General features: G+C 41.9%; 4 protein-coding genes and 1 long non-coding RNA gene across 9 annotated transcripts; 2 read left to right on the plus strand and 3 right to left on the minus strand.

Annotated features, from left to right (window-relative positions):
* Nucleotides 1-65,880: 65,880 nt before the first annotated feature.
* On the minus strand, nt 65,881-80,890 carry INSIG2 (insulin induced gene 2). 3 transcript variants are annotated; one of them, XM_048869593.2, is made up of 6 exons: nt 80,689-80,890; nt 74,773-75,107; nt 72,445-72,569; nt 69,697-69,863; nt 69,113-69,212; nt 65,881-68,501 (listed from the first exon to the last, which is right to left on the minus strand). In XM_048869593.2, exons 2-6 carry the CDS (start codon nt 75,014-75,016, stop codon nt 68,460-68,462), a joined length of 678 nt encoding a protein of 225 aa, XP_048725550.1. In that variant the 5' UTR covers nt 75,017-75,107; nt 80,689-80,890; the 3' UTR covers nt 65,881-68,459. The 3 variants fall into 3 exon arrangements, with proteins under 3 accessions (XP_048725550.1, XP_048725551.1, XP_048725553.1); XM_048869594.1 differs by having other exon boundaries at nt 74,773-75,128; nt 80,689-80,743; XM_048869596.1 differs by lacking the exon at nt 80,689-80,890 and having other exon boundaries at nt 74,805-74,936.
* Nucleotides 80,891-81,017: 127 nt separating this feature from the next.
* Nucleotides 81,018-92,465, plus strand: LOC125644900 (uncharacterized). Its single transcript, XM_048869592.2, has 3 exons — nt 81,018-81,119; nt 89,679-91,263; nt 91,843-92,465. The coding sequence occupies exons 2-3, from the start codon at nt 90,570-90,572 to the stop codon at nt 92,097-92,099; spliced, it is 951 nt and encodes a 316-aa protein (XP_048725549.2). The 5' UTR covers nt 81,018-81,119; nt 89,679-90,569; the 3' UTR covers nt 92,100-92,465.
* Nucleotides 92,466-114,818: 22,353 nt separating this feature from the next.
* On the minus strand, nt 114,819-131,571 carry LOC142068522 (uncharacterized). The gene is made up of 3 exons (XR_012664334.1): nt 131,283-131,571; nt 122,356-122,533; nt 114,819-114,997 (listed from the first exon to the last, which is right to left on the minus strand). It is a non-coding gene; the product is annotated as an uncharacterized LOC142068522 (long non-coding RNA).
* CCDC93 (CCC complex scaffolding subunit CCDC93) lies at nt 130,665-235,665 on the plus strand. Of its 2 annotated transcripts, XM_048869173.2 has the most exons (24): nt 130,665-130,812; nt 132,450-132,563; nt 134,806-134,900; nt 137,561-137,672; nt 144,857-144,955; nt 146,596-146,652; nt 164,025-164,125; nt 164,987-165,004; nt 169,463-169,502; nt 172,535-172,627; nt 173,244-173,294; nt 175,194-175,280; nt 199,434-199,550; nt 204,348-204,410; nt 208,734-208,807; nt 211,193-211,274; nt 212,815-212,886; nt 214,722-214,793; nt 215,104-215,212; nt 216,777-216,859; nt 222,581-222,618; nt 224,225-224,309; nt 231,486-231,599; nt 234,472-235,665. In XM_048869173.2, exons 1-24 carry the CDS (start codon nt 130,771-130,773, stop codon nt 234,523-234,525), a joined length of 1,872 nt encoding a protein of 623 aa, XP_048725130.2. In that variant the 5' UTR covers nt 130,665-130,770; the 3' UTR covers nt 234,526-235,665. The 2 variants fall into 2 exon arrangements, with proteins under 2 accessions (XP_048725130.2, XP_048725131.2); XM_048869174.2 differs by lacking the exon at nt 164,987-165,004.
* Nucleotides 235,666-242,244: 6,579 nt separating this feature from the next.
* Nucleotides 242,245-257,258, minus strand: LOC125645089 (5-hydroxytryptamine receptor 5B-like). Of its 2 annotated transcripts, XR_012664335.1 has the most exons (3): nt 256,450-257,258; nt 244,270-245,017; nt 242,245-243,774 (listed from the first exon to the last, which is right to left on the minus strand). XR_012664335.1 is itself a non-coding variant. In XM_075117767.1 (2 exons), exons 1-2 carry the CDS (start codon nt 257,167-257,169, stop codon nt 244,685-244,687), a joined length of 1,053 nt encoding a protein of 350 aa, XP_074973868.1. In that variant the 5' UTR covers nt 257,170-257,258; the 3' UTR covers nt 242,245-244,684. The 2 variants fall into 2 exon arrangements, 1 of the variants encoding a protein (XP_074973868.1); XM_075117767.1 differs by having other exon boundaries at nt 242,245-245,017.
* Nucleotides 257,259-286,783: the final 29,525 nt, after the last annotated feature.

The raw sequence follows: 286,783 nt of genomic DNA on the forward strand, positions 1-286,783 counted from the left end.
ACCAAGAATCCACATCTACTCCCAATCCCCTGCCTCCTCAAGAGTTCCACAGTTACTCCACTGCCTAGCTAATTAATTCAATCTGGTTGTGGGGGGGAGGGAAGAGGTAAATATTTCAGGCAATGTTCATGAATTTTTCCCATATGTTTATTTGTGGAAATTTTGGACTTTGAAGAATTTTGATGGGCTATTTTTTGAAGTTCAAAATTGATGAAATTCCAAATTTCAGCAACCACCACAACAAAATTTCATCATCTTCTTCCTTCTAGAGCATAGCAAGTTCTGCCCTCCTCCCCATTTCCCCCCAACTATTCAAAATCTCAATGAAATTCTTCATTGAGATTTTGGAAACTTTGGACCCACTCTGTAAGGAATGGTGCTTTTTGTGCTCCAAGAGGGGGATCCTTCAGGCCCCAGTTTGATGGAAAGACAGTCAGCATAACACAGGGATCCTTAAAAGTTTGGATAAAGGAAAATCAGAAGATCTTTAGACCCTCATCAGGTATGCTGAAAATCCCCATAGCAAGAAAAGTGGAGATATATATTGAACACGTAGGTAACTTCAAACCCTGGGCCAAATCCTAAAGTCCTTATTACACTGAATTCAATGGTAGTTTTGCCTGAGTAAGAACTGCAAGATTTAGCCCACAAAGATAATTTCTTTACCTGGGCAGCTGTCTACTTGCATCAAGATTTAGTAGAGCATGGAGGGGAAAGTTGAGAGATTGGAGTTTTGTGTTAGTTTTAGTGGTTAAACTGTCTCAAAGTCCCTTACTGAGTTTCCAATATACCTGGCCCTAGGTGTGTTGATGCACTAGATAAAGCTATTATTTGGTGGATCTCACATTATACTCTTCCTCCCATTGAGCCGTGCAGCTCAACAACACACCTGGGGCCTGAACCAGTCAATAAAGCCTTCCTGTTAGTACAACTGGTTGATGGCTCATACCCCTAGTCCCTTCTCTGTGTAATCTTTTCTTCCAGCATGGTGCCCCTATTCTGATTATCTGTGCACCTTTGAGTTTGCAAGGCATGGAAAATCCTTTGCAACAACTTGTACTAGCAAAAGTGCAAGAATCATGCATGGAAGGTGCAAGAGTATACTTACCTAGACACAATCCTTGTGTTAATAATTGATCCATGTGTGAACTTTGCATTCCTGCTGGTATGGAAACCACATATTATTTCCAAAGAGATGTGTCAGACTCTACCAAAAAGGATTCTGGGGGGTCTTTTGATGACAGCGATCAGAAAAACTGCAGGGTGAGAAGACAGGTTCAAGAGTGGTATACCAGTGAGTGGTGAAGGTGGCCTCCATGATATCCACTACAATTCTGGTGGAAATCTCATCTAAAAAGCCAAGAAATGGGCACAGAGACTGGAGTACATTCTGAATCCTAAAGGTGGTGTCTCCTGGACAGATCCTCAGCCAGGGTAAATCAGCATAGATCCACTGAAGCCAATTGAACAGTACCAATTTAAACTGGCTCAGGATCGTCCTCTGCTTCAGGCTAAAGCTCATTGGCAGGGCAGCACAAAGAGGCTTAGACTAACACTACCCGTATTGCATTGCTGACTCCTGCATACAAGACTACTTGCAGTTGTAAGGTGAGCAGGATTTGGCCCTCTATGGATCATCAGGGAAATTCAAAGCACACTGTTTGTCAACAGGGCACCTTTCATGAATACCCTACGTGCAATCCTGCACTAGCAAAAAGACACCAAGAAGCTGTGGTTTTCAAAAACAACAACAAGCAATCAGCATTTTAATCTATTTTTAAATGTAAGTTTATAATTCTAAGGGGCAGATCCTGATACCTTCCTCATTGGCTCACAGTATCTTACACCACAAGAAGTCACACTCTTCATAGCACAACATGATGCTCATAGTGAAAAAGGGTATCAGAATCCAGTCTTAAAAATGTATAAAATATAATCTATTTCCTAGTAAATTTCATATTTGGCACAAACAACCTTTCACAAGACTAGGCAGGCACCGGTATCTGCATGTGTTTTACTACCATCCATCAACAAAAGTTGATTCTGTGTATTTCCTAACTAGACAGAAGCCAAAAGAAAAGCTGTGATGAAAGCTGTTGGTGATAGCGTGATTATTTTTCAAGGATGGCAGGGCTTTTTGTTTCTTTCTTTCTTTGTTTTTCCCTCCTTCCTTTTCATGTTTTCTCCCTTTTAAGCAGCTCTCATTGAGAGCTATTTTCATTGTGGATTTACCAAAACCCTTCTGCAATCTAAACCAGAACCAAAACTCCTCTAGATTTCCCCAAATCTGTAAAACAACCCCCACCTCCGATTCATTTCATGTTAAAATGTGTTTTGTACTGAAAATTATTTACCCGTCGTGCATGAGTTGTTTGGCTGCAACCTAGGCCGTGCGCAGTCATTGCCAGATTTCAGAAAGATGAGTAAACTTCTGAATGAGATAGCGACTTCTCCAGAATACCAAAAAGGGGCTTCTTTGTTCTCCATAAACAGAGTATTTACTTTGATCTGGTAAAATGAATTAATGAAAGGAAATGACACTTTCCAATTTTGTGTGTGTGCATGTGTAGGCATGAGTAGGAAATGGGGTTTTTCCAGGGGAAGGGTAGGCAAGGGGGCAACCTTTCTAAAGTGTGGCTCTCTAAGAAACAGACAGGTCTTTTCTCTGGTTAAAAGTCACCTCATAACACCATAAGGCCCATGTATATGCAAGCAGTTCAGAGATATTACAAATCTAAAATAGGAAACTATTCACTTGATCTTTTGGTTCAATCCTATTAGGACCCCCCTGGAGTTCTAAATGGATACCAGCCTGTCACAGCCCTGTTGCTGTGACTACCCAGCCTTTATAGAACAAGAAAAAGAAATGATAGTGATTGGCAGACCTTTCTTGCCCTAGTATGTAACACAAAGGGAGACAAAATGAAGAGGAAGTCAGGCTCTTATTTTAGGTTTGATGCTTCTTAACCTTACAGCACCTTACACCTGGTAAATGTCACCCTGTAAACCCTCAAACTGCTAATGTAACATTTCAGGATCAAATGAGAGATCCAAGCCAGGCATTAATTATCTACTATTGTCTGTTAATTGATTGAAATGCACAGTGTGTTCTAGCAAAACTATGTCTCTGAAAGAAAAAAGGAAATAGGGCCAAATCCCATTTGCCTTACACTCACAAGTAGTCTTATTGATGTAGAAGTACTAAGATGAGCAGAATTTAGCCCATGGTGTAAATGAATAAGTGGCTAGCAAAAATATAACAAGGGGTAACTATACACAGCTCCTATTTACCCTGAATGAGGAAGGAAGGAATTTGATAAATCCTACCATATGGTGCCATACTGTATCTTGCTGGTTATAAATAATAGCCTCCCTGTTTCTGGTTTTCTGTAGCTTTTCTTGGTAGCTATGACAGATTTCCAGCAATGGTTACTAACAGTACAAAATTCAGTTTGTTCTTTTTTCCTCCACTTTTTTGTGAACAACTAAAAAAGAGAAGAAAGAAAGATCAGAGGAACAGGAACAATAGGAAACACCCCATTAGCTTAACAACAGGAAAATCCAGATAAAGTAACTATCATTAGTATCTTTTGCCCTCAATTGTTGCTATCAAGAACTGTCAAATAAAATGATTGTTTAAAGATGATGTATATACATCTGCCTGAACTGTACACACATAGTATATAAGTTTCAAACAATTATAACACTGTTACTAGCATATTGGACTTTATTTAAAAAATTCTAAGGAGTAAAATGGTTTTCACACTGAGTCACGCAGAAAGTGAATTTGAGCTTCTGTTCCATTTTGATTTCTTTTGTATTGCAAGAAAGGTTAACAGAAAGTTTTTGCTCAAAAAACTTTCGAGCTGCATTTTTGACCTTCACTGTTTTGTGACACTGTTTAAAATACCAGATTCCAAAAATGATTGATCAAATATTCAAATGAAATCCAATATTCAAAGATATTTAACAAAGGGATAAATATTCTTAGTGTTTATACATTCTAAAGTGACAATAGCAAGAGTCACCCCGATAGAAATAACTAGTAAATTCTAAAATATCTTATTCTAATACATAGTTTTGACACAATTTACTTTTAAAATAGGGAGGAAAAGGAGACTTCCTAGAAGCTAGAGCTGTTTAAAGAATTGTACAGCAGTGCTTCACTGCTTTTGCTCTTGCATGGCTTCAAATAAAAGTCAAAACAATGGGCCAGATCCTCAGCTGGCATAAATCAATGGAGCTACACTGACTTACAGCAGCTGAGGATCTGCTCCCTTGTTTGAAGAGATTTTGGATCTGAAATACTGTATAACATGATAGTGGGCTTTTCAGGTGACAGTAAGAAATTTTGCATTTAACCCATCTGCCATTATTTCTTCCACTTTCCAAAGCAGAATTTGAAATAAAAGCCTTTTTTCTATTGTAACAGAGAAAAAATTATCCAGAAGAACTTAATCAAACTTTTAAAAAGCAAAGAAGTTGACAGCATGCTAATACTACCTATGATTCCTGCACTAACCTACTTATTTCCCCACAAACTGAATATAATTTTGAGCTACAAAAAGTGTGTGGAAATGTATTTTTTTATACTGTATACGTCTGTCATCTCACCCCAGAAGGCAGACTATTGTAACTGAAATGCTTAGAAACTAAACAGAAAAATGGAGAAATGGAGATGGGCCAGCATAAATAAATACATAAATAAATAATAAGTTGACCCTTTTTGTGTACCATATAGAAAGAGTGACATTTATTATAAAATAGTGGTTTTGGACCGATCAATGGCATGTTGACAGATGTTTCTAACCTATCCCACGGTAGCTATCATTACTGATTTAGAACCCACAAACTCCTAAACAGATAAATGTTCATCAATGTTTTATTTATAAACCTGTCTCCTCCTCATTTATCAACTTTTTTCCACTGAGCTTTTAAATATGAGCTATTAAATATTTTCTCCATGTAATCTGAACTCAGGCCCAATTTTTGACCCAATTTAAAACAAAATTCTGGGCAGCGCTTTTGTGGGGTTTAAAAAAGTTTAAAAAACAAAACAAACTAGTTCACTTAAAAATTTTTTGTTGCTGTTGAGACAACTCAACATCAGTGCTGCATTTTATAAGTTTTTCTTTTTTGTAAAGACAAATTAATTTCTTTTGTAAATTTGAATAATTATAAACGAATTGTTGCCAATATTCTCCCATTTATTTATTTATTTTAAATCCAAAGGGATATTCCGCATTCAAAGCTATTGCCTCCTTTGACTTAGAGGTATCTGACAATATTTTTTCATAAAATAGCTGTTTCCTTTTCAAATGCCACATGGGAATAATATATTGTCTATGAAAATCTTTTAAACATAGTTAAAACAAAAAAATAAGCATTCATACAAAGAGGAGGAAACAAGCACATAGAGGTAATTTATAGCGTATCCCCAGTGTTTTGTCTGCATTCAATAAAACAAATACTTTTTTATCCTGAAAACATAATCCCATTTGGAATCCCTTTTGTAATTATTATTATTATTGCATTCAAATATCATTTAGAATTGTCCAGATTCTCTTACCACTCATTATTTATTCTCAGGCATAAATACATACCATACTGCAAAGGGTTATAAGAAAAAGCTATTAAGGTTGAGCCTCATTTTTCCCAGCTGGCACTACACTTGTGTAGTTGTAGAGTAGCCTTTGAAAAACGGAGAAGGAGTTTTGTCTTCATTGGTGGGATGAACAGTGATTTTGCACCACCTTCTGGCACACTGAAGAACAACAGTAGACCAAGTCTGAATGAAAAGAGTTATTCCCTCTCCCCCAACCCCTTTAAAATGTTAGTGTCATGATACTATCTAATTAGGCCCTAATTCATGGAGTTCCACTCATTTCAGTGGGACTCTGCATAGGAGTAAAGGTCCAGCAATATTAATCCCTTTGCAGAATCTGGCCTACAATACCACACTGGTGAATTAAAATAGACCCAAGACTGAGCATTGCCTCAAATTAAGGGCGGCATTCAAGTGAAACACTTGTGGAGCTGGGGAGTCCTTACCCCACTAAAGGGGTCCCCAAGGACCTACAGTGCTGGCTGCTGTAGAGAATATAAGGCCTTCTCCTCCTCCTCCTGTCCAGCACTGAAAGGAGGCCACACAGATCCAGGTCACGTGCAGAACCACTAGCCATGCCCGTTTCTGCTCTCAATAGGGCACAGCTGAGATCTACGCCAATGGTCATGGGTAGGCAGAGTCAACCTGTGCTGGACCTCTGCTACTGTCCCCGGGCTTTCCTTAAGCTTTTATGAACCTGTTCAATGAGTGTCTGGACTGGTCACTTAGGGCCTGATCGTAAGCTCATCAAAGTCAATGGAAACCCCTATATTCCCTATATCCCACTGGACTGCAATGGGCTCTGGATCAGGGCCACAATTAGCAAGTCACAGTGAAAACGCCATTTCATTTAGGGTCTGATTCAGTCACCCTTATTCACTTGGAGTAGCATGCTGGCCTGCAGTCAGTCACATTGATTTTCTATGGCAGATGACCACAGAACCTATTTTCCTTAGTTTTTCTATGTCAGAAAACCATTTTAAACTTTTCTGAAAGAAAAAACAGAAAATTACAGTACTTGGAGTCAAATCCTTGCTTGCTCGCACAAACAGCACTACTGAGGCCAATGGGTCTACTCGTGCGAGTGGAATTTGACCCCACGCCTCTAATAGTAGCTGTTCCATAGATAAACAAAAGAGCCGAGAGAGGGGTTTCATCATCTATTTGGCTTTGTATACCTAAAGCTTTAAAACAAAACAGGAGTCTACAAGTACAGTACCAGAGAAACAAATGTGTTTCTTTCTTTGGTTCATAAAACACTCATTACCCACAATTAATCATAATGACACGTTGTATTCAGGGCTTTAGCTAGGATCTGGCTAGGAGTGTAAAGACTTGGCTCTTTCTAGATTTCAATTCTTCATGCAGTATGTATTTAAGGATGCAAAACTGATTAGGCAAAACACAAACCTCTTAGTTTCTCTCTCTTTTGTGTTGAAAAGCCCGTTAGTTTAATTGCTGAGGCTTTTTAATTTCATGCTTTTTCTGTAAAGGACTTTTAGCCATATTTGTCTGTGGTTTAATTCCATTGACATCGATGGAGTTACACCACAGTGAATTTGACCCAGTATCTTTATAATTATTGAAAATTTGACTTAGATAAACTCGATCTACAAAAGAGGCTTTGTGCTGTGGCTGAGATCATACACAAGTTGTCTTAAATATGATATCCTAATCTTCAGGCTTCAAAGGAGATTCCAGTATTTCATACTGACTACACGTAAATTCTGCATTTGTTAGAACTGGTCATTTGTAAATACTTGCCTTATGTTTTAAATGTGAGAATTTCCATAAAAGTTTTAATTAAAAATAAAAACAAAAAACCCACCAACCCCAAAGCTATACAAGTTCACTCAGCTGTCCATGGATTCCAAACAACAAGAGAACAGGGATAGTTCAAAAGCTGTGAATTCCCACACAAGAGAAGTGTGATATTAAATGCTGAAATTGTGGTCCTAGTGCATATGCTTTGTTGACTGCCATGTCACCTGTTTGAACTCAAGTAACAGGAGGTAAGGGCTTGATCTAAAGCTCATAGAAGTCAATGGGAATCTTTCTATTAATTTCAGTGGGGCACTGGATCAAGCCCCAGGACAGAATGTGCTTGTTGGCATTTGCTGTTCCTCATGGAAACACAAAGCAAGAAGAACAGACTTATCAAAAAGTGCAGTTTTCATTTTTACAATGAGCTTACAAGAACCTCTGTCCTAAGACATATCCTCCTCGTCAGCCAACCATAATCCTGCAGTCACGGGGAAGTACATGCTGTAAAGCACATGCAGAGGACAGATTTTTCTTTTAAACAAAAATCAAGATGTTTGGGCATTTCTGCAATAGGACATTTGCATTTATTAAAGCAGATCACCACATTCCACACTGCAAATCAGGGAGGTGAACATGAGATTGTTTATAGCACTTAAAGCTTGTACTTGGCTTGCTAGTCCCCGATTAAACTCATGCCAGTGTGACTACACTACTCTTATTAGACATACTGGCTAGATTATGCTAGAATGGGTTTGTCTATCCATGCTAAAGTCATATCTTCACTTACAAAGTAGATGTAGAGGCCATAGGAGTGGGTAGAAATTTAATGGGAGAAAATTTTATTCATGTATTTACATTCATGTTGTCAACATTAGTCCTTGAGGGAAAAACCTTGCTGGCTGCAGTTATGTTTGTTTTTCTGATGAATCATTCCACCAACAGCTTCCAATGCCTAAGACCATGTGTATACTACAAATGCTTTGCAGGCATAGCTACAGTTATACGGCTATACTAGCAGCTATACCAGTGTAGACGCAGCATACGCCAACAGAAGGAATTTTTCTGTCAGCATAGTAACATCACCTCTCCAAATGACATTAGCTAGATCAAGAGAAGCATTCTTCTGACAGCATAGCTGGGTCTACAGTGATATGTTGAGTGAGTGTGTGGTTCCCCCCACCCCATCTCTGACTAACATAGCTACACAGACAAAACTTTGTAGTGTAGACCTAGCCTAAAGTAGGACCAAACCTAAGGTAAGTTATGACTTTCTTTGCCTCTACCATGAGCAAGGCCTCAGTCTGGGAGGACAACTAGGCCAGGGGGACTAGATTTTCAGTGTGAGATTTGTTGCAGTGATGGGGCATATAAGGTACAAGGGGACAGATTTGCTTGGAAATCCGGGGCGTTCCTATGAAAGGATGTTGGCAGGTGAGAGTGACAAATGTGTGTCCATTCCTTCTTCACTCCCTTTTCTCTCCCCACCTCCCCACCCTCCTTTCAGGATAAAAAGTGGGTCTTCTAAGCATAAAAAAGAGCCAGTGGGAGAAAACACTTATCTGCCTGCATCCCCGAAGCAGTTTGCTTATGAGTCCCCAGGGTTTTCCTCAATGCTTAATTTGTAATGAAAGAGGTGCCGAGGCTCGTGCAATTTTTTTTACTTTCATAACTGGCTGAAGACCACCTACGGAGATGGGGATTCACAAGTGGCTTTTTTGCGGTGCTGGGGAGAGGGGCTGGGTTTGTAACATGTGAGAGACCCAGTAGAAGGGGTCCTTAAGATGCACAAGCTCTCAAGCAACCTCCTGTCAATTTCACCACCTCAGCTAGGCAGCAGCTCCTTCAGGTAGTCAGGGTTTGCAAGGTTTTTAAGAGAACTGGATAAAACAGCAGGTTTTCTGGGACAGGCTCCAAAAAGAGGACTTCTGTGCACTGATTATATATAATCACCACTCAGTCCCCAAATCTGCTTCTTAAAATTTGTCAAGAATTAACTAACTCTCCAACAACTGTATGGTGTCAAGCATAAAAAGTGAACCCCAAAATTGTGATTAAGGGGGAAAAGACTTGACTCTGACTGAATTAAAGTCTAATCTTTCTCCCAGATCATGTGTATCAAAAAAGACTGTTCAAAGTTTTGCTGCCAAGTACCAGACTGTTAAGAGGAAGTTACAAGCATCTGTCGGTAGAGCAGGAACTGCCCCTTTCTGGGCATGGCTGAGTGAATGCATGACTGGTATCGTCCTATTATTTCAGTTCCTACTTTTTGCTAGCTTTGAATTTTTAAAATTATTTTTGAGTCATGACTTTTAGAAAGGTTGAGATAATGCCTGTGGACTGACCCATAATCTCAAACGTCTCAAGATATCTGCAAACCTGCTGATTGACCAACTGGGTACACTTTTAGATCTGTGGATTTTCTGAGCTCCGAGTTATGGGAATGGGAGGTTCTTGGTTTCCTAAAGGTGACCTAACTGGACCTTGTTAGATGCTACCAGTGACCTCAGAAAAGGACTTCCAATTCAATTTCTGCAAGGAGTTCCATGGGGGAGAAACCACTAAGGCCACCAACTGAAGGAAAGGAAGATGCTTGCTCATTTCTGGCTCATTTGCCTGCAACAGCTGCTGGCCTCTGGCTATACATCGCCACTGTGTCTGACAAAGACACTCTGGTTCAACTGGCACCCAAAGGGGTAGGAGTCCAGCAACATCTAAGGTTAGATTTCTACAAGCAAGTAACCTCTAACCAGCCAGCAAGTCTATCAACATTAAACATCGGGTGAACAAAACCAGCTAATCTTTTCAACTCGGTGTCAGCTTCATGAAACTAAAGGAAACCACAAGAGTCACAACCACCTCCTTAGTTTCATTTCATTTTTCAATTTTTATTAATAGAGGCATTCCTCTACCTCAGCATTCTTGCAATTGTTTTTAACTCCAGCAGATGGCTGGTAGTGAGCATGTGTGTGTCGAGAACTCACAGAATTTTTCTGAGAATGCTTCTATAGAAGCATTCCTCAAATATCTTAAACACAATTAGGTAAAACCTTGCTGTCTAAAAGATCACACATGCATTTATTTCATGTGATAGGAATGTTATGCTTAAATCATAAGAAATCATGTTATTTTCACCTAAATTTATCATTTGACTATTAAATTTAGCAAACGGTGTCCTAAATTGTATTAGACTTTTTCATTGTTATCCTAAATTTGGGGGGGTTGCAGGGGGGAAAGAAACGAATGGCTGTCACCTAACTATTGGCCAGGCTACCTTAATTGCTCAACATTAGCTTTAACTTGGGAATGATATGACCCTCTCTATATCAGATATTTGTCTGGAACCCAAGTATATTGATTGGTATTAAGACAGACTTTTGTGAAATAACAGGACTGTTGCCTTCCCAAATTATTACTTAAAGCTTATAAGGAGTTGGTGGTTTTCATGATATGAATTAATCAACCAAACGGTTAGATTTGACAATTCGATATTAACTCTCTCTTTTCATGTGATATGCATGGTTTTTGCTTAGTTATTTTTGTTTAGGTAGCTATAGATACAGATCATTGGAAACCTGTGTGGTTTGGATCTTTCCTCAACAAATGTCAGAGTTCCAAAGCAGAGGAGTTCCCAGGCTAATTAAGAGGCAACTAGTGGTGGTCCATAAAATTGCTCCTATAACTGATGCCTGAACTGGTACACTCAGGGGTTTTGAGGGAAAAGTTGACATATATTGATAATTTCTTTTGATTAAACAAAGCATGGGTTCCAGAAACTTTGAAGGCCTACTGAGGTGGCTATGAGCCAGTCAATCTAAAGGCTGGCCCATTCCCCACAATAAGTCTATACTTCTTTCAATGGGGGGAGCTAATAAATGCTTTAGACCTCACTATTCTACACTTTGCTAATCCAGATCCTTTTAAGGTTTACAAAAAAATGGCTGTATCTCTCTACCTCTCAACAAATAGTTAAGAGCAGAGACTCTGGGAAGTATCCATATTACTGAAATGGAATTGTTTTTTCAAAACACAATATGGAACATTTACCAATCCATCAAAAAGTATTAGTATAAATAATGATTAGATTACACAGATGTGTATGTAAACACCAGTATAGGAGTGCATAGTGTGTGTGTATTTTGCACGGTCAGCAGGTGGAATAGCATAGGATGGGGAAAGGTGGTTGGATAAGCACACATTACTGCTGAACTTATACATAGGACAGGGATAATATCCAGTTTCTGAACTAGCATAGAAAATGGTACAAATATGCATGAGCAATTTAACCAAGTTTTTATTCTAACCTTTTTAAATAGGTACCACATGTATCTTTTATAACTGTTATGTTTGCAGTATTTAGGCAATAGCCACTATTGAAAACTATGTCAGCCATGCTTCAATGGGTCATAAAAGCACCTTCCATTTAAAGAAAGAGGATTTCATAGTAATGGGGGAAATTGTAAGTGGTTACATTTCACTTCATTGATTTACACTGAGTAGCCTGATAACCTGAGCTGAATCACGTATGCAGGAGATATACTGTGTTCAATGCAAGACAACTGGATTTCACAATATAAATGAACTAGCAAAGTCCACTCATTCTTGGCATGCGGACTGTGCACATAAAAGGCTATGGAGTTATGATTAGGTGATGCTGAGCACATACCAGTAAGTGGAATTTAGAGTGTATGTGGGTCTCAGGATGTTAGCAAAAATCGCATCTGTCCAGGATCAGAGCATACATATAGTTATTTGCTAATTTTTCAAAGGAGAACAAGTTGCCTCTTACACAGACACATATCGAAGGGAGCTATGGGGGAGGGGAGGGTGCATTTGCTGCATCTTATTCTGGGACGTCAGCCAACTGCGGATGGGAAGATGACCTTCTAGGAGCGTGCGGTCAGCACAACTAGCATGGATGCTGCCGAAACGTGCTGCCCACATTTCCTGGGGATTAATTTAGCCAGGGCAGGACCAGTCTGCCTGAGAGAGCTCTGGCTGGGGTGGAAACCAAGTCAAAAAATAAGCCTTTGTGGTCTGCATTTGGCCCCGTGCAGCAAGTGTGAGGAGCTCACTTTGGCAGATCCACAGCACTACTTCTTGCCATGGCTTATTTTCTCCACACATTGACACCACCAGGCCTAACGGGTAAATACCTTTTGAAGATATAAGTAACAGAAGACTGGGCTCTATGGGGGCTATGATTTAGATCACCACTTGTGTAAGCTATGCTTTGACTTGGATACTACAGGTCCTAGTATCAGATGCAGAGTCACTGTTCTTTACAGCAGGTCGCAGGCCAAATCAAAACACATGGTTACGATGACAGTCGGAGTGAGAAGCTAGCAGGTATAGACTTAGTTTATCTTATAGCCTGAAATAAAGATGCGACTCCAAGGACCGCTTTTTTATTTCCTGTCCTATGACATGAGTCACGCAAAATTACACCACTGTCCTTACGTATTAGCCATTATCAAAGCAGTGCAATTGATTAGAGTGGGGGTGCTGGCCCTGAGTTAATAAATACAGCTCTGTTCCCTTGTGCACTTATAGCCTGGGATTCAACTTATGTGTTTTGTATGGGTAGAAGAAAGTGGATCCTCCTCCAAACTATAGTATTTATGCCAAATATAAAATGAGTTGAATGGATTTACTTGTAAATCACCAATTAGGTTAGGAATTAAAATTTCACATGGACTTCAGCATTGCAACACTGAATATCATGGCACCTAGAAAAACAACAGAAACACCCCGGTGATCCACAAACCTTGAGTTAGGCACCCAGGCTCCTGCACAACGAGCGGGGGGAGAGAAGGGTCTTAGAACATGATCCATGCAAGCGAGCCACTTGAACTGGCCACTGGGAGAGGCAAATGAGAGTGTGGGGGTGCTAAGTCCATTTCTCTCTCACAGAAAAGCACCTAATTCTGGGCTGCGGAAAGGTACCTAGTCGTGCTTAGGAATCCAGGAATCGGAACTCACTGCCTGGAGTCAGGCAACTTGGGCATTTCTTGCAAGAATGAGTTAAGCGTCTGCCTCACTCTGCACAAAATAGCTAGAGGAGGTGCCACCACCCACTTGTAAACTTTAGCCCTGCAGTTAGAGCACTCACTGGAGGTATGGGAGATCCAGGTTCAGTTTTTTCATCCCCCACCCCTGCTTGAGGGGCAGAATGGATTTGAACAGGGGGTCTCCCAGCTCCCCCATTGGACTATAAAGTATTTCTCTCTCTCACTCACCCAATGACGATTTAAGTATTTATCTACAGTGGGATAGTCACTGGAGCCAAGCGAGCATGAGAATGATTCTATAGTCCAGTGGTTAGGGCACCTACCTGGGCAGTGGAAGACCCAGAGTCTGGTCTCCCTGTTCCAGTCTTTCATTATTTAGCCACACGGGAACAGCTTCACCAGGAGAGACCAAGGGAGCCACCACACTGGAATATCCCATAGCTCAGTGATTAGAGCCCTCTCCTGAGAGGTAGGAGACCTCTTTTCCCGCTCTGGCGGAGAAGGGGGAGTTAAACCCCCATCCCAGGCAAGTACTCTAACCACTTGGCTAAAAGTTGTAAGTTGGGTGCAACCACCTCCTCCTCTTGAATGGGACCCGATTCAGTCAGCAACCTCTGAGCATGCCTACCGGCTAGCACCCCACATGTGAACAGGCATTTGCTCACCCATCTTCATAGTTTACTCTGGGGCTTAGCCAGGAGATAGGCATCCAGACACCCACAGGCAGGTAACAGTGCACACAGTCAGAGACAGAAACTTAGGGGTACTTATACGTGAAAATTTGGGTGCCAAGTGAGTTTAGGCACCTATAGGGTTCAGCAGAAGTTTTGTGGATCATAATGGGCCTAAAACTGGGATGTTGGTACCTAACTCTGGAGTTTAGGTACCTTTGCGGCTCCCACGCTGGATCCTTTAACAAAAGGTAGCATCTGTGTCAGCCTTTGCCTTGTCTCATATGATCTTAATAGTGGAACTCAGATACTCCAAACTTTCCATGTAGTTCAAATTCATTGAAGTCTTGTACATAGGATATATTTGAAGAAATTATTAATGAGTGTTGTATACAATTCTTTTGACGTAGGCTACGGGCAGTCTCAGCAACTTGCGTAGGGGTGGCTAGGCATTTTTTTGGTTAAGTAGCTTGCTCATCAAAACAATGATATTTTGGTCAGTCAGCCTCACATTATTTATTCATTAATTGGATATAAAATTCACGTAGTAGTTTTGGCCTGAGAAAAAGCTTTTTGGGCGTAAATTCACAGTACAGCCAGAAAGAGGTAGTACCACCCTCCTCGTAAATTCTAGCTCGGGGTTAGGACCCTCACCTGGGATAGGGGAAACCTAGGTCTCTCTTCATTCCCCTCCAAATGAGGGTGTTAACCCCCGAGCAGAAGTTAATGATGGTGGTACCACCTCCTCCTCCAGAGTTGGCCAAGGATCTAGCCCTTTTAAAATGCTTGAAACCAAGACATTTTGGGATGGATGACATCTTCCATTTGACTCAGTTGATTTTTTTAGTTTACTGAAATTTTCTGATTCAGTGCAGATCAAACTAGCATCCCTCCTCCACTCCCTCTCCTTTCCCCTCCCCAGTTTTCCACAACTTCCAGTGAACCAGAAGAGTCAGTTATTTGTCCAGCTCTAACTATGACAGAGGTAATTCAATCAAGTGCCTCCCCTTCTCTAGAGCTCATCTGCATGCAGCAATTCTATTGGTTGTAATGATTCACGGGTGTAAGGGAGACTGGAAAAGCATAAAGAGTTCAGAAGTAGGATGACCATACTCCCCATTCAGGCCAGGACAGTCCCTTTTTTAAGCCCTGTCCTGGCTGTCCCAACTTTTTTTTTTCTTCCAAGAGGAGGCATTTGTCCCATTTGCTCTTGCTGACTTGAACAGTTGGAAAGAGCAAAGGGGACAAATGCCCACTTCTGTCAAAAAATACGGGGTGCAGAGTGGAAGAACTGGGGGGGGGGGGACAAGCGAAGATGCCAGCCCCCCACAGGGGAGGCGGCAGAGCTGGCGGGGAGGGAGCATTCCAGTATGGGGGTGGCGGGAGGCAGCAGGGTTCCAGCCACTGAGCAACAGCCTCCTGAGGGGACCCCCACAGAGTTCCAGGGACCAGCCTCCTGGGAGGGGAGGGGGAGAGCAGCTGGGGGGTGTCCTGTTTTCTCTTTGGGAAATATGGTCATCCTGTTCAGAAGCTCCATGCCCACTTCGGAAGCCTTTCAAATACTGATGCCTATGACACCGGTGCCTCTGTACATTGCCGAGTTCAGGGGAGTGCAGGGAGAACCTTTTAAGCACAGACACATTGCAACTCAGGTACTAGGATCTTCCTCTTCTCTCCTTACACGGGGCTGTTCTCACTAACACCTCTCTAAACCAACAAGTCATTATTTGCAAGTTAAGAGCCAAATTCTCCAATCAACTTTCCTGCTTTGTCCTGCTGTGGTGATGCAAAGCAGGAAACACATTTTAACTTGCAGGTGCTCTATGGCTACTTTGTGCTGCTATGGTTAACCAGTGAGATACTCCCTGTGGTTTGTCTGTTTGCTTTTTAAGTGATTTTAGGTTGATAGTACATACCATCAAATCAGTAGAAATATGATATGGTAGCATTCACTTTGGGTTTTTCTTTAGTGTTAGTATAGGAGATTTAGTTTTTTAAAAAAATCCTACAGAACAGAGGAAAAGTTACATTAAGGTTGAGGGCCACATCCATAATGTAATGGTTAAACACAGATTTGTAGTTCTCTCAAAGTCAAGCATTTTAAAACCTAGGGAACTCAGGGTTAAGGTTACTCTATAGAGAAATCTAAACATGCTAAAGTAAAAAAAAAATATGCAGTGATGGCACTCTGTAGCAGGGTGCATCTGAGCCAGCATTCAGCCCACCCACTGCCTCAGTTTACCTTCCACCTCACATCAGGCAAGCAAGCACACCTGTTGTTTTCACAATACTGCTCCCCTTCTATGGCCAGCTTACTGCAATGAAAACAACATCCAGAACAAACCTTCCAGGCTTCCTCCCCAGGCGTCATTAGACCTTTTGGTTTATAGAATGCTTTAGCCACCATTTAGCTCAAAAGTCTTCACCTTCCTTATAGCCTGCCCTCTAGGGCTTCGCAGTCCTCTGCCACTTCCAGCTAGAACTAGTTCCCCAACAGGCTCCTGCTCCCTGAAAGTACTTCACAGAGTCCTGCCATCTGCCTAAGAGCTCTAAAGAGTCATCTCTACCCTCTCTCAGTCTTCACTGATTGAAGTAAGTTATAGGTTTGCCTTATATACTGTGACTGGTCATGTGACCACCACCTGATGCCCACAGAACTACAATTCCCCAGATCCTTCAGGGAACCATGTATCTGACTGGGCCTTGAAAAAGGCTTAGCTGCCCCACAGATCCTCTACCACTCTTAAAGTGGACAGACCATCCTGTTACACACTCAGACCAACTTAACTCTGCCCTGTAGTGAGGCCACAAGGGGAAAATATATATATATATATATATATATAATCTGGAAAACATAAAGCAAGGCTAATACACAGAACATCCTGGACTGAGTAGAAAACTCTCTGAAACAGCTGAGAGGACTGCTGCCACACATGTGGAAGTGTAGAAGCAAGTGCTGCTGTAACATTACCCAGAGCACAATCTGGACCAATGAGTCCCCTCAGTTCTCCAACCTGAGGTGCCTTTTACACTGCTTTGCTGTGAGAGCTACCACTCCTGGCCTGCTCACACACGCAGCCTCCAGCATGTAAGTTACCCCAAAGCATACGGCATGAGTGTTCTACCCAGCCACTTATGAATTATACTGCACAGCAACACCATCAAATTCCCAGTCCCAGACTTTCCCCAGAAACGTTTGTCTTGTACTGCCCAGCTCGCTTCTGGACAATACAAAGTCTGTCATTTCATTAATAGAAAATGATATGCACAAATCCTGTTATCTCAACTACAGTTTCCCAAACACTTCAAGTAATGAGGCATAAAAGTCAGAATTGATTACAAAAAATTAAAAGTAAAAGTAAAAAAGAATAAATAAAAAACATAACTAAACCTAACTTAACAACCTAAGTGAATTCAAAGAAAAGGTCTCTCATCACACATTCTAGCAAACTTATTGTCTGAATTCTTTCACTCAGGATCCCTCCATAGTCTAATGCTGCTTCCTTTATTCAAGTGTTGTCGATGCTGTGGTTAGAGAGAAAGGGAGGAATAATATGGGGTGTCTGCTCCCCCTTCTTATTCTTTCTCCTCTGATAATCACCTACAGCTGAGGTTCAGGAGACAGTCTGTGTGAATGGGAATGGCTATTTAACCAAAACCAAATGGTCCATTTGATTCGGTTGACACCTGGCTGAGGTGTTGGCTAGCCTTTTATCTCTGGGGAACTGGTTTGTGATGGCTCTCCAGACTTGAAGCATGTCTTAGTAATATCATACAGTAAAATTTTATAACTTTACATACAACGTTGCCACACATGTTTTACCAGGACAATAATGATCAGCAAATTATGAGTTTTCAAATGATACCTCACAAGGCATACTTTGTACAAAATTTATCATAATATTTTAAAGGGATGAACATCGGGGTACCGACTGCCACAGCTGCAAAATGGGCTCATTGAGTAAGTAGGTGTATGCTAGTTCCAGTCCCTCTACCATTCATCTGAGCCTGCCCCACCCAAAAGAGCTATTTCCCCTCTCAGCTAAAATAACAGGTACCACCAGCAATGTTGTACATGATGAGAAAGGGCATGGAACGAAGACTATTTGTAGTTGAAGGTGCTTTGCTTGGGCTTCCAACTGAGCTGTCTAGGCACCTTCTCCCTCTGGCAGACTTTCTCGGGGTCACCAGAGGAGAGTCCCAGTCTGAGTTATAGCAATGCTACACAACTACATGGTACAATGAGGCTGTACCAAAATAGGGTATGATTGAATTCATTTACCTGCATGTCTCCCACATACACAGGTGTGCGCATATCACCCTGCATATAATCAGCAAATTTCCTGTGCAAATGCCTTTTTAAATACAAATCAGAATTAAAGAATTAATTAAATCCTCTCTGCAACTGACAATAACCTTGAGAATCAGGATTACTAACATGTAGTCTCAACATGGACCATAAAATAGGCACAATTCTGTACATTCGGAAATATTATTAAACCAAAAAGAGTCTCTTGTTCACCTCAGGGCCCAGCATGATTCTACTGATCAAAGCAGGCAGCTATTCTGTCACGTAGAGGTGCGGGGACAGTGTAGTGAAACTTGGGCACACTCCCTGCATTTGGTACCTTTTCTGAAGGTAAGTACACTCTTCCCTAACTAGATGTGGAAGGGGGTTATTGGACAGTCCAGCTGCTGTTGGGAGTGGCCAACTTGCCCTGCATAACACCCATAAGCATCTTGGGGCAAGCTCTTTTGTTGCCGGAGTCCCCCTAACACAAGCAGAACAATGCTGACAGTGGGATAGGCACAGGCAGGTAGGGGACCGTAGAGCAGGTTAAAGCTGTATTTTTCATCCATTGCATTGCACCTAAACAGGATGTGATCCATATACCTGTACCGGATTCTTAATTTGTTTGGGAGTAGCAGCTAGAACCCCCAGTTATAGGACAGGGTGCGAGGCACCATACAGATACATTACAAAAGTCTCTTCCCCACTAAACTATCCATCTGGTTCTGACATAAACAACGAATAAAACCTCTGCGCATCTGTCAGCATGTAGGTGCCTGGATCACATCCTGCCTGAGTACAATGCAATACGCTTTTCCTTCTGGGCTGTCACTATTTGCCTTGGCTCATTATATGTTGGAAGTAGAGTACTGGAGCTCAGTAATCCTCCAACAGATCTTGAGATTGTCAAATTCGGGCTGTGATTTGGTCTGTCTCTTTAATTTCTCACGTGTTCTTCAGTCATCTCAGTTATAGGCGTTTTCTTTGGTGAGGTATTGTCTGGCAGCTGCAGTTAGTATTTTTAACAAGTGCCTGTTGGTTATTAGGAGTGTTTCAGATGGTTTTCGTGTCTGTTTCTTTCATATCTTGGCACTTATCTGTTAAAACCCCACAGCTTCGGCCTGACTCAAAAGAGCTAGTTCAACATTTATGAACCTTTTGATCCCTCCTCCTCTTTTAAGGCTAGCCATCATCCATGGAATCATGGATCAACATTATTGGTCTTATCTTTAGCCCCCACAATGATACAACGAGAACTGCATATCCCAATCCACTCTGTGTGGAGCAGACTGAATCTATTCTTTAAGGCAGGCAGAATGATACTCCTAAATCCTTGAGGGCAGGTCCCTGTGGAGCATGTCAGTAGGAGAATCTCATTCACTCGCTGCTAAGAGGTGAATTTTACACCATTATTTGAAGCGAACTGGGTGATCTGATGTTATATATATGACAGTAGCACCTAGAAGTTTCAACCCAGGTCAGGGCTCCATTGTGCTAGGTGTGGTACATACATATAGTAACAGAATGCCTGCCCAGAACAGCATACAGTCTAAACAGGCCAGATAGAGGTAAGAGGGGAAACAGAGCCACAGAAATGTGAAGTGACTGGTCTTAGGTCACACAGTAAGTCAGCAGCAGAGCTGTAAAACCAAGCTCTCCATGCATTACCCTCTGCACAGGATATTGCACCGCACCACTCTTTTTGCTCGAGGGCTATGTAGTTATTGGCAGCTGGCCTATACCAGTAGCAAATTACATCATTCACCCCCTCCCCCGTACCGGCTCGGTGACACCGGCCCGCAGGTTGGAGTGGGGGACTGGAATCAAAGCTCCCCTGCCCACCAACTCTGCAGGGACTAAGAGAATGCAGAGTGCCTGCTTCTTACCTGCCCGAAGGCAGGCTCCAGCTGCCCACACTGATGTGCAAGAGAGGTTGGCACGCTTCCTTACTGCCTGAACAGGCACCTACTCTGCACCAAATCCCTTGTCCATCGCTGTCCTCCCCCAGCCCAGCCGGAGCTTCCCCTGCTCCTGTGCAAGCAACACTGGACTGCTGGAACCACCTCTGCACTTGGCAGAGGGACCCTCTCACACCATAGGTGCTGAAACTAGGGCTGCAGAGGGTGCAGCAGCACCCCCTGGCTTGACGTGGTTTCCATCATATGCAGGTTTTACAGTTTGGGTCAATGACTCTCAGCACCCCCTCCCCCATACAAATTGTTCCAGCACCAGGGGTCTATCATCATGGGATTTCCTCACAGGGCTATATATCTGCCCTACGGTCCCTTTGTATCAGCCTAGCTAGTAGAGCAATGATGAAGCGGGGCCTTGTTTATACCAGTTTGTCCCCCTAGCACTTACACTATTACAGCCCTTTTGTTTCTCTGTGGAGATGGCAGATTAAAACTCCTTTATTTTAAAGGAGCTCTGCCATGGCTCAATATAATTATCTAGAGCACACAAACATCAGTTATTTCCGTTAGTGTGGCCACAGAGCCACAACAATTAACTCAAACTCTCTTCAGGTAGCAACAGGTCAGCCTTTGTAGGATTGTGCCTCAGCAGGGTCACAGTAGATTGAGGGACCTGTCTGGAAAGGACTTTGGAAGCAAAGAAAGCTGTGATTGAAGCCTGAAGCCCCACCACCTACCCAGTTTGGCGTCAGGCTAGCTACTTACTGCCTCAGTCTCCCCTCACTCCAGTTGGATCTTCCCCCTTCCAGCCTGGTTTGGTTACCACACTGACTTAGCACTGCAACTAAATCATTTAAAAAAAAAAAAAAAGACCACTCCCAGGATAACCAAGTTCAAAACAAACACAAACCATCCCCAATCTCAAGTCGCACACACTCCCTTTTACCTAGGGAGTCTCTTCTCTCCTCAGCCACTCCCAAGTTCCTTTAGAGCTCAGCCTGTACTTATCAAGCAGTAGTAGCTTCCTGCCTAGAGTCCCCCTCTAGGCCTGTACAAGTTTCTGGCTTATTTCTACCCTTCCAGAAGGCTTGAGTCAGCCACATGACCTGCCCTTCAGGTGATTTCAGTTATTTCCTCCAACTGGTGATGTGAGCTAAGTATGTCCCAGGAGGGGCTGGACCCACTTCCCCTTAAAGGGCCAATCACCCTGTGATGGCAAGACTATAATGAACAAATAAAGCATGAGGTTAACGGATGTAGACCCTGTTCATTAGCTCAACCTATTGAAGGACTTCAGCTCACTCTGTTATTCCAAACCCGTTATAGAGGCTGATCCTGCACTATTGAACTTAATAGAAGATTTGCCATTGACTTAGGGCTTGATCAAAATGCCCACTGAAGTTAATAGAAATCCTTCTGTCCTTAAATAAGAGCAGGAGCCTTCTGGGGATGGTTTGAATATGAGTTTCCTGCCATGTGAGCATGCTCAGATGGCTAGAGCAAGGTCCATTTTTTAAGGAGGTGGGCTATGGGTTCCTTAAAATCTGTGAATCAATGCATTTTTAAAATGTTGACAAAGTTTTTTTAGACATTGCTTAGCATTTTTCAACCAGCTTTAGATCAGAGATTTGGGTTTGGTTAAATATCCTAGTCCCAAGCCATCAATTTCAGGTCTGGATCTGATCTTTCCCATAGTTTGTGCAAAGGAGGGGATTAGATTCTATAATATTTTGTATTCTTATTGTTAATGAAAGCCACCTGCTCATGCAAAGCAAAGTATCGAGCAGCAAGGTAAGGTCTCTAGGCAGTTAGGATATGTAAAGCATGGTGGAGGAGATGAGATATAACCACACTGCAAATTCGTGCATGAGATCATGGGGGAAGTTTACGACTCAGAATACTTTGTCTTAGTGGTATGAGAATGTAGACAAGGAACAGGAAAGAAAGAAAAATGAGTTCTACTCCTATAGAGCAGTGACTGTCGGGCTCACAAATTCATACAGATACAGAAGGTTTCAGCTTACGCACCAGCCTGAGCAAGGAGTGGTGTGTAAGATGCATTAGCCCAGGAGGCCTTGTGCACATTTCTCAGGCACCATTCCTCCCTTGCTCTGGTATGGGTTTGGAGAATAGAAAAGTTACTGTGTCTCTTGTAAAGGTGTAGCATACATCTCCCTTCTTATTTAGGGACTCACTTTAGCCAGTGAAGGGAACAGAGCCAAGGATCTACTCTGCCTTCTCCTACATTTGCTCACAGCACAGGTTTCCTTTGCATTAGACCAATGATCCAGGTAGATTTCACTCACCTGTGTAGGTTGGTTGTGGGGCCTTATGCCCCTGCTCAGGACAAGGGCAGGACATAGCTTCTAGTTATATAGCCAAATACAGCTGCTTGAATAAGCAGCCATTTGAGAGAGAAAATTTACAGGAGTGTGATGTTGCTAAAAATATCTGCCTATCGGTACATGTTTCAAGTGAGGGGTAGCGTGGAATGAGAGGGAAAAGAAGGGTGGTCCACTGGTTAGGGATTCAGGGACCAGGTTCAAATACTTCCTCTGCCACATACTTAGGGCTAAATTTTCAAAAGTATTTAAGTGCCTCACTCCCACTCCGGGCCTTAGTCTCGTTGTGCCTCAGGTCCCCATCTGTAAAAGGGGGATAGTCAGACTTCCATACCTCACAGAGGTGTTGTGAGAATAAATACATTAAAGAATGTGAGGTACTCAGCTACCGTGGTAATGGGCCCCATACAAATACCAGACAGATGAAAGTGTGAGACAGGAAGGGGCGGGAGGGAAATGTTGGGAGAATAAAACTGTTGTAAGAGAGGACATTTTGTGTATGAGGGAAAGCCAGTGGGAATTCCTCCTGCCCCATACCCTTAGTACAGACACATCCTAGTGTCCCAATCATGAAAATGATTGTGGCGCAGAACTGCAGTTTGCTTCTCTTCACTCACTAGCAGGACTGAGGCCTAACAAAGATCAAATGCAAGTGCATGCGCACGCGCGTGTGCGAGAGAGATAATGTGTGAGAGAAACCAGAGGTTAGGCTGAAAGGGAAACTGTGTCTGCCTGTGTACGAGTCTGGCGGTGTGTGTAAACATGTGTGCATGTGAGACCCACACAGAGAGAGAGCCAGCTGATGAAACTGACAAAGGCAAGTGTGAAGATGAACACCCAGTAGTGACAATGATGTTCTAGCCAATCAATGATGCTTGATGCATGGGGGAAAGAATAGATGTAGTTATTCTACAAAACCATATCCAAGCAAAAACAAAGCCATCGTTTTTTAAATGAAAATGAAACAGAAATGACAGGGAAAAGCAAAATATTTGTGAAATGATTTAAACATAGAGAAGTAAATCCAAGGAATTTTTCCCCCTCCCAGTGAATATGATGTACTGTATAGTTTACGAGGGGAGGAAGAAAAAAATCAATCCATGGCAATATCTGACATGCCTCTGTGTAATAAAATGCTCCACAATTATATGAACACGGTGGCGGAGGTGACGAGAGCTAGGGGATTTTGTGTCACCAAATACACTAGATTTGTATCATCCTGTCACCAGTTGTTCAATATTGTGATACTGGACAATCTCCCAGTGTTTCTCCCTGTAGAGCAGTCAACTTATTTTCTTATCAAGCCCGAAGGCAGGTGCAGCCATGAAGAAGGCATTTGCCTTTGTTTTTCTCCTTCAGCCCAGCCTAGCATCTCTTTAGTATGCGGGGCCAGTGATTCAGCCACACAAGTTTCCTCCTCACAGGATTTTCTTTGCAAGGATTGCAGTGAACTGCACAATGGGGAGAAGTTTCAACTCCCCACATTAATGCAAATGAGAGAAAATGCCTAATACCTGTTATAAAAGATGGCATTTTAATTACTGCTACACACCACAACAGCCACACGTGCACACACCTTGTGAGTCTCTGGCTCCCTCGCCCCGGCTTCCTATGGAGAAGGTCTCCCTCCTCCAATCCTTTCTTGGCGTTTATGCAACCCAGAGTAGCACAGGTTGATTGGAAAGGTCTCTCTCCTTGATAACAACAATTCAATGTGCCTTGACATTTTAATAGCCTGCCATCCTAGTGAACACAATCGAGCTGAGCAGTGAAGCAAAAATCATTAGGTAAGCAAGATAATCTAAACAAAAAATCAGCCTCCACCAGCTTCCCACATCTGGGAGCACTGCAGGCTGCATGGCTGGAGCAGGCTGCACATCTGGACAGACGTTTCCCCACCCCCAACAAGAATGTTCCTTGTGGGGTGAGTGACATTGGAGTCAGTGGATTTATTATGGGGGGAACCCACACCCCCCAGTCCTCCCCCACACACAGTGTACGGCAATTTCTTTCTCCCCGCCCTCCCCCCCCCCGTCATCCCCTCCCCCTCACATACACATCCGTTTCCATAGGAGTGAGATGCTGACTTTGCAAGCCATTCTCTGTATGAATATGACCCTCGGTGGGAAGAAACCCTCTCAGGAGCCCAGAACTATGTTATCATCGTTATTAAGGAGCTTAAAAAGAAGCTGGGAAGAGGAGACACTGCTGGAATTGCAGCTTGATTGTGATTGATGTGTTCCTATTAGCTCCTCACTGTTATCTCTCTGGATGGCAAGAACAGCCAGTGGCTTGTAACACAACAGATTACCTGAGTTTTCAGCCCTAGACGGATGTTTAAATAAAATATAGTCCCTTTTAGCGAGAAGCTCATTTTCTCGCTGAGGCTCCCAGACTATTTCATGTCAGCTGTGATTCGCTGTGACTCTTCTCAGTAAACATGTCTTATCATTAATAATTCTTTACAAGCACCATTTCATGGAGTCTTTTTGTCTATGTGTGCGCGCGCGCCCCGGCCTCAGCCTCATCTTGATACAATTTGGGAACCCAAGGTGCTTCTCTTCAGAATTTCACCTGCCTTGCCAGAAATGATTGATTACCCCTAGCCGACTGGGTGTCCAGCTATACCCAACAAATGACTTTGGCCCTAACAGCAGGCCTTGGCCAGATAGAAATCAATATTTCACCATTAAAATCTATCAAAGAAGAGTTAAGGCACCATCTGTCCCTGCCGCCTTTCCATGGTGTGTGAACATTAAATCCGACACTTGTAGTACATGAGTAATCAATATATAGTAGTTCACAGATCATTTGTGGTCCCCTTTTAGCAGTGATGGATGCTTGGAATAGTTGTGATTCATTTTGTCACACCATTAAACAAGATTCTGTCCAGTTCCTTCCTGATTTCATTTAGAGGATCATTCTTCACAGTTCATAAGAGAGAAACGGTTTTACCAATCTGCTTCTATTTCAATAAGTCACTTTATAGAGATTTTGTGTCCTGCAGACTGTAAAAATTCTGGCTAGATAGTACAAACATACCTCCAAAACTATTCACTGCATGACATATGCATGAAGTGTGAAAAACTGAATGTAAATATGTTTACCTCTTTATCTACAAATATTGGTTTTAACCCTCTCCCTGCTAGGGTAGATCAAAGGCAAAGGACTCGTAAGCAGAGCCTATGACAAGAGGAATATTTTGGAGTTAGAAAATGTAGTGGGATCAAAACCATGATTAGACTAATCACAAACCCAGCTAAGGATTTATTGATGTATCTCTGTTTTATTTTTAGAAGCAAGAAATACTGTTCTTAATTACTTCTCTTAATAGTCACTTTTTTGCTACATATCACACGTATAATTACAATAAATGTATAATTACTAAACAGTTTAAAATGAGTAACCTACAAGGAACAGGCAATATTTTGATTACTTTTGTTATACTCTCCATTATTATGCATACTTGTAATTTGGGGGTAGGAGAAAGATTATTACATATTAATGTTTGAGAGATTGTTGATCTCATAAGATGACCAATTCTTCTATCTCAGTCTGATAAAACTCACAATGGCATGAATCAGTTGGCTCCTTGGAGGATAAATTGGATCGATGGCATTATGTTGATTGGCACCACCTGAGGATCAGGCCCAGTATGGGTTTTACCTGACTGCAAGGAGCGACCCGAGTACTTTAAGGAGCATGCATGGATATTGAAATACAAATAGAGATAGCAATATAGATCACTGTGTGTCCCCCAAAATCCACATCGTGCAGTGGAATATTGCCCAAAGAGAAGGACATAAATAGCAGCAATTGATGGAACTAGCAACACTGACCCTACTATAGGGCATTTGATCATGTACTTTTATCATGCACGTAGATCATTTAAAATTCATACATTTTTAGGAATCCGCTTTGGTTGTTAGCACATTAAAATCATTAAGCACAGTGATACCACAGGCTCACAGCCAACTGCAATCTAGATAAAGCTAGCTGTGTCTCACACAGCTACAAAACCCTCCTTGACAAAAGGACCTGGGCTTGCAAACACTTGAGTGCAAAAGTCACATTCAATATGGGAGCGCACGTGTGCAGGATCAGACCCCCTAGTGCCCAGTCACATCCCCCAGATACAAGTGTGAAGCATCCCCTCCACATGTAGCTCTCCCCCTTCTCATGTGGGCTTGGTGGAGACTGAGAGGGCTGGCGTAGGAACTTAGCCCCATGTTGTGTGGATGTGAAGCCAGGGATACATATATATGTTTTCAACATACATATGTTTTCAAGAAACATACATATAAATATGTACATATATATAAACATACATATGTTTTCAAGAAGGATGTGGATAAATTGGAGAGAGTCCAGCGAAGGGCAACAAAAATGATTAGGGGTCTGGAACACATGAGTTATGAGGAGAGGCTGAGGGAGCTGGGATTGTTTAGCCTGCAGAAGAGAAGAATGAGGGGGGATTTGATAGCTGCTTTCAACTACCTGAAAGGGGGTTCCAAAGAGGATGGCTCTAGACTGTTCTCAATGGTAGCAGATGACAGAACGAGGAGTAATGGTCTCAAGTTGCAGTGGGGGAGGTTTAGACTGGATATTAGGAAAAACTTTTTCACTAAGAGGGTGGTGAAACACTGGAATGCGTTACCTAGGGAGGTGGTAGAATCTCCTTCCTTAGAGGTTTTTAAGGTCAGGCTTGACAAAGCCCTGGCTGGGATGATTTAACTGGGATTTGGTCCTGCTTCGAGCAGGGGGTTGGACTAGATGACCTTCTGGGGTCCCTTCCAACCCTTATATTCTATGATTCTATGATTCCCCCTCATCAGTCTTGGGTTAATTACTGGGGACTAGCAGCACTGCTTCCTCTGTGGTGATCTCATCCCACTTTTAACAAGGATTCCGGGGGGAAGCCGCAGCCTCGGAGCAGACATCAAAAGAGGTATGCTGCTGGTGCACGTGAGCCCAAAGCCTCTCCACAGCTGACCCTAGCCTTCTGCCGACATCCGGAGAACTGAAGCATTTGGAAGGGGCAGCATCTGTGCTTCATTCCACAGAGGGGTGGGGGAAAACATGTGCCTTGTTCTGGTGCCCACAGTTCAAGAAGGATGTTGAAAAAAATGGAGAGGGTTCAGAGAAGCGCCACAAGAAATTAGTATTATTTATTATTTGTAATAAGAGCCCTATTAATGAACCAGGACCCCACTGTGCCAGGCGCTGCACAAACACAGAACAAAAAGACAGTCCCTGCCTCAAGGGGCTTAAAGGGTTTGAAAATATGCCTTATAGTGAAAGACTCAAGTGACTTAATCAATTTTGCATATCAAAGTGAAGGTTAGGGGGTGACTTGATCACAGTCTATAAATACCTACCTGGGGGACAGAAATGTGATAATTCTTCAGACTAGTGAACAGACATAATGAGATCCAAAAGCAAAAAGTTAAAGCTAGTCAAATTTAGACTAGAAATAGGCGTACATTTTTAACAGTGATGGTAATTAATCATTGGGACAATTTACCAAGGGCTATGGTGGATTCTTCATTACTGGAGATTTTTTAATCAAGATTGGATTTTTTTTTAAAAAAGACACGCTCTAGTTCAACGAGGAATTAATTTGGGGAAATCCAAGGGCCTGTATTACACAGATCAGACTAGATGCTCACAGTGGTCCCCTCCAGGTTTATAATCTATGGAACCCCCTCCCTTCAGCTGTACTGATTGGGGACAGGACCCCACTGTGAATGCATCCGATGAAGTGAGCTGTAGCTCACGAAAGCTTATGCTCAAATAAATTGGTTAGTCTCTAAGATGCCACAAGTCCTCCTTTTCTGATTGGGGGCAAACTCTCCTGGCATTTGCAACTCCTTTAATCACTATCCACGGATTTTACAAGAGCAGGGAGCAAGGCATGCCAAAGTAAGGGCCAAGATTTGACTAACCTGAAGGTCCGTCTATGCTTACAGTGGGGTGTAGAGCCCAGCTAGCATGGCTATAAATAGCAGCATAGATTGTGTGGCATGGCTTAAATGAGTAGAGTGCCCTACATGCCTGAACCCTATGGTATATACCCTCCATGGCTCTCTGCATGCCCAAGCTGTGCTTCCCACACATACACTATTTTTAGCAGAATAGTGCCCTGCTGCTGGAGCCTTTCCCCACTGCCAGAGCCTTTCACTGCCAGGTAGGGTGACCAGATGTCCTGATTTTATAGAGACAGCCCTGATTTTGGGGTCTTTTTCTTATACAGGCTCCTATTTTGGTAATAGGGTTAACCCTAACCCTGCCCTGATTTTTCACACTTGCTGTCTGGTCACCATACTGCCAGGTGTAGCTGCATACCTCCGTGCCAAGCCTGGATGCAGCGTGCTTTTCACTGTGGCATGTAGCTACACATGTCACGCCCATACGCTCCATGCCACCATAAGTGCAGACATAGCCTGAACGTCCAGGAGTGCATAGAATAGCACCCACTTACCCCAAATCTGAATTTGTTCACCACCAAGTCTGTTTATTGCTACCCATAACCCTATGGCATGATAGTTATTCCATAATCACCAAAGAAGAAGGCAGCAGGCCAGCATATTAAAAATATGACAGTACGGATGATTTGTGTTAGGGTGGGAAAGTTGCTAGAGCAGCAAACTGTAATGGAAGAATCATGGGATTCAGGCCTAATTATTTAAAAGTGTGCATAAATGTTCCAGGCACACAATGCCCAGTGCACACATATAAGCTGCAGTTGTATGTTTGCGCTGAGTGTTTTGCATGTGCAATTCAAGCATGAAAAAAACATGCATGCAAATTTTCACACACACACACACACACACACACACATCTAAAATGGCAGACATTTTCAAACTTGGGTGCCTAAAGTTAGGTTCCTGAATCCATACTTAGGCAACAAAATAATTTGCCTGATTTCCTGAGCTGCTGACCTCCTGCATCTGTTACTGCCTTCAGATGCCCAGCACCACTGAAAATGTCTTAGTTATATAGGTATCTGTAGAAGCCAATTGTTTAGATGCCCTGTATTTAGGCACCTAAATTTGAAAGGGTTGGCCTTAGGCATTAGCTTCTATGTGACTTTACCCATCTGTAATTAATGTTAGTAAAAAAATATTATAAAAAACAAACAAAAAACCTAGGGCCAAATCCTCAGCTGGTGTAAATCAGAATAGCTCCACAGATGTCAAGGAAGCTACATTAGCTAATACCAGAAGAGATTTTGGTGCCTAGGATTACAGTATGTCAAAGAATGGAAATAGCAAAAAAAAAAAAAATACTGAATCTTTTCCAGAAAAAAATATATGGAACCAGCCAATAAAAGAGATTGTTCACTTCAGTCTCGCATCTTACAGCCTGGCACCAGTAAACTCTCAGTGTACCGTGTTATGTTACCACTGAGTCATCCTGGGGCTCCTATCCCGTACAGAAGCCAAAGGAAGAAAACAAAGATGTAAAAGAAAATCCAGCAAAAACTGTGAATTGTTCCTTGTGAAGCAGGGTGGGGAATAAAGCAATGGAAACATGTCCCATGTCTTTCCTTTTAACACTATGCAAAGAGTCACTATGTTTTGTAGAACCTTTTATATGTGTAGGAGGAACAGATACATGTATTGATTCTTTGCTAATAAACTGCATAGCCGTGACTCTCTTCTTGTAAATCTTTCCCTAAGCACAAAAGTGGGCTAAGGGAGGGAGACGGGGAGTGTAGGATAACGAGACTAATCAGGACTTTACCATCAAAGCGAATACATTCAATTAACAGCTATTAAAGAAGAATTTTATGGCACCGTGCACAGTGAGAGCCATTATATTTAGTGGAAATTAATCTTAATTATTTGTACCTGTATACATACGTGCAAAGGGAAGCAACTCACATTAATCTACATTAAACATAATACACAGTTGGTATATTATCTACTCTGAGTCAAAATTGACTGCTAGTCCCTGCATATGTATCTTTGCTAACTCAAGTCATTATAGTACAACGTTTCAAAGACACAATTTGTTCCATACATAATAAATCAACAGTTAGAATCTTTTATATAATTAAAAAAATAGGCAACTATCACTTTCTCAGAAAGCTGTTTAAAAAAACAGAAGCAGCTATACAGATTTATTATCCATTTTAAAGGAAATGGAACAAATATAAATCTGTGGGTTTCAGAGGTTTAACTAACAGCAATTACCAACTCCAAAATGTTGTATTTCATATGCATTGGACAACAATATTAAAGCCACCCACAATATTTTGGATTTTGGGATTTTCTGGTTCCAAATATGTTGTTTGTTTGCCTGGTTTGCAGTAGATGTAAGGGTAATTTTTAGGCCTTCGCTCTGCTAAAAATAGTGAATGGTGTATTCTTTGCTTTATATTCCCATCTAGTGATCAGACACATTCACAAACAGATGTTTAGAATCCTAAAAGGTGAAAAAATAAGAAGCAACAGGTTCCAGCTGGCTTTCTCTGCCGTTCAATTGTTCAAGGACATTTCTCGTTTCAGGAGGTAGCCTTGGGGTCTTGAGAAAGAAATGAAGGAACTGATGTTTATCAATTATTTCTTTGTAGCAAAGGTACTTCTGATTTAATGGAGATCATATATACATGATTGCCTAAGGTAGTCTTATATATGATCACATTTTATAGCATAGTGTTTTTACTGTGTGATGACATAAACTGCAATCAAACAAAATATCACTGCAGAACAGGCTTAGGTTGGAGCCCGGGCTCTGAAGCCCACCCCTAACCCCCAGCCTGAGCTCCAGCCCGAGCCACAACTTCCAAGTGCTGTCTGCGCAGCTGTTTTTAAGAGTGCTCATGCAAGCCCTGCTCACCGAGTCTGTCGACCCAGACTGGGAGGCTCACTCCAAAATGCTGTGTAGACAGACTCATTGAGACTCCAGTTCAGGAAAGTGTTTAAAATTAAACATGTCCTTACATGTTTTGTTGAATTGGAGGCAGAGGAAAGAACTCCTTGCTACTATTTTGGAAGCTTTCAGAGTGGCGGCATAACAGAGGCCTGTAACTGAGTTATATTTAGCCAATGACATTGTTCTGATTGTCTGTCTGTCTGTCTATCCATCCATCCCTCGGTCTAAACCTAAGGCATTTCTGTTGTGTCTATCACCCTATTATCGACAGCCTGGATCTACAAAGTTACTTAGGCTCCTAATCCCCAGATTTAGGCACCTTTGAAGTCCATAACCATGGCCAGAAATAATAACTCATTAATTAGATAACCCCCATAAATTGCATAGGTGGAGCAAGGAAAAGTCCCCCGTTGTATATTTCTACATATTTGCTCAGGTATTTTAAAAAGAAAAAGAAATTCTGGCCCCACTGTAGTCAGCGGAGTCAGGGTCTAGTCTAAAATCGCAAAGCTTAAGCCACAGAGCAGCTGTTACCCAGACCCAGTCTACACGAGAGGGTTAGGTTGATGTAAGCTGCCTTGTGTTAACCTAGCTCCCGCCAACATAAATGCCTCTCTATGCCAATTTGGGCTACTCTAGCACTTTTTTCAGTCAAACTTTCATCAGTCAGGGGTGTGAAAAAACACACCCTGACTGACATTTCACCGACAAAAGGGCAGCTCTCCTGCAGTCATAGCTACCGCCATTCGTTGGAGGTGGATTAATTATGTCAACAGGAAAGCTCTCCCACTGGCATAAAGCAGCTACACGCGAGGCCGTGCTGCTGCAAGGTCTGTAGTGTGGACATAGTAACATCACCTCCCCAGGCAGCGTAGAGGTACGATCGATGTAATTAGGTCCATGCAGTGTCAGTATAGACACTGTGTTGCTTATGTCGACTGTTCCTGGCTTTCAGGAGCTGTCTCACAATGCTCCACACAGACAATACAATCGATACAAGTGCTCCTGCTGAGGACGTGCACCGCTGACACAAGGATCCAAGTGTGCACACACACGAGTGATTTAATAACTGCAGTCGCTGCAAGCCAATGTAAATTAGGTCAACATAACTTTGTAGTGTAGACCTAGCCTAAGTTTAGTGGCTATGTGGTGGTAACCCACACTAGGGGTAAAGTCTAAATATGTATTTTTATTCATATTTTAACATGTTAATTAACATGTCAGCTAATGTAATTTTAAATTCTAGTGTAGGCCCTACACCAGAGGTGGGCAAACTCTGGCCCACGGGCCACATCCGGCCCGAGCTCCTGGCCCAGGAGGCTAGCCCCCGGCCCCTCCCCCACAGCCTCACTACAGGTGTAGTGTATTAAACTGCTCTGTGTAGGAATGTGCTACCGGTAGCAGTTAGAGAGAGAAATTTACTACACTACACCGGTGCAACGCTCTGGACAGCTGGGCAACGCTCTGTGCTGCGCGGTAAGGGGGCAGGGGTGGGGGTGTGGATGGGGCAGTGCAGTTAGATGGCAGGGAATGGGGGGGGGGGTTGAATCATAAAATCATAGAATATCAGGGTTGGAAGGGACCTCAGGAGGTCATCTAGTCCAACCCCCTGCTCAAAGCAGGACCAATCCCCAATTAAATCATCCCAGCCAGAGCTTTGTCAAGCCTGACCTTAAAAACTTCTAAGGAAGGAGATTCTACCACCTCCCTAGGTAACGCATTCCAGTGTTTCACCACCCTCCTAGTGAAAAAGTTTTTCCTAATATCCAACCTAAACCTCCCCCACTGCAACTTGAGACCATTACTCCTTGTCCTGTCATCTTCTACCACTGAGAATAGTCTAGAACCATCCTCTTTGGAACCACCTCTCAGGTAGTTGAAAGCAGCTATCAAATCCCCCCTCATTCTTCTCTTCTGAAGATTAAACAATCCCATTTCCCTCAGCCTCTCCTCATAACTCATGTGTTCCAGACCCCTAATCAGTTTTGTTGCCCTTCGCTGGACTCTCTCCAATTTATCCACATCCTTCTTGTAGTGTGGGGCCCAAAACTGGACACAGTACTCCAGATGAGGCCTCACCAATGTCGAATAGAGGGGAACGATCACGTCCCTCGATCTGCTGGCTATGCCCCTCCTTATACATCCCAAAATGCCACTGGCCTTCTTGGCAACAGGGGCACATTGTTGACTCATATCCAGCTTCTCGTCCACTGTCACCCCTAGGTCCTTTTCCGCAGAACTGCTGCCTAGCCATTCGGTCCCTAGTCTGTAGCGGTGCATTGGATTCTTCCATCCTAAATGCAGGACCCTGCACTTATCCTTGTTGAACCTCATCAGATTTCTTTTGGCCCAATCCTCCAATTTGTCTAGGTCCCTCTGTATCCTATCCCTGCCCTCCAGCATATCTACCACTCCTCCTAGTTTAGTATCATCCGCAAATTTGCTGAGAGTGCAATCCACACCATCCTCCAGATCATTTATGAAGATATTGAACAAAACCGGCCCCAGGACCGACCCTTGGGGCACTCCACTTGATACCGGCTGCCAACTAGACATGGAGCCATTGATCACTACCCGTTGAGCCCGACAATCTAGCCAACTTTCTACCCACCTTATAGTGCATTCATCCAGCCCATATTTCTTTAACTTGCTGACAAGAATACTGTGGGAGACCATGTCGAAAGCTTTGCTAAAGTCAAGAAACAATACATCCACTGCTTTCCCTTCATCCACAGAACCAGTAATCTCATCATAGAAGGTGATTAGTCAGGCATGACCTTCCCTTGGTGAATCCATGCTGACTGTTCCTGATCACTTTCCTCTCATGTAAGTGCTTCAGGGTAGATTCTTTGAGGACCTGCTCCATGATTTTTCTGGGGACTGAGGTGAGGCTGACTGGCCTGTAGTTCCTAGGATCCTCCTTCTTCCCTTTTTTAAAGATTGGCACTACATTAGCCTTTTTCCAGTCATCCGGGACTTCCCCCGTTCGCCACAAGTTTTCAAAGATAATGACCAATGGCTCTGCAATCACAGCCGCCAATTCCTTTAGCACTCTCGGATGCAACGCATCCGGCCCCATGGACTTTTGCATGTCCAGCTTTTCTAAATAGTCCCTAACAACCTCTTTCTCCACAGAGGGCTGGTCACCTACTCCCCATGCTGTGTTGCCCAGCGCAGCAGTCTGGGAGCTGACCTTGTTCGTGAAGACAGAGACAAAGAAAGCATTGAGTACATTAGCTTTTTCCACATCCTCTGTCACTAGGTTGCCTCCCTCTTTCAGTAAGGGGCCCACACTTTCCTTGGCTTTCTTCTTGTTGCCAACATACCTGAAGAAACCCTTTTTTTACTCTTAATATCTCTTGCTAGCTGCAGTTCCAGTATCTGGGCAGTATCTGGAATGGGGGCAGGAGCTGGGGTTGGTTGGGGCAGTGCAGAGCAATCAGGGGCAGGGGTTCCGGGGGCGGTCAGGGGAGGGAGAGGATGGGGCACTGGTCCTGGGGGGGCTGTTAGGGAACAGGGTGGGTTGAATAGGGCAGGAGTTCCGAGGAGGGCCGTCAGAGGGCAAGAAGCAAGGGGGGGCGGATGGGGGCAGGGGCACACCCTGGCCCAGCTTCCCCTAACCAGCCCTCCATACAATTTCTGAAACCCAATGTGGCCCTCAGCCCAAAAAGTTTGCCCGCCCCTGCACTACACAGATGTTTGTTGTAGGAATTAATGACAATTAGCTGCAAATGTTCAGGTCCTGTCTGCACTAGAATTTACAATCATGTTAGCATGTGTGTAACAATGGCCAGGTTCACTATCTTGGGGTTACTTTTCAACAAAACAACATGAAACTGGCTTGAGCCCCCACCCAGTTACCTGGGAAATTTACACACCAGCTCCTGGGTGTCTCTAAAAGGCAATACTTCCTCACTCACAAGCACAGAGTCCGAGTGTAGCAACGAAACTTTTAATAAAAGGAGGGAAGTAACCCGGCATTAAATTGGAAAAACACCACAAACAGGGTTCATAACATAAACCATGAGCAAAAGACCCACCCCCAAGTAAGTTGGGCAGTGTCCTTTTTTCCCAACTTCTTAAATCCAGCAACCAAAAGCCCCTTTAGCATGCCTGTCCTTTCTCGGCACCTCACTAACAGTTGTTGTCCTTGGTCAGGGCAAACTCAGAGTTCAGAGGTGCATCTGCAGAGTTCACCTCCCACCCTGGGTGTGGAGGGGAGAGTAAAAAGGCACCTTGCTTGCTCAGCTGCCCAGCCACTCACTCACTGTTCCTCTTCACCAGCCGATTGGCGCTGCGCTCCGCTCCTCTCCGCCAGCTGCCCCACCGGCCGATTGACACTCGGCTCTTCTTCACCAGCTGCCCCACCAGCTGATCGCCGCGCCTCTCCACCAACCACTCTGTCAACCAATCACCAATCCACCAGGGTGACTTCAGGCCTCACAGCTCTCAGTAATTGTAACTGTTAGTGGAGAAACCTCACTGCTGGTGCACACTAGGCAGTGTCTTGCATCAGAGACACAGCCTCAAAGCACATCTAATGCTTAGACCTAACTATCAATGATTTCAGCTCTGCAGTGTGTAACAAGACTCTCAATTAAGCCTAAATTAGTCTGTTGTTATTATACAGGAAAGAGCACCCACCCAACCAAGCACAAATACCTATCCCCACCCTCTCTCAATTCACTGAGCTTTGGAACCCATGCCCCCTGCCGAGCAAGTGCCATTTAGTTGAGGGTGAGTCCCTCAATCAGGGTACGCCAAGCACAGTTCTGCTGCCCTTGATTCACACAACAAGGATAACAATCCTTTATTACTCCTGCCCCAATAACAAGGGAACTGGGGATCCAACACCAGCCAATAGTGATCCTTTGGGCAAGCAATCCCATCATGCTGAGCACCTAGGCAGGGTGGGTGTGCCTATTCAAACAAGATCAGCTCCTGAAGTCCTCTTCCACAGCTCATCACTAGATGTCAGCGGAGAGCTCATTCAGACCCTGCTTACGTGTGTTAAAATATGACTAAAATTCCAAGTATAACCATACTATAGAAGAGTGTGAATCTTTGTCCCCAGATAGTGGCTGGTTCACATAAGGTTCATTATTTTAGCTCTGTGGTTGATGTATGTGGCCTGATATCAGGAATATATATCTGTTTGATATTTAGGAATGATCATTATTACAAAAATAACAAGGATACATGTTATTCCAGTTCATTTAACTAGGATGATGGCAGCAATTGTAAGAATTTATTTAAATTTGAAATTTCAATGACATTTTGAATTTCAAAATTCAGAAATAAAATGACAAGACATTTTCATTAAAGTCTTTCATAATTCATTCTATTGTATAGACAAGGTGTGTGACTGGAACAATATTTCAGTTTTTAAATGATGTAGAACTTTGAGAGTCACCCAAAACTCTATAGGGTGAAATCCTGAAAAAACTCCTATTGACTTCATTAGCACCATGATTTCCCCCTAAAATGTCTTCACTAGATTAAGCAATGTTAAGATAAGTGAATAATGAACATTGCAAAGACCTATTCTATTTTGTCATATGTTCCTATACTGCCCTCCTCACTGTAGTATATAAGCACCTTCCAGAAATGAATTAACATGTGACTAATATCTGTCATGTGTGGTTCATTCTTTCTCTCACTCTCTCCCCAGAGGAAGAATTGTGGATTTGAAATTTGGATTCTTTTTAAAAAATGTACACGCTGCTCTGTCCTTATGCTAGAAAAGGCCAGTTGAAGACGTGTGCTTTGCACTTGGAATAGAAGATAGTGAGATTTGTGATGGTTCTTTGTTCCTGTGGCAGTTCATTCCACAGTCTCACACTGGACTCCGAGAAAGCTTTGTCTCCTCCTGCATAGACAAGCTTTAGTCTTATGGTATAAAGTTCCATTGTGGTTGAGGAGTGGAGCTGTTGATCACAGCCCTCACCCCAGAGCTTTAGATGATCTTTGAATTACCCTGGGCCCAGGGCACTAAGTACCTTGAAATCAGGGACCTGCACATAAAAACGTCAGTGAATTGAGTGAAATCTTTTTTGCAACCCTGTAGAAAAATTAAACTCCCATTTTTGTTGCTGGCCTTACCAATATGACAATACTAGCTATTGTGTGTGCAGACACACACACACACACTTTCCACTAACAGCCAAATGTAATTTGAACTCCTCAGCTCATTCCAACTATTTACAAGTATTATACATCATAAACAGACCACCTCTTCGGTAACATTCTTTCGGAAAGCTGTATAATATATTGGCATAATAGTCTTTTTCAGGGAAAGCATTTCATTTCAATAAAATGTGTGCCACCATATTTAATCAATCATATTGATTGACAACAGCAATAGTTGAGTATCGCAGCAGATGCTGCTACTACCTCATTCTTATTCCAGCTTCATTTCTCAATCAAATCCATGTGTAAAAAAATATAACGTGCTGCCAAGATAATGTAATAAAACTTCAACTGAAATGCACACCAGCAAGACCAAAACTGATAAGTCAAAGTATGGGAAAAGTTAACTTTAGAAAAATCATTTATGACATGTAAATATTAAAGTTTTATAGACTAGCTATGCGAAGACTAGCCCTAATAAAAATGGGAAAGTTTCAGATATCAGTGTTGAATAATCATTGGGAAATTAGCTCTGGGCATATTTAAAATATTTTGCAACAAACCTTAAATTTTGTTAGCATTATCTGAGTTGGATTCAACTGGTCATTTCACAAGTGAGATGACTTATAACTTCTATCTGAACAGCTGTGTTGTTTCTGTTGTGGTGAATACCAGTTAGCAGTGATGCATTGCTCTATGCCAGAGGCTGAACGAGCCACTTTTGAAGTTAATGATTCATATAAGCATACAGTGAGCCCCAATTGTTAGTATGTCAAGTACAGTATAAAATTACTGTATTCCAACTCCCAACTTCATTAAAGTTCTTTCTAAGCAACCTGCATACCTCACTTTACCAAAATAAGGTTTGATGACCAACTGAGACCACCCTCATAGTGGATTTGCTTGTCATATATTTAGGCCCAGATCCTCAGAGGTATATGGGCACCTAACTCCCATTGATTGGGATTTCAATATGTTGGATTTTCATGCATATAGTGTTATAAATCCATTAACTGTTAGATCACTATAACATAATGGGCCAGGTCCTCAACGAGTGTAATTTGGTGTAGTTCCATTAATGTTAACACAGCAATGCAGTCGTGCTCCAGCTGAGGATCTGACCCAACATGTCTATCTATCTCTAGCAATATATCTTTTTCTGAAGTCTCTGTTTTATGCCATTCAAGTACCATGGCACATTATATTTTTAAAAGAGTCAGTATATTAAAAAAAAACCCAGAAAACATAAATCTCCAAATAAGTCTCCTTTTATGCTTCAGAATAATTGAGTGGTTTTCTGGGTGTCTTGAAATTAACTAGAAGATGCAGCCAATGACAATATAATTAGGCTATGGATGCCAGTATTGTCTGGCATCCTTCAAGCTAACCTCACACCCAGAACTGAATTGAGCAGGAATGATGTTGATAGCAACTAGAAGAACACACAGTTCCTCATAGTAGCAGTCACCCTGATGAATTTCTTATTCTAAATCAATGGAAAGTGAACCGGGAAACAGGCCAAACAGACCTCAGGAAATTTTTCCCAGAATCATTTTCTCACTGAGATGCCATCTTTTCTTGTCTTTTTAAATTAGTATATTGCTCATGACATGAAAGGTGCCAGATTCACAGTTCTCCAGACTAATTGGAAAGGGTTCAGAAAAGAGCTACAAGAATGATTCGTCTGGAAAACATGAGAGACTAAAGAAGCTCAGTCTATTTAGTTTAACAAAAAGAAGAATAAGAGGTGATTTAATCACGGTCTACAAATACCTACATGAGGAGATGGTTTTTGGTGGTAGAGGGCTCTTTATTCTATCAGACAAAGGCATTACAAGACCGACAGGTTAGAAGCTGAAGCTAGACAAATTTAGCTAAGGCTTAATTTTTTGACAGTGAGGATCAATAACCATTGGAAGAACTTTCTTAGGCATGTGGTGGATTCTCCATCAGCTGAGGTCTTTAGATCAAGGTTGAATGTCTTTTAAAAATATGCTTTAGTTCAACCATGGACTTGATACAGGAACCACGTGGTGAAATTCTATGGCCTATGTTATACAGGAGGTCAGACAAGAGGATTGTAATGGTCTCTTCTGGACTTAAAAATCTATGAAAATCCTCTAGTTACACATGAGGTATAATTGTGAAATTTTGGGAGGACATAGGGCCTAAACCTGTGAGGTGATGAGTATTCTCAGCTCCCAACTAAATCAAAATAAAATAGCCTATAATATAGTTCACCTGGCAGTCAAAGAATGTAGTTTGAATTATTCAGGACTTCACTGGAGGTACTCACAGACTAAAAACCATGGATCCCTGTCCTCTAGAAAATGTAGTGAGCGGAAAGCAGGTTGAAATTTTTGGGTGAATAGTAAATTTGCTGAAAAATGTATTTGTGGTGGTACACAGTACTCATGAATTCAGGTCAAATTCATTTAATACTTTTGGCCAACCCCCACCCCACCCAAAAACCCTGAAAACAAAAATTTTGAAAGTGTCAAAATTGTTTGTTTTGCAAATATCAATTCAAATCACCATTTTGTTTCAAAATGTCATTTTCAATCCATATCCAAAATGTTTCATTTTTGACCCAAACAATTTTTTACAGTCTTCATTTTGTTGAGAAAAACTGAAAAAAAATCAAGTTTCAATTTGAAACTAACCAGATTTGGTTTTTTTCGATTTTTTTGGTTTGGCCACTCAACTGAAAAGACAATTACTCACTTGGCTCTAAATGAAACTAACAACTCATTTCACATAGACCACCAACCAATCATATTATACAAAAGGCTTTGAAATCCCATACCAGCCTGCTTAGCCATCCATTCCCCTTATTATGGTTATATTTTATATACCATAGCAGTGACTAATGTTCAGTTTGTGAACAAACACAATGGACATACTTTCCTTTTAGTGTTTTAGTTTGGAATACAAAAGCTCTTGGAACATACATGAATACAATTTTATTGGCCCATGCATCATGTCTGTCTTTCTAGATTTGTATAATGGCACTCATCATTGTCGTAACTGAGTGTCTTGCATGAGAAGCAAACACAGTTATTATAATGCAATGTATTGGGCTGGGATGGTGCACAAGGTGCAAGGAGACTTTTGGGTTTGCTTTGATGAAGAAGATGATGATGATGATGATGAAGAATTTATTGGGCTTCAGTCTCTCTCACAAGTTTGTAGCCTACCCGTCTACACATGTGGAATTTTTAAATGTTCTCAGCTTTGCCTCTATGTAGTTCTTTGAAAGGAACCTCTATATTTTTAGCACAAGAACCCTTTTTTTCCTTCCCCCATATTTTTAAAAAGTGATTATAAATATCTGTGAAAGTAACTGGGGTGAATGGTTGGAGACCACTGAAGCCGTCTGTTTACCCACTGAAGAGATACAGCTCTTGCCAGCTTCCCCAGGCTGCCCCTGCCAATGGGCCTCAGCACCCTGGCTAGAAGTGCAAGAGTAGTTCTTTTTCCATGTCTTCACTTCTGAGATGCCAACACAAATGCTGATTAGTGCCAGTTAATGAATCAGTGCAGTGGGTTTTCCAATGGGAAGGCCCCGGGGGTAGGGCAGGTGGTTCCGTTATACCAGGTCAAGGTTTGGCAGGGGCCTGCATAGGCAGCATCCTGAGCAGTGCTTGTGCATAGAGATACAACATCATGGCCATGTTTTGGTGGAGCAGCAGGCTGCCTGTTGCCACCAACGCACAGGGGATCCACTCATGGATAACATAGCTTGGGTCTCACCAGGCCCAGTGGAGACAGAGAGATTCCAGCTGGAGGTGACAGCACACAGCAGAGACCGGACACTTCGCTGAGCTGCAGCACTGGAGGTTTCCTTTTTTCAGAAACATAAATTCCTAGCCGCTCCTCCTTCCCTTAGGGCTTGGAAAGGGAGAGAGTATCACCTGGCTACGGTACCTCAGCACCCTCCCAAAACCTGATTCTAAGGCCCCAAGCCATACCATTCCTCATCCTGAATCCGATCTAAATCATATAACTAACCCAAACATCCCAATATCCCAGTAAGTCATTCTTCTCTTAACTGAAAGGGTTCACGCTTCTTCCTGCCCTTTCCTACATGGAAACTTTATACTAGGGAACCAAAATTAGACTCTCTCTTCATGTCCTCACCTATGGCCAGGTTACCACATGCTGCCCTCAAGAGCTCATGCATTTAAGCCTGCCAATTCAGGACATGCTCGGCTCTGGATGCATAATCGCTAATTGGCAGATCCAGGTGGACATTCCAGCCAGGAAAAGCAAATTAAAAAAACAACCCCCTTGAACAAGACACCCTGACAGTGTGTGATGTATCGTATACCAGAACAAAGGAACAGCAACACAGCACTAGAGCAGAGCTTTTGGAGATGATGCTGTGAAAAACCTGCCCACACTAGAATGGAGAAACATCTTGTGAAGTCTTTCTTAGCTCTGCTTGCCTAAAGAAGCCCTGTAACTATTATATTACAAAAACTCGGCCACTGGAGTAGTGTTGATCCTGACACTTCAAATGTGCTGTAAGCATTCCTTGGCTCTCAAAGTGGCTCCAAAGAAAGAACGTGATGAAACAGTAAGTGTTATATAAAAATGTAGATAAGACAGATGGATCTGCTGGAAATTTGTCCTGATTTGTCCCTTGCAATCTCCCACACTATGCCTAGTACTCAGAAGTACTAGACACAGTGGTTCTCAAGCAATTTACCATTGTGGGACACATATGCAGCTCTTTGTGTTATGTGGGCTGCGTCCACACAATCGATATATTACCTGTATGGCCCTGAGGATGTCACATGGGCCACAACTGTGTGCTGATTGGTCCGCAATCCATGGGTGGAGAACCACTGTATAGAGGAACATGACTTACTCCAAAACTCATCACTGCTGCCATGTCTTAATCAGCCAGAGGGGTCACTGTTGAGGCATTCATTCCCTCCCTCCAGGAGATGAACCAGCCTGCTGCCTTCTTCCTGCTGCTAGCCCCCTGGAGTAAGAAGCTGAGAATCACGTCTGCGTTTCCATCGTGGCCATTCAGAGCAGAGTTTCATTTTCAAAGAAAGCCATTTAGACATGAGAATAACAATATTTTGCATTAAGAATATTAAAGCCCCTCCCCAATACCAATGAATTAAACCTCCCAACAGTCTTCTGAGGTGGGTAAGTGTTGTTATCCCCACTGTGCAGCCGGAGAAACTGAAGCATGGAGAGGTTCAGAATTGCCCAAGATCACACATTGAGGATTCTGGGACATTCACCCAGCCTAGGAGCTGGTTATCTGGCCTTAATGTGTCTCTGTGTTCTACAAAACATACCTGCTCCTGACCGATTCACTGTTCCAAGTGATGCATTATAATTTGGTTGAAGAACTTCAAAACGGAGGACAAGGATCAGCCTCTGCTCCATTAAAGACAGAGACGAGCAATATATAGAATCATAGAATCATAGAATATCAGGGTTGGAAGGGACCCCAGAAGGTCATCTAGTCCAACCCCCTGCTCGAAGCAGGACCAATTCCCAGTTAAATCATCCCAGCCAGGGCTTTGTCAAGCCTGACCTTAAAAACCTCTAAGGAAGGAGATTCTACCACCTCCCTAGGTAACGCATTCCAGTGTTTCACCCCCTCATAGTGAAAAAGTTTTTCCTAATATCCAATCTAAACCTCCCCCACTGCAACTTGAGACCATTACTCCTCGTTCTGTCATATGCTACCATTGAGAACAGTCTAGAGCCATCCTCTTTGGAACCCCCTTTCAGGTAGTTGAAAGCAGCTATCAAATCCCCCCTCATTCTTCTCTTCTGCAGTCTTAGGATGACCAGATGTCCCCATTTTATAGGAACAGTCCCAATTTTTGGGTCTTTTTCTTATATAGGCTCCTAATACCCCCCACCCCCGTCCTGATTTTTCACATTTGCTGTCTGGTCACCCTAATCAGTCTGGTCCTGACAATAGGGAGTCTGGATTACCTCTTTAAAAGGGATATTGGCCTGACCACTGATTCTCTCTTGGGCTGCTTAAACCCCCTTTTTCTTTATTGTGGTTCCAGTGCTTCAAAGAAACCTGCAGATCTCTGCATACATGCTTAGTCTTCACAGCATCAGGGCCTCTGCATATGTATTACATACAAAAAACAACATTAAAAGAATGCTGAGGAAGCAGTTGGGACAAGAGGGAAGGCTAGCCTGCCCCCCCCCACCCTTCTCTCCCAGGAGTTGGGGCAGTTCCTGCCCCATGTGGTGCCACCAGAGGGGACAATGAGCCTCCGAGGCCATGTACTGGCCTGTTAGGGGGAGCCTAACCTGGCTCTTTCTCTCACTGCACCTGCGGTTGGTGGACCTCTGGTCCCACATGTTGTCCCCCCAGGGAGCGGGGAGAAGAATGGGCCACAGGGGCCTGATACTAAGAGGAGGGAGGGAGGGAGGGAAAGAGACGCCGGGCTTGGCTCTCTTCTCCCTCCAACCTCTATTACACCTGTTCTGGCTCTTAGGTATTCTCACTGCAAAGTGGTCGTAAATATGTTGCACCACAAAAGTTTGGCTTCAGGATTATTTGCCATCTTCCACTCCTTCTCATCTAAGGAAGGGTGACAGGTGACAGCTGCAGTGGTGGCTTTTGTGATGAGGAGAATGGAATGCTACAAACTTGGCCAAAACCACCTAATTCGTTTGACATAAGACACTGAACAACATCAGATATGATGTTTCTTTTTCAATACTCTGCAGTATTGTGGAACAAATTTCTTCCTCTTCAGCGTGAAGAACTCACTTCACACCCTGAGGTTCTTGGATTGTATCTATGTTGCAGCTGTCATTCTGGAAGGTTGCTAGTTTGGAGGCTAATTTTAAAAAGACATGTACACTATGGATTGGGGTGGGAGCCAGGAAACCTTGAGTGTGTGTCCTCCAATATCCCATTGCAAAAATGCATCTAAAGCCATGCCAAATCTTCATGAAGCAATGTATCAATATTTAACTAACTTTACCCTATGCCGGTTTACAGTGCCCAGTATAGGCCAGAATATTCCAGGGGTATGAATAAAGGACTGAGAGGCACGAATTAGGCAGGCAGGCAAATTGTGAATACCGTGATTACTGATTTTGATTGGCTGTGAATTGTGCAGTCAGTTATGCTAAAACATCGAATTTTCCTTCCTCACCTCAAACTCTCCTCCTCCAGTCTCTTATTTGTTTCCTCTAGCTGTTCTAGTTTGTTGGTCACACTGCGAATTCTCTGGGGTAGGAACTACAATTTAATACATATTTGTATAGCACAGCAGATAGCACAACAGGTTTAGGTGTTGCCACAATATACAGGATAGGAAATACTTAATTCTAGGTCTGGTTCAAACATTGAGTTAGTGGGTAACTTTGGTAGCAAATGTTTCAAGCAAAAATAAATAGTTATTGTCCTGATTTATAATCTACACAATATTCTGATTAACTTGATTTCTTCCTTCAAGTAAAGGTTTTGATAAGCTGGAGTTTGATTAGAGCTGCTAAAAGGGACAACTGCAACTACATTATCTTGACTTTTGAATAACACTTCCAAGAGAAGGCAGAAGCACCAACCCTTAATTGAATCTAAGATTCCATTTGCCTTGAACTAATAGCTGAGGAATTCAGTATAATTTCTTCCCTGAGAAAAGTGAGATAAATGATGTGTTCATGTCTATCAGGTAAAATATTTGATCACTTATTATGTAATGTTACACCCAATACAGATTGCAATGGGGGAAAAAACATAACAGTCATGCAGCCTGCAGAAGCAAGAATGTAATTTGTCTCCAGCAGGAAGGTTGCTCTTTTCTGCACACTTTGTTTACAGCATCATCTATCATCTGTGAAAATCACCAGGAGGTAGCGGGAACAAAGCTTAGCTGAAGTCACATGAGGCAAACTGTCTTCTTATAGTCTCATACTGATAGTAGCCAAATCCTAAAAATTTCCCAGGGCAAAGACATGTAAAGCAATGCCAAATCAGTCAGTCTAAAAGGGTTTTTAAACTCCCACCCACTACTAGAGAGCAGAATAATATTGCTCATGCTACCTCTTTGAACGCTACTGTGCTGGGATACCAATTACATTTGCAGATTATAAATGGGTAACAACATGATCCTTGTCAGGGAAAGCGAAGCAATTTTCATTCGAGAATCAAGTATGTTCCCTGATTCGTGTCAGTGTATCCTGAACTGCTGACGACTTTTTCTAGGCTGTGAACTGTCCATTTATTGGGGGGAGGGGGAGAAGAAAGAAGTAGAAGAAAAAATATTTCTTCACTAAGAAACTTTCAGATCCCATGAAACCTGACTACAGCTTGGCATGTTCTTCCAAGCACAGCATGCAAAAGTAATAAGATTTTATGATGCGATTATTAGACATTGTGGGCCGGAGCCATCTGCTAAGAGGGGGACGTTCTGCTCTCGGAACATCCTGGTTGTAATTTGCACGGTGCTTGAATTCTTGAAAGTTACCAGGAGTTCTAACTTAGTGTGGATATCAACTGACAATCACAGCATGAAAAACAAAATGACTCAGCAATTTGGTGGTCTTATGCAAACTGATTCCAGAGCAGGGATACTGTCATGGTTTGCATTTAGATTTCTCACCATCTGTAATAGGAATACTGAATTTTCCAATCTGCTGAAAATCTATAACATAATTATTCCTCCCCAAAGTGAATGCTGCCTATCTGACAAAACACAAAGCCTGGTGATAGCAGACAGGATATAATCTTCCTGATTCACAGTTATGGCTGTGTTCAGTTTTCCATTAATAAAAATCTCTAATGGCTACACTTTTAATGTGTGCCGTAGACAGACAGGATTCAGCCCCCTACCAAAGCCCATGGAGATTCCCTGTGCAATGACAGTTTAGTCAGATTTCATGCAGGGATTATGAATGACTAAGTATGAGCAGTGGATTTTGAAAAGTGTGCAGCATTGGCCTACCTTTTCTCCTATTGAAATCAATGGGGTTGGGAGTGGTTTATCACTGACTTTGGGCTGTAATAGCTTCTGAGGAATTTTCATCCATGTAGTCAGCTTCATTTGATTGGCTTCAACTGGAACTCTACATGCCGAGGGCTTGTAGGACTGGCCCTATGGTATCTATTTGGTTGATAAGATTTTCGGTCCTACGTGCAAGTACCACTAACATTTTCAAACTTTGGGGCTGTGGATATGCTGCACCTCTGTAAACCAGGCTAATAATTCAGTTGTTCACAATATTGATATAGGCTCTGGACTTTAGTTCCCAAGTTTGGAAACTTTGGCCTAATTTAACATTTTTCAAATATTAGTAACGTTTCATTAGCAACAAAGTACGTTGTGGAGGGCCCATGAGAATGACAACAAGGACTCATTGTGGGTCTGAAGTGGCTGTCACAACAGCAAGCATATTGTAATATACATAAAGGAAGTCTATAAATTGCAGACGAGAAGTCATGACGGGGGTAAAATGGACAGCACTTTGCTTGCCGTACCAGCCACGTCCTGTCATTTCTTGAATGGATACATCTGGTGATTATCTGGTCTCACTCCACAATCAAACAGTGTATGGCTACAAAGACCTACTGCACCTATGTCCACCATGAAATCCTACACTAGACTAAGGGCTGGGCTCTGGGTTGAACTATGCACCTGCAAGATAGGGGAGTAAGAAATCCTCTTCTGCCTCTATCTTGCCTACCAGGCCCTTGGACAGGAGCGGAGTGGTAGAGATGGGGGGCTGAACAGAGCCTTGACTCCTCTCCCCAACCATTCCAGCCAGCAAAGCTGAGCCAGTAATGGGTAGGGGAATAATAAGTTGTCACTGATATAGGAAGCAGAAAATAACTAACGCCCCCACCTCCACACCAAGGGGAGAGAAGGGAGGGAGTTGTGACTCCCCGAGCCACAGTTCCTTCCCTGGGAAGCTCCTGGAGCTGCTCTGCCCTTCGCATGGGCTGAGTCCTTGTGGCAAAATCTAACAGTAAAGGAGAAGCTTACTATGGGAAAAAAAATGGACTTGCTCCACAGCTGGTGTAAATGGAGCGTGTTGATTTACAACAGCTGAGGATCTGATTCATTATCTTTAGGTGCAGGGAAGTTGGGTAATTTTTTTCTTAATGACTAGAGCTATGCCTAGACTACACAGCATGCAGCTGTGCCATTGTACAATCTCTAGCTCTACGCCAATGAGAGACCTCTCCTGTCAACATAATTAAGCCACCCCCAATGAGCAGCGGTTGCTATGTAGGCGGGAGAAGCAAGTTCTCCTGCTGACCTAAAGCACTGTACACACTAGGATGACCAGACAGCAAATGTGAAAAATTGGGACAGGGGGTGGAGGATGATAGGAGCCTATATAAGAAAAAGACCCAAAAACTGGGACATCTGATCACCCTAGTACACACCGGCACTTCTGTCGGTGTAACTTATGTTGCTCAGGGAAGTGGTTTATTCACACACATTCAATGTAAGTTATACTGACTAAGTGGTAGTGTAGACATAGACATGACTAAGGTGCAGAGTGCTTTTTGCAGGCAGCTTTGTGTGGGTCGCATTCATCTAAGAAGAGAGAACATCACCACTGGATGTGTCCGCTCTGGTAGCAATCGATGCACAGTGTATGCCACTGATGAGGACAAATAACAAGCATCACATGGGGAGAGGAGCACGATGCAGCACTACCCTTCTGAGTATATGTCAAGCAACAAAATGAGCGCTACAAAAGTCAGCCATAACAGGCCACTCTAGGATGTCTCATGTATTTGGAGTTTATCTATGCAATATGAGTCTAAAACCTCTAATTTGAAACCAAAAAACACATGCTGTTCTGAGCCATTGACACAAAAATATATTTTTTCCATAGCATTTCTAATATCAAAAATGAATAATTCTTTCATGTTACAGTAATGTATAGCCCACCTAAAACTTCATTATTACCACTGACAGAAGGACAGGTGTTAACAGCTTGGGGACGAACAGGTGTGGGGAATGGTGGCAAAATTTGAAGGGAAACGTATGAGTGACTTAGCCTTTGTTCTTTCTTGTAAGAGGATTTCTCAAGCTTGTATAATACTAATGTAAATATCAGCTGCAACCTACACCATTGCATCAAATTATTTCACTCCCCCATGATCTTCTCCACCGCCTCTTACTATCATCAGAAGTATCTGTTAATTGCCAGGGCAACAGCATTTTCCCTAATATAAAATGGATTTGGACTTTTAGCAGTAGGTGTTCTAAACTATGGACACCAAAGAGTATGTTAATTCAGGAGACAACAGGACATGGAGTTGAGAAATACAGATTCATCAGCAAAGAAAAGGAAGATCTCTGCTAATCAATTAACCTACGCTGGACCCAACACTGTGAGAAAGTATTGTGCATAAAGGGACAAAATTCTCTATGACAGATGGCACTTGGCCTCATGCTATTACTGAGTTACTGCTCACGAGCTTGTTTACCTCCCATTCAGAAACACTAAAATTGCTTATTTATTTTAAAGAGAGAAGTGGAAATGCTTATTTACCAAATCAATCAAGGCTTACTAAGGCAGAACAGCCACAATCCTCACTCCCCTAGAACATTAGATACTTCACTGATTTCAAGTGGCAATTATCCACTGCATTTTTTGCAGCCCACTCTGACTAGAGGCATTTTAATTTGCAGATTTTGATGAAAATTGTCGTATTTTTTTAATTGCCTATTTCACCAAACTGAATTTTGAAGCAAGTGATTAACTGGAAGCTGCTTTTCTCCCCCCCCCCTTGCCCCCAACTGAGTTGCCTTGGGCAAGCAAGAAAAATATTTGTCAAGACCCATGTCTGGGTATTTCACGTTTGAGCTGAGAAATGCACAACTGCCTTCAAGTCAACATTAGGTATACCAGAAACATCACTATTATTTAACAGTAGCTGAAATGTCAAAAACAAGCTGTGCCTGGCATTTTGACAAGACAGACAGTGTTGAAAAGGAACCACTTTTTCAACACTTGGGAAACTGTAGAGCAAAACTGTACAGTTACCACTTGGCTCTGGGCAGGACTGTAGAGGTTTAAGTTTAGATTCTCAGGATTGGGTTATTAGGGAGTACTAAATTATTATCATTTGGATTCTAGTAGTCTCTGCCACGGACCAGGACTGCATTGTGTTAGGCACTGTACATAGTGAGGACAAAACCCTGCCCCAAAGCTAGATAAAACAAAACCTGAAGTCCCAATCCTACAAATGCTCACAGGTATGCTTGGCTTTACACACATGAAGTCAATGTGACTGTTCACAAGCCTGACAGTAAGAATGTATGTAACTTTTTCCAGATTGGGACCTAAATTATGACTCAGTGAGTGTTTGTTAGAAATAAACCAAAAATATTTTAAATTAGACATCCTCCCTAGAAGTTTATTAATTATCATCAAAATTTGATTTGGCACATTTTTATTAAAAATAGCATTGTGAAGGGGGAAAAACCCTTGATACCGAAATAGCGTAGAAAAATTAAAATCAAATATACTTTCCTCTGAACAGAAGAGCAACTTGAGGGAGATCTTTTTAACCGTGGGGTTAAGAAGTGACAGTTCTTGTGATCCAGAATATTGGGTGGGTCAGTGCTAGAAGCGGACAATACTCTCTCTATATATTGATGATAGTTTTAAAGAATTCTAATTAGCAGGATGGACAAGGTGTTATGCAATTAAAAGACTCAAAAGCATCAAATATATGTTCCGCATAGTACAAGCAACTGTTGACCGGCTTCAGGTAGGTTAACTGGCTGCATCTGTCTGTGCTTCACCAAGATTCAGGTAAACAATTTCTAACCTGTTCATTTCATCCCACTAGGAACCTTTGATATCAACCAGTTTTAGGCCATGTATCGTATCTCACGTAGATTTGTCTGTATAAACATCTTTGAACTGAATTTCACAGTTGTTGGTTTCCTGAGCAAAAGCTAGAGTCCAATAATTCATACCCGTTGATCCTTGGGTGAAGGATCATGATTTCTTCTCTCTCCAAACTCCTGCCTACAAACCTTTAACTTTGTACCAAAGGACAGTTGCAAAACAGATCTCTGCTTGTTCTACTAGTGGTTTTCTACTTCAGGGTCAAACTCTACTGAGAGTTATGAAGACTGGACTAAATGAACCACTACTTCAATGTACTAGGAGTCCTGAAGACTTTCACACTACTTTTGGAGCTTCAGGGAATCATCCATACAAAGAGAATGGGTATCCTCAGAGCAGAGAGATTCCACATACAAAGAAGCATTTGTTTATTTTTCTGCTGATGTCAGGAAATATATTTCAGTTTCGAATGCCCAGGAGAACTTCCCCTTCACCGACCCACAGTGCAATGAACAGGGTCTGTAGACATAACATCAAGAAAACTTTACCGTGAGCAGATACCCACCTCAGACATTTCAAATGTAGATTTCACCAACTCTCACCCTGGTCACCGCTAACTGTTTGTGCTTGTTACACTGCTTTTGGGAAGCCAGTGGCTAACTGTGGATCTGAAATCACATGGAACATTATTATTGTTTAATCAGAAGAGACACAGGCCCGAATCAATCTGGAGCTGAATTTCCTACCGTGAAATATCAAACAAAAAATGAATGAATATGGCAATCTGTTATGAAAACAAGCTCACCAATAGCCAACACTTTGCACTCACATCATTATTACTCTGATCTGCCACATCTGATGCTAACAAATTCGTCCCTCTGAAGAGTTGACATACCCTATAAAAAGTGCACCTTGTAAATCACAAAGAAAGATGACTGTTTTCATCCATGATGAAAGAGAAGGAGGGAAAGGCAAATTTCACAGCTTGTTCTTGTCTATCTAGGTACATTTCTGACCCTTTATTGCCTTAGGAAAAGGACTGAACAATTATTGTAACATTCTTGAGCGTTCTCAACCATGGTGGGCTAAATTCTCTGCGGTGAAACTGCTGCAAATCCACTGAGGTCAATGGAGCTGTGCCAGTTTAGCAGAGTACTTGGCCCTGTTGCCTCAGTTAATTGAGTAATGATTGTACTTGACAGTTAGTACAGAACAAGCATTTGTTTTTAAAAAGGAAAACAGTGGGTTCTTTCAATGCTAACCCACCCTATAAATAGTCCCAGTTTTCCAAGAACTTAAGTGCCTTTAAATCAAACTCATATGTGTAAACTAGTTTGAAGGGAGGGGCAAAGGAAGAGAAAGGAGAAGAGGATATCACTTTTACTTCTTTGGTATTTTTGAGTGATAGGGGATTTCAGCAGTGGAGGATGAGCAAGTGACTGCTTGAAAAGCAAGGCAGCCTGTTTTTCAGTTGTACCTCATTAAAACACACACCCATTACAATCAAAGTTATTTCTGCTCCACATAAACTTGATGTCTCTCACATTACCAGCAAAATTACTGAGGATCAGATCCTCACAAGACCGCTTTGCACTGCTTCAGCGGGTACTTAAAGTTGCCGAAAGACTGCAGCTCAAGAATGGCCTATGCTAAGGGACTGCTAGCCCTTGGTATAAGGTGATATTCAAGGTTGGATTAGGGGTGGGGATGGAATGGGGCCGATGCACAACATACTCTGCCAATTCTAGGCAGCAGAGTGACTCCTTAGGAGCAGTTACTCACTGTTATAATTTGAAGCAGGCCCAAGGATCAGAGAGTGTCTGTCTGAACACTGTACCTGTGGATCTGGCTCCCAATCTTGAAATTCAGGCTGTGAAAAAAACCCATTGATCATTTCAAGCTTTCTTGTCCCTTACTGTTCGTTGTGTAGTCCTGTGCAAAATTTTGTGGTTTCCCTTCCCCAGAGATGGATACATAATTTGTAACAATTCCTTTGCTGAATTTTGTTTCCATTTCTGTTCACGAATTTTCACTGAATAATTGCTTTGAATAATTCTTGCTTCAAAAACTAGTCACAGCAAATATTCAAAATCTGAAATTCAAGCTGCTTTTACCACAAGGCACATTCCCGTTCCCTGATTTGCTGAGCATAACTTTGAGTGAAGTTTCTAGTGCACACACACTCACATTTACAAATTCAATATTCCCTTTCTGAATATATTTTGCAACATTAGCTTAAGTTGCACTATTTCAGCAACCATCCCCACCAGTAAACTTATTTATTAGCATATTCATCGAAAGCAAACACAACAGGGGCGTGGGCATAGCAGACGAGAATCTCTTTTTAACATTTGGATGAATATTCATGGAAAATAATATTGCATTGGCCTTCAAAAAAGTTCACACAGCTCAAGGCAGTTGCTGCGTGAGAAGAGAGACGATTCTGTTTATCTGGGATTTGGAACATCATGAGTTCTGTATGGGAATCTAAAACATAGAATTTTCTGAACTCTCAACTAGTATATCTGTAATGTACTTACTAGTATCTCTCTCCCTCATCTTCTCTTTCTTACTGTTGTATTTGATTCCTTGAAATTATGGTACACTGGGTGCATTAGAAAATACCTAGAGCAGAAGTATTAACAGGAGAGTTAATCTTTTGGACCTCACACCTCAGACAGCAGAGTTCTAGGGACTGCTAGAAAAAAAAAGAAATCCCCTTCTAAAAAAAAAAAAAATGCAAAGCTGCCCTTTAGCCTGGATTTAAGCCTGCAAAGTGAGGTCAGGAGAGGACTGCTGCTTCCCCTCGGAACTAACTTTCTTTCAGGAGTCAAAACACTAACTGCCAGTATGCTGCGTACAAATCTGTGCAAAAAGTTTATACTTTAATTTGAGGCTGCTACTTGCCTGCTGAAGAAAATTGAGGACAAAGCAGCCCTTTTGCTCAAACCATGATCATATACGTCATGAAAATGCAATGTGACTGCATGAAACAATTAAACTAAGTAATGTTTACTATTCCACTGTCATTAACTAGTTGGATTTACCTTTCATTTAAGATTTAGAGTTGGACATTAAATTCCAACATGCCTCCTGCTTTGCATTTAGTGCTGGCATCAGAACTAACAGCACTAGATGATTAGTCCCACTGTGAGGCACATACTCCTTCCAAGCCGAGGTTGTACTTTTACAAGCACTACATTTCACATTTAACACCACTTAAGTGTGTGATGTTTATCCATTAATGTTATAAATGGGCATTACTAGCAACGATTCCAAATGTAAAAAACATGCAAGACGGGCCGTGTGATGCACTTGTTATGACAACACTCTTTCCTTATGAGCTGGGGGAGGGAAGGGGCTGCCAGTCCCTACTGCTGCAGAATCCAGCCAAACACAAAGATGGAAAGACTGGCTGTGACAGAGTGCTAGGAGCCTACAGCTGACCCAGCGTTCTGGTCACTAAGATTATGTCTATACAGGGATAAAAAAAAACCACCGCTAGCCTGGGTCAGCTGACTTGGGCTCATGGGGCTTGGGCTGAAGGGATGAAAATTGCTGTGTAGACATTTGAGCTCAGGCTGGAGCCCGAACACTGCAAGTGGGGAGGGCCCCAGAGCTTGGGTTCCAGCCTGAGCCCAAATGTCTCCACAGCAATTTTCAGCCCTGTGATCCCAAGACAGGTGACGCATGCCAGCTGTGGCCATGTTGCAGGTCTTTTATCCCTGCCTAGACGGACGCTGAGGTACTAGCTATTTCTCCCATGGAGCACAGTCAATTGGGAGATGGTGCTCAATGTCTTAATTAGGTGGGAGGCTGACGAGCTAATGAGAGCAATCAGCTTGTCAGCTAGTAACAGTTACAGGACAGGAAGAAAGTGCTGGGAAGTCTGCCAGGGGATACAGGATCTCAGGATGGTGAGATCTTGCCTTCTCCCTTCCCCAGCAAGCGGGTAAGGAGGTTGTTTACTTCTAACAGTATGGTGCTGCACAAGGCTGTACTGGTAAGCTGGTGCAGTGGACCCAATAAACAACACATTGGTGTTCATGAACTTGAGAGCAACTAATCTATTTGTGGTGGCCCAAGGTGTGGAGAAGGTGGCCCTGTCACACTGGCTTAGAGGGGGAACATAGAGAGAGGAAAGTTGGAAAAGGGTGGAGAGGACACAGGGTAGCTCCACCCCACTCCTCCTCCAAGGATGGACACTCCATTGTAAAACTCCTGCACCTACCTTTTGGCCCATACAGGACAGGCCTGCCTCCAGGACCTGTCATGAGGAGGATCACCAGGCACTGCATGTATGAGCTTCCTCATTGCTGCATTCCTACAGGGCAGGGTGGGAACAGGTGACCTCAACAATTATTCAGAGCCATTAATAGCTCAGATCCCACAGACTTCATTTCTACATACAAACCACTGGCAACTGCGATCCCCAGGACATCATGGATCACAAAGCTCAGAACAAAGCCTGTGAGGACAAGGAATCTTGGGGTCAGGTGGGAGGAGGGGATCCAGCGGTCTAGGACAGTTTAGATGAGGCCAGAGTCCTCTAGGTTTCTCAACCTTTTTGATACCAGGCACCAGTGTGCTGCTTCCCTAAACTGTCAGGGAAATCTCAGGGGCCGGTGCCGATCCACAGACCAGCCGTTGAGAAACATTATTCTAAGAGATGCTGCCAAGCTTCCTATTTGACAAAGCTTTTCCACAGCAACAGAAAGGCATTCACAGCCTTCTACCCTTCCTCCCTCCTCAAGAAAAGAAAAAAAAGACTCTACCCCAGGCAGAGCTGTCTATAACCTAAGAAAGGAGAAAAACTAGAAACTCCATGGAGCCTGGGACTTCTCTATTGCCAATCTCAATCTATTGTGTCTGGAAGGTGCTCTGATGACGGGCAGCAGCACAGAATGGATACATCATTTACGTCTCTGCAGTGTTTAGAACAATTGGGTCCTGGTCTCTAGGCAGTATCATAACAAAATAGTAACAGTCAGACATATACAACCTACCCACTAAAGCACCCAATGCATCAGCTAAGAAAAAGCTACATGTCAAAACAGCAGCAAAATGAGGACTGCAGCCTACAAAAGACTCTTTCCAAAAGGTCTTGATGGGCTAAAGGAAATTTAAAAGAAAAAAGAAATATCTAAGCTACAAAGCATACAGCAGAAGTTTCATCCAACTTCCAGACACAGAACTCTGGGTCACCACCAAGCTGGTAATTTGGTAAGTGACATCACTGAAAGCTCTGTGTTTTCCTTGTCCATGGGAGAGGACATCAGCCGTGGGTTTGGGCTGGCAAGACCAGACCTAAAACCAATCACTGTTAGATCCCAATAGACAATCTCTGGCTCCTACTATTGTGGTTTATCATTACTATTTGTTTACAGTTCCTTCAACCAGTTTTTACATGTGTATGACAGTGCCTGTATTTAAGACCATTTGAATTAAGCTTTCACACACAGGTGTGAGGCACTGCATTAAAATGCTTTCATAAAATCCAGATCCATTAGACCTACTCCTTTCATCCAAACATCAAAAGAGCAATCACATTCATGTGGCTTGATTTACTCTTTGTAAACTCATGCTGTCTATTGTTCATAACTGTCACCCTCTATTAAGAAAATGAACTCTCTCTTTCCATATTTGTTCCATTATTTTATTAGGGACTCAAGTGAGATTTCCACATATTTAATGAAGCACCAGTCATCACAGAGTCATAGTACTCTTTATCCAATTGCTCCTGCCAGGGTTTCTTTTATATTAATATTTAAAGGACCGGCATCATGTTTGCTTTCTTCACAGCTGCCAACCCCTGCTTCCCCAAATCACAGGGTAGCTTTCCATGGCTTTTTTTTTTTTTAAATTGCAAAGGTCAGTAAATTCATTAGCTAAAGACTTTGAGAACCTGCAGGAGTGAACGTAAGATCTGTCACACTGCATCAGACCAACGATTCGTCTAGTGCAATATCCAATCTCAAACAATGGATAGTACTAGATATTTCTAAGAAATGTGTAAACCTCCCTGTTAAGGACAATTATGCAATAACTTTCCCATGGGAGTGGGGTGGAGTTTTTTCCTAACCCCATGCAACTGTTTGGCATGACCTAGCATGACGTAGAGTTGCCAAGTTTGGTTGAATGTATTCCTGGAGGTTTCATCATATAACGATCTTCAATTATAGATTAATCTTTAATTCCTGGAGACTCCAGAACACTCCGGGAGGGTTAGCAACCCTAGCATAAGGGCTCTATTCATTGTACATGCTTACCCTGTGTAGCATAACTATGGATATTCTTATTATTCATTTGTCTAATCTTTAATTTTACATGCTCTTTTCCTCAATACTACCTTGTGCCAATGAGTTACGCAAGTGTACTCACTGACAAATGAGTTTTTTAAATAACTGTTTCTATTACAGTAGCAGCCAGAAGCCTCAATTAGGGATCTGGGACCTATTTAGCTAGACACTATAATACAAAGGCCTCCCCTTCTCCAAAGAGTACACAGTCTATACACCTGTTGAGACAACAAGTGTATAAAACAAACAGATGGGCCTGGAAAAAGACAAGGTAGACAATGAAACAATCCGGTTTATATTAATAAATAAAGGTGTCAGTATGCCAATGGCCTAGCCATTGTGCAGTGATTTATAGGCATCAAGGCAGAGGTGAGTTTCAAGGAGGAAACAGAAAGAGGAAATGTCTTGCCTGGCAATTTCATTGCTTTAAATTCCTTGCTACAGCATTGAGAAGAGGTAGAGAAATGCCCAATTTATGTTCTTTATAACGTTCATTATTGTAAATAGTTCCATCGTACCACATCTTCCCTGTTTCCTCTCTAATCTAAATAACGCTAACCCTTTTAGTATCCCCCACTTTAGATGTTTATACGGATATCATCATCCAGAGGTGTGTGAGATCTCATTAGATAAAATGAGGGATGTAAACCCTCAATCTTCAGTCCATAAATTAACCACTAACTCACAGATGTTAGGGAAAAGCTTTGCCTACGAGTTATTTCGTAACAGTTCATAGAAACATAGGAATTGTCATGCTGGATCAGACCCAAGGTCCATCTAGTCCAGTATTCTGTTTCTGACAGTGGCCAGCACCAGGTGCTTCAGAGGAAGCTGTAAGAATGCTGGAGCAAGCAGATATGGGAAAATCTGCCCCCACATCATCTCTCAGCTTAATCTCTAATACTTAAAGATTGATTTAAACCATGCAGCATGAGGCTTCATATCCCTTCCAAAATTTTTGTTAGCATTACCTATTATGACAACAGGGATGTGTGTGTAATAATTCCTATGTTCAGATGTGAAGTCATTTAATACCCCTGTCAAGGTTCCTTCCCCACTCTGAACGCTACAGTACAGATGTGGGGACCTGCATGAAAAACCTCCTAAGCTTATCTTTACCAGCTTAGGTCAAAACTTCCCCAAGGTACAAAATATTCCACCCTTTGTCCTTGGATTGGCCGCTACCACCACCAAACAAATACTGGTTACTGGGGAAGAGCTGTTTGGACACGTCTTTCCGCCCAAAATACTTCCCAAAACCTTGCACCCCACCTTCTGGACAAGGTTTGGTAAAAAGCCTCACCGATTTGCCTAGGTGACTACAGACCCAGACCCTTGGATCTTAAGAACAATGAACAATCCTCCCAACACTTGCACCCCCCCCCTTTCCAGGGAAATGTTGGATAAAAAGCCTCACCAATTTGCATAGGTGACCACAAACCCAAACCCTTGGATCTGAGAACAATGAACAAGCATTCAGTTTTCTTACAAGAAGACTTTTAATAGAAATAGAAGTAAATAGAAATCACCTCTGTAAAATCAGGATGGTAGATACCTTACAGGGTAATTAGATTCAAAACACAGAGAATCCCTCTAGGCGAAACCTTAAGTTACAAAAAAGATACACAGACAGAAATAGTTATTCTATTCAGCACAATTCTTTTCTCAGCCATTTAAAGAAATCATAATCTAACACATACCTAGCTAGATTACTTACTAAAAGTTCTAAGACTCCATTCCTGGTCTATCCCCGGCAGAAACAGCATATAGACAGACACACAGACCCTTTGTTTCTCTCCCTCCTCCCAGCTTTTGAAAGTATCTTGTCTCCTCATTGGTCATTTTGGTCAGGTGCCAGTGAGGTTACCTTTAGCTTCTTAACCCTTTACAGGTGAGAGGATTTTTTTTCTCTGGCCAGGAGGGATTTTAAAGGGGTTTACCCTTCCCTTTATATTTATGACACGCCCCCCAAATCTCAGCTAGGGTGAAACACTGGCTGGGATTTCTTCCTGGAGCTCTAGGAAAACAGAGTTAATAAGACACATGTATCTCTAAATATACTACCAAGTACATAAAGACTAACAATATTTTCCACATCTCAAGGATGATTTTAACCAGTTGATTCTGGGAAACTTTCACGGGAGAGTGCATCAGCCACTTTGTTAGAAGCTCCTGAGATGTGTTGGATGTCGAAATCAAAATCTTGGAGAGCTAAACTCCACCGAAGAAGTTTTTTGTTAGTTTCTTTGATGGTGTGAAGCCACTTCAGTGCAGCATGGTCGGTTTGCAGCTGCAAACGCCGTCCCCAAACATATGGGCGTAGCTTTTCCAGAGCATAGACAATGGCGTAACATTCTTTTTCAGTGAGTGACCAGTTGCTTTCCCTCTCAGACAGTTTTTTGCTGAGAAACACTACAGGGTGGAATTCTTGATCAGGTCCTTTCTGCATTAAAACTGCTCCCACACCACGCTCGGACGCATCTGTGTTTCCTAGGAACGGTTTGTCAAAGTCTGGGGCCCTTAGTACAGGGTCAGACATGAGTGTCGCTTTAAGCTTGTTAAAGGCCTTCTGACACTTTTCGGTCCACTGAACAGCATTTGGCTGTTTCTGTTTGGTTAGGTCTGTCAGTGGGGCGGCGATTTGGCTGTATTGCAGTACAAATCGTCTGTAATAACCGGCCAAGCCTAAGAAGGATTGAACCTGTTTCTTTGACTTTGGGACAGGCCACTTTTGGATAGCATCCACTTTGGCCTGTAGGGGGCTGATAGTTCCTTGACCCACCTGGTGTCCAAGGTAAGTCACTCTGTTTAGGCCTATTTGACACTTCTTAGCCTTAACAGTTAGTCCTGCCTCCCTTATGCACTCAAGGACTTTTTGTAGATGTTCCAGGTGGTCTGCCCAGGAATCCAAAAATATGGCCACATCGTCAAGGTAGGCGACTGCATATTCTCCTAATCCCGCTAGGAGACCATCTACAAGTCTTTGGAAGGTGGCGGGTGCATTTTGCAGCCCGAAAGGGAGCACATTAAATTCATACAGCCCGAGATGTGTGGTGAAGGCTGACCTTTCCTTGGCAGATTCATCTAGCGGTACCTGCCAGTACCCCTTGGTTAAGTCCAAGGTAGAGATGAACTGGGCCCGTCCCAGTTTCTCTAATAGTTCATCTGTGCGTGGCATTGGATAGTTGTCTGGGCGAGTTACAGCATTTAGCTTACGGTAGTCCGTGCAAAAACGTATTTCCCCATCTGGTTTGGGAACTAGAACCACTGGAGATGCCCATGCACTTCCAGAGGGGCGGATTACATCCATCTGTAACATATCCTGGATCTCCCGTTCTATAGCAGTTTTAGCTTGAGGAGACACCCGGTAAGGTTGGACCCTAATTGGGTGAGCATTACCTGTGTCAATGGAGTGGTATGCCCGTTCAGTCAATCCTGCGGTGGCTGAGAACGTTGGCACGTAGCTAGTGCACAGATCCTTGATCTGCTGTCGCTGCATACGCCCAAGGGTCATGGAGAGGTTCACCTCTTCTACACCACCAGCACATTTCCCTTCGTAGTAGACACCTTCAGGCCACTCAGCGTCGTCTCCTCCCTGGGCTGTAAACTGACAAACCTTTAATTCTCTGGAATAAAAGGGCTTTAGAGAATTAATATGGTACACCTTAGGCTTTCGGTTGGAGGTGGGGAATGCTATGAGATAATTAACAGCTCCCAGGCGCTCCTGGACCGTGAATGGCCCTTCCCACGATGCTTCCATTTTATGGGCCTGGAGCGCCTTTAAGACCATGACCTGGTCCCCTACTTTGAAGGAACGCTCTCTGGCATGTTTATCATACCAGGCTTTTTGCTCTTTTTGAGCATCCTGTAAGTTTTCTTTAGCAAGGGCTAAAGAGGTTCGGAGGGTGTTTTGTAGGTTGGTTACAAAGTCCAGAATGTTAGTTCCTGGAGAAGCTGTAAATCCCTCCCATTGCTGCTTCACCAACTGCAATGGCCCCTTAACCTCACAGCTATATACAAGTTCAAATGGGGAAAACCCTGAACTGGGATGTGGTACAGCTCTGTAGGCAAAGAGCAACTGCTGCAACACTAGGTCCCAATCATTGGAGTGCTCATTTACGAATTTACGTATCATGGCCCCCAAAGTTCCATTAAACTTCTCCACCATGCCATTTGTTTGATGGTGGTAAGGAGTGGCAACCAAGTGATTTACCCCATGAGCTTCCCAAAGGTTTTCCATAGTTCCTGCCAGGAAATTAGTCCCTGCATCTGTGAGGATGTCGGAGGGCCAACCTACTCTGGCAAAAATGTCTGCTAGTGCCTGGCACACACTTTTAGCCCTGGTGTTGCTTAGAGCTACTGCTTCCGGCCATCGGGTGGCAAAAACCGTGAAAGTCAGTATGTACTGCTTTCCTCTGGGTGTCTTTTTCGGAAAAGGACCCAGAATATCCACAGCTACTCGCTGAAATGGAACTTCAATGATGGGGAGTGGCTGGAGAGGGGCTTTGAGCTGGTCTTGGGGTTTTCCCACTCTTTGGCACACCTCACAAGACCGGACATAGGTAGAAACATCCTTGCCTATTCCCTCCCAGTGGAATGACCCCCCCAAACGGTCTTTGGTCCTGTTCACCCCAGCATGGCCACTAGGGTGATCATGGGCTAAGCTCAAGAGCTTGGCCCGGTATTTAGTTGGAACTACCAACTGTCTCTGAGGATGCCAGTCTTCCTGGTGTCCACCAGAAAGAGTTTCCTTGTATAGAAGTCCTCTTTCTACAACAAACCTGGATCGATTAGAAGAGCTAAGAGGCGGTGGGTTGCTCCGTGCTGCCGTCCAAGCTCTCTGGAGGCTTTCATCTGCTTCCTGTTCGGTCTGGAACTGTTCCCTTGATGCTGGAGACATCAGTTCCTCATGGGATTGTGGACCTAGGCTTGGTCCCTCTGGAAGCGATGTAGGGGATGGGGCTGTTTCCGTTGACTGTGAACCGCTCTCCGCTGGTGCACTATGTTGAGATTCAGGCTCCAGCTGAGCCTCTTGTGTAGGGTTATGGGCTGCTGCCAGTTCAGGTTCAGTGGGGCCCTCTGGTGTTGAGGTTGCAAGTATTGGATTCAGTGCTGACAATGGGTCTGGTATTGGTTGTTCGGCTGGTTCCGGTTCTGGGACTGGTTCCCGTCTGGGTCTCTGGGACTGGATCCACTACTGCTGTTGCAGACATTGGCCTGGGGTCCGGGTCCATCACCTCTGACCGGGTCCTGATAGAAGTTTCCGGAACAGAGCTAGGCCTCACGGCTTGTTTAGCCTGGCTGCAGGTGACCGTTCCCACCCTCTTGGCCTGCTTCACATGATTGGCCAAGTCTTCCCCCAACAGCATGGGGATGGGATAATCATCATAGACTGCAAAAGTCCACGTTCCTGACCAGCCCTTGTACTGGACAGGCAACTTGTCTGTAGGCAAATTGAAAGAGTTGGACTTGAAGGGTTGAATCGTCACTTGGATCTCTGGGTTGATTAAATTGGGGTCCACTAAAGGAAGCATAGATAGCTGACACTTGTGCTCCGGTGTCCCTCCACACGGTGACCTTCTTCCCGCTCACACTCACAGTTTCCCTCCGCTCCAAGGGTATCTGGGAGGTATCCGGTGTGATTCCGGTGCAATGAACTGTAATCTGTTGGGATTCTTGGGGCAGTTGGCCTTTACATGCCCCAGCTCACTACATTTAAAACATTGTCCAGCTGACGATCACTCGGGCGAGGTGGGTTGCTGGAGAATGGGACTATAAGGTGTCTGGAGGGTTCTTTGGGAGGTAGGTGGGGCCTTGGGCGGCCTCTAGTAATAGGGTGTTGTCTGGGGTTGTCCCTGCTGGTCTCCGCTCCAACTGCGATCAGTTTTCTTCTTCTCTGCCACCTCCACCCATCTGGCTCCAATCTCTCCTGCCTCGATTACAGTTTTGGGCTTTCCATCTAGAATGTATCTTTCTATTTCCTCAGGAACACCCTCTAAGAATTGTTCCATTTGCATTAGGAAGGGCAAATTTACTGGAGATTCAACACTTGCTCCTGATATCCAGGCATCCCAGTGTTTCACAATGTGGTAGGCATGTCGGGTAAATGACACGTCTGGTTTCCACCTTAGGGCTCTGAACCTCTGACGAGATTGCTCGGGTGTTATCCACATTCTGACTCTCACCTTGGATTTAAACAGTTCATACTTGTTCATGTGTTCTTTAGGCATTTCAGCTGCCACCTCAGCTAAGGGTCCACTGAGCTGTGGCCCCAGCTCTACCATGTATTGGTCGGTAGAGATGCTGTACCCAAGGCAGGCCCTTTCGAAGTTTTCTAGGAAGGCCTCAGTATCATCGCCTGCCTTGTAGGTGGGGAACTTTCTGGGATGGGAAGTGGTACTTGGAGAAGGATTGCTAGGGTTTGTTGGGATATTCTGCTGAGCCTTTATCTTCTCCACCTCCTCCACATACTTCCTCTCTTTTTTCTTCTCCTCCAGTTCTTTGTCCCTTGCTTCCATAGCTCTCCTGTGAGCAGCCTCTTGGTGTTGTTCTGCCTCTTTCGCTGCCTCCCTTTCTTGTTCCTTCTCCTCCTTCTTCAGCCGCATGAGTTCTATCTGTCTTTCATGTTCCCTTTGTCTTTCCTCAGCCTGAAATCTGGCTAATTCCAGCTTTTTTCGAGCCGTGGATTTCGTCATTTTAACCTCTCTGTTTTTAACTAACTTTACACCCGAGGTTTAGAAATAAACAAACAAAACTTGGCTGTAAAATTTTGCTGTGCTGGAATAGAATACCTATTCTCTGATAGTGATTGTCAGCCTACAGAAAAAGATAATTCCCTTGTCTCTGCTCTGGGCCCAAATCAAAGCAAAAAACCTCCAACTACTTGGAAACCTGCTTACCAGCAGCCCAAAGGAAAAAAAAAATTTCCTTTTTAAACTTGTGCTCCTTGTAAAAAATCAAAATCCCCCCCCCCCAAAAAAACAAACAAACCCCTGCCACTTTTGTCTCCAGGCAAATGGGTAGAACACCCCGCCCCCCCCCCCCAGTTTACTTTTAGGGGGAAAAAAAACTCTGGGTTGGAAGACTGTGAATTTCCCTGCAGGAGTTAAGTACCCTGCCTCCAGGCAAAGAAAACCTGCAATTCACAAAGATAATCCCCTTTTGTCTCTGCTTGGCCACAAAGCAGAGAAAAACAAGCTGCTTTCAGTTTCAGCTGCTTTCTGGACTTCCCTTCCAAAGGAAAAAAAATTTTCCTTTTTAAAATCTGTATTTTTAGTTCAAAAAATCTCAACTGGATCTCAAAATGATTACAGGTTAATCCCATCACAATGCCACCATGTCAAGGTTCCCTCCCCACTCTGAACGCTAGGGTACAGCTGTGGGGACCTGCATGAAAAACCTCCTAAGCTTCTCTTTACCAGCTTAGGTCAAAACTTCCCCAAGGTACAAAATATTCCACTCTTTGTCCTTGGATTGGCCGCTACCACCACCAAACAAATACTGGTTACTGGGGAAGAGCTGTTTGGACACGTCTTTCCGCCCAAAATACTTCCCAAAACCTTGCACCCCACCTTCTGGACAAGGTTTGGTAAAAAGCCTCACCAATTTGCCTAGGTGACTACAGACCCAGACCCTTGGATCTTAAGAACAATGAACAATCCTCCCAACACTTGCACCCCCCCCCCTTTCCAGGGAAATGTTGGATAAAAAGCCTCACCAATTTGCATACGTGACCACAGACCCAAACCCTTGGATCTGAGAACAATGAAAAAGCATTCAGTTTTCTTACAAGAAGTCTTTTAATAGAAATAGAAGTAAATAGAAATCACCTCTGTAAAATCAGGATGGTAGATACCTTACAGGGTAATTAGATTCAAAACATAGAGAACCCCTCTAGGCAAAACCTTAAGTTACAAAAAAGATACACAGACAGAAATAGTTATTCTATTCAGCACAATTCTTTTCTCAGCCATTTAAAGAAATCACAATCTAACACATACCTAGCTAGATTACTTACTAAAAGTTCTAAGACTCCATTCCTGGTGTATGCCCGGCAGAAACGACACACAGACCCTTTGTTTCTCTCCCTCCTCCCAGCTTTTGAAAGTATCTTGTCTCCTCATTGGTCATTTTGGTCAGGTGCCAGTGAGGTTACCTTTAGCTTCTTAACCTTTTACAGGTGAGAGGATTTTTTTTCTCTGGCCAGGAGGAATTTTAAAGGGGTTTACCCTTCCCTTTATATTCATGACAACCCCTATTTGTTTTCACTGGTTGCAATGCTCTTGACCTCTTCTATTTCTGTTATATTACTTTTGAGATGTCGTGTCGAAAACGGAACACAGACACTATTATACCTCAGCCTGAATATTTATCTGCCTTAATACACTTATGACTGATTGATTCTTCTTCTTTTTTTGTTTTTTTGTTTTGGACTAGTACACCATACAGACCAGAAATTTTTATCTGGACTGCCCACAATGACACCCAGCTATCTTTCCTCTCTTTTCCGCTTATGTAAGATCCATCAATGTATATGAATAACTCAAACTGAACCTTCCAATGTGCATTAGATAACCACAGAAACATAGGGCTAACAAGGACCTCAAGAAGTCATCAAGTCCAGGCCCCCCCACATCTGTTTACAATGAAAGTTATATATGTACTATAGAATTGCTAAGCTTTGAAACTACTCAAAATTTTAGACTTGATCAACCTAACGTTGCCACCTCACTGTTAACCCCACCCAGTTCAGACCACTGATAAATACATTATACAATACAGGTCCTGTTATGGATTCTTGGGACCCCACAATTAACCTCTTTTCCACTTTATTTTCTGTCTGTTAAGCAGTTCAAGATAAAATTGGTTATTTGTATATATTCTCCCATCCAGCCCTGGTATTCCCCTATCAGCTTTCAGATTAAAAATGTGATAATTTTAAAGGCAGTTCAGTATCCAAGTTTTGTTAGAATCACTGTTGATTTAAGTCTCACTCCTTATTTAGTAATCCTGTTTTTAATCTAGTAGTTTTAAACAGGGGGACTGTGAAACCATCATGCCAGCTCTACAGCTAAAATTAGCATGTGAAACACTTGCGGAGCTGGTTCAATATAATTATGAATGATTACTACTTAAAAAAATAAACATGTCACAAAAGATTGTAATTATATTTAATACATATTTTGCTTTTAACAGGAGAAGTAAACAGCATAGACCTTACAACTCATAGTTAGTGAAGAGTTTATAGTGCTTATAAAGTTGTATCTAAAATATACCTTATTCATTCTATACGGAACGCTTTGAAGACAGTCTAATATTATAAATTACACACTATACAATAGCAGCATGTTCACACCACTATAGTTAAGGCTGTGTCAGCATTCCCATTATGTACCTCTTTTTTCAGGTTCTGAGTATTCCAGCCATAAAATTATAATGCAGTTTGAAAATTTGGCATACAAGGTTTTAGTCCGGCAGCAATTTATTTTAGTCAAGTAAGAATTAAAAAAATAACATCTCTATAATAAAGGAGACCACCCAAGTGCATTTTGCACAATCAGCTTAAAGTTTCAAAACTGAAATTTGGAAAGAAGTTTGCTAACAGTATATTCCAATCATTTTTAAATTAATGTGATTTCCAAATGTTGCAAAGTGGGTGCCACAAATGAACAATAACCACTTTTCACAAGGATTTTTGCTGTACATTTGAATACGCATGTCCTGTTTTCTATAAGCATGTAAACGAATAGATAGAAGAACTTATTACTAAGCAAATAATAAGAAATTTACTTACCTCCACACAGTGGTCACCATTAAAGCCCTGGAATCTGAGGTACCACATTATTTCCCTACAGCTATTGTAAAAATTATGATCAATATCTCAGCTTTTATGCCAATCATTGACTTTTTATGAAGACAACCATGCTGAGGATCTGATCAGGCAGTCCAACTGAAATCACTTGCCTGAGTAAGGAATGCAGATCAGGCTGAATGTTATGGAAAAAAATACATTTAAAATATATCAGCAGGTTCCTTGTGAAATGCCAGAACCTGAAGATGGAATTGCAGCCTTCATTTATGTAACATCCAAGGTTGCATTATTTATTATGGCCCTGATGGAGGAGAAACATCCCTAAACAGGAGTGCACTTAAGCATATGCTTAACGATAGCTTAAAGGAAAGAGCCTGCTTAAGTGCTTTCCTGAATTGTGACCAATATGTGAAAACGTGCACGAGGCACTGAAATGTCATGGAGCTGTAATAAGCCAATGAAAACCTGTGGAGCTTGCTGAACTGAGATCTCCAAATATCATTTGCTTATTTACACATTTTAAAAGCTTCATCCATGCAGAAGTTTTTTCTTCTGGTGACTCTTATTGTTGTTACATGCTATAGGAGGCATTTCACTGCATATGTTATAGACTTCAGATAGAAGCACACAAGACTGCAAAAAAATTGCCTATATCAGGCTTCATGTACAATACATACACAGACATTATTATTTATTAAAACTTATCTAAACATGTATTTGTTCTTTGGACCAACTTCAGTCTCCTTACGTGACTGTAACATGTTTTAAAAATCTTTCATGGAAGATTAAAAATAATAATAATTAAAATGCAATAAAAGAACTTGTTTAAACAACATCAAGACAGGGATGGAAGTCAAAAAACAAGAGGTGGGAATGTTCCAGGCCTCATTCACTGCTGGCATAATCAGGCAGAAATCAACGTAAATCAATCGGGGGGTGTCTATTTGAAGACAAGGAGAGTTTGCCCTATAATCTCAAGGGGGAATTGCAAAACCAAAACGGGAAACTGGGTGTAAGCCCCAAAATATAGGTCAGATTCCAACACACATATTGACAGAAGGAGAAGTGGTTAGTGCAATAACCTCCGTCTTGGAAGACTTGGGATCAAGTCCCTGCTCAAGCACAGATTTCCTGTGTGACCATGGGCAAGAAATTTCGCCTCTCTGTGCCTCAGTTCCCTATCTATAAAATGAGAATTACAGTACTTCCCTATCTCACAGTGAGGGTAGTGAGGATAAATACATTACAGAGTTTGAGACACTCAGATATTACATTAATGGGCCCATACACATACCTAAAATAGAACCTTCCCCCACCCACTAGTCCCACAGACTTCAGCCAGACTACTTGTAGAGTAAAGTATTACTCAGCATGACTAGTAGTGTCAGAATCTGGCCTTAGGTGATGCGTGTCTTCATTCATCAGTAGCAAGGCTGTGATTCTGTTCAGGGAGAAGACATGTTTATGATTAGCTACCAGCATGAGTTGCAATCTCTTCAACCTTAATTCTGAATTCTCTGGCTTTTACTAAACTATCAAAACCTTCAATTCCCCAAATTGCCTAGAAAAACTGAAGCACAATTTTCAGCTACAGTACAGTAACTCAGAGATCTGTTTGGCACTGTAACATCGTGAAAAAAAGATGGTAAACCTAGGTTCGATTGTTTTTTCGCCAATCTTGTTTATGAACAAATATTGTCAAATGTATTGCATACGAGTGTGACTTCACAGTAATCAGACACCAAGGTTTCTAACTGACTTACAGAAGCAGCAATCACAGATTGCAATAACGTGTACCATTCAAGGGAGAGGGGAAAACTGCATTTTGGCAATTTTATAGTCAAAATGTTCCTTATAGCATGTTCTTCCGACAGTTGTTTGTCATATATTTTCCTGTATACAAGATTTATTTTACTTTTCCTCAGTCCTGGTGAGATTTTTCTGCAATGACTTTGCATTCATACTGCAAAACAACCAAAGAAAATGAAAATTATTTGAGAACAAGGATTTATACAATTTAAGTTCTGAGTTAGACAGCTGTGAAAGGGAGGGATCTACATAGCAACTGACACAACAGCTCTGCCCACACTTTCTCCCAGATCAGTTCAGGATCCCAAACTCCCATGCTTTTCAGAGTACCCTCACCAACTACAGTTCTGTAGTAAGGATTTTGTACACAATCTATGCACGGAGTGCTGGCATTCTGTGCCTCCTTGCATAGCAAAAGAAAACCTAAGTACATTAGCTATTAACTTAGAGCTTATGCAGCTTTTTTCCCCTCACACATGGTGTTCTTATTTAGGCCTTGATCCCGCAAACGCTTGTTTGCATACAGAATGGAGTGAACACAATGAAACGGGGAACCCTTTAGGATATGTAGGGCACTTAGCAGCAGACAGAACTTCTGCTGGTGGCAGGGACATGCTGACCAAACTGAAAAGCACTGTCTCTGGACTCCCATCTTAGTCCACATCTGCAATTTGAATAACTATTAGGAAAGAATTTTTTAAAACCAGACAATACAAGCTCAGTACCCAAAAAAAAAGCAAAAACAAAAAACCCACCCTAACTTACCATTGCCAGCTGCCTACCAATGTTCCCCACAGTAATGCCACCAGCAAAAAATATACATGGTAACCAGGAACGAACATAAAGGAAATCTGGAGATGTATATCTAGAAAGGAATACAAGTTTGCATTATTATCTGTTTATTGCCAAGATTGAACTTAACCCTGTACGCAGTCCTTTCTTCAAAAAAAAACTTATACTTTTAAAGTTAGGCACAGAGATAGACATACTGAGAAATCTGGATAGGGGAACAGATTAGCCTAAAGATACACACACTTGTAGTAGAAAGTTTGATTTCTTACTGCAAATATCAAATTTACTACCCATCCATTCATTCATTCTAATATCCTTTCTCTGTTTGATCCAGGTTGTTTTGCTGTTGGTAACGTAGCAGTTTTACAACTCCAAACCAAAATCTCAGTCTTACACACACATAAGCACTCACATGAATCGTCCAATTAAAGTAAAGTTACACATGTGTTTAAGTTTTAGCAAGTTCAGGGCTCAAGTTAAGTCAGATCTAGCTTCAATGTTCTTGTTTACTAATCTAACATGAATACCACTTAACCAGAGGAAAAATAAAGACTCACTGGTAAACCCCATTGTAGACCAGAAGCTGTGATACCAAGGTGGCCAGAAAAGCAATTCCTATTCCAAGACCAAAGCCACTTCGTGATCTATCAAAGGTCCACCATAGTCCAATTGAAAGCGCCGCTAGTGTAAGAGACAACTGTATGTTGTTGGCAAAATCCACTTTCTGTGGTCATTTGTTAAGGATCAGTTTTAAAGTGCCAACTTCAGGTGAAGATCAATAATATTTACCTTGTTAACTAATTTTTGACCTGAAAAATAACACCCTCCTACGTAAAAATAACACCTAGCTCTTGCATAAACATGGCTCTCTTCATTTAATACAACTAAATGGTATAAGAATACCATAATAATATTTTTTATTATTAAAAAGCATTATTTTATCTGTGTTAAGAAAAGTATTTACTTAAAATGTTATTTTATGTTTACAGTATTTTTTAAACCCACAGTGTTGTCTCAGGACTTTGCTACAAACTGTACAAGTGTTTCAAAGTACAGGGAGACTAGACAGAAATTAAGCAGAATACCAGATTTTTTGACAGATTTACTGTAAAAATATTACTGTTCAGATGTAGCAGTACCAAGGACATTCCAGCCTCACCTGTTGCGCCTTTAATATCCTAAGGTTAAAACCTTAAATCTAGCATTAAATTGTCAAAATGCCATATATCTTATGTTGCTGCCTACTGAAATAAGGTCATTTGGAAAAACAATATCTATTTAATTTCAATAACTATTACATGTTTTAAATTAGAATAGTATTTTTATCTAGTAAAACATTTATCCAGAATCTTGTTTGCTTTTAAAAAAGCTACAGCTATGCAAAATATAAATACACAGCACCATCAAAATACTCATGTGAGTCAAGGTGGAAGATCAGTTATATCAATTTTTAAAAAAATATGATAAATTAATAATCCTAGCACTTTGCCCTCTTCAAAACACTTTACAAATATTAACTAATTTATTTTCTCAACATCTCTGTAAGAAAGTACCATTAAAGAGAGACTGTTATTCATACGCCTAAACTTAGATTTAGGGGGTGACAAATGTGTAGGTAAAAAGGTTGTCCTGGTCTCAACCACAGGAATCCACCAGCCTGGAGAAAGATCTAGTGGAGTCGTCTAACAAGAAATGGGGTAAACTGCATGGTAACAGAGAGAGAATGGCAGACACAAGGACACAATGACCAAATTAAAGTCAGATCAAATGTGGGAAAGTCCAAGATCCTAATGCTGCTATTTGAAAGTGAAATGAACTGAAGCTCAGGATTTTCAGGAAGCCATTTAGAAGAAAGTAGAGTTGCTACACTAATAATAGCTATGGAAGAGGCCTTGCTTCCTTAAAAATGTGGAATGGCTGATGATAAACTGCACAGGTGTTTGCTGAAAGTAATCTGACTCATGAGGAGTTCACCACTCATTTGTCAAGAAACAGGTCAGAATTTGTTAGGGTCCTGAATCTGAATGTGTCCACAGTCAGGGGATGGTCAGAAGTTGGTGGCATCCATGAGACCAGATGGACACATTGTCAAATATGGGAGAACTGAGGCCCGCAAGGGGACATTAGCAGAACCTAGCTTTGATAGCTCCAACTTCTCTGGCCACACTAGATAGGATGGGGTATTGTGGGAAAAGAACATCCATCCATCCAAAGGTAAGGCCACTTGAATGGGAACGCAGCGCATTTTCCATGCCTTCTTTTGGCATCTCATTTCATCCATTCTCTCTCTTCTAGTTCTCTTGCAGCTCGAAACAAGAAAGAGAGCCAGCAACACATGGCCAGGGAGTTTTCACCACACCACCAGCAATTCTCTACAGATCAGAGTCTGGGACCTGATGCTAAAGATGAAACAATGAGCCTTCTAGAGATTCTTAATTTTCCTTTTAATTACTTGTCTTTGAGTCTGGGTTTGGGAGACTAGTTAATCGCCTTAACTTGGACAGGGGGACCCTATACATGATGACACAAAGCACAACTGCTCATGGGTTGCCAGTGAGGCATTGCAGTCCATTTCGAGGACCTGTTTTTGTCCAATGGGCTTCGGGGAATCATGACTCTTTCATCCATGGATAGTATTAGTCTAGTGTAAAGGTGTACATGGATTTCTGAGACTTCAGCAGGGAAACGATATTTCACATCATGCCACACTGACTCACTCGTAACTTCTCTCCTTTCCGCATATTCTAAGGCAAGTCACTTAGCCTATCTGCATCTCAGTCCCCCGCCCGTAAAATAGGGATAATGACGCTTATTCACTTTTGTAAAATGCTTTGAGATCCATGAATAACCAATGCCAAGTATTTTTTTCCTACCAATTTTCCCCCAGGCTTAGCAAAGTGCACACTCTTCATTGATGCTGTTGCACATGTGAAGTTTGGTCTTTAAACCTGTAACTGTATTGAGTTTACAATAAGTGCAAGAAGAGCATCCTTAAAAATTTCTCAGAGCATAAACTCCTTTTCCCACATGTACTTGAATAACTCTAAAAAAGAGACAAATATATATTTTTTAAAAAAGGGTGGGAGATTTCAGTTTAAGTGGTATTTCCAGAAACTTATATGCATGACCTTCATGAACTAGTGCAGCTACTGGCATTCTATAACTGTTTTAACTCTAAGCTACACTCTGTATGTCCTTTTATACATCGTGGTGTAGAAACAGTTAAATTGTGAGCAGTTATTTAACCTTTGGTTCACCAGAAACTAATTTGTTACTGAAAACTTCATTACCACATAGAAGGATACAGCACTAGCGTGATTTATACCCACAAAGACTGCTACACATCGCATTACACTGGACCATTCTCTCTTAAATTTATGTGGCTCTCCCAGATGTCTGTCCATGCAGGGATACAACAACCCAATCACAGCTGTGGAAATATGAAAGAAAAATTAACAATTAAACCATCTGCACTATTTAGCTGCACTAGAGATAATCTAGGCCAAGATGGTTCTGGAACATAAAAAACAAATATTTTTCAAACACTGTCAAGATTTAAAAATAAAAATAAAGGCATTTCAGATAGTTTAGGCCCAAAACATAAGTTAATATTAAAAGGCTGCCTTAAAATTCAATGAAAACAGCTATAGGTTTATAATTTAAAATTCCCCTGCAGCATCTTCAGCCACAGCAGCTTTGTGCTGGTGCATAATACCAGGAAGGGGTGAAAATAAACTACAAGTGGGATTTTCTAAACATTGTCAAAACTTTTCCTTAAAACACTCACTATACCGTAGTTCCACCTATAAAGACAATTGCCACCCCAGCTGAGAGGAACAAGTGAAAGTGCTATTTAATGTTACGCTGTTTTGGTATGTCACACCTCAAGACTGTGACAAAGCCTGAACCTTAGACTTGCCTGGTAAAGAGTTTGTAGGTATGTAATGGTCTCAATTGCTTGCTAAGAGAGCGACACTATTGCAAATGGGACACTGTCATTTCAACCCCCAGAACAAATCCTTTAGGTAGAAACAACTGGAGTAGACTGTGCACTGAAAATAATGTGGGAGCACGGTGTGTAACTAAATGAGAACAGTAAGCATACCGCTGACCCTTTAAATCTTTTCAGAGCCTGTTTCCCCTCTCCCCTTGTAAGCCCCATGGACACAAAAGGCCCATCTTACTAAGAGATAATTTTACAGAATTACATCCATGTATTCTCTTTTACAAAACACACTTGAGATCATTCTTACTGTAAAAAGGCATAATAGATATGTTGTTGGATAGCTGAGCCCCGCTACAAATAGGAAAGAAAAATTCCTATGAGATGGCCAAATCAAACTGCCCTATCAGGAAATCAAACCTCTCATGAGCTCTATGTTAAGACAACCAATTTAAGCATAAAAAAATATGCAGCAAATACAGAGTACCATAGCAGCAAGATTAGAGAATAAGAGCTACGTTAGACAGCAACTTACAGAATAGACAAGTACATAACTGTGACCAAAATATTCCAAATACAGAGAGAACAAAACTGACATACTGAGACAGCTATTTGGACAGTTTCCTCTCAAATCAGGCTCTTCTATGAAATCTGTGGTGAAATGATTCAACACCATACCAAAAGAAAGGTAATTAGAAAAAAGACTCAGCTTAAAAATTACCTTTAGCAAAACCCTGATGCCAGAAGTGCCCAATAGACCAAAGGTAAGTTTACTGATTTGTATTACCACCCTCCAAAGAGGCAAATGGAATCCTCACTCTTATTAAAATCAAGCTCAAGGAAGATACTGTCTTTAAAATAAAGGTCTGCTTATAATAGAATTCCCCCATCCAGCTGCTCAGAATAATCCACTAGTAAAGTGTTATACTGATCCACTGACTGTGTTCTGAAGCCCAGACTCTGTGAGACTTTTAAAGGGAGCAGATTTCAGAGGACATCCGTTGCTAACAATCTGCCACTAACAAGAGCAAAGCAGCACCTTATGCCTACACCTCCCTTAGGATATAGGGGGACTGCTGCGTTCCAGACCACGTGGAGCTTTACAGATCTAAACCTGCACCTTGACCCGCACTCAGAAGCAAACAGGAAGCTGCAGCAAAAAATGGCATACTCTCATCACAGTTTACACCAGACAAGGCAAACTACTTCATGCCACAAAATCTGGGATTTCCAGGTTCCTTTCCAGAGTTGCCCACAAAGGGCATGGCAGTAATCTAGCCTCAAGGTTACAATCATATGGATTTCTGTGGCTTGCCTAACTCTGTTTTCCTAATCCTGAAGACCAAGCATAATCTTCTGACTCAAGAATTCAGCACAGCACGGCTCAAACTAGCTAATATAGTTAGTTCTGCCTCAGTGCAGGGGACTGGACTAAATGATCTATCAAGGTCCTTCCCAGTGCTACACTTCTATGATTCACAGTACAACTTCTGTAAAATGTAGAAAGAGCTTTTGGGAGCAGAGGAGGAGGAAACAGATAGATGGGAAAGGCAGTAGGACTAGATCCAAAATTTTAAATCTTCCACATTTTTCTATTAATGAAGGATTTTTAATTTCCTCACTACCAACCCTCCACCCCCACCCCATATCACAGACACACACACACACAGTTGGCACCTTCTGACATTACCTGCAGCTGTGCCACAACAAGGTGGTACCCACCAAGCTGAAGAGAAGATGCTCGTGATCACATCTGGTGGAAAAAGCGTGACATTTCTCTGAATCTGTAGCAAGTTTAATACTAATGCAAGAAGTACACCAATAAAAAACAGCACTATTCCACGAATCACCAAGTTCATGCCATGACTGGTTACAGATGAAATGTATGGACCACACTTTTTTGGTATGGTTGGTGCTGCATCGCTTTCTGCCATGACGTGCCAGGCGATATCCACCGGTGTGATTGGGGAGGAGCCACTTCCAGTCAGTATTTTAACTCTCTCAATTTAAAACGTTCCCCAAACCCTGTGAAAACAATAGACAAGGCTGGAAAAAAAACCATTTTTACAAAAACATTTTTTAACCTGTTAAAAAATATATTTAAAAATAAGTCAAGCTTTTCTGAATTTGAAGAAAATATAATTTACCTTCTGAAGAAGGCAAACCGCAACAGAACTAGCTCTATCTGCAACAATGCTATTGCAGTTCTGTCTGCAATCATGCGTTAAGCTGATGAATATGCTGCTAAAAATTAAGTTTTAGCAACAGCTTTACATACTTTGGAGGGGGGAAAAACCCAACCCGAGAATGAGTGGACAGCATGGCTGATGACGTGGGACCATATGGCGCAAGAACAGGAAATAAAAACTACTCAGGAGGAGGTGCTTGCTTCAGAAAAAACTGAGTTTGTGATGACTTTGATGGGGAAGAAGACAGTGAAGTCGTACCAGAGTGTAGGTAGTTCAGAAGAGAATGAGGCATCTCATTTCAAGGCAGCTGTGGCGTTACATGCTTCTTTGATCTTCAAAAGAAGCCAGTAAAAAGATCACAGTGTACAGTGGAGAAATGAAATTTGAGAAAAAATTTTGCAGGGTGGAGGCAACAACCTTTGTAATAATTGAGAAGAGAAGGTGAGTCTTTGAAAGCTAGAAGGGCACATAATGCCATTACACAGAAATTCTCATGAAGGCAACACAGATTTCATTAAAATCTGTGTAACAGGATGTTAAGAAAAATGATTCTTGGCTACAAAACTAACAGTGCAAAGAGGTAAAAAAACAAACAAACCCTCCACCTTCCCATCAGCATCAGAGCACTCCATACATGCCCAGCTCTATACACTCTAGATAGGAATGCCAGAATTTCCTTAACAACCATCTTTCTTAAAACCGTCAATCAAAACTGCTGTTTTACATGGATTCAACATCACATTCATGTCGGACATGGACAGCTTAGCCACCTGGAACTTTAAAGAAAACAAACATTGTTTTTAAATTTGAAACTGCCAACTGGTGGCAGCTTTCGATAACTCTTACTCATGGCCACATGGATAGAGACAGAAATAGAATTGTTTCCCCATTCCATTCCTTGATCAGCAGATACATAAGGTGCATAGCCACAAAGGCAAGGTGGAGGAGCACTGTGTCCGGCAGGGCATCCACTTTTACTGAGTAGAAATTTTGGAGGAAATTACAAGTGGCAGACGTACCAAATCTGAGGTTAACTATACTAATACTGGTTAAGCCACAGCAACCAACTCCAGAAAGGATCTAATGCACACCATACTGTCTTCAATACTTATGATCTACAGCTAAGTAGAAATCCATACTTTTTGAGAGGGTTACCAAAGAGGCCACATAAAAAAAGTGTAGCCCTATCCACATAGAACTTCAATCTTGTGGCTTGAGCATCAATTTACTCACGTGGACAGTCGTAATGACTCCAACAGAACTACACTCATGAGCAGTTAAGTGTGCGACCCAGGTTTGTGAGCCTGAAATGCTGACATTATTGTGGATACAGAGGGCCTACTTTTCTGTCCTCCTGCATCTTGTACGGTCATTTACACCAGTGCTAAATTCACAACACTACCAGATCTGATGCAGCTCTGGCATGATGGCGCAGATGATAAATCTCTATTACATTTTTAGTTATCTAGAATGGAGCAGCAACATCTTAAATAACAAAGAGACTTTTTTTAAAAATATGAAGCTGGCAGTTTATCTCACTGCTGCCACTGCAGCGTCATGTCACTCTTGCCCCTAAGGAGGGGAAAAGAGGAGAGCAGGGCAAGGTTAATGAGCACCATACAAAACGAGAAGACAGCAAAAGCAGCAGCAAAAGTATCAAATCTGATTAGTGGGATAAGCCATGGACCTCTAGCGTAACCAAGGAAGTTCCAAGTAAGAATATGTCATTGCTTAAATAAGTAAAATAAAAAGCATGGGATTGAAGGGTCAACACTGGGGAGCAGTGTGGCCTACTATGTAGAACACTGGACTGGGCCTCCGGAGACCTGGCTTCTATTCTTGGCTCTGCCATTAGCAGGTGAGGTGATTTTGGGCAAGTCACTTCACCTACCTGTGCTTCGGTAAAATGGGGATCGTGATACTGATCTCCTTTTGTAAAGTACTTTGAGACCTACTGCTGAAAAATGTTAGATACAGCTTGGTGTTATTATTATTATTAATTACCAGAGAAAACTTATTGGCAGTAGCATGGATGGAGTTTAATGACGCCAGCATACACAATATTAAAAGAATTCAGCAGACAATGATTCATGAAACAACTGACAACATTCATCAAGCAATCACAGGCCTTGCCCATGGTAGGAAATTACTTTTTTTACAGCAGCAGTGCAGCTGCAGTGGTTCTATTAACCATGCAAACTCTGCTGTGGACCAGACATTTTTACCACAGCGTCACCTTGACCGTTCAGAGAAAGGAAAGGAATTCCCTAGTGCAGAGGCATCTATGCAGAGTATGAACATGTTTACAGCAGCGAGCACTTTGCCTTGAATTAGCAGCATGGAGTATTGGTTAAGAGCAGGCAACGAGAACACAGGACTCCTGGGTTCTACTCCTGGCTCTGTCATTGATTTGCTGTGTGATTTTAAGGAAAATCGACTTACCTCTGTTCCTCAGTTTCCCCACCCATAAATAAGGGACAACAACTGACCAACCTTTATAAAGCACCAAGATCCTATGTTTTTGCAATGTATTATTACTGTGCTTCCTGTACTAATTTTGGAGATTAAGATTTCTGAGGGAAGTTACAGCTGTGGGTATGGGAAGGGTGTGTGCATGCATATATATATACACACACACACACACTAATCAAAATCAGTTACATTTTATCCAAAGCTTCCATCCAGGTCGGAATAATGACACTACAGTTTACAATTTGACCCTACAACATTGCTGTGCCTTCACCTCTTGGAAATGGATATTTAAAGCTGTAACAGTGCAGGAAAGCTACAAAACTAGCATCTTTACAAGACAGGCTCAGCTCCAGTTTATCCCTTCTGTGGCACACCACTTCAACTTTTTAGTGAGGGGAAACTGTGCCACATGAAGGCTTTGGGAGTCATGTACAATAATTAAATTATCACCTGAGATTTTTTTCCAGTCACTGCAATGTCTCTAACAGGAAAAGCATCATGAAACTGCTCCAAGTTTACCAGTTGAGCTAATCAATAAGGCTCATTTGTGTGAATCCCACAAATAAGCTATTCTTATGTAATATACAGATGTTATGCAGAACATGGTGGAGTGGAAAAGAAGACTGAGTTTCTTAAACTAAAAATCTAGCACCAGATGATGAGAACCAGGAAATGAAAAGCTACCATTATGACACCGACAGAGATTTCAAATGTAGATGAGGACTAAGTTTCCCTCATGACATTAAAATCCAGGAACTTCACCTCAAAGCCAAGTCAAAGTTCCCCCAAACCAATAGCTTCTCAGGCTGAGGTAGTTAAGGCATGTCAGTTTCCTAGCCAACAGTACACAAGGGAGTGATGTGGCCAGCATCACATCAGACTGATTTGACTGCCCTAAACCAATGGATCAGGGACTCACTTTGCAGCTGAGTGAACTGGAAGTGGCCTTTCAGTGTGAGATCAAGTTAGACTTGAACCCATGACAACCTTCGGGATTGCAGTCAAGCACCTTAACCACTCAGACACCACACCAATAACTTTGCAGCTTTCCCTGTCCTGCCCTTACTGATTCCTGGCCTTGCAAGTCTCATTCATTTGGAAGGAGACTCTGTGAGTCATTTTGGATTAATTTGAAGGTGTTTTTTTTTTTTTTAAGTCAATGTTGTGATTATGAGAAGTACCAGCCTGACAGCCGTGGAAAGCAAAAACATAGAACAGAACAGGTTCAGGACAGACAATAGCAGTGCAAGTTTCTCCACTACAGCCTGCCACGGTGGCTCTGGCACATGTTCAGAGATAAGAGAGTAGCCAGAGGGCAAGGTGATTTCAGGCCTTCATTAGTCTGCCAACAAGAGCATCTGTTGTGAGGGTGGATTTTTCAGAAAGATGTGTGTTGTCTGAGGACCACCAAACCCAGTTCACGTACACCCATTTCATGTACTTTAGGGGCTGCAGCCCAGGGCCCTGGGCTAAGGGGGATCCCAGTGCAGCAGGGCTCAGGCAGGCTGCCTGCATGCTGTGGCCTCATGCTGCTCCCGAAGGCGGACAGCTGCTGGCATGTCTCTGTGGCCCCTGGTCGGGGTGGGAGGAGAGACAGTTCTGGATGCTGCCCTGCCCCCAGCACCACCCCTGCAGCTTCCATTGGCCAACGGGAGTTGCAGGGCAGTGCCTGCGGGCACAGGCAGCTCACGGAGACATGCTGTCCCCCTCCGGGCTGGGGCGCACAGAGACGGCTGCTTCCGTGAGCAGTGTGGGGCGGTGCAGGCAGGCAGCTTGCCTGAGCCCTGCTGCACCACCGGCTAGGAGACACCTATGCTAAGTGCCTCCTGGCCGGAGCCTGCACCTCACACCCTCTCCTGCACCCCAACCTCCTGCCCCCGGTCAGAATCCCCACCTGCACCCAAACTCCCTCCCAGACCCTGCACCCCAACCCCAGGTCAGAATCCCCACCTGCACCAACTCCCTCCCAGACCCTGCACCCCAACCCCCTGCCAGAATCCCCTCCTGCACCCAAACTCCCTCCCAGACCCTGCACCCCAACCCCCTGCCAGAATCCCCTCCTGCACCTAAACTCCCTCCCAGACCCTGCACCCCTCACCCTCTCCTGCACCCTAACACTCCGCCCCAGCCTGGAGCCCGGTCCTGCACCCAAACTCCCTCGCAGAAAGAAACTAATATAACACCTGTTCTAAGGTAAGAAGTAGGCTATTTTGAATTAACTTAATTATATTCTACATGTTTTAAGACTGAAATGTATCCATGAAGGGCTTTATGTTAATTAAAAGGCAAGTTTAGTATAGTGTTAATAGCCTCGATGCCATAATTGTGATCATTTTGTTTTAAATTAGGAAAACGACTTGTATACGGGGCCCCCACAAAATCTAATAGCCCCAGGCCCAAAGGAGAGTTAATGCGGCCCTGCCTATGCCAACAGTCGGCTGTCAGGTGGCAACAACTCTCAGTGACTGGGACTAGGACCGACATGAAGCAGTGCATTGTTATTAATCATTTGGGGCAAATTCTGCCCTTGGACAGGCATATAAAATTCCTCCTGCAGCCAACAAGGGGCTTGCGTGCCCAGAGGGCAGCATTTGACCCTTACCCAGGCCTGGATGTGTACGTGGCACCTTCTGACACATAATACAGGGCTGACTCCTGCCGGGGGGAGTTCACTGCAGATCCCAAAAAGGGAACCCCGGAGCCACCCGGCTGAACACGGCATTTGAAGTCACTCTCTCCAGGGGAAAGGTTTTAGCAGCGAGACATCACCAGCCTAGTCAGGGGTGCAGCCCTGTCCCATCCCAGCTGCATCCTCCAGAAGGACCCGCCCTTATCTCCCTCTCCTCCCCCCGCTGAGTGCCTCTGCCCCCCTCCCGACCTACCCCTCCCACTGCAAGCCAGTGCCCAGCCGCAGGGCAAGTGTCCGCCACAGCTCCCTTACTTACTCTGCCTCCGCCATCTTCTCCCTCCCCTGCCTCAGTCTCCGCCTTGCGCAGGCTCCACGGCGCTCAGCTGGGCCGGGGCGAACAGCTGACTCGGGGCACCGGGGATTCCGTGGGGCCGGGCCCGCCGTCGACGAGCTCGGGGCACTGGGGCTTCCGCGGGGGCCAGTCAGGGCGCTTGCAAAAGCACGGACCGGAGCCGTGGTTCCCCTTCGCTCCTGTAATAAATGAAGCAGGAGGCGAGCAGCCTTCGTTTCCACGGGTGCTGGGAAAAGGGGAGGTGGGGACTTACCAGAAACGAGAGAGAGAGACACGTCAAGAGAGAGATTCCTGGAAAAAGTGCAAGAAGACTTTAGTGTAGCCTGTAATATACAGAGAGGAAGGAAATGCACCCACCAAGCAGCGGCTAAACTAAAGAGACAGTGAGGAAGGAGGTAAAAGTGCAAAAACAAACAGGAATTCAAAAAATAAAATAAACAGTGCTAAGAAACGGGAGGGGAGCAAGCTAAAAAAGGCACAGTGGAGGAAAAACGGAAGTGAGCTCGTGCTAAAACGGGGGGGGGGAGGAATTATTCAAAGAGTAAGCAAGGCAAAGAAATGCATCATTAAAAAAAAGTCTTTTTAAAAGACTGAAAAATTAGAGCGAGGATGAGAAACTGCAATAAGAAATAATCTGTAACAAAAAATACTACAGCTCCTATCCTGCAAAAAGAAAAGGAGTACTAGTGGCACCTTCAAGACTAACCAATTTATTTGAGCATAAGCTTTCGTGAGCTACGGCTCACTTCATCAGCTATGCAAATACTTAACTATACTCCCATTGACTTATTTTAAACCTAGCCGCAGTGACTTCGGTGCAACTGGATTTAAAAGAATTCAGTGTTTTAGGCCTGAAGAAGAAACTTCAGTTGCAGTCTTTGAATTCTTTTTTCTCCATTATATTGCTTTTTATAAAATTATTTGTTAGGTGTCGCCTTCAGCTGCATTTTTTAAGATTTTTTTTTTCCTGTGAATTCATTAGCTCATTGACTTCAGTGGGATTACTCCGGAGTAACATTAAGGTTGTGTGTAAAGCATTTGCAGGATTGGGGCCTATGAATTGAAGAAAATGGAGGCTGGAAAGAAATACTAAAAAATGAAAAGAGAATCCGTGCGAAATGAAATAATACTTAAAATGCAGAAAGAATGTGGATAAGGTATTAAAAATGCAAAAATACAATATATAAAAAATAGACTTTTAAAATGTAATTTAAAAGTGTATAACAAATGAATAAAAGATCAATTAATATATAACAAAGTTACATTCAATTAATGCAACTGCACTTTCTTTTTAAAATGCAAAACACTGGCCTTTGTTGTGAATCCAGTTCATTACTAAAGCAGGAAGCGCAAAGCTGAGTCTCTGTGTAAAATCCTTTTGTTTTCAGCTTTGTTGTTGTGCTTAATAAATTTCACTAACAGGGATAAAGATTTCCTCATTTGCGATTAATTTCAAAGAGGATTTAAAAATTGTTGGCCTGAACTGGGCCGTTTCTCCTACGAAGATTTGCGCACATGCTTAACGTTGTTTAACAATGTTGGTTTGCTGATTAGGGCAAAATGAACAGAGATTACTAATCCAGGAATACCATTTTTATCACTAATTTGTGGCACCTGTAGACTTCCTTGGGGGAGAAGCTACAATATGAGGCACACACCCTCTGGTAAACTAACTTGATGAGCAGGAAGAACAATAAATAACAGCCCGAGGCTTGTTATTTATATTTTTAGAAATCTGAGAGAAATATCATTGGGAGAGAATGCTATGACTCATTCCATTATGGTGTTAGTCAATGAACTTTCTTTTTAATCTTATTCCACATGTATTATTAAATACAGTACAATGGATTTAGAATACTTACAAATCATAGTCATTCAGGTCGACTATTGTATTGCAAGTACTTTGCTATATCCACATTACAAAATCACTTATATGGTGATTGGAATGTGGTTTGTTGTTGCAAATAAGAGTGCAAACTCCAATACAATCGCAAGAAGAGTGATTGGTTAACATGGAATTATTTTATATTATGTATTACAGTAGCACCCAAAGGCCCCAGTCACAGCTAGGGCCTCATTATGCTGGACTACGTACAAATATATAGTAAGGAACAGTCCTTGCCACAAAACAGTTACAATCTAATTTAAGGCAAGACACAAGAGATTGTGACAGATATATTAAGAAATGGGGGAAGGAAGAAGCAGTTAACTGTGATAGGAGTACATCATTACAAAAGTGAGCTAGGTGTGCAGTTATCTACTTTCAAGTCATTCAGTGTCTGTTTTTGTTTTATACAATAGAGATTAACAAAAAATATTGATCTCAGTTACTCCTACAGCCAACTGCTTAGTCAGTGTGTTTTATGTGATGATATTTGACTTCCAGTTTTTGGATCCTGCAAGGCAAAAGAAGTTTTTTTAATCAGATAAAATGACCTTTTTGGATGTAAGATAAACTCCTTAGGACAGCTGCCTCGCCAAGACAAAGCATTGCTAGTTTTACTATACTTATGGCTCAGGAGCTTTATTCAAAGACAAGGCCTGTCAGTCCACTGGGGACAACTTTCTAGTAAAAGCTTTATACAAACAAAATGAGTGCATTAGAGAAAGGAATAGCTTGAATGTATGAAGACTACAGTTGATTGATGGATCTTTTTCTTGTCATATATATGACCTAATAATGTTTTATCTTTAAATAAGTTAAGGTTACTTATAGTCTGGGCCACCAAGTGTTTAGTACAATAAAATTACAAGGAACTAATCTGCAAAGAAAAATTAAACTGATCACCTTACAAATATTGACTGTATGAGTAGAGGGTGGAGGGAATGAAAGTCTAATATGTGACAGAATAAACAACGAGGGTTGGTATAAATAAATCAGTGCAGCTCCAAGAACTTCAGTGGGCCTATGCCAATTTGTGCCAGCTGAAGATCTACCCACCTTTCAATGTAGCTGAATAGAAGAGAATATTTTAAAGAACAAAAAAAGATAGGGGGAAAAAAGGATAGGAAGTTGTGTTTGAATTTGAGATTGCAGAAGTAAGCAAATCAGAAAAGAGGTGTGCCAACAGAGAAGGTAGACATAAAGGCCAAAATGTAGACTCTAGGGATTTCGTACTTACTTGGACATTGACAGGAATTATAATGAAACTGCACAGAGAAGGCATCTTTTCTGGAGAGCTCTTTCTTTACATAGACCTCACAAAAACAAAACAAGATACAGAATATCTTGGACTTAGTCCCCTGAAATGAATATTTCCCTTAGTATGAACAAGATAACAAAAAGTTGTTTAGCATAAAGGAGCGCCCAAGATGATCACATAACTTAAAAAACAAAAAACAAACAACTAGAATGGCTTTTTTCCCCCACATTTGTCTCCATGCCTGCTACTTTAAAAAAAAAAAAGGTATTTTGTAACACTTTTTTATGAATTCCTGCAAATTGTGGCCACCTACCTCCAGAGACCCCCCTACCCAGAGAAACCACAAACCCAATTTCCAGGGAACCCTACTAACAAAAAAACAAACCCTGGCTACGAGGAGCCTACCCACAGAAACCCACACCCTAGCTCCAAATAAACTCACTATCGGAACCATAACCCTGCCTCCAATTACCCAATTTGGAATGCTAACACTAGTCCGGGGAGCCCTAGTCAAAGAAACACTAACCATAGCTCCAAGTACCCTACCCATTGCAACTCTACCCCTGACTCCAAGTATCCTATCCATAGAAACCCTAACCTTAGGGCGGGGAGCCCTACCCATAGGAACCCTGACCTTAGCCCCAAGTCCCTTACCTATTTGAAGCCTAACCCTAGGGCAGGGAACCCTACCCATAGAAACCCTAGTGCTAGGGCATGGAGCCCTACCCATAGGAACCCTGACCCTAGGGCGGGGAGCTATACTCATAGGATCCCTAACCCTGCAGCAGGGAGCCCTACCCATGGGATCCCTAGCCCTAGCCCCAAGTCCCTTACCGATACAAGCCCTAACCCTAGGCCCAAGTCCCCTATCCATAGGAACCCTAACCCTAGGGCAGGAAGGTAAGTTCCCTGTAAGTTGTGTGGCTGCACGGCAGGCTACCAAGGGCCGCGCAGGTGTGGAGAGGAGTCTCTCCTCTGGCCCGGCTCTGGTGGAGCTGCTGGGGAGAGAAGCCCCTCGCCCAGCCCAGGCCCGCTGGAGCTGCCAGGGAGAGGAGATGCTCCCTGAGCCCGGCCCAGCCCCGCCAGAGCTGCTGGGGAGAGCAACCCCTCCCCCAGCCCAGCTCAGGCCCGCTGGAACTGCCGTGGCCCAGGAGAGGCACCTCTCACCTGGCCCTGAGCTGCTGTGGCGAGAGAGGGCTGTGGGGAGTCGTCTCGCAGCCCCGGGACAGCCTGCACTCCAAACCCCTCGTCCCCAGCCCCACCCCCACCCCAGAGCCTGCACCCCAAACCTCTTCCCCAGCCCTGAGCCCCCTCCTGTACCCCAAACCCCACATCACTGGCCCCACCCCAGAGCCCACACCCCCAGCCAGAGCCCTCATACCCCCACACCCCAACACTCTGCTCTAGCCCTGAGCTCTCTCCCGCACCCCAATCCCCTCATCCCTGACCCCACCCCAGAGGCTGCACCCCCAGCCAGAGCCCTCACCCGCCTGCAGCCCAACCCTCTGCCCCAGCCGAGAGCCCATTGCCACACTCCTTACCCGTCGCCCCCACCACCACACATCACCTCCATAGTGGTGCACGTAACAAAATTCATTACACACATGGACATAAATAATTAAAGGGAACACTGGTGGGGAGTCTCACCCATAGGAATCCTAACCCTAGGCTGGGGAACCCTACCCATAGGAACCTTAACCCTAGCTCCAGGTACCCTCCCCATAGGAACCTTAGCTCAAGGACGGGGAGCCCTACCCATAGGAATCCTAACCCTAGCTCCAGGTACCCTCCCCATAGGAATGCTTACCATAGGGCAGGGAGCCCTCCCCAAAGCAACACTAATCCTAGCTCCAAATACCCTACCTGTAGGATCCCTAACCCCAATTCCAAGTACCGTACCGATAGGAACCCTAACTCTAGGGTGCGGCGCCCTACCCATATGAACTCTAACCCTCGTGAGGTTAGCAATTGTTCACCTTAAGAGGTGATATTGAAAGGCTGGCTATCAAAACATGTGCCTTTAAAGCAGTATAAATGAAGAAGAGGAGGCCAATGAATTGAGAAACGAGAGAGAGGCAGATAGGAAGAGACTCAATAATCTACACTGGTCTGTAGGTCACAATGTGGCCACATGTGACATAAATGTCCAAGTTGCTCTTGGATCTATGTGCGTGTGTGTATTGGGTAGGAAGAGAACTCTCCTTTGCTTGTGCTCAGCACAGTGCTGTTGGGGAGAGCAGGAATTGCTTCTTGCTAATGCTTCCATGTGTTAACTGAATGGGGGGAATAATGAAGCTAGGGCTATATTACTGCCTCCTTTCTACACCAGTTAGTGTGTGTGTTGGTGGGGAGGCATGCACAGTGCACCAATTGTAAGAGTGCAGAAATGCCAGACAGCAGAATGTACTGCTCTAGGAACCTTAGCTCTAGGGCGGGGAGCCCTACCCACAGCAACACTAATCCTAGCTCCAAATACCCTACCAAACACCTACAAGATCTCTATCAAGCATTCTTACAACTACAACACCCACCTGCTGAAGTGAAGAAACAGATTGACAGAGCCAGAAGAGTACCCAGAAGTCACCTACTACAGGACAGGCCCAACAAAGAAAATAACAGAACGCCACTTGCCGTCACCTTCAGCCCCCAACTAAAACCTCTCCAGCGCATCATCAAGGATCTACAACCTATCCTGAAGGATGACCCATCACTCTCACAGATCTTGACAGACAGGCCAGTCCTTGCTTACAGACAAGGTGAAACAAATACTCACCAGCAACCACATACCACACAACAAAAACACTAACCCAGGAACCTATCCTAGCAACAAAGCCCGTTGCCAGCTGTGTCCACATATCTATTCAGGGGCCATCATCATAGAGCCTAATCACATCAGCCACACTATCAGAGGCTTGTTCACCTGCACATCTACCAATGTGATATATGCCATCATGTGCCAGCAATGCCCCTCTGCCATGTACATTGGCCAAACCGGAAAGTCTCTGCGTAAAAGAATAAATGGACACAAATCAGACGTCAAGAATTATAACATTCAAAAACCAGTCAGAGAACACGTCAGTTTCTCTGGTTACTCGATTACAGACCTAAAAGTTGCAATTCTTCAACAAAAAAGCTTCAAAAACAAACTCCAACGAGAGACTGTTGAATTGGAATTAATTTGCAAACTGGACACCATTACATTAGGCTTGACTAAAGGCTGGGAGTGGATGTGTCATTACACAAAGTAAAACTATTTCCCCATGTTTATTCCACCCTCCCCCCTGCCTTCCCACTGTTCCTCACACATTCTTGTCAACTGCTGGAAATGGCCCACCTTGATTATCACTACAAAAGCTTTTTTTTCTCTCCTGCTGGTAATAGCTCACCTTACCTGATCATTCTCTTTACAGTATGTATGGTAACACCCATTTTTTCATGTTCTCTGTGTATATAAAATCTCTCCACTGTATTTTCCACTGCATGCATCCGATGAAGTGAGCTGTAGCTCACAAAAGCTTATGCTCAAATAAATTTGTTAGTCTCTAAGGTGCCATAAGTACTCCTTTTCTTTTTACTGCTTGTGCCCGCAAGGGCTGCGGGGGAGATACCAGCAAAAGGAGGACACTCAGGCCTAAGAATAGTAAACTCTGCTTTATTGAAGGAAAGAAGAACTTATGCTCCAATCTGTGCGGGGAGCCCCTAGGACGCGCGGAGGGGCTGCAGGGGACTCTGGCCATTCGGGACAGCTGACCAGGCAGGACTCCACCTGGGGGGAGTCCTCTGCAGTGCTATATTCTTCGCGCTTATCTCGGGGTTACATGGGGTCAACAGCTGGCTACATTCTTATATGTACGATTTATGCTTATTACATAAACTGACTTGTTTACAGGCAAAAATATGCTGAGCTATGCTACAATGTCTTTTGGCAGGGTCTGTCGGACAAAGTTCATTGAAACTGCCTGCATCCTCCGCTTACCTCCAGTCACATACTCAGTCCACCACTTAGCTCCTCGCCAATCTTCAGCAACCTTGCCCCTACACTGCTCTAGAGGAATTCTTTCTGAGACAGAATTCTCCCTAGGATCTCCCTCTCCATTGCAGGTTTCAGAGTAACAGCCGTGTTAGTCTGTATTCGCAAAAAGAAAAGGAGTATTTGTGGCACCTTAGAGACTAACCAATTTATTTGAGCATAAGCTTTCGTGAGCTACAGCTCACTTCATTTACAGTATGCATCCGATGAAGTGAGCTGTAGCTCACGAAAGCTTATGCTCAAATAAATTGGTTAGTCTCTAAGGTGCCACAAGTACTCCTTTCCTCTCCATTGCAGCTCTGATGTATCCCCTCCAGCCTGTCTCTGGCTGTCAAATCCAGAATCAAGTTCAAAGGGTTTGGTAATCAAACTCTTGGTGAGGCAGAAACAGCTCCTGAGGTACCAGATGGAGAATTCAGAGGTTGAGCCTGAATGGCAAAGAAAGACATTGGGAAAGAAATTAAATGAGCTGAATTTAAACAGATTATAGCAAACAACTAAATCAAAATTCAGAGGCAGTCATTTTGAAGAGTCAGAGGAACTGCTGAGGGAGAAGCTTACAAAAATCCAAAGGCAAAGCAAATTTAAAGAAACAGACATCAGGTGTGTTACCTATGTGTGGCTGTCATCATGGCCCACACTGGGGATTGGAGCATGGACGTCTAGGAGTAAGAGTGTAGGTTGCTATAACTTGGGGCTGTGATAGGCTCATATCCTCTGTGGATTAGGCAATGAGGGGAAACACTTCCTGTGACTAGTGGAGATTATTCTCAGAAGAAAACCCCACGTACTGTTGCCTGTATTTTTCAGAGGGCTACAGATATCCAGACAGAAGCCTCTGTAAACTGCTTCTTCTCAGGTATGAGGCCAAATTTGCTTTCACTTACATGCATGCAGCTCCATGGAAATCAAGTTCCACAAGTGTAACTGAGAACAGAGTTTGGCCCAAGGGGTCTGTAGTGTGTGAATGTGAGTGTATCACACACACACCCTGTCCTGCAAGGAGGCTACCACGTAGATTATGTTGGAGTCTGACTAAGAGCGAGTAGTCAGCAGTGTCTGCCTCTTCTTTATTGCAAAATCCGGGCGACTACACCAGGTACAACTGTGCATCTGAGGCACCATCTATAACAGTAAAAAAGGTCTTTATTTTATAAACAGTATCTAGCAAAATATATCTGTACAAAATACCCTACCTACAAAGTTCCTGGAAAGCCTTCTTGAAAGTTTCCCATCCATACAGAAGGCCTCTGGAAGGTCTTCAGACATGTGGAAATGTATAATTAGGCACATTTTCCATAGATTTCCTTTATTCTGGCAGCTAAGGCTGCTGTCTTGTCTCTCCTTCACAAAAGGAGGCAGACTAGCCATTCTGGTTAGCATGCAGCTGGGACACATGCAAAAATCAGAACTGCTGATGTGTTTTGCAACATATGGGAAGCTTGTTATGCACAAAGGGGCAGCACACTGTGAATGTTTCCAATATCTTGGCAAGCGTACAACCTGCTATAGATAAGTTGTATAAAATTGGCTTTTCAACAAGGTTGGCATTTCATAGACTGAAGCATAACAAAGCCGTAGCAATGTTAAACAATCAGCTCACATCTGTTCTTACATGTGAAAAGGGTTATTACTTATCTCACATTATGGATGGAATATAAAATCCTAGGGATGATATCAGCGACAGTTTTTGTTTGGTTTATTTGTTTATTTTACTGCTTGCAGAAAGTGCTGGATCACCAGCTCCAGAGACTAAAGCCCTTTATTTATCTACTGAACAGGTGCAGTGTGGACAGTCCCAGCACAAGTTTCCCCACACCAGCCTGCCAACATGTCTCAGCAGTGATCTAGTCTCCATACACATTCAGTCCTTGGCATCCCTGCTGAGGCTGCTACCTAGGGAGTGATATAGTGCCAATGACGCTGGTGGTTTCTGTGATATGGAGACCTGCCCACTGGGAACATGACCAAGACAACCTCATTACATCATACACTGAACAGCCACAGACAGCCATCATATTGTAGGATTTAGGTTTTAAATAATGCCACTGACATTATGGGTTTGATCACTACCAAATGAGGCCAGATTCAGAAGACCTAGATGTGAAAGGCATCCTACTGCATTATTAATTCCATAGGACATCCAGATTCTAAGAGTTAAATAAAACTAAAATACAGGAAATCAATGCAGGAACATAGAACTTCAGCCGCATACTTTTCTTTTTTTTAAAGAAAAGGAAGGTTTGTGTGAACTTAAATGTGCTAAAACAATGAAGAGAAAGGTCACAGAAAGGAAATTGAAAATGTATAGACGTAAAGTAATGCATTTCCTAAGCATTATGTGTGTGTCATTTGGCAATAAATACAATAGAAATCAAAACAAGGTCAAGATGAATGTATAAGCCCTGGTCTACACTAGGAGTTGAGGTCAAATTTAGCAGCGTTAAATCGATTTAACCCTGCACCCGTCCACACGACGAAGCTCTTTTTTTTGACTTAAAGGGCTCTTAAAATCGATTTCCTTACTCCACCCCCGACAAGGGGATTAGCGCTGAAATCGGCCTTGCTGGGTTGAATTTGGGGTACTATGGACACAATTAGACGGTATTGGCCTCTGGGAGCTATCCCAGAATGCTCCATTGTGACCGCTCTAGACAGCACTCTCAACTCAGATGCACTGGCCAGGTAGACAGAAAAAGGCCCACGAACTTTTGAATTTCAATTTCCTGTTTGGCCAGCATGGCAAGCTGCAGGTGACCATGCAGAGCTCATTAGCAGAGGTGACCATGCAGAGCTCATCAGCAGAGGTGACCATGAGGGAGTCCCAGAATCGCAAAAGAGCTCCGGCATGGACCGAACGGGAGGTACGGGATCTGATCGCTGAGTGGGGAGAGGAATCCGTGCCATCAGAACTATGTTCCAGTTTTCGAAATGCCAAAACATTTGTCAAAATCTCCCAGGGCATGAAGGACAGAGGCCATAACAGGGACCCGAAGCAGTGCCACATGAAACTTAAGGAGCTGAGGCAAGCCTACCAGAAAACCAGAGAGGCGAACGGACGCTCCGGGTCAGAGCCCAAAACATGCCGCTTCTATGATGAGCTGCATGCCATTTTAGGGGGTTCAGCCACCACTACCCCAGCTGTGTTGTTTGACTCCTTCAATGGAGATGGAGGCAACACGGAAGCAGGTTTTGGGGACGAGGAAGATGATGAGGAGGAGGTTGTAGATAGCTCACAGCAAGCAAGCGGAGAAACCGATTTTCCCAACAGCCAGGAACTGTTTCTCACCCTGGACCTGGAGCCATTACCCCCCAAACCCACCCCAGGCTGCCTCTCGGATCTGCCAGGTGGAGAAGGGACCTTTGGTGAGTGTACCTTTTAAAATACTATACATGGTTTAAAAGCAAGCATGTTTAATGATTAATTTGCCCTGGCATTCGCAGCTCTCCTGGATGTACTCCCAAAGCCTTTGCAAAAGGTTTCTGGGGAGGGCAGCCTTATTCCATCCACCATGGTAGGACGCTTTACCACTCCAGGCCAGTAGCACGTACTTGGGAATCATTGTAGAACAAAGCATTGCAGTGTATGTTTGCTGGCGTTCAAACAACATCTGTTCTTTATCTCTCTGTGTTATCCTCAGGAGAGTGATATCATTCATAGTCACCTGGTTGAAATAGGGTGCTTTTCTTAAGGGGACATTCAGAGGTGCCCGTTCCTGCTGGGCTGTTTGCCTGTGGCTGAACAGAAATGTTCCCCACTGTTAGCCATGGGGAGGGGGGAGGAGCTAGCCATGCGCTGGGGGGAGGCAAAATGCGACCTTGGAATGAAAGCACATGTGCTATGTATGTAATGTTAACAGCAAGGTTTACTGTGACAGAGTGTACCCACTGTTCTATAAAATGTGTCTTTTTAAATACCACTGTCCCTTTTTTTTCCTCCACCAGCTGCATGTGTTTCAAGGATCACAGGATCTTCTTCTTCCCAGAGGCTAGCGAAGATTAGAAGGCGAAAAAAATGCACTCGCGATGAAATGTTCTCTGAGCTCATGCTGTCCTGCCTCACTGGCATAGCACAGACGAATGAGTGGAGGCAGACAATGTCAGAGTGCAGGAAAGCACAAAATGACTGGGAGGAGAGGTGGAGGGCTGAAGAGAGTAAGTGGCGGGCTGAAGAGAGGGCTGAAGCTGAAAGGTGGCGGTAGCGTGATGAGAGGAGGCAGGATTCAATGCTGAGGCTGCTGGAGGATCAAACTAATATGCCCCAGCGTATGGTTGAGCTGCAGGAAAGGCAGCAGGAGCACAGACCACCACTACAGCCCGCGTGTAACCAACCGCCCTTCTCCCCAAGTTCCATAGCCTCCTCACCCAGACGCCCAAGAATGCATTGCGGGGGCCTCTGGCCACCCAGCCACTCCACCCCAGAGGATTGCCCAAGCAACAGAAGGCTGGCATTCAATAAGTTTTAAACTTTTAAACTTTTAAAGTGCTGTGTGGCCTTGTCCTTCCCTCCTCCACCACTCCTGGTGCTTCTCTCCTCCACCACCCCTCCTGGGCTACCTTGGTAATTATCCCCCTATTTGTGTGATGAATTAATAAAGAATGCATGAATGTGAAGCAGCAATGACTTTATTGCCTCTGCAAGCGGTGATCGAAGGGAGAAGGGGAGGGTGGTTAGCCATAAATGTCTCCCCGTTACTCTCACAGATATTGTGGAGTGCACAGCAAGCAGTAATAGTGGGAATATTGGTTTCGCTGAGGTATAACCGAGTCAGTAAACTGCGCCAGCGTGCTTTTAAACGTACAAATGCCCAAATGCACTACCACCATTCTGCACTTGCTCAGCCTGTAGTTGAACAGCTCCTGACTACTGTCCAGGCTGCCTGTGTATGGCTTCATGAGCCATGGCGTTAAGGGGTAGGCTGGGTCCCCAAGGATAACTATAGGCATTTCAACATCCCCAATGGTTATTTTCTGGTCTGGGAATAAAGTCCCTTCCTGCAGCTTTTGAAACAGACCAGAGTTCCTGAAGATGCGAGTATCATGTACCTTTCTCAGCCATCCCACGTTGATGTTGGTGAAATGTCCCTTGTGATCTACCAGTGCTTGCAGCACTATTGAAAAGTACCCCTTGCGGTTTATGTACTTGCCGGCTTGGTGCTCCGGTGCCAAGATAGGGATATGGGTTCTGTCTATGGCCCCACCACAGTTAGGGAATCCCATTGCAGCAAAGTCATCCACTATGACCTGCACATTTCCTAGGGTCACTACCCTTGATATCAGCAGATCTTTGATTGCGTTGGCTACTTGCATCACAGCAGCCCCCACAGTAGATTTGCCCACTCCAAATTGATTCCCGACTGACCGGTAGCTGTCTGACGTTGCAAGCTTCCACAGGGCTATTGCCACTCACTTCTCAACTGTGAGGGCTGCTCTCATCTTGGTATTCTTGCGCCTCAGGGCAGGGGAAAGCAAGTCACAAAGTTCCATGAAAGTGCCCTTACGCCTGCGAAAGTTTTGCAGCCACTGGGAATCGTCCCAGACCTGCAACACTGTGTGGTCCCACCAGTGTGTGCTTGTTTCCTGAGCCCAGAATCGGCGTTCCACTGCATGAACCTGCCCGTTAGCACCATGATGCCCACATTGCCAGGGCCCGTGCTTTGAGAGAAGTCTGTGTCCATGTCCTCATCACTCTTGTCACCACGCTGACGTCACCTATTCGCCCGGTTTCGCTTTGCCAGGTTCTGGTGCTGCATATACTGCTGGATAATGCGTGTGGTGTTTAATGTGCTCCTAATTGCCAAAGTGATCTGAGCGGGCTCCATGTTTGCCGTGGTATAGCGTCTGCACAGAAAAAAGGCGCGGAATGATTGTCTGTTGTTGCCCTGATGGAGGGAGGGGCGACTGACGACATGGCTTACAGGGAATTAAAATCAACAAAGGGGGTGGCTTTGCGAGAAACAGAATGGCCCCCTCAAGGATAGAACTCAAAACCTCAAGGATAGAAGTCAAAATTGGTTTAGCAGGCCGTTGATTTCATGGAGGGAGGGAGGAGAAAATGAATACAAAACAAATCTGGTCTATTTCTTGTTTTGAGCCACTTCATCTATCTTTATACATCTTGCTGGCAGCAAACTGTGCAGTACGACAGCTAGCCATCGTCATCTCCTGGGTGCTCGGCAGAAGGCGGTGCAGTATGACTGCTGGCCATCATCTTCTGCTGGCTGCTGATTAAAAGACAGTGCACTGCCGGTAGGACTCAATCGCCATGAGACGAAACTTAAAAGGGAAATGACCTGGCTGAGTCACTCCCATGTTTGTCCAGGCGCCCCTGACCTCATCGAGGTCGGTTAAAAGAGCACCCAGGACTATGTCGACGACGGCTACCAGTCATACTGCACTGTCTGCTGCCAAAAGGCAATAAACTGCTGCTGTGTAGCAATGCAGTACCGCGTCTGCCAGCACCCAGGAGACATACGGTGACAGTTAGCTGAGCGGGCTCCATGCTTGCCGTGGTATGGCGTCTGCACAGGTAACTCAAGGAAAAAGGCACAAAACGATTGCCTGCCCTTGCTTTCATGGAAGGAGGGAGGGAAGGGGGGCCTGACGATATGTACCCAGAACCACCTGCGACAATGTTTTAGCCCCATCAGGGACTGGGATTTCTACCCAGAATTCAAATGGGCGGCTGAGACTGGAGGAACTGTGGGATAGCTACCCACAGTGCAACGCTCTGGAAGTCGACAGTTGCCTCAGTACTGTGGACACACTCCGCCGACTACATGCACTTAGAGCATTTGTGTGGGGACACACACAGTCGACTGTATAAAAACGCTTTCTACAAAACCAACTTCTATGAATTCAACCTAATTTCATAGTGTAGACATACCCTAAGCAAGTGGGAAGAAAGAAGCACATGTCAGCCTAAGCAAATGACTGGAAGGATTGGAGAATTAAATAAGGAATGGAAATAAATAAACTGCAACAGTGGGGAATGAAAGAAATCTTCCACAAGAGGTTAAAATGTTGTACAGACCCAATAAAAAATATCTAGAGTATCAATGAAATATGAGGTCAGTGATGGAGATGATTTCCCTGTCCAAAGTAGACAAAGATTTTTTGGGAACATTCAGCCCTGGTATAAAAATGCACATGCCACTGACTCAGTATTACTATCCCTGAGCATTAAAATCTCATGAGTCAGGCTCCAATACATCATGAGATTTTAAAAAATAATAAATGTTGGCTTCTTTTCCTTTGCCTTTTGAGTCTTTGGGGTCAAACCTTCAAGCTTTTCTCTACAACCATGAGAACTAGAAATTTACTTTTAAAAAAGGAAAGCTGAGAGTCTCATGTACTGTAATCACAAGATTCCAGAAGCTGGGGCTTTAACACCAAATATCACAAGACTTATAACTAGTCATGGTCAGAAAGTTTGAAGCAAAATGGACAAAATATTTTCTCATACATTATTTTCCATGAGATTGATTTCACTGTTTAAGTCAGTTTTACTTATAACTTGTTTTAGCCATAGGTGTATTGAAAACCGTTGTTAATCACACCTGAAAATAATGTGTAGACAGGACTCATTAGTAGAGCTGGTTGGAAAAATTCTTCCGCAGAAAATTGATATTTTTTGGTGAAAATTTTAATACAAAAATAGATTTCAGCTGAAATGCAGGATTTTTTAATTAAACAAATTAAAATGTTCCACAGAAAGCAGACACTTTTCACAAAAAAAATCCTTTAATTGAAAACCACATTTCCACCAGCCCCACTCATTATACTGAGTAAATCTCTAAACCAGAGGATAAGATTCATAGTCTTAGATTCTAAGACTAGGAGAGACCATTGTGATCATCTAGTCTGACCTCCTGCGTAATACAGGCCATGGGTCTTCCCCAAAATAATTCCTGTTTGAAGAGCAGGATATGACACTTGTCTATACCACTTGGATATAGTACCCCACCTAAACTTTGTCTTTTGTTGCTGGGTGGTGTTAATTAGCTGCCATATTCTACCAAAAACGTGACTGCATTTCAGTAGTTAGTAATGTGATTATATAAAATGCTTCAGGATGAATGGATCCATAGCCCAGAAACCTACATACAGTAGTTTTCACCACAACTATAAAGGGAGGAATTATTCATGCGTATTGAATTAATATTACTATTATATTCACAATAGATATGGAGAAACGATGTACTTCAAAAATGAAGGTAATGCCTAGAGTGGCTGCATGATATAAATATTCGCAAAAAGAGACCTTAGATAGTAGGTTTTGTACTGTAGATTGATCTGGCCCAAAACATTAAACCCTTTTCCCTCCTCCTTTTTAGTTTTGCTGCTTTTGCTATAATCTTTGTTAGAAACTGATTGGAAAGACTTGTCTATTTCTTCTACAGTCATCCATCAACCAGTGTCAGCAATGAGTCCTGAAGCAATCCTGGTTTTACAACTGTCTACACTGCTGTTTTAGCTTCTGTTTCTGGAAAAAGCATTGATAACAATGCAGATTTATTTTTTCAGAGCATTGGAGCAGAACCCTTCAAATCTGGGTGGAGTTTGAATCCAGATCTAATCTTTATGCCTTGGGCCCATCTCCAGGTTTTCACAATAACAAAAAATGTTTCTGTTTTCAGCATTCGCTTTATTATGTTTTACCTCATGTTATTTAAGGTTGCCCCAGGGCTTTTGAGCATACATTCTTTCTGAGGTCTGATTCAACAAGATACTTATACATGCGTCCCACCTTAAACATGTCAGTAGTCCTACTGAAGTCAATGGGAATATACATGTGCTTAATGCCAGGCATGTGCCTAGATACCTTGGTGATATGGGGGCACTGAATTAAAGCCTGGTCTAGACAGGATCTCAGGTTTCCCCTTGTCCCTTTGTTCCTGTTTATTATGGCAATGCATTTCGGACACACTCTCTGCTGGTATAAATTGGCACTACTACACCGGAGTGGCATTGATTTATACCAGTAAAGAATTTGGGCTGTGTACTCTCAAGGAACCCAAATAATATCTCCATACTTCTGTTTGGATTTTTTGGATGAGAACTAGGCTTCTGATGGTATTTCCATCATCCAAGTATTAAAGTGCTCTGAGCAGGCCAGGTCTTGCATAAATGGAAACTCATGTACAAATAGAAATATTGGAAACACAAAGAATTATTAAAACTTATGTCTTTTATTATTTACCCACTGGATCCTTTACAGACTGGAAAAGTCGGATGAGAAACCTTTTCCAAGAACAATATTAAGTCATTCCAAAGAAGGTGCTAAAATATAATGATTGAACCATCTGTTTTCAATATTAGCTAGCAGTCTCTTTTTATAGAGTTGTGATCAAACTCCAGTAGGTAACATTCTCTGAGTTATCTGATATTCACATTGTTTTCACTTCTGTTCCTTAGGTAAGTGTTGAGCTCCATGTCCATTGTTCATATAATATGATCAGTTTGCAAAATGATACCAGCCTTTCATAGTACAATGCAAGAAATTATCACATATTCCTTCTGAAAGTCTCATGAAGTTCTTCCATTCCAAATAAATTCCAAGACATGAACAGGGAGTGGCCGGTGCACATGGTAGAAACAAGACACATTTCTGGAGTGTGTAGCGCCAATCTGTTTCAAGGTAACCTTCTCATACAATTTCTCAATGGAAATTCCCCAGTGCTTAGCACAATCTTGCTGCCATTCCACGTGCAGTGGAGCAAAGATAATGTTTCATGCTACTAAATGGGATTCCGATTGGGTAAGGTCAGAAAAGTGTTATGGCATTTTGTTGCTTCCTATTGAAAACTGAAACCTGTTGTAATTTAGTGGTTCCCAAACATTTGACTACGATGACCCACCAACTGCATTTTGTCTTTTTTTTTTGCAACCCCCCACCACCATTACATATATGCCCCCTCTGTCCGGGCACTGCAATTCTAATCCCAGGCCGGTGCAGAGGGGAGGCTCTGGGGGTATGTGTGGGGGGGTGGTTGAGGAGCAATCCCACCCCACTTTCACCCCTCAATGGCAGCTCCTGTCCCACTGGTCTGGGCCCGGCTCCCTACTCCAGGCCTTGTAACCTAGTGCAGTGTCACTCGGGCAGCCAGGCCAAATCTGAGTGGCACTGAAACCCCAGGCACCAGGTCGTAACACCCAGAGCAGGAAGCCAGGCCCAGCCCTCTGGGACAGAAACTGCTGCTGAAGCCTGAGTGCAGTGTGGGCTTGCTCTGCAACCCCCTCCTCTAGGCCTCCCCTCCATACTGTGCCAAGAGAAGTGTATATTTGCCTAGGCTGGGGCACAGTGTTGGGTTAATCCAGCCTTGGATGTGGTGACCCATCTGGAGCCTTCCCGCAACACACTGGTGGGTCAGGACCCACTGTTAGGGAAACACTGCATATGGAGTAAACTGAGTGATGCTTTGTCTAGAACCTCAATGACTATCTGCAGCCTCAGAAACAGTGGTCTAATCTTGACAATCAACTTGATCCTCCATCAAACACCTTCAGACAGGACTTGATCTCCAGTGGGAATATTAGAACATTGGTGAGTGATGCATATCTTATTAGCGTCCTTGTGCTGCTTCACACAGTGCACAACCTGTGGAACTCATTGCCAGGTGATGTTGTGAAGGCCAAAAGTATAACGGGGTTCAAAAAAGAATTAGATAAGTTCATGGCGGGTGGTCCATCAATGGCTATTAGCCAAGATTGCTAAGCCTCTGACTGCCAGAAGCTGGGACTGGAAGACAGGAGATGGATCATTTGATAATTGCCTTGTTCTGTTCATTCCCTCTGAAGCATCTGGCATTGGCCACTGTTGAAAGACAGGATACTGGGCTAGATGGACCATTGGTCTGACCTAGTATGGCCATTCTTATGATCTTATGCTTTAGCAATACTGCCATTGTTCCTGGCTTTCTCTTTCACTGCATACAAATAAGAAATCTGATTTGTGTTCTATTCAACTTATTCCTAAATAAGAAATCTCATTCTTATTCATTTGGAGGGTATGAGCTTCAAATGCTTTACTGAGATTTTCTTGTCTGCTTTAGTAACAAGTATGCTACCTGTGCTCAGGACCGTGTCTTCCATCAACCAAATAAAATGTGTTCTGTTCATTTGACTTTTGTGTATAATAAAACACTCTGAATTAAAGTGTCTCACTGGTGACTAAGCATGCTCAAACACCAACCTTTCATTTTTAAAGTCCTTCATTCAAATACTGGCTCAGGATCAAATGAAAATGTAGCCTGTAGTTTTATACTGCTCCGTGATGGACATATATCCAAATCAGTAAGCCACCCCACTATGTGTGATATCAGAGACTCAAGACTAGATTACTGCATGTCAGGCATGAAGTTTGTTGGTAGAAATGTGTGGGAAAACTTGTAAAGCACTGTTCCTGATGATCTGAGAAAAAGGGTAGGTGGCAAATTTTGCAGATAATACAAAATTACTCAAGATAGTTAAGTCCAAAGCAGACTCTGAAGAGATACAAAGGGGCCTCACAAAACTGGGTGACTGGGCAATAAAATGGCAGATGAAATTCAGTGCTGATAAATGCAAAGTAATGCACATTGGAAAACATAATCCCAACTATACATATGAAATGATGGGATTTAAATTAGCCATTACCATTCAAGACACAGATACTGGAGTCGTGGATAATTCTCTGAAAACATCTGCTCAATGTGCAGCAATGGTCAATGCTAACAAAATGTTAGGAATCATTAGGAATAGGATAGATAATAAGACAGAAAATATCATATTGCCTCTATATAAATCAATATGCCACACCTTGAATACTGCATGCAATTCTAGTTGCCCCATCTCAAAAAATATATATTAGAATTGGAAAAGGTACAGAGAAGGGCAACACAAATGATAAAGGATATGGAACAGCTTGCATATAAGGAGAGATTAAAAAGACTGGGGGCGTTCAGCTTGGAAAAGAGATGATTAAGTGGCGGGGTGGGGGGGGAAGGATATGATAGAGTCTATATCAGTGGTTCTCAAAGTAGGACTGCTGCTTGTTCAGGGAAAGCCTCTGGCAGGCCGGGCTGGTTTGTTTACCTGCCGCGTACGCAGGTTCGGCCAATCATGGCTCCCACGGGCTGCGGTTCGCCACTACAGGCCAATGGGGGCTGCAGGAAGGGTGGCCAGCACATCCCTCAGCCCGCGCTGCTTCCCGCAGCCCCCATTGGCCTGGAGCGGTGAACTGTGGCCAGTGGGAGCCACGGTCAGCCGAACCTGCGGATGCGGCAGGTAGACAAACCGGCCCATCCCGCCTGGGGCTTTCCCTGAACAAGAGGCGGCCCTAGTTTGAGAACCACTGGTCTATACAATCATGAATGGCATGGAGAAAGTGGATAAGGAAGTGTTATTTTCTCCTCATAACACAAGAACCAGGGATCACACAATGAAATTAATAGGCAGCAGGTTTAAAAACAAACAAAAGGAAGTACTTCTTCCTAAAATTTACAGTTAACCTGTGGAACTCCTTGCCAGTGGATGTTGTGAAGACCATCTGGCCTCTAATAAATAATAATTATTATTATAGTAATAAATTCTTGCTGTATTTAGTTTTTCTAATACTTGTAATGTGCTCAGACACTATGGTGACATGTGTGGTATGAAATAAAAAGTGTGATGCCATAACACTTCTCTCTTGGTCAAGCGGTTTCATTTGTTGTGTGTGCAGCTAAATATTAAAGATGACGTCATCCAACAGTGCTCCATCACTGGTTGAGAACCCAGGCAGAAAGACAGATGAGACTTTCCTTTGTGACATTCCCATCTACAGGTATGTATGAATGGGTAGAACTAACCTTTTGTACTACCCACAATTTTCTGTAGTTCTAATTTTTATTGTGCCTGCTGCTTGAAAGATGATAAGACTTATTCATAGAATTCACACTCCAGTAGTTTGATAAATATATAATAGGCTGAAAAGGTGTTTTTTGGTGCAGTGCCTGTTATTCATCAGGTCTCAGTTTTCCTTGCATTTGGTTCTGAGGGTTTTTTTAATTATTATTATTATTATTATTTGACATTTTTGGCTGACTTCTTTGATCCTTCCCCCACCAATATCCACAAAGAAAAATAGTGCTTGGAACAAGTAAAACTAAATGTGGCATGACAAAAAATATGTTTATATACTTTTATTATATTATCTCTTATTCCCTATCTGACAAATGCGAAGGAGAGAATATTGTAAAGCGATATTCTAGACCAAGCGCAATGCTTATCAGTTATTTTCCTTTGACCTTCTGCCTTAGAAAATTCATTCAGTTGAGCTGTTCACACATAGAACATTAGGGAAAAAACAATGTTAGCGCTAGTGAATATAATCTCTGCTGGAAAGCTGGGCAATTATTCAAAGGTCTAATCTCATCTCTTCTTTCATTTTTATATGGCAAGCCTACATTTAAACGCACTAGATATACCGTGCTACTGCCTTGCACCTTTAAACCACAGTAAATAAATGATGCTAAGTGCCACCAAGAGTGAAAGAGCTTATAATGAGAAGTGTGAGTCGACATGTGCCCCATTCATCATTCTGTTCAGTCGTATATTGGGGCTCTTTTTATCAGCAGTATGCGTAGCAATGTCATCACCTCTGGTATAAATCTTCTGTCAGTGTCTGTCGTCCTGATGCCCTATTAAACTCGTGCTCTCACATAATCGCTGAATGACCTTTGGATGTCTTTCATTAACCTCTGACCTGAACCCTGCTGGCATCTTGTTGGCAGGTAAATCTGTAACATGACGTTTGCTTATGTATCTACATTTATCCTTGCTTAATATTTGGGCCTTTCACATTTTTGTTCTGAAGCTAAGATATAGTTGGGACCGCAGAGAACAGTGGGTGTTTTTCTTGGCTCTAAAGCCTGGAAACAAAATATGTTCAGTTACAACATGACCTAAGTGTCCACGAATAGCTTTTCTGACATTTTCTACTGGTGGTTACTGAATCCTATTAATCCTATTAATTGTAAATTGAAGCAAGGTTTTAGTCTCACAAATAATATGCTCTTTTCTGACAAAAGTTCATTTTCTTTCAAATATTTTTGTCTTGCTGTGTTCCGCTAATGAGACTCGGAACTGATTAATTAAAACTAAATTGTGCAGCTGTGACACAGCTCAGCCTAAAAGTTCTGGCTTTGGAGAAGATGCCTTTTGCACAGTTCAGTGGTTTTAAAGGAGAAAAGTTTTGATCTACTAAACTCAGCATGGACTTGTAGCTCAATTCCTGAGTACTCATCCTGACTCTGCCTTTTTTTTTTTTTTTTTTTTTTCTGCAAAGCCCTGAAGAAGTTGTTTGCTTTTTCTGTGTCTCAGTTACCCCATCAGTAACATGGGGTGTTGTAAAAACTAGTTACAGTGAAATTCTGCTCTATAGAGTGACTACATAAACATGGAATCTACATACTCAGCAGATCTCCTCCCTCTGTGTATTCAGATACATGCTGACAAAAATAAGCTTTAACTACTTTTTATTCCTACTAACCCCATGGAACTGATCCAGATGAGAGTGAGCTGAATTCTATTGTTAGGATATAGATATTCAGGCCTGTCTGTAAAGGCAATAAGCCCTCTAACATCTATTTCTTCTTGTGAATCAACAGAATTGTTTATTAAGGGTGGGTCTACCCTGGGAACTTACATCACAAAATTCACATCCCTGAGAGATGTAGCTATCTGGACATAACCCCTAGTGTAGATAGCACTAGATTGACGGAAGAAATCTTCTGTTGACCTAGCTACTGCCTCTTGGAGAGGTGGGTTACCTATGCCAATGGGAGAACCCCTCCTGTCAGCGTAGATAGTGTCTACACTGAAGCGCTTCAGTGACACGGTTTAAGTGTAGACATGCCCTTAGGCCCAAACCCTCAAAAGACATTTAAGTGTCTCATCGAAATCAATTAAGTTAGAGTTATGTGACTAAATAACTTTGAGGATATAGGTCTACGTCCCTAGCAGTTACATCTCTGTGAACCACTGAACAAAGTACCCTCACCAGCTTGCCTCCTGCAGGGGTAGAAGTGAGTGGGTGACTTTGGCACTGGCTAACAGTAACTGAGAGTGGTATTGGGTGAACCGTTTTTAACTGCCGTTTCTCTGTTGGGATGTGGAAGAGAGGTACTGGCTATTGGAGCAGAATCAATGGGAAAAGAAGACATGGAATATGGGGAAAGTGAGAGAGAAGTCATATGTGGGGAAAGGGAGTTTTGCTTGAGGGCCCATCCACAAGTCATTCTGCTCCTGATATAACCTTTTGAATGTCGATGGAACAAAAACAGGGCACACGACTGGCCAAAGCAAATTCATTTAAAAATTGGAATGAATATTCTTAGAATGTCTTTTGTATTTTCTGCTGAGGATATAAGGCTGTGAATCTTCCTTTGAGCAACACCAGCACAACAAAACAGGGAATCTGGCACATACACTCTAGTTCACCAAAGAATAGTCATGTGAAGTCCCCGATGAAAGCTGGTGTCACATTGGTCATCAATATCATTGTGAAATGTATGTATAGATACAATGTAAGGAGTTTATGTACATATACTGAAAATATGTTCTTCAAGTCTGTGTCTGGGGGGTTCATCACCTGCAAAGGTGAAAAAACAGGTTTTCTATCAGACAAGAGATGTTTATTCCTCTATCTGTTTACATGTAAATTGAATATTGTCTTGTTCACAGTGGGTAACCTATCACAAATGTGAAGTGAATGAAAATGAAGGATTGTGTGGAGTTCAGGAAAAAAAATAACAGGAAGAGAAAAGCTGGGGGCTGGGGGGAACCCTATCTGGCTGTATACATCAAAGGTTTCAATTATCTAATTTGTACATCCCCATCTGAGATCCTAGGTAAGTACTTAGGTGGCTAACCTGAGTCAGTGCCCAAGCCTCCATGGCCACACTATTTTTAGTGGGCTAGTTCCCACAGAGTTAGCCTATGTACGTATACCAGAGCTGAGAATTTCAACTCCCAGCTGCAGTGTAGATGTACCTGGAGCGGAGCAGAAAGGCCTTTTGGACTAAGCATATTTTAAGGAGGAATTTAAAAGGTGGTGGATGCATGGCTCAGGGGGAGGGGAGGGGCCGATCCCTTTGAGGTAAATGGAAAGACTTTAATGGGCTTTTGATCAGGCTCTGGGGGACCGAACACATCCCAGAGATAGGGGGTGACTGAGAAAGAAGGCTTGGAGAGGAGAGCAGTGGAGAGACACAAATGGGTGGTTAGTAATGAGGTCCACAGTGAGCAGCTGAGTACATGAATGAGAATAAAGAGTTCATATTTCCATACATGACTATTAGTTTTCTGCAAATGTTTTTTGAAATGTAAAGAGTGATTTTCACCTTCCCAAATCATCTTGGAAATCCTCCTTTGTGTAATCTTGAAAATGCAAGAGACAACCCACTGTCAGCAAATGTTTTCAGATGTCCAAAGTGGCAGAGAAATATGCTGTCTAAAATTATTTTGGGAGCACCAATGGGAAGGCAAACCAAGAACACTGCACCAACATTGTAGCTTTTCTGGGGGAGGTGTTGCCAGCCTCAATAGGGAGAGCTGGCTAATTTATAGGTTAACATTTTCTTTTTATGTGAATAGCATTTTTTCTCATTTATAGTTAATTAGGTTAAGCATGCATGGGGAGCAAGGGAGGAAAGTCTTTCAAAGATGATCTAAATGATTAGTAATTTGAATAAAGCAAAAGAAAACTCTAAAAGAGGTAGCTCTGTCATATATTAAATATGTGCTTGTGTCCCGGGGCACATCACTCACCACTGGACTGGTGCCTCCTCCTGGTCACTCTGAGGATTAGCTCAAGCCAATGCCCCCTGTTCGTAGTTTGCACACCATCACTCCTTCTCTGCATCTGCCTGCCACCTCAGGAACTGCAGCACCCTCTTCATGATTCAGCCCTCAGGTTGTTTCATCATCTATGTTCCCCCCTTCTGGGGGTTAGCATCTCAGTCCAATAATCCTGCCACTTCCCCAGTGGTGCGGGGGACCTGGGTCTGCCCACTGCTCCAGGTCCCCTGAACACTGGGGAGAATGCACCAGCCACTCACATTTGCCAGGAGAACTGAGGTTGGGACTAGGGTTAAGGCACCTAGTGGGGGGGAGGGGAGGAGTTTTACCTCATAGAATTTGTAGATTTATCAATTGCTAGTTTTCTCAATTTCATTCTGTTGTGTCCCCCTCCCATCTTCCCCCAAATAAAGTTCTCTTTTTTTTTTTTGATTCATTGCTTGCAAGTGGGGACGTATTGCTCATCAAGGTGGTGTATACAGTTCCCCAGGTTTCTGGGTCGGGGCTTGAGTCGGTATTAGTTACATCTTTAAAGAACCCCCTAGAAAATTGAACCCGGTGCTTTTTGCTGCCATCAGCACCTGGCAGAAAGGTTACGCGGAGGCGAGTAAGAATGATTGTCTCCATTCTATTGATGGGGACAGTATGGGACAGAGCGTTCCAATGATTTGCTCAATATCATACAGTGAGTCAGTGGCGAAGATGAGACTAGAACAGAAGTCTTCTGACTCATAGCCAGATCAAACTGCTTCCCTCGTATGCCAAATATCTCATAAACTAAGCCAAAGAGATATTTTCACCCACAGTAGTTCAGGGGGAAAAATGGTGGATACAAAGGAGCCTGTTCACAGCAAGCTTGGATAAATACACTGTGCTCTGGTAGCCTGAATGTAGAACCAGAAGCCAGGACTTCCTGAGTTCTGTTTCTGGCTGTTTTCCTAACTTCATTTATGGCCTTTGACAAATCATTTAATTTTCTATCTCAACTTCCTTATCTGTAAAATAGGGATGATACTAATAGGGCTGAGTGGTTTAATTGTTTAATGTTTGACAAGAGCGTTGACAAGGAAGGCTGCTAGAAGTAGAATGTGACGCACTGTCTACCAGGAAGCTATAGCCTGCCCTTGCAGGGGGTGCCATTAGTAATACACCAGCGCTTTTCTCTCTCTAGTATGGTCTTTGGGTGGTGCTTTAACGCATACTACAGCCACTGTACTTGGAGCACCCACACCCCAAAAACTCTGATGCAGGGGGTATGCTGGAAGTGAGGCTGGGGCCAGGAACGGGGCAAGTGCATAACTACAGACATTCTCTGTGCCACCAGCACCCACAGGGCAGCCAAGCGAAGCAGTCATAACTGGGCTGTCCTGCTTAAGTTACACTGAGGGTCATTTCAGCTCCCAGAGCAGCCTGGAACCAGGAAAGTGCAAAGTTACTAGAAGGGGAACGTTGCTTCTGTGTAATCCTTCTCCTTCCAACCCTGGTATTCTATGATTCTATGATTCCTTTACCTGGCAGCCCTTTACTGTGATGCAATCCTGGAGAGAACTAGACCAGTTCACAAGAGAGGGTGCCTCTGCCGTTGAATGCAAATGAGCTCCTGATTTCCCCAAGCATCTGTCTGCAAGTCAGACTCTCTTTCCCCACTGCTGCAGCTTTGGGGTGGGGGCAGGGGTTCACAGTAGCCCATGAATCTCCTGTGCTGGTGTGAGAGAGAGGTGAACAGGCATGGCATTGGTAAAAACAACAAGCTCTTGGCGTAGGAGGCAGGGGGGTTGTGCTCAGTCTCTCTCTCCCGCTTCTTTGCCCCAGTAAACTTCTCCTCCCCATGGCTGATGGCTCCATTTCCAAGCTGTTGGATGGAACATCTCTTTTTGGGACACTCAGCCCAATTGGTTTCCCTGGCTGTCATTCAGCTGGGAAAAGCCCCCACACCCTAGATTTGGACTTTGTCTCTTAACCACATCCCCAGCACCCTGAGTGCCTTGGCAGCTGAAAGTGTGGGGTGGAGTCTGCCCACTGTGATTGGCACTACCAGGCTACCACCAAGGGCAACTCCTCATGGTACCATTCCCCAAATGGATCTTGCAGGTCCCGTGGAATCCGTGCCAATGGATGCACCCTGCCTTGGCTCATAGTGATAGTTTTCTGTGAAAATAATGACTTCACTGTAAGAGGGTGCCAGTGTATTAAAAAAGGAAGAGGTAAAGCATTTTTCATGGTGAACACTTGCTGTCAATATGGATAATGAGTTACTTGCTGCTAGTTCCCTTCTTTCCCGGGACTAAACGGCCCATGGATGTTTGTGAAAAGCAGATATTATTCAGCTATTTGTGAGCAGCTTGCAGACACTGGTAGTGCAGGGTCATTGCATCTCTAATTTTTTTTCCTTTGGGCAGGTGGCCTAGCAGCATGGCAGCTGATCCTCTTTTTTAAAAATTTAATTTTAATTGAATGCACTGCTAGAGATGCCTTAAATTGACTTTTTTTGTTTAAATTTCCTAGGGGAGTTTGCCCCAAGACCTCTATTCTAGTGATAACTTATTCTGGCCAGTGGAGCCAGTGTATATTTATTGTATATCTCTTCGCTCCTTCTCCAGCTTCTGCTACTATGAGCACTGCAGTTGCTCATGACTAGAAAATTACTCAAGTGTGAACTGTTTCACTGTCTGTCACTTTCCTCATTAGGCTAGTGAGAAAATGTATCTATGACTCTGTCACACAGTCCTCATTAGGTTAGCAGCAAATTGGGCTCATTTCTTCTTTTAAAGAGGGCTGTGGGAAAATGGTTGTTTAGTTGATGCTCCTCAGTAATAATTGTAAATAGCAAAAACAGTGCTCAACTTACTCCCCTCTGAAATAATTGGAACGTTTGCACTGTCTAACTAATGGAATTGTCACCGTTAGAAGGTTTGCCGGAGGATATGTATCTCATTTCTTATTCTGGGAGGAAGAAGAGGAAGATGCTTGAGATAATAAGTATTTTCTATGCAATGGGGTTGTAGAAACAGGACTGGAGCAGTACCCATATTGGTATCTGCTTCTCCTTCTTGTTTATACCAGAATAAACCTGGAGTAACTCCACTGAAGTCAATGGACTTTCACCTGCGTTAGACTGATATGAGTCAGATGAGAATCAGGCCTAATGAGTATAGGTCTAGTGGAGCCAGGAACTGCTGAGTTCTAAGCCCCTGTTTCACTTTGGAACAGATTCAGCCAAAATGGTGCAGCCACGTATAATGTACAACTCTCTGCATCAGTTGTGCCCCAGAGGGAATTCTCCCCAAGAGTGGCTAGATCGAGATGGTACTGCTGCCAGACATCCCACTGGGATTATGCTGGGAGAGGTGGTGTGACAAGTTAGCACATGCCTTCTCTCTGACTAATGTTCCTTACATACTTTGGCTCCCTAGTCCTTCTTCAAAGTAAAGATAAGCTTGCACTTTCCACATCAAACATGAGCTGAAATGGGCCCAATGACTCCTATGTGCTTTAGAAAGGCATTTAACTATTGCTGTGTCCGAATTTCCTTATTTAAAAGGAGCAATGATAAGGCCTTGTCTACATTGGGGCATTTTAGCCCTCAGAGTAGCTGCACCAACTTATCTCTACCCGTGCAGACCCCTAGGGCGGACATGCTGCAGTGGTGTAAACTATGACTTGTACCACTTAAGATGCACATGTTGGACTGGTGCACTACCTCTATGCCGGTTGTTTGCACTGGTGCAACTACACCAGTGGCTAAAAACACCAGTACAAACAAGGCCTGTCTTACCACGTTCCTGGCTGTTGTTAGGATTAATAAGTGAAGGTTTTGTAAAGTGATTTGCACATAAAGAGTGCTAAACTGCCATTAGAAAACTTGTTTACCAGGGAGGCTGGTTTTGTGATTTCCTTTTGATGGTCTATTTATGATTTCTCACATGTTCTCATTTTTTATTCATGGGGACAAAGAACTGTAATCAAGATTGCACAATGACACATGCAGGCTTGACACACTGAATCTTGAGAGAAACATGTAGGGCAATTTCTAGGTGTAACATCAGACTTGCAATGTTTATGATCCATTTTTGTTCTACCATATAAACCTTCTTTGATTAGCATTTGTGTAGAGCAGTGGTGATACACTGTGGCCGATTAGGTTCATAGCAGATGTGTCCCCGAGGAATAAGATTTTAATAACTCTTATGGCCTCTTTCCTTATTTAAAGTTGATATTAGACTCAAAATTAAATTGGTTATCAAGTACTTGACTTGTTCTGCATATACTCTAATACTTTATACATATGATTCTTCTAATTATCTGCATTTACAAATTCAGAGGCAGTTAGCCCTGAAATTGCTAGAAATGTGGACAAAGTTAGAAGATCCTATTTCCTTCTGAGTTTGAGTTTAACTCTGTGATTTGAAGACCAAGGTAAATAGAACAGTGGGATCAGATGGCTCAGGGTACTATTACGGGAAATAGAATATTTACCTCCTAGACTCGTGGTTCAAACATCAAATGGGTAAGTGGTTGCATTGTTTTGATGGCCTAGCTGAAATGAGTTTTAGTGCAGATCAGAGGGAATGGATATCCACTTTACAAGAAACACCATCTTTTGAAGAATTGGTGATCTCAACAGAAGCCATTCCCTGAATAGGTAGGGAACACGAACGACCTTCTTAACTAGAGTGTTCCTTTATGTCCCAGATGGGGTATGTTGGTGAATATGGAAGCTTGCATTGCCAATGCCTGCTCTTTACCTGTAATGTAGATAGCTGCGGTGACTTGTCTCCATCTGCTTTCACCAGCACTAAATTCACTAAATACTGGGCTATGAACCCACATTGGTGAGCTCATTCTCACAAAAGTAGTCCCATTGCTCACCAGTGTGAGCAAGAGGTTCACAATCTGGTTCAGGTTCGAATTGCTCGAAATCAAACTTTAAATGTTACTTTTCCTGTAGCTATAATTCTGCTTCAGAAACACAAACTTTCAAGGAAAATAATTCACTTTATATCCCCCGCCCACTTGCTAATCATCTTTTTTAATGCCTAGGTACAGGAAATTGGGTTTTCTCCATTCTGATTGCTAGTGAAGGGATTCTGGGAGTCTCTATGAGCAATAAGCATGAAAAGAGCCTGAAAAGAGTCCAGGGACTGGCAGAAACACAAAACAAAAAGTACAAATCTTCAAAATGCTTGGAAGGTTACATGGTTTTAATTATTCATTAAACAACACATTATAATCATCTTCCCAAAAGTACATGGTGGCACTTTCAAAAAACAAAAAAAAGAAGACCGAATCACTTTTCCTTAAAGGCTTATACAAATTAATTTTGATCATTTTCATGTCATTAAAAGCAACCTTGACATATGATAGAAGATCAAAGAATGTTTTCTGTCCCTCAGAATGATGCCTCTTGAGCTAATTTTTCTGTAAAGCAACATTCTCACAAAGAGTTATTGGTTTCCAGGTCATAATTACCTTTGGACTCTAAATATGGACCATTCAAAGGACTGTGGACAGTAGCAATCCCTTGTTTTTATTTTGATTTTAGTCAGGAGGCGCCAACAATAGACAATTTGGCTTATTAGCGTGCATAAGCAATCGAAAGCCTTCTGCAATCAGAAAAGTAAATAAGTAACAACATAGCATGAAGACATTATGCATAAAATGTCTTGAACTGGGGTCCGACTAATATGTATGTAAACTGCTTTATAGAACCATATCTTTAGCAGACTAAGTGGTTAATTGTTATTGATTAGCTCTGCCCACTGTTCCAATATCAGACATTATTGAAATAATCACCATATCCTTCATTAAACATGCATCTGTTTTCATGGGAATGCATTTTTAAATAAGAAGTGTTATTTGAATATTATTGGTTTCACTGGTTGTTCAGGCACTTAGTACTGTGGTTGCCCAATCTGTCATAGTTAATCAACTCTCATCTCTTAACACTGGCTGCAGTTATCAATGAGGTGAGGATTAATATTCTGGGCGAAACAGATGATAAATCATTTGTATATAATTAGTGTACAGCAAGGTTACAGCTGACATGAATTTTTATCTTAATTATGAGAGAAATTTGTTCCATTAATTTAATTTAGTTTGCATGAGTGGCTAGACACCTAACAAAGTTAATCTTACACCTGTCATTACAACATTAAGGAGAATCTCATTTTCAAGCTGTAGACACAGATACTCTAAGTATATAAGGATAATATTGCTCAATCTGATTCAAAAGTAGATGACGGTAGACAGAAGATGTAGAGGCTACTCTTTTTAAAGTCATCCCAAAGGATTTATGTGAGAATACAGAGGAGATTCAAATCATGTTGCCAGTGTATTCAATATTATTTCTATTATTCCTTCTAAACTAGGCACAAAGCACTTTCACGCAAGGGGGGGGGGGTTGTTTTTAAATTACCTATAAATAAATAAATGAGGCTATCTGCCATAGTGAAATACCATTTGTATGACATAAGTAAACTGATAATTGTATTAAAGGCAATGGATGAAGAAATATGTACTGCTTAGATTCTAACCTTCATGTTTACCTGGAAAAGAATAATTCATAACTTGATCTACTGGTAAATGGCAATTATGCAGGCATTCCTGAGGTTTCAGCACACCGAATAAACCTAAATCCTGTACTAATTATCCAAGCAACTATTAAGTCTGATAAATCATACATGATTAATAGATAAGGTGGGGCTGTTTGGGTAGGAGGATATGGTGTTATTTATTTATTTTGCTAATAATTAACGAAGAATATAAATGAAAAAAGCCTAGTCGTGGCGTCCCTTATAAAAATGTTTATCTTTATAGATTTGTAGATTATAGTTATTTTATCCTGGCCATATGACTTTGCAAAAAAGAAAACCCAGTACCAAGGTTTTTTATACCTAATGAGATGAGACTGAATACAGGAGATGCTCAAATGAAACTGAAAATGGCATTCTGCACCAGCACAAGTACAAAATACATATTTGTAATACAAGCCACAGTCTCCTTCACATTTTCAGTATAAAAATAACCCTTGAACAGAAACATTAATTGAACAGTAACTCAGATTAATGTTTTGTAATATTAGTTCACAATTACTACTCTCAGATAGGGTCAAGAAGTATATAGTTGGATATTCACAAAGAAATGACTGATTTAAAAACAAAGAGCACTAATGGAATTCAATAGTGCTTTTCAGTCATTCTACTTGGCATCTCTATTACCTGAAATGATTCACAGTCCATTATGGGAGCTTCCATGCTAATAGAATGTCTATCTTCTGTAATACAGACACATCAGGGCACTAACTGAAAATCTGTCACAATGAATTTCATCTAGATTTCACTTCATCTCTTCATGGACTGTAAAATTTGCTCTTGTACAATGCCTAAATTTACTGTGGGTAATTGAGAGAGATCTATAGATGCAGCACTCGGTATAAAGCAGTTTTCCAAAGATCTATAGTAAAGTGTGTAGATTTGGGGAAAGATTATGAAGTGCTGAACATCAGTCTTTGCTAATTAAATGTTTTGGTGAGCTCTGAAAATATTTTGAATGGATCCTGGTGGATAGAAAGTGAAAATGTATCTTTCATAGCTGAGAAGGCAATGCAGAGAGCTTTTTGAAATTTAAGAAACCTTAAAGGGGCCAACAAATGAGTTTGAACACAAGCTTCATTGCCTTTTGTAAGACTTATGGATCATATCAAGCAGACATATGATTTCTTTTATCTGTCTTGCGTTTACATAGTGCAATGTGGGATATCACCCACAAAATCTGGCCTCCTGTAGTTCTTTGGAAAATCTTTCATCAAAATTTCAGGTAACTCAATTTTGCTTGTGCAGTTGAGATTATTACCCCTAACTAAAGATGCTGCTATTAAGTTATGTGCATGGATTGTTGATAAAGAAGTAAAATAATATTTAATGCATGGCTCATTTTTCCCAATGAATACTTAATACACTGCTCATAAAGTATATATACTGAGCATTTTCAAACCATTTTTTAAAATTTTACTTGTTCCCATCAAAAACTAAACCGAATTATTGGCTGCCCTTAACAATCATAGACTTTAATATTTGTTAGCCAATTAGAATTGTGATATATTCTATAGCTTTTTTCCTAAGCCACAAACTGAATAATAGCATCATGCTTCAGTGCAAGTGAAGTGATCTCAGCCTTTACATTAGGAGAAAATCAGAATGGTATGACTGCAGTTCATTACTGAAATAGGTAACTGATGAACTGAAAAGACAAAGGGCATTGTTAAATGAAATGTCATTATTAGAGCTGCTCATGTTTAACAAATGTACTGCAAGTTAATTCAGTAGTGTTTTCTACAAAGTTCTCTGCAGAATGTTCACCATTCATTATTTTTACATTCTTTACATGCCCGACATAGTTTTTAATTTCTTTCAGGAAAGTGTCAACTAAATCCTAACTAAGGAACGACTAACCAAAGCAAGGAATGTCAAATCTAGTCAAACACAAGGTTTAATTCCTGCGTTAATATTACTTTCACTCCATAGGCCCCAAAACATGTGTCTGTTTTTTACTGTATTTATTTAAGGATTCAATAAACAGAAATGTTTTAAGGCCCAATCCCATCTGAATGAAATGAAAGTGTTACCACTGACTTTAATGGGACCAGGATCCAGCCTTTACGCTGCAGTTCAACAGTCCATCCCTGTTCAGCAAAGCACTTAAGGGGCTTAACCTTCGGCAAGTACTTAAGTGCTTTGCTGAACTGGGGCCTTAACGTCTAAGTATAAACTTTTACCTTATATTTGGGGGTGTACAAATGTGATATTTTTATGTTCAATAAAAATTCTATCACACTGTCAGCATCTGTAGGAAACTGTTTGCATTGCTCTGGGGATGATAAAAATAATTTATGGACCTCAATATTTTTCGCAATAAGGAATGAACTCAGCTTTTGGCAATCTCAGGTAGTTAGTGAAGCTTTTCTGCTACATTTATGGATTTACTTGAGCTACATATTCTTTGACCTGGATTTTAGATTTATTGGCAGATACAAAAGTCACAGTAAATAACCTAAAATGCAATTGATGCTCTGTATATTTTGTGCATGGGCTGATTGACAGATTAAGAAGAGCCGCTCCTTCACAAGTGATTGAAACTGGATGCGCTGCTTGTTATAAATATGTCTAGCAGCATGTCATGCACATTTTTAAAGCAAAGATTCTAATATTACAGCAAGATTAAAAGCATATTCAAAACATGATATGTATAGATACGAACTTGAAAAGAAAATATGTAGTTATGCATGCTACGATAAGGGCAATCAAATCTTGAGAGTGATGCTGAAGCTCTTGCAAGCAGTCCCATTGGCCTGGGACTTCACTCAGGAGTAATGCTGCAGAATCAGCCCCCTCAGACTTCAGGGCATAAACTGATCTACAGAAGGGTCAAGAAGGATTTTTTCTGTCCACTCTAGGCATTTACACTATTTTCATCACCATAATATCTGAGAGCCTGATCATAGCCCATTGAAGTCAATGGGAGTCTTTTCATTGACTTCAATGGGCTTTTGAAAGAGATCCTCAGTGCCTGACCTCCATAGTATCTGACAGGTTTCAGAGTAGCAGCCATGTTACTCTGTATTCGCAAAAAGAAAAGGAGTACTTGTGGCACCTTAGAGACTAACCAATTTATTTGAGCATAAGCTTTCGTGAGTTGCATCAGATGAAGTGAGCTGTAGCTCACGAAAGCTTATGCTCAAATAAATTGGTCAGTCTCTAAGGTGCCACAAGTCCTCCTTTTCTTTTTTCATAGTATCTGAGTCTCTCAGCTGCAATACTGCATAATTAGCTAGGTGCATTAGGGGGGTAGAATAGCGTTCACTTTCCTCTTAATTATTAAGTACTGGCCATGAACATACACGGGATGCTGAACTTGATGGGCCAGTGTTCTGATCTGAAATGGTGTTATACATATCACTATGCAGAAAGCCTGCTTGATTGCATTAGAGTGTTAGTTACAAATTGGTACAATTTAGATAGATAGATAGATTTCCTTAGATGGAGATAACTTATATATATATAAGTTAACTTATATAATTTATAAATATATAAATTGTACCAATTTGTAAGTAACATGCTAAGGAAATCAAGCAGGCATTCAGCATAGTGATCAATCAAACAAACTACATTAAAGTGAAGACAATCTGACTTTCAGTTTTCCCTTCATCCTGTTCTTCATCTCAGGCAAGGAATATCAAAGGTGAAGCTAGATTTCTGTGTTGACATCTCGATCCTTTTCGCCTCTGGAAGTTTGAAAAAAATTCCCATCAGATGTGAGATGAAGTTAAAGTGTCAGTTTGGATTTTAAAAGATTAAGAGTAATCTCATTGCTCTCGTTGTTTTAAATCAAGTTGTTAATACCACTTTCATGCAGCTTTTGTGTTTTACCTCTATTCTTATTTGGCATTTTAAAAAAGTTTTAAAGCACCCCAGGCCAATAAACTTATATTTTTAAATGCTCTGATAGTACAAATTATTTGAAAAAATGAATTGAAAATGCACTGACTTGAAATTGAGCTTCATTCTCACATGGTCAGATATGGGTTTAAAATGGAAATATTGACAGACCATTAACAGCATCCCAGTCAGAAATGTTCTGACATTGCATTAGCAGCATAATATGATTTTGACTTTCCATTAAGTAATACTTGCTGATACTAAAACATGCCTAGTTCATCCCAGTGACAATCCATACACTGGACACATACTTTTTACTTTATGAATATGCATCAAGATCTATTCAGGGCAGGCAGCAGTACAACTTAGAAGGGGAAATAAATTTGCTTTTTATTTTCATCCATTTGCTTAACTTCGGCGCCATCTGTTGCTGACACAGAGAAATGATTCCACAGAATCTTAGAAAAAGCGTACACAGGATATTACAGAATTATTTTTAAGCTTCCCGTATTTAAAGTCATTATAAGAGATGGGATGGAATCTCTCTCTCCATATGCATTTGTCCCAAGGCGCACTGTGCAACTGCTACCATTATTAGATATTTTTAAAATAGCTCCAGAGACACTAAGAAATTGGTCCAGCTCCCATTGAAATCAGTAGTAAAAGGCCCACTGATTTCAATGGCAGCAAGACTGGGTCCTTAATAGAGATTACTGGTGTATGACATGCAGTCCTGTACATGTTAACTCCTAACCCAATCACATCCTCACCAATCCACCAGTGATGCCAACCTTAATAACCCCACTGTTCCCTTCACCCACCCCTTTCTCTGTGCTTTCTCCCCTGGTTCCCCTATAGATGGAATGCCCTCCCTAGGCCTGTTAGCTGAACCACTTCCCTTGCTTCTTTCAAATCCCTCCTAAAACCCCTCTTCTTCCATCTCACCTAGGAGCACTGAAAGGGAAGAGGAAGAGGTGGGAGTGGGAGGAGAAGGAAAGTAACTGGGGTTTAAGGAAATTAGCACGAACCATGAAGATGTGCACACACCTTGTGGAGTAGCCATGTGATCTTATATCTAATCCTTGTGCTTTTTCTCCTCTTGCCTGACATGGCCCTGATTCAGGAAATCATTTAAACATCTGTGTAAGTCCATCTTCTATTTAGGATCCATGCTTAACTTTAAGCATGTTTTTATATTCCAGTGAAAGCAGGTTTTACGCAGATTTACGCAGGTGCTTCAAGTTACGCACGTACTAAAGTACTGTTCTGAATTCATTCCCTGAGTTCATTTGTTCATGGTCCTTGCTTGCTGACTTTGGTTGTATGTTCTGTGGGCCATGGTCTGCTGCAGAGAAAACCATTTGCTTTTTGTGTTGCAGTAGCAGCACCTAGACTCTCCAGCCATGGACTCTAGTGTGCTAAGCATTATGCAAACACAGAACAAACAAACAAACAAACAAACAAAAAGCACTGCCCCAAAGAGCTGACAGCCTCAATGAGACTATGTGTCTACTGTTTTTTGAGGCACCCAAGCAAATTTTGTTGTCTTGAAAAATAAAAAAGTATATTATTATTTCCATTGCCTCAAACAAGTAGAAGGATATGCAGTAAGGACAACAGCTTAGGTTAAATGAGAAACCTTGCTGCATCTAAACAGAAATTCAAACAATCTAGTTTGCAACCAAGAATATGAAAGAGGTTCTAATGGTTAAAAATGTCACCTTCAAGTGCAGTTAGAGACAGGAAAGAGGCTATAAAAGTGACCCTTCTGCTTCATGTGTACGTTCACCAGTCTCATCTGATGGTTTATATATTCTTTGACAACATTAAGGGCCTGATCCAAAGCCCATTGAAGTCAATAGAACTGTTTCCGTTGAGTTCAGTAGGCTTTGGATCATGCCCAAAGAACTATTGTTGATGTGCTAGCTAAGATAATGCTGTAAGACTAATCAAATTCCAAGCTTGGGGGATTAATCTGATGGCCTGCAAGCTACTGAAGGTTTCCCACCCCCTCTCCCTTAAATGATAGCATTACACAATTATTTACAGTCATTATGAATATTTTCATCTTCCTCTGAAGCACCAGGTGTGGGATGCTACCAGAAGCAAATTACTAGACTAAATGAACCAAACTAAGCTCATGTGATAACTCCTACTATCTGCTTACTTTACTGAGAAATTTTAGACTCTGAAAAGATTAATAGTCAATAAAGTTGCAAAAAAGCAAGATATACTCTATCCTGCCTCATGCACCAGCAGCAAAATTATCAGCCCATTCCTGATCTCAGAATCTTAATCACCATTGATGGTAAGTGATGAGCTATGAGGTGGAAAGAACATAGCTTGATTTTCAGATACTGTGTTGAGCCAGAGTGCTAGCAGAAAAAATTGTTTTGCCTTGTAAATGGTTAAAATGTTATATGGAAGTTAGTGAAGACACCTAAATATGGAGCACCATAATGTCATTTTTCCTAGCAGAGTGACCTTTTAAGAGCAAGCAGCCATTTATGGGAAATTACAACATGATTTTGGTTCCTCCTTTGCCCTAAGTTATGTTCTGATTGGCTAGCTTCAAGAGGTTTATTCGAGATCATACTCTTGTTTGGATCCCCTAAAAACACTTCTACACCATGATACAGGTAATTTACAGAACCAAATACATATCTTAGATATATGAAATGAGAACTGTTAGGCCTAGAGGTGCAAGCATAAGTCTTTTCCATCTCTCTCCCCATCCCATCCCCACCTTCTAAATTTATTTATTTTTTAATTTGGTTTACAATTTAGAATTGTAGCTCCAGTCCCAATTCCTCCAGGACACTAGGCACGTCAGTTAATTTCTGCTTTGTCTCTTGTGTGTGCATGTCTGGAAATCCACCTCTTCTGGGGTATCTGCCCAGCATTTATGCAGGCAGTCTACGCAGCAGTGACCTGCTTCGTTCCAGTCTGGTACCTGACCCCAGAAGTTTTGCCTCTGCCGAAAAATTCATGGGCAGCTTCTGCTTCCCTTCCTGGCATAACAGTGATGGGTCGCTACAAAACGTAGTTTTCCCTCTGCTGATACTCACACCTTCTTATCAACTGTTGGAAATAGCCAACGTCCACCTTGATTGCATTGGCCTCGTTAGCACTACAAAAGTAATTTTCCCTCTCCATAGAATATCAGGGTTGGAAGGGACCTCAGGAGGTCATCTAGTCCAACCCCCTGCTCAAAGCAGAACCAATCCCCAATTTTTACCCCAGATCCCTAAATGGCCCCCTCAAGAATTGAACTCCCAACCCTAGGTTTAGCAGGCCAATGCTCAAACCACTGAGCTATTCCTCCCCCAGAGCCCACAGCACCCAGTATTCTCAGGAGGTCTCCCATCCAAGTACTAACCAGGCCCTGCTTAGCTTCCGAGATCAGGCGTGTTCAGGGTGGTATGGCCATAGACAACAACTGTCACACAGAATGGCCCCCTCAAGGTTTGAACTCAAACCCCTGGATTTAGCAGGCCAATGCTCAACCCACTAAGCTATCCCTCCCTCTCGTATTTCAGTATTCCTCCCCCTCTTGATATTCACCCCTTCTTGTCAACTGTTGAGAATAGGCCATTTCCATCTTAATTGAATTGGTCTTGTTAGCACTGACCCCCCACTTGGTAAGGCAACTCCCATCTTTTCATGTGATATATATATATATATACTGCTTACTGTATTTTCACTCCATGCATCTGATAAAGTGGGTTTTAGCCCACAAAAGCTTACACGCAAATCAATGTGTTAGTCTCTAAGGTGCCACAAGGACTCCTTGTTGTTTTTATTCCTTCCTACTTATGCCTGTACTGGCCTCTTCATTTTGGAGCCTTCTAGTCCTCTTCATTTGCCCCACTGCTGCAGGCAGATGCTATCTTTCTCTCTTGCACACAGCACAGGCCTCTTCTCTTTCAACAACTGAGATCTTTGACTTCTTGCTCTCAGCACAGCTGCATCAGTTTTCCCCCACTACACATACCTCCATGCCTTCTCAGGCTGCCTTCTGGCTTGTAGGTTTGCTCTTCTCGCTCATGTTCCTAAAGTGGTTCCTGGGCTGGATTCTCAGCCCTCCTGACACACCCCATGGCAGCTAATCAGTACGGTGGAACAGGATGTTGATGCACACCGAGATCTCCCGGGAATCCTCCAGAGAGATCTCCAGGAAAGTTTCTGGAGGTACTCAGCAATCCTTTGCCAAAAGTTCCTTGGCAGAGCTGCTTTGTTCCTTCCCCCATTGTCGGAAACTTTCCCATGCCATTCGGCAATCACTTGTGCAGGGACCAAAGCTGCACATAGGTGAGCAGCATAGGGACCAGGGCAGAAGCCACAAGTATGTAGTACAGGGGTGGGCAAACTTTTTGGCCTGAGGGCTACATCTGGGTGGGAAAATTATATGCAGGGCCATGAATGTAGGGCGGGGCAGGGGTTTGCGGTGCGGGAGGGGTGCAGGGTGTGAGAGTGGGTGCAGTGTGCAAGAAGGGGCTCAGGGCAAGGGGTTGGGGTACAGGAGGAGAGTGGGGTGCAGGAGGGGGCTCAGGGCAGGGAGCTGGGATGCAGGAGAGGCGCTGTGGGGTCTCAAGACAGGGAGCTAGGTGGCTCAGGCCAGGGTTTGGGGTGCAGAGTGCAGGAGAGGGCTCAGAGCACGGGATTGCGTTGCAGGAGGGGATGCGGAGTGTAGGAGGGGGCTCAGGGCCCTGCCACATCCCTCCTGCACCCCAAGCCAGGGCAAGGGGTTGGGGTGCAGGAGGGGTGTGGCAGGGGGCTCAATGCAGGGGATTATGGGGCTCAGGCCGGGGGTTGGGGTGCAAGAGGGATGCAGGGTGCAAGAGGGAGCTCAGGGCAGGGTATTGGGGTGCAGGAGGGGTGCAGGAGGGGTTTGGGGTGCCAGCTCTGCCTGGTGCCGCTTACCTTGAGCGGCTCTGGGGTGGCAGTGGCGTGCAGTGGGGCTAAGGCAGGCTACCTGCCTGCCCTGTCCCTGCGCTGCTCCCAGAAGTGGCCAGAATGTCTGAGAGTGGCTCCTGGGGGTGGGGTGGGGCAGGCTGCCCTTGCCTGTGGGTACCACCCCTGAAGCTCCCATTGGCCGCAGTTCCCCATTCCCAGCCAATGGGAGCTGCAGGGGGTGGTGCCTATAGGCGAGGGCAGCACATGCAGCCCTCTGTCCCCCCTCCCCCTTGGGCCGCAGGTACATGGTGCCAGCTGCTTCCGGAAGCGGCGCGGGGCCAGGGCAGGCAGGAAGCCTGCCTTAGCTCCGCTGCGCCACAGGGATGGCAATCCCGTGGGCCGGATTGAAAGCCCTGATGGGCCGCATCCAGCCCGCAGGCAGTAGTTTTCCCTCCCCTGGTGTAGTAGATGTGCTCTTGCTTCCCTGCTTACCCTCAGGAGTAAGATATCTGCTACAATGACCCTTGCCTGTGGAAAAGTGTGGAAGAATTTTAGAACTGTTTTCCTAGTCGACTGCAACACAGCCCTTGCAGAGTGCTCTTTTCCCCATGTAGAGTGCCCCCTCCTCCACCCAACACTCAGCCAACCCATGCTTTGGGTGTTCACAGAGATGAGTGCTTACCAACAGTCAGTGAGAAAGTGATTGTTATGTTACCAGGGGTGTATTTTACTGAAATGTTTCAGTGCTGTGCATGAACTTAACCATCACGTTTCGGTGTGCTGTTCCTTGTTCTTTGGTAGATGTGGCCTTAAGGAACACCCCCACACACCGTCTGAGGATCTTTGCCAGATAAGAAAGCGCCCAAGATGGAACAGAGAAGACACGTTCCAGGAGGTACTTCACTTCTCCAATGCAGAGAAAAAGGAATGCAAGGCATAGAGGGAAGCCAAAAGGCAGGATAGAAAAGAAAATCAGGAGTCTGTTAAGGATGATACTGAGCGGATGACTGAAGTCATGGAGGAGCAAACGCAGATGCTGAAGTCCTTGATAATGCTGCAGACTGAGCAGATGTGTGCCCGCCCTCCTCTGCAGCATTTTCAGAACTCTTTTCCATGCTCCCCCAAACTCACATAGTCCTTTCCGCTTTCCGGGACTTCTCAGTTTCTCCTTCACTCCACCCCCTTGGACAACTTTCAAAATGATAGCTGGACCTACATACAGCTCTGAAAGTCTGCCCTTCCCTGGTACCTCCTTTCCCACCAAGCATCTTCATGTGCGTGTGTGTGTTGTTTCTTGTGCAATAAAAGCAAAGTTTGTGAACGGTAACTCATCTTTATTTGTTTCCTACAAATTGAGATAGCAGGCACTACCAATACATACTCAGGCAGTTTAATCATTTGCTTACTGGAATGTAAGGTCACAAATTTCACCATTGCTTCCTAGGAAACCTACATGTAATGTAACATTGCAGCACCAACCACAGAGATATACATTAGTGGTTCTCAAAGTGTTTCATCAAAGCCTCCCTGATTTGAGTTGCCCCCTCTGGGTCCCTCTGATAGCCCTGGTATCTGGCTACTCAAAATCAGCAGCCAAGCAGTCTGCCTCAACCTCCACCCCTGAGCAAACCTTTCACTCTTAGCTTCACAAAGATTATGCAATGTACAATACATGGCTATGACCATGGGAATATTATCCTCACTGAGATCTAACCTGCCATAAAGGCATCACCAGCGCACCTTTAATCTGCCAAAGGCACATTCCACTGTCATCCGGCACCTGCTCAGCCTGTTGCTGAACTGCTTCTTACTGCTGTACAGGTGTCCCGTGTAAGGTTTCATGAGCCATGGCTACAAGGTATATGCCAGGTCTCCCAGGATCACTATGGGCATTTCAACATCCCGCACTGTAATCTTCTGGTCTGGAAAGAAAGTCCCCACTTGTAGCTTTCTACACAGGTTGGTGTTCCTGAAGATGCATGCATCATGCACCTTCCTGGACCACCCCGCACTGATGTCAGTGAAATGCCCACGATGATCCACAAGCACCTGCAACACCATGGAGAAGTACCCCTTCCGACTGATGTACTCTGTTGCAAGGTGGTCTGGTGCCAAAATTCGAACATGTGTGACATCTATTGCCCCTCCACAGTTAGGGAAACCCATTTCAGCAAAGCCGTCCACTATTTCATGCACATTTTGCAGACTTACCATCCTTTGTAGCAGGATGCGATTAATTGCCCTGCACACTTGCATTAACACAGCCCCAAAGGTTGACTTCCCAACTCCAAATTGATTTGCAACTGACCGGTAGCAGTCTGGAGTCACCAACTTCCACACAGCGATCACCACACGCTTCTCCACTGGTAGGGCAGCTCTCATTCTGGTGTCCTTGTGCCGCAGTGCTGAGCGAGCTCTGCACACAGTTCCAGGAAGGTGGCTTTCTGAATCTCAACGTTCTGTAGTCACTGCTCATTATCCCAGACCTGCATGACGATATGATCCCACCATTCAGTGCTTGTTTCCCAAGCCCAAAAGCAACAGTCCACCATCTGCAGCTGTTCTGTGAATGCCCAAAGTAATCTAAAGTTGCCCCTATCCATATCACACAGAATGTCGCAACTAGGAGTCTTCTTCAGTTAGGAACTTCATGATTAACTGCACTGCCATCCATGATCTCTTCATGACAGTTATCAGAGCAGAGTTAGGAGAGCAGTGCGGGATCCATCCCTTCACACAAAGATGGCGGGGTGAACAGCAAACAAGGGTCATTGAAAAATACCGCAAAAGAAAGCCAGAAGTCCAAGGAATGCTGGGACAAAAACAATGCATCATGGGACATTGAGCCCGGTCCCAAGACGCACCACAACCCGCTCCACCTTCCCACAAGACCTAGCAGCAGGAGGTGTTGAGCTGGACTGTGGAGTAGGAACCCACAGTGCATTGCTCACACTGTCAATGATAGTGCCCCAACTGTAGACGTGCTCTGCCAACAGAGAGAGTGAATGTGAACATGCAATACTGATTTTTATTATAGCGCTTTTTGACTGTCGACATAACGTTGTCGAAAAAACTCTGTAGTGTAGACAAGGCCTTAGTGATACAGTGTTGCTAATTCTTGTGATTTTAGTCAAGAGTCTTGCAATATTTGGGTAGTTCTTACAACTCTTGAAGTCAAGAGATCAGGTGAGACTCTAAGCTTCCATTAAAAGAAACATGGCCCTCATGATTGTGGAGCAAAGCTTGAAACAGTGATCTGAGTGTGCTCCACAGGCTCAAAAGTCAGAAGCAAGAAAAAAAAAAGTTTTTTTTTTTTAAACTCATGTTAAAGCCAATCACATTATTACTGTCTCATTGAGTGATTTGTGATTTTTGTATTATTGGGAATGGTAACACTTGAGAATCCAAGTCTAAGAGATCTGAGGTTTTCTTCTTTAATGAACTGAATACAGCCTAACAGATTTATTTGAGCATAAGCTTTCGTGGGTAAAAACCCCACTTCTTCAGATGCATGGAGTGAAAATTACAGATGCGGACATAAATATACTGACACATGAAGCCTTTAAAGTGCCACCGGAGTCCTTGTTGTTTTTGTGGATACAGACTAACACGGCTACCCCCTGATACTTGAATACAGCCTGAAACTTAGTCACATTCAAACAGTCAATTCAGTTCTAAATCAGCTGGATGAGGAAAAATAACAGGCAACACTGGCTGTTGTTATTGGACACACAGCAAAATTCTCCATGACTGAACGAGGTACTCAGCACACAAGAAAAACAGGAGGCCCCTGGCTGGGTCAGTGGCAGAGCGCATTGAATTCCAGACCTCTACTGCCTGAGTTAAAAGGCAGTAGAGGATCTGTTAGCTTACAGCTGTAGCTGCCTCACAAATCTCTATGTTGTCCAGCCACCAAAAGGGGAATGTAAATGAGCATGCCTGTTCTGCAGCGCCCCCTTCTGGCCCTTGCATGGTTCTGACACACCCAGATTCAGTTTCCTTTCATCCCAGAGCTCCTCAACAAGTCCACCAAGTCCTGTGTCACATGCCAATGCCCCTTCTTGGGGAAGAGATCATTAACTTAGAGTGTGCTCAAAATACCGTGTTTTTCATTCCAGTCTCCCACTAAGTGCAACCCTTCCTTTTCTGAAGGTCTGACCATTTTGCAGCTTCAAATAAAGATTCTTTCTCAGGTCTTCCACTGAACACTATCCCTCCTTTCTGAGGCCTAATTTCCTTTCACAGTCCCTCTTCTGAGATCTGGCTTCAGTTTCCCACCTAGCACACTAGCTCAGCCCTCCCTGGTGTGAAGGATCAGGGGCTTAAACCCAAGTCTGTGGGTCCCCAGATCACAGCCACCACCTGGCAGCTCACAGGTACCAGCATGGAGTGGGGGCTGGTGGAACCTAGCTCAACCTATACTCCACCCACAAAGCTCCTGATTAAAGGAAACATCCAGCATCTCTGATTGGCTCACTATTTAAACCAGAACCAGGCACAGGAAGTTGTATGAGCAACTATGTGAATCCTTGGCTGGTTGCTACATCAGACCCTGCTTCTTGCCTGACTCCTGAGCCTGCCTTGATCCTGATTCCTGCCCTTCAGCCTTGTTCCAGATCCTTGTTTCTACACCCCACTCTGGCTCTGACGCTTGGCTTGATTCCTAGCCCTGACTCTGACCAGTAGGCCTGATCACCACTGCTCTGACCATTAGGTTAGACCACCTACTTCACAGTCTATGACACCTTAATCTCTTTCCTTTCAGAGTCCTCCAGGTACTCAGGCCCCTCAGGCCTGTGCTCTCTGAATCCCCAAGGCAGGCCTCCAGAAGCCTTCCCCAACTGCTTCCCTTGGGAATCCTATCAGGAGCTTGCACCTCTCTTGCCTCCACCAGCACTCCAGTGCAGGTTCTGAAAGAAAGCTCTCCACTTCTCTCTCTTTCCTAGTTCCTCTTCCCTGACTTATAACGTCCAGGTACATTCTCTTTCAACCAGTCAGCAGTAGCCAATTAGTCACTGGTGCCTTCCCTTTCAGCCAGTTAGGTAGCAAACAATCACTCATAGCTGCCTTCTCTTTTACCGTCAGACGGGGACAGAACCACATCAGGGTATTTCTCCTTCCAGCTGAGGGAAGGTTGTTCCAAGCTTCAGAGAGCCACCCAGCTCAAATCCCTGGATGGGCCAGCACCTGTAATGCAATACGCCTGGGTGAGTTGTCACCAACAGAGATTGAACCAGGACCTCTGGATTGAAAACTATGAGCCTTTCTTACTCTAGCTCAGACATTTGATAAGCCAGTTGTGGCTTTTTGCCACCAAAGGAGGTGTGGGAGCCAGGCTGTGGATGGAAAGATGCATCTCCTCTCTCCCCCCATTTTGGGCAAAGATAGAGGTGACTTCAAATTTGGAGGTCGGAGTGGGTGGTTGAATTCTTTTCTGTTCCATCTTTCCGCCTGCAGCCTTCCCCACTATCTATCACTATGTCAAACAACAATGGGCAAACATATCGGCTGAATATTTGTGCTAAAATAATCAGCAATGAAATAGTTGATGATATTTTAATTGACATCATTCAGCCTCTCGGTTATCGCCCACTGAGAAGAAGAGGAGCAGTTCATACCTCTTTTAGCACAATGGTTTTATATTGTCTGTAGACTCACAGACATCATGGCACAGTCTTAGACTAGGTGACAATCATGCACGGTATTGACTTATTTTGTTAAATGAAAACTTAGATTCTGGACCAACATCATGTGGTAACATTAAAAAAAACCCCTAGTAATTATGGGGCAATTTTTATGCATGTTTTGTCACGTTATACATAGAGCTTTAGTTAACACCCAGATAAGGAACTTTCTCTGTTCACTTATTCCTAATCTGTACCCAATTTTTGGCTGGATTTACTGAGGTTAAAAGATTTGACAAAGCTTTCAAAGTGAGTCAATTACTCCCCACAAATCAGGACCCATGATCCTTGTGAAAACCAGTCCTTTGCATGAACCAAAATTCCACAAAGTATTTTCTTAACTAATAAGAATAGTTAGATAACTCTTCCATTGATTCTCAACTAAACTCAAGTTAGTTTGGTATTCAACATTAATGGAATGGGCTGGAGTGTCGTAGTGAAACAAGAACCTTTGCAGGCAAGCAATGTATTTTATTTGTCATCAATACACAAGTTCAATTCATGCTGAAATTAACTGACTATGATTTGCAAATAATTGTGAGTTCAGCATCTGTCCTTATTTCCAAAGTCTGAATAGACAGAGTGATGAAAGTTAATTTGTTTTTCTCAGTAATTGCTTCTGTAGAATATGAGAGTCTTTGAAAAGAACATTATGCGAAGCTTTTCAAAAATCACCAGCAAAGGAAAGGCTTGGATCACAGACAGAAAATCCTTGATATGTCCAGTATAATAAAACTTGGACTTTATTTCATGGAGACCATAAAATCTGTTCCATTGTCTCCAAAAAAATGGCCTACAACAGTTCAGAGAATATTTGAATTAAAATGATGAGAAGCATTGTCCAGGATTTCCCCAGTGATTAGAGGGAAGGGATGATGTAAAGCCAACCCCAATTTAGATATGTTAGGGCTGTCAATTAATCGCAGTTAACTCATGCGATTAACTCCAAAAAATTAATCGCACTGTTAAACAATAGAATAGCAACTGAAATTTATTAAATATTTTTGGATGTTTTCTACAATTTCAAATATACTGATTTCAATTACAGCACAGAATACAAAGTGTACAGTGCTCACTTTATATTTATTTTTTATTCCAAATATTTGCACTGTAAAAAACAAAAGAAATAGTATTTTTCAATTCACCTCATACAAGTACTGTACTGCAATCTCTATCATGAAAGTTGAACTTACAAATGTAGAATTATGTACAAAAAAAAACTACGTTCAGAAAGAAAACAATGTAAAACTTTAGAGCCTACAAATCCACTCAATCCTACTTCAGCCAATCGCTCAGACAAACAAGTTTGGTTAAAATTTGCAGGAGATAAAGCTGCCCGCTTCTTGTTTACAATGTCACCTGAAAGAGAGAACAGGCGTTCGCATGGCACTTTTGTAGCCAACGTTGCAAGGTATTTATGTGTCAGATATGCTAAACATTTGTATGCCTCTTCATTCTTCAGCCAACATGCCAGAGGACATGCTTCCATGCTGACGATGTGACTGAGCTCCTTGGAGGAGAACTGTATGTCTCCTGTTCTATTTTACCTGCATTCTGCATATATTTCATGTTTTAGCAGTCTCGGATGATGACCCAGCACGTTTGTTTTAAGAACACTTTCACAGCAGATTTGGCAAAACGCAAAGAAGATACCAATGTGAGATTTCTAAAAATAGCTACAGCACTTGACCCAAGGTTTAAGAATCTGAAGTGCCATCCAAAATCTGAGAGGGACGAGGTGTGGAGCATGCTTTCAGAAGCCTTAAAAGAGCAACACTCAGATATGGAAACTACAGAACCGGAACCACCAAAAAAGAAAATCAACCTTCTGCTAGGGGCATCTGACTCAGATAATGAAAATGAACATGCGTCAGTCTGCTCTGCTTTGGATCATTATTGAGCAGAACCCGTCATCAGCATGGACACATGTCCTCTGGAATGGTGGTTGAAGCATGAAGGGACATATGAATCTTTAGCGCATCTGGAACATAAATATCTTGTGGCGTTGGCTACAACTGTGCCATGTGAACGCCTGTTCTAACTTTTAGGTGACATTGTAAACAAGAAGCAGGCAGCATTATCTCCTGCAAATTGTACCCAAACTTGTTTGTCGGAGTGATTGGCTGAAGTAGTACTGAGTGTACTTGTAGGCTCTAAAATTTTACCTTGTTTTATTTTTGAATGCGAGGTTTTTTTTACATAATTCTACGTTTGTAAGTTCAACTTTCATGATAAAGAGATTGCATTATAGTGCTTGTATTAGGTGAACTGAAAAATACTATTTCTTTTGTTTCTTTAGAGTGCAAATACTTGTAATCAAAAATAAATATAAAGTCAGCACTGTACACTTTGTATTCTGTTTTGTAATTGAGATCAATATATTTGAAAATGTAGAAAACATCCAAAAATATTTAAATAAATGGTATTTTATTTTTGTTTAACAACGCGATTAATTGTGCGATTAATTCTTTTAATCGCGCGATTAATCACGATTAATTTTTTTAATTGCTTGACAGCCCTAATATTTATATTTAAGAAGCACACCTATTCAGTCCTCTCAGTGCATTGCATAATGTAAAGCCCCACACTTGTATCACAAACATATCTTAACATAAAAACTGACTCCTGGAAAGTCCCACCCACAACAGAATCCATGTAATTCCTGAAAGCAACAGCATATTGTCATGGCTGGGGTCACCAGATAGCACTGATCAGTGGTTATTTTTCTTAGTGGACAAATAAGTTTTGACTCCTGGGAAGACATGCTGTGTTGTTGTAAGTTTTGAGTTCTGCTGTAAGTTTTGAGTTCTGCAAGGTTCTGTGTAGAGGTAGCCAGAGAAGATGTTGTGTGAGCAGCAGGGGAGTTTGCTCTCTCCCTTGGGCTCTGATTAGATGCAATTGTTGAGAAAGAGTTACTTCACTGGCAACGAGGCATTGATGTGGGGCTGAGAATCCCATAAGGAGAGATTGCTCTGCGTATTCTGCGGTGGTCTCATTTTGTATGATTTCGTGACTGGTGTATATAGGTAAATAAAGCAAGTTACACTTGGAGTACACTCAGATTCTGCATCACTGACTACTCCTTTATTGAGAAGCCGACCTTCAAGGCTTTAGGTGTTCTGGAGGAGTGACACTGGGGTCAGAATAGGGGACTGGAGTCAAAGGAAAGACAAACAATATATAATTGTTAATATTATCTGCAAAGAAATTAAAACATGAGTGAGTGAATGAAAGGATGAACCTAGGTATAGGTATAGTCTAAATCCAGGTCTGTTATTTTAAAAGGTGAAAATATACATCTGTGCCGATACAAAAATTTGGATCCACATCTGATCCCCGTCTGTATTCTTTACTATCTTTGCGCACCGAGGATCAGATACCGATCCAAATTTTTGTATCTGCACAGGGCTCTAACAGTGAGATAGGGTGCTGATGCGGATGTGGATACATATAGAAGGTGGAGTGAAGCTCAGGGGTCAGACACAAGTTAATTGTCATGCCCCTTCTCTACCTATGCTACATTGATGACATCTTCATCATCTGGACCCATGGGAAGGAAACCCTGGAAGAACTCCACCACGATTTCAACAGCTTCCACCCTACCATCAGCCTCAGCCTGGACCAATCTACACGGGAGGTCCGCTTCCTAGACACCATGGTGCAAATAAGTGAAGGTCACATAAACATCACCCTATACTGAAAACCCACCGACCGCTGTGCCTAACTTCATGCCTCCAGCTTCCATCCCAGATACACCACACGATCCATTGTCTACAGCCAAGCGCTGAGGTACAACTGCATTTGCTCCAACCCCTCAGACAGAGACCAACACCTACAAAATCTTCACCAAGCATTCTCAAAACTACAATACCCGCCTGAGGAAATAAGGAAACAGATCAACAGAGCCAGATATGTATCCAGAAGCCTTCTGCTGTGAGACAAGCCCAAGAAAGAAACCAACAGAACTCCACTGGCCATTACATACAGTCCTCAGCTAAAACCTCTCCAACACATCATCAGTGATCTACAACCCATCCTGGACAACGATCCCTCACTTTGACAGGCCGTGGGAGGCAGGCCAGTCCTCGCCCACAGACAACCCGCCAACCTGAAGCATATTCTCATCAGCAACTACACACCGCACCATAGTAACTCTAACTCAGGAACCAATCCATGCAACAAACCTCGATGTCAACTCTGCCTACATATCCACTCCTCCTTTTCTTTTTGCGGATACAGACTAACACGGATGCTACTCTGAAACCTAGCAAGAGTTGGCGGCCGCACTCTGAGGCCACCAAATAATTTGTCCTGAGAACCCCTGATTTAATAGGCACAGTGGGTTTGCTAGCATGGCATGGCGCTTATATTTGGGTGGGGAGAAAATTGGGGGCATGCTTTTAAACTCCTACTGATAGTTTATTAACTAACAAGCCTACATCACTGGCAAAGAACACCATTGCACAGCACTCTTAGGGGTTCGGGAAACTTTTGCAATAGAGAGAAAAAGTGGTGTTTACAAAAGATGCATTTGCATGGCTTACGCACGTGCCCACAAATGCTTTTAAACAGCCTCGCAACCCCCAGTGAAACGCAGAGCGGACGGAAATCCCGGATTGCCTGCGGGCTAATGCACGAAAGGGGGCTGAGAACAAATGCTCTGGCAGGGAGGTTGCCCTGGCTCTCCCTACAATGGACCCCCGGCCTGCTGCCGGCGGCGCCCCCGGCCAAGGGCAGACCTGGAGGCGGCTACCCGCCACCCCCGTCCACGGCACCCCGCGTTCCAAGCGGTCACATGACCCGCCTGTCACCCTGCAGCGCCCGCCCCCTGTCGCAGCGAATGGCGCGGCCCGGACGCGCTTGCGCGGGCGGAGGCCGGGGGCGGGGGCGAACGCGCGGGGAGGTAGCGGAGACGGGCGCGCGCGGGGCCACACCCACGCACACGCCCCCCCCCCCCCCCCCGGTGGCCGTTGGTGGGCGGAGGGAGCGCGGGTGACAGCGGCAGCCGCGCGGCGCAGGCAGGCTGGACAGCGGGGGCGATGGGCGCCCCCAAGGGACTCGGGTACCAGGCTCCGCAGGAGGTACGGCCCCGCCTGCCCGTCCGGGGACCCCGAGCTGCCCCTTGCGCGGACTCCTGGCCCCAGCTCCCCGGGCCGCTCCCGTGGCCTCCCTGCAGCCGGGGTGCAACGAGACCCCCGGCCCAGCCCCCCGCCGTGCGCCCGGCTCCTTACGGGTCGACAGGCGCAGGGCTCCCATCCGGCGGCCTCCCGGCCTGGGAGCCCCCTCCCGCCGCTATGGGCCGGTCACCGCCTCCTGGGGCGGCTTCTGCCTCTCCCCTACCGCGGCGGCTGCCAGGCCTAGCGGCTTCCCCGGCTGGGGTCTGACCCCGGCGTGGCCTGCCCGGCATCAGGCCCAGACCCTGGGGCGTTCGGGGCTGGGCACCTGGGCCGTGTCTGCGGTGCGGGCTCCCTGGGGGACGGGGCTTGTCCAGGTCAGAGGAGCTAAGGCCCGAGGGTCGCGGTTGTCGCCCTGGCTGCAGCCCTGTGCTCACCTCAGCCGTGTTGTAGGCGTGAGTGTTGAGTCCCTTCCGGGGGCGAAAGCTCCCACATCGACGTAAAAGACGGGGAGACTTCCAGACTGTAAAGCGGTTGGATCCTTAGGTTTCTCCCAAACTTAAACAGCTAGAGAGCTTTGGTCTGGCACATTGTCTTGCTTTATGAATACTGCACAGGCAGCAACTTCCCTAGCTTGCTTCCTTTCCCCTGCACTGACTCTCGGGGTGACAGAGACAGGATGTTTCTGGCTGCCTGAGCATAAGGCCTGGAGCCAGGAACTTGTGAATTCTGTTCCTGGCTCCGCAACTGACCCTTCTCTAAGGGTTCGGAATGTGGTGGGAATTCTCCTTTCCCCAGTTTTCTTACCTGGAAAATGGGGGTAACAACACTTATTACTCAGGAGCGTTTTGTGAATTAATTAGTTAATGCTTGCATAGTGCTTTGGAAATAATAATAAAAAAGCTTCACATAAGCGCTCGATATTAATGCTGCCATTGTCCTATTCTGGGCTGTTGAAAATGGTTAAAGGAAACAGCGGAATCCCACAACAATTTATCTCTTACCATCTTCATACAAAGTTTGTGAAAACATTACATTTCAGGTGTAGTATTGTTTGAGCCCTACAGAGTTGACAGAAATCTGCAGAATCAAGGGTATGTTACCTGTGCTGTGGCCTTTGGTGCCCAGATTGTTTGGGTTTACTTTAAAAACAGATGGGACAGGGAGGTCAAATGAAGAGCAGGAACTGACATGGATTCAATTATAATGCAATAGCTGAATTGTTTATTTAAAAAATGGAGAAAACACCACATTTAGAGAAGAGATGCAGATTGATTGAAATAAAAGGGCAAGAGCGACTGGGCAATAATAAATAGGTTTTCTCGAACAGGACAAAACATTTCATGTTAAAGCCACCTAGAAACACATTAAGTACTTGCCTAATGTTTTTTCCATGTGTGCAATTGTTGTAATTATTATAAAGATGTTATCAGATTGCAAATGGAAGGGAAGTGTGTGAGAGAAAACTCTGTATTAACATACATATGGTCTATATTAAGGAAAAAATTGGGAAAATTTGTTTTGAGTCCTAAAGTTGGGTGGTTGGAGGAGGTGAGTGGATACAATATTTTAAAATTAGGGTTAATTTTTTGTTTGTTTGTTAGGTTGAAACCAGAGAAGATGAAGAACAAAACATCAAATTGACTGAAATTTTGGAGTTGCTGGTGGCAGCTGGGTATTTCAGGGCAAGAATCAAAGGGTTATCACCCTTTGACAAGGTGAGACTGTAATCCAGGATTACTGATTAGACATAGTTTACTGTATTTACTAAACATGGTTTTCAAATTCAGCTTAATAGTTCCAGGTAGTAAGGAGAAGGGGAGATCAGCAGCAGATAAAGTTATTTTTATTATTTATATAGTTCCAGTAATGTAGTGAAGATATGAGTAAAACTTAGTCCTTATCTCAGGGAACTAAGGCACCCAATTCTGCAGTTACTCATGAGTGGTCCTATTGATTTCAATGGAACTATTTGCATACCTAAAGCTAAGCATGTACATAACTATTTGCAGAATCAGGGCCTACAGTTCTGAAGTGGGTGTGTGGGGAATTTAACTCCATGTATCACTCCTAACTGGAACTAGAGTTCCATGGCTAAACAAACAAGGACCTAAATTTGTTTAATATGAAAACTTGTTTGCATTGTGGCATGATCATTGTAAAAGGCTCTAGTTATACTGAAAATGAGGAGTAATGGGGACAAGTTTAAAGAAGGTTAAGGAAGTTATTAGCTGTGGAGTTTCATGAACGAATAGAACAACTTACCTAGTGAAGCTGTTTTTGGACTGTCACTGGAAATATTTTGGGAAGGGTTAGGTAATTCTGTGGAAAGCCAGTTATAGGGACCTTCATCCTCAAAGACAGGAAGTAAGTCAGACTGTACAGAGTATATGCTTAAAGAGGTACCTTTGTTGGTTTAACATTTGACTTGATAAATCCCTGAACCTTGCTTTGAGAGTGCATCCCTTGTAGTTATGGCAGAGCCTTTGAAAATGGGCTCTTTCATTTCTTTCAATAGTTTGCTTGTACATAGGATAGTGGTGTTGTCCTATAAACCTTTGCTTGTTAAAACTACAAACTATTATATTTATAGAGCCATAGGCAGTCATAGCACTTTACAAGCACAAATATAAGTATGCCTAAGGAAGACTATTTAAGGCCCTGATTCTGTAACTGGATCTGTGGAAATGAACACTTCAGTGGTACTCACACACATCCAGTTGTGGGACTGGCATCTTGTATCCTGATCCTGCAGTGGGATTACTTACATACATAAGTGTTTGTAGTGAAACTCTGTAGGCTGTTATGGTATAGAATATTTTATAGGACTTTTTGTTAATTGTTTAACAAACAAATATTGTTATAATAAAATACCTCCCCCTTCTACCGACTGTCAAACTAGACAGTCAACTATGAGAAACAAACTAGACACTAATATACAAGGATTATTTTGTAACCATGCTGAGTGTGTACTATATTAGAGAGGCAGTGTGGTGTAGTGAAAAGGGTACTGGACTGAAAGTCAGGAAACCTGGGTTCTAGTTAGATTCTGCCACTGACCTGCTCTGAGAGCTTGGGTAAGTCACTTCACCTCTGTGCCTGTTACCTCTTCTATTCTTTGTCTGTTGTGTATTTAGGTTTTGCAAATTTGTATATGTGGTTAACTTTAAGCAAGTGAGTAGACCCTTTGAAATCAATAAAAGAAAAGGAGTATTTGTGGCACCTTAGAGACTAACAAATTTATTTGAGCATAAACTTTCGTGAGCTACAATTCACTTCATCGGATGTATTCAGTGGTGCCAGAAATACTCCTTTTCTTTTTGCGGATACAGACTATCACGGCTGCTGTTCTGCTACCTGTCATTTTGAAATCAATGAGACTGCTCTGGTGTTTTGAATTGAGCATGTTCATAAATGTTTGAAGAGTTGGGGCCTAAGATAGAAACTTTTTCAGGTGAGGTGCTTTCTGTCACTGTTTATATAATGCCTACCATTTTGGGGGGTTTGTGTGCTACTTCTAATGCAAATAATAAAAGAATAACAGTGGAAAAACTTGGATTAGGTAAATGAGGACATATGTTCCAATTCTTGTTTTGAGTTTTTACAGCTCATGATCTCTAAAACAGCCACTTCATCATTTTTTAAAAATCTTTATTCCATTCTTCATGGTTGACAGTGTATTTGGATTTTCATCTACTTGCATGTCAGAGAACTCAGTGTCTCAAGAACACTAGGAAATAAAGTTTAAAAAATAATCTGAAACATCGCAAACGGTGATTCTGAATTTCTCTTCACTATATTTTGATGAGATATTAGATGGCATTTGAATCATGCTGTATTGGAGGTGGGGAAGGAGACTAAAAATGTGAAGCCATATTGGTTGGATTTAAATAATATTTGTTTGAAAATTTCCCCTTTTGAACATAAAGTGAAAATAACCATATTTTTGTTCATTTTTAGGTAGTTGGTGGCATGACCTGGTGCATCACTACTTGCAGCTTTGACATTGATGTTGATCTATTGTTTCAGGAAAACTCTACAATTGGTCAGAAAATGTAAGTTGATACAGTGTGAACCATGGTTTGGCATCTCATATTGTAAAAAAATTGATACAAATCACCATCCTGTGTATACATTTGAAACCTGTACAGGGGATCAGTTTTACTGAGAAATTTCCTGTTTTAGGAGACCACTTCTCAAAGACTCCCATGTATTTAGTATAATTCAGTTCTCTGTCTCTTGGAAGACGATGCATGCTAATTAGTTGTGTTTGCTGAAAACAAGTTTCATTGTAAATCGCCTTTGGTCCTCTTTTGTGGTCTCAAACTCAGAATTGCAAGCATCAACCAATAAAATCTACAGCATGACATTGTGGTCTAAGCCCTTGTGAAAGGGAAGTCACTCACAAGTACCCCAAACTGTGGAGGAAGGGAGGATGGAGCCCAAAGTGGCTTCTTTCTGCTGTTGCCACCTTGTATAGACAGCATCTGATTGCCAGCCAGCCAGTCCTTGCATTGTAGAAGGTTGCAAAATTAGTCAATGGCAGCTCTCCTTAGAAGGGTAATGTGACATTTTTAAAGTTCAGTATGTTTCTTGATAAACCTGGGACATTGTAGGTCACAATTAAAATTCGCAGGAAGTAACTAAGGAAGGACAGTGCCAGGCAAGTTGCATTAAAAGCCCATTTTTCCACTTCAGATAAGTGGAATATAGTTTCAGCTACTATGTCTGCCTTTGTGTTCCCCTGTTGATTTTAAGTGATGTTTACAATCATGTTACTTTTAAAAAACGTTATTTTTCTCCCCTGTTGCTTTGAGAGACATCCACGTCACCAGGGGAAATGAGCTATACATAAAGTACTCTTAAATACACAAAAGAAACAGAAAATAGAGATGAATATATTTTTATTCTTGTCTCTTATAAAAATCTTAGGTGTTCGTTTTAACTCTAGCAGGACAAAAAAATTCAGTTGTCTTTAAAAGAAAAAGTCATCCTTGATACTGTTGTAATGAAAACATTTTGGTTGATTTTTTTAAAAAAAAAATAATAATTCAGAGAAGTTTGAATTTAAACATCCCCCTGGAGTATTAGGAACTCAAAAAATAAAGCACTGTGCTAGTCTACAGGAATCAAAGTGAAACTTTATAGTCTGTTTTAGTTTTAGCTGAAGAAAATGCAAAAAGTAAACAGTGAGAAAATAGCAGAAATTGTTATAACAGAGTACTATTTGGATGTTGTATAATCTAAGGTGTTAGTAGTATAAATAAGGATATTTGTTTTTTAAAATATATTGTTCATTTTTTTAAACTGTTAGTGTGTCTCAATGTTTCCGTGCAGCTCTCAGAGTGATGATAATAGGGATTAATTAGCGAGTATTCTGTTGATGATGTCCAGTGCATATTTTGCCAGCTCTTATTAGGCAATGTTCTAATAATAAAAATCTTGGGTCAGCTATTATAAATGTTATCGAAATAAGTACGGAAGCATAAATTAACATCAGTTATATTTGTTACATGATTTCTTATCACTCTGTTGGACAAAAATACTTTAAATGGATTGCATGTACTCTTGGTTTATACATAGAAAGAACACTATTGCATCTCATTAATACATTGACAGTGGAAATTACATCACATGGTGAGCCATCTATAAGAGGAATTACAAAATTCTCATTCAACTATTTCTCTTCTAATCAACATTGGCTCTTCAGGCACTATCCCCAGTTTCTGGATCTTTTCTCTTCTCCATCCCACTCTCTCCCATCCCTCTGGGCAATTTTCCTTCAAAACATCAGCAGCTCTTTAGGATGATAGTCTCTGCCACTGATGTCAGTGTCTGGACACTCTTTTTTTTTTTTTTTTCCTTTGGGGGGACAATATATCACATCAGTGACTCTTAAGTTGTTGTCTGTAAAGATTGACTTCCTGAGCATGAGCACCAATTCATTGTATGTCACCTTAATTCTTTTTGGTCAGGAAAGTACGCTTTATTCTGAAATCCGTGACAAAACTGTTAATTCAGTGGGTGCAAGATTGAACCCCAATAGAGTTATCCCCCTGTTAAACTACCTTTCACTTTAACAGCACTTTTATGAGCTTCAGAAGGACATAGTTTCTCAGCAAACTGGATTATATATACTCCAGCTGATTAGACTTTGTACATGTAAGCAGCATTCTTGGTAGATATTTCACTTTCACAATATTCTAGCTAGTTCACTTTTTTGTAGGAGAGGGCTCTTAATTAGTAACAACAGCAGAGATCCACTCAGACAGTTTTAAGTTCCAGATTTTTCATCCTGAAGTTGAACTTTGTTTGATAAAATATATAATTATGTTTTAAAGTTACTCTCTAGCTTTGAGCAGTTAAATATATGTGCATCATAATGGAAACATATGTATAAAATAGATCACGATCATGCGTGAACTGAATCTGATCAGCCTAAGATATTATAAAATTGATGTTGAGTAATGGAAATTAAGAAACAAGCAATTGTCTTATTAATTTAAAAAAATACAACTTCACAGCTGTGCTCATAAAAAAAAAAAAGTGTTATCCAGTTTCAGCCAATAGAGGGCACATTCAAACTACTACGTAATTTGGAAATTAGTATCCTAGGACCAACATGGCTACAACAACATTGCATATTTTGGAAATGTCATTCTTTAAATTTAAACAATTTAATTGTATACACTTTGATATTTTTCTTTTAAAATAGTGCCTTAACAGAGAAAATTGTGTCTGTCTTGCCAAAAATGAAGTGCCCCCATCGTTTGGAGCCACATCAGATCCAGGGACTGGATTTCATTCACATATTCCCTGTTGTACAGGTAATAGCTTTGCTGTGCATCACATTTATGTATGTATGTATTTATTTATTTAACAAAGCAAAAGCCTTAAAACTTGCATAGGAATATTAATACCTGTGTGACTGCTGAACTTTGTACCTTCTGCAAGTTTGTTCTGCTTTGGAATGAAATATAAGGTTAAAAACTTTTTTTTTAAGGGTAAATATTTTAAAAGACCTGGATGTCTTTATATAAAATGGAATTGTAAAGCACTCTCTGACCGACATGAAGAATAAAATTGTCTGGATTACCTACATCATTGAGCTGGATTCTGCATGCAATAGAGTCTGCCAGTTGGAAGAAATCTTGCTTTAGGATCTGCTAGTGTGTTTTTTTTTTTTTTTTTTTTTTGAGCCCATGTAGGGTCCTGGTGAAGTCAGATATTCCTTGCAAAGTGTAATAAATATATGGAATAAATTATGAGGAAAGTGGCTTAAAACAGAGGGTATAAATGAGATTAAAAGACACTCGGGGTTTTTTGTTTTGTTTTTTGTTTTTGTTTTTTTTAAAGTGGTGGGGATCAGAGGGGTGTAAAGAGAGAAAAGAAAGGAAAGAATTAAAAATGGGGGGCGGGAAGAGTCAGCCTGCTTCTGCTCAGAAATTCTTTAAAGATGAACAGTAAAGGGAAAATAAGAAACTCGCATCAGCAACAGTGATGCCTCCCTTCATCAGCAGAGGAATTCAAATAATGCAACAGGCATTCAAATAATGCAACAGTGGAATAATTTAGCGCAAAGGGTTTAGTCCAATGCCCACTGTACTACGTGGAAAGGCTACTGTGGACTTTGATGGGCATTGGGTCAGGTCCTAACTGTTGTTGATGTTGGGGAGTATGGGAATTCAGGATCTGTTGTGATTTTTGCCTCTGGTTTTCCCAGACTCCAGTCTCACCGCACAAGATTTTATTTCCACCACCAACCACTTTAAAACAATATTTGCACAGACAATTGGCTAAGCTTGTCTCCATGAGAAAACAAAAACTGTCCTCCTAAAGTGAACAGAGCAACAAACCTTTTTTTTTTTTTAAAGTGCTATAAATGTATGTACAATCGCTCTGTATTTTAACTTTGATACCTGCATTTCCAAAATGCTGAGCTGGGATGTAACCACTGGAAGGAATGAGTTCACAATGGAAAAACTAACCATTCCTAAGCAGTGGGAAAGTCACCACTTATATTTCCTTGAGAAGACAGTATATTTCAGAATTATGTGGCTCCCAGGTTGTGTTCCTGATCAGTGTTTGGCCAAGTTTAAGAAAGCTTTCTTATAAAAAAAATGGTTTATTTTTGTTTTGTGTTTTTTAACATCACTTGCTGATTTTCAAGCTGGTGCATTGTCCGAAGGGTCCCTTATGGACTTCTTGCTGCTCTGAACATCTATGTCTGTCAATCACACATGGCCAGGATGCTGTACCCTTTTATCTCACATGGGGATCTAGCTGTGCTGGTTTGTGACTTTATCATCAGTGGGCTACTGATGAGGTCACATGACAACTACAGTTTCGGCGTGGCCTTCCACTTTGGTTAGACAAACTGTGAAGAGCACATGACATAGGCACTGTACATGTGATGGTGACTCCCTACCCAATTCTCCCAATCAAATTCAAGATCCTGATTCTTATCTGTGAACCCCTGAATGGGCCAGTCCCTAGCTATTTCAGAGGCATGATTTGAGGACTTCAATAGCTCAGACGTAGGTTAGGGGTTTGTTACAGGAGTGGGTGGGTGAGATTCTGTGGCCGGTGTTGTGCAAGAGGTCAGACTAGATCAGAGATGGGAAAACTACGGCCCGCAGGACCGTCCTGCCTGGCCCCTGAGCTCTTGGCCCAGGAGGCTAGCCCCCGGCCCCTCCCCTGCTGTTCCCCCTCCTCCACAGCCTCAGCTCACTGCTCCGCTGGCCCAATGCTCTGGGCGGTGGGGCTGTGAGCTTCTGGGGCAGTGCAGCTGCAGAGCCCGGCCTGATGAGGTGCTCTGTGCAGCGTGGCTCGGTTGCTTGTCCTGGTGCAGCCGCGCCGCCAGCCACCGGTGCTCCAGGCAGCGCGGTAAGGAGGCAGGGAGCAGGAGGGTTGGATAGAGGGCAGGGGAGTTCGGGGTGGTGGTCAGGGGGCGGGGGTGTGGATAGGGGGTGGGGAAGTCAGGGGGCAGGGAACAGGGTGGTTGAATGGGGGCAGGAGTTCTGTGGGGGCAGTCAGGAAGGAAGGGGGGGTTGGAAGGGGTGGGGGGGCCTGGAGGCAGTCAGGGGACAGAGTGGGGGGTGGATGGGGCAGGAGTCCGTGGGGGGCCATCAGGGAACGGGGGGTTGGATGGGGCAGGGGTCCTGGGAGGGCTGTCAGGGGGCGAGAAGTGGGGGGGAGTCGGATGGGGGTGGAGGCCGGGCCATGCCTGGCTGTTTGGGGAGGCACAGCCTCCCCTAACAGGCCCTCCATACAGTTTCAGAAACCTGATGCGGCTCAGGCCAAAAAGTTTTCCTGGCCCTGGACTAGATGATCATAATGGTCCCTTCTGACCTTAAAGTCTGAGTCTTCACCACCTCACTGTGTTGTGACAGCTATGATAGATGGGGATATAACATGTTACAGTCTCAAGGGCTCATTGGCAGGGAATTCTGTAGCTAAAGTCCTACCAATGGAGATCAGAATGAGTCTGAGTCTCTCCGTTGTTTAGGGTTCAGTGTTTTTCTTGAAGTCTCCCGTTGAAAGGGATTGAAGCAAGAGCCTGACAAGCAGAAATGATGCGTTCTTTGGAATAAGCGCATCTATGTGTGCTTAGATGTTGCTGTGATGAGTGCATTAGAAATACATAGATAAGGAAAAATAGATCTTGTTCTGGAAGGAGTGATTAGGATTGAAATATTTCAACTCCCCCACCAGTACTTGGCCAAATTTGTACCAACACCCCACTCATAGACCCATGGTTGTAGTATCACACCCAATACTGTTGTCCATACAGTTTTGCATTCCTTTGTTAACCCTCTACTTTCAGTTGTTTGACAACACGATTGCGTCACCTTAAACTTGATCTGTTGTTCAGGCTGTCAGCTGAACCCAATGTTAAAATCTATTTCACTGATTTGTGTGCGTATTTAAATGTCAAAAATAGATTTTGTTGGTTCTGTGTTTCACTGGCATGTTGTCCTTAGTGAGCAGCTGTTGGGGTGAGGGTACATATTTTCAGCTGAGCTCTGGAAAATGGAAGATTTATGGTGGAAAACCTAAGCCCAAACTGTGGCAGCATCCACATGGTGCAGAGGTGGTTGATGAGCCTGTAGTTATCAGTTCTGGCAATTGGAGATTTGGGGTTATGTCCCTGACCATCTTGGCTAATAGTCATTAATGAATCTATCCTCAATGAATTTATCTAATTCTTTTTGACCCCAGTTATACTTTTGGCCTTCACAACATCTCCTGGCAACAAGTTCCACGGGTTGAATGTGTGTTGTATGAAGAAGTACTTCCTTCTGTTATAAACCTGCTATCTGTTAATTTCATTGGGTGTTCGTGTGTTATATAAAGGGGTAAATAACACTTCCCTATTCACTTTCTCCTCACCGTTCATGATTTTGTAGGCCTCCATCGTATACTCCCTTAGTTTTCTCTTTTATAAACTGAACAGACCCTGTCTTTTTAATCTCTCCTAATATGGAAGTTGTTCCATACCCCTAATCATTTTTGTTGCCCTGTACTTTTTCCAATTCTAATATATATTTTTTTAAGACGGCTGACCAGAATTGCACGCAGTATTCAAGGTATGAATGTACCATGGATTTATACAGTGGCATTCTGATATTTTCTGTCTTATCGATCACTTTTCTAATGGTTCCTAAGATCTCTTTCTTGAATGGTAATAGCTAAAATAGATCTCATCATTTTGTATGTATAGTTGGGATTATTTTTTCCAATGTGCATTATTTGCACCCATCTGCCATTTTGTTGCCCAGTCATCCAGTTTTGTCAGATTCCTTTGCAACTCTTTGCAGTCAGCTTTGGACTTAACTAGCTAGAGAATTTTGTATCATCTGCAAACTTTCCCACCTCACTGTTTATCCCCTTTTCCAGATCATTTATGAATATGTTGAACAGCACAGGTCCCAGTACAGATCCTTGGAGGACTCCGCTATTTACCTCTCTCCATTGAGAGAAGTGACCATTTATTCCTGCCCTTTGTTTCTTATCTTTTAACCAGTTTCTGATCCATGAGAGGATGTTCCTTCTTATCCAGTGACTTCTTACTGCTGTTCTGACTTTTCCCCCAACATATCTTGTCTGATACGTCTGTTCTTTCTATAGTTCCAATCAATTTGCCTGGTAGTGAAATCACACTTACTAGCCTCTAATTGCCAGGTATGCCTCTAGGGCCTTCTTAAAAATCAGCATTACATTAGCTACCCTCCAGACATCTGGTACAGAGGCTAATTTAAGCAATAGATTACATACCACAGTTATCAGAGTAACAGCCGTGTTAGTCTGTATTCACAAAAAGAAAAGGAGTACTTGTGGCACCTTAGAGACTAACCAATTTATTTGAGCATAAGCTTTCGTGAGCTACAGCTCACTTCATCGGATGCATGCTGTGGAAAGTGTAGAAGATCTTTTATACACACAAAGCATGAAAAAATACCTCCCCCCACCCCACTCTCCTGCTGGCAATAGCTTATCTAAAGTGATCACTCTCCTTACAATGTGTATGAAAATCCGGTTGGGCCATTTCCAGCACAAATCCAGGTTTTCTTCTACACTTTCCACAGTATGCATCCGATGAAGTGAGCTGTAGCTCACGAAAGCTTATGCTCAGATAAATTGGTTAGTCTCTAAGGTGCCACAAGTACTCCTTTTTTTAATACCACAGTTAATTTACATATGTTTGGGTAATACATCTGTTTATGAGAGCCAGTTCAGTCTTTTAGTACAATTTCATTCCTTAATGATGGAATTACTGTTGCACCATCAACACAAGCAAGAGAGTAGTGTTTCATTCCATCTTTGGTCTAATCATAAAGCACTATGAGACTTTGGTCAACACAGCATAGAACTTCCTGTAGGATCAGAGCCTTATATACTAAGGAATAACCAATGTTACTCATGTCACTGAATGCGCTACTGGAAGGTACTTGGACACCAAGGTGAAGAGGTTGGTATAAGAACCTATAGAGAATGTTATTTTTTTGGACACATGGCTTAGATGACCAAGAAATAGGCCGAGCAGGGTAATTCATTATTATTTTCATAGTATTAGATTCTTAAATCTCATTGAATATTATATGAAAGGTGGGTTAGTGTACAAAGATGTCCTTATGATGTTCCATCAAGTATTGGCATCATTTCTAAATCTAAGACACTGTGTAGATGTCATGCTGTCTGGACTGGCTCACGACCATGGCTGCCTCAGGATAGACTGTCAAAAGCAGGATAGATGCCCCAAACTGGTAGTATGTTCTATAATTATATTTCACCAATCCAGTAACAAATGTGAACTCCTGAAGTATAATCATCTTATAATGGAGTCGCAGACAGTCCCTTTAGACACTGCAGTCTATCTTGCCACCCAGGCAAGCTGTATTATGTGATAAACGGTCACTTAAACCAAAAATCACAAATATTCCAGGTTACACCCAGTCCCAAGATCTCACACCAAAGACAATGCTGGTAGCCAATTCTATAGTAAACTAACTAAGTGTATTAGGTAGTGAAAAAAAATAAGTTATTGAGAGGTTAAAGCAGGTAAAATATATGTACAGGTAAGTCAGTCTGTAATTCCAAAGACATAGTAATCTGCCAGTTTCCCAAAAGTCTAGTTATAATCCCTGCATTCTAGGCATTTGGGGGGAAGAATATAGAGAATGTGTTTCAGGAACTGTTTTGTATAAAAAGCTAAAACATTCTAGTCACTAGCTTGATGTTTTGTGGTTAAACTGTCCCACATAGGTTTCTTAGGTTTTATTTTATATTTTGCTTTTTGGACTGAGATTGAGTGAAATCTAAATATTTGAATTAAAAAATAAATCAATCCAGCCAAAATTCCAATGAATATTTCTAGTAATTGTGTTGACTTCCTTGGCTCGTTCTAAATCAACTTTGACAATTGGCTTTTCATCTTGGGTGGGAGAGGCAATGGGATTTTGAACTCAGCATTTTTTCAGTAATTATCACTGATTTGGAAAATCCATGAGAATAAATGTACAGTGAGAATTAAAAAAGTTCTTAGTGAAATAGCTGACATGAATATATGGGACAAACCATATGTGACTATATCTAGTTCTGCAATGCATTGTTGTACAAACAGTGTTGCTCAAAAATGTGCGAAGTGTCTCAGAAAACCTAGAAAGACGGTCATTGCCTAAAGGAATTTACAAACTAAGGCTCTGGTTCTGCATTGTGATTTACTCTGGGGGACTGCTGCACCTACACAGAGACCTGTTAAAGTCAATGATAGGATCAGGGCAGTCACTCTGTCCCCACTCGTTCAGTCATGCTTGTCTGTAGGAAGTCCACGTGACTGCTGTTAGCAAATGTCTCCAATAGCCAGAAATGGGACACTGGATGGCGAAGACTCTGTGTTACTACAGAGAATTCTTTCCCAGGTGAGTCTTGTCCACATGCTCAGGGTTTATCTGATCACCATATTTGGGGTTGGGAAGGAATTTTCTCCCAGATCAGGTTTGCAGAGACGGGAGGGTGGGAGCGTTCCGCCTTTCTCTGTAGTGTGGGGCACAGGTCACTTGCTGGTTTGAGCTAGAGTAAATGGTCAATTTTCTGTAGCTTTAAGTCTTTTAAATCAAGATTTGAGGACTTCAGTGACTCAGAGGTTATGGGCCTATTACAAGAGTGGGTGACTCAGGTTCTGTGGTCTGCGATGTGCAGGAGGTCAGACTAGATGATCATGATGGTCCCTTCTAGCCTTAAAGTCTGTGGGGTGTGGGAAGGCCTGGGTTACAGACACAGTATGTATGTTACTTAGTTTATGACCTCTCTTGTTGGTTCTGTTGAGTTTTTAATATGTACAAAAATAGGGAAGATGAAGATAATAAAATGGCTAATGTTATTGAGCTATTTATGGAGTAAATCATTGAGTTGTCACATGTCCACAAAAACTGAGTTTTGAAATATTTGTTTCACAAACAAAAATACTTAGAAATAAGTTGTTGAATAATAGTATCAATTTTTTCTTTAGTGGCTGGTGAAACGTGCAATAGAAACTAGAGAAGAAATGGGAGACTATATTCGCTCCTATTCCATATCCCAGTTTCAGAAAACTCGTAGTTTACCAGAGGTAAGACCTAGCTAAAGCTTTCTGTTTTCTCTGAAAATATGTCTTTACATACGTGGAGCTTTCTCCTCAGCTGCTGTAAATCTTTGTACCTGCATTGAAGTTGATAAAACTGTGCTGATTTACCTTAGCTAAGGATCTGGCCATGATTTTTAGTCTATAACTGGATGGGTCTAACTATGAGGATTACTGTTAGAAAAGCAAGTAAACACCAGAATCCAAATTGAAGGTCCATCTGCGTATATCAGGAGGAGAGGAATCCTTGTTGACCCCAAATGGTTCATAAGTATGATTTTATCAGCCTTCGCCTAGAGCCACCTCTATCTCTGTTTCAACCCGGAAAGTGACAATATCAAATTGTTATGGTTGCAACAGCTCTGGGCAAAATATCTCTGATAATTCTGGTCATATTAGCCTGGAGGTTGAGATATGTAATATGTCCTTTTCTGAACAAATCCATTGAGACTAGTTCTCTGTAGGTACATTAGTTATCTTCACAAAGGCTCATAGAAATGAAATACTAAGGCGTTTACCGTTGTGTAGCAGACTATTTTTGCTTAAACTGTGGAGCAGAATTCTAGTGTGATGGGCTGATTTGCTGTGCAATCCCTTTTTATTTCTCTGAGGTTGTGAAACTACATCTCTGAATATGTAACTGAAAACTTTATACCCTCTTGCCTATGTTCCCCTACTTTTCAGCGGAACTTGTTATGCAATTATAGTATTCAATTGCATTGTCTTTGAAGAAGTATGAGTTTACAAACATCAAGATACATCTTTCACTTGCTCATTTTAATTGGTTGTCTGAAGTTAGTGTTTTGTTGTCTTTCCATAGATCATTTGTGCTAGGAATATTATGGACGTCTAGAGTTAGACCTCCTTTTCCATTCTGGGGAGATGCAATTGCTATATCAGGTTTGGTTTGGTTAACCAGTGAGACTGCTGATGCAGACTTGCATATGTCTGAAATTTTCAGAGGCCACTAAGGGAGTTAGGTGCACAAATCCCATTGATGTTCATTCAGAGTTGGACTCCTGAACCCCATAGCTTCCTTTGATAATGCTGGATGAGTGGTAACAAAAGAGAGATTAAAAATCTCAAATGTCTAAACTACAATGATAGATTCACTTCCTTAAATAGCTGTGTTTTGAATACAGAATTGTGAGAGGAAGAATGGTCCAATGGCTAGGATGATAGGCTGCAACTGGGGATACCTGGTTTCAATTCCCTGCTCTGTTACAGATACAGACTTCTGATGTGACATTAGGCAAGTCACTGAGCCTCTCTCTGCCTTAGTATCCTCATTAAAATGGAAATAATAAAGCTGACAACCCTCCTTCCCAAACTGAAATCTAAATATTTATTGAAACACTTATTTTCCTCTGCAATAAGTCCATGTTAATTTGCACTGCAATTTCACCAAGGGTCCCCAGTCTTGGGTAGGACCCCATTGTACCAAGTGCTATACACACGCAGAGCAAACAGACTGTTGATGCAATTGTAGAGTTAAGTGTACTTAATTGAATAATTGAGCAGCTCATTTAGGAACCAGTTTACAAGTCTGCTTGCTAAATGCATTAGTGTTGTTGAAGCTTAAGCTCAATTTTTTTGGTTTTTAATTGTGTCAATTAATTGTCTTGCAGGATGACGAGTTTATGCAACGGAAAGAGAAGGCTATGAAAACAGTTACCAATATCTTTGTAAGTATAATATATTGAGCTTTTATGATCAAGCTTCAAGACCTTTTTGTGAATAATGAAATGTGATATTTAATTCTAATTAATGCAACTGCTATTGGGTTTTCTCATGAGGAGGTCCCAATTAGGTGCTGCGTGTCAGATCTCGTTCTCAGAAAGGGTCATAGATGCCAACATTTCACATTAGAAATCTTTAGGTGTATAATCCACCACCGGCATATCAGTTGCTGCTGCAGGGAGTCTCTCTTTCCATGCTATCAGACAAAAATCACAAAATGGCACATACACCATTAAAACTCTAGGAAACTAAAACATTCATTTGAAACTGTCAGAAACAGGAATAATTTACCCTTAACATGAACTAAAATGGAAACAAGACCCAGAAATTAAATGTATTAAAACAAATTTAAATCTCAAAACTTGTTTACAATGTAACTACTTGCTATAACTAACAACCAAAATATGAGCACTACCTGCAAGTTATGCCTACTAGGCAATATTTTTTCCTTGGTGCATTCAAGCTCTTGAGAGCCAATAGTCTTTTCTTTTTCTCCCTCTTTAAACATATAGCTTCTAACCCTTCAGATGTCAAAACTGAAAAGGAAGCTGCTGTTATCAGAAACCATGTTACTGCAAATAATGTTACGAATCAGATAATGCCACCAGGGATTAGTATATCGTGTACTTTAATTGTCATTCTGTCTTACCTGAATTAAAATGTCTAGATAGCAGGTAGGCATCTCTGTGCTCTTGTTTGCTGAACAATTTGTGCTCTAATCTGACGATCCATTTACTTTCAATATCAGCAATTTGCTTCACTTGTGCTTGATGCTCTCTGTAAATTCATAGGCCAAATTTTTGAAAAATGACTAGTGATTTTGGTGACCTCATTTTTGGGGTATTCAAATAAACCCTGCAGAGAGGCCTGATCTTCAGAAAATGGTAAGTACCTGCCCTCTGGATAGGAAAAAAAAATAAAAAAAATTCCCCATTAAGGTAGGTGGAGCTGGGTACCCAGAAATGGATGACCCCCAAAATGACAGTCAGCTTTGGAATTCTTGTCTGTAAATTTTAAGGCCACTATGATGATCTAGTTGGTTGCCTGAATAAAACAGACCAAAGCACTTCACACAGTAATTCCTGCTGCATTGATGGGAATTATTCTTCCCTGCTACATAAGTCAACATTTCTGAGGCAAATAAGAAGTGGTTAAATTAGAGCATATATTTTAGGAAGGGATCCAATCTAGATTAAAAATCTTGAAATGGTGGTCAATGTATCACTTCCCTTGACAGTCTGTTCCATGGTTAATTACCCTCCCTGTTAAAAATGTTAATTACATTCTGTCTAAATTGACCCCTCATCTTTCTTTGAACTACTAGCTGTTATTATGGTGACCCTTTGAGTAACTCCACTCCAATAGTCCATACTTCATATGAAGCTGGAAATTAACTTACCTTTCTATTTTAGGTTTGCTCTTTTGCATTTGCATACTCTGATAACATTGTTTCTGTTGCATAAGGGATGCAATCGTCTTCGTTTATCAGCCGCATCACCTAAATTAAAGAGGTGCTGCCTTGCTGGGAGGCAGACTCCACCGAATGCATCCGATGAAGTGAGCTGTAGCTCACGAAAGCTTATGCTCAAATAAATTGGTTAGTCTCTAAGGTGCCACAAGTCCTCCTTTTCTTTTTGCTGATACAGATTAACACGGCTGCTACTCTGAAACTCGTAATGTGTCACACATCACTTCCCCCTCTAAATCCATTGAACTTTCACCTGTTTTTCAGAGTTGTCCTAAGTTACAAAAATATTTATCATTAGAAGAGTTTGTCCAATCTCAGCCATAGTTTGCTCTTGTTTCTTCAGTAAAATCATAATGCTGGATGTATGATTTTGGTCACCAGTACAAAGAAGTGGTGGTGATTTAAAAAAAACAAACAAAAAAAACCAACCTGGATTGATGCTGACGAAGCAGTTGGGTTTTAGTGGCTACATTGCCTGCTGTTCAGTCTCCTTCTCTGAGGAGCTTTCTGCTTTTGTATATGCCCCTCAGCAATTGAAGCACAGCTGCATTGGCATAGTCCCTGCCATGAAATAGCAGCCATACATCATCCCTTTATACTTCTCTCCCTTCTGGTCATCCTAATTTATCCACAGAAGATCAACAGAACACCCCTAATGAGGCTGATCCACAGAACAGGGTTCCTACTTATGCTATCTTAATTTCATTGCCATACTTCTGCATAGTACATCCAGTTCAGGATCCTCCATCCCAACAGATTCCATTCCTTTTCCCCTTCCCATTCAGACTGAAGACTAGATTCCTGCCTGAACTGAAATCCCAGCAACTGGGATTCCAGAATGTTGCTTCCAGAAACTTGGAATGTCCTCAGTGGTCATAGACCTTGATGTGATGGCAGCAACCTAGTGGTGGCGATGCACACTTTGTCTCACTTCTGCTTCTCGGTCTGCAGACTTCACAGGCAGGATAGAACTGGACCATGCATCTCTGTTTTTTGTAGATTGCAGGGAATGCTGGTTTGTGGAAAGAGGCAAATCCAAGTCTCTTCCCCCCCACCCCCCCGTTTATCCGGAGGCTGGGTATTCCTAATATATAGGTTTGGAAGGAATAGATTTTTATTGGCCAACGTCAGTAAATGTTGACGTCACCTAATACACACAGATTAAAAAAATATTTCCATCAATGATGACAGAAACTTACAAATAGAGTAAGAAAAATGCTGCTTTAGAATTTAATAGTTTGATTTAAGGATATTTATTTTGTGGTTTTTGACATGTGATGTTGACCATTGTGTTCTAACAGTTGTGGAGCTTTAACTTTTTGACTTTCAACATGTACTAACATTATATAATTATTGTTTGACCTCCCATTGTATCCTGCAACTCTGAAAATTTAAATAAATAAAAATATTAAAGCATAAAAATGAACATTGATCACCCCAAAATTCTAAAAAAATAAACAAAAATCAAATTCTGCCAAGCGTTTTTTTGTAGATAAGATTCAGTTGTTAGACCTTGTATTGGTTCTCCACTTTCTCACACTAACTTGAATAAGTTGGAAGACTTTTAACTTCTTATTTAAAAATATTCAAGAAATAGAGGAGGAAGGGGTCTTAGTCAACCATGTTTTATAATTGCTGAAACAATTATAAAAAATATAGTTGGACAAAGGTTTTTTTTAATATGAATGGCCTGTATTACCTTTTCCCCCCATCTTTGTTCCAGGATGAATTTTCCTATAGATATCATGGACACCTGTTAAACATTTTAAGGAAGCTTATGATCTTGTTAATTGCTTTAGAAAAGACCCAAATGAAGTGCTGAAGCAGCTCAACTTGAGCATCTTCTCAAAAGGAAAACTTGTCTTGTCTTGTTGTTGTTCTTTCCTCTCCTGCTCCCAGCCCCCACCCCCACCAATACTGTTTACCCAGTATAAATACATCAGACCACCTATGGCACCTGTCTTGCACTTGTGTTGACTGCACATCAGCGTGTGCTGACTTTCTTAGCTTTCCCAAGGTTTATGCTACCCAACTGGTGGTCAGATTGCACATGGAAAGTTTAATTCTCTTACTGGGAACATTGAAATTACAGTCTTGGCTCAAACATGGGTGGACTTTGGATTTCAAACTATTCTCTAAGGAAAAAACCCGTATGTTTCCACAGGTAAAGAGCATTGTGGGCTTTACCTTGGCTGTTCCTTTGAAAACCCAGAGGTTTGGTAGGTTTCCTGTTCTAGGACACTGATCAATGAAGTCCCCAGTCTTGATCTGCTTGGACACCAGGCAGGATATGCAGCACTAACTCTGGGAAAGTGCTTGACACTCTGGATGTTAGGTCACCCAGGGCTAAATATACAGTGAGTAAATATACTTTTTTGTTCTTGGTGACAAAGGAGTAAATACTCTTTTATAATGTAGAATCTGCAAGCTCTTCTCCACTAGATTATAGATAACTGCCGTGTTTTAATTTTTGGAGTTAAATGATAGTGCATCTTCACTTTATTGACATGAGTTAGGACAGGCCCATGGTATTCCCTTGTAGGGAGAACCACCACCACATCCGCTGAATCCTGGTGGTATAGGTTCCATGCTAGCTCAGAATAAGCCATTAAAAGAGAATATTAGGGATTGCCTACCTCTGGATTGGAGGTGGGTGAATTTTGTACCAGCTCCAGCCCCACACAGGACATACACACACACAGGCTGCTCCCTGTGTATCACATTTAATGTTGATTCCACCTTAACATTTTCTAGCATACTGTCTTTTCCAGTCAGCCATGGTAGGATGCAGTTTGTGCATTTGCACAAACACCCCTCCTTCTCAAAGCTAACACTAATCTGAAATACACAGGCCCTTTCCTTTTCAAAGTGAGCAGGAAATTGTGATCTAGAAATCAATTTGGTGCTGGTATTGTCCCCCTGGATTGCATAGTACAACATGCATGTTCAACATGCAGTATGGATTCTTACTAGTAGAACATAAGACCATGCTGATTTATAGTAGTAGTGGGTCCACAATGCAGAATACCTAGCAGAAATCCTGAGGAAAGAAACCACCAGTTTACTTTAGCATTAGAATTTATAATGCTGTATATCTGCGTAGGGAGAACTTAATCACCAAGGTTTTTTTGTTTGATTTAACAAAACCTCAAATCATCAGGTAAGAGCCATTAAGAATTTATTCTGTGCACTTGACCCTCAGCTCCATATTTCTTACCATTAAAATTGCATAGTTTTTAATCAGAGTGGACCAAGCTGAGCTGCAACGAGAATAAAAAATAGACTTCAGATTGTTCTAAAGTAAGTACTTTTTTGTTTAATATTAAAATAATGCAGCATATATCAGTCATCTCATAATTATTTGAAATATTTCAATTCCATGTATAACATGAGCTAGAAAATCTACCCACTCCTGAGACACTAATTTATGTAGTCGCTGATCTGAAGCCCTGGGGCTAATTAGATATCTTTAGTTTTCTGGTGCTCTCATCATTGTGTTGTATTCAAGTGCATTGCAGAAAAATGTGCAATGTAGATATTTTATAAGGACTAGGTATTATAGTGCTATTTTCTCCTAGGATTTCCACGCATACCTTTTCCTCTCCTTCTTGCCACCTGTGACAATGATTCTGAAAGGCCCCTTTACCTTTACAGGTCTTTTTTTGTTCGTTTTTCTGTTGTTAAGAACTGACCATGTCTGACATAGGTAGTTCAAAGAGCTCTCCTTTTTTTCACCTGCTCTGTTTTGGACTCTCCCAACACATTGTTAGACTCAAAAGTTTTTGAAAGTCCTTGTCTGAGAGTCAAGGCAGTTATGGTCCTATTGAAGTAATTGCTGCTTTTTGGACACCTAAAGAGCCACAGTATATAGAAATGCCTTCTTCCAAAATTCGAAGCCCCATAATCTCTGAGACGTAGTGAGGCTGATCAATGCTTTAGTCACTCTCGGACTAGACTCGTGCAATATGGTTTTGCCACCCTATCAGTGCTAGCCAGTTGCAATACATACATGATTCGAATACAGCTTTGTGAACTAGCTGTGAACTGACATGAGGAGAGAACATTTTGCTGCTCTCAGTAGTTGGTGCATATGTATTAGGAGAGAGGTAGGTCATCCAAAACTCCTCAACTATCTGCTCTATTTATAAACTGTCTCCCATTGTGCTGTCTAGCACATTTGACTATAGTCCCCCATCTTGATGTCTTTCCCTGTGTGAGATCGCCTTTCTTGCAATTAGGAACCATCTGGAATGCTCCTGCCAGATTGGGGCTATCCAGATGATCTGGCTTAGGTGTATCTGTGCATCAGCCAGCTTGTTTTTGGTTCAGTTCCAGCAATGATATCTAAATTTGCTGCTACAGACCGTTTAATCAGTGATTTATCTTTAAGAACATGCACCCAGAAACAGTGGTGATGGGAGCCATGCAAAATACTGTGATAAAATAAATTCCCATCTCCCAAGGATTGACTGCCCCCATTTTGCAAAGAAACCAACCTTCTTAAGATAGTCTTTCAACTCCAAGGCCCTGCTTTCTGATGGTTGCAAGCTGAGCATCATAGAATATCAGGGTTGGAAGGAATCTCAGGAGGTCATCTAGTCCAACCCCCTGCTCAAAGCAGGACCAATCCCCAGTTTTTGCTCCAGATCCCTAAATGGCCCCCTCAAGGATTTTGCCCCAGATCCTAAATGGCCCCCTCACAACCTTGGGTTTATCTCCTGTACTGAGTCCTGTTGAGTCTCATGATTGTCCTTGCTATTGATACCACAGTCAGGGCAGGATCTCAGGATTCTCTTGACTGTCGCAAGACAGCTTCCTTGCAGTAAGGCAAGGGGTTTCAGCGGTGCCCTGACTCTGAAGCACAACCAAAACTGTTCCCTTGGTGCATTTTCAAGGTATTGTGTCTCCCAGTTAGCCCCATTCAGCCTCTAAGATGTCTGGTGAAGTCCTGAATTAATCTTTTAATTACTTGGTTCTTTTGGTCATTGGAATTTAGATTTTGTGTAACGCACTCAAACTGGTTGGTGGGAGGTACGTCACCTTGTCCAGCCTACCTTTCTGTTTTCTGGATTTAAATCTGTTTGTAAATAGCTGAATGTATTGAGGGATGCAGGACAGCTGATATAGTGCTGACATCAGCTTCAGCTCCTCTAGAATCTCATCCTAATTTATAATTATATGCATCCAGTTTGCTATCCCTTTCCTTGGGCACGCCAGTCAGCATGTTCAGTTAATGGGAGCCTCACTAACCCCTACACCACTTGATCTGTCATCAGCCTTTCAACATTGCTGGTCACAAAGTCACTTTTCTGCCATCTGTCAGACTTTGCTGGGATGGATGGAGTCACATTAGGCTGGCTTCACTAATAGCACCCTGTCGCTCAGTCCCCATTCCTCCTCTCCCATCCTAATGGTCATTGACCATATGTGTGAAACCAATGGCTACACTTGAGAGCTTACAGCAGCTGAGCTGCACACACTCTGTGTACCTGCGCTAAGCCAATTGGAGAGCTCTCCCATCAACTTAATTAATTCACTCCCAATGAGCGGCGGCAGGTATGTTGGTGGGAGAGCTTCTACAGTCACTACATCTTAAGTCGACATAAGTTATGTTGTTCGGCATAAATTAGCCACTCCCCTGAGTGACATTACGTATATCCTGACTTAAGCACTGGTATGTCAGCATAAATAATATCGCTCGGGGTGGTGGTGGCTTGTTTACACCACTGAGTAACCTAACTTATGTCGACTTAAGCTGTAGCGTAGCCATAGCCTGAGAGATTTAATGGATAACACCACCATTGTCATGCTCTCATGCTCATGGTACCAGTCCCCTTCACTTCAAGCACAGATTCTCTTGTCTTCATGCTGTCTCAGTACTGAGTGAAATTGGAGCCTTGATGCAGCCGGTTCAGGCTAAATCCAGACTAGACAGAGATGGTGCTAGCAGAAAACACTTTGAGTAACTGATGGAGGTTATTACTTCACTCTCTGTTGTGAGCATCATCTGACTGGCAGTCAAGGCAGTTATAGTCCTATTGAAGTAGTTGCTGCTTTTGGACACCTAAAGAGCCAAAGTGTATAGAAATGTCTTCTTCCAAAATTCGAAGCCCCATAATTTCTGAGACTTAGTGAGGCTGATCAATGCTTTAGTCACTCTCAGACTAGACCCCTGCAATATGCTTAACTGGAGCTGACTGTATGGGCCATGTGGCGCTACAGTGGGTCACTCTGCCCCTTAAATGGAATTAACTTAGATGGAGAGAGTACATCATACTGGTACTTCACAGTCCGCACTGACTACCTCTACAGTTCCAGACCCAGCCTGAGATACTGCTCTTGATTCCCAAATCCCTTTGCTTGGACCCATCTCAGTGACCGCCTTTCCTTCTACGGCCGTCCATGGCAGCTGTGCTTAACAAGGCCACTGCATCTGCCCTTTCCCCCTTTTTTCCAGTGTGAAATTTTTGAGTATCATGGGCAGAGCGCTCTCAGTGGAAAGTCCTAGAGTGTGGAACACCTTGCCACAAGAGATCAGGAAGACCCACAAGTCTTCGTATGGTCTTTGTGAGCTTGGAAAGTATCAGCAGAGGTGTGGTTGCGGATGGGTGATGTTGGAAGAAGGGGAGGCTTTGAAGAGCTCAGGGGCCCTTTGCAGTAGAACTTATACTTATTTTGTATGTGTAGATGCTATGACTATAGTGTGTATTTCTAACTCACAGCTATGTGAAGAAAACTCAGGTGAAAAAGGGTTTCGTGCCGGTGTGGGTGTAGTGAAAGAAAAGTTTCATGGGCCATGGATGCTTTTTGTACTGATCTTGTGTAATGTGCTGAGGTTGCTATGGTAAATTCTTGAGAATCAAATAGGAGAATGTTGATTTTTAGCATTCTTACCAGTATGGAAGGTAGCTCTAGACTAAGCACAATGGCTGCTCTTTGAACCTCAGTATCTGCTTTGTTTAAACCAGAGGATAAAGTTTAAAACACATAGTACTATTATGGTCCTGTCTACCCATTTGTCTATTACGTCTCTCCCTTATGTAATATACTGTTGTTTTGAGATTAGACCCTGACTGTGTTTTTATTGTGTATATTTTTCTTGTGAGGTATAGCTGTAAAGTGATTTCTGAGCTATAACCTCTTATCTTGAGATCTAAATACTGATAGTGTTTCAGCACTTTTGGCACTAAAACAAGAACATCTGGCTGCATTAACTAATACCCAAATAATTTTTGCAGTCTCTTAACGTTAAAGCAGGAGACATAGTGGTACGGTGGTGGCAGGGGAATTAGAATACAGTTGCATTGGGAGATGGCTAATTTACATTTTTACTTCAGCTTTCATTCATTTATTTATTTGTATGTATACATATGTAAGCCAGTTAAAAATCTTTAAAAAGGACAATATTCTACTTCTGCTGCATTTGGACAACTGTCATGAATTTAAAGGGCTTCTATGGCACTTGCTCTGATACCCAGTAGCTTTAATAAAAAAAAGGTGTTTCCTGCTGGAAAGCTGCTAAAACTCATCAGAACACTTAAAAACGAGAGGGGAAAAGAGGAGGGTCTGATGTATTTTCATCATACTTAGTGAGCAAAGCTAGAGAGCAGATTCTGGGAACACCAGTGTTCTTTGTCAGTGTATCTGTAAAAGCGTAACTGTTTTGACAGCATGCCTGGAGAAAAGCGTAGACCAGGGGTGGCCAACCTGTGGCTCCGGAGCCGCATGCAGCTCTTCAGAAGTTAATATGTGGCTCCTTGTATAGGCACCGACTCCGGGGCTGGCCAAACGGGTGCCAATTTTCCAGTGTGCAGGGGGGTGCTCGCTGCTCTAACCCTGGCTCTGTCACAGGCCCTGCTGCCACTCCACCCCTTCCTGCCCACTCCCCTCAGCCTGCTGTGCTCTCGCTCCTCTTCTCCCCACCCACCCCCGCCTCCTGCATGCCATAAAACAGCTGATCGGGAAGTGTGGGGAGATGCTGATCAGCGGGGTTGCCAGTGGGTGGGAGGTGCTGGGAGCGGTGGGGAGAGGGAGTTGGTGGGGGGCTGCTGATATATTACTGTGGCTCTATGGCAATGTACATTGGTAAATTCTGGCTCCTTCTTAGGCTCAGGTTGGCCATCCCTGGTGTAGAATGTCATAACGAGCAGCTCAGATGCCCCCATTCTATACTGACAGATGATTTTTGTTTGTTTTTTTGTTGAATAGGTCTGGAGTTTTGTTCTCTTAATTTGATGTAATGCAGAAGCTGTTAGGTGTTAAAGGAAGAAACCACACCAAATTTAAAAACATACTTTTGATCTTAGCAGATTCAGAAATGCTTTACAAGTTGAAAGAATGGATATATGTGCTCTGCACAGGGCTCCCATTATTCCTTACTGAAATGCAGCCACCTCTGGTGTGAAAAGCAGTAGTTCTTGAACAGAGCACAAGTGATAAAAAACAACCATTTAGGAAAGCATGTCATGAAGAGTGCTGTATCCAATTGATACTGCATAGGGAAGGCAAAGCAGAGCTGCCAGAAATGAAATTTGGCCATGGCACTGGGATACCTTTCCTGTATTAATAAAGAGACATGGATTCTTTAGTGATTGCAAATGTTCTAGGGCGTTGGTTTTATGTTTGATCTGACAGATTTGGAAAGTATGGATATTACTTCTAGAGCTTGTAAATATGCTGGCAAGACTGTGACTAGTGTATTAGGATAAAGGACTCGATCATAGCACTAGATTGTGTTTAAAAAAAGGATTTTTGTTACCTCACCTAATTCTGAAAGATATTTTTCAGAGGGTTTGATTTGTGTGTGTGTCAGTTTCTTATAAACCGTACCATTGTAGTAAAGGACTGGAATTAAGCCAGTTTGTCTTGCAAAGTGCTTCTCCAGGCTTCTCCATTTTGGAGACTAAATGCAATTCATAACATCAGGTTAGATTTGGGTGCATTTGAAACCAAGGTTAGTTTGTAGCAGCTGAAGTGCGTACAGCCTACTCCTGGAGGAGGTAACATTTTATAATGGAAATTCTCAAGACTCTGCAAGCTTCCATTTGCACCTCTGCAGTTCCTGTTGGTTCCTGTGAAAAATCTCCACATTTCAGAAACCAAGGTTAGGTGAGATCAGCGTGCACTGCATTTCCTTGCATAGAGGCAACTCTGAAAAGACACACTTTTCCAGACAATCAGAACAGTTAAACTGAGCTCTTTGTGGCAGGCTGATTTTTTTTTTTCCTCCCTTATGTTCAAAATGTCACGGTCTGCTCCTGCATCTCTAGAAGATTTAAGAAAGGAGGGAATGTTGCTTAGTTAGGGCATTAGCAAACTAAACCAGTTTTGGTCATAGTGCCTTCAAACTGTTGTAACAGCACAAGTATGCAGTTTTGCAATTGCAAAATTATCCTGAATGTATATTACTTAATTTACATAACACATCTTAAAATACCATGCATACATTACTGCTTATGTCCTTCCAGTTCATAAATTGTAAACTGTTTGGTGCAAGGGATATGGGACTTCTATACAGTAATCCACCAAAATGTGGCCCTATGATTCTGTATATCAAAGAACTTTAAAGGGGTTGATAGCAGTAAAATACAGCTTCTGTCATTGTCTTTCACTTACTGGGACAAACTTTTCTCTCTGTTGTACAGGAGTAAATTTGGAATAGGTCAATTGGCTTTGAGTTATGCTGGATTTACACTGGTGTAACTGAGTCAGAATCTGTTGTCGTCTCCCCCCCCCGGTGTTCTCTTATACCACAAGCCACTTTACACTCTGGGTGAGGAATGGGAACTCCCTGTTTTCTTCTTGTTTGTTCTTTGGGCTTTTTTTCCAATGTGTTTCTTTAGAACTCAGCATACAGAACACAGTCTGGTTTTCATAGTGCATCTGCTCTTATCCCAGTAGTGTGGTATGAGGTCAAGTGACTTGTCTGAGGCTGCACAATGAACTACTGGCTCAACCCAAGTCTGCCTATGTAGTTGAATCCCAGATCCTCTTCATTCCTTGCGTATTGCTGTAACAACTAAACAGTGGTTCCCTCGTTTCTCCCTCCCACATACTTTCTCTCCTAGGCAGTATGGTCATTCCAGGATTAATCATTTTACCATGCTTCAGCTGACCTGAAAGAGTTGTTTTAAGCACTAGCAGTCTTCAAGGGACACTATCAAATAGTTTGATCCCAAAACTAGACTTGGTTGAAAACTCTCTCCAGAGGGTAATAGCATCTAGTTTCTAACCTACCCATTTTTCTGCCAAGAAACTTTAAGTGCTGATAACAGCTGTGTTTATATATGATACTGTTGTTCTTTGCTGGGGCAAAGCCCTCGGCAAGATGGACACTTGGATCGAATTAGTTAACAAACTCTAATCCCATTACTCTGCTGCCTCCATTGATGACAGACGATGTAAACAGTTGGTTTTGCTTAAGGCAAAAAGGTGAGGGACATTTAGCATTGGGCATAAGGAGAAGGGCAGAAAAGCAGCAGGCATAGAGATGTTGCGTCAAATTCAGATTGACGCAAATGAGTGTTGCTCTGTCAGTGGAAGTCAGTGAAGTGGCACCTACTTACACAACACTTGAATTAGGCTGGTTTTCAAGATTCTGTGGCCCCAGTCCTGCAAACTTTAAGAACATGAGTGCCGTTTGCAGGACTGGGACTAAAAGTAGAACGAATAATGGAAAAAACAGAAATGAAGTTACAGCTTTAAAAATGTAGTAAAAATGCCTGTGCTAATTTGACACACAAGTAGAAATTTGAGGTTATGGTTCCTGTGTTAACTGGATCCGTTACTTGCAATATTTTATAGTGCTGTGTGCACTGTTAAATTTTATACCTCAATGTATATGAAATTCATTGCTGCAAGACCCATTTTTAATCTTTTATAATGTAATGAGCTCTGCACCTTTATACTTGATTAAAAATGTAGTGAAAAATCACCTACATCTCTTTTCAAACACACAACTTTTTGGTTTTTCTACACTTCTTTTTTGTAACGTCAAAGGCATTTGATTCAGACGTCTGGGCCAAATTCTTTTTAGTTGTACTGTTGGCATTCCATGGATGTTAGAGAGTTTGCACTAGTGAAACTGAGAAGACAATTTAAGTATTAAGTACATGTCAAGTATGGAGGTCTTTTAACATAAGCCATTTGGGAATAATCCATGCACAGATACAATGCCTGGTACGCTTCTCAATATCTGAAAAATGCCATTTTATTATACTGAACTCAGAGGTCGAAGTGGAATTTTACCAAATTGGTCAAAAAACTCTCTTCAGCTAAGAGCAGTCATTGAAAAACTAATCCCAATGGTAAGTTTTTCAACAAGTTATCAGTGCCTGAAAGTAGGAGCTTTATAGTAGAAGCTGCTTCCTCAACTAAAACTAGTATTGCTACTATGGAATTATAACCCTTTAAAAATGTACTTTATAGCTCCTGAGTTGCTTGCCTCACACATCAGCATGTTCCTTACTGCATAAATTACCATCCTGTGTCGTCTTCACAATGCTCCTTCTGTAGAATGTCTTATAAAGGTGGCCTATGAAATGATTTCTTTTAAAATTGGACTTGCCTTTTTTGCTCCATTTCGATATATAGATGCTTGAAAGGTGGTTTTTACCCACTCCCCTCTTTAAAAAAAAAAATTAAAAAAAATCAGTTTTTTAACCTTGGAAATATCCGCTCTTGTCCTCCGTTTTTTAAGGAGTGTGTTAAATCTTTAACAGAAACTTCCTTTCTGCAAACTGTCAGTTAGTGATTAAATAGGTGTTAACAAACAGCATTGCTACTGGGTAGCCTGGGTCCAGCCTAGAATAGGACAAGTGTTCCCTGTAAAGAGTTGCAGGAAGGGTGGCAAGGGGGCGGTGGAAGGGAGGTTGCAGAGGAAGGGACAGTTTCCTGCAGTGGTCCCTGGAGAAAGGAGACTTCAGGTGAGAAGGCTGTAAGTTGTGGCTGGATAGAAAGCCCCGTGTTGGACGTTTTGTTTTCCTTTTGTGAGTTTATTGGTCGTTTTGGACAGTAAGCAAAGCCTGGAGGCAAGTGCTAAAGACTGATTTTGACATGATTGATCATTTTCAAGGCTGGTGAGGATTGTTGGCAGCTTACACACGTCTTAAGCAGACTGGTTTAAAAACCTTTTCCCTCTGTCAGTTGTTGGTTTTCATCATCCTGCTGCTTAAGACATTTAATTGGTTCTCCAGTTATCATAAGCTGAGTCTACAGTATTGCCTTGTTTATACTGGAAATCGTCCTGCTTCCAGCCATTAGTGGCCAAGTATGTAGCTCCTCTTGGCATAGACAAGGAGAGCCACAAAAGCGAAGCTTACAGTAGTAATTTCCACCAGAGCGAATGTAGCTTTCCTGGTCTATGCTAATCTATTTAGGTAGTTGGAATGGAGGTACATTCCCAGTGTAGACAAGACTAAAGAAAACTGGGACCTGTAATTTTTCATTTGTGCAACTTCACAGAGGTTGCAGGTTTATCACTCTTTTGTTTTTTCCCCCTGCTCAAAGTAGCATTAAACAGCACAGCAGTAAAAAAAAAACAAACAAAAAAACTGCTCTGTCTTCACTACAGCCTCCACTGTTGCTGCCATCAGTGTTGCTTTATAGAGACAAAGCCATGGAATCTTGCTGGCCAGACGACTTGAATTTCTAATGCAGAAAATGAGCAGAATAACTTTTCTTGCAGGGAAGAAACCCTCCCAAAACTTCATTCTACATAATTAAGTAGTGGGGAAAAGTCACCTTTGCAGGTCATCCTTACATTGCTTTGCACTGGAATTTGTAGGAAGAGATCATCCTCTCTAAAAGAGGCTCAAATAAATGTGAAAAAATTATTCTGTCATCTGGATTAATTATTAAAACTGTGGACTAAAGACCTACCTGCTGTACTCAAGGGGAATATGAAATGAAATTTATGGTTATGGCCAGGACTGAAGGCTGGCAAAGGGAATATTAAGAATTCGTAATAGTGACTGCAACTAGAGCAGCTACTGATGAAAGATGAATGTCCTGTGAATTGAGATTCTCAGTAAGTAGTTTTATGTTCATCTACACAATTATCTGATGTTAAGACTAACATTTATGGTGTATTTGTGCATGCTGTAATTGCTATTATGAATTCCATTCCTTAGCATAGGTCTAGACAGGGAGACATCTGATCGTAGACAGCTTTCAAAGTTAGCAGGCAAAGGCATAACCAGATCCATCAGCTGGAAGGAGAAGCTAGACAAATTCAGACTAGAAATAAGGTGTGGATAAAAGAGTAATTGGCAACTTACTAAGAGACTTGGTTGATTCTTGTTCACTTGATTTCAGAATTTCTAAAGATACGTTTTACTTTATCAAGAAGTTATGGGCTTGATTCAAGAGTTGCTGGGTGAAAATCTTGGTCTGTGTTACACAGGAGGTCAGACTAGAAGATCACTATTGTCTCTTCTGGCTTTTTAAAATCTTTGAAGCTATCGTCCCACATGATAAAATACCATGTCCGTTAGGTTTCCTGATATTAGTTAAGTATGAAAAATACTAGACTTGCTTTTCCCTGTGTTTTTAACATTTTGTTGCATTACCAGCCCCAAGCATACACACAAACATGAATCAAGCCCCTCTCCCCCCCAAAAAAAACCCAACCCCATGAGAGGCTTAAAATTTGTGAATTTTTTAAAAAATGGGGCAGGGTATTACCTTTCTGGTCTGGGAGCCTTTAAGGTTCATGTTTTCAAGCTTCTCTGTAACCATGAGGGCTAGAAATGTGCATTTTTCAGAGAGAGAGAGAGCTGACTCTCACTTAGTCAACTGACTCTGGTACTGGGGCTTTAAGAAAAACACCAAACATTACAAACCTGGCAGTAAAATCAGAAGAGTTGACAACACAGCTCTTGATCTTTTTTTCAAGTATTTTCAGTGCCAGTAGTACTTGTGGATCTTAATTTTTAATGTTTTATAGAGATTTAGCCATTATAAATCACTTTTAAAAAACTATTGTTAAAAAACATTTGTTCTTTTGTTACTTCCCTGAAGTACTTTTAGGTCTTGGTTATACAAAAAAGTTGTACTGCTTCATTATACGAATATAGTTTAAGCGGTATAGCTCTCTGCCCCATAGTCAGAGGTGAAAGTAAGCTGGTACGGCGTATTGGCAAGAGCCGGTGCGCCGTACTGTACCGGCTTCCCCAGGATGCAGTTTAAAGGGCATGGGGCTCCCAGCAGCGGCTGGAGCCCCAGGCCATTTAAATTGCTACCAGAGCCCCACTGCTGGAACCCCGGGTAGCGGAGGTGGCTGGGGCCCCCAGGGCTCCAACGGCGATTTAAAGGGCTCGGGGCACCGCTGCAGTGGCGGCAGCCAGGAGCCCCTGGCCTTTTAAATCACTGCCGGAGCCCCGCCACCGCTACCCCAGGGCTCCGGCAGCAGGGCTCCGGCAGCGATTTAAAGGGCCCAGAGTGGTAGCGGCGGCCAGAGCCCAGGCCCTTTAAATAGCCCCCAAGCCCTGGGGCTCCCAGCTGCCTCTGTAGCTAGTAGCTCCGGCAGTGATTTAAAGGGCCCGGGGCTCCCAGCTGCCACTACCGCAGCCAAGCCTGGGGTCCTTTAAGTCGAGATTTAAAGGCCCTGTCCCTTCCGGTTGTGGCCACGCCCCCTGCTCAGGATTCTGGAGTACTGGTAAGTCCTTTAAGTTACTTTCACCCCTGCCCATAGTGTAGTATATTTGTGCTTATACCGGTATAGCTGTTCCCACACGGGAAGGAGAATAAGCTATTCCTGTATAAGGCACCTTGATATTGGCACAACTACATTCACGCTGGGAGTTGTACAGGTATAACTATATTGTTTAAAAAAATCACCCCACCCAATAGTTACACTGCTACAAAACTTTATAGATGTGGCCTTAGTGTACTGCATGGTACAGTAGAACCTCAGTTACGAACACCTTGGGAATGGAGGTTGTTCGTAACTCTGAACAAAATGTTATGGTTCTTTCAAAATTTTATAACTGAACATTGACTTAATACAGCTTTGAAACTCTAGCATGCAGAAGAAAAATGCTGCTTTTAACCATATTAATTTATATGAAACAAGCAAAGAAATGGTTACCTCATTAAATCTTTTTTTAAGTTTTCCCTTTATTTGTTTAGTAGTTTGTGTAGCACAGTACTGTATTTGCTTTTATTTGTCGCTGCTGCTGCTGATTTGCATACTTCAGGTTCCAAATGAGGTGTGTGGTTGACTGGTCAGTTCATTACCCTGGTGTTTATAACTCTGAGATTCTACTGTATTTACAGCAGTTCTCTCCAACTAGCATTTAATTGTATCGAACTTTCTTTAACTGAGCTACAATATGGCATTGATTAATTTTGGTTGATAGAATGCTGGGAATTTCTTTTCCTTTGTGCTTTTTTCCTTAAAATATAATAGAATCCGTTTTCCCCTCCTGTGTGACTGGTTAAAGGAGCAGTAATTAAGTAGATAGTAATTACATTTAATTATCCAATTAAGACATAATTCCCATTCTGAAGCTGTCTGTTTAATTAGAGGTTTTTTCATTTAAACCGGCATCTGTTTTGTTGGTTTTGGCCATCTTTTCAAATGTGCTTAAAATGGCAAATTGAATAAATTATGCCTTTTGTGAAATATTCATGTGTGACATTAGAAAAAAGGAGAAAGAAAAGAGTTGCTCTAGGAAGCCTTTTAGGTCAGGGTGTACAAACCTAATTGCAGAAACAGAATTTAAAGCCACGTGGCGTGGATAGATGAGGTGGGCTGTTGAATGTGGGATTGCTCATCCATTTAGAAAATAAAACCATTTATTTTGGAGAAGTTCTTGACAATCTCTGAATTTGTTTACTGTCCTGCAGGAGGTTTATAAACCTCAGAGAAAATATAAACGTCAGGATGGAGCAGAAGAGCTGCTAGATGAGGAGTCTAAGGTTCATGCCACACTTTTGGAATATGGCAGGTAAGTGGGTCCCGTTAGTGTTAACTGTTCACTTATCCTGATGCGGTTCAAATGCTTTATATTGTATAAACCTAGCCACCTAGGTTTTGTTTGAAACCCTTTTATTTTCATGCAGACTGCTAAGGTTTAAAGAGATGTTTGGTTTCACGTTTTAAGTTTACTTAAACTATAAACACTTTGGGGCAAGGATTATCTTGTTGACATGTACAGTGCACAGTGCCTAGCACAGTGGAGATTCAGTCCCTGAGTGAGGACTATTAGCAGCATCATCACCATATAAATAATGATTGTTTATTGTATGTGATTGATCTCTGCACGTAAAAAGAATGGTGTAGATTCCTGATGCTTCTAACTGGGTTGAGACTTTCAGCCGTGAACTTTAACCAAAGTTGGCTTTCAAGAAGTGATTTCTGGAAGTCTGAAAGAAAGGGGATTGAAGTGTTTTATTTTGAAATGGTGATGTGGTTAATACCTCAGGATACTGAATTGTGGCTATAGCACTGATGCCGCATGCGCTATGCAAGCGATCTTCCAGATGAAGAGAGACAAATATAAATGAAAATAAATATTTGCTAACATCTGTTGCCTTTTGAAATCTTTACAGTTTCTTATGAGAGAAATGGGGGGAAACCTGTTCAGTATTTGGGAAGAAGGAATTGGAGTTACTAAGAAACTTTATCTGTTTCCAATTTCTATTTCTAATATTTTCTTTTTCTTAGCTTAGTAATACTTAAGCCTCCCTTAATAGATGACTTTTCCACTGTTTGATCTGTTTTGAAGTTCTTCAGCTAGTATTGAGTTCTATATCTTTTTTCCTTCCTTTTTTTGTATCTTTTTTTCATCCCTCCTTCCCTACCTTAGGTTTACTGACCCTTTACTGTGAGTATTTTCCTTTTGACTTTTATTTTAAGGCAGCAACGGTGCCCTGAGTTGGAGCATGCTTTATAACATTTCCTCTCATTCTCTGTGTATTTGGCTATAGCAGCATGGACTAACGAACATTTTCTTTCCTGATCGTTGACAATAAGAGTGGAATAAAATCTGCAGTATGTTCTTAACAGAACAGAACTATTGAGGAATATTTGGAATGCAACTATGAATGAGAAAAGACTCTCCTTTCACTCAGCACACGTGCCTGCACTTTTGAATTCTGTACATAAGCTAACCAAAGAACATTATTTTTCAATGGATTTCAGTACAGATATTTTAAATATTAGCAGGTTGGCGCAGAAAAATAAGTGTAAGTAGTTCTAATGATCTCTGGATCTGTTCAGAACACTACTCTAGCATCACAATCTCTAGCGACTCAAGAAATAAGATGCCTGTTGTGTATATAGTAGCTAATAATTCTGTAATGAATCTAACATTTACAAAAACTGTATGCCACAATCTTCAAGTGACACAGCTGCACGTTTATCTGACTGAAAATAAGTAAATGTTCCTTAGCTACCATGTTGAGAAATCTTGTAATATGCTTTGAAACAACGAGTCAATGGGAGTTTGTCCAAAGGCTGCAGCATTTTGCACATTACTAATTGAAATATTCCCATGAATCTACCATTTTTAAAAATACCTTCTTGAATGAATAAAATTGCTGGCTTCTCCCTGAAGTTTTTGTTCATTTGGAAAACTTTGTCCTCTAATGTCTTTTAAAAGGGCAATTTTTTGTTTAGTTTTTGGTGGAATTAATTAGAATTAGTTTTTAATTACTTGTGACTTGTAGCCTCTTCATAATGAATTCTGTTTTTATTTTTATAAAGAAAAATTTAATTTTACAGTTGGGAATGGCTCCATTGCATTCCATTAAACATCTATCTCTGCTGTACTCAATTTATTGTTGGAAAATATTCTTTGCAATGATCTAAGCTAGAAATTTTTTTTAATGAAATACTAGATTCTGCTGCAGTTGGTGGCACTCTGCTGGGAATAATTTTGACTTGTGTGCTAGTGGATTCCTCTCCTTCCCCCTCCCCCCGCACCCACCCCCGTTTTTAGGACTGCCCATTTAAATCCTGAGACAGTTTCTGGTTTAGATCAGAAGATTGGATCCCAGCAGGCTAGAATAAAATCTCAGGAACATAAAATTCTTGGTAGATTCTTTTTAAAGGAAGGTTTTGGTGCTCTTCCAGGCCCACTACATTTAAGAATCTGAATGGGCAGCTTGAAAGGTGGAGTAAACCAAGGAAGTTTTCATCTTGTGGATCATCAGGAATGATTTTGGCCTAAATGTTGCAGAACATTTGGAGGCACAATCAGGATACACCCGAGGAAAGAGGAACCAAACTGGTGGAAAGAACAGATAAAGCTGCAGCACAGGGAGGTTTAAACTAGGACTTTAGAGGAAAGGGCAAGTACAGAGAGAGCAAATAAAAATAGGGATGGACAGACATTGAAGGATAAAAAGGTCTTGTAGTGGAAATGAGGTTTTTGTTGGATTCAGTCATGAATTCATGACAACTCATGAAACAACATGCGCTTAAAATACAAGGTTTGTTAAAGAGCTCATGTACAAATTCAAGGAGCTTCAGTAGGAAATTAAAGGAGACTGGAGGCATGTAGTTTGCAGGGTAGTGGGTATGACTGGAAATTTGTTAGATTGATCGTTTGAGCTGATATTAACCCCCTTCGTTATTATGGTATGTGTAGTATGCTGTTAGGAACTGACGAAATTTAGGCTGATTTTATAAAAAAGTGAAAGGAACTTGGAGAAAACTAGGAATACGGCAGAATTGTAATGGATTAAGTTTGGATATTTTGCATAGCATATTATAACAGGAATATGTTATGGGACTCATGAATGGAGAGAACCATATCTGATATGGTACAATAAGCAACAAATGTGAACATATGTGATATGTACAGAATTATGATTACAGAGAAGATCTGAAGCTCTAGCGTAAACTGTGTTGGATTTGATCGGAGAAGAAAAAGTTTGTGTGATCATAGGTCTGCATTGAACCTGGCAGCCAAAAGTGGTGGTAGTCAGAGAGAGGAGAAAAATTAAATATATAGCAAAAGTTGTTGGGGAAAATGGGAAGCAGAAATCACAGTTTAATAGAATAAGGATGACTACAAAAGCTTAAATGCTAGCAAAGGGGCAAACATTAAAGTTTAGACTGGCATTAGTAGGTATAATGTAGGATGATGTAAATTAAAATAAAATAAGCAGCTGTACTTAAGGAATGAGGCATATTCCACAAACGTATAAGTGGCAACCTTAAATGTTTTAACTACCATAATAGTATTGGAACGGACCATTGATCCCATTCCAACAAATACATATCAGAGATAGTAATTGAATCATGGCATCTCTACACAATACCTTAATTTGGGTGTAAATTCTAATTCACATCAGCATGTTGTACACGAAGTTGCCCGTGTGGACCCTGCTGCTGTACACTAAAAGTTCCTTAGTACATGTGAATATAATCCTGTTTGAAACAGGATTACATCTATCGTAGACTAGCCCTAATGTCTACACTACACGCCGGATCGGCGGGCAGCGATCGATCTAGCGGGGATCGATTTATCACGTCGAGTCTAGACGTGATAAATCGACCCCCAAGCGCTTTCCCGTCAACTCCTGTACTCCAGCTCCTCGAGAGGTGCAGGCAGAGTCGATGGGGGAGCGGCAGCAGTCAACTCACCACGGTGAAGACACCATGGTAAGTTGATCAAAGTATGTCGACTTCAGCTACGCTATTCACTTAGCTGAAGTTGCGTAATTTAGATTGATATCCTCCTCTCCTCCCCCCCCCCCCCCCCCGTAGACCAGGTATAAGACTCCATCACTGCAGACATAGTAATTATAAAGCCCATTTAGCCTTCAACTCTGTTCCTTCCACATGCCTGGAGAAACACATGGGCATTACTATATATAGTTATGGCGTGTGACATAATATGGCTATAGACACTGAATATCTGCTGCCATATTCTCACTTGTCTTGTCTTCTGCTAGTCTTTCGTGTTTAAAGCTCATAGGTTGTCCAAAACCCTAATCCGAAGTCTAATGAAATCTTTCCTTTGAGTTCTGTGGGCTTTGGCTCAGGGCTTATATCACTACCTCTTATTTACATATCACAAATTAATTTTGGGGCAAAGGTTCTAATATATCAGTTTGTAGTACAGTACATACTATAAGGCATGGTATAAGCACAAGTATTATACCAGTGTAACTGTACCTGTTACAAGTGCGATTTATTTATTTATTTATTTTTGCTGAAATAGTTATACTGACATAACCCCTGATATGGATGCAGTTATGTAGGTGCCTTTTATAGCTAATTCTACTTTCCATATGGGAATAGCCATGCCAGTATAAAGCACCTTTAAACTGATATAACTCTATCCAGACGAGGAGGATTGTACTGCTTTAACTCTACCAGCATAGTTAAAGTGGTATAACTTTCTAGTGTAAATAAGCTGCTTAAGGCTGGGAGTTGCCTTGACATAATCAAAGGCTGAATTTGACCCTGAAAGTGGGCAGTTAGTGGGAAACAATCCTGATGTCACTGATTGCCTTGATTTAAACTTTTACTACGTTTATTCATAAGATGTCGGAAACTCCTTCTACAGCAAATATCACTTTAAAGAGTCTTTTATCTCCAAATAAGTTTTCCAGGAATGTCAAGCTTGTCTTTTCATGCTTGTGTGTGTATTTTTTTGTTTTGTTCGTGGGCGTTTCTAATGATGAGGTTGAGTTTGGTTACTCATTTCTGACCTAATAACGCTTGGTTGCTTGTGAAAAGTTGTGCATAATAACAAAATACACTCTGTTTAAAAATGTGGGTTAGCAGGGTATAAGCTTTTCTCTGAGGAAAAAAATAAACCAAAAGCCCATTTGTGTGTATATATTAGCGCTGTGAGGATTTAAGGCCTTGATACGGTAAAAAAAATTGCAGTTCAGAGAAGCCTTTAAGCTTTAAGAGTCCCATTGACTTTAGTGGAACTTAAGCAGAACTTAAGCACATGTGTAAGTGCTTTCCTGAATCAGGCATATATAATTAACTTCTAAGTTTTACTTTCCTCCACCAACGCTTAAGCCTTCCTTAGGTAAGAGCATGTTGCTCTCCAGACATTAGCACTATAGAATGTTGATTGCAGCTCTATGGAATTACAGTATAGAAAGATTGGTGGGGAATTGAAAATATGCTGTAAAGTCTATGTTATTGGGGCATTCATTAACTAATCCAAAGCTGGCTTTTTTTGTTGTGTTACAGAATTCACCTCTAAGTGCATTTCTTATGTACAGAATATTAATACAAGTGTATTTATGAAATTGAGAATGTTGGTTGTTCTAGCAACACACATCTTTGACTTCTTTCATGTGTATTTTAGGAGGTATGGATTGAGCAGACAGTCAGGCAAAATGGAGAAGGTAAGGGGTAATATTGATTACTGATATAAAATTAAGAAACAGTGTGGTCAAGGGGGAAGGAACCCTATTTTTTTTCTTAAGAAACCTCAATTCTGGAAGATCTTGAAGGAAGGCTCTGAAGTCAGCAGGCTTGTGTGTTTTGTTGCTTTTTTTTTTTTAATTGCTAAATGAAACTAAAGCTCTGCAGCCCATGAAAGATATAATTGATTTCTGCCTCTTTTTAAATTATCTTCCTACCTTGAAAATACCTGTTAAAAGGTCATGTCAGGCTGCTTTCACAAACAGTCCGTTTGACACAAATCCAATAACGGACTGCAAAAAGTCATTTGATTAGATAAAAATGTTTTCAAGCAATGACCATGCAAAGGATAATTTGCTGTTATACAAATGTATTGTGCTGTGCCATGAACAAAACATTGTAGGATTGTCCCTTATTATAGCTAATGTGACCATGCTTTGTTTTTGTTTCCAATGAAAATTTTTAGGGCTGTCGATTTAATCGCAGTTCACTGACACGACTAATTAAAAAAAAAAAAGTAATCGTGATTAAAAAAATTAATTGCGATTAATCGCATTGTTAAACAATGGAATACCAATTGAAATTTATTTAATATTTTTGGACTTTTTCTACATTTTCAAATATATTGATTTCAGTTACAACACAGAATACAAAGTGTAGTGCTCACTTTATTAGTATTTTTATTACAAATATTTGCACTATAAAAATGATAAATGAAATAGTATTTTTCAGTTCACCTCATACAAGTACTGTAGTGTGATATCTTTATTGTGAAAGTGCAATTTACAAAATGTAGATATTTTGTAACATAACTGCACTCAAAAACAAAAAAATGCAAAACTTTAGAGCCTACAAGTCTACTCAGTCTTACTTATTGTTCAGCCAATCGCTAAGACAAACAAACAAGTTTGTTTACATTTATGGAAGATAATGCTGCCCGCTTCTTATTTACAGTGTCACCTGAAAGTGAGAAAAGGCGCATGCATGGGACTTTTGTAGCCTGCCTTGCAAGGTATTTACATGCCAGATATGCTAAACATTCGTATGCCCCTTTACGTTTTGGTCACCATTCCAAGGACATGCTTCCATACTGATGACACAATTTTTTTAAAGAATGTGTTAATTAAATTTGTGATTGAACTCCTTGGGGGAGAATTGTATGTCTCCAGCTCTGTGTGTTACCTGCATTCTGCCATATACTTCATGTTATAGGAGTCTCAGATGATGACCCACCACGTGTTGTTCATTTTAAGAACACTTTCACTGCAGATTTGGCAAAATGCAAAGAAGGTACCAATGTGAGATTTCTAAAGATAGCTACAGCACTCCACCCAAGGTTTAAGAATCTGAAGTGCCTTCCAAAATCTGAGAGGGACAAGGCGTGGTGCATGCTTTCAGAAGTCTTTAAAAGAGCAACACTCCAATGAGGAAACTACAAAACCTGAACCACCAAAAAAGAAAATCAATCTTCTGCTGGTGGTATCTGACTCAGATGATGAAAATGAACATGCGTCTGTCCGTACTGTTCGGATCATTATCGAGCAGAACCCATCATCAGCATGGATGCATGTCCTCTGGAATGGTGGTTGAAGCATGAAGGAACAAATGAATCTTTAGTGCATCTGGCACGTAAATATCCTGTTACACCGGTTACAACAGTGCCACGCGAGCCCCTGGTCTCACTTTCAGGAGAGGTAAACAAGAAGCGGTCAGCATTATCTCCTGCAAATGTAAACAAACTTGTTTGAGAGATTGTGTGGACAAGAAATAGGACTGAGTGGACTTGTAGGCTCTGAAGTTTTACGTCGATTTATTTTTCAATTCAGTTATTTTTTGTACATAATTCTCCATTTGTAAGTTCAATTTTCACGACAAAGAGATTGCACTACAGTACTTGTATTAGGTGAATTGAAAACACACTTTCTTTTGGTTTTTACAGTGAAAATATTTGTAATAAAATATAAAGTGAGTGCTGTACACTTTGTATTCTGTGTTGTAATTGAAATCAATATATTTGAAAATACAGAAAACATCCAAAAATGTTAAAATATATGGTATTTTATTGTTTAACAGTGCGATTAATCTCAGTTACTTTTTAAAATCATTTGACAGCCCTAAAAATTTTATAATTTCACGACACCCATCAAAATAGAACATGCCGTAGCACAATATTACTTTGTTTCAATAACAAGGTGGTATTGAGATAGATAATGCATCAAATTGTGAGCATATCCTGTTGCAGGTTGGTAGGAAAGCACAATACGGTTAGCGGTAGGGTATATGAAGAACCAGCAGTACACCAACATTTAACTTATAAATTCAATATTCAGGTAATATAAAAGAAGATATTTCTAACTGTTTGGCTGCGGGTACAAAATAAACCAGTCTGCAGCTATGACTGAGGTACAGCCATAAAATATGACCATGTCCCTTCACAAAGTCCTATTGGCTTTGTTAGCCAATATGTCAGACTGTCGCCATTTGTCACCTGAGTTAAGCCACTACAAGAGAGGGGACTTAACTGTTTGAGCAGAGTGATGACGTTGTGTCAAGAAATACAGTATAAATCTCTGGGGAATGCTACTTACTATAACAGAATTAATTCTTCTGAAAGTGGACAGTTCCCCACATAGTTTTATATCTTTGTATTTAAAATGAGTTTTCAGGTGCACAGATTTTAAACCACTACTTTGATCTAGATTTAAACTTTATTTATATTAAAATACACTTGTAAAAATGCTGCTTTCTTATATTGGATGTGCTATACCATACACAGAGATGGAGAGACTAAATAGCCATCAGTCTTACGCAGGCTGGGCTCCCATTTATCTCAGTGGGTTGCACCTGCTTGGGCAGGGCCTGAACTTGGACACTAGACAGTATATAACATTATACTTCAGTTATTTAAATATAACTCCTGAATTACAGTTTCCTCCTTGTTTTACTTTCATAACCCTTTGACTGCTGGTATTATCTTATGTAGCTATGTGGTATATTTATTTTCCTTAAATAGGCTGAAGACAAGAAAATGATACTACCTACAGGACTTGCAGCAGCAGGAAAGGCTGATGCCTATGATGAAGATGACCTTCAAGCTGCTGAAGAGGTGTGCTATACGTTTATGTATACACACACACACACACACGGACACAGAGAGAGGGCATAGATATTAATAGCTCGGGGACAGTGTAAAAAGCACAGCATGTTCTGTTCCCTCTGTACAAAGAGGAAAATTTCAATAGCTTAGCTGAGCAGTGAGTTCCTTTCAGATAGGGAAATATGGGATAATAAACAGATGCACAAAAAGTAAATGTTCACTTAGGATTTTCCATGTAAAAACCTGGCCAACATTTTGTTTTACAACCACAGAACCATTCATACTTAAGACCTGATCCTGTTAGTGCTTTTTTGGGAAAGGAGTAGCTCAGTGGCCTCATCTCTCATTGACAATGATGGGAGCTGAGTGTTGTAGGTACCACATGAGCTGAGTCCTTACTGTAATCAAAGAACTTCCTGGTTGGAATAATTTTAGCAACTGCCTCACTAACTTTCATAATAGTTTATTCTTCTGTAAGAAGCATTAAAATAGAATGCAAATTGGATTGATTGGCTGATGGGAACTCTCATAGAATAGAAGTATACTAAGTATTTAAAGGCCTCTAATGCGGATTGTTTTGCTCACATGTTGTTTCTTATCTTGCAATAATATCTTTTTTCATTAGCTTCGTATTAAAACACTGATGACTGGAATGGCTGCAATGGCAACAGAAGAGGTAAGCAATACTTGAAATTGTAGCTTGCTTTAACATTTATGTACATTGATATATCTTAGCCATCAGAATTCAAACCAGATTTATCAGCAGAGAGAATCCCATTGACTTTATTGGGATTTGGGTTGGGCTCAAAGTGTATTGAGACTTTGCCAGTCAGATAAAAGGACTGTTGTGTAGTTACAGAGATTAAAATAATAGAGTGCTCCAATCCCAGGTGTCTGGTTTTTTTTCTGTATAATGAATCAGTTCAACACGCTTAACAACACTTAAATTATTTGTGCCCCTGAATTTCCCCTCTATATCTGCCATTTACTTTGAAAGCTGTCATTGTTCCTGAAATATGGTTCACTGTTGCAAATCTTCATGAGGTACTGAATTAAAAATGGATCCATTTTTATCCAAATTAAAAATGGATTCAGGGAAAGATGATTGAGCATGAGACAGTACTTTTCATAAGACTTCTGACTTAAAATCCTTCACCCTAAAATAATGATTGTGGCCTTTGCATAATCCTAGTGCTGCTTATTAAGTGGTTTCTGCATAAATAATTGCATAAACAAACATACTACAATGTAACTGTCCTTGAAATGGCATTTAAACATAAAACCAGTAGGAGAACACTTCCATCTCTGTGGCCACTCAGTAAAAGATTTAAGGCTGGCAATTTTGCAACAGAAAAGCTTCAAAAACAGACTCCAGGGAGAAACTGCTGAGCTTGAATTAATACGCAAACTGGATACCATTAACTTGGGTTTGAATAGAGACTGGGAGTGGCTGGGTCATTACACATATTGAATCTATTTCCCTATGTTAAGTATCCTCACACCTTCTTGTCAACTATCTAAATGGGCCATCTTGATTATCACTACAAGCGTTTTTTTTTTCTTCTGCTGATAATAGCTCATCTTAATTAGCCTCTTACAGTTTGTATGGCAACTTCCACCTCTGTATGTGTTTATATATGTGTGTATATATGTCTTCTTACTATATGTTCCATTCTATGCATCCGATGAAGTGGACTGTAGCCCATGAAAGCTTATGCTCTAATAAATTTGTTAGTCTCTAAGGTGCCACAAGTACTCCTGTTCTTTTTGTGGATACAGACTAACACAGCTGCTGCTCTGAAACCTGTCATTTAAACATATGAAGCCTTTGTGTAACCTAGACTTTTTCACACTTTTACTTTACAGAGATAAGGTAGGGATCTTACGGGGTGTTCCTCTTGCTGGAAAAAATATTGTGAGCATTTCATTGCATTCATCATAGCTAGGATTTGGTAACTTTGATATAACATCTAAATATTGCTTGTTTGCGTTACTGACCTTTCGCTGTAATTCCATAGTGATTCCTGATATAGCAATAAACATAGTAAACAATCTGTGTACTATTTTGAAAATCCTGATACCTTTCACATTTTCTGATGTACCAAATGGACAGATTCATTTGACAAATGATGGACATGACAGACTTATCTTGTGGTCAGATGCCTCCTAAAATTCTTCATCTTAGTAGAGAGATTTGGCTTCCTTGCACATGTGATTTAGGATGAACACTTTTCCACACACCTACATGGCAATAATTTGGCTCAAAAGGTGGTTGTTAAAGCACTTTGACGGTCTGCAAAGGTGATTTTAAATTTAGTTGAATTATTGGCACTATGAAGGAAGCCTCAGTAGTTACATTTCTTCATGGAGGGCATGTAAGAAGCTTCATTTGTTTACTGAGTTCTGGGGAAAATGAACTTCATTCCATGCTTCATTCTTTTATAAACAGATTTGATTACATTAAAATAGTATTGTATTTATATGGTTTTGGGGGAGGTGCTTTACAAACAACCCTACAATTTATTACTACTGATTGTCCCAAAGCTTCAATAAATGCTTCTTGGTTTAATTGCAGGGCAGGTTAACAGCTAGCACAGTAGGTCAGATTGTTGGACTCCAGTCTGATGAGATCAAGCAGATAGTGTCGGAGTATGCTGAAAAGGTATGTTCTTTTCTGGTTACATTTTATCAAATCATATTTGATCTTAGGCCCTGATAAGGCAATTAGTTTGCAGTGGCTTCTATAAAGCAGCATTTATGACAGTGCTAAGTAATGAAGATGCGATTCAGGAAAATATCCCTATGCAGGAAAGCATTTAACCACGTGCTTAGGTCTTTCTGGAACTTGAAAGTCAATGGGATTTATGTGCTTAATAGCTTTCCTGAATAGGGATGACCTTGAGCATGTCCTTACGTGTTTTACTGAATTGGGGCCTGAATCAGCACCCTGTTCTGTGACTGAGAACAGCCATAGAACAAAGGCCCTGATCCTGCTGATACCTGCTTACCTGATTGGCTTTAAGCACACAAGTAGTCCCCTGGGCTTCAGTGGGACTGCTTATATGAGTAAAGATCAGCACAAGCGTAAGTGTTTGTGGGAGTGGGACATCGCTCTCAATGGGCCCCCATTACCAGTCATATGACTGGGTGCAGATTCAGTAACTAGCATTGTCAAAACCAAATCCTTGCTGCTTCACTAATCAAGGCAATTAGTTCTGTTAGCTCAATTTATTGTGTTCTACTGGGATTGTTTTTTACAGTACTGTGAAAAGAAAATCTGGCTCTTTGAGCAATTAATACATATAATACATCACTGCCAGATATGAGTTATAGGTCGTTCTTATGTCCAATAGTCTTCTCATATTTCTTCCTTTTCGTTGACACTTGTGAGGTATGGAGCTTTCCCACTTATGAGATAAACCCTATAACTCAACAGAGGCAATGGCAAATTCCCTGCCTTTCTCTATTATAAAGGAATGGAAGAACAGAAGCCATAGGGTCATATTTCAATGTTACATTTCTTCTGTTCTGAAAGAAGGCAGCAGGACCTTGACTATTACAGTAGAACGATGATTAATAATCTAGAAAATAAGAACTGATTCAAGTCAGACCAAAATGTATCACATGTAAAATCGAATGTACTAGATATTACAGAACAGGATCTTTCCTCATGTGCGTGTACTAGAAGAGGAAGTTGAGGGTATTATCAAACACAGCTCATTGAAGCATTAACAACTTCCCAATTTCCGGAAACCTCTATTTAAATCCCAAATTAAAGGGTGATTTGCAATGACCTTCCCCTGATGGAGTTGCTGTTCTCCCCCAGCTTTGTTAATCTTCATCATTCTTGCCAGGTGTGACGTGTCCATAAGCCCAGGAAGAGATTTTGAGAACAGTTTTTGCCTTTGGCATGTACCATATTGTGCCAAGAGATAGGAGTTTAATAATAATTTTTTAAAGGTGGTTGCATCTACAAGGCCTCCCTCCACCCTTCTTAACTTTGAATTCCTCCCCTGTTTCAAAGTGTACAGGTCATGTACTCTCAATATACTTCCTGCACATTCCCAGTAAATTTAGACTTATATGAAGTTTATTTGCCACGCAGGATTTCCTCCTTCCTTTGCTATAAGATGGTGTTTTTGTTTAAGACGATAAATAACTGGATTCTGCAGTCCTGCACCTCTCCTTTCTGTGAGCATGTGAAAGAGTGGGTTTATCACAAGGTTGGGGGAGCCGCCTTTTTAAAATCTTGACAGAATGTTGCTGTGAAGCATATAGAAAAGGAGTACTTGTGGCACCTTAGAGACTAACCAATTTATTTGAGCATGAGCTTTCGTGAGCTACAGCTCACTTCATCAGATGCATACCGTGGAAACTGCAGCAGACTTTATATATACACAGAGAATATGAAACAATACCTCCTCCCACCCCACTGTCCTGCTGGTAATAGCTTATCTAAAGTGATCAACAGGTGGGCCATTTCCAGCACAAATCCAGGTTTTCTCACCCTCCACCCCCCCACACAAATTCACTCTCCTGCTGGTGCTAGCCCATCCAAAGTGACAACTCTTTACATAATCAAGTCGGGCTATTTCCTGCATAAATCCAGGTTTTCTCACATCCCCCCCACCCCCATGCACACACAAACTCACTCTCCTGCTGGTAATAGCTCATCTAAACTGACCACTCCGCGTGGTCAGTTTAGATGAGCTATTACCAGCAGGAGAGTGAGTTTGTGTGTGTATGGGGGTGGGGGGGATGTGAGAAAACCTGGATTTATGCAGGAAATAGCCCGACTTGATTATGTAAAGAGTTGTCACTTTGGATGGGCTAGCACCAGCAGGAGAGTGAATTTGTGTGGGGGGGTGGAGGGTGAGAAAACCTGGATTTGTGCTGGAAATGGCCCACCTGTTGATCACTTTAGATAAGCTATTACCAGCAGGACAGTGGGGTGGGAGGAGGTATTGTTTCATATTCTCTGTGTATATATAAAGTCTGCTGCAGTTTCCACGGTATGCATCTGATGAAGTGAGCTGTAGCTCACGAAAGCTCATGCTCAGATAAATTGGTTAGTCTCTAAGGTGCCACAAGTACTCCTTTTCTTTTTGCGAATACAGACTAACACGGCTGTTCCTCTGAAAGCTGTGAAGCATATGTTTTTCCACCACCTTTTTTAAAGGCTGTTTGTACCAAATTAGGTTTGTTCTTACTAAGGTGTGAGAGATTCCTCTAATGTGAGTATACCAGATGGTGCCCACTTCAAACACAGAAGTATTGTTTGCATTAGGAAAGCTTCTTTGCTGTTTCTTAACAAGGAAGGATAATTATACAAGTGACAGAACTAAAAGAATTGGATAAGTGTAGTGTCAAAAACACCTCTTTAAAAAAAAATACATAAAGGATTGCTCTTTGCAGAGAGCAGTCAGTGCTGGTACTGATAAGTGATTACACAGTGAGAGAGTTGTTAAATCTGAATATTGGTCAGTTTTGCGTGGGTAAAAATGTGTCCATGTCTACAATCTTTAAATTAGATGCCAATGTGCACCATATAAATTCAGTTGGAATAACATAAAAATAATCATATTAATAGCTCAGTTTGATTAATGACTGTGTCACTGAAAGACTGTATAGGTGTGTTTTGTTTTGGTTTGGGTTTTTTTGTACTGGAACCTGAAATGTATGAAGGCAAGGAGAAATGAAAAGCTTATGGATAAAATTATCACAGATTATATTGAACTGTGGTGAAAGTGCACAACACGCCAGCACTAATGTTAGAGTTCTTCTGATTGAACCTGCTTGAATGCTTCACTTGGTTTAGTTTATTACGAATGTGTTATTTGTAAGGCTACGTTTTAGTCACAATTATTTTTAGTAAAAGTCATGGACTGTTCATGGGCAGTAAACAAAAATTCACGGCCTATGACCTGTCCATGACTTGTACTGTATACCCCTGACTAAATCTTGGGGACGGGGGCGACCCGCGGGAGTGCTGGGGGCTGTCAATCAATTAAAAAAATTAATCGCAATTACTTGAGTGATTAAAAAAAATTAATCACACTGTTAAACAATAATAGAATACCATTTATTTAAATATTTTGGATGTTCTCTACATTTTCAAATATATTGATTTCATTACAACACAGAATACAAACTATACAGTAGTTCACTTTATATTTATTTTTGATTTCAAATATTTGCACCGTAAAGAAACAAAAGAAATTGTGTTTTTTCAGTTCACCTAATACAAGTACCGTAGTGCAATCTCTTTATCTTGAAAGTTGAACTTACAAATGTAGAGTTATGTACAAAAAATAACTGCACTCAAAACCTAAAACAATGTAAAACTTTAGAGCTCATAAGTCCACACAGTCCCATTTCTTGTCCAGCCAATAGCTCAGACAAATGACTGTTTACATTTGCAGGAGATAATGCTGTCCACTTCTTGATTACAGTGAAGTTCTCACTGAAGGTGAGAACAGGTGTTTGCATGGCACTGTTGTAGGTGGTGTCACAGGATATTTATGTGCCAGATGCACTAAAGATTCATTTGTTCCTTCATGCTTCAACCACCGTTCCAGAGGACATGCGTCCATGCTGATGATGGGTTCTGCTCAATAACAATCCAAGGCAGTGCGGACTGACGCATGTTCATTTTCATCATCATGGTTCAGATGCCACGCGCAGAAGGTTGATTTTCTTTTTTGATGGTTTGAGTTCTGTAGTTTCTACATCAGAGTTTTAAGACTTCTGAAAGCATGCTCTGCACCTCATCGCTCTCAGATTTTGGAAGGCACTTCGGATTCTTAAACCTTGTGTCGAGAGCTGTAGCTATCTTTAGAAATCTTACATTGGTACCTTCTTTACGTTTTGCGAGATCTGCAGCGGAAGTGTTCTTAAAATGAACAACATGTGCTGAGTCATCATCTGAGACTGCTATAACATGAAATATATGGCAGAATGTGAGTAAAACAGAGCTGGAGATACACAATTCTGCCCCAAGGAGTTCAGTCACAAATTTAATTAACACACTTTTTTTTAACGAGTGTCATCAGCATGGAAGCATGTCCTCTGGAATGGTGGCCAAAGCATGAAGGGGCATATGAATGTTTAGCATATCTGGCATGTAAAAAAACCTTGCAATGCAGGCTACAAAAGTCCCATGCAAACTCCTGTTTTCACTTTCTAGTGACATTGTAAATAAGAAGTGGGGTAACATTTTATCTCCTGTAAATGTAAACAAACTTGTTTGTCTTAGTGATTGGCTGAACAAGAAGTAGGACTGAGTGGACTTGTAGGCTCTAAAGTTTTGCATTGTTTTGTTTTTGAGTGCAGTTATGTAACAACAAAAATCTACATTTTGTAAGTTGCACTTTCATGATAAAGAGGTTGCACTGCAGTACTTGTAGGAGGTGAATTGAAAAATATTTCTTTTGTTTATCATTTTTACAGTGCAAATATTTGTAATAAAATATAAAGTGAGCAGTGTACATGTTGTATTCTGTGTTGTAACTGGAATCAATATATTTGAAAATGTAGAAAAATGTCCAAAATATTTAATATATTTCAATTATTCTGTTTAACAGTGCAATTAAAACTCTGATTAATCAGTTAATTTTTTAAGTTAATCATGTGAGTTAACTATGATTAATCTACAGCCCTAAACAGAATACAAAGTTTTCCACCTGTAGTGCATTGGCTCTAGTTGATTGTGAACAAAAATTGATTTGTTGTTGATTATTTGTATGGCCCGAAGAGTGTGTTAATTGCTGATTTGAAGATGACCTTCCTGTTGTGAAAAGGTTAAAATTTAAACATCACCATCACTGGTCATTCAACAGTCTGCATGTAATGAGTTGTTGGTCTCAAGCTAACTCCAAAAGGAAATTGGGCACAAACATACATCTCAGCATGTGATTTTGTCCCTTTGAGTCAGGGTGGAAACATGAAATGTGTGAGGAGGAGTGAGGCAGTCATGTTGGGAAGAATCTTTCATTGCCGCTAGCTATGCTGCAACTAATTGTGGACAAATAGACTATTTCTATCTACAGAACTGTCAATCTGGCACATTTTATTAACATTAAATTCATGCAGAGCCCCAGCAGAACCCACAAAATCACATTTTTAAACCCTCCCAGCTTCTTGCACTCGTGTTCAAATAGCAAGTACAAAAAAAGTCTTGTGTCAAACCCTGTGCCCTTTATATTCCTGAAGAGATGATGATGTCATGAGAAAATGGAATCTAAGAGGCCTCTCGACTTAAAATGTGTGTATATATATATATGGACATTTAGTTCCAAAGGATGGGTTTTATTTATGCCAAAGTTCTGCCCCTGCAGCCCATTAACCTAGTAACATCTCCATCTTTAAAATTTTCTGTGCAGACCAGGTTTACATTTGTCAAAATTATTCTCTAATTCCCAGTACCTTGTTTTCAAGAACATTAGATAGGATTTGTAAGTGCTCAGCAGCTCTCAGACTCAGTACCAGTTGTAGGGACAAAAAATGGAATTATGCTAACTTCTTAACCACAGCTGCTACTTGTGTACAACAAAAAAGCTCTTAAGGGGTAAGGGAACTTTTCAGCTCTTAACCTTCATGAGATGCTCTAATGAGGATCCACTTACTATGGGTACTCCATCAGATTGTACCTTTGGTTGTTCCTCGTCTTGGGAGAAAATAAACTATGGTCCTTGTCAAGTTGGAGCCAATTATAAGATTTAAAATAAAACTGTCTGTCTTGGCTCTGATGCTGTCCAGTACGAGTGCAAATGTATGACAGGCTTCTAGAACTCCTTCCCCTCAGGTCAGTGATTAAATACCAGATAGCAGCTAGTTGGACATGACCACTGTCTGCTATCCAAAGCCATTAGCTGCGCTCTCAGTGCGTTTCACCATCTTAGGTCACTGTGCATGATAAATAATGTTCAATGAATTAAAATGGGACAGAAGATTGTGGCAATCATGGCAAAAGTCCATATCTGAATCCAGTCATCAGCAGAAGGAATTTGCATGTCCTTGTGCTGAGGTAGTTCGAGATTCTAAGAAGTCATTGTAGCCCTCGTTCACCAGAGCTTCCACAGTCTTGCAGAACTTTCACGGTAATGGGCCAGCTAATCAAACCCAACTGCCTTTGTCTGGATAAGCTCTGAGACAAACTAAAAACAGCACAGTCACTTATGAAAGCGTAGAAATGAGATAAACCTGGCTCTAAAAGTCACTGAATTCAAGCTCTCAGGGACCCATGCGGGGGAGGAAATTTAAAGAGCTTTGGACCTTGCTTGATCACCCTACTTGACAAACTGCAGTGGCAGCTCACAGAGCAGCACTTACTAGCATGATTTCAGACTCAAATTCCCCGCCTCATGAAAGCATGAGTTAAACTATTTTTTCCAGCTCAATGGACACAATACCAGAGAGGAGGAGATAATAGTACTGCCATCAGCCAGAGCTGAGCTGGATGGGTCAGTCTGTCACATGCAGGCTCTGAAAGCTGTGGTGGCAATCTCTAACCATTTACAACTGAAACCGTTGCACCTCTGATTAGTGAAAAACAGTTGGGAATAATTAGGCCACTCCTTTAAGAGAGAGTCTATACTGCCTGTAAGAAGGTCTGTCTATAGGCTTGGCAGAATTAGATTTAATATCAGTGTTTATTTTTAAGCATTTTAATAGATTTTTATTTATTTGAATTTTCTCAGTTGTGAGAAATTGGGGGTGTGACAGACAATAGTTGACAGTAGATATTGAGATTCAAAAACTTAGCGTCATAACCTTTAAAACACCAATTGTCAACACATGCCAAAAAAGTAAATATCCATAAATCAAATAAGTTTTCAAGCAGCATTTTTCTTACTCTGTCTGAAAAAAGAAAAGGAGTACTTGTGGCACCTTAGAGACTAACCAATTTATTTGAGCATGAGCTTTCGTGAGCTACAGCTGTAGCTCACGAAAGCTCATGCTCAAATAAATTGGTTAGTCTCTAAGGTGCCACAAGTACTCCTTTTCTTTTTGCGAATACAGACTAACACGGCTGTTCCTCTGAAACCTTACTCTGTCTGTAAATTTCAGTTATCATTGATGGAAATATTTGTGAGCTGGGGATGGTGTGTATCAAATCAGTGTTTAATGACATTTACCAATAAAAATTTAATCCTTCCAAGCCTGTCTACCATCTACCCTAAAGCACACATAGCTTCCTGAGCATGGAATGGTCAGTTGCTCCTTCCTAAACTACAGTTGCTATAAAAGTGATAGTGTAGTTGTCAGCCAATGGTAGTGTACTTACTACCTTAATATGTGGTGTTCTCCTTACAGTGTGGGGCTCCAACCTGGATAAGACACGGGGATGGTGTTCCTCCTCCTTATGCCTGATTTCCTATGGGCTAGGGACAAAGATTCATATATTCATTGATTAAGGATGGAAGGGATCATTACATCATCTTTCATCTAGTTATTTTTCCTGTATTGAACCGAGTAACCTGTGCTTGATTAAAGCATATTTTCCAGAAAGGCAACCAGTCGTGATATGAAGATTTCAATAAGTGGAGAATCTACCACTTTTCTTGGTAGTTTGTTTCAAATGTCCTTTGGACACACTTATTTATGAAATGGTGCTAACTGACCCACTTAAAGGATTTTGCAGGAGAGAAGAGTCCTCCTAAGGGGATTTAATCCTCGCTTTTCAGATCCCTGCTCCTTCAGTTATAGGACATGCTGCTACTGGAGATCAGACTGAGTTTCAGCCATCTTTAGCGCATGATGCAAAACTCGTGCTTTTCTGAAGACTTTCTTCTCATACTAAGAGAAACAGTAACCTAAGCTGCGTGTTCTCTGGCAAACTGAGATTGCATCAATTCATATTAGCAACTGTAAAATTGAGAGAGAAGCTAAGAGCTGGGTTTCTCCTGCAAGGGACTTGTTACCCTGAAGGTCATGTAATGATACCTGAGTATGTGCTTTTTAGCATAGGGGAGGCAGCATGGCTAGAGTGCTCATGCTCTTGGTAAGCCTTATCTGGGATAACAAACTCTTGAGGGCTGTTGCAACCAGCTTAAATTAGAGCAGCTCTGAGGCTTACAAGTAGTTGTCAACAAAGACAAAATGATCATTAATGCTGGTAGTGGGATATGCTTTTGTGGTGGGTAATCATGCTGTTGTTTTGTGTTTAATTTAATTCCCCCCCCCTTATATAGCTTAGAGTTGCTATATCTGATTTAAAGATGTCATCTGCAAGGACTGAATGTGGGAAGCTCTGGATATGAAAACATCAGCCTCTACTACTTAAGATGAAGTACCATCACGAAAGTCTGAGAGTCGTACCATTGACTTCAGAGGGTGCAGGATTTCACCCTAGCTGCCATAGTTGGGAGTCAGTAGCTGACTCATATCTCTGTGTGGCCTCTCCACTAGGGAAGACAGTGACGCTATGGTAGCCTGAGTTACACAATCATACCCAATATGCTTTTCCTTTAAGTTGATAGGACTTTTATACAAAATAATTTTTTCTCTTGGTTGTTTTAATCTTTAAGGACTTTAACTCATAGTACTAGGTGTGATCCAATTAAGCTGAATGTATCATAGGCAGTCACAGGTCACAATTTCCCCAATTATTTTCTTTCAGGACCTTAGGGCTTTGACCTCAGTACACTCTTCTTTCATGTTCTTTCTATATCTTTGTTTTATACATCAACATTGCACATTGGGAACAGCTTCCTTTAAATCCGTTACAACAGTCTATGTGAAACCAAAATAAGCCATCCGGCCTATAGTATTCTGGGTACAGGTAGCACCAGTTGAAACTGATTGTTTTATCATGCACACCCAGTATTTCCACAGTTGCATCAAAAAAAGATACTGAAGCTTGGACATCAGGAACTTTACAGAAAGATAGATCAAAATCTTTTCTAAGAATAGATACGTATGAGTACTAGACTGAAATATAAGGAGAACTGCAGAATTTTTAGTACCCGGGGCACAGTTTGCAAATTGACTCATTGATGGCTGATTCACCAGTGTATCCTCATTGATTTTTTTTTTTCAGTGTAGTTATATTGGTGTAAAACTAGAGTCGCACAGTGGTCAGTCAGGTTCATTGTGTTGAGATCTCTGTCTCCTGATACTGATGCCGCTGTTTGCAGAGTCAATACTTGGCTGAAATTTAGAGCAGCGTGAGGGCTGCTCTTTCCTACCCTGTTTACTAACAGCTTCAAAGTACCAAAACAGCAGTTGTAGTTATCACAACAAAGGTTGGCAAACTGTAAGTCAGGGATCTCAAACTCAAATCAGCACGAGGGCCAGATGAGGACTAATACATTGGCCCGAGCACTGAAATCTTTTCATACAATGATACAAAAGTGTAGTAAAAAATGAAGAGCAATATAGTGTGGTATTAAAAGTCAATGTATTAACTTTTTAAAAACTGTAATGCGAAGAGGGGTTTTAATAAAATATAAACACTCAGTAATGCACCTCACTCAAAAGGCAAAACGTGCATTTACTTTTAGAATTACTTTGGTTAAAGTCCCCCCACCCCTCGCCTCCGGCCCTGTCCCCACTCCGCCCCTTCCATGAGGCCCTGCCCCACCTCTTCCCACCCCTTCCCCAAAATTCCCACGCCAACTCTGCCCTCTCCCTGCCCCTATTCCAACCCCTTCTCCAAATCCCTGCCCCAACCCCGCCTCTTCTCCACCTCCTCCCTTGAGCGTGCCGCGTCCCCCCTCCTGGAAAGCCTTAAGCACCGCCAAACAGCTGTTTGGTGGCGGGAAGCACTGGGAGGTAGGCGGAGGAGCGGGGACACGGTGCACTTGGGAGTACGGGGGAGTGAGGGGAGCTTGGTTGCTGGTGGAATCGATGCCTATGGCGGGCCACAGGAAATAACTCTGCGGTCTGTGTATTTGAGACCCCTGCTAGAAGTCAAATAAAGGCACCGTTTATAGAACTGTATGCTGCATTGATTCTCTTTGGGTTCATCCTCCAAAAGTGTGTGCATAGTGGCCACTAATATTGAGGTGTTAGGTATGCACCAGTCACAGGGAAGATAGATGCCATTCACTGCCTCAGTTTCCTCTCTTTTATTAGAAATATGTTCCAGAAAGTCTGATATCTGCAGCCCATTCATTTTCCAGAGCTTTAAGAGCAAGATCCATTGTGCATATATTTTGATAAGACAGAATTGCATATTTTGTACCACTCAGGATTTTTTTATTTTCTTCTGATAGAAACCATTCAGCTTGTTTTCATAATTCATACATATTTTAGCAAATCATTATTTTCCACCCACATGGGGCATATCAGGAGTGTTCTCCAACTGTTGGGTATAGGAACAAAGATACCTAACTGCTGCTAAGCCTGAATTTTCTACAGAGAAGCAGTGTGTGAATTATTTGCTTCTTCTCTCCCTAAGAAACTGCTCGATCTAACGGTTCAATTCTATTTCTTCTACGCCTTGGAGGGTTTACAGTAGTAATATAGCTGTGTGAAAGAGAAAGTACCTCATTACGAAGGAGAGAACTCATTGCCTCCATTTCTATCCTCTTTCCCATACAAAATCCTTTTCCCTCTGAAAAAGGGGAGACAGGTTCATAAAATCTGTAAACAAATTTTTTTCTGGGATTGTTAGGTTTCAAGTTACAATGGATTCTTGATCATTATTTACTTACTGTATTTTACCGACATAATGTGTTTTTTAAGTATGGACTTTTTTTGTTCAAGCTTCAAGTACTGTATTGCAAAATCAGGCCAGTCCCAGTATTTTCATAACAAATCCATTTGGGGCAATGGTACAGTCACAAAAGATGTAAAGAGGGGATACAGGAGTGAGAATGCATTGGTCCTATATCTGCATGGAGTGGGATATACACAGGATAGTAAAAAGTTGATGATGTGACCCCTTCATGCCACTCAGTTGCTACATGTATTGTTTGAGATAGTGGGACAAATATTGAGAAATCACTGGGAAACTACAGAGAGATGGCTTTTTAGAAAAAATGATCCAAATGAAGTGTGAAGTCTGATGGGGAAGGAGCCAAGAGTTAACAAGGGGTGTTTGTGGATTGGAAAGTAGTAGTGGCTGATGACAACCCAGGTGTAGGGTTCAGGCAAGAGCCTGAATACTTGTGAATAAAGAAAACCTTTTGTGATTGGACGGCACGGGTCGGGGGGGGTAATGAAACCTATGTGTAATAAACAAAAGGGAATAAAATCAGGGAAGAATGTGCAAGCTCTTTTAATTCCTTTAAGATTTACACAATTCACAACAATAAATTTTACAATTCATTAATCACCTGTCAGTAGACTTTCTCAACTTTTGCATATCAGTTTATTTATAAATATTTCTATGGTGCTGATCACCCTCAAAACTGGCATCACAATTCAGTTATATCAAACACAAACTTCCTTTTTAAACAGTAGAGCAGTGGTACTCTGACCTCATTGGTTCAGGAGCCAAATTTAGTGATCAACATTACCTAAAAGAGACACAGTAGCGTGAATTCATTGTTTCATTTATTATAGTACTAGTCATATTTAAACAGTATGACAGGAAATAATTTTTATTTTTTTAACTATATATATGTTATATATAATTATTCTCACAGCAAATATGTTAATAACTTAGTGCAAGTTGATAACCTAAGTGGTTAATAACGTAGTAAAAGCATCCTGGTTGGTTGTTAATTTAATTAAATCACAAAAATAAAAGGAGTACTTGTGGAACCTTAGAGACTAACGCATTTATTTTGTTCATAATTTATTTTGTTAATCAGATTCATCCGATGAAGTGAGTTGTAGCTCACGAAAGTTTATGCTCAAATTTTGTTAGTCTCTAAGGTGCCACAAGTCCTCCTTTTCTTTTTGCGAATACATACTAACACGGCTGCTACTCTGAAACCTGTCAATTAAATGACAGTGTTTTAATATCATGTGCTGCAAAGAGCCACAGGAGAGACATTAAAGAGCCACTTAAGGCTTGCGAGCCACAGTCTGAGTATCGCTATAGTAGAGTAAGGAGTTGCATTATCTTCTAGAACGTGTGTGTAAAATATCACTCTGTTAAAAACAGATATCCATTTACATTTCAAAGAGGTAATCAGTTATCAAGTTACTTTGCCTTTAGAACATCATTTTTACCTCACCTCTCTTCTTAGACATCCATACTTATCCACTTTCTCTCTCTTTCTCTCTCTCTCTCCTTTTTTCTCCCTTCCTCCACTCCTTTCCTTTTGATCCTAGCTTACTTTACATTCACGTAAATACTTTAGTAACTCACCGAAACTCAATAATGAATGAGATATTGTAAACATATTTTACTGTTTTGTTGTTTTTTCATTCATATATAAAGTGATTTTTTTCCAAGTCAGCTTTTGTTAATGCATAGGTTATACATGCTTCCTTTTTCTTAAATTGTTTTTGAAAGAAATAGGATTGAGAGAGTAAATCTAATCCCATTTTCTAAAAGTATAAAATTGTGCACTCATTAAATTTACTTAGGGTGAGGAAATTGTGTGCAGAACATTTGAAATACAGAATAGCTTTCACGTTGCCATGGGTATTACTTCAGTTGGATAGCTGTTGGGTAGAAGGACAAGCTCTCTGGAGGCTATTACCACGTGCTTATACTGCACCTAACACACTGAGACCTTAATCTGAGTTGGGATTTCTGGGGGTTATGATATTACAAATGATACCAAATTTTTATTTTGGTGCCTGGAAAAGTAGGCATTACCATCCGTATTTTTCATGACAATTTGCAACTGAATTCCTTGTATATACAGCCTGCTGAAAGTGTATGGTGAGCAGTACAGCTTAAGATCTGCCCTCATTCAGGAAAGCATCCCTGTTCTGAAAGGTTGCTTAAGCACAAGCATGTGCCTATTCCTCATGGAAGTCAATGGGATTTAGCACGTACTTAAGTGCTGTTCTGGGTCAGGGCCTTAGTGTGGAAAGCATTAAAACGGAGTTTCTTTCTCAGGAATCAGACTGTTGCATGGCGCAATAAAGGCAGTTACAGCTGCAAATAAAACAAAGTAGAATTTCCCTTAATTACTAGGAGAAATCAACGCAGATAAGATAGCATTGAAGGCCAAATGGGTTGCAGCAATTGTTTTTCTTCATTCTTCTTTGAGAGCTGGCTATGCAGTTGGTTTTTTTCCCACTAGACACTCAGGAGCAAATCAAAACAAAAACATGGTCTCTAAGCTTTTTGAAGTTGATATGCTCTTTATTGTGTGTGCATAACACACGTGATTCTTCAGAAGGATTCTTTTTTTAAAAAAAACCTTGTGAATATTTTCCCTATTCAAAAAAACAACAGGTTGTGACTTGTGAAACACAGACCATTAGTGTGTGCTGAGTAAATATTTTAGTAAGGGAACTGATTCTGCTTGCTAAAAAGCATTTTAACAATTTACTTAAAACATGCCTGTTTAATAATATCCTTAAAAAATGTATGTTAGTTACAGAGAAAAAATAATATCCAATAATAAAACTACCAAAGTCTAACTTCCTTGTAGTAAAGAGTCTCAGCTGAAATTGTTACATGATTTTGTTTACAAGTGATTTTTCTCCCTTCATTTGTATTTTGAAAATTATTTCTACAATGACTTTTAAATTACAACAGTATGGCTTATGCCACTTTGATTTCTAGAGCTCTTTCAAGGTGATGAGTTGCCAATTATTTAACAACTTATATTTTAGACAGAGAACAAAAATAGGACTTCAGGAGAAACAGAACGTTCTCTCCTGATGCATCATGTAATCAAGGGCAAAAGATAATCAGACAGGAGAGACGATAAGGAAGAAATTAAGCATTCTGTCTTAAAAGGCAAAGGTTTATTATGCAATGTAGCTTAGAATAAATGACAGCAGGAAACTTTTGACAGTGCTAGTCTGGACTAAGAATTTTGTGTTTTACGAAGGCTGTATTGATTGTATTACTTTATAAATCGCACCTGTCTGTGCAGTATTAGCAAGATTTGGGCTAAAAGAAAGTAAAAGGTAAATTGATGCTTGTGGTGATAAGCATTGTTTACTATATCTTGTTCTGTTGGCACCTATCCTTAGTGTTTGAACTGTACTAGGACTCCCAACACTGTAGTCCAAGCAAAACCATAATTAACAATTTATTGTTTTAAAAACAGTGGATCTTCTAAATTTTCATGGAAGATCCGATTACCGTGAATTTCTTAGAGAAGTCAAGTGTCTTTCAAAGATAAGGGGTGAAAAGACAATGCATGTGAGCCATTATGCTGTCCATTTTGAGAGAACCATAACTCAGGAGAAAGTATTGAAGACCAAAGTTGTCAAGGTAGCGTATAGTTTGTATAACGCTCTCTGCCAGACAAGGGGTGTGAATCAACTTAAATAGATGTGTAGAAATAGACAATGTAAATGGGTCAGTTTTGTAGTGGGCTGATCTTCCATAAGTGCTGAGCATCCACAGCTCCTAGGTGAAGTTGGTGGGCATCTGCAGGTACTCAGCCCCACTGAATATTAAAAAATAAGCTTCTAGGATGCTGTCTTCTGTTTAATGTTAAAACGTAATATCTAAATTTTGGACACTGCCTTATCTGGCAATAAAACAGAATTTTAAGAATCTGTTCTTGAAGTTAGGTGTGAATGAGAACTTCACCAGCTTGTCTTGACAGATGTAGGCAGAAAAGAGTGTGGTGCCTTTATGGAAAAACTCTTGACAACTGAATAGATATAGCCTGAGACACTAGATTTCCAGCTAGGATTAACTCCAAAATCTTAAACATTTGTAGGAAATGATCTTGAATTCCGCTTGCAGATGTGGTTGTCCCATCTAAAAAAAAGATGTATTGGAATTGGAAAAGGTTCAGAAAAGGGCAACCAAAATTATTAGTGGTACGGAATGGCTTCCGTATGAGGAGAGATTAATAAGACTGGGACTTTCAAGCTTGGAAAAGAGACGACTAAGGGGAGATATCATTGAGGTCTATAAAATCATGACTGATACGGAGAAAGCAAATAAGGAAGTATTTACTTCTTCTCATAACACAAGAACTAGGGGTCACCAAATGAAATTAATAGGCAGCAGGTTTAAAACAAACGGAAGTATTGCTTCAGACAATGCACGGTCAACCTGTGGAACTCATTGCCAGAGGATGTTGTGAAGGCCAAGACTATAACAGGGTTCAAAAAAGGACTACATAAATTAATGGAGGATAGGTCCATCAATGGCTATTAGCTAGAATGGGCAGGGATGGTGTCCCTAGTCTCTGTTTGCTAGAAGCTGGGAATGGGTGACAGGACATGGATCACTTGATGATTACCTGTTCTGTTCATTCCTTCTGGGGCACCTGGCATTGGCCATGGTCGGAAGACAGGATACTGGGCAAGATGGACCTTTTGGTCTGACCTAGTATGTCTGTTCTTATGTCCTTATGTAAATGTTCTGTCTTTTAGTACTCATTTCCTTGGTCTTTACCACCTGGTCATCCATATGTCTAGTAGTCATGTTCCATAGAACAGCTACATTTTGGGAAATGTGTTCCTTTCGAAATATTAAGAGTATTAGGTATTAATTATGTCTGGCCAGCCTTGAAACACTGCCATGAAACTTTATTAGTAACTCTGAAAGAGAACCTAATTTCCCATCCTCATCACGATGATATAAAAAGTAATAATCTACCCAGCATAAACAATTATTACAGTTTTGTACAACGTACATGTAAGGTGTCAATGGAAAAGTTAGTCTACCAAATATGATTATCCTGGTTAAATTCATGTATCATCTCTGAATCTAAAGTTATGAATATTGGCCATGGACTTGTATCTTATACATGTGGTATTCCTTGGTAATGCCCAGCAGATAAGATTTACGTCAAGGCTAGATAGCTTTGCGTTAATGGCCAAAGACACTTACCTCTTACACACAGTGAGCCATAGAAGAAACTCATTCACACCAGATAAGTCTTCCTGCAGATGCCTCAGCTTCCAAGCGGCCTCTGGGTACCCCCTGTGGGTCATCAAGCCATATAAGGACATGTGATAGGCTCATGTGACCCTGGACTCCATCTTATGCCAGTAACTTTCCACAAAGTAGGCTGTGAGATTTGTTTGAGACAGTAAATTTCCAGGCACATGGCAAAGGATATAAAAGATCCCGCTGCAATTTGCATTTTGCCTTTTTCATGCCCTAGTTCTCTGGACTATGGATTTATTACTAAAAGGAGCATGCTGAACTATGGACCGAGGACCTTCCAATCCTTTGGAAGTTACCAGAGAGACTTTATAAGCGAGCAGTTTATACCATCACTGCTACAAACCTCATATAAGAACTTTGCAATTATCTGTTAACCATTATATATTCTTTTATTCTTTCTCTTAATATTAAACTGTTAGTTTCTAATTACTAAAAGATTGGTCTGATCATGATTATTGAATAAGATCTGAGTTATCAGCCACATAACCAGGACAATATATCTCTTGAAATTAAATGGACCCAATATTTGATTAAACTGGTTTTCAGTAACTACTCATCATAGAGTCCAGTGTCTGGGCAGTGAGACAAGGGCTGCATGCCTAAGGAGACTGCATCGTTAACTTCCTGTTAACCTGTCTGAGAGAGAAGTTTACTTTTGTTTTTCGGTTGGTGTGATCTTATGATAGAATAGCCTCCAGTTTGCGGTGAGTCTACCCTATTCTCTGCAGTTTGTTCTGAATTTGGTATTCCCAGCCGTGACCCACTGAGGCCCAGTGACAACTTCCAAAGGAAGAGAGCCAGAGAATTTGAAAATGTTTAAGTAAAAAAATTCAGTTAGGAGTGTACTGAGGATATAAGTAAACTGGGGAGCAATAGTCATCTTGATGTTTTTTTTTTTTTTTAACTCTTCCCTACCAGGGGTGGGGGGGAAGGGAGGAAGGCACCAGTTGTTGGTGGCCTTCTGAATTCATCGTAACTCCCAAACTGAAACCTTTTTCTTGCAGACTAGCTACATATATCCCCAGCACGTATTTGGTACCTAATGGCTTTCAGATGAAGAGGAAGAAAGAGTGTTTTGAGGGCTAAAGACTGTTGCCAGTTTATCCTAGAACTAGAACAAAATGGAAAAAAAAATCATGATTGACAATATGTGGGATACGTAACTCTGAATTCACTCTGAAATAATCCAATAGCCCGTCAGTATACAGGGACCATCTAGAGCATGTTTCACGCATTTTGATGCTAGCTCTGTTTTAATAGATACAGGGTCATGAAAATCTTTGGCAGTTGCATTCCTGTGGTGTAAACTGGATATATCTCCACTCTCCAAGGGCCAAACATAAAGAGTTGACACAACATCTAAATGGGCAGTACTGATGCCCCAGGAGCACGGCTTAGTCAGCCAGAGCTAACAAGGATTCAGGGCTCCCTACAAAAGTTTCTGTCATCAAACAGATCTCCTTCGGAGTCCCTGTGACACAGTCAGTCTACCATCCTTGTTGAAACTCTGGGCAGGGCAGAAACTATAGTACTGCCTGCCCTCCTCAGGCATTGCTTTCTTGACCTAGGGTGTACGTTGGACTCATACTTCACACTGGTGTTTGCCAGCTTTGTTCAGTTTAGTCCTTTTGCATCTACTGCTACAAAACATTCTTGAATCAAAAACCCACGTAACATTCATACCAAGTTCTTAATCTCATAAAGGCTTTTTGGTTTACTGCCTTCTTGATCAACTTTTTTTGGGGAGTGGAGGGGTATCAAATTTGTAAATATCTTCTGTATATTTAGTTCATCACAATGTTGTCATCAACATGGTATGTTGCAAACAGCAGAAACTAGATTAATGAGGGCAAATACATCCCTTGCTTCCTGGGGAAACACAATATTGCTACTGGTGCAATACAGATAGAATTCAGTACAATTAGTTGCTGCTATATTGCCCTCCATCTTGAGTTTCTTCATGAGACAAGAGACCATGCTAGCTGCTTTTTCTGTGATATAAACCTCCTTACTGATTGATACATCTTTGGGCAATAATTGTAAAACAACCTATTAGGCAAATGGATTTAGTTCCCTTCTTTTAATTGCAGTTTTTCATTGTGTTTTAAGTTGGTAAGTTATTGTTTCTAACTATGAGCTCTCATTAAAGAAAGTAAACAAATTAAAGTCAGCTTGGAACAGAATTTTAAATGATCCACCAAAAATATTTTATTGAGAGTTCTTGCTATACTATGCTGGAGAGCTAAAAAAGAAAGGGGTAGAGTGGTAAATGTAGCTTCCATTTTCTAGCAATTCATTGATCCAGTGCTTTCTACATAATTAAACTAAACGGCATTATGTGAAGGTTACATGTCATATGGGTGTTCTAGCAAGTCTAGCACACTTTAATTGTATGTTTTAAGAACAAAGTTTCTTTTCTCTGGCAATCTAAAAGGAAAGTTAGTTACAAAAAGTCTTCATCTGTTATGTGCCACTCCTCTCCGGAGAGCGGACAATTTTCTAGTGTTTGATAAATGTCTGTAACATTTAATACTGATATAAAGTAGGTTAGAGTGCCTTGGATGTTGTTTGAACCCATTAGAAAGCTAGTGTTTTCAATAAGTTGCTTTATAAGGTACTTTTCCCATTGGACTTGGTTTAAGCAATAGCCAAGACACTAATAGATTCTGTTCTGTAATATAACTTATGTCTGTACCACCTGTCCTCTTGTTCAGTTTTGAGTGTTGAACACAGGGAATAAGTCTGTATTTGAGGGATTGGGGTGGGGGGTGGGGTGAGATGGACTTGATGCCTCAAATTGGTTTCTTTCATCTCTCCATTATCTGATTATATGACTGAACTCCTCACCAACCCTTAGGAGTGGTCCTTATGGGTAAGGTTTGACTCCATCTGGTAATGCAGTTTTGGGAACTTTGCACTGTTTCTTGTGCTGCACGTTGTCTTTGGGGAAGGGGTCTTTTGCACCTGGGGTTAACAACCCTCATAACCCTTCAAAGTCACTAAATTCACCAAGGAAAGAGAATCTGGACAGAATGAATACATTGTGGATTGAACTCACAATACTGCTCGGTTTTTGATACTTATATCAAATACATTTTTATAGCTTGATTTAGCTTTAGACTTCAGCTGGTATATGATCAGTAAATGCCATAGCACACACTATCTTACTTTAAAAGACTGAAGAGATTCTGATAATTAATGGAGAGAGGATATTCAGCAGAACAATGTAGATTGTTCTCTCTGGTAACTGTCATAAATAGTCATTTGTGTTCTGCAGCTGAGCCACTAAAGGGGATTATAGTCAACACTGGTGTTGCTGCCGCAAAGTCATTGGTTAAAATGAAGTTCAGCTTCAGCTATTTGTATTCAGGTGCACAAAAGCTACAGTCTAGATTTTCACTGAGAATTATTCATATATGCATCCTAACTGAAGGCTGAATGAAAAAGTAACATTGATAGTTACTGGCTTTATGAACATTGCAGATTCTATTGAGGAATAAATTAAGAGCTCTGTCTAAAGTGGTAATGAATTATGGTTGTATAGAGTTGATAAGTCTAGTCTTGCACAAATCACATGCTGGCAAGATATCAAAAGCCTGAATAGATAAACATGAAAAAGATGCTAAAATTGAAAGCTAAAAAACCTGTTATAAATGTATATTGAACAGGAATAAGCCATAAATTGAAACAGCCGAGTTCAGGAACTTAATACATCAGTTTCTTTTTTTTTTCATCTTAAAACTGGGAATCGATGTGGCTGATGCTAACAGCATATTTTTTCCTTAGTTCTAAATGAAAAGTGTTTTATTAAGTCAATCTCTGTAGAACAAAGCTTTGATTGTAAGTTTGATTGTAAATATCTTATTTAGAACTGTTGTTCACTTTTGGTAATAGAGACAAGCAACAGATTATAGGTGTGTTTTTTTTATATTAGGCTTTCACCATCACAAGATGTGCATAACTTAGATGTATGTTACAAGTTTTATGTAAAACTGTGATAAACATACCAGTTATAAAGCTGTTTACCAAGTCAAATAATGTCTGTCTGTTCATCGTTTCCTAATTTGAATGTCTAGTTAGATGAAACCACAGCAAAACACTTAAAAATAGTTGTTATAGACATGGTTACCTAAATTTGTTTTTATTTTTCACACAAAAAAATGCAGTCCTGTTCGGTATGTGAGACACATTGAGTAGAATGAATCTGTCTGAATAAAAAAAAAATAAATTTTACTCCTCATTTGTCAGAAGGGCATGTCCAGCTAAAACACAAAGATTACAGATGACCAGGGCTTCAAGCAAGTGCTGTCAGGACAGAAAAGTTGGATTTCTAGTAAGTTGTGGGAGAAGCAGCAATGTCACTTGGTGAAATCCTATGCAGGGGGAAAAGGTAGCCAGACTGGCAAGACCAAGACTGGGAAGATGGTAGTGGTGCACTATGACTCTTTGGGTTCAACCCAGACCGGTAGGGGGTTGTGTTACCACCTGCCCTGCAGTTCTGGGTGCCTTTGATGCTATGTTGCTCTGGCATGCAGCTCTGACACCAACAACCAGCATACAAGCATGTAGGTCATACCCTGACTTCCACTGCCCAGTTACTTTTTGCAGAGTGACCCCAACAACCTCCCAATCCCAAATTTCCTTTAGATAGACAGTATACTGCAGTTTATTAATTTAAGTGGGGTTAACAATTACTCTGATTTTAGTCACAGCCCTGAAATGGTTTATAGTAAAAGTAAAACAAGTTTATTTAACAAAAGGAGATAGGATTAAGTGATACCAAGTATAAGGGCAAAAGATAGAAAGGGTTATAAGCAAACAAAGGTAAAAATATCCTTCCAAGACTAGAACTTATTTTCAGCAAGTTAGTCTTTTGCCTAAGCAGGTTCTCTAAACTTAGTTCCCAGAGACTTCAATCCCTGTGGTTGAAGGATCCAACTTTCTGTGATTTTTTTTTAAAGAGCTCTGGCCCCTTTAATCCCCTTTAGTCTTTATGCACCCCCCCTTATGTCATCCTATATTTCATTGTCTCTCTTAGAAGAGGCAGGAAGGCTTCCTGCTGTTTTTCCCTTCTAGTGGACTTCCCATCCCCTTGCTGACTTGAGTGCAAATGGGGCTTCCATTATTTTGATTCATAATGCTTAATTTACATTGGAGACAGGTGGGTAGCTTCTGTTTCTGCCTATGGTTAGTCAGAGACCATTAAAGCATAATCAGTGAGAATTCCTAATCACCAGTGTCTCACAGGCTTTCGTAAGACCTTACTCTATACACTATTATAATACAATAATATTGTATTCAGTCAGCTGATTCAGCTGCTTATCATGTGAGATTCAGACCCTCCCCCATTTATAGTTAAGAATTATTGCCCTAATTTCCTTAAGCAGAAGGAACTTAGTTCAGATTTCTTTCATGAGACAAAACTCCCAGAAGAGTAAATATGGGAGGCAAATTTTCTCTCATCCTGCTCTCTATGGGCTCTGTGCTATCACTGTAACTAGTACTCTGAGACCCTAATCCCTGTTGGGGCTTCTGGGGGCTATGAGTTTACAAATGATAGCAGATTTTTGGCTTGTGCCCAGAAAATTAGGTATTACCATCCTTATTATCCATGAGAGTTTGCAACTTAAGTTCACAGAACCCACAGAAAGTAGGGTGAGAGAACAACATTTGCCTTCCATACTTAGTCTTTTAGGAATTTTGTCACATTAAAGAAATCTGAACAAAATTCCATCTGATTAAATAAATTAGGACAATAATTCTTTCCCTAGCAGTATAGATCTATTCTTTACCTCAGGAAAATCATGTGGTTTTTAAATATAGTTGATATTTTTAGAATCTAGGGAAAATGCCTAGTATTTTTCAGTTGTTCCTCTGCAGGTTCTGGTTTGCATTTCAATTTAATAGTGATATTTTAAAAAATTGTTTTGTTAGTCATTAACTGTGTGACGTCTGCACTTCTTATTGCAGTCCTCAGATCTTAGGCTCCAGCTCAGTCATGTGACCCCATTAAATTCAATATATTGATATAGAAGTAGTCATTGGGGCTTATGAATGTGCTTAAATGCTTTGCTGAGTTGAGGTCTTAATCGCAGTGATTGAACTATTCATTGCATTCCATTGATCATAATACTCTTCCAAAGTTTAATCTGACTATTTGTTGATGTAACTTTTCGTCATGCATTACTTGTCCATTTGTCTTTCATTGTGCGTAGAAATTAAACCAGTATTTTGGAATGCATTACATTTACAATTGGCAAGGGAATGTTATTGGCCCAACTAACTGAAAAAACAGTGTCATGATGCACTCTTCTTTTGTTGTTTCACAGCATTTTCCCATGTAGAAGAAATGTACGATATATGGCTTTAAGTATGAGTTGTTGGAATGAGATGCCTGAGATTAACTCAGGCATCTCCTCTTTCAAAAGAGACATAAATATATCTAGTCACAAAACTGCTTTTCTGTGTGAATTATGTAGAAAAGAAAAAAAGGGAGGGGAGGGGAAAAGAAAACTTCTATCTCTTCTTTGTCTAAAATTAAGCTGTTAATGAAGACTTGTCTATGTAATCTGTCAAGGGCAGATCTCGGAAGCAAGTACATGTCAAAAGAGTATGAAGTTCTCCCAATAATATTTTACCTATATATATTTCAGTAGCTACCAAATAAGGTTATTATTGGGAATGGTCTGTGATAGCGTCCTCATGCCTTTGACAGACTTCATAAATTAGCCCCTAAATGAGTGGAAAGTGGGTTGTTTTGCTGATATGTCAAAAGTTGATTGGAATGAGAAGGGAGCCTGAAGTAGATGAAGCAGTTAAAAATCTTTGTCATGATGAAATAGATAAGGGGAGATTTTCAAAGGCACCAATAGTCATTAGATGCATAACACTCGGTGAGGTGCCTAATTGCCATTTTTTGCCTTTGGAAAAACTCCTCTTAATCTATTGTAGATATACTCTCCCATTATAAATATTACTGCTGGTAAAGAATTTTTCAGTCAATCTATCCCTTAGTCTATAGGCAGTAGGAATCTGGATCCAAGTTGCTGTAGTCATTATCTCTCTAGAAGACTATTGGAAATGCAATCTCGATTGAATAAATAACCAAGGCTCTAGGTTCACAGGAATGGAGAGGCTTGAGAAGAAAATTAACTGATCGAGGCTGTGGTTTCAGTATAGGGATAGGCCTGAACCAATATTTCAGATCCAAACACCCTAAAGCTTGACTGTGTTCATCTTCAAGCTTTAGGGTGCATAAAGCCAGGCTACACTGGGAAACTATCCCATTCCTAACAGTGGCTTTTCAGCAAGAGGAGTTTGAAAATTTTTCCCATTTTTTTTCCTATGCATCTTTTACCAACTTTTTGTTTCGGCCACACCACCCTTGAACTGCTGTTAAGAACAGTTGTACTGCTGTAGCAGGCTCATCCCTTTACAGTGTAAGTTCAAATGTTAACATCTCTTGTGTTAAGCTGTATTATTTTAGCTCATTACTATAGAATACTGTAGTGTTTTAGAAAGGCTTTTCAAGAAGACTTAATCCACCTTCATTTCAACTCTTAAAATATATGCACATCCCTGCATCCATTATACAATTCACCTGTACAGTTGCCTACTGACCTCAGTGGAAGCCACGTGCAATGATGAAGCCAGCATAGTGGGAGTAAATTACCCCACATCTGCTTGCTGTGGGGTTCTTACACTTTCCTAAGAGTAGCTGGTGTTGGTTACTCTTGGAGACAGATATTGGACTAGGTAGACCATAATTCGTATCCACTGTGTCTGTTCCTGTGTTCCTATGTCCCTGTAAAGCAAATGCTGGCTATGTGCAATTCAACCCTCTGTTGTTTTTTGTTGTTTATTTATTTTCAGCAATCAGAGCTTTCTTCTGAGGAGCGTCCAGAAAGACTCGGAGCTGCCCAGCAGCACCGAAGGAAAGTGGCATCTCTAAAGAAGCAAATCTTGCAGAAAACCAAACTTTTGGAAGAGGTAGGATTTGTGTTGGTAACAAAGAAAAAGCACTGGTAAATGTATTTGACCACAATGCTTTTGCCATTCAGAAAATATTTGAAAATTACACTCTACCAGTAACTTGTCATGCTGAACATTAGTTAAGTATGTTTTAATGTCTCGCTTGCATATTTGTTACTAAGACAGTTATGCAACTATTATGGTAAAGAATAGGATACCCTTGTGAATGTGCTGCTGCGTGCAAAAGTTCCTTTCATATGTAAACTGAAAACCTCTAACAGAAATACTTCCTAGTTCTTTTTTCTCCAACTTCGCTGTTGGGGTGTGGCGTTGAAATGGTGACAACCAGTATGTTCAAGTAACAATTGTAGTGGTCATTCAGAGATGCTTGATGAATGCTCAGCTTCTCATGTGTCTACTCTTCTCAGCCCACATCTGTACACCAGCGTAAGGGTCATTCAGAGTCTGGCTCAGTAAAATCTCAGTTGTTTGCTGTACATCTTGAAGACTTATGTGTAGGGGGTTCAGCACCTTTTATGGGTAAATCTATGGTAAAGTTCTCAATGGAGCATAGTTTTTTGAATATAGCTCAGTTATCTGAATCTAACATTAAATGAACACAAGGTTAGGACTGAGTTATGGAATAAAACTCATACATACATATATGTATGCATTGACAATTGGAAGTACTAATTAAAGTTAATCTTAAATTAGGAAGCAGGAAAAACGTTAATTTACTTTCCCCTTCCCAACCAAAAAAGAAGTTAGATTGAAGCTTTTTGACTAGCTTACAAATTTTTGTAAAGAAAATTGGGTTATTTTACTTAGAAAACTTTAACAAGATAGCTAATTAAAAATGTTAGTAAATGTTAGATTGGATCTCATAATGGAACACACAACTGGATTAATTTCTTTTTCTGTCAAAGCTAATGTAGTTCCACATCCTCATTGCCTTCTGGCCTATCCTGTCTGTCATAAACTGTTTGCACTTTAATAGGTATCGCACTTTATTTAAAACTAGCACTGTATCTCCACTTTAAAAGTCCTATAATTTATTTTCATCATACTTCCTGGATATTCTTATGCTATTCTAACATTTACTGGATCAAGTGTGTGTGTGGTGTATGTGGGTTTTGTCTGTGTCTGTGTATGTAATCATATTGTAGCCTGAAAAAACCATTAACTTTTTCCGCACTTCACTCTCAAAGTAAGAAAAACCAAACAGATGAAATGCTTTTAAAGTGTGTAGCAAAATGTGGGTGCTATATCAGTTTCAAAGGCAGAGAGAGATCAGAACACCAGACCCCTTGCCTTTGCCTGTGGATTAGGAGAGGTGTTCTGGGGGATCATCTCAAGGTGATTTTTGGGGGAAGCGAGAGGGAAGGAGGAGTCACATGCTCCAGCATAAGTTGAAGTGGTCTTGGGACTTCTCTAACCTACTTCTGCTGACACTGGCTGGAGACAGTATATGACAGCTGGAGCACACCGTGCTCTAGCCCTGCTGCTTCTCTGTCCTCTCTCTACTGCGGGGTGGGCAAACTTTTTGGCCCAAGAGCCCCATCTAGGTGGGGAAATTGTATGCAGGGCCATGAATTTAGGGCTGGGGCAGGAGGTTGGGGTGCAGGAGGGAGTTTGGGCTGCGGGAAGGGGCTCAGGGCAAGGGTGCAGGAGGGGGCTATGGGCAGGAAGTTGGGATGCTGGAAGGGTCCGGGGTGCAGCAGGGGGCTCAAGACATGAGGTTAGGATGCTAAGGGCAGGGGGTGTGGGGTGCAGGAGGGATTTGGGGTGCAGCCTCTGGCCCAGTGCTGGTTACCTCGAGCGGCTTGGGTGGCAGTGGTGCACAGCGGGGCTAAAGCAGGCTCCCTTCCTGCCCTGGTCCCGCACCGCTCCCGAAAGCAGCCAACATACCCAGCAGTGGTTCCTGAGGGTGGGGTGGGGCAGGCGGCTCCACTGCACGCTGCCTTTGCCTGCAGGTACCACCCCTGAAACTCTCCTTGGACGCGGTTCCTCATTCCTGGCCAATGGGAGCTGCAGGGGGCGGGGTCTGCAGGTGAGAGCAGCGCATGGTGCCCTCTGCCCCCCTTTCCCCAGGGGCCGCAGGGACATGGTGTGGCTGCTTCTGGGAGCAGCGCGGGGCCAGGGCAGGTAGGGAGCCTGCCTCAGCCCCGCAGGCCAGATTGAAAGCTCTGACCAGCTGTAGTTTGCCCTCCCCTGCTCTACTGGGCACAGATGAGAAGGGGGGGAGCTCCCATAGGTGCTGGATCTGTGCCAGCTGAGCACAGTCTATGCTAAGGGAATTCTCAGATGGACAGATTTGGTAGCTTTTCAGCCACTGTGCTGCTCCAGTGGCACATGGACCGGAAAGCAGGAGAGTCTGGCTCTGTATTTTTCTCCTCCCTCCTGCCCTTTTTAAAAAAAAAAAATTTTTTTGTTAATTACATGTTTAAGTGTTAAACGTGTACCTGTCACTTGCTCCTGTGCCAATAAGCGTGAGCACGATATTCAGAAGAATCCTATTGGAATAGATGGTCCATTTCTTCCACAGTACTAAACAATTGTGTGAGCATAGGACCAGTAGTACAGAAATAGTTCTTTCATCTGGTGTATATTATATGTGTTGACTTTTCTCCCTTTACTTTCGTTTCTGAGCCATTCCCCTTGTTCTCCTTGTTGTGTGAAAGCCCCACACAAACAACAACAGGGAAGAGGAAAAACAAATTTAAAACATATGAAAATGTGCTTGTGAAATGAGTAATGCCACTTTGCAGAACTTTATATCCCTAATGTTATGCTTCTGCATATTCTGGAGTAATACTGTTGACTCTCTAGTTTGTAAGATAGTTTCCTTATAAGCCCAAATGTAGCCCCTCTTTTAACTTTACAGTAAAGCTATTTTCTTTAATTTCTTGTTACCTCTGGCCAGTGGAGAATTTTGTTTTTCCTTGGGAAGTTTGAGTGGGAAGAGGCTTTAAAGTTAATTGATTGCAGTGTTTTCGAGAGCCGAATTTTAGGTTTCACGTTTTGAAGTTTTGGTCCCAATACTGCAATAAGCTTGGTTCATAGTTCAAAAACTGCTTAGTTTAAAACATTTAAATTTTGTTTTATATGTTAATCCTTAGTGAGAACTGGCAAACAGGCATAAAGGTTAAATTCTAATTTTGGAGTTTTTGGAACGCTTAATTCTGAATCCTCAGGAACACCATGAAAGACTTTGCTAATATTATAAATCCTATATGAAGTCTTGCAAAAACTAGCAGTTGAGTGAATGGAGTGTTTAGATCCACAACTTTAGTTTATCAACAGCAAACCAAAAACTAGAAAAAAAAAAAAAGGGGGGGGGGGGAGAGCAGAATTCTTTAGATTCATCAATAACTGACCAAGGCAACTATGTGATCTTTTTATTGCATCATTTGTGTTCCCGTCTTCTGACCTCAATTCTATTTCTGCTGTCACTGTTTGTAGTGTTATGCGTAAACACAGATTGAAGGGGATAGATTTTTTTCAAAGGTATATGAACACCTAACTGCCATTGAAATCAGTGAGAATTAGGCACTTGAATTTCTTTGAAAAAAACTGGGCCTAAAGGCAAGGACTTATTATTATTTACCTGTAAAGCACTTGTGGAAGAAAAAAACTACTAAGGTCCTTTAACCTAAATCTCCCTATTGCAGAATAACTGTATGTGCTAAGGAAGGATGAGAAAAGGTCATATAAGTATGAGGGATGCCATGACAGCAGGGGGGGTTTCTAAAAGCCTCTGACTATCCAGCCAGTTCCACTTGAAAACTGACCGCAATATTGCAATATATAACCCATGGCCTACAGTCAACCACACTTGGCCTATTATTTAACCTCAAAGCTTGCTTAAACTAGAAAAGTTGTTTATTGATGTAATATGTATGATATTATCCTTATAAGGCATAATTGGTAGGGTGTGTTGGAAAAGTATGTATACAGAAGTGTATTGTTCAAAATGCCACTGAAAACCCTATATAAGTTTGTTGAAGTGTATGGAAAACAGAGCAGCTCCTGGCTAGCTGTCTCTCCCTGCATGCTTCTATTACAATAAAGGAGTCTCAGGCTGTTCTGATCCAAACACAACGCGTGGTTAATTTTCCACCTCACGCTATATATCTCTGTTTCATATGTTACGAGAGGAGCTTGTAAATTCTGTGTGACAAGGTGAAATAGTCAGTGGAGTTTTCCTCACTGCTGCCAAATTAGATTTTTGTCATAGGTTTACTGTTAATAATGACATAATAGGTTGATGCATATTAAGAAAATGCCCTGCTGGTGCTAAAATCTTTTTTCCTCCTGACTGTTACTTGAAGAAATCAGTGACAATGATCAGAACAATAATGTACAGCACAATGTCTCCCAAGTGTACCAAATTGTCTGGAAGAGTAGACATAGCTTGTTAACATGACCCTCGTTCCAGTGTAGCTGTGAAATTTAAGGTAACTGGTCTAGATTATTGTTAAAACCTCTTTGGAGTTCCACAGCACAAAGATTCCATCCCACAAGTCACCAGTCCATTGACAGCTATTTGTTTTAAGGCTAATGCGTCTGGAGAGTTCATCTGTAAGTGTCTGACATGTTTATTGGATTTTTTCAGCCAAAATTCATGTAACAGAATGTAGACTAAGAATCTGACAGGGAAAGACTGTGACTCTGACAGCTTTCCTATTATGTAGAAGACAGCCATTGTGAACCTCAATGTAATAAATAACTCAATAGCTCAAATATTGCCGTTCTCCATTACAGGTGTAATTAGTGTGACTGTAGAATCAAACTCTTCTTTTTCTTTGTTAATAGTTGCAAGCTAAATGTGCTGACCTGCAAGCAGGCTGTAGTGAAGCAAAGAAGACATTGACTGAGGTAATCTTGCTTTTTTCCTCCTTTGTAAAATGTAACATTTCTTCTGCTTCCCTCTTCAGGGAACATATCATGCATATAGGAGGATGAAAAGAACGAATTTAGAATTTGTGAATGTGTGATAGTAGTGGTAATAATATTAAATCTATAACACTACTTTTCTCATCCTTTCTTTTATATCAGGGGTAGACAAACTTTTTGGCCCGAGGGCCACATGGGGGTTGCAAAACTATATGGAGGGCTGGGTAGGGAAGACTGTGCCTCACCAAACAGCCTGCCCCCCCGCCTCCTATCTGCCCCCTCCCACTTCCCACCCCCTGATTGCCCCCGTCAGAATCCCTGACCCATCCAATGCTCACTGCTCCTTGCCTCTGACGCCCCCTCCTGGGACCCCACCTCCTATCCAGTGCCCCCCTCCTGGGACCTCACCCCCTATCCAACGCCCCCTTCTCCGTGTCCCCTGACTGCCCCGACCCCTAGCCACACCCCCGACCCCTGATTGGCCCCCTGGGACTCCCATGTCTATCCACTCCCCCAAAACCTCCACCCCATCCAACTGCTCCCTGTCCCCTGACTGCCCCCCCAACTCCCGACCCATCCAACCCCCCCTGCTCACTGACTGCCCCAACCCCTATCCATACCCCTGCCCCCTGACAGGCCCCCTGGGACTCCCATGCCCTATCCAGCCTCCCCTGTTCCCCATTCCCTGACTGCACTGACCCCTATCCACACCCCCGCCCCCTGACAGGGCCCCCAGAACTCCCATGCCCTATTCTACCCCACCCCTGTTTCCCTGGCTGGCAGGAGTGGTGGGCCAGAGCGCTGGCAGCGTGGTGTGCTGAGGCTGTGGGGGATGGGGGACAGTGGGGGAGGGGTTCAGGGGCCGGGTAGGATGGTCCTGCGGGCTGGATGTGGCCTGCGGGCCATAGTTTGCCCACCTCTGTTTTATATAGTTAACATGTAATATTAGACAGACAAGTTGTATTTCTTTGAAACTGGTATTGACCCTACTTTCTTTTATTGCTGCACAAGCAAATTATACATGAAGGGTGGGATTTTGAAAAGCTCCCACTGAGTAATGTTTTGAAAATCAAATCAGAGTCCTAATAGTATAAAGGGGATTTTTTTTCTGATCAGTTTTGGGACACTGAGGAGAGTACTTCTGGTTGAGAGTGAAGTGGGATCAGGATATAGGCAGACTATAGACATATATTGGTGTACAGAAACTACTGGAGTTGTGGCTCATGAAACTAACTCATCTCATTCTGTTGAAACTGTGGGTGTAGTTAGTTTGCCGATGCCAGTTTGTTGGTTCCCTGCATGGTTTTGAGGAGATAAAGCAGTAAAACAGTGGATGGTCACAAGTTCAGGCGCCTCTCAATTCCATCAAAAATAAACACTTTTTTTTTTTAAATTATTTTGCTGGTCTGGCTGCCTCTCTGGATTAGTAATAGAATATATAGAATCTTTCATCTCTTGGTCATCGTTTTGACTTTTAGCCCAATTTGGTCAAGGCTAAAGATTGTTTCCATCTGATAGCTGTTGGATACCTAATTTGAAATCCATTCCAAATAAATGGGTAGCCAAGTCCCCAACCCCAATGACTAACTCAGCAGTAAGACTAAGAATTAAATGGGTAGAGAAATTAACTGTTACCTATAGAGATGATCCTTCCCCACCAGCATTGACACATGTGGAGAGGAAAACCAGCATTTTTGCTGGGTGGTTCTGCAACCAGTGCATTGGATTTGAATACTTAGATTTGATAGAACTGCTAGTACAGTACCATGCTGGCTCAGCTAGGCACTTAATCCAATGCTGTTTAATCTAAATACTAGAGCTCGTCAGAACATTTTCAATTACATTTCATTTTGCTGTTTTGTTGAATCCAGAACGTTTTGATGAAGTTTTTGTTGGGACAGATTTCTTGATTCAGGGGCTCTCTGGTAACCTGAGGCTTTCATCTCTAGAAAACCTACATTTTGACACAATTCCATGTCATGAAAATATTCAAAAAGTTTTGGTTTCATTCCCATGTGGAACAAAAACAAATTTTGAAAGCTGCCGCAAAATGGTATTGTCATTGTCCTCTGGACAGCTCTGTAAATACCATGCAGTTTACTGGGCATAGGTGTTTTGGATGGGATCCCTAAAACAAAGGTCTTGTCTGTTCTGTGTGGCCATTAAAGATCCCATAGTTTGTTTTGTATGATAAATGGCTGGCCCCATGTAACTGACCATACTCCCCTTCACGTATGGGTCAATTGGATTCCACCCTTCACCCTTGGGATTACTGCTTTTCAATGCTTTTTTCATATAAATAGAGAGAGAGAGAGAGATAGTATAGGAAATAGTGTCCTTTCAGGACAGAAGATGCTATGCATATATAAGTACTCATAATCTCATCCATAAGACTCCTCCCTCCACGACTGTCAGTGAGTATGTCTGCACTACACACTAAGCCCAGGTCTGTGGGACTCTGTGAATACAAGCCCATGCCTGAGCATACTGCATTGTGAACTTGGTTTACAAGTGGTGGACCAAGATGTCTCAGCCATGCTGACATGTCCATGCTGCACTACACAGACCTTCTGATTTGGGTCTGCAGCTTGTCTGATTTCCACCCTGCAAAATAACAGTGCTTGATCCTGAATCTCAGTAGGACTCTGTCTCTGACCCACCTCAGTAGCAGGGTCCTAAAGCCTGGGTCTTGAGTATTCACTAATAGGAGGAGGAAAGAGAACTGTTGTAAAAAACTCTGTAGAAGGCCATTAAATCAGAAGAACAAAAGCAGCAAAGTGTACAGAATGATCTATCCGATTTTTAAGATTGACATGCAGTGCAGTTTTAGAAATGATCAGTATTTAGCAGTTGGCATTTGGATCTGTAGCGTTGGTTTCATAATCTGGTATAAATTTGCTGTAATATAGAGAGCCTATTCATTTTGTACATAAATCCATACATATCAACATAAGGTTACCAAGGAAATGAACAGAAATGTAATTGCAACACCATATTAAATGTAGGGAACAAAGAAAGAAATAGTCTGTGATGCCATGCAAACACAATAAAAATGTGATTAGATGTTAACTGTAAAGTTTTTTTAATGTCTTTCCTGAACCTTTCTACATATCGTTCATTCTGACTTTAAAGTATGTTTACATTTAAAATATTAGGAGTAGCCCTAGGAGGTGGTGTGAGTTGGAGAGACCTTTCTGAGGCCTTCTCTAGGTTAGATATAAAAGCTGGGATGTTTACATCGTTGTTGTTTAGTCCATGCTAATTAATACCTTCCAGTACTCTAGTCCAGACCAAGCTGTTGTACTTCAGCATGTGCGCAGCTTGGCTGAGCTAAAAGCTTGGCTCCCTTCTGAGATTTAAGCTGATCAGTATAGTTTGTACCAGTGGTCATACATCCCCGTCCTTCCTCTTTGCTACCTGGGGCTAGTAATTTACTGCTGGCCTCCACTAACAGCAAAGTACAACTCCCCCACACTTGTTCAACTTCTTGGACTAGTAAGAAGGGAAAGTGTAGCAAAGACTCCCTACATTCCTCTGCTCCTCCCTCTCCACACACTGCAGGGAAGGAGTAAGCACTTTAGTAGCTCTGCTTAGTCCTATGTCCCTGCACTTAGGGTCCAGGCAGCCCATATAGGTGTTTAAGGCAGATTCTGATTCTGATTCCCCTGTGTAGGTATACAGTCTGAATCACAGTTTTGTGCTTAGATGGCGGGCTACAAAAGTTCATTGGAAGAAGAAAGAGGGAAGTCTTGAATCAGTCAGTTAGAATATTTCTTTTCTACAACCCCAATCTGATTTTAATTTTAGATAAGTTTTTTTTAAACAACATGATCTGTTGAACTTTCACATTTTGTTCCAAGACAACGTTTTTATGACTGACCCATACATCCCTGAAAATAATGAAATATGACAATTTTGCTTGTATGTAGATAGGTTCCAAAATTAAGAGAGACAGGAGCATTTGGTACAGTCTTGTGCAATTTAGAATTCATTTATCCATCTTGCTGTGGAAGAGGGATTATACATGTTGATTTGGGAGGGCAAGGTAGAGGGCAAGTGCAATGGTCAGTAAATTCGTCATATTTGCAGTATTCATACCTGGTAAGGAAATTCTGCTAACCTTGGAAAGAAATCTTACTTGTTAATGATGGCTAAGAAATAGAGCCAAAGATTCTAGGGAATTCTCTAAAGCTTTTATTTGGAGAAAGCTTATCTCCTTGGCTTCATTGTGTGGGAAGGCAGAGAAACATGAATCATTCTGTGTGTGCAAATGTATTTACATGTTTTATTAATTGCATCCCTTAGGTTAAGAGTTGCAGTGATCAATTGGACAAGGAGCTGGCAGCCTTAGAAACGGTGGAATCCCAAGCAGATTCTAGGTATGTTTTCTTCCTTTATGTGACTTATGATCATTGCAAACTGCTGGCATTGGCAATGTAGTATTCAGTGCTTATTTCTTATTCAGCCTAAATGTATAATTAACGTATGGCTGTGAGGAGTCTGTTTTCAGCTTAGTGAACAGCAGTGTGATGGGATCTCTGGGGTGCAGCCTGGGACTGTGGGACTGCTGTGCCCCCTTATCCCCTCCAGCCTCGGCTCTCTCTGACAGTGCCATGCTAGTGACCAGCAGCAAACGCTCCAGGTGCTGTTATCACTCAGCACAACCGCATGGGGAGCCCCACACCCAGCTGGATTGCATTAATGCTCCCAGAGCCATTCATGAATCACACAGAGAAAGGCATCAGAGCCAAATCCTCCCAGCACTGTACCTCAGGAATATACCGTCTTGCACTGCTCAAGACGAGCAGTGCAAATTTATTAATTGGTTCACCACTTCATCAATGGAAAGGGATCTACACCAGCCTTTGCAAACTTGAGCAGTTTTGCCACATGCTTCAGGCAAACTCACTGGTAAAGATAAACAGTTAAACAAATTTATTGACTAGGAAAGATAGATTTAAGTGATAGGCAAAAAGTCAGTTACCAAAAGAAAAGAAAATATAAGCATGCAGTCTAAACTGTCAACCCTATTAGACTTGGCAACATCTAGATTAAGCAGTTTTTCTCACCCCACTGGATATTGCAGTCCTTTATATACAGGTTTGTCCCTTAAACCTAAGCCAGCCTCCTCTGTTGGAGTCTTCAGTCATCTTCTGAGTGTCGTGGTGGGGGTAGGAGAAAGGCCATGCATGGGGCCCTGTGTTCTGTTTTATACTCAGTCCCATGTGCTTGGGGAACACAAGTCCAGGCCTGTCTGGTGGGCATTGCTGAATCTTCAGGCAAGGTTGAGCAATTCCCCTGGTGTGGCCTCGCCTCATGCAGGTGAGTCATTGAATTGTAGCGCCCTTGCTGGACAATGGCTGTTGATGGGTTGTATGTTGGTTACTTTCCTTGCTGTTGCCTCTGGGGAGCTAATATCTGGGTGATTTCCCCAGTTTACAGAATGTTTTAGTGACCACCATACAACACAGTTCTCATAACTTATATGCATTAATGATACACATATATGGACAGAGAAATGACTTTCAGCAGATCATAACCTTTCCCCTGATACCTTACAAGGCATGCTTTGTATGCAAGATCACGATTATATGAAAATGAGGACCATGGGGGTTACAGTCTGCTCCCCCAAGGTATAGAATGTCACAGTGGGTGCTTGATGTCCAAGTGATTTCAGGTAGCGTGGTTCCTGCTGGTTTCATGTGCATTAATGATATAAATATATGGATAGAGGAATGCCTTTCAGCAGATCATAACCTTTCCCCTGATACCTCACATGGCCTGCTTTATATGCAATATCACAATTATATACAGATGGGGAATATGGGGGTTACAAGACGCTCCTCCAAGGTATAGAATGTCTCGAGCAGTTTTACAGTTAGACAAAAAGAAAAGCACCCAGCTTATTACTACAGTGGACTTAAATTCTGTATTTTTTTTGTTCTGCAAAATGTTAGCATAGTTAACTGACAATAGCCAGTTTTAGAATGTGAAACAAATCTCATAATCTTAAATGAAGAGTGAACAGCAGAATGAGTTGGGTATCACAAACTATTACATTTCCAATTGCTTGATTTGTGATAAATGTGGCTGGCTTGTTTATTTTATCTTTAATACTCTTTACCTTTTAATAAATAAATGTCTCATGTTCCTCCCTTTCTCTGGGACAACCTGGAATTTCAGAAGTCAAGAAGATGTAGGATGAGTTACCATTTAGAGTGCCACAAAGGGGAGAAGATTTTTTCAAAGGCATAAATAGAAGTTAAGACCCCAGCTCCAATTGAAAGTTAGTAGAAGTTAGGAACTCCTATTTGAGCCTTTAAAATTTCACCCAACATGACCATAATCAGCTATTAAAAATGAAACTCTTCCTTTTTTGGAGAAGTTTAGGTATGTACTGCAACCGGGGGGGCCCAAGACTGATTTGACAAGAGGATAAAGCCTCCCTATCCATTCTCCCCCCTGTCCCTTCTTAAAGCTCAAGTCTTGAAGAAAAAAAAAACTACACTATATATATCAGATGGCAGGCGGCACTTCCAGAACTTTTTATAAATAATAGAGGACTGGAGGGAAGCATCATGAAAGCATTAAAATCTGTGCAGTATTATTTTGCATGGCACCATAAAGATATTTGTGTTTTGTTAGTTTAGCTCAGTGGCAGGGAAACTTATTTAAAATTAACCTTGTTCTAATAGTTTCGTTTTTCTTGTTTTAAATTTAGAAACTGAAAAAATTAATGTAGTTCGCTGTGTCTTCTAATTTAGCATATTGCAGAACCTACGAGCACTGGTGGCTATGAATGAAAATCTCAAAAGTCAAGAGCAAGATTTCAGAGCACATTGTAGGGTAAGTGTGTCTCTCTCTGTCTCTCTATCTTGTTACATGAAGATTGATCAAAAATTGGTAAATGTTGTTGTCCACCACCACCTGCCCTGTAGTAGGTTTGTTTGTTGCCATTTACTGGTAATATCAGATCTGTTTTGAATAATGCCTACCCGGTCCATGACAGGATTGTGGAGAATCACATAGATCTGTCATCTAATGTATCTCTGAAACTAGGCTGGACAACCCTGCAGGTCTAGCTCTGGATTATCCAGAAGTGCTCGCCACTGATCTTTAGATACAAATGAATAGGTGATTGATTTTTGTGTCCTTGCAAAGGGTATCTAAACTGTGGCATCTGTCAAAGTTCTGTCTTGTGTTACATATCATTCAGCTTGCGTAGTACAGAAGAGGTATATTGGAAGGATCATTTCTAAATGTAGGTAATAGTGTCATCAATATGTTTATGCACAGTTACGTGTCGTCTTACTCCATGAACCATGCTACGAAGAACACTTATTCAATGTTGGGCCTAGCTACATTAGATACCCATCTATCTTATTCACTGAGACAGCTTAGTCTCCTCTTGGACAGTGCAGCTAACAGTGCCCAGGACCTACTTCTTGGTCAAGGGCCACTGGGTTTGGAAAACCCACCAGAAGAGAGAAGCCCAAGATCAAGCTTATGCTCTAATAAATTAGTTAGTATCTAAGGTGCCACAAGTACTCCTTTTCTTTTCACTTTCAGAGTATGTTTCAATTTCAGTGCATAATTAATGTGTTTTCTGCTCGGTTTGCTGCTATGGTAATGCATACCCTGGAAATATGATAAAGATCAGAGAGAATTGTTTTCCTTCTCTAGTTCCCAGTTCAACAAGAGCTGAAGAGACTTTGTTTAAACATAATGGAAAAAGAAGAAATGTCACCCCTCGGCAGAGACTAAGCATGGAATATTTTAGCCCCAAAGATGAATAATTTGAAATGTTCTGAAAACAGTGTTATGATGGAAATAATTTTGCAGCCTTTAACTTGATTTGGGTGCAGTTGTTGTGAAGGTGTCTACATACTGCAGACCAGTGTCAGAGTGCTGGTATTTTAACATTCCTACATTTCTCCAGTCCTGCTTTCCATATTATGTGTTGCTTAAGATGCGTCTAAAGTATATATTCCACAAGTAAGAAATGTGGCTATTTCTACTTGAAAAACAAGGCATGCAGTTTAACATAATGAAGAACATTGGGCTCCTTCTTCCCTTAGCGCAGGGGAAGTTCCCAATGCATGTACTTCATGTTTCAGAGTAGCAGCCGTGTTAGTCTGTATTCGCAAAAAGAAAAGGAGGACTTGTGGCACCTTAGAGACTAAGGTCAGTGAGCGAAGTGAGCTGTAGCTCACGAAAGCTTATGCTCAAATAAATTGGTTAGTCTCTAAGGTGCCACAAGTACTCCTTTTCTATGTACATCATGGAGTACTATCTAATGCAGAAGTTATTAAAATACAGATATGGGCTTTCTTTCCTTTCTTTTTTCCTTGAGAAGGTAACTATAATGTTTCTGTTGCTTTTAAAGGAAGAGATGGCACGCCTACAGCAAAATATTTCAAGTTTGAAAACCGAAGCAGACGAAAATGGGGAAGAAAAGGTAAACAGCAAATGTCAGAAGGTTTATTTTTAATTAGTATTTAAAAATATTCATTGGATAATTTTCTTCCTGTTTACACCTGTTATATTAACAAAAGTCCTGTTGGAATTTGAGACATACAGCCACCAACCCTGCATAACAGATTGACTATCATGCAGGTTAGTAGGGTTCAAGAATAGCCTCAGCACTCTTGATCTACTAACTAGTAAACATTAAAAGCAAACCTATAGATAGATAGATATTGAGGTACCTAGTGTCCCCAATCAAGCTAGATGCTGTGTACACATAATGAAAAAAGGTACACCACCACAAGGAGCAAATCTAAGTAAAAAATATAAGGAACAGGTGTATGCAACAGACAGTGGAGCACGAAGTTACAGTGAAACGCTTATTAGCGTAACAAGTAGCAGTCACTGTGAAACTTTGCTACCATGCATCTATGCTAATAGGAGGGCAGGAGAGTTATAGTAGAGAAAAGTGGAGGCTCAAGTTTAGTTATTTTGTATACCTTGAGATGACTAGAACAGCCTTGATACACTTCTTCCAGAATCGAGTGGGTGGCAGCTCGTGTAACTTGATCCCCCACCTCCTGAACACAACATGCATGGAGAGGAATTGAAACTTCAGACTTCTTGGTTAAAGCTTCACATGAAAGATATGATTTGGAAAGCCACAAAAGCCGGGAAATGCAGAGCAAATACCAGCCCTGCACCAAATTTATCTCTGTAACTTATTCAAGGAAGTTAAAGTAAATGGTTTAAGGAGATGAGAACAGAATGATCTTAAATGCCTGGTGCCTGTGCTATACCTCAATATTGCAGAAGATATTAAAAATGAACACAACAGAAATGCTTTTTAACTAGCCTCTTTAGGATTTGAAACAGTTTAAGAACAAAACTTCTACCTGTCTGCCCCCACCCAAAGCCTGAACAAACCCCAGTGTGTGGTTTTCAGCTACTGGTGCTGTGTGAGCACTAGGGCGAGTGAGACAAGAGGGAGGGAGAATAAAGGGGATCTTGTGCATGGATAATATAGGGCTAACATGACATGGGGAAATCTTGTACAGGCCCTGTCCCAGAGCGTGAATTGCACCTAGATATGATTGATGTAGCTATTATTATTGTTGCGATTATTGGTGTCATGGTCACTATTATTGTGGTGTTGGTGGTGATCACTGGTTAAGTGCCTACTTGTGCACTTGGCACTGTCCAGGCACCTAGATGGTCCCTGGCCGACAAAGCTGAAAGGCTAACAGAAACCTAAGGACAACACAATGGGAGAATCAAAAGAAGATGGTGATAACTTGGGGCCCCCATCCTGTATAGAATTATGCATATGCTTAACTTAACACAGATGAGTAGTCTCATAGAAGTCCTTGATCACAAATGTATTGATGTCAATGGATTTACTCCAGTTTTACACTTGTGGTAACTGAGACCATAATCTGACTCATAATTTTTATGTTTTAACTGCATGTTACCGGACTTTACGATTGTCCCTTTGGAGGTGTTGTTCTCCAGTGAAAAGGCTCCTTAAAAGCAATCTAAAAAATATATATGGCCTAAAAGCTAGTAAAATATGCAATTATTTATGTAGTGTAAATGACATTCAGAACTTAAATTTTGTTTTTCATACAGTTTCGTTAACCCATTCTCCTTAAAATAATATAAAAATGTTGACAATATTTTGGATATCCTTAAAGGTGAACAAAATAAAGATTCCAATCTGTTTTTTTAATAATTGCTGACCAAAAGCCTCTCTCTTTTTTAAGACTGTGGTTAAATTCTGTTGATTTGCTGTTAATCAGAAATTATCTTTGGTATCTCAAATTTTAGGAACCTAATAAGATTATAGACCAGCAATACAAAACTGAGAAAGATAAGCTACAAAAGATCAGACTATTACTGGTGAGTACAAAGTGATTTTTTGTTTGTGTTTTTTGGCAAACTTACTAGGGCAGAATTTTTGAAGTTTTCTTAGCTAAGCACTTAAACGTATTTCTGTAACTTTCTTCAACATTTGTAAGTGTAAGCAAGTACCTTTATAATTAATAGTGAAATATATCTTGAGGCTTAATCAAACTTACCAGATATATTAACTCTCGTTTGTGCAGGTATTTTTTAATTAGCTTATTTAGCAGGTTATTTCTAAATCTTGCTACCTTTTATCCATTTAAAATGAGAGCTGGGCCCTTTTTTCTCCCTTCCTTTCTCTCAGGCCCGAAGAAATAGAGAGATAGCTATTTTACAACGCAAGATTGATGAGGTACCCAGCAGAGCGGAGTTAACTCAGTATCAGAAGAGATTTATCGAACTTTATGGTCAGGGTACGTATATCAAACAGAAATGTACTCCTGGAGTCTAACCAGTGGAAGGAGCGTAATCACATTATAGGCTTATGGTGCATGACAACAGCACCTGCTAATTCTGCTCTATTTAAGGGTCATTGGACATTCACATTGTATACCCCTCTTTTCAAGATTTTATAAACTGGCTATAAAAATTCCCTGGAGGCTGAAACTTGATGCACAAGATCTCTGGAGTAATTTTCTTTTGTTTGCAGTAGGTTCAGTCTCTTGGATCAATGATTAGTGTTTAGAAAGCCCTTAATCCACCGTTTACAGGGAAAGTCTCTACATCTGACTCATGTTTTATTAATCACAGTTAATGTTGGTTTACCATTTTTTGTATGATGTACGTGTGTGTGTGTTTTCTTTATAACTATGTGGTTCTGACCCAAACAATGTCAAGATATCAAGATAAGGCTGGCTCTCTTAAACACCTCATGTCCCCTTTTATTGCTACGGGTTAAAGGAGTTAAAACAGAAAATTGTCAGGTTTTACAAATGTGCTGTGATATCTAGGCAGAAGAAAAATGTGAGCCTTGTCTCTAAATGTTTAATCTTTAATTCAGGTATCATGGCCCAAATTTTAGAAGTGTGTATGCACCCAGATAATGAAATTGTGCATGCAAATTGACCATTCTGCATATATGCTTCTAAATTTGGTCCTGTAATCATGGTGTCAGGAAAGGAGGAATGCATACTATGCATCTGTTGGTATGTATATACTATATGTTGTGTGTGTGTGTGTGTGTACAGATGTGAACAGTGCATAATCAGACATATACACAAACAGTATATAATGACAGGTTTCAGAGTAGCAGCCGTGTTAGTGTGTATTCGCAAAAAGAAAAGAAGTACTTATGGCACCTTCGAGACTAACCAATTTATTTGAGCATAAGCTTTCGTGAGCTACAGCTCACTTCATCGGATGCATTCAGTGGAAAATACCATCCGATGAAGTGAGCTGTAGCTCACAAAAGCTTATGCTCAAATTGGTTAGTCTCTAAGGTGCCACAAGTACTTCTTTTCTTTTAGAGTATATAATGTTACATATACACACAAACTGTTTTAAAAGAACATTAAGGTTGCTTTGTCAAGAACTCAAAAGTTAGGAAATGCCAGAATTAAGGTTGCTAGTGCAATTTTAATGGTTTCCCTCTTGCATATGCATTGTAATAGTCTTTAATTACATGAGTGCATACTTTTTTTTTTGCACAGCAACCCAGCCTCCTTCAGTGCACAGAATGGACGATACTCATTTAGTTAACAACTATTCAATATTTTGTTTTCTCGTCATTGTTCAATGTATGGCCCCAGGACCTATTTGCTGCACACTATTTAAATCCTGCTGTATAGACAGAGGCTGTTAATTTCCTTATGGGATTTTCTATAGTGCTCATCCTTGTGGTATCTGAGAGCTTGACAAATATTCATGAATTTATTTTCACAACACCTCTGTGAAATGAGAAGGTATTATCCCCATTTTACAAATGGGTACAGAGGCCCCATATGGTCTTTCATTGCTCTGTTTTTCTTTTGTTTTCAGTGTCAGCAACTCACAAAGAAACCAAGCAGTTCTTTACCCTCTATAATACATTGGATGATAAGAAGGTATATTTAGAAAAAGAGGTAAGAACATGTTTTTAAATGTTTAGCCCATGATAGGAGAATAGGATGCTGCTGAGTTTGTGTACAAGGCACTGGATTAAGTCATGTCTATGCAGGGTACAGGTAATTATCTCAAAAGGTCAGCACTGAGAAGAAATTGACTTGGGTCTAAAACTGTTTACAGAATGTTTGTGGAAATCTTTGGTTTGTTTGGTTTAATTCTGTTTAGGAAAATTTCTGCTTGTGTATTTTGTGTGTATATGTGTGTATTTTTTTTTAACAGAAGGGCCAATACCAGAAATAGATACCAGAATTACTCAATTTAGGCTCAAAAGGTGAATAAAATTAGGATACTGACACACACCATTTACATTTTGGCTTCACAAAATCAGATTAACCTGAGGGTTAGTGATCCAGTGTCTGCATTAGTTTAGGGACCAATGCTACAGCCAGTGATTTCAGTTATCAAAGTAAATTGACATCAATGACAGCAAGATCAGGTTCTTAGGGTCTGATTCTGTTCCCCTTGAATTCAGTGACAGAACCTTCCTTGACTTCAAGGGGGCACGACCAAGCCCTTATTTATCATGAAAACACACTCTTCATTAAAGAGTTCTTCTGCTTCTACTCCCTATTCCTCCTCCTTCCCCCATCCAGAAATTAGAGCCAAATTCCTCTCTGGGGTAACACACAATTGAAGTCAGTGGACTTACGCCAACAATGAATTTAACCCTTCTGTGATGTTACAGGTAAACTAGACTTCAATGAGGACTGGAGGAATAAGCAGGAGCAGCAAATACATTTCTGATAAAGATCCTGGCTCCACATGACTGTTTTTTCATAATAAAGGATTTACTGGCATTTCAAAGTTTGTAAAACATCAGCAATGCTTTACTGGTTACTTTGAAGCATCTTCGGTTACTTAAATGTCATGAATCCTACATCAGTAAATAAAACAACATCTTAATCCGTAAAGATTGTTTTAACAGTTGTTCACATGGGTTTTTGTAAACAGTTCTAATGATGTTATGGTGAGATGAAAATATACATTGCTTTCTTCAGTAAAATAAATGATAGCACAACAAGATTGGCATTAGCTGGTAAAAGTCTGACATTGCATGCTTCTCATTGCATTTTAATGAAACAAGAACAGAACATTGTTTAAATACCTTTACGAAGGCAGCCACTACTTGCTTTGTGTAACAGATGGTACCTTTACAGTACCATTAAGTAAGCATCTCTGTTCTCTAAGAGGAGGGGTAGCATAGAGAGCTGCAATCTAAAAATCCATCATCTTTTTCCTGAATAGTAGATTCTGACAAATATACTAGATATGAGTATTTGAATCAGCTGAGAGAATCAGGAATTCAATTTCCCTTTGAGGAAACAGTTGATTCTGACAGTCCTTGCCATGAAAATCATCTGAAAAAACAGATTAAAAAGTCAAGAACTCCGATATATGTGTATACTGTGCCGGTAACATGTTCCAAAATGCAAGACCTGTTTTGTCCTTTCACAGTTCCCTTAGTCTATGGTGACCTAAGATCTGCCCATAACAGCCCTGGAAAGTTACTCAGTAGGAAAGAATGAGTTATCAGTTAGTGATGGACAAGGGTCTAAAGGTTTGGAAATTTTGGTTTCTGATAGGCATCCAAAGTTCAGAAGTGAAATCATCTGTTAAAGTCAATAGCAAAACTCATTGACTTCAGTGGGGCCAGGATTTTGCTATATGCAAAGTTTATTCAGCATTATCAACACTTCCTTGAACTGAAAACCCTGCAAGACTGGGCTTGAAACAGATTTACTGAAGTTCTTTGTTTCTGTCAGTGTGGGAAAAGCCACCAAGACAACCTTCTGATTTTGCTGTAATGAATTAGATGAATTAAGACTCTACACATGTACCTTTGTTTAAGAGGTGGCTGCAGCCTTTGCCCATGGCACTAGAGTGTTCTATTGTAATGCAAATATTGTAGCTTAGATTCTGACATTCGGATAACTTCTATGAAGTTCCAGTTCAGCAAAGCACATAAGGAAGTATGCCTAAATACTGTGCTGAATCAAGCAATACAGCTGAGAATGTATTTTTTTTTTAATTAGGCCAATGATCATCAAAATAGGACATCCTACTGTTTTCTAACTTACCTGTATTGATAATTGACATGATCTCCATAAAATGACATTCCTAGGATATCTACAGTGCATTTATCATTGAATATTTCTGTTTTTCTAAATGTAGTCAACATGTCATTTATATAAGATCAGCAAGACAAAATTATCACAGCACCATAGATGTAGTTTATCTCTTGGTCTGATAAAATTGTCATTATGGTTTTGTCTTCCTCAAAAGCTTTTAAAAATTATCTCCTGGTGAGATCTGATGCTGAATTTTACTAGACAAAGAATTGAGTCAGCTGTATATATTCATGTTTATAATTTAAATCTCTGTTTATATGTTACATGTGGACTATATCGGCAAAACATCTGAACATAGATCCCATGATATGAGAATTATGAGACTAGTGCCAACTGTTAAAGATTTAATCTGTGTTGGGGAGGGAATAATATTACACCATTAATGCTGGGCTATAAATATTTATCTAATACATTCTAGAAAGTTATTACCAAATGCCTTGCTTTATCTGTTTGCATTATATCCATTTTATTTGCCTGAATGATTATTGTGTTGTACACTATTCTAAATGAACAGACAATTTGCGGATCACATATTCTTTATTTAGCATGGCACATTAAGTAGCAGCTATGAAACTCATGATATTGCTTTAATGTCGTCTGTGGATTAGACTTTACTGCAGATTTTTGTAACATTTACTGAGGGTACAGGCGTACAAACTAATCTCTTTTCACTGATTGCTTCTGAAATAGAAATGAACCTACTAAAGACAGAGGTGACAGATTTTAGACCAGAAGTGCTTGATTGTTAAATAATGTATATCAAGGCTAATAGTCTCTTTTCTTTTGTAAAAATATTGAAATGAAACCTGGAGTAGTTTTGCCCAAAGTAACTCAATACTTATTTAAGTACAAACTGTGAGAAGAGTTTTACTTCTACCCTAACTGTATACTTATGAATGCAATTTTAAAAGGTAGCCATAACATACATCAAGGGTTTCCAATGGATTATGCTAATCTCAAGAGATGTCTGAGTGGTTTTTGATGTCAAAAATGTACAATATGGTTTCAGTTTTTTTGTTCTAGAAAAAAGGCTTCAATGAACAAATATTTTGTATTAATATCCTATAAACCAAATGTCCCTTTACCCTTTTGGGTCTTGGTTTTCTTAAGATTCTTTGGAAGGTATTTCTTCTTACAAAAAATAAAACAAAAAACCTTGAAGTATTCTGTGTATGGAGTGATTTCAAAATAGTAATGGAATCACTCACTCCTAGGGGTGGAATTGTGACATCAAAGGTATCTATGCTCATACAGTTGATTTTTACAAAATTTGCATAGTATTAATTTTTAAAATGCTATGACTGTTGGGAGCCCACTTTCAGATTGTCTTATTTTTCCCACTGACTTCGTAGATATGAAATGTAACCCTATAGTTCTCTGTCATGGTCATGAAATACTGCTTTTTCATTTGCTAGATATTTTGCAGGATACATTAATGTATGTTATGTAACAACATGGCCCATCCTTAAGGATGGCTTGGTTTGTTAGTATTGACAGAAGTAAGCAGAGATGGACTTTTTACCTTTTTTCGAGAGTTGGATAGAATATACTATTTTAGTTATTGTATCAAAGAGAGAGGAAATTTACACTATGAAAATGAAGTAGAATGGGGTGGGAAATGGCTTTTTTTCCTCCTGTTCTACATTGGGACAAAAAGAGACATTTTGAAGTTTTTAACAAAAAAAAAAAATGAGACACACAGGATCTCTCTCTCTCTCTCTAGCCTGGTTATTAAGGCATTCATGTGGGAGATTCAGGTTCAAGTCCTTGCTCTGCTTGATTTAGACCAGTGATTTGAACCGGCATCTCCCACATCCCAGGTGAGTGCCCTGACCACCGGATCTCTCTCTCTCTCTCTAGCCTGGTTATTAAGGCATTCATGTGGGAGATTCAGGATCAAGTCCTTGCTCTGCTTGATTTAGACCAGTGATTTGAACCGGCATCTCCCACATCCCAGGTGAGTGCCCTGACCACCAGGCTATTTGCTATTTTAGGGTGGTCTCTTGGTCTGGGTTTTGACCAGAAATTCTATCCTGGACCTGAGAAACCTTTTCCCAAAAGTTTTGTTGAAACTGGCATATTCTTGCAGAAAGTTGTTGTTGTGGGTTTTTGTTGGGTTTTTGGTCAGAAAACATTCATTTGTCAAAACAAAAGTTTTGTAAAAAAAAAAAAAAAAAAAAAAAATTGACCTCTAGGTAGTATTCTTAACCTCTAAGTAGTAAGAACAGGATTTCTACACGCTAATAATACTCTTTGAAATCATTGATTTAAATCCATTAGGGTTGGGGCCTGATTCAGCAAACTCTAACATGCAGTGTGCTTATTGCTGTGCCATTGGGAATATGCGCATTAGTAAGCACTAAGTACAGTATTTGCAGAATTGGATTCTTACAGTACAGATGGCACATTTTCAAACATTCGTCATGAAAAGGCAAAATCGTACCTTGGAAAACCTCACTACTTGTCCACTGGAGACTAATAGGAACTATTCAAAGCTATGATAAAGAATCCCATCAACCATTCCTCTGATTTTCTTTTTCTCTAAATGTGTTGGAGAGAATAATAAGATTCCCAAGCAAGTCTCAATTAGCATTTTGTATGGAAGAGTCATTCCATATGCTGTTAGGTACAAGCTTGCAAAGGGCCTTTAAATGTGTATTAATAAAACAAGTAACTATGGAGGAAGTTTTCAAAAGCACAGTTCACGGGTGCCTAACTCTGATTGAAAGTTCATGTGTCTAAAGTGTCATTTGTGCCAACCAGTTGCCTGGTTTGCATGTCTAAGTGAAGTTTTTTTCCACAAGGAAACACATTCTTTAACAGATCTGCATTTAACAGAATGCAGTTTTTTTCATTCAGGCTCTTTGAAAAAGTGTGGGTCTGCTCTGAAAACTGCATTGTGGAATCCCATATATATATAATGGTTTACCTGTCTAATGTGCCTACTTTACTACTAAAGATGTTTGTTCCACTTCAAGGCTTGCAAACACAGTTTGGCCTCCATGAGTTAAACAGGGTCCTTTCATGTATCCTATTATTTTCAGTGATATCAGTTCTGCAGGCCACATGGTGCCCCTTACTACACCTATTCACCTTAATTGTGTTATACATTCAGCCCTCCTTGACATTTTGTACAACCCTCAAGTGGTTTGGTTTAGAAAGTCTGCCTATATAGCAGACTTTTCGCTGGTGTAGTTGTATTGATATAGTTAAGCTATAACAGATGTGCTGCATTTATGATGTAAGCCCTGCTTTACATTGGTGCAGCTTTTCCACCAGTACAGATTTCTCTACATAAACAGGCCCTTAACCCTGCACTAGTTAACAGGAGTGAAAAGCGGTAAAACTGTTTTTGTCACTAATGTAAGCTGATTGTAACTCTCTCAGTACATGCAGATAGCCTCATGTAATGCTCTGCAAAACAAGAAGATGGCATTTTTATACAGCTGACTTTTTTCTGAGCTAAATCACATTTTAAAGTAACTGAAAATCTGTTGCTGTTGGAGAGGAAGATGTACATTTTCAACTATGTGTTTTTGTCTTCACCAGGTTAACTTGCTGAACTCAATTCATGATAATTTCCAGCAGTAAGTAACTTGAGTCATTAGCTCTTGGTATCTACTCATACATCTATAGTTGGTTGGCAAAATCTGGGTGGAAATTGTTCAAAAATGCTTGCAAAACTTTCTGATTCTTCTTTAAACTTTATACATTTGAAATTTTAATGGCCAGTTCTGAGTAAGATCCAGTACGTTTTGTAATTTTTGATAGCCACATGCTATACCTTGGCACAAATGAAGTAATATAATTACTTAAGAACACATGTGGAATGTATATCTTAATACTTAATCTTACTATTGTGTTAAATTATGCTTAAATTGCTCACTTAAATTGTAACACTTTTTTCATACTTCTAACTTACTGGCACTTTTAAAAACCTTGTTTGACATATTTGTCAAGTTGGGCTTGTCATATGAAAATAACTACAGACTCCACACCTTTCTTAACTACAACTTAGGCATATGTTTGTCATAGCCCAGAGTTTCTATGACAAACCTCTGTTTAAAAAGTGATGGTTGGATAACAGAAGTCTCGTAGTGAAATCTTGACTTCAGTCAAGACTTCAGTGTGGCCAGGGTTTCACCCTTCAGCCTGTTGAGCAATACTCCGATGTGAATTTTTACAAATGTACTTCTATCTTTGTCCAGTAAAGTGAAGAATGGGAGAGAAACTAGGGTGTTAAATATTTCTGAACTATTATTCTGTTATTCAATAGATTGATAATAGCTTGATATTTTAGTGCATGACATATTTTGCTCATCATAATGCAATCATGACTTTTTAAATTTTCCTATGAATTTGAACCCTTTGCTTTTGTTATCCTGATAAAGCCTTGTGTCGACTCTGACCATTTTCTTGCCACGACAAGCAACCACCTGTAACTATAACAGAAACATTTTGAACTTGTTAATTGTAACAAACAAACTAAATATATTGGATACATTCCATTAAAGTAGAGTACAGAGATCTGCTTTGTTCAGTAGTGAGATCTCCATTGTAGTACTCTCTAGTCAATGGGAAGTTATACTCTTGACGGTTCACTTGGGCAGTTTATTTTTAAAGGTAAAGTGGTTATCTAAAATTACCACAGTTTTAAGTTAAGCATGGAATAGAATAACAATTGTTGTACTTTACACCAAAATAATTATGAAATCAGAAATGTAAATTATAACCACTAAAACAAAACTGTGCTTACAGATCTTACTGACATGCCAGTCCTCTAATCCATTCCTGCTTTTCACATGAGCTACTCCTTTCTAAACACTTACTTTGAAACCATGCTTTTGGTCCATCAATAGCTATTATCACTGCACAAAACACTAGCAAAGGGAACAGTCATGCACAAGACAGGGAGATGAACTGGGTGATCTAATAGAGTTGGTGATATATGCCAGTGGACCGATGACAGTTTACACTGGCTGATGATCTGGCCCGTTATCTTTTATCTTGGATTGTCTGAATCTACTTTTTATCCCTTTACACTTTGCAGAAAGCTGTAGTTTTAAGTCCACATATTCATATTGCTTAAGTCTATTTTGAAAATTCTACATGCAGGATAGATAAAAATTGTAGAGGAAATTCTTGTTTTGTCAAACTCCCTCCCCTCTTAGTCAGTATCCATTTTTCTTCCAGAGCAATGGCCTCTTCTGGTGCTCGTGAGCAGTTTCTGCGGCAGATGGAGCAGATTGTAGAAGGAATTAAACAGAATCGAATGAAGGTTAAACTGTTCCTTCTTGTTTTCTTTGGCAGAAGCTTGGAATTATTTCAGACAAGGCTGAATGGTTAAAAAAAATTGGTGTGATGAGATGCAAACTAATTAAACACCTGACAAGTCTCATCATTTCTATTTTGTACTCTTCCTTAAATAAGAGCCTGTAACTAAAATTTTAGTGAGTAGATCAGAACTGCATTTTTATGCCAGCACTTACCTCACTCCAGACAAGTTGCAGTACTTAAATTAGATTTTGGTGTTACAATATGGATCAGTCATAGGGACTCATAGCCTGATTCAACGCCACTGAAGTTGGGAGTTAGGCCTTAGGTGTCCATGGCAGTGGGGTCTGGCCCTCAATGGACTGCTCTCATGCACATTTCTCCAGTCCCTTCAAGGCTGTTCTTCAGTAGCAGCAGCAGCAAAGCTGAAACTGAAGAACCTATGCACTGGTCCCGAATACATTTTGAAGTTGCTTGTTCCTTTGTAAATATAATGTAATTATTGCCATTTGGATATCTTAGGTTTTTTTATTTTACTTCTATCTTTGCTTTATTCCTTTCACCTAAAAAAGTATCCTTGATTTCCCCCCCAAATAATGTTATAACACTTGTGAGTTTTAGCCTAGTTAATGACACCATGTCAACCGGTCCTAGTGGGTGAACCCACTGAGATTCTCTATTCTTAAGAACTAAGAATCATGTGTGATGATAGGATTTTTATAATTGTTCTTTATTTAATTTGAAATCTCAAGCATGACCGAGTATCAGGGAGGAGGCTAGACCAGATGTCACATATTGAGAGTTACAGATTCTCCATGCTGTTTCTTTGTTATTGGGATAAATGTCCACACAAGGACTTCCAGATATTAATATGATGAAACCTATGTATAGAGAACATGGATACAGTGGAGTTCAGTTTAGCATGAAGCTCTTCTGTAAAAATGGAGAATTTATTATTAGCCACTGTCCTGGAGGAGATAGGTGTTTCAGTACTTCAAAATTTGCAGTGAATTGCCTCGAATTGTTTGAGCAGTTGTTTTTTAATAGAATGGACAAATTCTGCGTGGCACAAACAGTAGTGAAGTTGGTTATTTGCTTTGTTTGATTTTCCATTAGCAAGCCCATTGAGATCATTTGATTTTGAGGCGTTTATGGACATTATGGAAATATTTCAGAGCAGCATATTTTTTACTCATGAAGTTGGCAGTAATTATGCCTGTTTGTTCTGGAAGGCTGACAAACTCTTTAATGACACTTAATTGCTGCAGGAACAACTCCAAAAATGACAACAATTGTTCGAAGTTGTTCTTCCTCCACCTCTGCTACTCCATAAATTGTTTAATTGGTGACAGCTGAGAAAATCAAAGATTTTTATGGGAGAGTGAGGGAAGAGGAGCCTTATTGATATCTCTTGTACTCCTTCCTTCCTTCCTCTATTATGAATTGACCCCAGCCTCTTAAGACCAGGCAAACCCCCACTGCTCTCCTGTTTGATTCCACTTAAAAAAACAAAAGTTCAGCCATTTAGTTATCTAGAAAAAAAGATATAGAGTCCGATGACTATCATTGGTTGGTGACAATACAGCATCTGCAACCACTATGTGAGAGAAGACTCTGAGATCTCAGTCCTGCTGCATTGAAGGCAGAGGTAGTGTTGCCATTGAAGCCATTGTGAGTAGGATAAGGCCCTGAGAGAGCTCATTCTTTCTCCTTAGGTCCCCATGATAGCTGCCTTCTACCTGTCAGATGTCTAATGGAAAAAAGCAAACTTGAAGGGTTCTGTGAGAGTGTGGTTTAAACTGGAGTAAATGATGGATTATCTGTAACTTGAAGTCTTTAAATCATGATTTGAGGACTTTAGTAACTCAGCCAGAGGTTATGGGCCTATTAAGGAATGATGTGCAGGAGGGAAGACTAGAGGATCACAATAGTCCCTTCTGGCCTTTGAGTCTGTGAGAACTGAAATTATCTGAGGAAAGAGACAAAAATGGCTTATTGTTCAAAGAGTAGTTTAGTGGGTACAGAACAATGGCCAATCTTCTCACTGCCACTGTAGGCATATTGGGATAAATATTGGGCATGGTAAAGGGTCGTTGCCCCTGGAGATGGCTTGGCAGGACTGTCTCCCCACCTTCAACTCCTCCATGCCCTCCTGCCGAGCCAGTGTGGGAATTTGCAGGTCCTTCAAGTAGTGTCCCTATGGGTGCTCCACTGTAGGTATATCTGTGCCCCTGCACCTCTGATTGAAGATTTTAGGTAGCAATGTCCATTTGTCATGCACGTGCACTCTCTCTGCCTCGCGGCTAACTAGCGTTGCATGGGCGAACCACACTTAGTTCCTTCTCAACCGCCCTTGGCCTGAGTTGCAGTGAGTAGCAGTCCAGTTTGCTTACCTCATTTTCATTATAATTGATAGTGTTTTGTAGCTTGTTATAGAGTTTCCATTTATTTTTGTAGAATTTCTAGAGCTTCTCTTTTAAGTTTCCCCCCCCAAAATGGTTCTTTCTCCCTGTTCTCCCCCCACTTTTTTTTTGCCCAGCTCTTCTGGTTTAAACTATGCCTCTCCTGTAGGGGGGCAATACCAGTTATGGACAGACACTCCCACTGCGTCTGGTGCCTCGGAGAGGCTCACATCCCACCAAAGTGCACCTTCTGCCAGCAATTGAAGGCTAGATCCCGAAGGAACCAGGAGTTAAAGTTGAAACTCCTCCTCATAGAGGGTGCTTTTAAACCAGCGTCCGACTCTGGTCCTGAATCCTTTCCATGGCAGAGATCATCCCCAGAGCCTTCAACTTCTAGGGAGGGAGAGCTGAGAGAAAACCTTCTGACTCCCCTCACAAGCCTCCAAAAAGAGGGCTGCAAGCCCTCAAACTGACCTCCTGACCAGCCAGAGGAGATCCCTGGCATGATTGGTCACCTCGGCACCGGCAGCTGCAAAATGCTGTATTAAGAAGACACAGGGATCCTCGGTAAACAAGTTCCACTGCAGTGCCTAAAGACCTGAAGGGCACAGGCTCTGAAGCAGCGGCACTGCTGCCAAAGACAAGAGCAGAGACCTTAGTAGTACTGACGGAGAAGTCCTCAGCACCAGCCACCTCAAAACAACTCTCTTCAGACCATGCATCCCATAAAAGATTGTCAGTATTGACAGTCTCTGATGGTACCACAGGAATTTCGCTTTTCTAGGGACCTTATGATTGTGGAGACAGCAATGTCCCCGCTATTCAGTACCGGGGCTCCGAAGACGGATGCATCACTTCACACTTTAAAAGATTCCAGAGCCACGCTGTGCTCTCTAGGAATCTACACACTGGGGCAGAAAAAAAAAATTTAGTTCACAACCATCTCACAGATCCCAACCACGCCAGTTCCTCCCACCACAGTGATACTACGAGCCACAATGAAAGAGACTTAAGATGCAAAAGCAGAAACCGTCAGCCTCCCAGTTTTCAACATTTCAGCCCTTGACCTCAAAACACCAGTTGTGTTGCCTTGGTCAAGGCCCCAGTCAGCCACTCCTTACGACAACGGCTGCAAAACACAGACCTTCCACATTCCTTCGGGTGTCGCCTCGCTCTCTTTCTCCGGAATTGGGAAAACATCACTTCTGACAAATGAGTCTTGGAGATAATTTCCAAGGGTTACTTTATGCACTTCAGCTCCCTCCCTCCCCGTTACTTTTCAGGGACCTTTCTCACAAGAGACTGTTACGTCAGGAAATAAATCACCTGCTATGCCTAGGGGCGATAGAACCAGTCCTTGCTCACCTCAGAGGCAGAGGCTTTTTTTCCAAATATTTCCTGATCCCCAAAAGACAAGGAGGTTGGAGACCCCTATCTTCCCCTATAGAGATCAAAGAGCACTAAACAGGCGCAAAGATTCAGGATAACACTAGCAGCAATTATTCCATTCCTAGATCAGGGAGAATGGTTCTTGGCCCTTGACCTACAGGATGCCTTCATAGAATCATCATTGAATATCAGGGTTGGAAGGGACCTCAGGAGGTCATCTAGTCCAACCACCTGCTGGATTCATCCGCATCTCAGTCCTACCGTTCCACAGAAGATTTCTCCAATATACCTTTGGGCAGGACCACTACCAGTATAGAGTACTTCCATTCCGCTTCTCATCTGCACCCACAGTATTTTCTAAAGTTCTCTCCGGAGTAGCAGCACATCTATGAACATTAAGTATCGATATTTACCCATATCTGTAGAACACCTTCTCAAGGTTCGTTCCTTCAAAGACGCCTGACACGCCACCCAAAGGACTGTTCGCATATTTGTGCAACTGGGTCTACAACTCAATATCCAGAAATCGACCTTAACTCCCGTACAATGTTTCGAGTTGAACGCGATGCAGTGCAAGTAAGAGCGTTCCTCCTGATGTACAGATTCAACACCCTGACCAGTATCATAGAGACAGTTCAGGACAGCCCACAAACATCAGCCAGAAATGGCCTTTAGCTTCTCGGGCACATGGCAGCATGCACATTTGTGACATCTCACGCCTGATGACACATGAGGTGTCTACAGACATGGCTCAGATCTGTTTACATGCCAAACAAGGACAGGCTAAGCACGCCATTGTGGATACCCTCCAGGTCAAACATTCCCTGGAATGGTGGAAAGATCCATCCAGTGTCTGTGCAGGAATCCACCCCCTCCACCACCCCCCAGCACTGATGATAACAGATGCCTCTCTGATAAGCTGAGAAGCCCATCTAAACAGTCATAGAGTTCAGGGTAAATGGTCCCCCATGGAAGCTGTATGGCATATCAACCTTCTGGAATTAAGAGCCATCAGAAATGCCTGTGTACACTTTCTCCCATTCATCAGAAGGATTCATGTAGGGCTAGCAATCTAGAAACCATTTTCACCAGGTACTACTTACTCTGCCTATTTTAAAAAACGTGAAAGAATTAGCAGCAACAGGTGCTTCTCATCCATCCTCTGCAAAGGGGATTATATCTTTAGAACGGTGTTTTGCTTTAGGATGTTAGTGTGTGCTCTCAAGAGCAGCAGTGGGTCTTAAGCTCATGACTCCATGAGTAGGTCGATAACAAACATCTCTTTGAACAAGAATTCTTTCAGACTAAAGAGGTTCCGAGATGGCAAAACACCTGTATAAAATACTCATTCTTCACCTCTTGGTTTTTATATTGATCCCTCACCTAGCAGAAGCTTCTTGCCTCACTTCTTTGGACAGGTAAATTAGCTGCACATGGAAGGGTGTTCACCCTCTCTCTCTTCGCAGGGAAGGGTGTGCGCGCGCTCTCTCTCTCTCAAACCACTTTCAGCAGATTTTCCTGCTCCCTGAACTTTTTCACCACTTGATCCACAGTCAGCTTTTCCCAAGAGTCTGAATTTAGATTTTCTCCAGCTTTGAAATGAAAAGTTCTTAACTTAAATGTGTTGGGCCTGATTCTTGCTGATGCTAAAGTCACTCTAGTGTCAGATACAGGTGCCTTAAAATGGGTATAAATATAATCTTATTCTTATTTTAAGGAGTCTCTACACTGCCAGAGCAGTTTTAAAGGGGCCTTAATGTAAATAAAAATCTCACCGGTTATTTCTTTGTTGATCACCAAAAATGTGCTTGTTATACTGACCATGTATTAGTACATATTTGTTAATGAGCATTTGTATGTAATGCCTTAGGGTTATCGTCATGAGACCCTACAGGTACAGTCCCTGCCCTGAAGAGTCAAGTTTAGATTTGACATGACCAGCCACAAGGAGAGGTATTGGGCAAAGGAGGGATGATGGAAGTTTAAGTTTGTTCATATCATATTAGTTTCTCCTTGTTTTCATTAATAAATGAAATATTTTTAAAATTATTTTACATTAAATGTTCAAGGTTTGATGAGGGGAGTGCAAGTCCTTGCTGACGAGATTGAGGAAGGAAACCGGTTATGAGGGATTTGAGCAGGAGAGGGATAGACATAGTCAGTGCAGCAGGGTTTTTCACTTGACTGAATATTCTTTGCCCTTCTCTTTGCTAAGAGATGTACTTCAGAAGACAAGCAGCAGACTGCTCCATTGTGCTAAAGGCAGGAGGAGCTTTTTGTCTCCCTCCAGTAGTACTCCCAGCAGAGCCTATCTGCTTTTGTTTATGTACACCAAGTGCGAAGCCACTAGCACTGATCTTCTTCACTCTGCCTTAGGTGCTGGGAACTCAGAATGCAGCTTTTCAATATGAACTACCAGTGTGTTTGCTTTACAGTGTGTTTTGATAGGGTCTCTCTTCAGGGAGCATCCTGGTTCTTTGTTTTGGAATAACAAATTGCAGGTGCTTCCCAAACAGCTCACGTTAATGCTTTATAGCAGTAGAAAATACCTCTGATGAATTTCTCCAAATGGATATTCTCCATTTATAGGCCCAGTTCTCCACTGCCTGGAATCTTGTGTGATCCCTTTCCTCTGTGCAAACTGCTATCAAATCAGAATGACAGCATTGCCCACCCCCTTTGAACAGGAGTATATGACCACATAAGGCAGTGGAGAATCAGCCCCAGTGTCTCCCACAGGAACAGACAAGATGGAAATACTATATACAGGCTATATTTGGAACATGAAGAATGTTATATTTTTAAATGCGGGTTCATTTTTTACTTACAACACACCATCTGGAGTCATTGGCTGGAGACAGAAAGCATCAAGAAATAGAATATTTGCATTAAAAATGTCAGAGTACTTATCTAAAACTTTTTGTTCCTGACCCTTAGATTGAGAGTAGTTAAATTTTTCTATTAAATTTGCCAGATTAGTGTATGATTTTCCAAAGTTAATAGATGATGGAGGCAACCATCTTAGATGCCAAATCAAACCTTCACTACTGCATCAATAACTTTTTGTTGTACAAATATTTTGGGTGCTCTTCTCACCTGTAATTTTAATTTCAATAAATTGTCTGCCATATTTGAATGCTATTCTGTAAATAAGGTCCTGATCTCACAAAGACTTATGCATGCTCAACATGTGCACTGTAATTCCATTGACTCAAAATAAGTCTTTGCAAGATCTAGGTCTAAATATTTATTGCATTGAAGGAATCAGCCAAGTCCATTATGTGTCTTTTGTGAAGTATCTTTCTCTAATGTCTACTTGGAAATGTATTTGGTGTTTCTGGTACTTATATAGTACATGGTCTTTCATTCTTTGTGCACATTAAAAACAGATAGAAAAGAAGAAACAAGAAAACAAAATGCGAAGAGACCAGTTAAATGATGAATACCTGGAACTGCTAGAGAAACAGAGGCTTTACTTTAAAACGGTGAAAGAATTTAAAGAGGTAAGAGCATTTTTGTTTGTATTGGGTAGAGAGAATTTGAGCCAGTAAAACAACTGGTGTGTTTAAGAATAATCTTAAAAGCCATCCTGCTCAAAAGTGGTCACTTTGAGATGGATCACAAATCTTCCAATCGTTAACAGGCAAATGTCTAGATGTGTTGGCTTGCCAAGAAACATTTTCACGTCAGATAACTTTCACAAGCGTCCTTTGGGTTATCTACCTCTGAGTCAAACCAAAGGAGAGGGTTAATCTTTCAGGAAACCCCCAGTCATCTTTCCAATTCACTTCCTATTATTGGAGAGAACTGGTCTTTATTACTGGAACTCTTGTAGTAGGGGTGGAGCAAAAGATCTTTCTTTGGCCTGTAAACTGTAATTTTTGAAAAGTTCATCATTCAGCTCATTAAAATCTCATTGAGAAGAACCCTGGTACAGGTATGCAAATTGGTTTCCAATTACAAATATTTTAATTAATTATTAGAACAGGCCTGATTTGCTTGTAAGTTGAAGGCAGTCTTCCTCGCTGCTTGGAGGTAGTGAGATTTTCAGAAGCAATTGTTGACCTGCTCTGCTCCCACTGAAGTCAGGAGTGTTTTTACCATTGACTTCAATAGATGTAGAATTAGGACAACACTTTTTGAAAATCCCATCATGAAGAGTTAAGTTTTAATGGTCTACTTTTTTTTTTAGACGTGCATGTCATAGTGGCTCAGTTAAGGATTTGTTTTTAACGAACAGTAACAACATCTGTTCCTTTAGGTAATGAGGATTGCTTCACCATTATCGTGTCTTAATCCATAGAAAAAAGAGATTTCTTTTATCCATCTATTATTGTATCATTCTATGTGTAGATTGTTGTCTCATCCTATGTATTGATTGTAAATTCTTTGGGTACTGATCCTGGATGATATGCTTGAAAGACTTGTCAGATACACAGGAATGGATGCTGGGAGGCATGGCACGTTTTAGGAAGTGGATTAGTGAGTCTTCCATGTAGCACTGACAGTGGACTAAGGTATAGGTTTGCTCCAGCACGTAACCCTTCTGTAAAATGGGTATACTATTTAGCTAGTCCACTGAGCTGTTGTGCTTTGAGATCCTTGTATGGAAACTACTGTAGACCAGTGAATGTGATTTCTCTATAATGGAATTAACATGGAAATTGTAATTTATGAAAACGGAAGATGAGGCAATTCAAAATTTAAATTTGCATTCTCTTGCATGTCATAATTTATGATTTCTCAGTTTACATAACATTTTGGCAGTGGGACATGCCATGATGATCTGTACCAGATATGTTCTGTGTTTCCTATTGACAAAGATAGGGCATCCTGACTTCCTAAATGTTCTTGGACTTGGGTATTTCTTTCATAGTTGATAAGGATTATATATAATACAGAGGATAGGACGGAGTGTATTTCAAATACTCAGCGATTCTTTAATCGTTCAGGTAACAGTACAAGAAATTTTAATTATGGACTGATATCAAAACTTTTGAATAGACTGCAGTTGTCTAATGGAATCTTTTTTGGAAACCCATAAAAGGGACTCTAATTAGTGCAGTATGGAGGTGATAAAGATGTGTGCAAGGAGCTGTCTCTGTATGAAGGGCACTAGTCTTGTCCGTGTTTCCTGGTGGCAGTTGTTACAGTAATAAATAGGAATATTGTTAACATATAGCCTTTTGTGGCATGAAAATCTGTCTTTTGAAGAAAAGAGGGGAAGAGTAGTAGGTTTTTGTAGAGATTCTGATACTGCAATTTATGTAGAAGTTCTTAAATTGTGTGACACTGTCTACACTGTGTGTATTTTTTCTCTAGTAAAAAGAGGAAATGCACGGTCTTGTCATCTAAACATTGCAGACGTACTATCAATATTTCATTGATTTAGCCTTCCCAGAGCTTCTGTTAATTATTGTCTCTTTGAGAGCAAATGCCAAAATAGCACTGCTGTGCAAAAGAGCTTTGGGGTTTGCATGTTAGAAAAGGCTGCTTCCTCTAATCTGTCCTGGTGTGCTGGGTTATTTTCCCTGCCTTGCATCACATATCTCTGGGAGACTGACAAGCTGCGTAGCAATTTTTATGACTATGGTAGGAGTTTCCATTCTCTAGCAATTAAGTTTCTGTGGAGAGTGAAAAAATCCCTCCTTATCAGTTATCTTCTGAAGGAATTTCCACACCCTGGCATGTCCTGTTTTGTCTCTTGGAGGATAATGGTAACGTTACTGGGAACAGAAAACATGTTCATAATTCTTGACCTTGCTGAAGTAGTTCTCTGAGAATAGACTCTGTGCAAAAAGGCATTGCAGGATTCCAGATCAGGTATCAATGACCTTCATTTCAAATTAGTTTGGTTTATAAGGAAAACGATGGATTTCATAACTACCAACACCATAAACTCAATTTGGGACTGACCATAAAGCTAGATTCCTTCTGCCTTGTGCATCATCGCCTGTAATAATGATCCTGCCATTGGAACCAAGTTAACAATTCTATTGATTTCATGGATCAAAAAAACTCAAACTCACTCTGGGTTGCCTTGGATTGCAGAGCAGGAAGGCACAAAAACTAGTAAAATCATTTTTGTCACTAAAGTCAGAAGGCTTAAATCACTAGTTAGATGATGTCACTGTCACTGTCACTTAGTCACTTCATAACCATACTTTGGGCTCCACTCTGACCCATGTTATCACCTTTTTGTGTCACCAAAGGAGCACAAAAGAGCCATAAAGTTGCCCTAAAGAGACAAATGGAGATTCCTTTTGCATTTCTCCTTGTCAGCTCTCACAATGTAGGAGGCTTAGTCTTGATATGAATATGGGTACCATAACTATTATAGTTAACATTTAAAAATCTATTTACTTTTATCAACAGGAGTGCCGTAAGAATGAAATGCTGCTATCCAAGCTGAAAGCCAGTTCTTCCTGAAGAATTCCTCTAGCCAATGAATTTTATAATTGATTGTTCGGTCCATAAATTGAATACTTTCTGTGATAACAGTGATACCTGCAATGCCTAGATACATGTATATTGCTATATAAGTCTTTATTTTTCAATATGTATTCTGTTCTACATTACTTGTTCCAGTGGCTGTTTATTCCTGATCACCTCCATTATGCAGTACAGTAAATTAGGAATGTTGTGTAATTTTATTTATTTGTTTTCCACAATGAGGAAGATAGGATTATTTTGTACTTTGGATTTAATACTGCACTAGTTCTAACTTCAGGAAAAAATATATATGTATTGTAAGTTTGTAACATACTTGAAAAAAATAAATCCAGACACCATGAAGAGAGAGTATAGTAAAAAAAAAAAAAGCAGTGATTTGATAAATTCAGCCAAAGGTGAAACAGAAAATTTGTTTTCACTTTTTTTCAACTGCTAAGAAGCCAGATTTTACTTCAGTTTTACATTTTAGCCATAGATAAGATTTCAGACAATAAGAAATGTGAAGCTGGTGGTTAAGACTTAACCAAATGGAATCTTAACTTGCATAATTCTCTAATGTAAAATTATAGACTTCTATATTTTTATTACAGCAAGTGTAGCTGTTGTATACCACTTTCTTTGAAACTTCAGCATTATGTAGAGGGGGATTGCTATTAACTAGTTCCAGACAAATTAGATTTTAATCACTAAGATCTTAAAGTATCACTGGTTGGATTGAAAAATACGTCTGTCAACACAAATTCTCTGTCAACTGCAATTTGGAAAGATTAAGCTCCGATATTCTGCTGCTGAAAACTGGTGTAGCTCCTTTACAGATAAGGAAGCTCTGCCAATTTACATCAGAAGGATTTGACCCTGAAAATTTAAAAAAACTTGAACCCCCTTGTGAATTTTTATAGAACATCTGTATACAGTATTTTATAGTTCAGACAACTTGTACAAAACAGCAAGTTGTTTGGACTAGACTTGCTAATGTATAACGCATCCTCTTTTGCTAAAAAAAAAAACAAAAAACAAAACCCAAGTTCTTCATTGTGTTCAGTAACATGGACAACAGTGCTATTAAATTACTGTCTATGGCAGGTGAATGTGAAATAAAAATGTTTGGAACATTGATCTGCAGCTGTTGTATTTAAATGTCTCTTCTTTAGAAGCCTTAATAGATTTTTGACAAAGAATGCATAACAGCATTCACTGACTTGTATAAATGTTTATTCTTAATATCTCACACACTGATGGGTATCTTATTCCAGTGTGCCACTTCTGCACATTAATCACCTGAGTTGCCACCTTTGTGTATTGAGTTTTTTTCCCCTCTGTGAAATTTATAAAAACAATAAAACTCCACAGTATATGTAAAAGAGGCCCATATCAGGATAGATTGCCTTTCATAATCATCAGTGGGAATGCAGAATTGTGTATCTCTGTCACTGAAAGGAATACTGGTAAAACAATTACCATAGAAGGCCTAATCCAACTCCCATTGAAGTCAGTAGCAGGATTTGACCTTAAAACTTATGGAAACTGAACTGCATTTAAAGTGAGAAATCTTTGTAAACGTGGGTGAGAAGTGGAAGCTTATGTGTAGCAAGGTCATGGAAATTCTGTCTGGTAAATTGTTTTAAACTTTTTCAAAACCGTAGGATACTATGTTCAGTACCACATATTGGCCCATCAGCAGGCTCCTGAATGGGTCCATCGGTCCATCTTGAAAATGTATACACCGTAAATTTCTTCTACATTATTCTTAATGGCATAAGAATCTTAACAGATGAACATTAAGCTCTATACTGACCCATTAAAAATCTGATAAATCAGAAAGCTCAGCACCGTGTGAGTAAAGTGTTTTTGTTGAACCAAACAGTCCATTTGCAAAAATAGAGCCCTTCAAGAGAGCAGAAACAGACCCTTGGGAATAACCCCTATGTTGAGCAGCTTTCTCTAAAGTAGAGATGCCAGAGCCTCCATACACTAGCCCTGCTCTCAGCCCCTGATGTTGGAGGGTGGGGAAGAATAGGAAGGTGTGGTTCCAACTATTCTTTGCCTCCCATAGCCAATGGGCAAAGCAGAGCATTTGTTAGAGAAATCCTGAGGCTTCTCTGATGCTGGGGGACATGAGGACCCATAAAGGGACCAGAACACAAAGAGCACTTGAAAGCATTTTTGGTTGCCAGCGTTGGTTTCTTCTTGCACTTAGCATAGGACAAACTAATAAGGGTCAAGGCCACTGTGTACTCACTCTGCTGGTTCTGAAGGAACACAAACTTCTAAATGTTGTGCTGCCATAATGAGGATGTAACCTAAGGCCTTGATCCTGCCAACTCTTACACCGTGGAACTACTCAGGTGCGTAAAGATTTGCACGATTGTGACTGAAGATGCTTTGGTATTATGAGCTCATTTGCCAAACTGAAGGGCAAAGTCAGTAAAGAAATAGTCTTCTAAGTGGGTTCTACAAACAAGGAAGGGTCATAAATAAATGGGTGACAGTTTCCTTTGAAACAATGAATTTCAATTTAGACCTTGCCTGTGCTAGAAATTAAAATGTTAAAATCACTTTACACAATGATGTATTACTATTTCATTGATGGAATAAGGAAAAGTAAATCAAGAAAGCACTGGGCAGTAGGCTGAGTATTGGGACCTGCTTAAGCTAATGAAGTGCTGGCATAGAGAACTCTTCAGTTTTGTGTGTGCGCAATGATTTGGGGAGTAATTGAAATGTTGTTACCCCCGGCCTAAATTCCCATGACAGCAATCTGTAATTGCAGAGGCTCACATTGAGTAGAAAATGCAAACGTGCAATGAGAAGAATGAACTATTTCAGTGCATGCCAGGATGAGCTTGGCCATAGAGCGATATCCTGCAAAGGGCTGAATGCCCTTTGCTGCCACTGATGTAACAGAAATTGAAAAACTCTGACTTCAGTGGCTGCAGGATCAGGCCCATAATTATTACATCAGGTGGGACTAACCAGTTCAGTAAGTGCATACACCTGTGACTAAATTTCACCAGTGTAGTGGGGAGGCCAGGTGCAGGTTTACATACTCCACCTACTGTCCAGTGGTGGAATTGCAGTGGTAAGGTATCAGATGTACATTCCCGTTTGCCTAGGTGGATTAAAGACATTTTTGTCCCAATCTAATCTCAGAAGTTACTGTTTTATTATTCATATACCATAGTGTGTGTCCTTTATTCATGTAAGGGAGATCCTCTTTGGAGTGTTATGGCAAAGAGAAGATCTGGGGAGATGTGATCAGTCTATAAATACATCAGAAGTTTAAAAATATTTCATTCATTTATTTTGTGTCTCTGGAAACCGTAGGAAAAGGAGCAATGGTTTGAAGCTAAGGAAGGCAAAGTTTGATTAGACATTAAAGAAAAGATCTGAACAGAAAGATCAATTGAACAGTCAAGCAGAGTCCCAAGGGAAATGGAACCATTACTTCAAAACTCAAAATCAGATTAGATAAGACTGTTGCAAGCTACAAGAAGCAGTTCTGCAAAATGCAAGTCTGAATTAGCTCTTCCAAGTGGTTAACCAGGATGAGTAAAATCTGCCCCTGAGTGGGGGTAGATTATCCCACTTCTGCTGAGCACCTAGACCTTCCTCTGACCACTGTCAGAGGCAGGATACTGGACTAAATGGACCTTGGACCAGTATGCTAATTCCCCTGTGTTTGATTTTTGTACATCCAAAATGATTAAGGAAGATGGTAAGGTAAATTTATATAGAAATACAAATGAGAATTGTGAGGAACACACTGAATGAGAGAATCCATTTCTATTTAGGAAATATTTTACAATCTAAACTTTGGATCCACATTTTGTCATCAGGAAAAAAATTGCATTTTGTCCACTGAAAGTCAATTAAAAATTCCACTCTCAGAAGTACAAGTCTGCGGAGGGGGGTGAGAGAGAGAGAGAAATCTTAACTGAAACTAGCTGCTGGGGATTTTGGAGCCAATTTCTTAACATTTTGCCCCATGATTCATGCTGAAGATTAATTCAACAGTTTAAAAAATAAAAGCCTTCCTCTGGATTGTGAAGTAAGATTTAAAAGATTTCCAGCAAATTTATTGTATACTAGTAAATTCCTCTAGGGGTTTAATTCACAATTCAGTAAACCTAATTAGTGTGGCCCACTAATATATGCATTGCTGTAGGATAACAGTTTGCCTGATGTGTCAGAAACTGAGACACACTCAGATTGACCTTAAAGTAAGACACGTATCTTTTAGACCATGACAATAAATGCTGTCACATGAGTTGATTTTATTTACTTTTTGTGAATGGAAATATTTGAAATATTCAGTCTGGAGAAAAGCAACTCAGAGCATGATAAAGTCTGGAGATTTATTTTTGCACCTCACAAACTGCGCTGCTAAAACATGTTCATTTAATCTGAAAAGAGGAAATGATGGGGGAAGGGTTAAAATGTAATTACATTATTTTGCCTCCTCCCATTTAGCTGACTTCTGCAAATGTTAGTCACTTTAATCATGCGCGTAGCCATGGATTAAGCCACATGTGTTGGAGGGAGAAGGAGGAATGGGTGGTTTTGAATGTGTAAAAGCTCTTCTCTACTTCTTGCTATCCAGGAATATGTGAGATTACTTGGGTGACAAAGTAGCAATATGACTGTGCCTTTGTCCTCCTGGTCCAAAAGATATAGTCAGTAAGGATGTGCTGTTATACATAGTCATGCAAGAAACAAGATGTTCCTATGAAAGAAACTCTTGGTTACAAACCTGTAAAGAGTTGCCAGAGAGATGGGGCCTGTTTCTCTACAGCCTCACACCATGTGCAGTCACTTACACCTGTACACAATGGGTAAATGGAGAATTCTGACTTACACCCCTGGGTGCTTCCTTAGCACAGGTGTAAGTACTGACACAAGGTACAAAGCAGTGGAGAATCTTTTTCCTGTGGGGTGGTAATGAATGACTCTGGGGACTGGTATTGGGATAGCCTTTCATCTCTAGGACATGTGTTCAAACCCACTTCATCAAAGGGCTGTTCACATGAGTAAAGTTTCTTCCAAGTATTTGCAGGATCAGGCTCTCGGTTGTTGTTTTGACTTTTATGTCTCTAGATCAATCTTGATACAGAAAATGTTTGGTGGTACTAATATAATACAATACGAAATTTACGATCCTGAGAGAGTGAGGTGTGATTGAAAGATCAGGCAAGAAGCCAAGAAATTCTGGGTTTCATCCCGAGGCTTGATCATGAATTGCTGTGTAACTTACTAAAAAGGAAAGAGTACTTGTGGCACCTTAGAGACTAACCAATTTATTTGAGCATAAGCTTTCGTGAGCTACAGCTCACTTCATCGGCTCAAATAAATTGGTTAGTCTCTAAGGTGCCAAAAGTCCTCCTTTTCTTTTTGTGAATACAGACTAACATAGCTGCTACTCTGAAACCTGTGTAACTTACTGTTAGCTTTCTTGTGGGCGGTCCTGTTTGTGGAGGCCAGAGGCAGCATGGATGGGATGGCACAAACAGAAAATAAACCTTACTTCTACAGTAGTTGGCTGTGGGTCTGAGAGAACACATACAGAAGCTGATAGTAGCATTTCCATCCCCCTGCCCTGGATTCTTTGGGTCTCTGCAGCACACAATGTATTCTGTTAGTGTAACACTGACAGACCCTGGTTATTGGCGGGTGGGATCGAACGTAGGGCTTCTGGAGCTTAGTGCATGAGCCTTTGCTGCATGAGCTAAAAGCCAACTGGCTGTTAGCTAAGGCTGTAGAGCAGACTCACTTAACTCTAAGTGGACTTGGTGCCACTAGATGGGACAGAATACCACACCCAGAAGGTGTGTGTGGGTTACATTAGCACAGAGTATAAAAGCCTTCATCTAACTGCAGACTTCTCAAGTCCTTGCCACAGAATCTGGCAATGACATTCTACTTTGCTCCAGCGATACTTAGTAGAGTAAATATAACAAGAGTAAATTCAGTGCCTACAAATAAAATTGAAACTAATATTTCACTGAGTACAAGCAGAAACAACCAGCCTTCTCCATGTTAGCCATGTGGTCATTTATTTTCCCATCTCCAAATGTCTAAACATACTGCCAAAGATGTTTCTTTAGAGTAGCTGTTTTAAGCTATTTAGCTATACATGCTTATACCGGTCACGTGGGAGCTGTGCTTCTAAACGTTCTTTAATCTGTCCTGGAGCTAAAGGTAACAACACAGTAGCAATTTTTAAGAGGTGAATCCTATGCAACGCTTGAAGTGGAAGAGAGGGAAAACAATTTTATGCTTCATCTTATTCTCCCTTTTCTTTCAATTGAAATAAAGATGGAAATGTGGGTAACTAATAGCTGGAACAGATCACCAAGAGATGGGGTAAATTATCCACCAGCTGGAATCTTTAAATCAAGACTAGATGGCTCTCTAAATGATACTCTAGTTCCACCATGTTATGGGCTCAGTGCCTGAATTACTGGGTGAAACTCTGTGGCCTGTATTATGCAGGAAGTTAACTGATGATAAGCACTTCAAAAATCTATAAAACCGACAACGGTGAGAAGCAGGGCTACGTCATATAACAACATACATGTTAACATAAGCTCCATATGACACATCCCCTTTGCTCTCAGCTTAGATTCTATTGGATGGCTGATTTAATAAATGAATTAAAAAGTCTTAAACGTCTGTTCTCCAAGTCTGGATCTGTGCAGTTGTCCTTCTAAACACAAGTACGTAAAGCTGGTACTGGACTTTTTTTTATAATAGTAAGAGCTTTTTTTTAAAATGGCAGCATGGTACTAAGATGATTCCTCTATCTATAGTACATGATTCTGATCTCACTTGCACCAGTACAAAGCAAAAAGAACTACACTGAGTTATACACCATTGTGAATATGGTGCAAGTGAGAGCAGAAGCATCAAGTCCCAGCACCACCACAGACTTCCTGTGTGAGTCTGGGTAAGTTGCTTAGGGCTAGATTTTTTTCAAGTTATTTTAGCATCTAAAGATGGAGATAGGTGCCTAATAGGATTTTCAAAAGCACCTATCTGCATCCTTGGGTGCTTTTTAAAATCTGGCCCTTAGTCCCTCTGTCCCTCAATTGCCATCTGTAAAATGGGATTAATAGGTCCTTTCTCCCACCCTTTATCAATCTTATCTATTAGATTGCAAGATCTTCTGGGCAGGGACTGTCTTACATATATGTACAGCACCCAGCAAAATGGGGTTTCACTCTCAGATGAGGTCCCTAGGCCACTACCATTACATAAAAACAACTGTGGATTTGTATAGTACAGTTCAGCCCTTTCAAGCCTCCCAATACTCCTGATATAATTATATCAGTTCAAAATAAGCTGGTAAACTGAGGCACAGAAAAGTTAGGTGACTGCCTCCGGTCAAAAAGAAAGTTGCTTTCAGAGCAAGGCATAGAAGCTAGTGACTGGTTCCTGGCCCTTTGCGCTAACACTTAAGAACTCTGTCTCCAATCCTTTCTTCCTTGTAGATACCAACTACAGCTCATGAGGAAAAGTTACTTGTTAGTAGATAAAGATGGTCATTCCTTTAAATGAAGGAAGGAAATACTCATGTGAACTCTCACTTGCTAGGGTCTTTCTTTAAACAACATGCCTTGTGTAAATATTTGACTTTTAATTAGCGAATCTAGTAATTCCCTTTAGTAGGAGCTGTCAGAGTGCAAATGATCACAAAGAGAGAGTTTCATTTTTTTTATTTATAAAATGTGTTGATCAGAAAACTATCAGTGCATGTACAATTAAAAAAATACATCAGTTAGCTGGCTCTGTGTATTGACACACCACCAACTGAAGAACTGTGGGCCTCAGCTGGTGTAAATCAATGTTGCATCACTGAAATGAGTAGAGTTATGCCCATGTACACCAGCTGAGGATCTAGCCTCAGCTCTCCTTTCCACTTTCTGCCAGGAGTGGGGGAGAATCTTAATTTCTTACCAAAAAAACCCAAATTCTTTGGGGGGGAAAATCTGTAACAAGAGAAACTTTCCTGTGTACCTTGAAAGTCAGCAGACTTGGAGCAGCAGTGTGGCCTGAAAATGTCCTACTAACAGCCCCTCGCATTTAAATTAATGGGTCAGCAGACCATAACTACCCAAGGCATCACAGGAGGAAAGGGAAGCTTGTTGGTGGATTTATGCTCTTCAAATCCCATCCATGGTCCTTGTGTATAATTCTTCTGCTTCTCTTCCCATCTATTTTAGATCTAAATATCAACTAGAGTAGAAAGGCCACAAGAGACTTCTCTTCTTTTCTCTTCCAATACTCGAAGTTCACTCCTAAGTGCTTATGGCAGTAAAGAGATTTAAAAAGTACTACAGAGAACAAGGAAAAGCATTCTGCTGGAGGTTTCTTTATACCTGGATTCTGGTTAGTATCCTGAGGGGTCTCCCTGGACCTGCCTAGTACACTCTGAGTTTGGTGTTGCAACCCAGAGCCACTATCCCAGAACTTCATGAAACACCAGTCTTCCAATTAGGAGTGTGTGCTTCTGTCAAGTTCAAGAGGGGCATATATAAGTCCCTCTGAAGTTCTGTACTGCACCCTAGTGCAGCACAGTGGTATCCTAGCTGCCCATGGGCTGCATGGGGGTGAGATGACCACAATACCCATATAACCACTCCGGTTGAACTCACCCAGTGTGGAGCTGTGAGCTTGGTAATGATTCCTCTGACCTTCCCAAAGAGTGGTGTACAAAAGAGAGAACAGATCTCTAGTTCTGTATATTCTCTGAAAAGCAGGAGCACCCCATTCCAGTTTTAATTCTATGAAAGTTAAGCCTTCGATGAGAAGGAAGAGGTCATTTTGGCTTCCCCTCAGCACTATGAAACCTTTTCAGGTACACTGCAATGAGCTTTGTTTAAAGAAAAGTAAAACAAGTTATGGCTGATCACATATTCTGCATCATTTTTTTCATTGTCAGAACCTCCTCTACAGACATTTAATAACACTGCTGTGGTGAGATGGAAAGACTTAATTTGAATCCCTCCTAATAAAAAACAAACATGGAATCCAAGCCTTTAGAAAAATTGTGCTAGAATGCTGTGGCTTTGTGCAGCGTGACGGTAGAATCCATGCAATCAGCACCCTGATAGATATGCTCAGTAACTTGATGATGGCCAGAGATCAGACTGTGTGAGATGCTCTGCAGCGACACACAAGAATAGGTAAGTGGCACAGGTGTTTCTGCCAAGCCTGTTTACAGGAGTGCTGTAAAAAAATAATACATGTAAACCGCAACTGTACAAAGGTATCAGGGAGACATTCCAAACCTGGAGCACATCATGGGTGCAGAAAACTGGGAGCGACAGAGCTTAAGAGAACTGCATGGATTAAAACCTCAGGACCAACTCCTCAACTGGTATAAATTGACTTTATTGGAACAGTGCAGATTTACACCAATTGGGGAACTGGCCCCAAAACTCCACTCCTGTAACCCAAGGGGACATAATTGACCTTCAGTTTCAGTTAACGCAGGGTTCACCTGTAATAATAAATTTACAGGAGCGGCCCAATGCTTGCTAGCACGAGTGCTGTGCCCTTCGTTCTTGCTCTAATAGGGCTGCTTAACTTAGTCCAATTTATTTTATTCAAATATTTCCAAAAATGATATCAAAATGCATTTGTCCTTTTCCCCCCCAAAGACATTCCTAAAAGTAAACTAGCATCAGGACTGTGCACCAATCAATCAGAGCTGTTGCTTACCTGGCAGAGTTTCCATTGATGCCTGTGCCCATTAAGAAGATTCTAGTACATGACAGCAAGAGTTGGCCTAATAGGGGATTAGTCTGGTTAGATTGGACACGTGTGATGCTAGATGTTTTTAATTCACTTCTTCCAGAATTGAGCACAGATTGATTCAAATCCTAGAGAAGGGAAACATTCACCCCTTCAGTCTTCTATCATCGTCTTTCCTCAGTACAGCCCAGTGTACATGCATTTCAATGGGAGACTGTACAGGGTAAGTAGGTTTGTGTCCCAACACACAGGTGTTCAGTGTTCATCTTCACTGCTGCAAAATCCCTTTAGACAGCAGCTGCTCTTTACAATCAGACATTTCACAGGCACATACTCCCTCCACTAAGTCAGTGCATGACATGGTAATGGAACCATCCCTCTTTTATCTCTGTCTCACAAAAAGGGTTTTGAAGGCATTGTTGTAATTTTTGTTAAATGCTGTATAAATAAGAGGATTAAAGAAAGAATTGGAGTAGCCAAGCCAGAGAAAGATGCTTTTCCAGACGGGTGGAATGTTGCAGGAACAGAGGGGGCTTATTAATTCTGTGATAAAGAAAGGTATCCAGCAAAGCACAAAAACGCCAATTAAAATGCCAACCATCAAAGCTGCTTTTTTCTCTTTCTGTTCCCTCCATGTTTCTCCATCTGTCTGGAAAGTGACAGTCGCGTGGCGAGCTGTAAACACCATCTGTGGTTCATGGGAAGCTTCTTTCACCTCAAAACAAAAGCAAACATGGATTCTTTACCAAAACAGTTTGTTTGAGTCAAAGTATTATTATTATTTTTTAAATGACAGCATAACATCTGTGCGCTTACCGCAAACGGCCCAGGCGCCAGCCCTTGCATGCTAAAAGCAAATGCCATGAAGTGCTAAAACTACTGGGCGTCTAATCGTGTTGGAAAGGTAAGTGCTACAGAGGAGCACAGGTATACTGGTCTTTCCTCTCTTTTGATGCATAGTACGTTGGCACTCGTTCGGTGGATAGGCTGGCACCTAGGATTTGTTTGGTTTGTTATAAGAAAAGAAGACTGAAATAGTTTAATAATAATTAAATAAAAAAAAATGGCCCAGGAATTCTGGAAGCTGTTTTTTTCTGTTTCTTTTCATCAGTGTATTGATATGAGGGGGAGTGCTGTAACCATGGGTTACAAAGATACAGTAGACACATGTGGCTTGGATGTACTGTCACAAAACTGGACTCTCTCTGTGGAAGAAAGAGAAAAGCCTGTCTTTGGAGTATCCGTGGAATGGATTTCATGCCATGAAGCTGCTGTGCATATCTGATGGGCCAATCAATGACTCTGAGGCAGTTGCACAAGTGTTATTGTAACCCACTGGTGAGGGGGGCCTATGGCTTCTTCCACTAGGGCCACTCAGATCAGCCCAGCTGCTCAGAGGCAGAGTGGAAGAGAAAGCTGCCAATGATTATTGTGTCCCCCAGACCTGGGAGGGGGGCATCTTCTCTTGGTTATCCGTCAAGCAAGGGGAGGGACTTCCAGAGGCCATGAGCCCCTTAGACGGCACTCCTGCCTGACCACCCAAAGGTAGGGTGGGCACAGGCGGGAAAGGGGAGAAGACAACACTCCCCACTACAGCGAATGGAAAACTTTTCCATCAAACTTTTTTTTTTTTTTTTTGCTTTTGGGGGGTTGACTTTTACAGGGAAAGTGTCTGCTTTCTGTGGCAAATTTCAATATTTCATCGAAAACCCAAATGCCTAAAAACTGGAGGGGGGGGGTTGATTTTCAACAGAAAACTGAAATATTTTTATTCAAACTGCCATTGTGGTGCCTCATGCGAACTGTTGTTCCAGTGTTTATGCTTCAATTCTCCTCTCTGGGCTCTCAGGCAGGGCTACATCTCGCCCTGCGTGCCGTGTCCAGGGACTCCTGTCATGCACCCTCTCCCCACACCAAGAGGGGAGGAAATGGTGCATCATGGGGCAAGTAGTCTGGCCAGAGAGCCCAGCCCATAGAGGAGAATGGGAGCACAATGCCCCCCCCAGCTACAACTCCCATGAAGCACCACAATGTTGAATTAAAGCATTTCGGTTTTCAAAGTTGTCTTCACACAGGGGGAAAAGAACTATTTTCCAACCAGCTCTACTCCCAACCTCACAAAAGATACCAATTTTGCTTGGTGGGAGACACCAATTCAAGAACCCTTCAATCCATGCCCTCTACCCCTCAGCAGTTCCACAAAGCGTGTAGAAACTTCAGCGGTTCTAGAGCAGTGAAAAGAGACAAAAGGAACACCAAGAGCTGTTTGGAAGGGCGAGGAATGGTTTCCCTTGCAGAGTGAATGCAGATTGGTTTGAGTGACAATGAGAATTAATGGGTGCCTTACCATCATGCAGCATGGACCCAGTTTTTACCCATAGAAAATACACCTCTGTCACAATTAGAGCATCTGTATGTTTTCAGCTCTGCTAGACAATACAATTGAGGACAGCACAATAAAACACACACCATTTAGGGCCTGAGGCCCTAAAACTCCCACAGAAGTGAAAATTTAATAGGAGTTGTGAGCACTTGGCACCCTCATTCAGAAATTAGCTATGTGTTTTACATACGTATTCCTCCTGTGTGTGTAAACTTTATAATAGCTATTGACGCTCTGTTTAATATGAGGACAGTAGCAACCAAGAGACTGAAATGTTGGCAAATGCTAAACTATCACTCATCAAGATGGATATCCCTATCTTCACCCAGAGACGTGAGACATGACTGCAGAATGTAAGTGCCAAGTGATTAGGGCTGCTGGGGAAGGAGTAGAGGAAAAATGTAAATACGATGGGACTCCTGTAGCAGGGGTCACATAATTTGTCTGCAAGAGGGCTAACTCTGTATAGCTTTAATCGTGGTCTCCAAAAAGGGCTCAGAACACATTATGTGAGTGCAAATTAGTGACAAACATTGGACAATTACTACTTCTGCATGCTTGTAAGGAAGAGCTGGATGAAGGAATCTACTGCTGGTTTACTATACTTAAACTTTCCTTATGAGAAAAGAACAGGAGTACGTGTGGCACCTGAGAGACTAACAAATTTATCAGAGCATAAGCTTTCATGGGCTACAGCCCATTTCCCTCTGCTACAGCCCACGAAAGTTTATGCTCTAATAAATTTGTTAGTCTCTAAGGTGCCACACGTACTCCTGTTCTTTTTGCAGATACAGACTAACATGGCTGCTACTCTGAAACCTTTCCTTATGAGGTACAGCCAGAGGTCCGCTGTCTATCAGTTCACGGCATTTTCTTTCCCATACTACAGTTAAGGTTCCTGGAAGCTTTGTATGTGGAGTGTAGGAACTGTGTATAGGATGAGGCATGCAGAAATTCTGGCACGGATACTCCACTGCCTTGTGTGGTCATTTACATTGCTTCGAGCAGGGATTTGAACCTCATGCTCCCGCATGCCAGGGGTGTGCTCTAACAACTGGGCTACAGCGAGTTGCTCATGTTCTCTCTCTCTAGCCCAATGAAAAAGTTATTTATACACACTGCAACAGCAGAGATGGAGAGACCCCCCACCACAGAATACCCAGTACCCTGACAGTGAGGGCACTCACCTGGGCTATGGGAGATCTGGGTGCATGGCCCTGCTCCAGATCAGTCAGAATAGGGATTTGCAAACAGGTCTCCCACGTTTCAGGAGACTGGCCTAACTGCTGTTCGATATAATTAGGTGGGATGGACCCTGACACCCCTTGAGAAATGACCGACCTAGTTTAGGTGCCTAAATCCAGAAGAGGGGTCACAGCAATGAATCCTGAGTAGAGTTGGGGTCCTTACTACCTTTAAGGAGCAGCCCAAGGTCTGCCCCTCTCCTTGGCACTTCCCCCTGCTCAGTTTGTTGGTTTCTGTGAATCCCTTTCTTAGGCACCTAACTCAGGGCTATGGATTTTGCTGGATAGCAGCATGCCTAAAAATAAGACACTGCAATGCCTATGTCACCTTTGTGGATCTTGCCTCAGGCAATCTTCAAGCTATCACCTGATCCCTGGCCTCAGGGCATCAGCTGGGAGACAGCTGATTAGTCACAGGTGGGGCTATGCCCAACTCCTCTTAAAGGGCCAGCCACTGCATGACAGGTGGCCTTTTACACCCACTTTGCACAAGTGTACTTCATTATACAAGACGTAGGGCAAATAAGAATCAGACCCTTGTGTGTATGCCAGAGGCAGAAGCCAGTTCAGTGTTACATGACTGGGGAGGAGGGTGGTATAACCTGCTGCAGTAATGCAGCTGAGATAAAGCATTGAGAGCATCAGAAATATTTGTCAGCACAAATAAAAGAGGCTTGAGTACTAAGTTAGAACCAAGTGTTCACACTGAATTCCCTGGCCGTTTTGGTTGGTGTCACAAGTCACATTAAGGCTAGCAGATCAGTGTCTCTTTCCAGGTTGCCTTGCTTGGTTTTAAGCAGAGTTATTTGTTCTCATCATTTTTGATTATCTGCTCGAACATCTGCCAAGGCAGATGCACAGACACAGGCTGGGGCACCTTTTAGAACAGTCTGCAGCAATCAATTTCATTCCACTTGTCGAGGTTTAAAATGTTTGTCTATATAGGAATAAATGTACTCTTCACACTTTGCATGAATCATCTCTTTCTCTGGGAAGCACACGGCTGGTGAAACACATCCAAAATTGATTATTTCTCCCTTCCCCAGGATTCTTTGGTGGGAGAAAGATGTCACCCACTGTTTAAATTTTGCCTACAGCACAACATACTTCAGATGCTTTGCTGCTAATGCAGTATGCATGTGGAGTCTGATCCAGATCCCACTGAAATCAACAGAAATTCTCCTATTGATTTAGGCTGAATTCTAATATTTCTCTGGATTTAAATAATTTATACTTCCCATGGATACTGTTTGTGGTTCACCAATGAATTTTTTGGGCCCTAATGCTGCTTTGGGGTCTCTGAGCACTGTTCTTCCAATATGAATATTAAATAATAAAAGTACAAATTGCAGTCTATTGCTTCTGCAAACAATGGCATTGTGTCTTATTCAATGGCTGTGATGTGTCTGAAAGGTCCACATTTCTGAGGAATGTTCTGTACTGTTGCATGAACTCCAGCAGACTGGAGGTATTTAAATGTGATTTGCCCTAGTTTAGCGCAATAGCTTTGGAACAGTTTCATCCTCAAATGAGCCTGAGGTGAGCAGAGAGAGGAACAGATTGCTCCATACTGTCATCAAATCACCAAAAGGTTCTTTAAGAATCAGAGATCTCTCACATACAATTTGGACTTACAGGCCTTCTGTGAATATTTAACATTATCTCAAAAAGAAAATTAAGGCCCGGATTCAGCAAAGTGCTTGAACATGGAAGTTAAGCACGTGCTTTTCTTAACTGGGGCCTAACGGAGTTGTATGAAAAGTGGAAGATAACTTTCCAGAATGATTTCCATCATTCTAACTCTTATCACCCTACATACTTGATACCTTACAGCTGATTTCTAGCTGACCAGGGGTGTTTTCCTGGGCAGCTGCATTCTTACACTTGATACAACAAAATGTTGGCCCTGAGCCTTGGCTGTGTTGAGGCTCCTCTATGCTACCTCATGAACACAGAGGCTTTAAAGCCAAAGGTGATTATTGCAATGTAAGGAGATCCTGGATGGCACAAATGGCTGGAGGGAGAAGATCCAGACATGGAGCATCGCTTCTGCAAACCGATCAGGGAGATGTTATATCTCCCACAGTTTCTACAATGCCTGCGTGGGGGTGCAGGCCAAGACAATGTTTTCGCTCCTTTCAGCCCTAACAATTGTTATATTTCTTCTTAAGGGTCTGATCCAACTCCCATTGAAGTGATATCAATGGAAAGTGGATCAAACCCTACATCCTGTTTGCAACCCAACCTCCAATTCTGTAGTGGATTCTGTGCCATCCCAGGTCCCAGAGTAATTCAGAGCAGCTTCAGAGCTACTTTACACTAGAGGAATCCTCTGCCAGGTTTAAATTGCTGGGGACATTGGTACAAAGTAGAATTAGTGGAGCCCAAAATGATTGCAGTCAATGGAACTACTTGCAAAAGGATTACTCAAGCTCTTAGAAAGGGGAGGAGAAGAGAGGGGCAGAGAACCCAGAGCAGCTCCAAGAGGAAAACCCACACCGCCCTGCCTGATTATGTCGTACAGGGAGGTTCAACCAGCTACAAAGTGGAATATGCAGCATAACTCAGTAGAGTTGAGAGCTCTGAATGTAAGAATAGAAGGCCTGATCCAAAGCCTATTGATGTCAATGGAAAGACACTCATTAACCTTTTGAGCTTTGGATCAGGCCTTCAGTGTACAAAGGTGTACGCTTTGTATGTACGTTATAAAAAATAGTATTAACAGAAGCTGGCCGAGATCCTGAAAGACAGTCACCCAACTCCCATTAAAATCAACAAAGTTAGACTCCTAAATTCCTTTGAAGATCTGGGCCCTTTCGTCTAGCTCTTCATGCTTAACCTGGGGCCTGATCCTGCAGCACTGTCTCATGCAAGTAACTAATCCTTATCGGCCAGATTCTGCCATTCTTGCTCACCCTGAGCAATACCTTATTCCACAAGGAGTCCCACTGATTTTAATGGCACTCTTAATAGTATCTGGCTCTGAAACTAAACTCATTTATTTCAACAGGCCTCTTACCAGAGATAAGGTATTGCTCACTGTGAAAAAGCATGTCACAGACTGTGGCTCTGTGTGACAAGAACCTTGAAACTAATCATGTAAGTAAAGGACTAGTCATATGAGTAATGGTTAGAGAATCAAGTCTTTGGTTGTTATAAAAGAAATTATATCTAAAAGGACCAGCCTAATTTCAGGGTCTGATTCTGCAGTCTTTGCACAGGCAAAACTCCCATTGGTTTCAGTGGGAAATAAGTGTCTGTGTGTTTTGAAAAAAAGAAAACCCTGAATTTTTGCATATTCTTCATTATGTAATAGAAGGATCTCAGACATTTCGTTTTCCTTCCTCTTAAAAAAACAGAAAACCATTTAATAGTGTTTTTTAAAACTCCTTGGTTCAGATTTTAGTCAAAATTCTGCTCACAATTACGCTGGATTAACTACACTCAGGTCAGCTGAGTTATTCCGGATTTACACCCTTGTAACTAAGCGTAGGAATTGGCCTTGGTATGCCAAGTTGCAGCCTGGAGACAATTATTCTTACTCTATAAATAATTATATGCACACTGACAGTCTATAAAGCACCTTGGGGTCTGGGTCTGGTGGCTGAAAGGCACTATACAGAAGGAAGATATAATTATAATAATTCTTCCATCTGGAGCATCAGTTTCTTCAGGCAATTTTGATGGCATTTAACTACTGTGGCTTCAAATCTGTTCCTCCTTCATCTCAGTTGCTAGAAAAATGCCAAATAGGCTACCACGGTTTCAGGTTTGCAACTGTGGCATGCAGTTCTAATGCAGTGTCACAATATGTAATCCTCCTAGTACAGCATGGCACCTTCTTCCCATGGGCATCACTATCACTACTCACCTTCAGTTTGAGAAGCACTACCAGCCTTTGATGTCTATTGCTGATAGCATTTCTATTGTTAGTCATTAGACCTGCTGCATTACAGCACTGAATTCTAGAAGTGCTGGGGGACAGAGTCGACGGGGTGTACAGAAGGAGTTAAGGAGCGAGGCTGGTGGAGAATAACAGTGATGCAGAATGTGACAGGGTGGGGTAAGAGGAGACCGGGAAGGGGAAGGGAAGAAGAAGAAAGTGAAATGAGGGATAGAAGTGAAGAGAGACAAATAGAGAAAAGACAGAAAACAGGAGAGTTAGTAGATACAAGAAAAGGGAGACAGAGTCAAGACAGGCTCCAACCACAAAAGTACCATCAATTGGACCTGGACATGGAAGGAGAAAGAAGGAATAGCTCACCTGACTTAAGGGGGGGGGGGGAGAGAGATGCCCCTTACTCCAGAAATGCTGGTCCCTATTTTTTTTTTGACAGATTCTCTGCTATACCCCGATTTTATGCAAACTTAAAAAAAAAAATCTAAGCATTTCAGCTCTTCCTGTGGAATGACAGTGATGTTTTGGGAATAAGGCTCAGCTCTACATCCCCTTTGTTTTTCCCTAAACCTTCCACAATCTGGTATTTTTCCAGTGGTATTTTGGACTTGATCCTGCTCCCATTGAAGCCAATGGCAAAACTCCCACTGACTTCAGTGTGACCAGGACAAAGCTTTTTACACGTGCATCTCGATCGCTTACATCAGGAATAAACTATGCAAAAAAAAAAAAACCAAACAAAGAAACAAAAACCACACCATGATTTTTCTTCCTTCTCCACAGGTTAATTTCTGAGCAGTCTTCTTTGCCTACCAAGTCTCTAGAGCAGTAAGTGCTCAGAGCATTGCCTCAGGCATTTAGCTCTTCCAGCAGGTGGTAAAGATTTTCCCTGGGGATTAGGATGGTGCTTTTTAAACCTGCAAATGAAGCTTAATTTTTTTCAGCCACAGTGTAAAGTCCTCACTATCTAATATACTATCACAATCATGGATTCAACCTATATTTAAAAACAAACAAAAAAAACCCCCCAGGAATTAATTTTGTTTAAACTACTGAAAAAGATGAGAGTTGCAGAATCTTAGTAGTATTGTCTCAATTAAATTAGTTTTCCAAAATAATAGCCCATAAAGTTTTCTACTGCATGAGTGTCTGTGGGAGAGCAAATGCGTTGTACGTATTCAGTTTGGTTTTTGTTTTTGGGAAGGTTGTAGATAAATCCCAAGCAACGTATTTGTCATATTTGTAATTAGAGAAGTAAACTTGGCAGGAAATTTGGTGCAAAAGGGTGGGAGGGGAGGAATGCATTTCCAAAGGCTTGAGACACTCATCTTTTCTAACACATTTTCTGATTTAGTGCAGGCGATAGCTCTGGAATGACTGTTTCTTCTATAAGCCAATTTAAACCATATGCATCTCTTTATTTAAAGACATAAGGTCCCAGTCCTGTGAGGTGCCAAGTGCCTCTTACAAGCTGCTGATGCTGTCACTACTCACTAGGGTGAATGCAAACCTTAACACGTGTCCTTGTAACATGATATGTACAATTTACTCCAATCTGAAGTTGAAGTTAATGCAAGTATTTCTACGACAGGCCAGAAAACATTTCAAGGGTTTAAAATTTGTTTTTGTTTTGATGCCGAATGAAAACGAGACCTTTCAAAAATGTTCACCAGAGAAATATCAACCCACCCACCCCAGAATAGCCAGTAGCCTGGTGATTAGAGTACTCACCTGGGATAGGGGGGTTCTGAATCAGAACCAGGACTGAGCATGGGTCTCCCACATCCCAACTGAGTTCCCTAACCACCAGCTTACTGGCTGTTCAGGGTAGGTTTCTCTCTCCCCAATGGGACCCAAGACATCTTCAAAAGAAATTTCCATCAAAACATTTTGCTCTTGACAAAATGGCATTTTTCAATGGAGAAAAGTTTTGTTTAAGTTTTTCAGCTGGCTCTACTGCTTGTATATGAGTGAGGTTTGGCAGAGCCAGGCCCAGTGGAGGATATGGGGCTGAGTACCTCACCACACTTATTTTGTAACATTGTCAGTCAGTCCACGTTTGGTTAGATCAACTTTAAAAAAAAATACAGTGTGAAAATACTTGGTCAGGAAGTGGGGAAAACAAACAATCAGGAATTATTCTGTAGTTTCAGAACAGAGTAGGGAGGAGGACAGGTATGTATTAGGAAACAGTGATTGTAGAAAGACAGGAAAGTAGACATGAACGTAGATGAATTAATTTAGAACTCAGTCCACTACCCTTTCTCTCTCTCATGGTGAGTAGTACCTCACTGCACAGGCAGCCCCACTGAAATTATTTTGGCTTATTGGTGAAGTATGATACTACTGTGAGTAAGGGGACAGAACTGGGCTCTTAGAGGCCCATGTATTAATGGACCTCAAGGCTCCTAATCCTGCAAACTCTTCCCCAGGAGAATAGTTCTTACTTACATGAGTAGTATTGAAATCAATGAGACTATTCACCCAAGTAGGTGTTTTCAGGACCACGATCAACGTTTGAGATAACTTAAAGGAGAGAATATGAACTTTTTAAACAGCTGGCAGTAATTACATAATAAATAGATCATTTACTAGTATTGTGGAATAAGTATTATTGTCCCATTTTTCTCTTTTGTGTTCTGCTTGATTCCATAATTTTAAGTATATACTTTTTAAAATAAAATAAAATGGACGGAGTGAACAAATGATGTATGTAGAGGGTGAGAGACATACAACCGAGTGTGTACAGATTAAACACATACCCTAACCAGCACACACTATACAGCTCTCTTTCTTTCTTTATCCTAACAATTTTCCAAAAGAGAAACCCAGGCACACTGGATTCAAATTTAGGATTTTTTTAAATGGACTATGATATTGCAATTATTATCTAATCTACATCCATATCACTTTCCATTTATACATATAAATATACACACACATTTAAGAATATTGAAACAAAAGAATATGAGAAAATGGGAATAACTTTTATCCCATAATAGTGGTAAATGGTCCACTGATAGTCAATTATTAGCCACTGTTTAAAAGGTTACCATCTTCACTTCCCAGCTCCGCCCGCCTGGCCCCCTCTCCTCGCACCCCTCCCCGTGCCGCCCAGCTGTGCCCGCCTGGCCCCCTTCCTCCCGCCCCTCCCTGTACCGCCCAGCTGTGCCCGCCTGGCCCCTTCCTCCCGCCCCTCCCCGTGCCGCCCAGCTGTGCCCGCCTGGCCCTCTGTCCTCGCACCCCTCCCCGTGCCGCCCAGCTGTGCCTGCCTGGCCCCTTCCTCCCGCCCCTCCCCGTGCCGCCCAGCTGTGCCCGCCTGGCCCCCTGTCCTCCCGCCCCTCCCCGTGCAGCCCAGCTGTGCCCGCCTGGCCCCCTGTCCTCCCGCCCCTCCCCGTGCCGCCCAGCTGTGCCCTCCTGGCCCCTTCCTCCCGCCCCTCCCCGTGCCGCCCAGCTGTGCCCGCCTGGCCCCGTCCTCCCGCCCCTCCCCGTGCCGCCCAGCTGTGCCCGCCTGGCCCCCTTCCTCCCGCCCCTCCCCGTGCCGCCCAGCTGTGCCCGCCTGTCCCCCTTCCTCCCGCCCCTCCCCGTGCCGCCCAGCTGTGCCCGCCGGGCCCCTCCCTCCCGCCCCTCCCCGTGCCGCCCAGCTGTGCCCGCCGGGCCCCTCCCTCCCGCCCCTCCCCGTGCCGCCCAGCTGTGCCCGCCGGGCCCCTCCCTCCCGCCCCTCCCCGTGCCGCCCAGCTGTGCCCGCCGGGCCCCCTTCCTCCCGCCCCTCCCCGTTCCGCCCAGCTGTGCCCGCCTGGCCCCTTCCTCCCGCCCCTCCCCGTGCCGCCCAGCTGTGCCCGCCGGGCCCCCTGTCCTCCCGCCCCTCCCCGTGCCGCCCACCTGGGCCCGCCTGGCCCTTCCTCCCGCCCCTCCCCATGCAGCCCAGCTGTGCCCGCCGGGCCCCCTGTCCTCCCGCCCCTCCCCGTGCCGCTCAGCTGTGCCCGCCGGGCCCCCTTCCTCCCGCCCCTCCCCGTGCCGCCCACCTGGGCCCGCCTGGCCCTTCCTCCCGCCCCTCCCCATGCAGCCCAGCTGTGCCCGCCGGGCCCCCTGTCCTCCCGCCCCTCCCCGTGCCGCCCAGCTGTGCCCGCCTGGCCCCCTGTCCTCCCACCCCTCCCCGTGCCGCCCAGCGGCGCCCGCCTGGCCCCCTTCCTCCCGCCCCTCCCCGTGCCGCCCAGCTGTGCCCGCCGGGCCCCTCCCTCCCGCCCGCCCCTCCCCGTTCCGCCCAGCTGTGCCCGCCGGGCCCCTCCCTCCCGCCCCTCCCCGTTCCGCCCAGCTGTGCCCGCCGGGCCCCTCCCTCCCGCCCCTCCCCGTTCCGCCCAGCTGTGCCCGCCTGGCCCCTTCCTCCCGCCCCTCCCCGTGCCGCCCAGCTGTGCCCGCCGGGCCCCCTTCCTCCCGCCCCTCCCCGTGCCGCGCACCTGGGCCCGCCTGGCCCTTCCTCCCGCCCCTCCCCATGCAGCCCAGCTGTGCCCGCCGGGCCCCCTGTCCTCCCGCCCCTCCCCGTGCCGCCCAGCTGTGCCCGCCTGGCCCCTTCCTCCCGCCCCTCCCCGTGCCGCCCAGCGGCGCCCGCCGCGGCTCTTTACCGGGCCCCTCTCCGACTGCGGCAGGACCGCGTTCCCCCGGCGCCCGCCGATCCGGAACCGGGCCGCCTTGTAGATCTTCCAGTAGACGAAGAGCACGACGCCGAGCGGCAGGTAGAAGGCGCCGCAGGTGGAGAAGACGGCGTAGGAGGGCTCCTGGCTGACCTGGCAGCGCTGCAGCGCGGGGCTGTAGGTCTCGCCCCAGCCGGCGAGGGGCGCCAGGGCGATGAGGGCGGAGAGCGCCCAGGCGAGGCCGATCATGGCGCTGGAGGCGCGGCGGCGGGCGCGCAGGGTGTACTGCAGGTGGCGGGTGATGGACCAGTAGCGGTCCAGGGCGATGGCCGTCACGTTCCAGATGCTGGCCGTGCAGCACAGCACGTCGAAGGAGACCCACGCGTGGCACAGCGCCCGGCCCAGCCGCCAGCGCCGCCCGGCCGACAGCTCCCTCACCAGGCTCAGCGGCATGGCCAGCGCCGCCACCAGCACGTCGGCCAGGGCGGTGGAGGCCACCAGGTTGTGGGGCACCCGGTGGAAGGTCTTGACCCGCAGGATGGTCACCAGCACCAGCAGGTTCCAGAGGAAGGTGGCGACGGTCAGGAGGACCAGCAGGGTGAGGACCAGGATGCTGAAGATGGAGAAGGGCTCCCGGCTCCTCCAGGCGCCGCCCCCCAGCTCCGAGGTGGAGTTGCCCCCCGCCGGGGCGGAGGACGCGTTGAGGTCCATGGCTGGCTGGCCCGGGAGTCTGGTGGCCAAGGAGCAGCTCGGGGCTGGGCGGGTTGCGCGCTCCGTTGGCGCGCCCAGGGGACCGCCTGCGCGGGGTGCGAACCGCCGGCGAGACGCGCTCCCGGGGTCTTCTCCGCGGCCTGCCCCTCGCTCCCCCCGCCAAATGCCCCGCGGCCGAGTCCCGCCCGGGCGCCGGGAAGCGAAGTGAGTCTAGGCAAGAGCCTCGCTACGGCTGCCTCCCTTCAGCCGCTGCTCCCTGCCGTTGCCATGTGCTCCCGTCTGCCTCCCTGGCTGGGGCGGGGGGGACGCTGTGCCGGCTCCCCGCTCGCCCCCCTTTCCGTGGCACGGGCTCCCGCTGCAGGAAAGGGCGAAGGGAAAGAGAGGCTCGCTCGGGTCCGCCTGCTGGGGGGCTCCGGGCGCTGGGCGGAGCAGGCAGCGCGTCTGCGGCTTGCAACCGGCAGCCGGCGGGACTGGAGAAAAGCCTTTGCCACCCCTTGTCCTGCCGTGCGCCCTCTCCCCGCAGGCAGGTGACCGCCAGACACAACGAGCGCCAAACCCAGGGCTCTCAGCAATGATCCCCCCGCCCCGTAACAGCCAGAGCACCCTACCAGCCCACCCCTCTCCTCTAACAGCCAGAGCACCCCCACCCCTCTCCTCTAACAGCCAGAGCACCCTACCACAACCAACCCACCCCTCTCCTGTAACAGCCAGAGCATCCTGCCACTCCTCTTCTGTAACAGCCAGAGCACTCCCACCCCTCTAACAGCCAGAGCCCCCTACCACAACCAACCAACCCACCTCTCTCCTACAACAGCTAGAGCACCCTACCCTCAGACCCCCTCCTCTGTAACAGCCAGGGCACCCCCCTCCTCCTCCAACTCTCCCACTGTCCCCTCCTCTGTTACAGCCACACACCCCTCCCTCAACCAACTCACTGCCCCATAACAGCCAGAGCACCCTGTACCCCAACCAATTCATCCCCTCTGTAACAGCCAGAGCAGCCAACCACCCCACCCCTGTGTAACAGTCAGAACACCCTGCTCCCCACCAACCCACCCCACTCCTCCATAACAGCCAGAGCACTGTATCCCCACAACTCCTGTTACAACCACAGCACCTTCCCCCCCAACCAGCCTACCCACCGCCTCCTCTGTTACAACCAGAACACTTCACCCCTCCCCGCAACCATCACACCCACACACCCCCTGTATTTACCAAAGAATCCTACCCCACTCACCCTCCCATCTCTGTAACAACCAGAGCACCCCACCCCCATCTAAATAGTTATAACACCCTACCCCACCAGGGTGCAACCAGATATGTCCTAAGGAGGGGCCTCAGGGAAAGGACCCCTCTCCAATAGGGCACATGTCCTGAGGCAGAGAAGACTGAAGGGCTCAGGGTGACCCTCAGGAATAGCTCGCAGGTTTGCAGGGCTGTAGCCAGCAAAGGAAGCGTCTGCCCTTGCCCCCGCCAACCCCCTAGTGCCAGGGCAGGGCCCAGCCTAGAGAGCACAGAGGGAGGTGCTGTACATTCCTGTGGACCCCTGCAGCCCCACTCCCCGTGGAGAACTCCTGCATCTGGACTGCAGCCCCCCTCCCCGCTGATCCCCTGCCTGGGGCTGGGGGGGGGAGAAGAGGAGTGCTAGGGCCTCCCCTCCCAGCCCACAGCACCAGGACTTGGCAGAGGGGCTCCCCCGCTGGGCAAGGGTAAAGGTAGCACAGTACATTACCTCCTCTGTGGGGAATGCACTGCTCCCTCCTCTTTACCAGCGCTCCTACCCCATCCCTCCTAGCAAATAACCACCCCACTGCCTCCTCTGTCATAACCAGAGCACCCTGATCCTTCCCTCCTCCCTGCCCTCTCCTCCTATATCACAGCCAGGGCATTCACTCCTCCTATACAGATTAATAGATCTTAAGGCCAGAAGGGACCATTATGATCATCTAGTTTGACCTTTATTTGCAAGCCACAGAACCTTACCCACTGATTTTTGCAGCAAGCCCTGTTTGAGCTATTGCACATGTTTTAGACAGAAATCGAGACTGTCAAGTGACAGAGAATCCACCCCATCCCTAGGTAAGTTGTTCCAATGGTTAATTACTCTCACTGTTAAAAATTTGCACCTTATTTCTAGATTGAATTTCTCTAGTTCCAGCTTCCAAACATGACCTCTTGTTAAGTCATCTCCTGTAGATTAAATAGCCATCCACTATCAACACATGATTTTGCAAAAAATGGAAGAGTAGGCTTATGCCTTGAGTAGTGCCGTGGTACTTGGACTTGACTGGGGGAGAAGCCAGGGAAATAATAGCTTTTAACCGTAGAGAGCAATTAAATGAATTTGAAGAAATGTGGACCCATTTTGAGATATTTTTGGATTAAAAAAGTTGAGATGGCTGAAAAGATGCTAGACCTCCATTTCTCTTAACCCCTCCTCTTTTTTTCCTCCTCTCCCTACCCAGATATGTCTTCTGTTACTGTTACCCCCATCCTAACATTGTCTATGTAATAGTACCATGTGGTCTTGCAGTTTTGATAGGTTGTAAAATTGCATAATTCTGTTGGCACTCCTGTGCAGCACGTGTATTTGGAACCAAATGAGCTGTAAGTCATTTTCCTTTTTGTGCTTTTCATAGTCTGTTTCTTTATGAAAATGAATCACAGAAAAAGAAATCTCTTCCCCCTGGAGGTACGTGTAGATTGTGATCAAATCAGCTCTTAGCTTTCGTTTGGATAACCTAAATAGACTGAACTTCTTTAGTCTTTCAGTGTAATGCATTTTCCAGACCTTGAACCATTCTTGTAACTCTTTTCTGAATCCTTTCTAGTATTTCAACATTCTTTTTGAAATGTGGACACCAAACTGCACACAGTATTCCAGTAATTGTCTCATTAAGGCGGTATACGGAGGTAACAACACCTGCCTATTCCTACCTGATATTCTCCTGCTTATGTAACCAAGGGTCACATTAGCCCTCAACTATAGAATTGATTGTCTGCCATTATCCCCAAGTCCTTTTCATTGTCACTGCATTCCGGGATACTGTCTCCCATCTTGTAAGTGTGACCCAATTCTTTGTTCCTAAACCTATGACCTTGCATATGGCTGAATTAAAAAGCATGTTTTCAAATGAGCCTACTTTAGCAAGTGATCCAGGTCAGTGTCTAACTGACCTGTCACCATCATTATTTACCACTTCTGCAATTTTTGTGTCATCTGCAAATTTTACCATCAATGATTTTTCTCCAGATCATTGACAAAGCTATTGAATAACATTGGGCCAAGAGCAGCTCCCTGTGAGACCCTCTAAAAACATCTCCGTAGAATGATGATTCTCCATTTACAATTACTTTTTTCAGTCTATCAGGTAAACAGTCTTTCATCCATTTAGCATGGGCCACAATGATTTTGTATACTGCTAATTTTGTTATCATAATGTGATGTGTGACAAAATCAAAAGTGTCACAGTTCATAAGAACTTAAGAATGGTCCTACTAGGTCAAGCCAAGGGTCCATCTAGCCCAGCATCCTGTCTTCCGACAGTGGCTAGTGCCAGGACAACTGTACCTGTATTCCCCCCCGCCCTCTTTATCCATTGAGGACACCCACTCTAGGATCCTGGTTGCTCAGCCGTCTTCTCTCTTAGATAGAAACCCACATCTCTTTCCCTCCTGACCGGCTTCTCCAGGCTGCACAAGTTTCCTGCCAACACTATGATATTCCCGGCAAGCCAGACTGCCTAACCAGGCCAGCATCTGTGCTTTGCTTTCTCTTCGAAGGCCATGGACAGCACGATGGCATGAAGTTTTTAGTTATGCCACAAACTTTTTTTTATAAGCAAGTGCATTTATTCTTAATGTGAAAGACAAATTGGAGGATTGGGCCAAAAGAAATCTGATGAGGTTCAATAAGGATAAGTGCAGGGTCCTGCACTTAGGACGGAAGAACCCAATGCACAGCTACAGACTAGGGACCGAATGGCTAGGCAGCAGTTCTGCGGAAAAGGACCTAGGGGTGACAGTGGACGAGAAGCTGGATATGAGTCAGCAGTGTGCCCTTGTTGCCAAGAAGGCCAATGGCATTTTGGGATGTATAAGTAGGGGCATAGCGAGCAGATCGAGGGACGTGATCGTTCCCCTCTATTCGACATTGGTGAGGCCTCATCTGGAGTACTGTGTCCAGTTTTGGGCCCCACACTTCAAGAAGGATGTGGATAAATTGGAGAGAGTCCAGCGAAGGGCAACAAAAATGATTAGGGGTCTGGAACACATGAGTTATGAGGAGAGGCTGAGGGAGCTGGGATTGTTTAGCCTGCAGAAGAGAAGAATGAGGGGGGATTTGATAGCTGCTTTCAACTACCTGAAAGGGGGTTCCAAAGAGGATGGCTCTAGACTGTTCTCAATGGTAGCAGATGACAGAACGAGGAGTAATGGTCTCAAGTTGCAGTGGGGGAGTTTTAGATTGGATATTAGGAAAAACTTTTTCACTAAGAGGGTGGTGAAACACTGGAATGCGTTACCTAGGGAGGTGGTAGAATCTCCTTCCTTAGAGGTTTTTAAGGTCAGGCTTGACAAAGCCCTGGCTGGGATGATTTAACTGGGATTTGGTCCTGCTTCGAGCAGGGGGTTGGACTAGATGACCTTCTGGGGTCCCTTCCAACCCTTATATTCTATGATTCTATGAAAGTATTATAGAGAAAATCTATTTAAAAAAAATAAAAGAACCTACACGCATGCTAAAAAGCTTATCAGAAGTCACCCAAACTGCAACCCTGGTCTTTGGTAGATGTCAGTCCTTCAAAATCCTCAACTGAGTTTTCCCCATGATTACAAGTTCATGACTGTCTGAGATTTAGAACCAGAACCACCATAAATTGTTCAATTTTACCTTTATACAGCTTGGGCCTTTGATCTTGGAGTGATCAGCAGACAAAGGCCCACTTCTCAGAGCGTAGCTTCAAAAGGCTGGGTTGTTGCATAATCAGAGGTGGATTTGCATTAACCTCTCCCTAGATATTTTCCGTGAAATCCATTTCACACATATTGTCCCAATAGTCCATTCTTTTCTGGCACATTGTTCAATGTAGTCCTTTGGTTATCCAGGCCTTATGTCACATCTCCTACCTAGAGACATTACATACAATACCAGCCCACAGTAATACATAAATGTTGCATTTAGTATAATGGACCCCAAAGATACTAAAACTCAATTCATTAAAGCTTTTCAAGGATATTACAGGAAATTTTCATATCGGTCACATTGCTCCCCCTTTCATAAAAGAACAGAGCAGGGGTATATGACAAATACCTCAAGGATGTCCTGGCACCCCACTCCTAGACAAAACATCTGCTGTTACTACTTATTAATTCAAATCTCATACATTCATTCAGCTGGTAAACAAGTCCAGCGATCATACCAAAATACAGTTTAATGAGAACATTTCAGGTCAGCCCCCATGTTCACACCCTCTTAGGGAGAGTGAGGTGTGTTCATAGAATCACAGAATATCAGGGTTGGAAGGGACCTCAGGAGGTCATCTTCTCAACCCCCCTGCTCAAAGCAGGACCAATCCCCAACTAAATCATCCCAGTCAGGGCTTTGTCAAGCCTGACCTTAAAAACTTCTAAGGAAGGAGATTCTACCACCTCCCTAGGTAACGCATTCCAGTGTTTCACCACCCTCCTAGTGAAAAAGTTTTTCCTAATATCCAATCTAAAACTCCCCCACTGCAACTTGAGACCATTACTCCTCGTTCTGTCATCTGCTACCATTGAGAACAGTCTAGAGCCATCCTCTTTGGAACCCCCTTTCAGGTAGTTGAAAGCAGCTATCAAATCCCCCCTCGTTCTTCTCTTCTGCAGGCTAAACAATCCCATTTCCCTCAGCCTCTCCTCATAAGTCATGTGTTCCAGTCCCCTAATCATTTTTGTTGCCCTCCGTTGGACATTTTCCAATTTTTCCACATCCTTCTTGTAGTGTGGAGCCTCAAACTGGACACAGTACTCCAGATGAGGCCTCACCAATGTCGAATAGAGGGGAACGATCACGTTCCCTTCCCCTATCTCCCTCAGGTTTTATGTCTCAACTGACCACCCTGAAATCATAGTTTTTCCAAGGATATTGCAGGAAATGGCTATAAAACTTACAAAACTTTTAAGTGTATTAAGGCTGATAAAGGTAACTAACTAGGTTGCCAAACTTGTGATCTTGCCAAGAAACAATATCAAGTTTGTTTGAGGAGATCTATTTTCCATTATACCATATTGATTAGCTATTGCACTTCCTCCTTGGTGATAGACAGCATAACTCTACCCATCTCTAATCCTAAATAACCAACCCCCTCCTCCTTCATAACAAGAGTCCCCAACCACATCAGCTCCTCACTACCGCTTTCACAGTGATTATTAGACCCGCCAAAGCCAATGGGCATAATCAGTGCTAAAATTTGGAGTGGATTAGAAGTGGGAAAGTTGACCCATGCTCTTTCCCCTTGTCAGATAGGGGGAAACAAACAGAGAAAAGACAGCAGAGAAAATCTGAAATGCGTACCTTCCACTTTTCTCCCTAATTTCAGCACTAACTCTTGAAACATCTGAAAGGATGGTTGGACGAATACTGATGCCCAGAACAGTTACTATCTTCACCAGTAAAAACAATGAGGAATCCTTGTGGCACCTATCTAATTTATTTGGGCATAATCTTTCATGGGCTATAACCCACTTCATCAGATGCATGGAATGGAACCTGCAGTAGACAGGTATAAATACACAGCACATGAAAAGATGGGAATTGCCTTACGGGGGTCAGTGCTAATGAGGCCAATTCAATTAGAGTGGATGTGGCCCATTTCCAACAGTAGACAAGAAGGGGTAAATATCAACAGAGGGGAAATTACTTTTTGTAGTGCTAACGAGGCCAATTCAATCATGGTGGATGTGGCCCATTCACAGCAGTGAGTATCAACAGAGGGAAAATTATTTTTTGTAGTGATAATGTTGATACTCTCACCTTCTTGTCAACTGTTGTGAATGGGCCACATCCACCATGATTGAATTGGCCTCGTTAGCACTACAAAAAGTAATTTCCCCTCTGTTGATATTCATTATTACATTACTCAAACTCATTCAAAAGCAATATCCCTCCCATTTTTTTTAAACAAAGCATAAATTTAACATTTGTGGGATATGTCAGTCCTTCCAGCTTGTGTCACAGTATTGGTTACACTTAGATAGGGGACAGCTCATGTGAAATGAGAGCATGTGTTTGTGAACCACATTTGGTATAAGAATCACCCACAATGAATTCTAACTGGAAGTTTATCCAAAGAGTTTATTTAAATTAATGTATCAGTCAGAGAACATTGCCCTTGTTCCTTGGCTGCAGGGAGTGAGCTCTTCATGTAACTTGGATATGAGGCGATTACGTACTCTGCAATTCGGGGCTGTCTGTGTACTGAGCCACTTCCCCTGCATGCATCATAGAAGCTTGAAGGCTGTTCTAAATTATGATGGCTGCTAATGGGTCCATTATAAGAGATGGAGACCGCCAGTATGCTGGGAAGCCTTCCCCAATAGCTTGCACTGCCCCACCTCCTTAACTCCCACTCAGAATGAAGTCTAATATTTTCATTTATTTATCATTTGTATTTCGGTAGTATCTAAAGGCCTCAGTCAGTGTTGGGTCCCATTGTGCTAGGGCATTGTGCAAACACATAGGAAGAAGCAATCCCTGCTCTGAATCTACAATCCTAATTTAAAAAAAGCTACAGCAACTGAATGTGACAGACAAAAGGAGGGAAGTGATATTTTGTTTCTTAAATTAAGTTTATTACAGAACTTAAATCTCCTTGGTTTGTTTCTTAAAGCTCCTGAACCGGGAACGGCGTTTGCACTTCAGTTCATCTAAATCAGTATCCTCTTTACCACAGTGGCCAGCATGAAAATCTTGAGAGAAAGGTGTAAAACCATCAGTGTGAGCAATTACATAACACCATGCCTGTGGGTGAAGTTTCTTTCCAAGCCAGAACATTGAATAATTGACTGAGGTCTTGAAGCAAGAGGGTTAATAGCTCTTATAAATGTTTAACCTAGCTAGTGTAAGCATGTGATATTTTTGTTAGTCATATAAATAACAATTTTTAAAAATCATGCTAAGCTCTTTGACTCATTAATAGTAATGGTGAGTTCTAGAGGTTAATTACTTTAATCAGATTATACTATATTGCCTCCTAATCACACTGCGCTTCCTCTTGTACTTGTATTCTATGGGAGGGTATATAGGAACAGCCAATTTACCTTCTCTGTACCATTTGTTATTTTATATTCCTTTACCTTGTTACCTCTTATTCATCCCCCAACTAAACTAAATAGTTCTAGTCTTTTTAATCTTTCCCACAGTGAAATCTTTCTATGCCTCTAATCATTTTCAATACCCTTCTCTGGATCTTTTGTATTTCTTCTATTTCCTTTTGAGATGGAGTAACCAAAAGTGAAGACAGTGGGTCAGACCTTCAGCCAACATAAATCAGGATTGATTACTGACTTCAATATTTCCTGCCAGAAAACTTCATTAACCCGGAGTTAATGTTAAAAGAATCTGTCACTTTGGCCAAAATATATATATATATATATATCTAGCAACAAAACCTTCTTGTCATCTGCTCTGTCTTTGTTCTTGAGGCAGAGTATAGTGCAGCTGAGGCCATATTTTATGATTAGCTGATCCTGTTGCGGCTGAATTTATGTACCCCTTGTCTGCAAAAGCCTTCTCTACAATTTCAGATCTACCCCTTAGTTAGACAGCACAAATTCAGACTTTACTTTTGTATATCGGAGACTCTGACCAACATCTCACCAATTTATCACATCTGTGGCTACTACTGTCCTTTTAGTCAAGAAGATAGAGTGGCCCTAGTGATTAGGGCATTTGACTGGGAGTCAGGAGATCCAGGTTCTGTTTTTGGTAGTGCCACTCACTTGCATAAGAACAGCCATACTAGGTCAGACCAAAGGTCTATCTAGCCCAGTATCATGTCTTCCAACAGTGGCCAGTGCCAGATGCTTTAAGGAGAATGAATAGGACAGTCATCAAGTAATCCATCCCCTGTTATCCAGTTTCAGCATCTGGCAGTCAGAGGCTTAGGGACACCCAGAGGATGGGGTTGCATTCCTGACCATCTTGGCTAATAGTCATGATGGACCTATCCTCTATGAGCTTATCTAAATCAGGTACAATGTGTGTCAAATCCAGGCCCATAGGGTTGCCAAGCAGCATCCTTACCCTTTGTGTCACTACATGCTCTGTGATTTTGGGTAACTCACTTCAGGTAACCACACCTTAGTTTCCCCAGCTGCAAAATTAGGATAATGAATATGCCTTCCTTAGTGAAGTGCTTTGAGAATCATAATTCTATCCATAGGAATCATAATCCGCAATAAGCCTGTGTAATTTATTTGTATGTGTGTTTCAAGAGAATGTTGGAGAATACATGACCGTGAGGGATAAGGTTCACATAACAGGAAGTGGGGGAAGAGAGATTTTCTTTGCTTTAGAGTGTCATAAAATTGTTGTTGCCCTGGGGGGTGGGGAGGTCACAACCCACCAGTTGAGAAACACTGGTTTAGTGTCTAGAACTAAACTTAGGAGACTTAGGTTCATTCTTTAGCTTTGCCACAGACTTTCTGCATGACCTTGGACAAATCACTTAGGCCTAGATCCTCCAGTGGGAATTAAGCAACTAAATACCTTAGAACAGTGGTGGGCAACCTGCGACCCACGGGTTGCATGTGGCCCATCGGGGTAATCTGCTGGCGGGCTGTGAGACAGTTTGTTTACATTGACGGTCCGCAGGCACGGCTGCCCACAGCTCCCAGTGGCTGTGGTTTGCCATTTCCAGCCAATGGGAGCTGCGGGAAGCGGCGGCCAATGTAAACAAACTGTCAATGTAAACAAACTGATGGGCTTCAGGTTGCCATCCACAGCTTTAGAGATCAGGGCCTTAATCTGACCTATGCCTCAGTTTTCCATCTTTAAAATGGGGACAATACTTCTGTATCTCAGAGTTGTGAGGATGAAATCCATTAATAATGGTGAGGTCTTCATATACTACAGTGACCAGAGCTGTACAAATACCTAGATAGAAAAGAATAGATATGAATGAAAAGGACTATATAAGAACTAATATTATTGTGTGAATGTGTGTGTGTGCCTCAGTTAAACACTGGTGAGCTTATTGTTGTTTTCACCCTGAGAGGCATTGCTTTCCATGTTGATTCAAAAATTAATAATCCTTATCTTTTATTTCATGAAACAAAAACTTTTTCTGTTACTGTCGTGTAACTTGTTTTCCCTCCTTTCTACGTCTACAATCTGAATCTTATAATTAAACAAAAGGTATTTAAAAATTCATCCTGTATCTCTTAAGCAGGCATGACAATTAAAACCCATACTTCAATGCTATAGGAGAACTACTTTGTATCTTCATGTTGCTCAAAGGTACTCTTGTCCCATCCACTCTGTAATTCTTGCAGTGTTGTGTGATCCAGTTACTCTATGAAATGAGCACAATTACAGCATGGTAACAGGTATGGCAATATGTTTGTTTTCTTACCACAAAGGTCAGAGTTGCAGTGCTGACAAGGCCGCACTATGTTTTAATGGTGTTCAAGAACTCTGCTGTAACCTGTAAGAATCCAAGGCTGTTGCGTAGTTCAGGGACATGATTAAAGTATCATTTGGTGTAAGATACACTGCAAGGCACAACTGTGCTTTATCTGCCTTAGGGCAGGGTAACAATGTTGTAACTAGCTTACCCAACACTGTCTGAATTACAATGTAGATGAGCTGTTAGTCCGCAGGCCCCCATCCTTACCTTCTTTACTTCTGCTGTTTTCTTCCAATAGCTGTTAGATTTCCTGTGGGATTATGGAAAGACTCCATCCTTCCAAACAGGCCGAGGCAACCGCTTTTGAGAGCGGCAGCACACGCCCCAAACTGAACTATCCCCTACTGTAGGCCTACTAACCCAGTGACCCATATTTTTTGGCTGACATAGCACTCTTTACACTGTGAGAGGGAAAATCCACACCCCTGAATGATACAGTTATACCCATATTTGTAGCATAGACTAGAGCTAAGAAATTACTTTTTTAAACTCTTAAGCTTTTTTTTCACTTGTCACAACTTAACCTATGGCAGTGGTTCTCAAACTTTTGTAATGGTGACCCCTTTCACATAGCAAGCACCTGAGTGCGACCCTCCCTTATAAATTAAAAACACTTTAAATATATTTAACACCATTATAAATGTTAGAGGCAAAGCGGAGTTTGGGGTGGAGGCTGACAGCTCGTGACCCCCCATGAAATAACCTTGCGACCCCGACCCCCAGTTTGAGAACTCCTGACATATGGGGTGCTTTGGATACCCGATGTGTCAAAATATACCATTAAGGCTTTTCCAAACTTTTGTCATTGCAATAAATCTTTACAGAATGGCAGAAAGAAATGTACTGTATGTCATCTTTTGATATTACACCCCATATTCTTCATAGAAATATAATTATATATATATATATATATAATTATGTAATTATTTATATTAAATATAAATATAACTACGTCACCTGGTACTAAATACTATCTTGGACTTCTAGTAATTTTCCCACTAAAAGGAGGGGGAGGTTAAGACTGGGAAACAAACAATTACTGCCTTATGTAATTCTTATTTAAGGTTGGGGAGTAAGGCAAAGAGGACTCTTCTCCATTGCCTTCCTGCCCAAGAAGAAAGATTGCTGAAAGTACCTGAAGAGAAAAAGGAACCGAGCAGTGGGAAAGGCCAGGGCTGAGTCCAGACTGAGATAGAGGAGTCTAGTCTGTAAAGAGAAATAACAGGAACTCTGAGCTACTGAAACTACATCCTGCTAATTCAACATTTGTTTCCTACATAACCCAGTTTGTGCAATCCATATCGGGGGGGGGGGGGGGAAGGGGAAAGAAGCTGTGCATATCTCTCTTCACACTGAGGGAGAGGGCGAATTTTTATGAGCTTGCACTGTGCAGATCTTTCTATTCAGTGCAAGACAATATTATCTTGGATGTACTTTCCAGAGGGAAGCTGCACTTGAGTGCTGGGCAATTTCCCATACAGAGCTGTTTGCAGACTCTGTGTGATTCTATAGCTGGAGCCCCCTGCCTCTGTGTGTGTGCTGCAAGAGGCCGGAGAGCCTGATTGAGCAAGACAGAGGGAAAGAGGGACCAGGCTAGTGGAGCAGGTGGGCTAAGTGAAATCCCAATGGCATCCCAGAAGGGGGGTCCAACCCTTTACACATCTTACTATTGCTTCAGAATTTATTTCTATCCTTTGCTTGTCTTGACAACTGTGTTTAGAGGACTCAAACTCTGACTGTTTCAGAAAGGAAGCTGCTACTTATGTTTTGTCTGTGCAGTCTTTCCTCAATGAGATGTCTTCATAAGAGGTTTTCTAGCTCTTCCATTTCTTTGTTTTATAACTTTACCAACCCTGTATGTTATTTCAGAATGCAAGCTTTCTTTGCCTTGCATCATTTTAATTTGAACTTCTCCAGTTCAAAAATTCTGAAGCCTTGAATTTCCAAAAGTGATTAATGAGTTTGGGTGCCTGGTTTTTTTTTATGTACAACTTGAAGCACTCTAGGTTTCACAAGTGCTGAGTAGTCACCCTCTGAAAAACCCAGCTTCTTTCAAGTTTCTGAAGATAAGCACCCAAAAATTGAAGCATGCAAAATCACTAGGCACTTCTGAAAATTTAGATCTATTAGAACTCTCCTTTGAAAAGCCATTAATATCTATTAAGAGTGACATTGATAGTATTTTTGGAGACAAGCTTGTCTTTTTGAAATGGATGAAGTGATATCTGTCTGACAGTATCAAATAGCAACTTGTATATTTTGCCAGCACACTTTCTAACATGTGAATTTCTTTTTTAATTCATCCTGCAAGATCGCTTCTTTGTTTTCTTTTATAATCATTTGGAAACGTAGTAAACCTCCATTTTATTGGAAACCATGATTGCAATGAGAAGTTATTCAATGCAAACAGCATTGAGAATCCCACTTCACCACCAAAAAAAAAACACAAAACGAAATCATCATTGAGTGCTTGCTCATGTCGATTCCATTGTAGGTGTGTGTGCACCACATGTTCCACTGCCAGAAGTTTTCCCTCAGTGGTATCCATCGGGGACCAGCTCTGGCGCCTCCTAAAGTGGTGTGCATATACACTGACATAAGGGGCGCCATCGGCTCCCTCTCACCCTCAGTTCCTTCTTACCGCCAGTGATGGTCCTGAAACATCTCCTTGCCTCGGGAAGCTTACTCCTCTCAACTGTGCCTAGTTGTGAACTTTCTGTATATAGTTGTTAGAAATTCTTAGTTTTGTAGTTCCCTTGTTTGTTAGTGTTTGTTAGTCCCGAATGGGACTTAGCTTAGGGACTGGGCATGCCCTGGTCCCTGGGCTTCAAACCTTGTGACTGTTGCAAGAAACCCAGGCCAGTCAGTGATCCCCTTAGAAGCTGTTTGAAGTGCTTAGGGGAAACCCATGTTAGCGACAAGTGTCACATTTGTCAGAGCTTCAAACCGTGGACCAAAAAGGAGTGGGACATTCATCTCCAAGCTCTTCTTATGGAGTCTGTACTTACACCGGCCCCAGAGCCGACCAGTTCGGACTCTGTTCCTAGCACCATGGCCTCAGTGCAGAGTATGCTGCTGGCACCAGCCTAAGACCAGCGCTGATCCCCGTCCCCGGAACTGGCTAAAGAGCAAAGAAAGGCTGGGAGGGGACGTATGTCCCATAAAGAGAAGGAGAGGGCCGGAGGAAAGCAAAGACCTGCGAGGGGCAGCTCTTCCCCTCCGGATGGAGGTCAGGTTCCAACTCTCGCTGAGTGGTTGAGCCCACTCCAAGACTTGCCCACCACGCTGGGCAGTGGCAGAGGCACTCGGCACCTGGCAGTGCCATCCACGCTGGAGGCCGTCTGTTCCTGCCGGTGCTACCCATGCTAGTTATAGAGGTGCCCCATTCGAGGGGTAAACCTGCTTTGGGACCCTTCCAATGGTCTCCATCAGTGCGGCACCACTCTTCACCAGAGGGGGTGTCCCATCAGTGCTCACCTGAGCAGCACCACCAGCCCATGGATGCGGGTTGGCTTGCCTGCCAGAGTTCCCGGCATCAGTCCCCGGACTCCAGGCAGCATTCCTTGGATTTGAAGCAGCGATAAACAGTGCGCTGGTGCAAATTTGCAGGGGCACGACAGCAGTCTCCAGAGCCATGCTGTTGGGAGCACCCAAGCCGCTCTCCAAGCGCATGGCACCCCTCCAGAGGCTTGAGACGCCGGTCCCTAGAGCCTGGTCACCGGTATAGTTCACCGTGAGAGTGTCAACAGTCCCTGACACATCAGTCTACACTCTCACGTTCCTGCTCCCACTCAACAGAATGGTGTCACTCGCTAAGTGGAAGGTGTCGATAACCGGGGTACCATCACTGATCTGCTGAATGCCGCTGCTGGTTGCTGACATCGCGGCACCGAGAGCCATCGCCCTCGTACAGATCCTCAGCAGAGCTTCAAGGCCAGAGCCAATGGGATTGGGGTAGACAGGAGGCTTTGGCACTGTCCTGGTCCCCCAGACATGTGTCCCCCTCCTTGGACTCTCACAGAGAAGAGGAGATCCTGCCTCAACCAAAACACAGTGTTTTAGGTAAAATATAAAATAGATTTATTAACTACAGAAAGTGATATGCACAAAAGGTCAGAGATAGCTACCAACAAAAATAAAAAGTAAGCATGCAGTCTAAATCCTGAACCTTATTAGACAAAGCAGGATTTGGATCAACCAGTTTTTCTCACCCCAATGGATGTTGCAGGTAGGTTACTGTCCTTAAAACACAGACTTTCCTTTAAAGCCTGGGACCAGTCTCCTCAGTCCAAGTCTTTGTCTTCCCAGTGTTCTTTTGCTTCCAGCATAAGTGGGGGAGGAGAATGGTAAAAGCATGATGTCACTGTCCCTTATTTTATACTCTTAGACTCATAGATATTAAGGTCAGAAGGGACCATTATATCATCTAGTCTGACCTCCTGCACAATGCAGGCCACAGAATCTCACCCACCCACTCCTGCAATAGACCTCTCACCTATGTCTGAGCTATTGAAGTCCTCAAATCATGGTTTAAAGACTACAAGTGCAGAGAATCCTCCAGCAAGTGACCCATGCCCCATGCTACAGAGGGAGGTGAAAAATCACCAGGGTCTCTTCCAGTCTGCCCTGGAGGAAAATTCCTTCCCAACCCCAAATATGTTGATCAGCTGAACCCTGAGCATGTGGGCAAGATTCACCAGCCAGATACCCAGGAAAGAAGTCTCTGTAGTAACTCAAATCCCACCCCATCTAACATCCCATCACAGGCCATTGGGCCTATTTACCATAAATAGTTAAAGATCAATTAATTGCAAAAATCATGTTATCCCATCATACCATCTCCTCCGTAAACTTATTGAGTTTAATCTTAAAGCCAGATAGGTCTTTTGACCCCACTGCTTCCCTTGGAAGGCTATTCCAGAACTTCACTCCTCTGATGGTTAGAAAACCTTCGTCTAATTTCAAGTCTAAACTTCCCGATAGCCAGTTTATATTCATTTGTTCTTGTGTCCACATTGGTACTGAGCTTAAATAATTCCTCTCCCTCTCTGATATTTATCCCTCTGATATATTTATAGAGAGCAATCATATCTCCCCTCAACCTTCTTTTGGTTAGGCTAAACAAGCCAAGCTCCTTGAGTCTCCTTTCATAAGACAGGTTTTCCATTCCTCGGATCATCCTAGTAGCCCTTCTCTGTACCTGTTCCAGTTTGAATTCATCCTTCTTAAACATGGGAGACCAGAACTGCACACAGTATTTCAGGTGAGGTCTCACCAGTGCCTTGTATAACGGTACTAACACCTCCTTATCCCTACTGGAAATACATCGCCTGATGAAAAAAGCTAATGCAGTCTTGGGATGCAAGGCTATATCACATTGGCGGCTCCTAGTCATCCTGTGGTCAACCAATACTCCAAGGTCCTTCTCCTCCTCCGTTACTTCTAATTGATGCATCCCCATCTTATAACTAAAATTCTTGTTATTAATCCCTAATTGCATGACCTTACACTTCTCACTATTAAATTTCATCCTGTTACTATTACTCCAGTTTACAAGGTCATCCAGATCCTCCTGTATGATATCCCGGTCCTTCTCTAAATTGGCAATACCTCCCAGCTTTGTATCATCTGCAAACTTTATTAGCACACTCCCACTTTTTGTGCCGAGGTCAGTAATAAAAAGATTAAATAAGATTGGTCCCCAAACCGATCCCTGAGGAACTCCACTAGTAACCTCCCTCCAGCCTGACAGTTCACCTTTCAGTAGGACCTGCTGTAGTCTCCCTTTTAACCAGTTCCTTATCCAACTTTCAATTTTCATATTGATCCGCATCTTTTCCAGTTTAACTAATAATTCCCCATGTGGCACTGTATCAAACGCCTTACTGAAATCTAGGTAAATTAGATCCACTGCGTTTCCTTTGTCTAAAAAATCTGTTACTTTCTCAAAGAAGGAGATCAGGTTGGTTTGGCACAATCTACCTTTTGTAAAACCATGTTATGTTTTGTCCCATTTACCATTGACCTCAATGTCCTTAACTACTTTCTCCTTCAAAATTTTTTCCAAGACCTTGCATGCTACAGATGTCAAACTAACAGGCCTGTAGTTACCCGGATCACTTTTTTTTCCTTTCTTAAAAATAGGAACTATGTTAGCAATTCTCCAGTCATACAGTACAAGCCCTGAGTTTACAGATTCATTAAAAATTCTTGCAAATGGACTTGCAATTTCATGTGCCAATTCCTTTAATATTCTTGGATGAAGATTATCTGGACCCCCCGATTTAGTCCCATTAAGCTGTTCGAGTTTCGCTTCTACCTCAGATATGGTAATATCTACCTCCAGATCCTCATTCCCATTTGTCATGCTACCATTATCCCTAAGATCCTCATTAGCCTTATTAAAGACTGAGGCAAAGTATTTGTTTAGATATTGGGCCATGCCTAGATTATCCTTAACCTCCACTCCATCTTCAGTGTTTAGTGGTCCCACTTCTTCTTTCTTTGTTTTTTTTTCTTATTTATGTGGCTATAGAGCCTTTTACTGTTGGTTTTAATTCCCTTTGCAGGGTCCAACTCTACTTGACTTTTAGCCTCTCTCACTTTATCCCTACGTGTTCTGACCTCAATAAGGTAGCTTTCCTTGCTGATCTCTCCCATCTTCCACTCCCTATATGCTTTCTGCTTTTTCTTAATCACCTCTCTGAGGTGCTTGCTCATTCAGCTTCGTCTACAACTCCTGCCTATGAATTTTTCCCCCTTTCTTGGGATGCAGGCTTCCGATAGCTTCTGCAGCTTTGACTTGAAGTAATCCCAGGCCTCCTCTGCCTTTAGATCCGTAAGTTCTTTAGTCTAATCCACTTTCTTAACTAATTTCTTTAATTTTTGAAAGTTAGCCTTTTTGAAATCAAAAACCCTAGTCGCAGATTTATTTTTGTTTATCCTTCCATTCAGTTTGAACTGAATTAGCTCATGATCACTTGAACCAAGGTTGTCCCTACAACCATTTCTTCTGTGAGGTCATCTCTACTCACCAAAACCAAATTTAAAATGGCATCCCCTCTAGTCGGTTCAGCAACTAATTGATGAAGGAATTCATCAGTTATCACATCTAGGAAAATCTGAGCCCTATTATTATTACTAGCACTGGTTCTCTAGTCTATATCTGGGAAGTTAAAGTCTCCCGGTCCATGTCCCTGAAAAGAAACTAGCCCAGGCATTCCTGGTGGGTCACAGGGTTGAGCAATCCCCGTTATGTGGTGCTTCTCTTACAGAATTGTGAATCCGTTGTTTACAACTCTCCTACTGATTACTGGTCATTTAACACCCACCTGGGTTTGGGTCACCTCCTTTGTTGTCACTGGAGAACTAGCAAGGGCCAACTCCCAAACTTCCAACATATTTCAATAACAACCATATAGCAAAATCTCATAACTTCATGCACACCAATGATATACATATTTTGACAGAACAATGGGTTTCAGCAGAACATGACCTTCCATATGGTCTCTTACATGGCATGCTTGGTATGAAATATCACAACCATATATGAATGATGAATATGGGGTTACAGGGTGCTACTTTAAGAACATAAGAATGGCCACACTGGGTCAGACCAAAGGTCCATCTAGCCTAGTATCCTGTCTTCCAACAGTGGCCAATGCCAGGTGCCCCAGAGGGAATGAACAGAAGAGGTAATCATCAAGTGATCCATCCCCTCTTGCCCATTCTTAGCTTCTGGCAAACAGAGGCTAGGGACACCATCCCTGCGCCTCCTGGCTAATAGCCATTGATGGACCTATCCTCCATGAACTTATCTAGTTCTTTTTTGAATCCTGTTATAGTCTTGGCCTTCACAACATCCTCTGGCAGAGTTCCACAGACTGTCTGTGTGTTGTGTGAAGAAATACTTCCTTTTGTTTTAAACCTGCTGCCTATTAATTTCATTTGATGACCTCTAGTTCTTGTGTTATGAGAAGCAGTAAATAACACTTCCTTATTTACTTTCTCCACACCAGTCATGATTTTATAGACCTCTTTTATATCCTTCCTTAGTCATTTCTTTTCCAAGCTGAAAAGGCCCAGTCTTATTATTCTCTCCTAATATGGCAGCCGTTACATACCCCTAATAATTTTGTTGCCCTTTTCTGAACCTTTTCCAATTCCAATATATCTTTTTTGAGATGGGACAACCACATCTGCATGCAGTATTCAAGATGTGGGCAACCATGGATTTATATAGTATGATATTTTCTGTCGTCTTATCTATCCCTTTCTTAATGATTCCCAACATTCTGTTTGCTTTTTTGACTGCCGCTGCACATGGAGTGGATGTTTTCAGAGAACTATCCACAATGACTCCAAGATCTCTTTCTTGAGCAGTAACAGCTAATTTAGACGCCATCATTTTATATGTATAGTTGGGATTATGTTTTCCAATATGCATTACTTTGCATTTATCAAATTGAATTTCATCTGCCATTTTGTTGCCCAGTCACCCAGTTTTGTGAGATCCTTTTGTAGCATTTTGCAATCTGTCTGGGACTTAACTATCTTGAGTAGTTTTGTCTCCTCTGCAAATTTTGCCACCTTTTTGTTTACCCCTTTTTCCAGATCATTTATGAATATGTTGAATAGGACTGGGACCAGTACAGACCCCTGCGGGACACCACTATTTGCCTCTCTCCATTCTGAAAACTGACTGTTAATTCCTACCCTTAGTTTCCTATCTTTTAACCAGTTACCAATTCATGAGAGGACCTTCCCTCTTATCCCATGACACCTTACTTTGCTTAAGAGCCTTTGGTGAGGCTCTCTGTCAAAGGCTTTCTGAAAATCCAAGTACACTATATCCACTGGATCACAATTGTCCACCTGCTTTTTGACTCCCTCAAAGAATTTTAGTAGATTGGCGAGACATGATATCCCTTTACAAAAACCATGTTGACTCTTCCCCAACAAATTATGTTCATCTATGTGTCTGACAATTTTGTTCTTTACTATAGTTTCAAACAGTTTGCTCGGTACTGAAGTCAGGCTTACCAGCCTGTAATTGCTGGGATCACCGCTGGAGCCCTTTTTAAAAATTGGGGTGTCACATTAGCTATCTTCCAGTCATTTGGTACAGCAGCTGATTTAAATGCTCGGTTACAAACTACAGTTAGTAGTTCTTCAGTTTCACATTTGGGTTCCTTCAGAACTCTTGCGTGAATACCATCTGGTCCTGGTGACTTATTACAGTTTAGTTTATCAATTTGTTCCAAAACCTCCTCTAATGATGCCTCAATCTGAGACAGTTCCTTAGAACTGTCACCTAAAAAGAATGTCTCAGGTTTTGGAATCTCCCTCACATCCTCAGCCGTGAAGACCGATGCAAAGAATTCATTCAGTTTCTCCGCAATGGCCTTATAGTCCTTGAGTGCTCCTTTAGCATCTTGATAGTCCAGTGGCCCCACTGGTTGTTTAGCAGGCTTCCTGCTTCTGATGTACTTAAAGTTTTTTTTGCTATTACTTTTTGAGTCTTTGGCTGGCTGTTCTTCAAATTCTTTTTTGGCTTTCCTAATTATATTTTTACACTTTATTTGCCAGAATTTATGCTCCTTTCTATTTTCCTCACTAGGATTTAACTTCCACTTTTTAAAGGATGCTTTTTTGTCTCTCACTGCTTCTTTTGTTTTGTTGCTTAGCGATGGTGGCACTTTTTTTGTTCTCTTACTATGTTTTTTAACTTGGGGTGTACGTTTAAATTGAGCCTCTACTATGGTGTCTTAAAAAAGTTTCCGTTCAGCTTGCAGGGATTTTACTTTTGGCACCGTATCTTTTAATTTCTGTTTAACTAACTTCCTCATTTTTGTGTAGTCCCTCTTTCTGAAATTAAATGCTACAGTGTTAGGCTGCTGTGGTGTTTTCCCTGCCACAGGGATGTTAAATGTAATTATATTATGGTCACTATTACCACGCTGTAATATTCACCTCTTGGACTGAATCCTGTGCTCTACTTAGGACTAAATCAAGAATTGTCTCTCCTCTTGTGGGTTCCAGGACTAGCGGCTCCAAGAAGCAGTATATTTTTATGGTATCAAGAAACTTTATCTCTACATCCCTTCCTGAGGTGACATGTACCCAGTCGATATGGGGATAGTTGAAATCCCCCATTATTATTGAGTTTTTTTTATTTTAATAGCATCTCTAATCTCCCTGAGCATTTCATAGTCACTATCACCATCTGGGTCAGGTGGTCAGTAATATATCCCTACCGCTATATTCTTATTATTAGAGCATGGAATTACTATCCATAGAGATTCTGTGGTACAGTTTGGTTCATTTCAGATTTTGACTTCATTTAATTCTATGCTTTCTTTCAAATATAGTGCCACTGCCCCACCAGCACAATCTGTTCTGTCCTTGCGATATATTTTGTACCCTGGTATTACTGTGTCCCATTGATTATCCTCCGTCTACCAAGTTTCTGTGATGCCTGTTATATCAATATCCTCATTGAATACGAGGCACTCTAGTTCACCCATCTTATTATTTAGACTTCTAGCCTTGGTATATTAGCACTTTAAAAACATGTCCATTTTTAGCTATCTGCCATTACATGATATAATTGAATTCATTTGATTGTTTCTCATCAGATCCTACCTGTATTTTATCATCTTCCATCCTCTCCTCCTTACTAGGACATAGAGAATCTCTGTTAATAGATCTTCCCCTAAGGGATGTCTCTGTCCAAACCACATGCTCTTCCATGCCTGTCGGCTTTCCCCCAGCCCTTCGTTTAAAAACCGCTCTACAACCTTTTTAATTTTAAGTGCCAGCCATCTGGTTCCATTTTGGAACCCATCCTTCCTGTATAGGCTCCCCCTTTCCCAAAAGTTTCCCCGGTTCCTAATATATCTAAATGCCTCCTCCCTACCCCATCGTGCCATCCACTCATTGAGACTCTGCAGTTCTGCCTGTCTAACTGGCCCTGCGTGTGGAACTGGAAGCATTTCAGAGAATGCTACCATGGAGGTTCTGGACTTCAGTCTCTTACCTAGCAACTTAAATTTGGCCTCCAGGACCTCTCTCTTATCCTTCCCTGTGTCATTGGTACCTACATGTACCATGACCACTGGCTCCTCCCCAGCACTACACATAAGTCTATCTAGATGTTTCGAGAGATCCACAACCTTCGCACCCCACAGGCAAGTCACCATGCGGTGACTTTGAGGTACAAAGTGCCACACAAAACTAGCTAAAGAAAGGGAACCAGCTGCCATCATCACCTGCACTGGTGTTGACTAGATCCTGAACTTCATTTAAAATGTGAACCTGAGGTTTCTGCTGTCATCCTCCCTCTTGTGTCATTTCCTTTCCCGCCTAACTTTGTTATTTTTCCTATCTTTCTCTTTTTGCCTTCTATCTAATGAGAGCCTGGCTTAACTGGTCAAGACAATTCTATCTTTTGCCATGCTGCTGTGAGTCTGTGATCAGAAAGGCAAACCAAAAACAATGTCTGAAATAATCCAGTGCCAGTAAAAGTTTGCCAGGTCTTGGAGTGGCTGATAAAACCACATACCTTAATATGCTAGCAGCTTGGTTGCAAGCAAGAGGGATCATCAGAGACAGAAGCCATATACTCTATCTTTCACAGTCCTTCCTTTCTCCTTTTTGTGTATATGTCTTAAAGGAAACAAGATCGGAGTTCACCAGCAGCAGCAGCAGCTCAAGACCATATAATCTAACTTTCTCTCTCCCTGCAAAGAGAACAGTTATTGCCATCTTTAAATGCCATCTAAAGTGACTGTCAAACACATATTTTCCCCTTATAAGAGACTCTGTACAGCTACAGAGAGTAAGGGAAATTATGAAAATAAAAGCCACATTTGATTCTTTAAGTTCCATTTTTAACTTCTTTTTTTCTATATTTTTAATAAAAAGGTTTAAACCAATTAATGATGATAGAGAGGGGAGGGCTCCTGCCTCATACTGAGAAAGAGGTGCGATCAGCAGGTTACCTCAAGTGCCTATATACAAATACAAGAAGCCTGGGAAACAAGCAGGGAGAACTGAAAGTCCTGGCACAGTCAAGGAATTATGATGTGATTGGAATAACAGAGACTTGGTGGGATAACTCACATGACTAGAGTACTGTCATGGATGGATATAAGCTGTTCAGGAAGGACAGGAAGGGCAGAAAAGGTGGGGGAGTTGCACTGTATGTCAGGGAGCAGTATGACTGCTCAGAGCTCAAGTATGAAACTGCAGAAAAACCTGAGAGTCTCTGGATTAAGTTTAGAAGTGTGAGCAACAAGGGTGATGTCGTGGTGGGAGTCTACTATAGACCACCGGACCAGGGGGATGAAGTGGACGAGGCTTTCTTCCGGCAACTCGCAGAAGTTACTAGATCGCAGGCCCTGGTTCTCATGGGAGACTTCAGTCACCCTGATATCTGCTGGGAAAGCAATACAGCAGTGCACAGGCAATCCAGGAAGTTTTTGGAAAATGTAGGGGACAATTTCCTGGTGCAAGAGCTGGAGGAACCAACTAGGGACAGAGCTCTTCTTGACCTGCTGCTCACAAACCGGGAAGAATTAGTAGGGGAAGCAAAAGTGGATGGGAACCTGGGAGGCAGTGACCATGAAATGGTCGAGTTCAGGATCCTAACACAAGGAAGAAAGGAGAGCAGCAGAATACAGACCCTGGACTTCAGAAAAGCAGACTTTGACTCCCTCAGGGAACTGATCGGCAAGATCCCCTGGGAGAATAACATGAGGGGGAAAGGAGTCCAGGAGAGCTGGCTGTATTTTAAAGAATCCTTATTGAGGTTGCAGGGACAAACCATCCCAATGTGTAGAAAGAATAGTAAATATGGCAGGCGACCAGCTTGGCTTAACAGTGAAATCCTTGCTGCTCTTAAATACAAAAAAGAAGCTTACAAGAAGTGGAAGATTGGACAAATGACCAGGGATGAGTATAAAAATATTGCTCGGGCTTGCAGGAGTGAAATCGGGAAGGCCAAATCACACCTGGAGTTGCAGCAAGCAAGAGATGTTAAGAGTAAGAAGAAGGGTTTCTTCAGGTATGTTAGCAACAAGAAGAAAGTCAAGGAAAGTGTGGGCCCCTTACTGAATGAGGTAGGCAACCTAGTGACAGAGGATGTGGAAAAAGCTAATGTATTCAATGCTTTTTTTGCCTCTGTCTTCACGAACAAGGTCAGCTCCCAGACTACTGCACTGGGCAGCACAGCATGGGGAGAAGGTGACCAGCCCTCTGTGGAGAAAGAAGTGGTTCGGGACTATTTAGAAAAGCTGGATGAGCACAAGTCCATGGGGCCGGATGCGTTGCATCCGAGAGTGCTAAAGGAGTTGGCGGATGTGATTGCAGAGCCATTGGCTATTGTCTTTGAAAACTCATGGAGATCGGGGGAGGTCCCAGATGACTGGAAAAAGGCTAATGTAGTGCCCATCTTTAAAAAAGGGAAGAAGGAGGATCTGGGGAACTACAGGCCAGTCAGCCTCACCTCAGTCCCTGGAAAAATCATGGAGCAGGTCCTCAAGGAATCAATTCTGAAGCACTTAGAGGAGAGGAAAGTGATCAGGAACAGTCAGCATGGATTCACCAAGGGCAAGTCATGCCTGACTAATCTAATTGCCTTCTATGATGAGATAACTGACTCTGTGGATGAAGGGAAAGAGTGGACATGTTGTTCCTTGACTTTAGCAAAGCTTTTGACACGGTCTCCCACAGTATTCTTGCCAGCAAGTTAAAGAAGTATGGGCTTGATGAATGGACTATAAGGTGGATAGAAAGCTGGCTAGATTGTCGGGCTCAACGGGTAATGATCAACGGCTCCATGTCTAGTTGGCAGTCGGTATCAAGTGGAGTGCCCCAGGGGTTGGTCCTGGGGCCGGTTTTGTTCAATATCTTCATAAATGATCTGGAGGATGGTGTGAATTGCACCCTCAGCAAGTTTGCAGATGACACTAAACTGGGAGGAGAGGTAGATACGCTGGAGGGTACGGATAGGATACAGAGGGACCTAGACAAATTGGAGGATTGGGCCAAAAGAAATCTGATGAGGTTCAACAAGGACAAGTGCAGAGTCGTGCACTTAGGACGGAAGAATCCAATGCACCGCTACAGACTAGAGACCGAATGGCTCGGCAGCAGTTCTGCAGAAAAGGACCTAGGGGTGACAGTGAACAAGAAGCTGGGTATGAGTCAACAGTGTGCCCTTGTTGCCAAGAAGGCCAATGACATTTTGGGATGTGTATGTAGGGGCATTGCCAGCAGATCGAGGGACGTGATCTTTCCCCTCTATTCGACATTGGTGAGGCCTCATCTGGAGTACTGTGTCCAGTTTGGGCCCCACACTACAAGAAGGATGTGGAAAAATTGGAAAGAGTCCAGCGGAGGGCAACAAAAATGATTAGGGGACTGGAACACATGACTTATGAGGAGAGGCTGAGGGAGCTGGGGATGTTTAGTCTGCGGAAGAGAAGAATGAGGGGGGATTTGATAGCTGCTTTCAACTACCTGAAAGGGGGTTCCAAAGAGGATGGATCTAATTGTTCTCAGTGGTAGCAGATGACAGAACAAGGAGTAATGGTCTCAAGTTGCGGTGGGGGAGATTTAGGTTGGATATTAGGAAAAACTTTTTCACTAGGAGGGTGGTGAAACACTGGAACGCGTTACCTAGGGAGGTGGTGGAATCTCTTTCCCTAGAAGTTTTTAAGGTCAGGCTTGACAAAGCCCTGGCTGGGATGATTTAGTCGCGGATCGGTCCTGCTTTGAGCAAGGGGTTGGACTAGATGACCTCTTGAGGTCCCTTCCAACCCTGATATTCTATGATTCTATGTGACAGTTGGAATAATCCACCAATAACTTGACATGGAACCCCAGACCGCTGTTTAATGTTATAACTGTAAATGAGATTATTAACCTCATCTCCCCTTTTGGACCCCAAACCGCCTTTTATCAACACACCAGCATGGCTTATTAACAGTGTGGAGAAGTCAATCTTTCACAATCCACCTTCCCCTACAGGGGTGGGATGACACACGCACCAGATTCTTTCACAGTCCCCCAAACTCCTTGCACCTGAAGGGACAGGTAGGCCTCGTCTTCAGTGGAGACAAGCTGCTAACTCTGTGAGATCAACCTCCTTGAGATTCCTAGCCCCCATGCACCCCTTTTGTGCCTTTCTTATTGGGAGGAGGTGGCCTAGCTTTGTGTTAATATTTCCTTTTCAGGAACTGCATAACGTCTGAGCAGAATTTATTTCTCCTTGAAAATCATTTGGCTGTTCTCTCATTCTGTGAAGGCAAAGTCCTGGTGCTCTATAAGATTGCTATGGCAACCCATTATAGCGCCTCAAGAACTGGGCTGTAATTTGAGAAGGAGGAAATGATTTTTTTTTTTTAAAGTGAAGAGACTTCCAGATATTCACATATAAATAATGGCAAAGCAACTGAAATACTAAGTGAAAGGGGTAAAATATACAAATTAATGTGTCTTGCTTCTTCTGTAGAACAATGGAAGTAAACAATAGACCATATTTTAGTTCAGTTTGCAGTTACAGTATTGCAAAATGCTGCCTTTTTGAAGCAGGGTATAAATGTTTTGATTAATTCATTGCTATTTTAATGACTACTGAAGCCGCAGTCTATGTCAAGGCTGCAACTTCTAATTCAATTTCCTGTCTCCTTCAAAAGGCATATTGGGCATCCTTACTTGATAACTGATATCAACAACTGTTTAATTACTTTTTTATAATTTATTTTATTGGAAAGGGCCTGGAAGTAGGTGAAGGGAATGATCCGTGAATGCAAAGTGGTATTATCTTTCCTTCTATGGACGCAGTGATTCATGAGCTCAGGGAAGAAGGGATAAGAAATAGGAAATGGCAATCTGGTTTTGTAAAACTTTTATAAATATAGAAATCACAAACAAATCAGAAATAGGATTTTGACAGGGTGTACCAGGCCCAGAGGTGTCCTTCAGGAGGCCTCAGGGTCCTACTACACCCCATTCCAAAAAGAGCAATGGAGCTAAGTCCTCCAAGTGGCCTAGAGAGACTGCACAGGGAGCAGCCAATCAGGGCCCAGCAGTCTCACATAAAAGGAGCTGCAGGGGCAGAGTCACTCAGTGGCTGCCTGGAGCTAGAGGAGAGAGGACTGTGTTAATGGCTGGCTGAAAGAGCAGTGGGACCATGGGCAAATCAGTTGCTGGCAGGGAGCAAAAGGGAGCTCCTGGCTAGCTGCTGGGACTGAAGATAGAAGAACAGCTGGGGCCAGAAAGGGTGAAGAATCTGTAGGGAGGAAGCCCCCAGGGCACAGCCCCATACCAAGGCCAGGACTATTTAAAGACTGAACCCGGTGAGGGCTACAGAGATAACAATAGATGGGTACTGGGATAGGCCCCAATTGGCCTGTATGCCCTGGAAGGGGTCTGTTTTGTTTCACATACAGACGATGTGTGTGACTTGGCTGGAGGGCTGTCATTCAAAACTGCCTGAGAAACCACCACCAGGGCTTGCTGCAGACTAAGAGAGTGCAGGCACACCAGTCGGCCCGTGGGCGCTCCTGTAGCTCACGAAAGCTCATGCTCAAATAAATTGGTTAGTCTCTAAGGTGCCACAAGTACTCCTTTTCTTTTTGTGAATACAGACTAACACAGCTGTTACTCTGAAAGCTGTTAAAAGGATAATTTATGGACGGTATGGGCCTTAACCAGCATCCAACCAGCTTGAACTTTTGGAGGAAGCTTGTAACTTTGTGACTAGCTCCCATCTCAGTAGTGGGCCAATGAAAAATCCTAGAATCAGACGTCGTATGATGTAGGGGTCTTAAGCCAAGCACTGGTTAGACTGTGTTCGCTTGTCATTACTCTATCAGTGCTATTATACTACTACTGCTAAAAGACCCAATTAGAGCGCCTAGATCTACAGGAAGAGAAGACCGTCCATGCTTAATAATCTAGCTGTGCAGAAAGGGGCTTTGCTGCTTCCCTGGCATCATTTCCCCCCTTTCTCCAGTCTCTGTGGAGGGTGGACTTGGGGTGGAGTGGGGGGAATATTGCCAAGGCTTCTAAACATTTTTCCAGTCTGTAACCTATCACCAAATACCACCTACAGCTATCCCATAAAGCAGCTGTGGTATAGAAAACTCATCACAAGGCCTGTGCCCTCCACTACCAGCTTCATTGTGCACCATTCAAATCAATGGCAGTTTTTCCATTGACTTGACTGGAGCATGGTCACGTCCTTAAAAAAAATTATCTTCTGTCTTCAAGCTCTAGAAGGCTTTGCCACTCAATCACTCTCTGTCTGTGAGGAGACTCTCGTTAATGGTCATTGCTGAGTTCCAGCCTTGCTGGAAGTCGCATCTTTGTTCGTGAAAAGCTCACTAAGACTGTTCCACAATAGGGCTCATATATTGCCCTTGAGCTACATGTACGAATTCCATTGTCACGGAGAGCTTTGATTTTGAGGTAGGGTGAGGGTCGGTGAATGGATGGGCACATAGGTGCTTGCTTTGTGTGAACTGAGCCCGTGCACAGACCTGGAATCCACATGTGAACGTTGTATAGTTAGAGGCACAGCTGCTCATCTGTGTGTGGAAATATTTTTTGTCTACACAGTGGTTGCACGCCCACATTGTAAGAAAAAAATCAGATCCTTTCAGGCCCCTATTGAAATCAGTTAAGGTATATGCATCCCATCAATATTAGTTTGCAGCCTGAGGGAAGTATATGTTCTGCATTATTTGCTTTACAGATAACGTGTAAAAGCAGTGCCCAAATCTCTTTATATCTGAATCAATGACTTAGCTCTCTAAGATCTAAACTTCAATTCGTTCCTATCTCTGTAATCGGCTAACTACAGTTTTTGGAACCAGCCGTGCCCTTCATGCAGGGGTTTTAGGCCAAGCACTGATCAGCCTGTGCTGCCTTGTCATTACTCTGTAAGTGCTGTTATACTAATAATAATGCAGGACCCAATCATAGCTCCACACGCAGAGGAGACAGTCCATGGTCAGAATTCTAGCTGTGCAGTAAGGCTGTGCTTCCTCCATGGCAGTATTTTTCCCCTTTCTCCTTTTGGCAGGTGCTCCATGGGTCCTAGGATCCATAAGGGGAGAGTGGAGTTGGGGAGCATTGCAAAAGCTCCAAAATATTTCACCACTCTGTATTCTATCATCAAATACCACCACAAACCCAACTGCTGGAGGCTGCTAAACCACCTCTGTGGCATGGCTTATGTTCACTGCAAGCTTGGTAACAAAAAGCAACAATGAATCACGTGGTTTAGTCATTAATAATCTCGAAAGAACAACTTAAAGGACAAAGGCTCAGTAGCCGTTACCAGGCCCCTGATGTTGTCAATACCCTGGGAATGAACATGCAGTTTAAATGCCAGTGTATCATGCATGTAAATACTGTAATGATGACCCTTTTGTACCACTGCTCGGCATTCCTAGAGGAAACAGCACTCGTTTGTAGGGGAGTGTGGAGAGCACCTTTGCAAAGCATATTTAAAATGGCAGCTACAAGAAGGAAGAGAGTTTGTGGAGGACATTAGGGGCCCACAGTACAAGATTTTGCAAGTTTCTCTACACTCTTAAGGTGATTCCAGACAAAAGAGACAATAGAATTTTATTTTAATGATATACTACTGTAGCTTAGTAGCGATACTGCAATGTTTGGGGCTATGGGCTAGTACTATGGAATACTTGACGTTTTGTTTAATAGAGCCTCTGTAATCCTGGAGTGGGATGGTGTTTTCTACAGCATGCGTAGGATACATTTGTGATTTCACCATTTTGTACTGATTGAATTATTACCTTTGATGATGATTAGTGTCATGGTAGCACTGAGGGAGCCTAACTAACCAAAGCTAAATGAATTCTTTGCATTGGTCTTCGCTGCAGAGAGTGTGAAGGAGATTCCCACACTTGAGC

Source organism: Caretta caretta, chromosome 11 (genome assembly GCF_965140235.1).
Source record: "Caretta caretta isolate rCarCar2 chromosome 11, rCarCar1.hap1, whole genome shotgun sequence".
Taxonomy (NCBI): Eukaryota; Metazoa; Chordata; order Testudines; family Cheloniidae; genus Caretta; species Caretta caretta.

What these genes read in the sequence shown, in the direction of transcription:
- INSIG2 (XM_048869593.2), bottom strand. Translation starts at nt 75,016, where the DNA reads ATGGCAGAAAGCGATGCAGCACCAACCATACCAAAAAAGTGTGGTCCA. An exon ending in GTCTACAATGGGGTTTACCA is followed by an intron (nt 69,213 to 69,696) that starts GTGAGTCTTTAT and finishes ATTCCTTTCTAG; the next exon opens with ATATACATCTCCAGATTTCC. An exon ending in TTGGTAGGCAGCTGGCAATG is followed by an intron (nt 68,502 to 69,112) that starts GTAAGTTAGGGT and finishes GTTGTTTTGCAG; the next exon opens with TATGAATGCAAAGTCATTGC.
- LOC125644900 (XM_048869592.2), top strand. Translation starts at nt 90,570, where the DNA reads ATGCACTGGCCAGGTAGACAGAAAAAGGCCCACGAACTTTTGAATTTC. An exon ending in AGGTGGAGAAGGGACCTTTG is followed by an intron (nt 91,264 to 91,842) that starts GTGAGTGTACCT and finishes TTCCTCCACCAG; the next exon opens with CTGCATGTGTTTCAAGGATC.
- CCDC93 (XM_048869173.2), top strand. Translation starts at nt 130,771, where the DNA reads ATGGGCGCCCCCAAGGGACTCGGGTACCAGGCTCCGCAGGAG. An exon ending in TCTACAATTGGTCAGAAAAT is followed by an intron (nt 134,901 to 137,560) that starts GTAAGTTGATAC and finishes CTTTTAAAATAG; the next exon opens with TGCCTTAACAGAGAAAATTG. An exon ending in TGTCGGAGTATGCTGAAAAG is followed by an intron (nt 175,281 to 199,433) that starts GTATGTTCTTTT and finishes ATTTATTTTCAG; the next exon opens with CAATCAGAGCTTTCTTCTGA.
- LOC125645089 (XM_075117767.1), bottom strand. Translation starts at nt 257,169, where the DNA reads ATGGACCTCAACGCGTCCTCCGCCCCGGCGGGGGGCAACTCCACCTCG. An exon ending in CGCAGTCGGAGAGGGGCCCG is followed by an intron (nt 245,018 to 256,449) that starts GTAAAGAGCCGC and finishes TTTTGTTTTGAG; the next exon opens with GTGAAAGAAGCTTCCCATGA.